The 243,793-nt window shown below is 37.6% G+C and overlaps 1 protein-coding gene and 1 long non-coding RNA gene across 6 annotated transcripts; one reads left to right on the forward strand and one right to left on the reverse strand.

Moving 5' to 3' along the window:
• Positions 1 to 2,392: 2,392 nt before the first annotated feature.
• On the reverse strand, positions 2,393 to 60,470 carry LOC146761089 (uncharacterized). 2 transcript variants are annotated; one of them, XR_014945387.1, is made up of 5 exons: positions 60,339 to 60,470; positions 23,858 to 23,916; positions 21,079 to 21,214; positions 4,418 to 4,524; positions 2,393 to 2,525 (listed from the first exon to the last, which is right to left on the reverse strand). It is a non-coding gene; the product is annotated as an uncharacterized LOC146761089 (long non-coding RNA). The 2 variants fall into 2 exon arrangements; XR_014945388.1 differs by lacking the exon at positions 60,339 to 60,470 and adding an exon at positions 26,814 to 26,879.
• Positions 60,471 to 136,138: 75,668 nt separating this feature from the next.
• LOC107313584 (N-deacetylase and N-sulfotransferase 4) lies at positions 136,139 to 240,990 on the forward strand. 4 transcript variants are annotated; one of them, XM_032444374.2, is made up of 17 exons: positions 136,297 to 136,879; positions 148,720 to 148,845; positions 149,871 to 149,984; positions 153,848 to 155,091; positions 182,560 to 182,647; positions 187,586 to 187,740; positions 196,081 to 196,266; positions 197,867 to 197,995; positions 222,034 to 222,216; positions 224,520 to 224,616; positions 226,310 to 226,433; positions 228,338 to 228,512; positions 229,634 to 229,804; positions 231,459 to 231,568; positions 235,351 to 235,453; positions 235,746 to 236,273; positions 240,505 to 240,990. In XM_032444374.2, exons 4-16 carry the CDS (start codon positions 154,111 to 154,113, stop codon positions 235,863 to 235,865), a joined length of 2,622 nt encoding a protein of 873 aa, XP_032300265.2. In that variant the 5' UTR covers positions 136,297 to 136,879; positions 148,720 to 148,845; positions 149,871 to 149,984; positions 153,848 to 154,110; the 3' UTR covers positions 235,866 to 236,273; positions 240,505 to 240,990. The 4 variants fall into 4 exon arrangements, with proteins under 4 accessions (XP_015717434.2, XP_032300264.2, XP_015717435.2 ...); XM_032444373.2 differs by lacking the exon at positions 149,871 to 149,984 and having other exon boundaries at positions 136,161 to 136,879; XM_015861948.3 differs by lacking the exons at positions 148,720 to 148,845; positions 149,871 to 149,984 and having other exon boundaries at positions 136,139 to 136,879.
• Positions 240,991 to 243,793: the final 2,803 nt, after the last annotated feature.

Raw genomic sequence — 243,793 nt, forward strand, 5'->3', positions numbered from 1 at the left:
AGCATAAGTGAGTTATTATATCTTGTAGTGAAACCTGTAACTGAAATAGGCAAGCAAAGTCTGCTCATGATACAGCATACAGAGAGAATGAATTCTTTTAGTTAAAATAAAAATCAAGATTAGAGAAAGTGAGATTGGCTTGATTAAGCAGTAAATTGATTATGTAAGTGTCCAAATGCCCAAAGCTGACAGAATGAATAGAGAAGAATAGTAAAGGGTATATATTTTCTTATGGCCTAGTGAGAAAAATATTTGAGAATCTAGGCCCAAAACACACTTATTTAAAGACATAGGACAATGAAAAAAAAAAATAAAAAGGGAGTTGAGTTAAATCAGAAATATGCCAGAGGACTCCACTGAAACCACCAGGCAGTGTTTAAGACCTAATTCTTTTCAACATCAATCATTTTTTCCTTTTTACAAGATGGCTCAAACATGCAGAGACAAAGTAATTTTATTTGGTTGTGCTGAAGTGCTTGCAACTTAACTGAAACCCATATGTAGTTCAATAAATTTCAGGTTAATGATGTTCATTTTCATTTCCCATTTCAACTGGTGAGCAGACTGATAAAGGCTTTAACAACATTTTCCAGTTTTATCACGTCATTTTTTCCATCTGTATACCAGAACACATATTTAATTTTGTAAGTTATGATTTTAATCCTGGTTTTTACCTAGTCACCTCTGGTTTACTTATGAATCCCAAAATGCATTTCTCTGCCACTCAATGAAGTAGGTATCTAATCAAAAGAACATGCAGGTCCCTAACTAGAAGTCTTCAAATCAGAAGAAGAAAACAATGCAAAGGGAAACACTAGTCTGAGACAAAGAAATTTTAGTCTGTGCCCTAAGTTCCACAGCAGTTCTTTAGAGAAGAGTTAATGCCAGACCAGCAGTGCACATTATTGTCCCTCCTTTCAGAAATTCCCATATTTCTTTCTCTTTTGCTCATGACAGTATTACTATTAGCTTTTCCTAGAATCCTTATGCTGTTAAGAATTCATTCAATTCACTTTCAAAAAAGTGTCTCTGTTGTTGTTGTTGTTTAAATGCCCCATAATACCTCATATTCAGTCTGTGTCTTACTTCAAGAAAAACCTTTACTCCTCTGGTATGCAACTTGATTAAAGGATTTTCTATTCATTCTTTCAATCTTCAGTATTACATGGATGCACATGTTCTAAATTGTCCGCTATGATTTAACTGCTGGCATACACGCAACCTCAGAAATGCTACATTTCCAGCAACAAAGATTTCTCATTCTGACAGGAGGGTAGAAAAGGCCTCTAATAGGCTCCCAAGATGCTCATGTAATTGAATTAATGTATATGCCCAAGCTACATGAGCTATAATATGTGGGAGCTAATACCACCCAAGCAGGATGGTATTAAAACTGAAGTGAGAGACAGACTTTTCCAGGGGACGCTGCAAGCACCCTAAATCTCATCCCCTCTGGCCAAAGGCTCACTGCTTACAAGAAAGACTGCAAACTTACAAGTAATTTCAGAGTCGGATCTTGTACTGGAAAAGGTTTTTTCAGCTCCAAGCTTACACATTAATAACAAGGAAATCTTTCGAAGAGAGGATTTTTTGTTGATTAGAAAAAAAACAAACACCAAAAAAAAACCAACCAAACAAAAGAAAAAAAAAACAGTCATAATCCACAGGAAGAGGAATTCTGGTAATGAATAAGCTAACCGACGAGTTAAAATCCCATTTTTCATATATTGACTCTGTAAATATCTTTTCAAAATATTCTGTTTCCTTCTTTAATCTAGAATATATATATATATATATATATATATATATATATATCAATACACGGCCAAAATTTCCAAATCTATTTGATAATCATCCCTAGCATGTTTCCCCTTAGTGCATGGTACCATCCTGATATGTTCATGATGTGAAAATAAAAATCTACAAAATGTCTGCAGCAGATTCATTTACTGCAGTCCCCCAAAGAGCAAGTTGCTGAACATATTCTGTTGAAAACTTTCATCATGGATCCTAACCTCAATTCCACTGGAACTGCAAGAGATCAAATTAATTTGGTGCACCTGTGAGAAGACATAAGCATCTGTGCAAAGGTATTAACACTGGACACGTGTTAGTTCTAAAAGCCCAGTGAATTTCTAACCTCTTTCTATTATTTTCAAGAGCACAGACGGAGCTGTTTTTCCTCCTTCCAACTTGTCACAAAAATACCTTTTTCCATATTAAGGAATCAAGTCTATAGTACTATCATTAGGTTCCAATTATGGCGTAAAACATAAACTCATTCTTCACATATCCGTATTCATAAGAAAAGGAAAACACAAAAGGATACCCATTAAGGGACATAGAAAAAAATATAAATAATGTCTGAGAACTAACTTTCAAGATATAAAAAGTGTCTGCATCTACTTTATTTTATTTTATTTTTTTCCAACCTTTACAATTTTGAAGTCAAATTTGACATATAACTAATTCCATGATTACTCTTGGATGTAACATGCAGGTAGTGAGCTTGATTGCTCTCCCATCTGTTAAAAAAAACAAACAACATTACTTAGATTTTCTGACATTCTGTATAGATAAATAAAACATTAGCCTATAATAAACTTAAATCACTTCTGTATTATTTTTGTGACCTGATTACATATTTGGGATGAATCAGTAAGCCTTTCTGTAAACAATTTACAGACGGCACACATATGGGACGTCTTTGAGGAAATGGTGCCAGGTATATCCATATGCTGCACTGCAATAGCAAATATTTCACTTATTCCCATGTATCTGGCTTCCAGGACTGAGAGACAAACATTTTTTTTCTTTCCATTATTCACATGTGGTAACGAATCCGGTTCTCATTTTGCACACAGTGCTACAGAAAACCTAGAACAGCTTCTTCCCATAGGCATTGACCATGCCAAACATTCAAGTACCAATTACCCTCAATGTTGAGGAATAAGGATTTTAATCAATGTCTTCCTTAAGAGCAATGTTATTTTAGAACGCAGAATAGCCTATTTCCTAATTCCCATTTATTCACTATTTCCTCTTCAAATAATTAGCAGATGTGTGCAGCTCATATCCACCAAATGAGATCACTGTTCTTACTCCTCATATTCTGGTATTTTGAACCCAACAAAACCACAGACCCACCCTGAACATCTTTATCTCTGGAATTTATGTTGCCCTTACCCCCAAACCATCCTTAAATGATCAGATGTTTTCATCTTTACTGTGTGCTGTGAAGAGGGGAAGTAAAGCATCTGCTTCATGGCTGGATCAGTACATGATAAATTCTGTTAAGTGATTTACCCTGGGTTATGAGAGATGAACAACCGGAGCAGAAATCAATCCCCTGCCTCCCATTCCAGCATGATCTGCTATTAGAATCATATTTTGCCTTCTCAGCCAGACTCTGCTCTATTTTCCTAGCTATGAATAGGTCATCCATCTGAAGAATAACCCACATACTGACGCTCTTATCAATTCTTAAGAGTACATCCACAGATCAAACCCATCAGCTGATGAAATTCATGGGTCCTGCCAAGCCACTGATAGCCTCATCTCTACTGAGCCTCAGATATTCTTCATTGTCTTCTCCTAGATGCTTCTTCCCTCCCTAACATCTATGAACACTTTCACTCTCTGAGTTAGATCAGTGCATTTCCAGATATTCCTTAATTTCTGACTGTATTAGCCCTTACCTTTCTATCTTTATATATACTAATTTACACTAAGCACAATGGTTGCTCCAAAAGTAATGTCTCTCATTTTATTATGTTGACCCATGACATCAGAGGCTGATGTTGGGTGTATTGGCAGTAGAGGCTGAACCTTCCTACCAACATTCACTTACATTCTGTTGCCATATGACAAGTGGAAGCAAAGGTGCAGTATGGCAAATTGGTGTCTGACACAGAAGCGCATATGAAGCAAAGAGGCGTCATCAAACACCTCCATGTGGAGAAAACAGCACCCACTGATATTCATCAAAGCTTGCTAAATGTTTCTGGAAACCAAATAGCAGCTGTGAGTACAGTGTGGCAGAAGGTGGTACATTTCAGCAGTGGAGACAACAGGTCATCTCCACTGATGAAGATTTTTAATTGCACAACATGCTGGCAAAAATGTATAGCTAATGGTGGAGTCTGTGTTAAAAAATAGTGTAGGTGAGAATTTGCTCCATCAGATAGTGTTATTGTACTGTTTGTTGTAGTTTTCCCAGAAAAAAATAGGAGTCTTCACTTTCAGAGCATTTTACATAAATGTAAGTGAAAGACTTCATCTGACACAGCTTCCATAGATTTTTGCTTTTTTCATGTTTTTTATAAAACAGAACTACAATAAAACTGATACTGTTAGGTTATCTACAATTTGTTCTCAGACATATTTCAGCAATGGTCTACAACAGGGACACTTTTACCTTAATATTTTTCTTCTCAAAATTTGTGGTGCAAGTAGGAGGATCAGAGGCTTCTATCACCTTTACTCCTGGAGGACCAGCTGCAGGGTGCGATATCGGCCTGTGGGCTGCATAAAGAATTCACATGCAACACCATTATCTACGATAGGATGCTGAAAATTTAAAAATCCCTTTTGAAGTCTACATACAAACACTTTAAAGGCCAGAACTTATAGGTATCCCAGATTAAAAACAGAAGAGAAGTAGAAGCGTGTTCTGATTTGCATCTATTGTTGTGATATTTTTCTTTAAAACCTGAATGTTTGATGTTTCAGTTTAGCAATTAAGTAATTATTTTCTGTTCTTATGTATTGCTATTCAAACAAACTATTGAGCTGTAAAATATATTCCTAGCAAGAAATAATAGTTTGTCTTGGTTATGCACTTAACTCAAAGCCCAGTAACTTGAAGTTTAAAGCTGTTATATCTAGTTCTCACAAAACATGGATCTTAGACAATTGCCTTCCAAGACAATCTTTCACTTTACTACACTGATATTTCAGTTACAGTGCTGCAGGGAAACAAAATTCAGAAACTTCATAAGAAAAATACATCAACCACATCTGTAAATACACCATTCCAGTCAACAGATCGGTATTCAGAGGGGTTTGAAAACAGCCCTAATTACGATCGGATAATTAAATGATTCTTAATTTCTTTAGCTAATGTATTAAAGTAGTTTTAGAGATGCAAGATGATATATTTTATGCATGTTTGCTGTCCTGGGATTTTTTGGGAAAGGTAAAAGTCATGAGCCCTAGAATTCCAAAACCAAGAGACTGAAAAACAGAGAAACAATAGAAACTAAAAAAGCATCTCTAAAACATTCAGTTTTTCACTTAAATTGATCCCTCCCCGCCCCCGCCCTCCCCCCCCCCCCCCACCCCCCTCTCCCCCCACATACCTTGATGAGAACTCCCCTTATGGCCTGATCAGGAAAACTGTATTTACCATCCATCAGTGGCACTCATTTTAGAGAATGAGATGTTTTTGTGTAAATATCTCCTTCCTGAATATAACTCTCGAATTTAAGCACATTTCTAGTAGTTTTTCCTTCTTTCAAATATGTTCATGTATCACCCAGATTTTCATTTATTTGCATTCACTAGCAAACCTTTGCAAGCTTAAAGAACTTCAAGCAAATGTTAACAAATGTTACTTTAAAAAAGAATTCATTATCTCTGTTTAAAAATAGAATGTTAGTTATATAGAATCACAGAATCATTAAGGCTGGAAAAACCTCCAAGATCATCTAAGTCCAACCATGCATGTACTACCAATATAGCCAAATAACCCAAGTCCTTAAGTACCACATCTCCACATTTCTTGAACATCTTCAAGGACGACTCCACCACCTCCCTGGGCAACCTGTTCCAATACTTATCACTTTTTCAGAGAAGATGTTTTTCCTAATATCTAATGTGAACCTCTTCTGGCACAGTTTGAGGCCATCCCCACTCATCCTATCAGACAATGTACAGGATGTAACGCTACTTACTGTTTCTCATCTTAAACAAGGAAAAAAAATGGAGACAGGAATTCACAAGCTGTTCTTGTGAGATACTCAGGATTCTCTAGGACACAGCTATGCTTATTAAAAAATTATCTAAAAGCAAACTACTTACATAATAAACAACAAATTATTAGTATGTAAAAAGTTGTAATTCATACCTCTAGTATTTCTCAATGTAACATTTAAACTTTTTACTTTCTAAAAATTGCAAACTTTAAAGTTTATAAGGCAATGCTGTTATCATTCTTATTACAAAATTGCTAAATTTAAAGTATGAAATACTATCAATTGTAACAAATTACATATTTATTTTTCCAACATTACTTAAAATTCGAAGCATGAAATGCTACTGATTGCAAAAAATTACATACTGCTTTTAAAGTACAAATTTCATTTACAGAGCAGACTATTTTCAATATAATATGCCTAGTTGGTTAAAATATGCCATTTAGTTAAAACACTTTGAATTTTCACAGATAGTTCGTAATTAGCAGCAGTAGTTAAAATGGAGGTAAAGCAAATCAAGGGAAGCTGCAGATCTTCTCTGTAGTGTTTTGCTTTGTGTTGTGTTTTTTTAATGTATTTGCCTTAAGCTCATATGATTTTAAAGTGTATTCAAAAGAGTGATTAAAACGATTTTAGCAAAGAAGCTACAGCACTCATTACCATCAAAGGAACCACAATAACACGTATCTAAACCCCATAATTCCTCCCAGAATTGATTTCCTGAACAGCTGCAAAGACTGCAATGGAGGACGCTGAGTCCACAGGGCTGAACAGAAGCAAACTGTTGCAATTATATCCAGTGCAGGGCTCATTGCACTATTAATCACAAATCCAGCCAGGAGCTTTGCTGCTGCTGGTGAAAGCCCACCAGCAAGACACCTGTACAACTCATCAGCAGGAGCACCTGGCCAAGCACATAGTGGCTCCAAACCACAGCTCTGACACAGCTTCCCTCCCATGCCTACACTGCACTTTCAAAAATAATTTTCATGTGTATAGTTTTAACAATTACCCCACTGAAGGAAAGGTGAGGAGGAACACCACTTCCACTCTGTGTGTAAAATGTCTTCTGTAACCGGCTCCAGTTTTCAGTGCAGCTGAAAGTTATTACATTGCTAACACCAGTGATTAATAGTTGCTAGTGTACAATAAAACTTGCTGAGAGACATCAATTGCATCTTTGGGCACAAGAAGGTTAAAATAACAGAAACATATGGGCAGATATTAGTTACACTATCAGTGACCTCATATATAATGATCCAAACTACTCATTATATAATTGCAGTCTGGAAACTGGAAACACTTTTAAAACTAAGTTACATCTGGTTTTTCAAAAATAAGAATTAATAATCAAGATAATGCAAGAAAAGATCCTATTTCATTAGGGTCATATAAAAGTAATTGAAATTTTAAAGATTAATTTATAATACTGGGGCAAAGCTATATTATTTCCATATCAGTTTAATATAACACCCCCTCCTACCCTTCTCACAGAACATGCTAAAATCAAAAGGCAGTTTTTTACCTCTTCACAGTCCCCTCACCCCATCTAAAAAGTTAAGAGAAAAGATGCTAAATTGCTCATTTCATACGTCTTGTAATCTACTCTGCAAGCAGACACAAGTTTGTTCTGACTGTGCTCAACATACTTCCTAATTATCCTATTCATACCCAACATAGATCAAAAACCACATCACAACAGCCTATGCCCTGCCAAGTCCCAATCTGACCACCTTTATTCATTGGGAAATTCAACCTCCTCCACTAGAAAGCAGCAATGTACATTTCCTTCATTTTCAATATTAAAAATAAATTAAAATGAAAAGGACAAATTCTGGTTCAATATTAGTTCTATTCTGTATGATAGCATGGTTTGTCTTCATTTTCCCTCTAATGAAAGCTTCTTAATCAGCTACTGAATTATCTGACTAGAAAAACACATTTATCCTTCTAAGCTTGAAGTCAACCACTGATAAAGTAGTAACTAGTAGACAATAAAAATAGTAAGTTACTACGACAGATTAGCATCTCAAATCTAACTTTTTTTTTTTAATTGAATTTATTTTTCTTTCTTCCCAGAAATTTTTGCTGTCTAGATATTGGTTTAAGTCTGTATTTAAAGCCCTATTAGTCACTTATTAGAGTGAGAATAATGCAAACATGGATCCCATGTCTCATTTCTAAAGTTAGCCCAGATATAGTGGGAAATCCAAGAGTGTTTCAGATGTCTTTCCTAATGACAGGAAGCATTTTCTACTGATACAAATTAATGAAAGCAATGGTTTCTCAAATTGTATCTGCCACTTACGCATCTCACTGTCTTACTTATTACAAAACGTGTAGGATTTTTTGTTTGTTTGTTGGGGAGGAAGCATAGAGGAGGACTGGGAAATACACAATTCTTTTTACAACTAAATTAGATCCCAAAAGAAGTGTGACGTGGTGATTCAGAAAGTGATAGAGAGACTATGCATGGCAAAGTGATGTACCATCTGTTATCCAGGAGGAAACTGGATATGGCGCTCACCATCACATCTGTTTTTTCCCAGCAGAAAACTTCAGGGGTCCATAGCCAAACCCGGGTGAGCCAATTTATTCAGTCACCACTTGATACCAAAGGCATAGATTACCCCATAGGATATCAGCTGCCCATGAACTTTCAGTGTTGCTTCATTAAATTCAAGTGTAAACTAAGCACTGCTTACATGCTTCAGTAAAAACTGGATATCAATTAAAAGATAATTTACTCCAGCACACTAATAATTCCTGCCTACATAAGTGCTGCAGACAAAGCCACAGCCATCATTCCACCATTCCACTAAAGTCAATGGCAATTTGCCAACAACTTTAATGGGATCAAGTTTTCATCTAGACAATTTTATCTCTGGAAAGAAAGAAAAAAAAAAAAAAAAAAAAAAAGGAAAGAAAAGGAAAGAGAAAAGAAAAGGAAAGAAAAGGAAAGAGAAAAGAAAAGAAAAGGAAAGAAAAGGAAAGAGAAAAGAAAAGAAAAGAAAAGAAAAGAAAAGAAAAGAAAAGGAAAGAAAAGGAAAGGAAAGGAAAGGAAAGGAAAGGAAAGGAAAGGAAAGGAAAGGAAAGGAAAGGAAAGGAAAGGAAAGGAAAGGAAAGGAAAGGAAAGGAAAGGAAAGGAAAGGAAAGGAAAGGAAAGGAAAGGAAAGGAAAGGAAAGGAAAGGAAAGGAAAGGAAAGGAAAGGAAAGGAAAGGAAAGGAAAGGAAAGGAAAGGAAAGGAAAGAAAAGAAAAGAAAAGAAAAGAAAAGAAAAGAAAAGAAAAGAAAAGAAAAGAAAAGAAAAGAAAAGAAAAGAAAAGAAAAGAGAAAAGAAAAGAAAAGAAAAGAGAAAAGAAAAGAAAAGAAAAGAAAAGAAAAGAAAAGAAAAGAAAAGAAAAGAAAAGAAAAGAAAAGAAAAGAAAAGAAAAGAAAAGAAAAGAAAAGAAAAGAAAAGAAAAGAAAAGAAAAGAAAAGAAAAGAAAACTGCTTGAACAGGTTGAAGCAGAGGGCAGAATTCTGCTAATGATTCTTATGCAGATTGTAAGTATTATTCAAATATAAAAAGCTACTGAAATAAGTGTCTTTTTAATTTTTCATTTATAATCCAGAAATATAAGAAAGAAATACACAAAGGCACTGGTAAATCCCAGTCTATATCAAGATATAGCATAATTTTTATTCATTTCCATTTGTTTATATCCATAAGTTAAAGAGATCCTTTTCCTCTCCATTAGGTAACAAGGACTGCTGGCTTAAATTAAGTATGTTTTTTGCAATCATTTCCTATAATTTACTACCTTATCATTCCTATTCTACTGTGGCCTAAGTCACTGCATGAGAAGACGACATCCACCTAACACATCCATCAATAAAACCTGAGCTGCCTTCCATCCCCGTCAAACAACTCGCACCAGAAGGTGGCACCAAAAGACCCAGCTTCAAAACCACATTTGGATACTGGCTTGAGATTTGCATTCACCAATCTTTTTGCACTCAACCATATATCTAAGAATCATGTTATTGCAGATAAGTACATCTGAAAAGCATAATCAATGCAGATCATACAGATAAACACGTGCAAACCCTCAACTGCTGTGATGAAGAGATTCTCGTGGACATGTTAATTCCTCACATAATGATAAAATTATAAAATTCCTGTTTTAAAATGCATCTTCAGAAGAACCCCAGTAGAATTCATTTGACCAGAGGTGCATTTATGCATTTGTCCAACCAGATACTGGTAGATACTCTGGTCACTGATTTTCTTTTTATAGGCTCTTCTATTAAATGGTGCTTCAGACTTGGATTTTATGCACACAAGAAAGTATTCCAACCAATAAATTACTAGGAAAAGAAAAAAAATACAGTATTTTTAAAAAAATATATTTTAGTATATAAAAAGAAAATATCAGCCCTACTTTTTTTAAATGTAAAGACTGCAATTTACAAATTCAGAACAGAGAAAATTGAAAAAAAGAAAGGAAACAAAAATGTCAACCATCCAGGAAAACATTAACAACATGTGGTCCTATAATCAGCATTTATTTGGGCTAATTTCAAAGGTCTCTGAACTTTTTCTACTTTCATTATATTCTATGTAGAGGCATCCAATCAATTCACTGGCTCGAAAGGAGCCCAGAAGACCAACACTGTCCAGTGACTTCTGCTATGAATACCACAATAATTGTGAGATGATACGTAAAAAGCTGCCTGAATCTGACGACGAATTGAATCTACAAGCATGCCAACCAAAATCTGTTTTTTGAGATTAATTTTATGTTTGCCCTAAAGCTATCTTCAATGCAAGTTTAAGAAGGTAAAAGAAAACTAAAGTAATCCAAAGGGAAGGGGAAAAAAAGTAATTAAGTTTGATGAATGGAAAATAGGAGATTTTGCTCAACAAGGAGAGGTGACAGTAATTTTTATTTATTGGGGGGCTGAGGGGGCTTCTGTGTAAACATTTGCAAGCACCTGGAGATAAAATAGGATTGAAGATGCTTAATGAAATAGAGCCCAGTCCTGAATGATGTTGACCATCAATTATTCTATTCTACATAGCTCAGTGACATCAAATACAGTTTAGTAACTGCAAGTTCAGACATTGGTTCAGTGCACAGAAGGAAACAAGTAGGAAGACTGGATGTCTTTTCCCCATCAGTCTGGAAAGAATGAGGTTTTACTAGATCACAGTATTTTTAAGTAGCATTGTTACTTAGACAATAAGACAAGTGATATATATGGAATGTTTTTCTTCCTTTCTATCGTCAAAAATAATGTTGCTCATAGCCAAAGATGTTTACAGTAAATAAAGCTTGCATGATAATAAAAGAAAGAGGACACTGTCATCAAAACTAGTTCAGAAAATTCATGAAAAAAATTACAAAGTCATAAAGAAAATAAATCTTTATAAAAAGATGCTTTTGTTTTTTTCTGACAAATCTGACAAATCCTCTAGCTCAGAGATTAAAAAAAAAAGATACCTAAATAAGCAACCTGAAAAAATTTATGCTTTGCTGGAATTCATATGTTATGGTTAAAATAAAAATTAGTCCAATTTTAAATTAATCTTACATTTTCTATACAGTGCAGCGCTTCCTAAGAAATTTGTTTCTCTTGTATAAAAAAATAAAATGAGCAGAACTGACAGAGCGACTTAAGCTGCAAAATCCATCAGTCAAAATGTCCTCTCCTGTCAGAGACTCAACTTTTCTATCACTATAATATCAGTAACTGTCATTCTGAGGAATAAATAACAAAAACTACATTCACAGAGGTATTTATACACCTTAGATATAAGATTATTTATGATATGATGTGAACTTTAATATAAAAATGCAGAAAGATCACAAGTAAAAACAGACTTTCAGCAACACATTAAGGTCATATGCCAGTAACATAATAGTAACAAAAAAAGGGGCCAGACTTCTGAAACTGGGACATAAAACATGCTTAAATGAATTGCTGTTGAAAGCTGAAGCAGTTCAACTAGCTAATGTTGAAACAGCACACTCTCTAGCTTATATCTCCCTGAAAACTCCAGTAGATGTCATAGTACTACATTCAGAATATGTACATTCAGATATATCTGATAATAGAATGAAATGAAGGGTCTGCTCACCTGGGAGGACTACAGAAACACTGCAAGGGCATACAGGGATGCAACAAGGAAGGCTAAGGAAACTTAAGGAATGAAATCTGGTGATATTAATAATAGAATGTTACTGAGCACCTTCTTTACTTCAGTTTTTGCTGCTAAGACTTCTCCTCAGGAATCCCAGATCCTGAGATAAGAGAGTCTGGGGAACTGAAGACTTCTCGAACAAGGAGGATCCAGTCAGAGCAAACAACACACAGGAGTCTATTTGTTTCAACAGGGTGCACCAACAAGTGCTGAGGGAGTGGGCAGAAGGGATTGCCAAGCTGCTATCATCTTGGAAAGGTCATGGAAAACAGGAGACGTACCTAAAGACTGCAGAAAAGTGAACAACACTCTAGTCTTCAAAAAGGGCAAGGAGAAGGACCTGGGAAACTACTTGCCATTAAGCCCCACCTGTAAAAGTGATAGAACAGCTATTCTAGATACCACCTTCAAGTAGATGGGAAAGAATATGGTAATCAGGAGTTGTCAGCGTGGATTTATGAAGGGGAAATCATGCTCGACAAATCTGGTAGCCTTCTACGATGCCATGACAGACTGAGTAGATGAGGGGAGAGCAGTAAATGTTGTCTGCCTTGACTTCAGGAAGGCTCTGACACTGTATCTCTCAGCATCCTCGCAGGTAAACTTAGGAAGCATGGGACAGATGAAAGAACAGGAGGTGGACTGAGAACTGGCTGACTGGCAGAGCTCAGAGGGCTGTGATTGGTGGCACTGAGTCTAGTTGGAGCCTTGTAAGCAGCACTGTTCCCCAGAGGTTGGTACTGAGTTCAGTCTTATTCAACATCTTTATCAATGATCTGGATGAAGGTATGGAATGCCCATGCACCATCAACAATGTTACTAACAGTACAAAGCTGGGAGGAATGACTGACACATCAGAAGGCTGTTCCAGTCTAGTCTGGCTGGAAAGCTGGGCAGAGAGGAATGTTATAAGGTTCAACAAAAGCAAGTGCAGAGTCCTACACCTGGGGAGGAATAACCACACGTATCACTACTGGAGAAGGATCTGGGTGTTCTAGTGGCCAAGTTGACAAAGACCCAGCAGCATACCCTTGTGATCAAGAAGGTCAGTGGCACCCCAGTGTGCATTATAAAGAGCGCAGCCAGCAGGTCAGGGGAAGTGATCCTTTCATTCTACTCTGCCCTCGCCTTGTGAGGTCACATTTGGAGAGCATCCCCCATAGAAGGAATGGTTGAGAGACCTGGGACTCTTCAAGCTGGAGAAGAATCTGGGGAGATCTTATCAATGCTTACACATATCTAATGGACAGAACAAAGGGCAACAGACACAAAGTGGAACTCAAAAGTTTCTATGGAAACATGATGAAAAACATAACTCTGAGGGTGACAGAGCACTAGAACAAGTAGCTCAGAGAGGCTGTGGAGTCTTCTCTACAGATATTTAAAAGCCACCAGGATGCTTTCCTGTGTAACTTGCTTTTAGTAGAAGGGTTGAACTCAACAATTGCCACAAGTCCCTTCCAACCCCTATGATTCTGTTATATTAGCCCAGCTTTAGCAATTACATTCAGAATATATGTATTCAGACACATCTAATAATCAAACTAAATTGTAAAAGGGCTTGCTTCTCTAAAAGTAATGCCTCTCATGTTATTATGTTGTCCCACAATGTCAGAGGCAGATGCTGGTGGCATAGCAGTAGAGGTTGACTCTTCCCATTATATCACATTGTATTCTGTTGCTGTGTGTGCAGATGGCAGGAGGTAGTCAGTCAGACAAAAAGGTGTCTAACATGGAAGTTCATATGAAGCAAAGGTGCGTCACTGAATTCCTCTGCATAGGAAAAAAGACACTTTGACATTCTTCAATATCTGCTGAACATTTCTGAAGACCAAACAGTGGATGCGAGCACAGTGAGATGGTGAGTGGTGCATTTCAGCAGTGGTGACATCAGTGTGAAAAACAAGCCATGTTCCAGATTGCCATGCACAGCTGTCATACACCAACAACAAAAAAAGGCCATCTCATTCAGCTAATGGTCTTGACTGCTGAAAAACTCTTGTGTAGCTGAGAATTTAATTCATCAAACAGTGTTACTTTGCTCTATCTTTTGTAGTTTCCATGAAAATAAATAGGAGGCATTACATTCAGAGTGACGTACTAATATTTTGACTTACAGTAGTATGACAAAACAGAATGAGAAAGTCTCATGAAAATGATTCCCAAATCAAAAATAAATTGACGTGCATTTTTTCCCTATATACAAACTGAAAACAAAATTTGGCCTCATATGCTTTCATTAGAAAACTATCTTACAACATTGCAATCTTTCAATAAAAAAAACTTTCAATAACAGCATATTCTCCATTCTTTCTGATTGAGCTCTGCAGAATAACAGAACAGACCACTTGCTGCAATAGATGATCACAATGTACAATAGAGCAGAACTGTAGCATCAATCAAAAAAACCAGTTGTTCCAACAATTCCTTGTTTCTACAGTTCTGGAGACTTTACAAACTGTGGAAGGCATTGTAGCCTACTGATGAAGTGCACTGGTTTGAAAACTGAAAGAATTAGATCACAAGACCCAATTTGACACCTAGCACACTATGCAATTCTGTACAAATCACTTAAACCTTTTCCACTGCAACCCATTTATTTAAGTGAAATAGTTCTTTCTCTCATTATCCCAGCATTAACATATTCTTAATTCCACTGAATTACGTGGAAAATATCTTACATGGCCTTTAGCAAAGCCATATATTTTCACAGTGCACTGATACAGCACTTAGTGCAAAGATTCCCTACTTCACTTAAAGTTAACATAAAATATGGCTGCTGCAGTAACAAAAAAAACAAACAAAACAAAACAAAAAAAAAAACAACAACCAAAACAACACTATAGGATATATCTTAGTTTGAAAAAATAGTAAGAATGAACACTCAGGTTTTAATAACAGCTAAAGCACTATTCTTTCAGTGAAAGCTGGTGACTGAGTCAGTGAAACATAGCTGCCAGGTTTTGTCAACTTCAGCAGCACTGCAAGTTTGGATTTAATGATGGCATTTTGGTCATACCTACAGTTTTAGCAAAGGTGCATCTTTACAGAAGGGAATAGCGAGAAAGCAGGCAACTGCATGGTAGATGGCAAGCTACACCCGGTTAACAAAACCTATCTTTAATCCAGGGAATCTCAGAAGTAACCCTCCTCTTTAAAACTTTCTACAGTCAGCCCTTTTCAATATATTAAAACTTAACTGGAGTAATTCTACCATGTCCGAAGTCTGATTCTAGAATAAATTCAAAATTTACTATAAACGTCCACTCTCCAGTAGGCACCAGTAGGAATGACTCATTTGAATACTACTCAATTGCTGTAATCATTTCAAAAGATATTGAAAAGTTCACTCTGAAAAAATAAAACTATAACAGCCCTCCAAAACCACATAAATCTGAATGGGATTAAACACCTTTTTCCTCTTTTTATTGTTTTTTTCATTTTTGAAGTTGATATTTCAAAAAGAAAATATTTTCTTAAAATTCTCCAAATTTGACAACATCTGTTTTCCTCAAAGAATGTGCCTAAATTCTGAATTCGCTTCTACTTCATAGTTTTTGGTAAATTTTATGCATAAATCTGGATCTTCAACAAATTGTTTTCACTGGATATCTTCTTCCCTGATTAGATAGGCAGAATCAAAATACAATGCTGTTTTTTGAAATTAGTATAATGCAATCAGCTGAATAACAGCCTACTCTATATTTTCAATTGGAATATCTATAGCACAGACCTTGTAATGACATACTTATACTAAAAAAAATAAAAATAAAAAAAAAAATCAATCTATTACACAATTATGAAGTTCTGTAAAATTTCTATTCTTTTTAACCATTGAACTTTCTAACACCTAAAAAGTTTTTTCGAGACCAGTCTGCATACACATGGGAATACAAAGCCAAAGTGTAATCCAGGAATAAAAGAAACCAGAAGAAAGACTGTGATAGCAATAAGACTTCTTGAAGTGAGATGCAACTGATGGAAGGGCATTTTCTGTCAATAACCGAAACTATTCTAGAATGTCACACACACAGAGAAGAAAAAAATGACTTGAAAAACAAACTACTAATCTACATTGCAATTTCTCTGCTTGGAAAGCACTGAGAGGATGGTGGTACTAGTTCCCTATAATCACTGGAGCTCTTAAACAAAAAGACCCCTTGTATAACATGACGTGACTGGCTTTCCTCAAGAAGCAGCAAACAAACCCTCATCCCAGATCATGCTAAGCTATGGATAATCTAGAATAAGGAAATGGGACAAAAAGATCAACAGAAAAACAAAAACAAACAAACAAAAACAACACTAAAAACACAGAATTCAAGATGCTAATTTCTATGTCATTTTCCTTTCCTATTGGACTCTGGATTTCTGAAGTTGTTGTCACAGGCTTTCAAAGGTAAAGAGCACAGGTTTTCTAGGTATACATTTTGTTAATGTTCTTACAGAAAATGGTAGATGGAAGAACATTTTTGAAAGGTCAAAAGCAATTTAGGTATTTTTCTAAAGGAGATGTTTCATCTAGAAGTGCCCAAAATGCTGCATTTCACATTTCAGAAGTTTATTATTAAAAGCTCTAATTTTGCTTTAAAACTATTTTTGTGGTTGAAAATAATTTTAAAGTTTAAAAGATGTAATTATTTAAAATGGGAAGGGGGGGGGGGGGGGCGGGGGGAAGAAGAGAGAGAGAGAGAGAAAGAACATCATTATCATTTTTGAAGACTATGGAACGTTTTGACCCTAAGTAAATATCATCAGTTATTTGATTCATTTTATTCCTTCTCCAAGAAAGCATAAACATTTACCCAGAAAGCATGTTATTTCTCTAGTGTCAGTCTTGTGTAACATTCTGTTTTGTATTATATTAGATCTACTTTGAGAAAACTTTGCCACAAGCCCATTTAAAAGTCCAAGTTTCTGGTGTACTTGAGACATCTATTGCACAGAGGAGGGCTTATGGGCTCAGATTCCCCAACCTCACTGTTTCAGAAACCTGGGCCAGTCAGATTGCTTCACCAAATCTACCAAACATACGGGAGTTTGCCTCCAAATGCCAAACTGCATTAAATACATATTTAAGAAAAAAATAAGGTTTACATTCATAATCTCAGCTTTTAGAGGGGAGGCAAAAAGTGATAGATGGTGTTATTTGCTAAAAAATGACTTAAATTTTTTTTCCCCCATTTTCACAGTATCTTTATTAATGACACTAAAAAAAATAATAATAACAGCATCAGAAATTTGCCCAGGGAGGTGGTGGAGTTGCTGTCCCTGGCAGTGTTCAAGCAGCATCTGGATGAGGATCTATGAGATAAGTTTTAGTGGCTTGTGGTAGCAATGGTAATGGGAGGATGGTTGGACTAGATGATCCTGTAGGTCCTTTCCAACTTTGTGATTCTGTGATTCTAAATGTCATCACAGAATCCACTGAGTGGCTGCTACATCCTACTTTAGTTTCTTACATTTTGACCTTTTATCTCAAATCTACTTCTACCACCCTCGTCTACAGTCTGGTTTCTCTACTCAGTTCATCAAAGAATACACGGAAACCTAAATCCCCTACCCTGGGTAGCCTGTTCAACTGTTCTTTTACCTGCACTGTCCTTTACCTACTGCCTTTCCTCACTGAAGAATATCAGCTTATGTTTTAAACAGCTCAGCTCTCATTTTAATTTCAGGATGAAGCTGTAAGGGAAGAGTCAAAGCCAAAAAAAAAAAAAAGAGTCAAAGATGGCGTGATGTAAAACAAACTTTTCTACAAATAATTGGGAAGAGGTTGTTTGTTTTTTGTTTGGTTTTTTGTTTGTTTGGGTTATTTACTTGAGGTAGAATGCAGGTTGTTTCCAGATTAACTAAATAATAAAGAATTATTATTTACTCTTCCTCCAATATAAAGATGTCAAAAGATTTTCCAAATATGAATTCTGCACTGGAATTTCAGCTCCAAATTCATGTCATCAGTTACGTGAAACACTACATAATCAGCTTTTTTGTTGTTGTTTTTTGTTTGGTTTGGTTTGGTTGGTTTTTGTTAAGTTTTGGAAAAGTTTTTAAATAAGTTTCCTTAACACTTCCTTGCATTTTGCAAGTAAATGTAAACCTAGTACTCAAAATTAGTTTTCCTTGGGCAAAAAGGCACAAAGGCACCTATTTATTTTTAAAGAACTAGGCAGTTCTAAAGTAGTAATATGGTCTGATAATTAGAACAGTTGAATTTCATTAAAGTTATAGATCCTACATGGGCCAAATTATTTCCCACTTACTCAGCCTGATATTTACAGAAAACAAAAGTGGTGTTCTTTTACCTAAGTTTAAAAATCAAGTAAAATTTCCTTTGCAAATCATGCAGATGAATTTACAGCATTAGGCTTAAGTTCTAAGCACTGATTCACATCCCATTTAATTTGGGTTTGTAGAGCTGAAATTGCTGTTTGATCACTGTCATAAGAGAGGAAGGAAAGAGCAAACTGTATCCATATAATTAGGACACTGCAGTGCAGAAATATCACAAGCATACATTTATGTACTGTCTACAAGAAATCCGCACTTTGACAGACAATTAAGGAAAACCTTTGATGAGAATTTTTAACTTCATTATCAGTTATGATCTCTAAAAAGATGTATGCAGAGTTTACTGAGATTAATGATTCTCTGCCTTCAGTTTAGCTTGAGTAAGAGAGGGGTGTACCTCAGAAATTCAAGCAATACCTTGAGCTGAAGCGCTTGGCACTAATTTAGAGCAGAAGCTTCACATATAAGTTTAATTAAGGTCTCCCCTGCATCATTTGCCAATTTACAGCAGCTGTGAACAATGGAGCAAGGAATTCTGTATTTCTGCAGTGTTCATGGTAGTGGGGTTTCTCAATTGTAAGTAAAATCATAGCTTCGTACTCAATGTATTCACTGAGTTAAAACATTTAGTACCTCCCTTCTCCCATCCCTGTTTGCTCCTGTTCCTGTCTACTAAAGAAATACAGGACCAGGAGAGACAGAAGTGGCTTCCTAAAGTTTATCTCAACTTTTGTTTCATTTACAAGAAAAAACTGAATTTAGATGGCACTCCACATGAAATCTAAACTATTTAACAGTTTGGGGGAAAAAAAGAAAAAGAAAAAAGAAAAAAAAGACAGGACTTAATTCAGTCTCAGCTACTTGGCTTTGACCCATATGTCATACACTTCAAAAAGAACACTGGCATGTAAGGTGTAGGTACTCATCTCCACATTCTTTAAATCAGACGTTACATTATGAACTCAGTAAGAGGGGCTGAACAATACATGGTAGCTAAGGTGGTGTACTCCTTTATTGACCATTTCCTGGCTGCAAATATAAAGATCTCAAGCCGGTACTTTTTGTGCATTTGTTCATTGCTAGAGTATGAATAAACACTCCTAACAATAAGTTTCCTCTTAGGTATGATTCTGATTTTTCTCTGTTTGCTCTGTTAGCATAGAAGTTTTTTGAAAATCCATCTGCTTAACATACAGGTATTAAAACATTCCCATGTCAAAATGTATATGGTTATGCTACATGCAGTTTCATACTAGCCACCAAAACCTTAGAATAGGAAAGAATCATGACTGCAAACAAATACAGAATGCAGATGAGCAAGATTTAAAATAGAACAACTGAAATGAAGTTGATCCACTCAGACTGTGTTGTTCAGGTAAATGTTAATTTTCATTCAATAATACTGTTTGTTTTCAAAAGTAAAACTTTACTCCCAAGTGTACTATTATGCCCTTTATGCTGTGCTGAGAAATCTGGAATTTAATACTAAGCATTTCAGAGTTCATAAGATACTTGTAACACAACAATTTGTAGCTTGAGAGGTAGACGGAAGTCTGGAGTTATCAGGAAGTTTAAGACTCCAGATCCTGCTCTGCTGATGCCCTCTCTGGCACAGCTGTCCTTCTGCACCTAAACCCACGCTGTGCTGAACCGTATCAAAACACCACAGCATGAAATTAACAAAGCAGTCATCAAGGCTCCTCATCAGGAGATGAGGAGAGGTTCTTAAAAGTATCTGAAATACACAACCCCAGTGAATAGCAACATAGAGGCACAGCTAAACACATCCTGTCTCATCCCTTTCTGATTTTCCCTCATTTGCCCGTTGTTTCCCTCTACATAACACTACTAAAAACAGTTGTCCTTTCTAATTCACCAGATGCCAAAACAAATGCTTTAAGGTCTGGACAAAATTTCCTGCTTTGAAGTATACTGGATAAGCAAACCCATGACAAATTTGGAACAGTTTGCATTAAATGTTTTCAATGTTACAAAAACTTCAGCTATGCATTGCTAGAAGGAGGCTCCAGGTAACCACAAGTATAGAAACCAATCAATGAACAACAAAAAAGTAGCCAGCCATTTCAAATATTTAAATTCAGTGTTTTTTCCACTTGTATTTAAGGTAGCTTTTCACTGTTGGGCTCTAAGTCAAATTGCACGAGACTCAATAGAAAAGCTGCCCCTTCTTTGAAGTGTTTTAGTGAAGATCTTTATGAGCACACTTCTTAGAGTCATTTACAAACCTAACTCACGGAATGGCCCAGGTTGGAAGGGACCTCAAGGATCATGAAATCTCCAGTCCCCCCCTGCCACAGACAGGGCCACCAACCCTCACATTTAATACTAGAGCAGGCTCCTGTTATTTCTCCAGCAGCTACTTACATGTATACACAGTAATCTAGGACATTACAATTAAGGAATGCACAGAAAATCCATGCCTTTATCCAAGCAAGCATTCAGTTTTCTGACAGAAGTGTATTCTTCAAATGAAATACAAATACACTCTCAAAAAACAATTTCATAGATCAGTAACAGGCTATGATTTCTGCATTTTCTTCCTAAACCAAAAAACTGTTCTGTACAGGAAATGCAACTGACTGACAACAGTGTTGCACCACTCACTCAGGATTTGAGGATCAAGTCCATTTCTCCAGTTCTTGCCACTCCAGCAAGCATCTCTACAAGCAGAAAAACTGCTGCAGTGTACAAGAGCCCTACAGAACTGTATCTGGCAATGGGCAGATGTGTGGTCACAGTCCTTTAAGAAAGACAAGAGGCAAGATGAAAACCAGTATCCTGTGTGCTGATCCAGTTCAGCTGCAGAAAGTTGCACAGCTATTGACAAAGAACTGATCAAAGAACTTCGCTCCCACCTTCCTCGTGTTATTTTTGTCTTCCTTTATTCCCTCCCTCCTCCTGTGATTATACATGTTAACTACTGACTGTTTTCAAAAGTCACACAGTTTGAAACATTGGGTTTCTCCAGCTGAAACAGGTGTACTCAAAATAATAAATACTGATTCATCAGTTGTAACTGAAGAGCTCTCTACTGCCTGCTATTATTCCCCTCTTACACTATAAGAAAGAAATCATTTACTAATTCTGCAGTTAAATGAATTAATCATAGAATGACTTAGGTTGAAGGGGACCTTCAAGATTATCTAGTTCCTTCCCCCTGCCATCAAAGAGTTCAGATTAAGCTGCTTACTCTGGAGTTTTTTTACACCATAATTACTCTCCTCTGTTCTCTTCCAGAGCTTGTTTACTTTTTGAAATATTGTCCATTGCACTACACATACAGCCTACAGTCTTTTTAAGTTAGAGGTTATTTACATGCATTTCTTAATGAGTGATAGAAGATATGAGTAGAACGGTCATGATATCTGTTTCTTTGGAGCTCAATGATATTTTCTCACTCACACTAACTTTAGGAAGGCTATCAAATAACTAATTCTTAATTCATTTAATATCAGCTGTAATTGTATTGGTGTCTAAAATGTTATTAACAAAATGCCATGTGATACTACAATATCTTTTCTCATCTGATTTTATTATCTCATGCACGTAACTTTATTAAGCAAATACGTTGTTTTGTCAAGAACTTCCTGCTATCACATTGCTACCCTTTTGCCCTTTTAAATTGAATTCCTCATGAGGTTTTTCATTTTTTTTTTTGTTTAGGATAGGTGCAACGTGACCAATCTACAAGTAGCTATTTTATCCCCCTTATCCTTTTCTTTCAGATGTTCCTGAGCTTTTACCTTGTTACAACTCCTATGTTCCCACAAAAAGAATTTCAACTGATGGAGATTTCTATCAATTTGCTGTTCTAGAATTTCTGGATTGATCATACTAAACAAAGTGAAACATGATCTTCTGTGATAGAAGTTATAGCAGCATATTGATGGAATGTAAGCACAGTCCTTCTTTTTGAATAAATTTTCATTCAACTCTTTGAACAAGTTTTTTTTATTTACTTTTTCCTCTCCCCAAGCAGAAACCCCAAGCAAGTTAGGTAAGGAACCCTTTCTGAAACTGTTGTGCTACAAGCAATTGAAAAATAATGTGTATAATTGTGTTTCATAAGAGTTTTCCATCTACCACACAGAATCATTTTCCTGCATTCTAACTGTGAAACAGAAGTGTTACAAGTAGAGTAGCAGGTTGCTTTAGGCTGTTTTTCTGTATGTTTTGGGTCTTTTTGTATTTGTTTCATGTTAAGGTCTACATTAGTACGTGAAATTCTTCTAATTAAATCTTTTATTTTAACACTTTTAGTTTCAGTTGATCAAAACCTTTCAGAGTAAACAAAAAACATGAATAAGAAAAGTTTATCCTTAAAATCTGTTTCCATTTATAATGAACTAAACAAAAATAGCTGACAACATCCCAGTCACTAAACAGAAACAGAAGCTTAACGCAGCAGACATACTTTGTAGTGTTTTTAATAGCTGACTCTAGATTCAGTACCACTAAAATGTTATAATTCTTGAGCCAACCAATATCATGCCATTAAAGTGCTTTATTCATTTATTCAAGTTGTTTCACTGACTTATTCCTCTGACATGTAAGCCATTACAATGTCAACTGCAATGTCTCCGTGTTATGATGTTACAGTAATTGCAGTCTCATACATTTCAATTTTTTAATGCTAATTTTTATTGCTTCACACGGCCCCTCTTCTGATGTTAACTGCACTGTCTCAGACATTTCCAGTAGCAGTAACCATTCCAGCAATATATAACTGCAGCTTATTGGCAAGAACTTAGACTTAGGCCTGCTATTTACATCAAAATTAGTCCAAATCATGTTAGTTATATGAAGAAATTAATGATATTGACAGTAATTCCACCCTAAATACAATTTAACTTAAGAATTATGACTACATTGTAAATGGTGTGGGGAAGGGGGAAATGAATAAATTACATTCCAGATCTTAAGCTGCAGCACGTTTCCTCATCCAAACAAAATAATTTGGAGTGTGACTTGTTTTCCAGACTTCAAGTTCTGTAAAGCATTACATTATAAGCATGCATTGCTTATAATTGCAACTATATAAGCATGCATTGCTTATAATTGCAACTACATTTTCCCTTTTTTTTATCTTGCATGAGAAATCTCAGTGATCAACTGTTGTTTTGTTGTTGTTGTTGTTGTTTGTTTTGTTTTGTTTTTCAAGATGTTTAAATATTAGCTACAAGCATCCCAGAATGCCTTAGACTCTTTTGACGAGAGTTAAGGAGCAGGCAAAGTCCCAGACACTGTGTCCTCAGAAGATAGAGGGAAGAAAGAGGGAAGAGAGAAAGAGATCCTCCATAGCTCAGTGAGGATTCCTTGTGCAGTACATATACAGCAATGTCTGGCTGGGCCAGTCAACAGACATATGGGGAATATAACTTACCCTGAAATTTTCCTTTTCTTCTTCTGTAACTCAGTCAGGTTGTTAAATACATTTGCATTCTACAACAGAAAAAAAGAAGTGCTTTTACTCAATAATGCTATACAATCTTTGAATATAAAAATCTAAGTCCTACTTTAAGAATTAATGTATATCAACAAATAAATGGTCAATAAATGGCCATTCATGAGCATAAGAGGTCAAAAATCTAAGTCAGTTGAATGAGTTAAGTTTAGAACAAAAGCTCTTCAATATTTCTTCCAATCTAAGTCAAACTCTTTATCCATTTTCGCATGTCAGCTTTAGATATTTAGAAAGATCAATAAAAATTAGAGTAAAATATTCATTGTTATTGATATTCACCTTATTGATCTATGAATGCAATAAACAAATCAAATATGACATCCAGCAACAAAACTGTTGATCTGCAGAAGTTAACTGAAAACAATTTAGGACATCAAGATGTAATATTTAGGAAAATATTTGTTAATGATCTAAATAAAACAATGAATTCAGTCCATAGAGAGTTCCTAAATAATCTGACCAGGTGATTGCTATATGACTACATATTCAAAGTTCAAATAACCACCTAAAAACAAATGTGTGGAACAGTAGCAATCATTCAGACCTATCACTTCTTGGTTCTTACGCTTCTGTCTTAGAACCTGTACATCAGAGTTCTATTTAAGAAAATAGGAACAAAAAGGTCTATTTCAATAATGGAAATGGTCTCTTGTTCCACAGTCAGACTATTTCAGACAACCACAAGGTTTTCCTCTTCCTATTACAATGTTCTCTCCCAGCAAGGACAGGAAAATTACACTCTCCAGGTTTTTCTGCTGCAGCTTTATCTAGAGAACATCTGAAAATAGACACCTATTTCTATTACATCCTATAGACAAAATTTTATCCACCTTGCTATTTATCGTGCCTTCATTATTCACTAAACCCATGACCAGGCTACAGGCTCCACCGTCACAAATTGCTCTAAGCTCCCAGAAACCTCCAGTTTAGCACAAGCAGAGTGGTACACTATGGGCAACCTACAATCTTTCCTTCTCTGTTAGACAATTACAGGCTACTTTGTTTCTCTTGAGCTCCTCTTTCCTGTGAGGATGGATGAAGGCCTTGTCTTCATCAGGTGCTGTCAGGTGGCCCCACAGTTTGGCAACATGTATTCGGGGGCATCAGATCCCCACCCCACCATCAGCAAAATAAGTTCATCTAAATTGAATGGTCCCAATACCAGATTAAGTTCTCAAACATTTTAATTTGAAAAACATTTCTAAAAATATCAAATTTAGTTTCGTACTGTAAGAAGAAGGCTGTAAGACTTTTATTTGCCCAACCAGATCGAAATAACTCAGCAATAGTGCTCCAAATTCTTTTAGCCCAAACTTTCCATTGCTCCCAGTATACCATTAAAAATAATTCCCCTGCATCTGGTCATTTATTTTTCCTCAAGTGCCAAAGCCAAAAGTGTAACTACCAATGAAAGAAAAATTCAGAAAAAACAAAAAACTGCCACTGTGATTATCATAAAGCATATGTATAAGCAAGTAGCATCAAGTCTGCAATCAACTATTCGTGAAATATTATAAATGAATTCTCTGTATGTCATAAGCATCATTTATTCTCAGATTCTGTGGTTGAACTCGATCATCTTGAAGGCCTTTTCCAATCTGAGCAATTCTATGACTGCGCTTTTTCATTAAATTTCATCTCTTAATACGGACAGTCTTCTGTCTCATGAAAAAATATTCTGTACTTCATGATTCTAGTAGGAGATGAGAAGAGACTGAATCAAACTGGTTACATTTCAGGTTTTTCAGGTTCCATTTGGAAGGTACACAAACCAAACAGTTTAAAAGAATTATAAAACAGGAATATTATTTTCGAGCTAATCTTCAGTTTGTTGCTTCTGTTTCTTTTTTCTTTCTTCTGTAGAAATAACACAGCGTTATTTTCATTTTAAGATTTTCTTCATCATTAGATGTTTAGTTTTTAATCAAAAGGTGTTTGCAAAAAATTACAAATTATTATTGGTTGCTATTTCATTATTATTATTTTTTTTTTTCCTTCAGGAAATGCATTATTTGAGTACTCTCGCTGTGCTCATGCATCTGTATCATGAACAGCTTTGCACATGGGCTCACATACACTATAAAATTAGTGCTACCAGTGGGGGTAATTGAAAATTAACTGTTGAATCCTGGATGTGTGGCCTAAATGACCAGTATCATTACAGTCTTCCAAGGGATCCTTATCTCTTTCATTTAGACTTTGAGAAGAGATTAGGATTAATGGTTTTCACTTTATAAATACTCAATGAAATCAGTTTAATTTAAATCCAGGGTGTTCCATGTGACTTATATAAGAAGGGCAACTAGTAAATGCTGAATGCTTTTCATTAATGATTAAGCCAACAAGAAGCAGGAATAAGTTCATTCCATTTCAAGTAAACCCAAATACATCACTGCTGACCTACGAGAAACATCAGTCTCATTCTCTAATTCTATATGCCTTGGCTTAGAGACCAGCCCACAGAACACTATGGAACAAGTTGTACTAAGGAGGTGGGCTTTTTTGCTCACTTTTTATCTTCCTTAGAAGTACTAAGGAACTATTTTCCAGACTGAGAAATATGACAGAGCTGAGATTCATTCCTTACGGCCTATGTACTTGAAACTTTCCACTATCCACCTTTATCTACCACTATTTTACTTACTTAAAAATAAAATATTTTAAAAAATTACAGAAATTTGTAAAATGTTTATTTTTAAAATTTGAGTACTTGCAGTGACTGGAACAATCTATCCTTAAGGAAACTGGGCTAATAAAGTAGTTTAGATGTTCAGCAGATTTCCTGTCTGTACATATATTTAAACCAACATTAATATGAAAACAAGCTTAGACTTTTCTCTTTCTCTACTACAATTACAAAGCCATTCATACTTACTGACAGACCACTAGGATGGTTGTTTTTCTGCATACTAATAATGCAGCTATTTTTTGGCAGTTCTCTGAAACAGAAGACAACTAATCAATTTCTGCTAATTTGATAAATATAATGAAATCAATCAAGCATTATAAGAAGTGGACAAAATACACTGCTCTAAATGCAAGCTCATATATTCTAGACACTCTGCTTATAACTGAACCATTGAAGAAAGAATTAATTCCATGCCCTCAATAACCATCTTTTCTATAGATGGCCTTTATAAAGGATCATATGTTCCAAAATAGTTTTAACTATTCTGAATCACACAGTTAAAACATTATGGCTATTCAGATGCTCACAGTTTAATATTACCTGCACATGCAGTCTAATTCAAACCTAAAACAAAAGTTAATATTTATTCTGAATCTTGTATATTATTCACATGACTGTTACGCATTAGAGATGTTTAAGATGGAGTAAGAAAAAAAAGGCTAATTATTTAATTGGAACTACATGGTAAATAATCATATTGAGGTTCACATGTGCCAGTGAAAGTTATTTGCTAAGATCTTAAGGGTAAAAACATGTCATACAGTCAGACTTCCTGAATATGGTTGTGCTTGATCTTAAGAACAACTACTAAGAGTCTACAGAGAATAACTGTTTAACTGCATAATCATTTAGTGCTACGTATCAGACACATTTAGAGCATTTTGGTCTGTACATTTGTAACGTTCATCAGTAGACATCCTGCTACTGAAAGATTCAAGTTCCTGCTAAGTTAACTACAGTGATAATTGTATTTTTCAGAGACAAAAGATGGCATCTAACATACTCAAGGGGTATCAGCATCCCCAGTTAACAGGAAAGACTGGCTTAAGTTAAGAACATTCATGTGACTTTCTCGTAAATAAAAAAACGTAAGTTTTGTAGAAAAATATTAAATCTACTTCCACCTGCAGGAGAACTTCTAAAAGGTTTGCTATTAAAAGGATCATCCCTGGTGCATACTACTGCTGGTGTGAGGCTTGCAGAAAATATTTGAGAAGACATGTGAGAAGATGCATGATAGCACAACTTTTGTATTCTAAACTGCCTTTGTTCTTTCATCTCTTCCTGCACCTTCTAGAAAATATTTTTGTCAAATAAACATCTTCATTTGTGTGACAATTTGTGTTACAAGTATCACAGAATCACAGAATGACCCGGGTTAGAAGGGACCTCAAGGATCATGTAGTTCCAACCCCCCTGCCTAGCAGCGCCTCCAAACATACACATTTACTAGATCAGGTTGTCCAGGGCCCTGTCCAACCTGGCCTTGAACACCTCCAAGGACGGGGCATCAACAACCTCCCTGGGCAGCCCGTTCCTGGGCCTAACCACTCTCCTAGTGAATAACTTGCCCCTAACATCCAACCTAAGTAGTTACAATACAAAATGTTAGTGGAACTTATCACACCAAAATGTTTATTTTATCTATAAATCAGGACACTGTAGCACCATGACAAACACCCAGGTGACTTGCTTGAAGGTGACAGCAAGTGTTCCTTGCATCCATCACTCAGCAACAATCAAAACATCAGTGCTATTGTCTCAGTCAAAACTAGGAAAAGGGGAGGCCACAGTGCAGCACTACCTCCACCACTCACACCCTCAGTCAAACCAAAACCCACTTGCTACTGGTGCCATTGCCACTTGATGAGTAAAACGTGGTGATTGCCAATAACATTTCAGCCTACTTTTTGTTTTTTTTGTCATCTCAAAGAACAAGCAAAAAAAAAAAAAAACAAAAACAAAAACAAAAAAAAACAAAAAAAACCCCAACAAACTGTGGATGAAGGGTTTTCAACAAAAATGAACAGAGGAGTAATTTTTGTGATGACAATATAGCACTACGCTTAATCTGCAAGGAAGGAAATTGCTTTTCAAAGACTACAATTTGAAAACTAAATGCCAAAACACACTACCAGATTCAACATATATCAAGGAAAGTTGTATAATGACAAAACAATGGAACTGAGAAGTCTGTCACCTCAAGAAAATTTTTATTGTTGTTTTTTTTCTTCTTTTTTATTTAAGTTACTACTCAAACAGGTTTAATTACAGAAGCTACTTATGTGGTAAAAACTTCAACTGCAAGAAAAATCAAAAGTATTTACAGGTGGGGTAAGTTTATTAAGCAATATATGGACAGCACAACAGGCATAATTTGTCCTGATTAAAAAAAAATAATAAATTCTACAAAACATTAGTCACCAGATTATAACCCAGTAAATGCAGGAAATAATTTAAAAAAAAAAAAAAAATCAAAAGAAATTTGGAGAGTAAAGCTCCTGCTGTCAAATTTTATGCTGTGGCAATAGATGAAAGTGCTGATGCTACAGGTATGACTCAACCTGTCATTTTTATTAGAGGTATTGATAATGAATTGATGCTGCTGAAAGAGACATCTAAAACTTTTATTTTCATCAAGCAGTAAAAATTACATTAAAGCAACATTTTTAAGCTTCGATCAACATATTGGATATAGCATCCCCTCTGATGAATGATTAAAAAAAAAAAAAAAGACTTTAATAGATGACACTATTGCTGCTAGCATCTCATGTTTGATGAAATATCACTGTATTGTACATCAATTCAACTTATAATCAAACACATTAAAAATTGATAACATCAAGCAAATCAAAGCTGTGAATTCCATGAAGTCCAAGAGATAGGGATATCATTTACTTTTCTGAAACAAGGTTGCAAATTTGGGGTAAAATGCAAAGACAATTTTATTATTTGTAAAATTAAATAAAATCATTTATGGAATCAGAAGAAAAAAGTGTGCCAGAACATGAAGATGAAATCTTGCTCACAAATTTTGCATTTCTATTGAATTTCATTGCTCACTTAAATGACTTAAAGTTGTCTTAAAAGTAAAAAATTGACTTATTTTATGTTCCAAGCCACCACTGCATTAACAAAGAAACTTAATGGCAAGCTCAAGTTATGGCAAATAATTTCATGCATTTTGATTCACTGACTAAACACAGTCTTGTGAAAAGTGAAAGATGTGCAGCCTTTTTTATTCAAGAAATTTGGGAATAGATTACAAGTTTGTAAAAAATTCAGCTTTTTGTTCTATTTGAGATTTCTTTAGCATCTGAAAAATATATTACCTCTGAATTTTCCCATAAAGTGTATAGAGTTGCAATTAAATATTCAATTCAAAATTTCATCATGTTTCTTTACCAGACTTCTTACCAAAGACACATCTTACCAAAGGAAAATGCATTCTTTAAAGAATACATGAATATTCACTGAGTTATTAACTATAGATGAAGGACAGTGATGTGTCATCAAACAAACAAAAATGAAAGCACCACAGCCAGAGCCTGAAAAACAGATAAAATGAAATGTTTATATTGAAATCTCAAGAAGAATGTCTTCTGGAAATATATTGTAATCTTCACAGTTTGAAGCTTTTTTGCATAAAAGAACAACAATACTATGCTGAAAATAAAATGCAAAACCGGAAAGACACTGACAGGCAAAATTATTCATCAAAGAGTAAGAAAACGATGTTCTGTGGGAATATTTTATTGCAGCTTAGAAAGACAACCTAGAATAGGTAGAAAACTTTGATACAAGTTCTTTGAGGCAGAATAGAACAAGGAGTCCTTTTAATCTTTTTTTATGCTGCCTAGCACATTAATGTGCTTCTAAGTACAAACAACTTCAAATAATGATGCATTATTAACAGTCATTTAATATGCACTAGCATGTTCATAGATGTAATTATCTTTAGCTGATCTGAGGGGTGCTCATTTTTCTAGATAAAATCACATTCTTAAGAACTCAACAAAATCTAACTTAAAACTAATACCTATTATTAAGAAAGCACAGGCAGAACAGTACATTTTAATAGCACATCCTCCATCCATAGTTTACAAAATATTTATGTCTTTATCCAAAAGGATATTTATAACATATATGTCTTTATCCAACAGGATATTTATAATATTTATGTCTTTATCCAGCAGGATAAACAGCAAAAGAAAATGAATAAATGGGAAAAACCTCCACCAGTTGTGTAAAAGAAACAGACTGTTTTTGTCAGTCCCAAAGAAATAGAAGAAGGGCAATCGTAACACAAACATAAATTCAATGTAAATATAAAGTCTTCTCTGTCACAGTTAAGCCATAAATTTAGTCAAAGCAGCCTTGGGGAAATCAACTTCTTGTCAGTCAATACAGGACCAATTGGGAATGCCATTTGATCATCGTATAGTAAGAGAAGCTAAACGGATACTTTAAACTGTCAGGGAAGCCAAGTTAATCATCTGCTTACTGTAATGAAGGGTTCACGCTTTTGCTAACAGTTACTCAATACGTGCTTTAAAAAAATAGAGCTTAGTTCTATTGAAGGCAGTGCAGAAGGAATATGCTTCAAGACTGACTTTGCAGACATCACACAGAAGAAAAAAGTGAAATAATATAGCAAGAGAAGCTTTCAAAGAAATGGCATGCTGATTTTGAATTTTAAGAGGGTTACATTGGGCACCCATTTTATATATTGCATTGAGGATGATAAAGCAAAGCAAACCAGTATGGAACAAGTCAGTCTCTAGGAAGTCCTTCCTATTTTCTCTTACACTACTTCGAACTTAAGAATGAAAAATGTCCTAGGAAGTTAAACCTATTTGTTATAGAACAAGTATGACCAGCAAAGAAAATTAGAAACTGGTTAGTAGGAAATTTGATAAGGTAGGAGAGCTTTTAAGATCTTTTCTACAGCAGAACAAAGTCAACACTTTGCAAGGTTTCCCTTAGCTATACTCATATGAACACAAGGCTAGAAAAACAAAATTAGGCTGAAAATAAAATTCTTACATGAGTGTGTGACATAACTTACAGATATCATTTATAGCCTTACCATAATTTTAACAAGTGGAAAGGAAAAAGGAATATACTTCATAAAAATAGCAAAACAATAGTGTTCTATGCATTCTGACTAGCCATCTTTGATACTGTAGGTATATTTTTATTCTCCATATCTCTCTGTCATAGTAACATATGACAAGTGAGAGGACAGACTGTCCAGGAACCACATATTTTAATAATGAGAAGGCAGAGTTTAAGGGAAAGTTGTGCTTGTGTACAATGTGCCATGCTACCTCGATTAGGAAGCAAAACATTTTCTGAGTGCAACCCTTAACGTATTGATAGGATGGTACTAACTCCTTAAAGAAATATGCCTTAACTCTATACAAGTACCTAAAAAATAAAATAAAATAAAAGTTTAACACATAGCTTTGCTTTTTGAATCTTTTACTCTAATTGTTCCTACAGTTTCCTCTAACAAAAGAGAAGATTTCCCACTCAGCTAAACTATTTTGAGTCAGTTTCTGCCCATTCCTCTCAGACAGTTGTCTCTCTTTTCTCAACATCCAAGAGCATCAGTGCACATGCAGCAGTTCCAAGCAAGGCAGTAGGCATTTCCCAAGGGGAACTGGGCTCCCCGCTATAACAGAATCACAGAGTTGTAGGTGTTGGAAGTGACTCCCAGAGATCATCAAGCCCAACCCCCCACCAAATCAGGCTCCCTTCAGCAGGTAAACCTGTGCAGCCCATGCAATGAAACACAGCCAGAGCAACCTGACTGTTCTGCTCCTTTTGAACACCAAGAAAACAAACCTTTCTTCCTTTATATCTACTGACATCACTTAAAACATGTTTCTCTGTTACTAATCAATCATATCACAAACTTAGGTTTAATTCCATTACCAAAAAGGTATAAAGCACACAAGAAACTCATTTGAAGTTGTTTGTCTAAACTTTCACAATCCACATAATGACTATACAGTTTCTATTTTGAAACAGTCAAAATTACTGAATTCAAAACCTTTCCCAGCTTTGCTGTTTGATCAACATTCAATAATTATTATTGTTAGAAAAGCCTTACATAATAGCCATAATTTTGACCTTGGCTTTCTGCCCAGTAGTCAAAGAATTAAGTTCCAGGACTTCATGACCATTTACTTTCAATCTTTTCCATACAAAATAAGGGCAGAGAAAGATTTCAGAGTATGCATTTGGGAAGAGAAGTCTCAGCTACATTAATTCAAAGTTTGTCCAATTTTAATTACAGTGTTTGAAATTAGATAACAGTGCCACAGAAAGAAATTCACCCAAGTGCCAAATGTGTTTATAATTCACCACAATATCCTTACATCCTGCTGTTCAGGTTGCAGTAATTTTTCATTTGCCAGCCAGTAATACCACCCTAATCACCTACTATATTTGAATTTTTCCCCTAAGAATTGCATGCTTCATGTTATTAGCACTCCTGTACAGTACTGCAATAATAGTTTCATATCTTTAATTTAATTTTCTAGCAAGAAAGAATCATCTCAGTGTAAAATTTTACAGTAAATACAGAAAATTAGAAGTTTAGACGTAAAGCCTCTAACACATCAAAAGTTGAAAGAATTATTTTCTAAGTCAGTGACAAGCCCATATTTCTACAAGTTCTGTTTGGAAGAGTATAAGCTGACTTTATAAATCTGCTTGAGCAAGGCAGCTATTAGGAACCTCTGGAAGTCTGACATGCATTCAGAATGATACACAAGTCCAAAAGAACAAGATAAATGTAAAAAGAAAATAAAGGCCTCTTCTCTCAAATCAGACTTTGTTAACATCTGTTACGCTTTAGTTATACCACATTTAGTATTAGAATACAAGAGCTTTGTTAGAAGAAATGTTCAGTGATCAGCCAGCCCTACTGGCTGACAGCTAACAAAAGTCTAAAGCATATAAATGAGGGCAGTATCCAAATACCTCTTGAGCACTGACAGGCATGGGGCATCAACTACTCTTTTTGGAAACCTGTTTCAGTTCTTGATCACCATAAATCAATGTTTCCTAATGTCGTTTAAAACCCTCCTGTCACAGCTCTGTGTAATTCCCATACTACCATAAGTTCCCAGGAGCAGAGACCAACACCTCCCCTGCCCTTCCTCCTCAAAGAGTAGTAAGGGCACCTCTTGGCCTCCTCTTCGCCAGGCTGGGCAATGCAAGCATCCTTGGCCTTTCCACATAGGACAGACCCTCCAGCCACATTTATCAGCCTTGGTGCCCTCTTCTGGTATCTTCTGAGGATCTTAACATCTGATCCACAGTGAGTTAGGTTTGTATTTTCAGAAATGAAAAGCACATTTAGTCAGAAGTGACTTGGTGTATCTAGCAGCTTCCATCCTCCCCTGAAGATTCAATTGCTTTCTTTGCTTGCAAAGCTGTAGCCATTTGCACCAAGCAGGAAGCTATTCCCATCCTAGAATTTACGTCATTGGTTGAGGAGTAGGTTTTCACAAAGTTTTGCTCCAATTTCTAAGGTACTACAATTTTCACATATCATTTATAATCCAAGCCTGACAAACAACTTCTAGATTTACAACATTTTTTTATTACTACTACCATGACCAAGCAGGCAAAATGCTGCATCAAACTTACAAAAACATCTCATATACGTAAATGTTACACTGTTAAAAAACTGCACTTTATATACCAAGTGAAGGAGTGAAGATTGCTTTTTAACAAGAACTAAGGAATGCTTGAAAAACGAAACACCCAAGCTTTCTGAGATATAAATCTGAAAAATATAAACCTATAGTATTATTTTTTCTGGTTTTAGTATTCCTGTTTTTTCAGTTTCCATTACATTCTACTTTTAAGTATTGTAGCACAATCATATATTTATAACTTTACCACTTACACTTCAGTCTACTGAATTCACTCCTACCAAAGAGCACTTTTTTACTCTGCTCTATCAGTTTGAATGACTGCTCAGAAATATTTTGTGACATATGATGCACTGCATAACAGTATTCCTGAAGTACAATGCATCTGTTGACTTTTTTTTTCATTTGTTTTAAGGTTACTTGCTTGTTTTTCCCCTTTTTCTTATTACAGCAGCTTGCTTTATATTTTTTTAATTACTGCCTCTTTCCTGGAGAAGAACTTCCAGCCTTTGTTCCTACAACAGCAGCATTTCTAAACCTTCTGAAACAAAAGCCAAGACTCAGTTTAATTTGTATTGCAAAACCTGGATGGCCCCAGTTCTTTATTTACAAGTTGTTTTTCCTCAAGTGTACCTTGCTATGTTTATTATTACTCGAGGTGTGCAGTCAGTTCAAATATTTACTAAGAAGAATTTTTAGCCATATTAATACACTCTTAAGTAGTTTAATGAGCAATTTTAAGTAAAATTGGATGTTGAAAGTGTTTCTGTAGAAATCCAAGTGCACATATTTAAGTTATTAGTACCAAGGACACATTTAGCTACACCATCTGAAATTCATTGGGATGGGACATATTTTCTTAGAATCATACATAGAATCACCCAGGTTAAAAAAGACCTTGAAGATCATCAAGTCCAACCACAGCCTAACCACAGTACCCTAACTCTAACTGTCCTCTGTTAAATCATATTTAAACCAAATACCTTAAGGAAGCTATATTTTTTTGAATACTCAACCGATTTAGCGTTTCAAAGTATAGCATTAGGTCCTCTTTTTCATGGAAATATACCTAACAATAGCAATACTTAAGTCTGATGGATTACCAAAACACCAACCTCAACGCTGAAACAAAATCATTTGTCAGTGGTTTGATGCAATAGGAGATCTATTATTAGCAATGATAAATTGATAGGATGACTTCTAGTTATACCCCAAATCCCAGTAAAGGCTGATTACAGAAACACCATATGGTCCTCTCCTTCAAGCTATATTAGGGGCTGCATTGTTTGATAAATGTTTGCTTATTTTAGACAGAACTTTATTAGGAAATATCAACAGAATCTGGGCATCAGATCCTACCTACTTCTCCCTTATTAAACAATAAATTAAAATTGTCTGGAATTATTCCACAGATTACTCCCAAGAAGAGGCCAGTGTTTAATAAATGTAAGGAGACCCTATTGCATTGGCAAGTTTGTTCTTCTGTACACAGAATAGGGAATAACTGGCTTTTAAAGTAAAAGAAAACCCTGCTAAATATTGAATTTTTTTAATGTAAATCTCTATAATCGGTTTTGTGCAAGTATGCATATTTCAGAAAGATAATCTCTAAAACCCTGTATGCTTTCACATTCTAGAGAATCCTTTTTAAACTCTGCAAGACCACCATCTAGAATTTGCTCCTAGAAATCTGAAAAGCTATACTGCCCTGTCTGTCCAGCTTACAGCCAATGAATCATAACATGTACTTAAATGAGGAAAACTTCACTGGAATGGAGATAAAAAAGAAAGTACAACAACCGTTCTATTTTTTTAAATTGGAAGCCTCCCTGATGAAACAAGGCACCTCACTCTCTGCCCAGCAAGTGTTCATGCAGGTACCTCATTGCTTATCTGATTGAAAAGCCTGGGAATTTTCAATCAATCCCATTGATTAATTTACTTGAATATATTTATTTTCCCCCTTTGTGTTCTGTTGCCAAGTGTTTATTTCTAAAACTGACTTGAACTCTGATTTTATCAGAGATAAAATACAGCTGACAAACAACATTTGTGCCTATAGTACATGGGTGTATCAATTCATAGATCCCTTGCAATTGAGTCAAAACCAAGCTATAACCTAAGAAACTGACTTCCTATATTGAATGACACCAAGTGAACTTCCCTGTTGATATACTACAAGCAGACAAAAAATGAATTCATATAAAAGGAAGTTCATACAGTTTAGAAGTAACTAGCTTTGAGAAACAGTTTAACAAATAGCTGCACCACAGTAAAAAGTTTGTCAATGCAAAAATGTGTGACAGGCCAACAACAACTATATATATATATATATATATATATATATATATATATATATATAATTATTATTATTATTATTATTCTTTAAAATCCTACTTTAAGTGATAAAATATATCTGAGAGATAAAAAGACTGATCTGTAAATGAACTGCATGGATTTACATCCCAAAATTGTCCCAACACACTTAGCGTAAACAGTTCTTGCTTTATAGGAGGATATTATTGAATTAGATTGGTATAGACAGCATTCTATATAGCATGTTATTAAAGGTGAGTTATAGTTTCTAACAATCTTAACAAAAACTACATTTACTCAGTTGATTAGCACTTCCCAGTACTGACTCCTACTTTTTCCATGCTGTTCTGCCTCAGGTTAAAATTTGTCAAAGAATTGAAACAAAACCATTGTACACAAACATTTCCATCTCCTTACCCAGCCCAAGAAGATTTAAACAAATCTATATGAAAGTGAGGTTTTTTAGTGGTTTGTTGTTTTTTGTTTGTTTGTTTTTACTCATTTCTGAAACAGGGAACACCAGTGGGGATTTTTTGCAATTTAAAAAAAATTTGTAAGAATTTGTAGAAATACACAGCTGTACCCCACAGTCAATGAAAAAGGTGGGAACAAACTATGAAAAGTACTTAGTCATATTCACAAGTCCTACCAACTTGCTGAAAATCTGCATTAACGCCTTGTCAGAAATGTAACACTGGAAGATCTTTTAAACGTTGTGTTCCCTGAACAAAATTGTATTTCTTCTTGTGTTACTTACAGATATCAAAGGAAGTTATTAAAGAAGAAAAAATCAAAGAACAGAATTAATTTATTATTATTTATCCTCTTGGGCTTTTTTTTTTCTTCATACTTTTTACTTTAGAATTCAGTGCAACCCCAACATGTTTTTGCAATTTCAGACGAAATGTACATGCTGTGAACTTACATGAAACGTTGTATATGAATTCACTTGAAGTACATAACCAAAATTTGTGAGAGAGGTATGAGATACTCTCTTAATGTTATAGAACATAATGGATCCTGCTTACAGCTGTGCAAGCTACACAAGCTTGCACTAAGGCCAAGCTAAGGCTTTTAGCAATGTAGATCTAAAAAACAGCATCTATTTTATTTTAATACTCTTTGGGACTTTTTACATAAACACACATGTGATAACATTCTCAAGTAGTAAAATTTTCTGCAGTAAGAAGTGCTAAACTTGTTTACTGCAATGTCATTTGCTTGGGTGGGCATCACTACCTTTTAACAGACAGTACAGCTGCACTGAGACAGGTGTGTGCAAATGAAGGGACTTCTTGTAAAAGCCCTCATCTATTGTTGTTTTATCTTGGAAAAGACCTGTAGAGTAATCTTTCCCAGTTGATGTGATGGAAAAAAAAAAAAAAAAAAGGAAGACATCTAATTAAATCCAAACATAAATGTTAAATGGTGAGTTTTCTTTTTCTAAACTTCACCAGAAAAGATTACAAAACAAAGCTGCACATCTAAGCTTTTACAGATCACCGCTGAGCAAAAGATTAGAATTAGATTTACGTTCATAGCAAACAAAAATTCAGATTAGGTGCTGGACTTCAGTTCACAGATAGAAATTCTCTTGTCAGTTACCCTGAGGATGCTTAGACAAAAGCCCCATGGTTTGCACACATAGTGCCAGTTTAAAGTTTTTATATAGCCATTTTATATGTGACTACATTGTTTAAGTGGAATTGGAGAGAAGGACCCAGAAAAGAGTACTCTCACCTCACACATCCTCTGTGGATCAGTACATCAAAGGTTGATGATATTTTGGGGTCACTCAGACTATTTGATGAGTGATAAAAGCAATCTGTATCACTCCAGGACAAGGGCTTGAGTTAAGAATCCGATTCCATGTTACACTTAGTTTTGCAAAGAATGACAGAAAACAGGTATGGTTCTGCATGCTTAGGTGACTAGAAAAATGATCATTCACAGGAAAAAAAGACTCACAGCAAAAAAAACCTGAGCGCAACCAAATGTACTCACGTGTATAAAAGAAAAGATCAGAACCTTCAGAATTCCTAACATACAGAACATCCATTTAAACTGAATCATGCATGTACATACTAGTAATAAATCACTCTGAGGCTAATCATTTAGAAGTATATGTCACTGAATTGTTATGAATCTGTTATGTCCCTAACACCCCACAAACTAAATTGAAAAGCCAGCTTCAACACAACACTTATATAGCTTTTTCCTCCATTATCTTGTATGTGAAATAAAATAATGTTTCTTAAATAGAAATCATTTTTATGTCAGAAATTGCATACCTGAACATTTGTGAACATACTCTCTTGCACACAATTCAAAGTCTGAAAGAAAAAAAGGACGAAAGAGAGTGTAGCCGATTTATAATTTGACCAGTTCCCTGAAAAAAAGTTTACTGACAGTTTTGTGTAGAGATTTGGGAAAATACCATCTGAAACTTAATTGTCTCATATCCTCAGGTGTGGGGGCTCCTTTTCAAGGCCACCAAGAATTTAGAAGTCTGTTCATGTACTGTAGTCACAGGAAAGAGATAAACAAGGGAATAAGAAGGCATTACTATTTCCTTCCACATCAGGAGAAATTTCTAACTCCTGAAAAATAAGCAGTCCTGTCCTTAACTTAATAACAATTTCAATGAAGCACATATTGGGTTTTTACTGAAGGCTTCTAATATGCATGATCACACACGACAGTTAAGCTCTCCTGCTGACTGACATCCGTTTTGCCTGAGGGAGAGTTTGCTAGATGCAATAGATACTTTTTTAAAAGAGGATGGTAAAGCCTGTTTAAAGATATGCCCTTCTCCATCCAAATGTATCTACAGACACCAACAGGATAGAACAAATGATAGCATATACTATACATCATTACCGTTTGATAGATATATGCTGTTTTAAATGGATAATGAATGGATTGTGGTCTCAGGAAATTTTTAGCAGGCTAGAACCCAAACAGCAAAAAGCCATGACCACCACTGTGCTAAGTAGCATTCTCAGCAAGAGACAAAAAGTTTAGGAAACTGCATTCCCTTTAGGCAACGGCAGATATGTGGTAGCTGTTCAGCACAAGCAAGATAGCATGCTCATTACCACAGACTGTGCATTTTAACTATCAAAACATATAAGCTTTTATTTCACTGATGCTAAATTCTCTTTGCAGTTTTATTTTCATTGATGTACATACTACACACTTCTCATGAAACCCCAAGTTAAATTTTCAGGATATCCTACAAATGCAGCTCTTTTTTTTCAGACAAGAATGAACTATTTACAGGTCTTCATATATCCTTAGATACAGTAAATATATACTTTTATTTAAATCAGGACGACCACCCTTGAGACTGCTGAAGTGATTAAATAGGGGAACTCCCCTCTGTGAGCTCAGCATTCAGTTATAGTGAACTCTCAAGAGAAATGAAGATAAGAGTGAAGATGTAATCCCAAATTCAGAATCAGAGCTGGAATGGTCTAATACATGATACTGAGAAATTGCAATGACCCCAAGTTCTAGGAGCAAGAGACTGATTCCACCACAAACAAAAAGATAAAAGAGGCAGAAAGAGGCAAATTAAATGAGGTGACCTCATGCACCTGCAGCTGCTGGATCTATCATACAAGAAAATTCAGAAATAGAGGAGGGAGACATTGGAAAGGAAAGCATAAGCATTCACTGTTTGACACAGAACAGATGCTAATACAAAATGAATTACAGGTGTAAGGAAGGTATAGCAGCTACATATTAGAGTAATTTAGCAATTAACACACATTTATTTTTTATGCTTGACATGTTTTTAATTAGGTTAGTTTAGCAGTTCTGGTCAATTCCATGAGAATAAAAAGTCATCATTTGTGTCCCATTACTGTATGCTAGCAATAGTAAGTTTTGTCTTTCAGTAGAACGTTTGGTGAGTGAACAACTAACAACTCTGCACAAATAACTCCCTTGAACAACAAATGGTCCTGGATACAGGTTAACTGAAAATAATGTGCATTAGCACCTTATTAGCACAACTTTTCCAGGTTGGCTTTTCATACCTCTGCTGTGCTTTTGGAAAGAAGTGAAGTTTCTACCCATCTAGTGATAGTATTCCCACAACAAAACAGAAAACAAACAAACAGAAAACAAAAGAAAAACCAACAAAAAACTAATATATTGCTACACTGAACAGATTATAGTGTGGCAGATAAACGGGATTGTGATTTTCTTATCTCACTGAATGTTACCATCCACATGGTTAACACAATAGTCTGGAAACGTGTTCTTTATTAGGTAGGAATTAAATCACCTAATTCCTTTAAAATAAAAGGTAATAATGTGACCTCACAAAACACCTGGGAATCGCAACAGATTACCCAATAGTCACAGAGTTATGATGCTAACATTATCCTAACATCAGGAAAAGAACAAAAATCCCATTCCTAAACTGGAAGACTGTAGTAAGGTGTCCAATCTTTGAAAAAGTTGTGTAGTAATAATTATAAATGAAAGATGATTATACAAATAATAATGACCAAGAGAAATTATGAGCTTGAGAGAATTGATATACAAACGTCCTGAACTTAAGAAAAAAAATATCTTTCCAAGTCATTAGTTCTTTATAACATGTCATTGAGTAAAAGAGTGACGGGAGGAACTGGGGCTGTTTAGTTTGTGGAAAAGGAGGCAGAGGGGAGACCTAACTGCTCGCTTTCAGCATCTGAAAGGTGCTTACAGCAAGAGCAGGGCTGGTCTCTTCTCACATGTGACAGGACAAGGTGAAATGACCTCAAGTTGTGCCAAGGTAAGTTTAGGCCGAATATCAAGAAAAACTTCTTTACAGAAAGGGTCGTTAAGCACTGGAATAGGTTCTCCAGGGAGATGGTTAACTCACTGTCCCGGGTTACCTAGATTTACCTATGCCCATGACAGGGGGGAGCCACCCCGTAGGGCCCCCCCAGCCTGGAAAGAAAAGGAAAAAAGGTGAATGGGATAAAAACAGCAATCTAAGGAGGAAAACTTATTTTACTAAATATGATATTGGAATACAAGATAACACAATATAATATAATTGAGGCTAATAAATCGAACAAAACAGAGAGAGAGAGTCTCCGAAAACCAAGAGGCCTACTGTGAACTCTAGGTGACACGGCTGGAACGCTTCCCACTCTCCGAGAAGTCCGAGAGAGAAAAAACTCCAGCCTGGGAATGAGATTATATAGCGTCCTGATCCCGTGACTTATCCCTGACCGTGATGTTCTCTGGGATATGTAGTCTTCTTCTGTGAACTGCACATTCGATAAAAGTATCCATACTTTACATGATGTTATTATGTGGAATACTGATAGCAAAATTACAAAATTACAAAACCATGACAGTCACCATCCCTGGATGCATTTATAAACTGTTTGGATGTGGTGCTCAGGAACATGATTTAGCAGAGGGTTGTTAGAGCTAGGGTAGTATGGTTTAGTTTGTACTTGGACTGGATGACCTTTAAAGAGAGACAGTGAGGGGTTCAGAAAATCATGTGATAACATGCTTCGTATGATGAAAATGGGACAGCATTGCCTGCTTAGGAGCTTGTGAGTAACAAAGTACTTTTTTGTTTTAACCATAAGCCTTTGAGCAAACCTAAAGGCATTTTTTTAGCCTGTGCATTGAAGCACACCCTTTTTCTCACTCAGAAATCATATCAGCTGTTAATGACATTGTGCAACAAGAACAGATACAGTAGCTTTTTCCACCTGGTGGGCCACTACTTCAAATGAGTTCAATTTATGTATCATAACAGATAAATATTATTCATGAAATTGCAATACGAGATTTTATCACCTCTGCCACATGGTGAGAGTCACAGATATACACTCTATTTTGGAGTGATAGAAGAGAAAAATGCCAGAGTACACTTATAAAATTAATGGTGACCTCAGTGATCTAACTACTACTTCTGCATTAGACAAGAGAGTGTTAGAGTGACAAATGCAGCAAAACAGGATGCTGAAAATTAATAACATTATAGAAACTCTAACGAAAAAACAACACTGAAGATATGTATTTGAAAAAGGCTAGAACTGAAATTTCCATAAAGATAATATAAGTTGATATAAATGGAAGTGTAGTATTCCAGTACATTTCTAAAACACTTAGGTCTCCTGCTGCTTTGAACACTTATCTCAAAACCTTATATAGCAGAGAGAAGAGTTCCAATACAATTTTTCCAATAGTCCTCCCTCTCCTTCTCCCTCTCTCTCTATATATATACATATACACCTTTTTAATTTAAAAACCTCCAAATTCTCAGTTTATAACACCATACCATTCCCATTTTAAAAGTGAGGAAATTACATTCCCATCTTTAGTCCCCATGGCAAGTAAAGTACCCACTTACAACTCCAGGACCAGGTAAGTGAATATGAAGAAATTTACTTTAAGCTACTTAGTGATTCTCAGACTTCAGGCACACAAGCCCAGTTTCCAATACATTTATAATTATTGTGTATTTCCCAATTAGTTGTATTAAGTCTGTTGCAGATTGTCCCAAACACTTATGACTTTTTCTATTTACAAATTAGGTTTAATAAATAACTATCACATGTTAATAGAGGAGAGCACTTTTATGACACTAACACAATTTTACAGTTGAAAGATTCTCCCATATGCCATGACTTGCAGGTTTTTATGTATGCTTCCTTCTGTAATACCATGCAATACCATCCTCTGTTGAGAACCTGATATACGAAAGAACATCTTTGTTTCTTTGTTTTAAAGAACATATTAAATGATGCAATGATACCACTGAAGCTTACAAGAAGTAGATTTTCAATTGTTTTATAGCTGAAAGATCTTTTTTAGAGAGTAAAGAGACAGGCATCCCATGCTAATGATAAAGTACGTTATCTAAAGGGCAGTGCTAAAGGGTCACACATTATCCTTAGAAACATATTTACTAATATTCAATTGTTTAGGGCTTGTTTTTTCCCCTCCCCATACCATTATACGTAACTTGATTTGCTTTAATATTACTGCCTATAGTCAAAAAATAAGTAAGATTCCTGTTTATTAAAGTAGAATAATCTCAGAATTAGTTAACAGTAGCGTTCAACTGCTGTCCCTGAATTCTGAGTGGCATTTGTCAAGCTCCTTTTTCACATCACAATCAGCAGTACAGATGTCAATAGAAGTAATTATTGACAAGGGCTATTTCTGTGTCTGTTCTAGGACATATGTTTCTAAGTGGCTAGTTGCCAATATCACACAGCACAGCTGAGGATCCTCTGTCACTACTTCTGTTGTGCAGCAATCAGGTACATGACCAGATGTTAAGTGGGTGAAGTGTGGGTAGAAAATGAGAGGAATAAGAGAACCATTAGGACTCTCAGTGTGATGCTGTATCCAGAATGGTCTCAGATTATTAGTCTTTTTTCCCTTTCAGAAACCTGAAGGTATACATTGTCTCAAATACAATGATTTAACCCCAGGCACCAAGAAGATTTACATGAAAAAAAAACCACAAAACTTCACTGTATTGAACTATGTAAAAATGAGCATTCTGCAAGGACTAGTCTTAAGTGTCCCTGGAAATAGTCCTTAAAGTTGGGAAGCCTATTTACAGAAAGGTTACAGCATTCAAAAACAGAGACCATCTCTTCACATTTCTCTCTTTGCTGTTAAACTACAAGGCAGTCCAGTTAAGTAACATTGTCTGTGCAATACACATACACATGTATATAAAATACATACACAGATATAGATATATATATATCATGGAAGAGTTTATCAATTAGAAAAATGCATAAATGAGTTACTGTTATTAGTGACGGCAACAATGATTTCTATTTATCTAATGACTGTTCAGACATGATGGAAGCATACTAAATTCAATGAGATTTTTCAGCCAGGATGCTGGATACAAAGCTACAGCCTTGAGGTTGGTGTTGGGACAACAAGCCAAGTCAGAAGCAGTATGCAGACAGGGAAGGAATAGTAATCTTGTTCAGAAGCAGAATTGAAGTTGGGGTAAGAGCACTTATATCACAGTGACCCCACTATCCATTTGCCAGGATAAAAAACAGATGTGTAGCATGGCATTTCTTTACCTCATGATTCCTTTCCTGGTCATGTTAATATCAGTAAGAGTTTTACTACTAATTTATATGGGAAGTATTAGTCTAATATAGAACATTTTGAATAATTCTTCCCCCCCCCCTGAATAAAGGAACTTATGAATCCAGTTTTTAAAAAGACCTTTCAAAGGAGTATATCTGAAGTTTAACAAAAAAAAAATCTACTGCTATGCACAAGAGCTTAAAAGAAAGTGTAAAAATTCTTATGATTCTTTCTTCTATTTCATGCTTTCATTTTATACTTCTTTGCAGTGAATGACCTGGCCTCCTCAACTCACTTCTTTATCAAACTCTTTAGAAGATCCTGATTGAGATAACATAATTTGTCAAATACAAGAACTATTTCAGAGAACAAATGAAGCAAACTTAATATCTAATGCATTCTCCCAGTAGTCTGATTGAAGTCATTTTACCTCATCCTTGTTTTCTAACCTAAGAAAAACAGACCAACTGAATCACAATAAGAAAAATTGCTCCTATATTAAGTAAACAGTGAATATTTTGCAAGTGAAGCAAACTTCCACATGACCTTATTTCTACTTTCTCTGAAGAATTTGGTAAATGTAGGATTCCAAGTTTCATTTCAGAAAAAATACCTGCATAACTTAGAGAAGTAGCTCATGATCCTGGGCATTTTCCTGTTTTTAACCCACTAGCCCTACTCCATAAAAAGAAAAACTTTTTATGAAATTCAAATTTCAGTTTATTCTTCAAAGTGATTTATTTTTATTGGTAACATTATCTAATAATTGAGCTTTTAGTTGCACTTAGCCTCTATTTATTTTCTAGATGCACAATTATAAATTCTGCACTTCATTAACCTGTGCCTTAGGAAGTTAAATTAATTCCTATTAGAATCTTCCACTGAAGAACAGGGGAACCAACATGTTATTTAAATTAGCTCTAGAGGTACCCAGGTCTAAAGCTGAGGGTATGCAGAAAACTACAAGCTATGCTGAAGCTTTAATAACTTAAATATGATCCCCAGTGGCTGCCCATAGGTACCCTTATTTACCAGCCTAGTTTCATAACGTATCTAAACAAATTCAGAGGATTAAAACAATGATTAACGAAGCATGCTGTCGTAGCAGATAGATACACTGCTATACAAAGGAATATAATATTGCCCCAAAGAACTTTTCAGTCTATATATAAATACGCACACACACACACACATATTCACAGATAATTTGACAGTTGTTTTTTTTTTTGTTTTTTGTTTGTTTGTTTGTTTTTTTTAAAGTGTACATGAATAAGAGGCTGGGAAAAATATTAGAATGCTCAGCAGAAAATATTGCAAATAAGCAACTCACATGGAGCAAAGAAAGAACAGTGAGAACTGTGAGGACAGCAGTAATAAGTATAAAGAGATAATAGCATAAGATGGAAAGAAGAGAGCTGTATTATAAAACACCTCATGCATATTGGAAGAAGAAAATCTTCATTTGGTGTTTGGCTGTCAGCAAAATCATAAAAACCTGAAGCTATGTAGTCTATAATAAAATGGTCCATCTCTTTTATGGCTTTGCTGACAGGTATAGGAGATCCAAATCTTTCCTTACAACAAACTAGTACAGGTTTTACAGCCATGCTTTACACATCCTCCCTTCTTCTATGTCACCCTTTCTTTCCTTTCTCTTGTGAGGCCATTGCAATATCCCACTTGGTATTCCAGCACAGACCAGCAGTATGACTGCATCACCCCTAAGCGCAGGCAGAAACAGACCCCTCCATCACAGGCACCAGCAAATCCTCCTCTCCAACTGCACTCAGCTGATGCTTCCCCCTACCTTTTGCTGCTGTCTATTCAGTGATTAAGCTGACATTATCAAGGAAAATTCATTTCACTTGGGTTTAAAAATAAATGAAAAAAATATATATTGTTGACCTATTGTTTTATTTAGAACTTATAGCCCACCCCAACAGTTGGAAATCTCTGAAAAGTTATATTACTCTATAACTTTGTGCCCAACGTCAACATTCTCTACAGATTTATAGAAGGGGGATTTTATTTATTTATTTTTATTTCTTGCCACTCTCCCCCCAGGAACACAGTATTCAGTCATATTCTGGACAAAACTAATCAAGTATCTGACTTCAATCTGTCCTTGAGGATTTCATGCTTTATTATGATGCTGATAGGGGAATTATTTTTCATTTCCAAGGACAAACTGGACTGCATAGTATGCAGTCAGTGACAAAAATTGTAATAGTTAGATGTCTCATCAGGACATGCTTTTATCAGACCTTTTGCATTAAGTGTGACAGGTCAAATCATTTCTTCTAGAGAAGATAGCAAGGAAATCTGATACTCAAGCAATGGAAGGTGGTATTTAGTAAAAAATCTTCTTCCCCTAGCACTAAGAATGCACATGCAACTAAATCAGTCTAGGAAAAATACAGACCTACTCAATTATGCTTTTAGTATTTTGCAGTGTAGGGCTTTATATCTGGAATAGTTTCTCAGGCTGTAGCCCATGATGTACGGCCTGTAACATGCGAAACAATGCCAAAATGCATACACTTTTCAACATAGGCAAAGTGTGAGTTTTAATTAAGGATAGCTTAGGCTAAATTGATTATTGTTTAATTGTACATAGGTGAAATCATATTGTAAAAATGGTTGTGTAATCTCTTAATACAAGAACATTCGAGAATATCTGTGTGATGCTGAAGTAATTTCCCCAAATGAATCTGCTAATTTGTACAAAGTGGACCAATATAGAGACACTGTGGTCAGGGGAAAAAAAGGGGGAGCAAGAGCAATCTAGTGACAGTGATCACTTTCAGTCTGTTGGGAGCACCTAATCCTCAGGGAGTGCTTCGTTAACACAAAATGAATTCTCAGCAAGATAAACTGATGGGAATATTGTTACAAGCTGTCAGCCTTTGGATCAGGGTCTTTGAATACATTACAGACTTCTTTTCAGATATCTGCAGCTGGAAGAAAGATGAAAAAAGCTTTCCCAGAGCACGGACAAAAGAATCAAACTCTTTCCCCCTTTCTCAAACGCAGACCCTCCTACTGTCTTAATACAGCCAGGTAATTATTTGTGCCATTTTGAAGATTCATGAAAAGTCTCAAGATGATAAATTTACACTGGAGATAATGTCTGTCAAAAATACACCCAAACCCAATCCTACATGTGCTAATTAACAATTAAAGCTTATATTATAGCCTTGTTACCAATGTATTTGATTGATGTTTGTATCAACCGAAGCTATAGATGAAGGAGTATCGCTCAATTCCTAGATAATGGTAACAGCTTCATAAAGAAAATTATTGTATCTCAGACTTTCACAACACATTTAAATTGATTACTACAGTACAAGCTGGATGGATGCGTACAACCTGACATAACAAGTTGAATACTTTCTCTCTGAAGAATAAGTTTCTTAACAGGTATATATACACAGTAACATTTTGAAAAGAGATGCTGCAACTTTCAGTATAGAGAGTATATCAGAATTCTGTGAGATTCTGGTGCTTTTGATATTTTAATCAACAGCGACTATTTACATGAAAGTGATCTTGTAAACCTACAACAGAAATATTTTATGCAAACAAGATATATACGTATATAGATACGTTAATTAAAAAAAACAACCACAATGCTTATTGTCTTCAATAAGCATTTGAAACAATACTCAGCTTGTGCATACAATAGTGTAACCATATTCCCTTTAACAGGGCAACATTAATGAAAAGACAGGAACACAACTAAAGCAAGTAGCTTGAAAATGTATGTTAAGGAGAAGTGACTCAGTTAGATACAGTTCCCCTGTCAACCAGAACAACCACCCAAACAAAAAAGTCCACCAGCATTGCTAGGTGCAACAAGGGTTTTATGAGCTGGTAACACTACTTGTAACTTCACAGAAGGATTCTTCAAAAGCGAACACAATTAGCAAATGAAACTATTTTAATACATCTTGATTAAGCACAAACTTCATTTACAGTTTTATGTCTGTTGGTCCTTGCATGGCTTGCATGTCAAATGTTAACCAGTTAGCAGCACTATCTGTTCACAAACATACATTTTACAGGATGCATATTTGTTATCTGAGAAGTCCGATACCCCAGAAACTACTATTTTACTGCTGTGTACTTTAAAATGCATTTTGTAAATAAAGTTTCATCATGTGAGAATTGGCGCATACAGGAGTAAAATTTTCATTGCAGGAAACGAAGTACTTCACTTGGCATCCAAATAAACCCAGCACTTCTTAGGTGTTCCCATTATACAAAAGTTGGCCAGTCTGATTTTGAACTACACCACAGCAGTTTGACTCTCTCAAAAAGAAAACAAATATCAAAATAAACCTGTTCAATTTAATTTCCTTTAAGAAGTAGAAGAACATTTGTAGATGTTTTTCACTGCCCAACACATCTCAACTTTTTCATTGTTAAAAAATGAGCAAATTTCAGTAGAAACAAAAATTATTTGACCAGTTCTAGCTGGCAGTCAATTACTATACACAGAAGATGAGCTTGTGTATTTCCACACCTTTGCTAAAATGAGGGAGGAACAGGTTATATACTACGCAACTGTAATATGTAATGTAGACAGCCTGCCAGCACCATCCATTAAAACTAAAATTTATGATTTTTTTAACTGTATGTAATATTGATAAATATTAGCATGAAGCTATTCAGATCTAAAACAAATTATCACTATTGTGACATTTGATCATAACACATCCTTCTACAAATACTTCGTAATGATATGACAAACCAGTTATTCAACCATAAAATTTCACTTGTTACTTAAATGCTGCACATTAGAAATTGTTGTTACAATACACCACAGTGCTAGTTCACCTAACAATTACAACTGTGTATGAAAATAAATGCAACTATTGAAAGAAATGAATCACTGGAGAACTGCTTTGTCTTTTATATTGGCACAAGAAATATAGACAAGAGACAGATGCTAAACAGTGTTCCAAGAATGAAATGATGAAGGCCATTACACAGTGATGCAGACTGTGAATCTGACTTCAGACTGGTAGGAGACTTATTCAATTATCAAACTGTTCATAGTGAAGCTAACAATAGCAGTAGAATATAATTACATTCTCACGGTTTAGCACTGCCACTTTATTATTTGAAACATCCCATAGACTTTCAAAACTGCGGCAACGTGAAAAACAAAAACACTTCTCTTGTTCAAGCCAAAAGAGCTTTTCAAATATTACATGCTGTGCAGTTTAAAATTTATGTAACAGTTAAAGATGTTATTGAGATGGAAAATAAAGAGACTTTTCTTATTTGTTCTTCAGTTATTTTCTAGTCATGTAATATAATCCTACTTTAAATTTTATACATTATAAAAAGCAGCTGACTGTTCACAAGTCACCTGTGGTACAAACTTACAGTAATTTTCAATAAAATATATGAAGCTGATAACACTTTTTTCTTTAAACTGTAAATTCATACAGATAATTGCAATCTTATTTCTTTTTCCCTCACAACTACATTGTTATGTATTCATACATGTGCATGTATTAGAAAAACAAAAAGCACTTCAGTAAAAAATAAAAAGAAGTCCACATAAATCAGGTCAATTACATTCAAAGAAAAATGTATGAATTCAGTCCCCTTTGCTTAATTGAAAGTAAGCATAAAACATATTAAGTGGTTTATGTATAAGCATCATCACATAAAAGAGGTGTACAGCATTAAGCAATTTTCTCCTGCGCACAATATTGATACACTCATAAGGATGTAACAGCTATAAGTAGTATAAGATCTCTCTACTGAAGTACTTCATTTCAAAAGCAGCATCTATTGTGACAAAACAGAGACAGTATTTCAGGTCCAAGGTGAAATACCTTGTTACTGCTGACTAGAAAGACTCAAATTGAAAGTTTGACCTTTCAGAGTGGTAACAGATGTTTCATTTTAGGGAAATATATTGATGTTTTGATTTCATACTCATGCAAACTGCTTTTGAATGATGGCTGATGTTCAAAATTAGCAGCAAGTCTTTTTAACAAGGATCTTTTATTTCCCCCTGCCCCTTCTTTTTAATTTTCCAAAGAACTACAAAATAATAGAAAATCATTATTTTTTGAGTTCCCTCCGCCCCCCAAAAAAAGAAACATTTTCAAGTTATTTTTTAATGCAACTGTGTAGAATACATTTTTATAATTGTTATCCAAGCTGTAGAAACACTCAGTTCTATAACTAGGAAAAAAAATACATTCGCTATTGGCTGCCTAATTGAATAATTGATAAAAATATTTAAAATAAATTTTTAACAGTCAGCTTTTTTTCTCATGCAGGGGTCAAATAATTCTCAGTGTAATTTTATGTCTGTTTCTAACAACCCTCACTTTAGCCTCTAGGAACGTGCCACTTGATAAACGTGATACTGGCACTTGAAAAATACTGTTTAAAGTATTCTGACCTTTCCCAACCTACCTACTTAATTCTTCAGCTATTTCAAGCTTACTCTTTTGGATTAAGTTGATTCCAGTACAGCTTTATCTCAGCAGTTAGCCTATTCATAATCCTGTGACAAAGATATGGCCACTGGGATGCTGCAGTTCTCTATGCTCACAAAGTGGCTTGCAGATATTCTTTGAGGGATTTCCATTATTAATCCGAAACCCACTTAGCCATGATTAAAACACCATATAAAACTCTCTGTGAAAACTACCAGCCCACTGCTTGAATTACACCTCCTCTCTCTGTCAGTCCTTCATATAAGAAAACTAAATGCAGATTTCCTGTACCAATGACAAGTTTCTGAAACTAATGGTCTGTTAAATAATCCAGAGTTGAGTTCTGCTTTGAAGCCTCCATAAAACTGCAATTCAGAAAAAGATGAAGTGGCATTTGTATTTATCATTGAAGTTTATTAAGTCTACTAGTCTTCATGCATATTTTAGGTAGAAGAAAATTAATAGCAGGATTTTGCAACTAGCAGGATGAGACATACATTGTACATAATTATAGGCAATCTAGAACTTCATTTCTTCAGCAAGGGTAAAAAGCATTTTCAGCTAACAAAATGCATGGTCCTAAACACAGTCTGAGAGCACAGAGATTTAAGAAAAAAAGTTATGCAAGTACTTACAGAGAAGAAGACGGACATTACTAGTGGGGGAGAAACAAATACTTATGCAGAACAGATGAAACACTGAAATTATTATATCTCATATTTCTTTGCAACTTCAAATGGCCTTCACTGACTTGCTCAAATATCAGGTTTCAGGAGGCTTTTGTTACCCTGCTTTCCGAGTCAGTTCTAATATGCTAGATAATATATACCAGCAGACATAAGGTGAATTAGAGATGTTAATGAAGATGTGTCTTTGTTAACAATATTTCTGGATCTGATGTAGCAGTCTTCTCTGACACGTGATGCAAATGCAGGAGGCAAAGGGACAAGGCCAGACTCCTTTCAGTGGTGTGCAGGGATTGGATAAGGGGAAATGGCCACAAACTGAAGCATAAAAAGTTCCGCACAAACGTGAGTAAAAACTTCTTTATGGTGAGGGTGATGGAGCACTTGAACAGGCTGTCTGGGGGGAGGGGGTGGTTGTGGATTCTCCTTCTCTGGAGATAATCGAGACCCTCCTGGATGCCTACCTGTGCAACCTGCTGTAAGGAGCCTGCTTTGCAGAGGGGTTAGGCTACATGATCTCTAGAGATCCCTTCCAGCCTCTACAATTCTGTAAACTCTGTAGATGTAGGTACATGTGCGTGTATAGGTATATATATTATAGGTGCAAGTTTGTATACAAATACAAACATATTTAATATATATATGTATACATCTTTGCAGGAAAATAATCAATTCATCTAGAGCTAAAAGAATTGATTATGAATGTACTATGAAATACACACAAACTGCATTATTTATTTATTCTGTAATTACTATAACTATCAAAGCTATTTGATAAAGTACTATTCCTTTGAAGGTACACTTTAATTGCTCCACAACTGAGCTCCCACACACTGAAATTCATCTGAAGCAAACATGAACCATTTTCAACTATCGCAGCAAAGGAATAAGGTGATCTATCACACACCAATCAGGAACCCACCTACAGCTCTGCTGCTATTGCTTAAATGTCATTCTGTGAATTAGTCGAGACTCATTAACAAGCATGTTTTCCACCTATATGGAACAATTAAATATGATACTATTAGCAGCATCAATTAAGGTAGATAAAGTAATAGTTTAATTGAATGCTCGAGGAGGCTAATGGTCTTTCTTTCGTCTTATAATAGATGGCACTCTGTAGTCATGTACTATTAAGTCAGACATGGGATCAATACTTTCTTCTGCTTAGAAAACCTCCTTGCCTGGAGCATAACAGATATCTAATTTAAGAATCATTGCTCAGGCTTTCTTATCCTCATCAAGGAATAATAAATACATTGTGGGGGAAAAAAAAAGAAAAAAAAAAAGTATCTTTTCAGATGCACCATTCTCCCCATCAATCCATATTAAGTTTATTAAGTTTAAATAACTTCTTCAGCTTTTACTCCATAGAAGGGATCTGCTGTCATGTACTCTGGTTCTCAGTAAGTGACAAGAGAACCTCCAAATGAGCTCAGTTGCAGAAATATTATCATATTTGGAGCTCTGTGCTCTTAGAAGGGCTTTTTAAAGACTGCTGAATCACTAAAAAAGTTTGCATGCTTACAATTAAATCAACAATGAGATTAAAAAATTACTTTGGATTGTCTCATTCTTTTGCTTGGGTCGAGACAAAACTGCTGTAATGGAAGAAGTCATCTTTATGTATTATCAAGTTAGTGGGATTGCGTTGCATATTGAAGACAGCAGCATGTCACAGCACAAAATACAGGAAAATACTTGGCACTTTCTATAAACTTGGCAGGAGTAACTTCATAGAACAAGAGGAACATGTCCACAGAGATTACCCCAGTGTTTCAGCTAATACTGCAGTTGCTGCAAAATTTAAGCTTAGTAGAATACATAAGCCCTCAAGCAAGACACCATGAAGTTGAAGACGTGAATCTACTCCATTGCAAAAGTAAAAATACAACCTGGTGTGCACTGACTATGAAACACTTACCTCTAAATGTGAACAGAAGACAAGGCAGAAGACTCACAAATTTCTAAATTACTCAATAAAGCAAATATCCCAGACTGGTTTACTTTGAAAGCATGAATGTTTTCCTTTATGCTTCATTTTCACAAAGGGCATTTATTCACATCTGTACAATATAAAAAAAGACAGATTCTAAAACTTAGTAATTTCAATAATGTTTTCCCAAAGCCTCATAGAAATATCAATAACTCTAACAGTTTTTTTACCATTAAAGCCATAAATTCCTACTTTTTAAACAAAAAGAGCAGAAAAATATATAGAGAGAGAATCTTCAAATGAGTTCAGGCCCTTAATATTCAAATTTTAAATGTTACATCCAAGTGCGATGCAAATAAAGAGCTGTTTGGACTGCATATCATCAGTGTCTTAACATTGTTTTTTCTCTAACTGTCCAGATCTGACATCCAAGTGGAAGTGACTTGAGGTGAATAAGTTTTATAGAGTTCATGCTAAAGGTACAATGGAGGTGTGCCTAAACAGTGGTTTAGCATTCTCCATAGACTAGCTCCTTACAACTGTCTCATCTGCAGGCCTATTGCACTGACAGTTCACTAGTAGGCCTGGTCACTATAAGCATCTATTTTGCAACAGAATACTTAGGCAAGGTCATAGTTAATGAACTGAAACTTGGGAACTTGTAGCATATCCAAAGAACCAGACTGAGTCTGATTTTTCTGGGGTACTCTAATACAACTTTTATAATCAGGATGCCATACAACAAGCAATGAAAGACCAGTGGGCTCAAAGAATGGGAGAGAAATAACAGATGTGCCATCATTTTCAAGAGGAGACACCTGGATTTTAGTTTTGTTTCAATTGGTCATAACTTTACTTACAATTATCTAATAAATATGCATAAATAGTGCTGGAAACATAACCAAGTGCCTTCCTCCAGGTATGTATATTCTTTCCACGTTCCTCTTCATGTGCTTTTTCCTTCTTACGTAGTGTTGTGTTGAATCAACCTTTTATTCTTTTGCAGCTTTGACAAGAACAGGAAAGAATAAATTAAAACATCCACTGCTAAGTCTTTTTTTTTTTTTTCTAATTCTAGTATTTTTTGAGAAATATGCCATGAAATATTGCACCACCCCAATAAATTGTAGAACTCATTTGTAGATATTTTATTTTTCACAAATAGCGAAAAAGGCAACTACTTTAGGTGTCTGGAGAAAAAAAGAGTTTTCATATCACTTCAGTTTACTACCTTTAATCAGCTGTTTTGAAGTGGTCTGTTCAGTGCTGTGTAGGAGGCATACACTGAATTAGAACACAAGGTATTCTGAACCTCTTGCATCTAAGGTAATGTCTCTAAGTCTTTTTACCTTCAGACTGGTGTAACAATTAGAAAGATCATTACAATGGAATGGTGATACAAGAGGTGTAACGACAAAGAGGCACACACAGTGGAAAGGTGTTATAAGGGAAGGATAAAAGGACTGTTCACCCACCTCTGAAGATCTAGGCTCACAGGGAAAAACTCAACAAAGGAGGGCTCTCCAGAAATAGACCCTTTGCCAGTGGCAGTCAGATCTTAAATGGGGTCTAAGAGAGGTGCAGCCAGGCTCCACTCCTTCCAGTTACACAGCTGAATTGCTTTCACCCGTGTTCCCAGGGCTGACCAGGTCCTTTCCTCAAGTGTTCAATCAGTGGTTCAGGCCATGACTCAACAGTTACACAAATTACACATACAAATGGTTCTTAGACACCAATAAGTCCTTTTCAAAATATACATGGAAAATTGAGGCATTCCTTCAGTACTTCATTCCTATTAGGCATCTTATACTGGAAAACAATACAATAGCCAACTTCCTTGTACTCTTCTTCTTTGTAGCTCATCCAAAATTAACAGGCAGAAGCGGTTTGAAATGCTCTTCCCCAATAAATCTTTTCCCCCGGGTCCAATCTAAGATCAAAGATCATGTACTCTGGACACAGAGAGAAATGTTTTGTTTTGTTGTCCAGCAGTCCACAGATAGATTATTCCTTATGAAGGAAAGTGCACAGCCCAGCAGAGATCAGAAGTTGTTTTACCACTCACAGAAAGGGTAAATACATGTTAAGTTATACAAAAATTTAGTAAGTGAAAACTGATAAATCCAGCATTTGACCTAAAATTAGTATGTTTGAAACACAAAAGAAAAAAGGATAGACAAAAACAAAGGTAACATGACAAGAATAGAAACTAAATCAGAACTGAGACTGGGATTTAAGCAATCCTCACACGATTAGAATATCTGAAATTTACTACTGCCAAGGCAACAAAATGCATCTGACCTAGAACAAAACTTAATGAGCACAGCCAAGAATTCAGAACATGCAGTGTGCTACACCTTTATAGATTGACAGTAAATGAAATAACAGCATTTAGCTCTAGATGAATTCTTGCAACAAGCAAAAGCCAAGACAAAGCTAGTATAAGGACAGAATAGAGTTTAAAATACGTTCTAGGCTTTATCACTTCACGAGAGTTATCTCAGGCACACAATGAAAATCTCTGTACAGAAAGAAAGCACTTCATCTCAAAACAAGTCTTAATCAAAGTAATAGGTAATACAGTCACAAGAGAAAAATGGTCTGCACATCTCCATGCTGAGCTTATCTGTCAGAGAAACATGGGGGAAGAATAAAATTCAAAGCTTACAGATCATAAGGAAAAAAAAAAAAAAAAGCAAATCAACAACAACAAAAAACAACAACAAAAACACAAAAACATGCAGGTATACTGGTTTGCCCCAGATGAATGAATACTAGAGGATTAGTTTGAGCAAAAGTTAAGGAGAATAACATTTCCAGAACTGTCAAAACAGAATAACCAGGCATGTCCAAAGTCTCCAAATATTAAGGAAATAACTGAAAAAGTTGATTTGTGTTTAGTACTAATATTAGTGTAGCACTAGTGAAGAACAAGTTTTGTAAAACCTGAACAATCTGCATTTATCATGGATATCAAAGCAAGCATGATTTCTGAAAGACTGTTATTTGTTCCAGATACAATGAGATAAACACGAAAGGCAAACGCAACAGGCATTAATGTACTGCCAGTTCCTGAGGGTGACAGCATCATGGCTATCTGTAATACAAGTTTCTTATAACAAACAGCTGTGGTACCCAGAAGGGTCCATTTGCACTTCAGGGATATACAAGCATATGGAGGAGTAGAAAACAGTTCCTCCTGCTTGCAAGTGTGAGGCCCAAAGGCATGCTAAGGAGGGCCTCAAACAAGCCTTGCACAGGTACAACTGGATCACACAGACGAGTCCCACAGCATATGTTTGAGAGCTGGGAGGAATGCAATGCCTTGCAGCAACGCATCAATAACGTGAGGAAGCCTGAGTTGTTCAAGGTACTGGATGTTGTCAGAGAGCTCAGGTAGTGCTTGTAAATATTCTAAATTGTTTTATACAATGTCATTTATTCTCTGCTGTTATGGTAAAATTTGACTAGAAAACTGTACATTTGAGACTACTGTTATACAATTTTGAGACTGCTGGAACAAACACTGAGCAAAGTAGATCTCTCAAGTACCTGGTCCCAGCATGATGCTTGAAGAATTCAGCCATATATCTTTTCCTGATATGCAATACAACACACAGTTGAAATATATATGATTAAAGTAGCCCCTTCCAATGTCTCTTTTTCCTATTCTGAGCTAAGAGGAGCCAACACTTCTGCACCAAACAAGTTGTCCTGAGAAGCCCCAAGATGTTTCTGATGTCCCTTTAAATACTGAAAGGCTGTAATGAGATCCCCCCAGAGCTTTCTCTTTCTGAAGCTAAACAAGCCTAGCTTGCACAACCTATTTTCATATGAGAGGGGATGCAGTCCCCTGGACACACTCTGTGTCTTCCTTGTGTGGGGACTCCAGATCTGTACACAGTACTGCAAATGAAGGCAGAGGGGAGAACAATCACTTCACTCACCCTGCTGGCCAACCTTCTTTTGACACAGATCATCTGGAAATTTATCTGTGAAGATTTTTCAGTGCATGTTTCATGTTTTAGAGATTCCATTTCTGAATTGAAGAATGGTTACCATAATGTCACTTTAGAGCAGACTGGCAACACATTTCAAAATATCAACACTTATTAATGAAGCCTCTACTACTATCACACAGTAATCATGGGAAACTTCCATAATGCTTGTACTGTTGCTTTTTTTTGGTAAATTTATAAGTGCCTGTTTCTCTTGAACTCCAAGATTGACTTGCACTGCTACCCTCCCCAGTCAGTAACAAAATATAAATACTAACACTGCAGGAAATGTCCTGATACATCGCTGAATGCTCAAAATGTTTCTTTCCTTCTCTCTTCGGTTTTTTGGGTTTTGTTTGTTTGTTTTTAATTCAAATTAATCAAGTGTCTGAGGCTTCTTTCACTACCAACTATTTTCAAAGATTTAGAACTCCTCTGAGAGATAGACTCCCTAGGTTCTGTGCAGTCTTTAGACAGACATTACTAATGGATGATCTAAGAACCATTTAAAAGTGACTACTTCTCCCACATGAGAAAGCTGGGTGCCTATTGTTGGGAAGAAAGTGCAGGCATAAGTCAGACGAAAAACCTGTTATTGTGAGCTCAGTTAACACATTTCTATTTTGCACATGCTGAAAAAGGATACTTGAAATACCACCACATACCATTTTAAAGAACATGTTTTTGTGTCAGTGCAATTAACTCTCCTGAATGAGAAGCACAAGCAAACTTATGGCAGTGAAATAGGTCTACCTATAGACACACAAGTTCACAACATAGGCCTTCAAAGATGGGAAGTCCATCAGTGTGTAAGGTCTTTCCCACTAGGTTCCCAAGGCTTACCACTTTCTGTAGTCATGTCACCCAATCACCTAGCATTATCCTCCCTTCAGAGTCTGTATTCTCTGCCCTCTCATAACCTGTAGAGACAGCACTGGTCTCACTCTCAAGGTATATCCCATGTTAAGTTACTACGAACCAAAAGGTGAAAGAAGGATTTTTTTCCTTCCTAGAGTCCCCAACTTTTTCTGCCTTCAGTACAGAAGTATGCAGATATCTGTCCACATCACTGTCCACTTGTTTTTATTCCTCTGAAATTTCATCACCCTGCAGACACAGTGCAAAGAGAGCTTATGGTCTGCTTTTCTCCCACCATCATTCCCGCTAACCATAAACAATTTGACAATATACTGTCTCAGATAGCAGAGCAATCCAAGCCTGCCAAGCTGAGAACACTGGATGCTCTACAGGAAGAAAGTAGAAGTTATTTCCTGTACCCAGAACATCTGAGAGAAGCATCTGATCAGGAAATTCCAGGACAACAGTGGGATGAGACAAGTCTCTCTTCTACTCCGTCCTTGGAGAAATACTGATATAAAACATCATAATTCTAAAAGACATTTCAGTGTTATGAAGCTTGATAAGTGCTCATATTTAAGAGATCTCAGGAAATGTACTTTACTTCATGTGGTATACTTCCTCCTCTGCACAGTAGTCTTTATGTATAGTAAGTAGCTAGAAAAAATTTAGCCTAACAGCAAGTGATCTGCAAAAGAAAGTAGATGAGTTCGCACAAAACCCAGCTGTACAAACCATATTCTACACTTCCCTACAATAGTTACTTCAGACAGTTTCTTATTTCAGGTCTCAAGCAGAAAACAATGCATCTGAAAGACTATTGAAAATCCTTTTGAAATACTACTGATTTTCTCCCAGAACACAATATTTAACTCAAGCTCTTGTTAAGGACTTTGGAAACTGTTCTGAATACCTCTGAAGATAATAACTTGTAGACCAAACTGCTCCTATTATCACTTGTATGGCAGTACGTAATTAGATGCACCCTTTGGCCACTTATCCCACATCCAGCCATAGACAATAGCTTAAATGCTAGCACAGCCTTATAATAAGGTTACATTTCCTAATGCAAATGTATCTCAGATATATCAAGGCAGAGAAGAAAAATGCTTCTCTGGATATTCTACGCTGGTGTTACGCTTCTCTAACACTCAACAGTTTTTGGTAAAGCAAACAGGACATAAATAGATGGAATGCCTAACACAAGCCATTCCTAGTGCATTATCACCTGTGTGGAACATACAGCAGAACAGTGGTTTTCCTAACATCATAGTCCTTAGGAAGCCAAAAATTTGAACAAGCTACATTCGAAGTATAGTCAGCCATGACTGTATTTTGAAATTATTCAGGGATTTTCTCCTTTCTAAGCACAGAATTATCTAAGTATTTTTCATCTATTTTCAGAATTGCAGAAACTGTCTTGCTCTTTATCATGCAACAATAAAACACCTAAACTATTTGCATCCAGGTTCACACTCAGAAAAGCAAAAGCCCTCAAAGCATCAGCATTCATGAGGAACGCTTAAGAAGTGGGTTAATCTAATATGCAATAATGAAACAGACAGTGCAAGGATGGTCATCTGTTCTGCTTATGAAGAAGTGCAATTGCTTCCGACAGGCTCTTGGCAATACCAGTCAAAGTATTCACAGGTAGATCATACAGAAAAGAAGAGCTGTACTCACCCAACTGGTGAAGATCTCTGACTCTGCAGCACTCCTCCTCAGGGAGCAGCCTAGGTCAAAGAAATAACCTTCCTTCAGTGGCCAGCCCTTATATGAGCCCAACATGGCTCCACCCTTGGTCCACCGCTTCTGATCATCCGGGAAGCACAGGTGAAAAACATTCCTTCACCAGGTGTTCAATCACCAGTTCAAGACACAACCTAACAATTCCCTTGCAACATCATTTACATTTCAGCAATCACTGCTTCTTTGTTTTAAATCCAAAAGGCATTACTCCAATAATACTCATCAATGAAAGAATTAAGAAGAATATTTGGAGGAATCTTATGAAAGGACAGGAAAACAGAATACCTTTGCCTCACATTTCTAAGTAGGGGTATATAAAAATGCAAATAAATACTGATCCTTCAATACATCACACTATATTTTCAATTGTCTTTGGGTAAAAGAGCATGAGATGGAGCAGTATTTGATAAGGATAATTTCACAGCATCTTATTACCCCACAAATATCCAGCACAACACACTCTGGAATTTTATTTATTTTTAGGGAACAGACAAAGCTACTTCACATACTTCCTTCTGACCTGATGGTAAGGCCAGCCACAGAATATTCCCACCAAAGGTCACACTGAACTTCTCAAAGCAAACATCCCTAATGGAGGCAAGGAGTAGATAGGCTACTGTCCTGACATAGGACTGTGTAGAGAGCAACATAACATGAAGTTAAAAATTAAATCACTGGCAGTGACAGCAACACAAAGTGAGAACAAAGTTAAACGCAGAAAAGCTGGAGAAATTCAAACATGAAGAGGGGAATTATGTAAAATTGAGAAATTGCACAAGGTATTAAAATCAAGAGAACGTGAAGTTCAGAAAAATGCCTATAAAAGATTATTGCTATGCAATTTAGTTGTTGGAATTGAAGTCATAGCCTTTAGATTGTTCAAATGGAAGAACAGCCAACAAATATTGAGTTGCTCTCAGTTAAGAGAAAAAAAGCAAACTTCTGCAAGAGTTCTCAAGTAACACTAAGAACACAATTCAAGCAAAATAAGCTTGCTAAGGAAGGTACAAACAAAATAATTTCAAAGTTGTCACATAATGCACATTTTAGCGTGCAGACTATTTTAAACCAGAAAATTTTGAAGGAAAAAAAAAAAAAAACACAACAAAACAGCTGGTGTTTGGAAACCCAGGCAGAGTTTCCAAACCAAGAAAGAGAAACAACAAAGATTCATCATTAACATTTAAGGTTAATGATGTATCTATTAACTGAGGTTAGAAAAGACCTCTCAGGTCATCTAGTCCAACACCAGTACTGCCCACTGAACGAGAACTCGTTCAAGTACAATGGAAACAACAGAGCAAGGATGATATAATCCATGTTTTAGCTTAAAAGCATAAACAATTGCACATTACTTTTATACCTCATATTCACTTTCTCCAAAGCTAATTAGAGCAAAAATGTCTTAGGTCAGTTTTCATCCCATCAAGACCCACCCCCTAGACAGATTGTTTATGACATACTAAGTCCATGGCGTGGGTGATAATATCCACTTGATTTTCAGCCTATGAAAGAATATCATAACTTATTGTAAGCTGATGAGTAATTTAATTTTAAAATTCTGTGTTCCAGTAGATTCACACGTGTTAGAGATTTAAGTCTACTGGTCAACAACCAAAAGTTAAAGAAGTTTTAGCAAACAATTTTTAAGAACAGATCAAGTGTGCTCACAACTTTTTGAAATAATTTTCATCTCTCTTCCTCTTAAGTGTTCAGTTTTTTATTTCTGCTTTAAAAATCAAAGTTAATTCACGGAGAGGCAACAATAATCACAATAACTTTTCAATGTTTGTTTTTTTAAAAAGTATTGACATCATTCCATCCACAAAAAAAAATAAAGCAAACTGCTGTTCTAAGCTACTTATCCTTGCCGAAGAATATACAAGATAAAGATATATGACATGCTTTGCTTTGTAGCAAGGAAACTTGTTCACTAGTTTAAGAAGCCTTCAGAAACTATAGAAAGATCCAGAGATGGAATTGCTCTGTGACACACAGAAACCAGCAATAAGCTGCCACATGCGTGGCATGCATTTTAAACTAGAAACTGGACAAGGAAGCACAGGATAGCACAGGATGATTCCTGTAGGGAAGCCTTTCTGGGGATTTAGGAGACATAGATGTTTGTTCTCCCATTGCCACTGTGGATTAGCCATGGATGGCATACTTTAATAGTACATTAGCTTGATGGTCACAAATACCACAATCGTTACTGAAAAATGAGGATCTGTCACACTAATATTTTGCAATTCATTCTCAAAAGACAAGCACAAATTAAAAACATAAAACATTCCAAGGCAGTTAGCATTAAATATGAGATGCTGTGAAAGTAATTCAAAGATGTGTGTTATTTAAATGCACATATACCTGTGGTGTTTATATATTTATTCATTAGAGTACCATTACTAAAACAAACCTCCTTTATTTGCTTTCACTAAAGAATCAGAGAAATTGTAAATTTTTACCTGTGGTTAAATATTACCTAAGCTAAACCTTAGCACCTTTCTAGCTTTATAATTTCTTTCCAAAAAAATCCATCTGGATTCATTTTTAAGTGTCAGCTATTTCCAGATTGAGGACTATCATATGTTTCACCAACCAACAATTACTTTGCTTGCCTTTAGCTGTAGCAAAATGCTTGTTGCTTATGTTTGAAAAGGGTGTAGTAGAAGTCTTGACAGATCAGAAGTAACACAAGGGAGATTGCAGCTATGCCCTTGCAAGACCCTCTGCCACAGAGAAGTGCCCATCACTCTCTGCTACAATCCTGGCAAGTAATGGAATTAACACTTCAGGATGACTGGAGGGGAGGCAGGGGAAGTTTGATGATGTTTTCAGTGCAGACTGAGGTGAGCTGTTGCAGTCATGGTGTCAGCCCTTCCAGGCGTGCATTTGAGATAGCCCGCAGAATCCAATAGGAACCAGAAAGCTCTGTTATTAACTGTTTTACCCAGAATTAAAAAAAAAAAAACATTTCAACTACAAGGAAGCTTATTTTGGGGTGACCAGATACATAGATACTGTTTTAAACTAGTTTTATCCATGCAGCAAGTGGATATTCAGTGCATCTGTATACATTTTAAGGACTGCAAACTACGCTTTTCGAAATGACGGAAACTGAAGATAAATACATTCATCATCCCTCATGGCCAATTATATTAAGTGAGTTACAGCTTCAATCTTGATACAACTGAATGTTTTGCCCCTTCTGGTAAGGAAAAAAATCCCACCTTTTTACAACAAACCTCCCACAGATATTACAGTATTGGTTTCAATAAGCTGCTTGAATTCAACTGCTTCTTTAGATTTCTTAGTAAGGTATTCTTTACTTTCTGGTTGGCAGCAATTTCTACATAACTACTGTGTGCTCATAAATCAGTGTACAAACTTAAGCATAAGTTACTAAAAGTATTTTAATTTTAATAGTGATTCATTAAAACCATGAAATCTCTTTTTTCTTCTGGTTCATTTCTGTCCCATCTTGTGACCATTTAACTTCATTTAAAAATTACAACTACTGCCAAGACTGGCACTGACCAGCAACAGCACCACATCAGCCCACAGCACAGTACTGCTATAGGGCAGCCTGCACCAAGCCAGTCTGCCCAGTAACCTGCTGCACACGGGAAGAGATGTAAGGCCACTTCATTCCCTCCTGCCCTAATTCAGACAGCCAATACCAGCTTCTAGAGATGAAAGAAAACTGATGTTGATTATTTTCTAAGAGGATGTTAGATACACTGTCTGAAAGACTCAACATTTGCTATTTCTTTTGGTGACAAACCTAAAAGAACAATACCTGCAAGAGGAAAGTCTTATTTGATTTTTACCTCAGATTTTGCTTAAGCAAGTGCTATCCAGTATTTTCACATCACAACTTTTATTAGCTTAGCTGCATCACAAGGAAGCTTGGAAACAGTGGCATAAAATCTGAACTGTGCTGTCAGATTTGTTACCATTTCTCAGAAACAATTTATTTTGCTACTGCCAGAAGTTTCCTAACACCCAGGACAGCTTTAAGAGCACTAACAAAGTCCAAAAGAAAAAAAAAAAAAAAAAAAAAAAGCAGTAGAGCAATCGGAACCACATACGTCTGGTCCTCTGCTAGGGCTGGTAAAGAAGGCTGGGAAATAATTGCCACAAAGTAAACAGTGAACTGCAGAATCTTTTCGAACTTTCTAAAAGAAAAAAAGAAAATAAGAAAAAGGATTATGAAGAGAGTTATGAAGTTCTGCCATTTTCCATTCCCCTTTCAAACTTAGGAGTATTTTTTAGGGTTGGGTTCTTTGTTTGTATGGGGACAACAGGAAGCACACACCATCATATATTTTTATTGCATCTTTTCACCTGCTTCATTCTTTCCATGATTTTTCTTCAGAGAAGGAATAAAACAATATGTAATTCCCAGAATAAAGTGCAGTTCTGCTCAGATTTAGGTTTTATGCTTGCTCTATCCTTGTCTAATATGCACACACAAAAAGGGCAATGTGTTACTGAACAAAGTACTGATGCAGATTAAAGCAAACAAAAACGACCACTTGAAATCATGCACTGACTCAGTTTTAAGTTTTGTCAAAACAGGAGCAGAATGTCAGAGCTCTGCCTGCACAGCAGAAGCTGGATCTCCTTTACCTCTTACTACTGCTCTAAGACTAACAAATACCACTTTAGCTATAAAATTACCTGCCACAAAAATGCCTTTGCATCCCAAGCCAACAATGCTGTTTCTAAAGCTCTTCAGCATTAGTGATAACATCATATTCATGGATAATGAGTACACAAAATCCAGGTTTAAGCTGTAATTCTACTTCTTTCACAAACTGCATAAATACATATTTTTAATCACTTACCTTTTGCTATTCTCAGCTCTTTTAAGATAACTTAATTAACAGAAACCTCTGTTTTTCTGATAGAGAATGGGAGATTTGAAAGAATGAAGTTTAAAAGAACAGCTAACTATTTTCTAGCACAGTAGAGTACAGCAGTTTTCAGAAATCTATATCTAAACCTTTTGGAGCAATTCAGATATGCCTGTTCAATACAGTTGGACTGAAATGTTGATGAGCCAATTTAATCACCTGTAGCACAACTGAGCGGAAAAATCCTAGCACTCCCTATATGTCTTTCAGCAAAACCATTACCATATTTTTCATTGTGAAATTCTGAAAAGATTTTATCTAACTGTGTCCATTTCAATAAATATTTATTTTCTGACAGTTCCTGCAAGCTTTTTCTAGATCTTTTTGATTTGATCCAGACGGAAATCGGAGTTGCCTCAGATAAAAGCTTCAAAGACAAAACTGTACAGATTTATTGCATGTCAACTTTCTGTTACTGTTTCCATACCTCTGTTGTTGAAGAGGCAGGACTCTTTCCACCCTGTTGAAGTATATTGCTTATTCTTTCTATTTATTTTTACTAATAACATATTGAATTAAAATATGAAGACAGGGCTTCATATTTAGATTAAGAGCTTATGGTCAGATCATTCTCTCCTTTCAGGGCTGAAGGTGTAAGTACTACTTACTACTGGTGTAAGTAGAAGTTTCCACAAAACTATTTTTGTTAAGGCTTTCTCTACTGCAAGCATGCATTCAAGAACTACCTTTTTTCTTTCTTTCTTTCTTTCTTTCTTTTTTTTTTTTTTTTTTTTTTTTAAATCAGAGAAAGTCCCATGGCTATATGAGTATCTTCTGCAGTCTGACCATGCTGCGCTTCTATGCAAAACTGCTTGGAAATTGAAGTTCTCAAAGATGTTCTTTGTAAGATGGAGGTCCACTCCCAGATATTTTGGACATAATGAAAGTCAACTAGTAAAAAGGATATAGAAATCCATGGAAGACTGAAACAGGCAAGGTCATCAGGAAAAGCAATGAAGCTATGAAGGATCAGACTGTTAGACTGGTTTCTTCAAATAACCCCTTTGAATGTTTATAAATAATACAGTTCCATTGCAATTTAATGTCTAAGAGTGACATGCACAAAGATACATGGAGACGCACAGTATTATGTCATATAAAATGACACAGGCTATCTGCACTGACTTTGCCTTTCTTTTCAACAATCCAGTCCAAAAAAAGTAGCTCTGATGTGCTGCTGGGGTACTCAACATACTTTGGCTGTAGCTTACAACAGGTATGTAGTACAGCCCTATCTTTTGACTTTTTTTTTTCCCCCATTTGAGTCTGAAGTTAATGAAGTTTGAAGACTTCTAATTTCTCCAGGCTATAAAAATAAATTGCTGTAACCACGCTGTGAGAATGCTAAAAAGTTGTCTAAGGATAAGCTAAAGGAAGACCTGGAGAGAAAATACTTGAGACAAAAATTTCGGAATTTAAACACTGGAAAGAAGCATCCAAGATGGAAAACCTCAACTGTGTTATGAAAGAAATATCTGATCACACTGGCAGTAACAAAGAAAAGTTAATTTTCTGGAACTTTTTATCACCTAAAGCATTAAGGTTTCTTTCTGAAGCCTTATTACATTGTATGTGGCATACTTCTTATTCTGAATTTTGAATCTCAAGTCTCCACTCCCAATTCCAGCAACTTCTACCCATCAGATCTTCCCTTTTTCCACACACACAGAAGCTTTTTGCAATTGTAGAGGGCAAATCTGATACCTGTAGCCTTAACAGATTCTGAGATCACTTCCCTTTTTACCATAATTTTCTGTTCCAGTCATGTCCTACACAGCAGGCTTTGTAGCTGAACCTCATGAGAAATTTCTGCAGGACTGCATAATTCCTTAAAATCACAATTTATTTTGTGGTGGTACCCACTGAGCCCTAAAATAATCAGATGACCTGCTAAACTCATTTTCAATCTACTAGCACTTTACTCCTTGTGAATCTTTGTCCCTTTTGTACTGGCACTGTAGCATCTTTGGTGTATAACCACATTTTGTTCTCTGTATAGTACACTACATTAAGAAAGGTACACATTTTTCCTTTAAAAAAAAAAAAATTGTCTGTGATGTTCCCTAACTTTTCATTATTTTTACTGAAAAATAACTATCAGTAACATAAAGATGTGTCATCTAAAATAAGTCTGAAACTGACAGTTTTGTTGTAAAGGTAAGATGATAAAAGTGAGCTTATCATCATAGGAACCTTACAATTTAGAGCACTAAATGATGTACTCCATTGGAGAAGAGTTAATACTTGAATACAGCTGCTAGAAGACCCTAACAAAATTCGGCACTGAATACACTTCACTCTCTTGTAGTCAGTGAAAGACACTCTAACACTCACAAACATGACTGAGTATTTAAAGTAGCTCAAGAGGTCCCCATCACAAGACTGGGCTTCAACACAGCCAGGCCAGGAACAGCACATGCACACAACCTTTGCAGTAGGTGTGAACCAGACTTAAGTCCTACCTACAGCAGAGGCAAAAGAGACTTGATGAGACAAGACCCTCACTGTGAAATCCAGAGAGCATTCATGGAGCTGACAGTACTAAAAACAAAACAAAAGACAGTTGTCATCTTTGTCCTTATGACACCAAGACTGTTTGTGAAGATTGTTACCATGACAGTTGCAGCCTGTCTCCTGAGAAGACAGACACAGAAGAGAAGAAATGACATCAACTCAAGGTTCCCAAAGGAATTAACAGAAGCATGAGGAGCAGCAGAAGCACAGGGAACACTGATTTAGAGCTCTGTCACAATCAAAGTGAAGCTAATCATCACATTGCTGCCTGACAACAGTGACTTGAAGTCTCAGGGGAACACGCAGACTCTGCTATGTACAAATACCCTGATGGCTTACTGCCCATGCTCTGCATCAGGATCTCAGAAATTACTCAAGCATTGTTATTCTCTGTGTGTTTTAAACATTTTTACAATGCTGAGGTGTTGATATTTTTCTGTTGCTAGGCCTTGGGAAGAAGATGTAGGCAACTGTATCTTTAAAAACCTCTTTAAAAAGAAAGAGTACTGCTTTGTATGGGAATTCACGCTATGCCACGCTGAGCATTTACATCCAAGACACAAGGCCTCTCTTGTTTAGAGAAACAGAACTGCAGGCAAAAGCTGAACAAAACCTTATTTTCTGAATTACAGACATGGAAGAAACTTGACACAGCAGTTCTCATCTGCCATACGAAAGACAGTAGTATAGTCTGCATTTCTATTCAAACGTATCTGAGACAAGACAAAGATGTGACACCTCAGCATGGAGACACACACCTATTATCACTCAGAACAGAACCACAAGATGCTGGCAAGCAAACAGGTACATTGGTATGCATTATTTCACAACCAGAGTGAACATTTGGAGCAGTGGGCCCTAACCCATATAACAACGGCTAATAGGAGCAAATGCTTTTGTGGTGTTTTAATTTTAGGCAAGAAAATTACATATGAATTTAGCATAACATAACCATTAGTCTGCTGAAATCTGAGACGACAAAACATCTTTAAATAAAATTACGTAGAACAGGTGAAGTGTTCAAATTTCAGTTTAATTTACATGTTTGTAAAATTTTGAATATCTTGATTAAAAAAAAATAGTCTGTTGTAAATTAAATACCATCTATTTTCCTTTGTTGAAACAAAAATAATCATTGAAGTGTCTTTTCTTTGATTAAAATACAGTTGCTGTCTTTCCTCTACATCACTTGTTATAATAATCCTATTGGTGCAGTTGCCACTTCCTACAGGTGTACTCCATTACTAATCCAAAAAAAGTGGTGTACAGGGTAATGCCACACTCAGCAAGATTAAAACAATATCCCACATTAAAAAGACCATAAAAAGACTGATGTATCTTTAGGGACCTGAAGAGTAATTAACTCATACAGACCTTCATGCTTTTTTTTTTTTTTTTTTTTTTTTTTTTTGATACAAGTCATGGATGATCATCTATTATTTGTGAACATATTAAGAATCAAATTCTACCTGCTTTAGAAAGAATGTCTACATTGTTTCAGGTTTAATCTGTTCACAGAGTCTCATCAATTTGCACAATAAAACTTGAACTCAGGCTTGGCTTTTAGGAAAGCAAAAAAATATTTGATAGATATTCCTTGGAAAAGTCATGCTTTGATAAAGTAATTTCCGTTTGTCTTCTTGTACATTTATACAATTATACAGTCAATAGGTAAACAGAGGTTAAAGATGTTTCATATGAAAAACTATCATGATAGAAAGATAATCCATGATAATTGGAAAATGCTCACTGATGTTGCAGATTTGCAGTAAACTCCACAGAGGAGTGATTTCCAGAAAGAGATCCTGCCTTAGTGGTAGTCAGCCCTTAAATGAGATATGGGAGAGGTGGAGCCAAGCTCCACCCCTTCTGGTAGCACAGCTGAATTACCTTCACCTGTGCTCCTGCAGCTGACTCATTGTTTGCCTCAGATGGTTAATCAGAGTTTCTGGCTGTGATCAACAGTTTCTCATACAGTTCTGTACAAGATGCTGTCATTAGGGCAGACAACAAATTAACAAGTAAAACACAGGCAAAGTGTACTGTGGATCCAGCACCCAGATAAGCAATATTTCAAACTTGTGGAAATGTAGAATAGTAACTTATCTCTACTAGGACAGTTTCTGAGTATAAGCCCATGTAAGACCTCTGGTATTTGAGAAGCAAATGGCACATGAACTGAAGATCTAACATGAATTCAAATTTGAGAGTAGCTGCTGACTTAGGCTGATGAAAGTTATGCAAATAGAAGTTAGTCTTCAACTGTCATTAGAGCATTATCTTACCCCGTCTGCAAACATCTCAACATACAACATCCAATTGTTTGAGTTGCTTTACCATTAAAAACTTGCAGGGAAATTCATTGCATTTTTATTTGCACAGCACTTGTGGGTTTTTTTCCTCCCAAGTCCTGATACATGGATATATGTAATAAATACAATTTTAATGAACATCAAATACCCGATATATATTTCCCCAAAGTAAAAAATTCCATGAGATTAGAAGATGAGAAAGGCCTGATGATGAAGATGAAGTATTAGGTCTGCTTTTACCAGTGAAGTTAAACTTGACTTGAACAGTAACTGACTTTTTAAAAAGCATGTTCTCAATAAAGTAGGGTTTTTTGTTTTTTTTTTCTGCAGAAGGAAACTTTTCTTTTTATTTTGTTTACACTATTGAGAATTATTTTCATTTTATTTCTATATCTGTTGACTGCAGCCAGAAGTATAACTTAAGAATTTTTCAGGAATTTCTGCATTACTGTAAAAAATCGTTGACACTAATATCTTTGATGTATTAAGATAAAATGAGAAATAACATTACTATACTATAATACTATACTATTACCTTCGCCCGTTTTGAACATTTATTCTTAACTCATCAGATATATGTCATCTGCGAAGGCAGCTTGTAATTTGGGCTTTTCATTTTCAGCTCCACTATTAAATCTAATAAAGCAGACAGATTATTTTTTCAGCAGGTACTACTTATTTCATCAAGGTGATATAAGCTACAGGATAGCAAAATCAGGACATTTCTTATCAAGGTTTGAAGAAAGTCATACTCAAAGGCAATGACTACAAACTAGACCCAGTCCAAAACCTCTAAACAAGGCTGAATTTCCATATGTGCTCTTAACCATTTATTGATACAAGTCACAGGAACACTTAACAATGGCAAAAACCTGGTATACATCAAAGTTACAACTTTTAGCAATGCAACTGACAACAGAGACATAACTTCCAGAAAAGAATAAGCAATGGAATATAGCTCCCTACTGAAAACTGAAGAAGCATGTGAGCTTCAGTAAATCATAAGCTGCTAACAGCTTCACAGATTTTTATAGCAAAAACATGTTAACTGGAGTTTTAAGCATAGAAAATGGAGGCTGGTAGAACAGCATATCTGAATAGCAAAGGAAAAAATATCATCATACTCCCTATAACGAGTTATGATTTCTCATTATACAAATGTGCCTTGAAGAGTCACATTACCACAGGGTTATTACACTCAATAACTACTGACCCCTGGGTCACAAATTAAAATCAACCAGATCTACAACTCTATTTAAATTATAATACACCTCTCATTTCATGGAAGAATCTCATCATGAAGATCATAATTGCAAATTGCCCAACATACACATTAGGCAGAAGTTGGATTTATTTTAAATTAAAAAGTAGCATTTCTTCCACCCCATCAGCATACCATAAGGGTGATTAAAACATTTTGGGAAGCTCTAGTTTTAGTTTGTCCTCAACTTTTCTGTTATAGAAAAATAAGTTGCTAATTTATATTAAAATTCTTGGTATATTTTGAGATTATATCCTGGAGGGAGGGAACGGGGGGGGGGGGGGGGGAACAAAGCAAAAATACAAGAAGCAAAGTTATATTTATCACTGTCATCATGAAATACCAGAAGAAAATATTTATGAGCCTACTGTTAACAATGGATTTGAAAAAGCTAGAATCAAAAATTAGGTTAGAGGTTGTTAAAGCATGTGCTGCAGGATAAATAATGCACACAAGGTAAGATCTCCAAAGCAGCTTGCATGTTTACAGCACTATAACTCCTTATTTTACCTCTCCAGTACATGTCACACAATGTAGGTGACAATAGCCGTGTGCAAATTACAAGGTTAGGACTGTTTTCCCTGCTGAGATGTGGGTATTCATTTCCTCTCATAACTTTGTATGCTTCCAGTGAAAAAAGAGCTAGAGTACCCAGTAGGTAACCAGAGCACAGGGACTCTAGCAGGCAAAACAGCAAACACCCCTGCTGCTTAGGTTAAGCAGGGATGTTGTAGTCCAGCATAACCATTGTGCAAAGCAGATTTACGCACTGGCAATTTGTTTTATTTCTGCTTTTCCTTAGTTTTACCAGGAGACTCCTAATTCAAGAATGGATTTATTCAATAAAGATTCATTTGACTATTTGTCTTTAGAGTTTGTTTTATGCAGCTTCTATGTACCTCTATATTTAATCAAGCACAATACTCTGAACACTGCTGTCCACTAGACAGGGCAATAATAAAGCATTCATCTTTTTTGTCCCACAGGAAATTAGAACATTTGACTAACTTTATGTACAAAGATCACTTATGCCACTGAAACAGTCCATAAAAGCTGAAGAGTAATAAAATCAAGACTAGAATTGGAGACTAGGGATAAAAATTTGAGAGAATGTTATCCTTGTTTATAACCCAAAGGACAAAACTCAACTATGGATGAGCAATTCAAAAAAAGAAGCACAAAGATGAAATTAAAGCAGAACAGCCTAGACCCATTCTCAAAACATTTGAAGCAACTATCAACTTCTGTAGATTGTTTTACTTTAAAAATCCATAGACACACATCTTGCTAATAATGCACATTAACAAAGCAAAGCACAACACTTTTTTGAACATTTAAATATGCAGGAAGCTTTTTTCATCTACATTTAAATAACAGAGATAAGTATTTATGAATCACAGTAGTTCTACACTGTAGCGCATACTACTTATCCTATTTAAACCAGTGCTAGAATCTCAAGGAAGAATCATATCTGTGAGTAAATACCTACAACATAAAAATCACTAAGTATAAATAACTCCCACATTCTGCATAAGAAATGAAAAGCTTGGCTATTGTTACCCTATGTAAGAGGGGTTCAAGTATCTGGATGAAATTTTGTCCTCAAACTACTGAGGTTATCCTGAGTGAATGCTTAAAATGAATTTTGAACTTAATCTCCTCTTCAAAATGTTTGTGAATTGCTCAAGGTTTGTCTTCAACAGATGTACACAGTAAGTTAGAAAGCATCATTTTTTTGATTATGGGAAGGCAGTAGATTTATCACTTTGAGCAATCAGCAGTTAAAAGATAAGGCTGTCAGCTGACAAGAGATGAACAGAAACCCCCAGTTTTCAAAGCCTTTCTACATACTCAAAAACAATATCTAAAATCAAATTGCCATAGCACCTCAAAAGCCAACTACAAATCATAAATTCATTACAGAAAAGTCATTACTGAAAAGCAAGACCGGGTAGAACTGAACAGTAGGGACAAACTAGAGGTGTACTGAAAATTAAAGTCACGCTGATCATCACAATGAACAATGGACACATATAGAAGAGACACTGTCAGAATTTGCAGAACTTAAAATATTTAAAGAATGAGGTTTACAGATGTTTCTGGTAATTTGGTACTATTTGGGAAATGGAGGGAAAAAAGCAGCAGTGGTTAGTTGAGATGGACTTGGGCAAAATTCAACACATGGATAGATTACTACACAAAATGTTCAAAGTGAAACAAGGTCCTCTCAAGGTGAAGTTAAAGTATTTGATGTGAAAGAAAATTGGGAGCCTGTAAGGGAATATAAAGAGAAGGTAAAAATGGTCAAAGCCAGCAGCAGTAAACAATCTGGCAGTATTTTCCAGTCATACATGAATTTGTAACAAAAATAGGGACATTACATTTTGAAAGTCTGCTCAGGGAGCAATAGAGCAGAGCACACATCTTAAAGACAGTTTGCAGAAAGAATCTGTAATGGTTAAAGGTATCTGCACAGACTAAGTTAAAGCAATATAAGAACAGTTGACAACTGAGGTTATACACACCTGAATGACAAACAGCTCACAAGAGGAGGAAGCAAGAGACAATAACCCTATGAAGACGAGTGCAGAGGCATTGTAATTTACTTTAGTTATTTTGAACTTGAACTAATAGCAAAAGGATTGCTAGTGGGGTAGATCAAGATTTCAGTTCAGACAGAAGACAATTCTGAAAGGGAACTGTATCTGACTGGTTTTTGCAAGAAGTCAAATAAGTGCAGAATAGAAATACTGCAGGCTTTTCAAGCAAACATTACCAACTATTGCTAGGATTATTCAAAAATATTACTAAAACAAACTCTTCAGTATTTGCAAGGAGCGTGACCCAGTCCTGCTTTGAGTGGCAGCAAAAGGTCAGCAACAGGCTTTAAAGAACACATTTACAATGTTTTTCCCAGTGTTTCCCAAAGCTGTGATTGTGACTCCTGTCATGGGAAACTACACCTACCTATAAAACATAGTATTTGAAAAGATTTAAAGAACCTTCATATTGTATCTTCCTCCCACAGTTCTCCCAGACTCGGCACTCTGGCTATGATCAAAATAAGGAAGCAAGGCCACAGACATCTTACTTCTAGACCCTCTGCAAAAGTACTCTCCTCAGCACTATTGCAAACCTAATTGACATCCTTATTATTCAAATTCAGTAAATGCATTCAATAGCAGCTGAAAAACAACATTTTGCTCAAGTTCTCAAAGTTGTGTTAGCCTCAAGCTGTTTTCACGTGGACATCAAAGTAGCACAATTACTCTCTCAAAAGCAAAGATTCTCAAGAATGCACTTATGAAAGCTCAAAGCAACCGGATAGCCCCAATGTAGATTACCATGATCTATGTTTTATTTAATTTCCTGAAACCCTTGCCCAAACCATATCTGGAAACCTCAATGCATTCAGTTTTCATCTTTGAAGACCCAAGAACACTGGACAAAACAGTCAACTGTATGAGTTTTTCTGATCTATTTCCAATTATATAATAGACAAACATCTCACTTATGTCTTTACACATGCACTAGAAAACCATAGAGATACTCCCCTCAACAAAAGGCAAATCATAAGTTCCTTATTCACTTAGTATTAGCACATAAGTTTTACACATTTATTTAAGATAAATTCTTAGCTGAAAACACAGAACAGATTTTCTAAGTGTTTCCTATGCAAATTCTCGATATAAACACATAAACACACAGTAAGTTGCTTCTCCCTTCTAGGTATTACCTACATCGAATAATCGAACTACGGATAACTGAAGTATGGTTTCAAGAACAGAAGATAAGTAACAGAGTTTTGATTTGCCACATTCTTGTTTCCTCTTTTTACACCCAACACATTATATCAATTATAAAAACAAACAAACAAGGCAACTTAAGATATTTTGCAGCTTTCACAAAAGTCTAATGATACAAGTGGAACTTCAACAGTTTTTGGGTTGTTTTTTTTTATAAAAAGTCCAGTCAGTAACAAGCAGACCAAATTCAGTTTTATTTTCTCTACAGAACTGGCAGTGAGCTCTTTCATTATAAGGAAATTGTTTTGTCAGCACACTGCTTAGAAGAGAAATAGGGCTACGCTATACAAAGCTATGGATACTGCTTACTTATTAAAAAAAGAAATCTGAGAAGTCATATAACCCACTGACCTTCTGAAAGTGTTCAATATTATAGATTTCAAAATCTCCATATTAAACAATTTGACAAGGTACAATGTGAGTACAAGACATTCAGTTGAACCAAGTTATGTTGAAGAGTTTTAAAACTGATTTTGTTTTTTTAATTTTGTCATTCAGTGAAAACCTAATAAGAGGTACTTTAATCTTCCTTTGAGATTTACATTAGTGATTTATATTTACCTCACTACTGAAATGAAAAGAACTTTTAAATGACCACAACTATCCCATCTTTTCTCCAGCTCAAGCTATCATATGTTTTGACTGAACACTGGATAATTTGTTATTTCATCTATGAATAATGTGGTAGGGAAAATATGCTCCCTTCACAACCAACCTGGTAGCTTTCTGTGCTGTCACAACCAGGTAAGCAGGTAAGGGTAAAGCAGTGGATGTTTCCTACCTTGACTTCAGCAAGGTTTTTGACACTATTTCCTGTAACATTCTTATAGCTAAACTTAGGAAGTGTGAGAAAGATGAATGCACCATGAGATGGCTTAAGAACTGTCTGACTGTCAAAGTTCAGCATTTACAGTCAGTAACAGAATCTACTTGGAGGCTTGTAGCTTGAACCTAGCAGTGTTCCCCAGGGGTCAGTACTGGGTCCAGTCCAACAACTTCATCAGTGACCTGGATGAAGTGTTAGAGTCCACTCTCATCAAGTTTGCCAAAGATACAAAGCTGAGAGGTATGGCTGACATCAGGAGGATGTGCTGCCCTTCAGCAAGACCTATATTGGCTGGAAAATTGGGCAGAGAGGAACTTCACAAGGTTCAACAAAGGCAAGTACAGAGCCCTGCACAGATCTGTACAAGTTAAAGGCTTGCCTGATAGAAAAGACCTCCGAGGAAAAGGATCTGGGAGTTCTGGTGATCAACAGATTGGCCATGAGTCAGTAATGTGCTCCAGGGGTCAAGAAGGCCAATGGCATCCCAGGGCACATTAAAAGCATGTGGTCAGAGTTTAGGAGAGGTGACCCACCCCCTCTATTCTGCCACGGTGAGGCCACATCTGGAGAAATGTGTGCAGTTCTGGGCTCTTCAACTCAACAAAGACAGAGAACTTCTGGAGAGTTCTTCACTTATATTCGTTAAGTATAATATAATGGTGGAATCTGGACAACCAACCCTTGATTTTTCTGAAAAGATTTATCCCTACTCTACACAGATTCCCAGAGTTGTGGAAAATACAGAATTGTACATCATTTTCTCTTCATATAAGATTTCTGCAATGTACATGTTTGAACTCAATGCACTGGTTGAGCTCAAATACAATGGAATTGCTTCTTGAAGGGCCAGGATTCCCACCACCACCTTGCCTGGGTCCAGTTACAGCCAACATATTTTACACTGATAACTATATATCAGCTTATCTATAATAACCATGTAGATTATCAGCAACCTATCACAGCTTTAGTTAGAAGCTGAGTAACGCAGAGAAATGCTGATCAAAAGCCCACATAATCATTGGTCCTTTTGTAAGATATGCAGATGTTTATAACACTTCTCATACTACCTGCAGTATCCTCCTAGATAACTGACTGTAAGCTAGTAATTTTATTAATTATCCTATAACATTACTGAATTTTCTAGATTTATAAAAGTCAGTAACTTTCTCATCATCTTCTTGGAAAAGAACTCATACTTAAAACAGAATGGTAAGACTTCTCCAGAGCCACCTAGTCAGAAGCAGGCAAGAAGCAGTAAAAATCATCAGGCCTCTACAGGTCCAGTGGACTGCTTTACTTGTTTCTTGCAACCTATTTCATACATCGGATATACCTACAGTATGTCTGTGGGTTTAGAGAACTAAAACAAGTCAGCTTCGACTCATGTAATTTTCAGATTAAATGGAGCGTATGAATTAAATGGAATTCCTGAAAATGTTTTCAGCATGTAATAAGAAGCAGTAATGTTAAAACCTTATACACAGAAAAAAAAATACTTAGAAAAAGCTGAACTTTTGCTCAGCTGTATGTAGATATAACTGAAAACATGGGATTTATATTTCAACAGGATAACAATGCATACTCATGCACTACTTAAAAATATTTCACTTCGTCATTCCAAATATGGATCAACATTTTTATTATTATTTTAATTATTGCTTGCCCTGATTATCCAGGGACACATACACCATTTCAGTTTACTGTACTTGCTCTGCCCTTCTTCAAAGAAGACTGAAAATGGCACTTTAAGCAGGCCAGGTCCTTAGAGCATTCAATGTTCATTCACAGCTTGAATTTAAAACTAGCCTTCTCACTTGCAAAACTGTAATTTAATTAGCACTTTTTCCCTTGTATATAGAACTGTTAATGAATCAGCTTGGTTAAAAGCTTTCTCTGAAGTTAACAACTTGTGAACAGGAGTATAAAAAAAAATAGAAAAATAGAACAGGATCATAATTTCTTAAACTGAAATTTGTAATTATACAAGCATTTTTCTCCCTCTAGATTCATGACTCATTTGTTTTGGTGCATGGTTTAGAATATTCCTCTCAAATTACTCCTAGTTTGCTTTTAACTTATGTCTGTTTTAAAACACCAAGAGCATGAAGTTTGGACTACACAGAAAACATCTCTGCAAGAAACTGATCTTGTTGATTACTGACCAACCCTAAAGCACTTGCTGATTTCCAAGCCTAGACAGCACTTCAGTGCCTGCAAGGAAATCACAGCTCTCCCTGAGTGCATTCACAGAGCTGGCATGCTCAGGAAGAGGTGGCATCTCAGACATGCCAGCACTTAGGAACTTGATGGAATAGCCACCATGTTGGAAAAGCCTATACAGCACTATTGTGTATATATATATATATATGTATGTATATATATATATATATATATATATATATATACACACACACCAATATATATATATATATATATATATATATATATATATATATATACACACCAAACAGAAGAGTTGATGTAATAGTTAATGTAATATATATAGGTAATATAGTCTACTTTCTCTATTTTGAATCTCACTTTGGGAGATTTTGTTCTCCCCACGATAACTTCTGCCTAGAGTGGCAAGTCAATCTAAAACAATATCATTTGTCTTGAAGATCTCCAAATTCTTGTCCTGAAGCAGTTAAAAAAAAATAAAAAAATAAATTAAAAAAAAAAAAGGAAAGAAAAAAAAATTAAAAAAAAAAAGAAAGAAACAAGCCTTGCAAAGAAACATGGATTAGATAAGGCAAATAAGGTCTGGAATTTGTTATCATCAAGAAAAACAATAAAACTGAGCAGTGATGTACTTCAAGTATTTCAGAGTTGAGAAAATTTCTCAGCACAACTACAAAAAAAAAAGTAAGCTGTTATATTTGTACCAGAAAGACTGTAAAATATACTCACTGCAATTAATAGCCTGAAAACGAGAAATTCAAGATGCAGAACTCAAAACGAGATATTGAAATCAGAGTTTTCTATTTCCTCACTCCAATTCCCCTTGTTTCATTTAATATTATTTATTAATATTAAATAATATTAATACTATTTAATTTCATTAAATATTGTAGGCATATGAATTACTTAATAGCAGTGAAAAATATTTCTTTCCAAAACTAATCTTTATTATTTTAGTCTTCTTGAGATATATTTTGAGACTTAGATTTCTCAACATACCTCAGAAATTATTAAATAGCTTTAAGTTTTCCCATTTATTTTTCCAGCTCAAGAACTAAGAAATTATAACTGGGAAAAAAAATAATTTCCTCAACCTGCAAATATTGAGTGAAAGAAAATCAGCATGGAAACAACATTTCAAAACATAGCCTAAATACATACATACATATATATATATATATATATATATATATATATATATATATTAGTGTGGTGGAAAAAAAAAAATGTATTAGAGATTCACAGCTACTTTGACAGAGTTCAAATTATTGATTTTCTTAAAATTTTTTGAATTCATACATAAATACAGCACTGCTTTGTGTAATAATATAGCCAACTGTCTCACAAAATTCAAAGTTCTGAACTTACACAATTTAAGAGTTTATAATAGCACTATCATTGTTTTTGTGGTGAAAATTTACCTTGCTTCAGTAAACAAACAGATCAGATTTACACCTATTGTTTTGGTTTTGCTTTGTAAGAACTTCAGGACTCAACCTTCTCTCAACTTCCTCACTGAAGGACAATGTGCCATTTTTTTTTCTTACTACCCCTATCACCCAAGATATAAAGAAATAGCAGCAGGGATGCTAGTTTGATGGTGTGTCCTGGAATGACTTGTGACAGGAAGCTCAGTTTCTGAGATGAAAATGGCCAAGCCCAGCTACAAGAAGAGCTTTATTAGTACAATAAGAAGAATGATAAATGATTCGCAACCACACTTTAAGGTCACAAATAGCATTCAGATTTATGAGTTATAAGAATCTGTTGAGTCAAAAAAAAAAAAAAAAGCCTAACATACTTTGACTTTGCTCCTGCTACTCTCTCTTTTATTTTGGGAAAATACATCTTTGAAATAAACATATTTGACTGTAAACATGTACACAATGGATGGAGTTTTGCTTTTTATTCAGAAGAGGAAAGAATTTTATTCATGACAAAGATACCTTTTAAGAGTCATCCTAAGCTATTATTAGCTAATATTCCTGCCACTATATTCTAGTAATATGAAACATCCATACAAAGTTGTGTATACATCTGCCTACATCACAAAGGTCTTGAAAAAAGACACCTGGTTTACATCAACAACATAGCTTATGCAGGCTCTCTTCTTTAGAACTCAAGCTCAGGTTGATCTGGGGGCACCTGAAGCTCCTGTTAGATTCTTCACCGATGAGAATTGCTGAATTAAGCTCTTCCCTTCAATTGTCACAGGAGTACCTTATTTCATCTCCAGCCTTTATTGCCCCCTTAATGTACATGACAGAAATATTTGCTATGCACATCAAGCAGAAAGATGAAAGAGTGTAAATCATAGACCTTGGGTGATTATACAAAAATCAGATGGCTGAGAAATGAAGCATAATATCAGTTAAAGTGTCACTAAAATAGAGTTATGAGTATAGTCAGGTAAAATACTTGATAATTGCTTATAATTTCCAATGTTTGGAAAACAATTTCCTGGCCAGATGCTTTCATATTGTATTAGATATTTCACTCCCTGTCAAGTGTCGTACATTTTCTCTGATTTATGATTCAAAGTGTTAATCATATTCAGTCTTTCAAGACGATTACCTGGTGACATTAACATACAAATGTACACTGATTATCTCTGCTTTTTAGAATTCCTTGCATTTTACACAAGGAAAAAAATAATAAAAGAAATAAATCAGATTCTTTCAACTTGCATGATGCCCATTGCCAAAATGAAATTACCATGAATTCATATTGTATGAAAATTAAGTATTAATCAACAAAGTATGGAAAAGTTTCACCTGTGCATAAAAGCAGAGTCTTACAAGAGGAAGGAGTTTATAGGCATAACTTACATACTTCCCACATTCAGTCTCCAGTGTTCTCACACTGATAAAACCTACTGAGTACTGAGTATCTACAAGTGTTTCTAAAAGATATGACGTAACCAACAGGACAACATCAGTTAAAAAAGGTACTACATCAGAATAGAGAAGAAATTCCCATCAAATCTTCGGTTTTATTGTGAAACAGTAAAAAGAAAAAGCAGCAAAACTGGGTCAAGTCCAACACTACCTGAACCACAAAACCTAAAGGATATTTATTGTCTATCAAATTCCTTTGTATAATGAATGTACATCTCCATTTTACAATGGTTTAACAGAAGTTATGTGAAGTAAATAAGATCGTTTCTAGAGGTGCTAATACATAATCATTTTCTTATGTCTCACCTGGTTATGTCCTGCTGCAAAACAGAAACAGTGCACATCATATCAACACTGCACATTGCTGTTGATATGGACATTTTTATGAATCGCAGACTCATAGAATCACAGAATGGCCTGGGTTGGAAAGGACCACAATGATCGTCCAATTTCAATCCCCCTGCAGGGTCATCAACCACCCGGCCAGGCTGCCCAGAGCCACATCCAGTCTGGCCTTGAATGCCTCCAGGGATGGGGCATCCACAACCTCCTCAGGCAACCTGTTCCAGTGCCTCACCACCCTCTGTGTGAAAAACTTCCTCCTAGTATCTAACCTAAAGCTCCTCTATTGCAGTTTAAAATCATTCCCCCTTGTCCTATCACTATCCACCCTTGTAAACAACCGTTCCCCTTCCTGTTTCTATGCTTCTCTCAAATACTGGAAGGACACAATGAGGTCTCCCCAGAGCTTCTCTTCTCCATGCTATACAAGCCCAAGTTTCCTCAATCTTTCCTCATAGGAGAGATGCTCCAGCCCTCTGACAATCTCAGAGGCCCTCCCCTGGATCTGTTCCAAATGTTCCATGTCTTGCGTGTGCTGGGGGCCCCGGGCCTGGACACATTACTCCAGATGGGGCTTCACAAGCGCCAAGTAGAGGGGGACAATCACCTCCATCTCCCTGCTGGCCAGTTCTTTTTTAATGCAGCCCAGAACACAGTTGGCCTTCTGGGCTACAAGTGCATGCTGCTGGCTCATGTTCTCTTTTCTTGGGGGTCTACCATGACCCCCAAGTCTTTCTCCACAGGGCTACTCTCAAGGAGATCTTTCCCCAGTTTGTATAAATATCTAGGATTGTGCAAAATTCACATAAAATTAGTGACTGGCATTTAGAGCATGGTGGGGAGGAAAGATATAACTTGAATGACTACTTTCTCCTAAATGTTTCATCCATGTTCCTCTGCAAGACACTGAAATGACATACATTTTTGTTGAAGACCAGCAAATACATTCTTTTTGAGCAAGAACCAGGACCAACTATCTCCCAGTTTGGTAGAACATTATCAGAACACCACTACTAGAAAAGAGAACTGAGAAACCAAAAGCAGCAAATTAAGGCAAATACTTCTCTAGATTCATAGGAGACTATGCAATGGGTAAGCTTGCATCAAGCTTATTCCGAGTTTCAGCATTTTGCCCATATTTAATTAGTTAATTATTAGCTTAATTTGCATGAAAGAAGAATTTTCCCTTAAATTTTGTGCTACTGAAAGAAATCCCATAAAGACAGGAGAAAGGGTACAAAAGAATGGATCCTGAGTCTTATTAAAGTCAGGGACAAAAGGATTACCGGAAATAAGAGCAAGGTCTGCACAGAGTAGGAATGATATTTAAACCCCGGGCAGAATATGTGTGTTTAATAGACTATATGATTATAGTATGACCTCTTCAACCCCATGCTTATATAACAGTTTTGCTTCATCAGTATAAATTTTACTTTTATCTACATTTATTCCACACATTTTTCTCCCTATTTTTAGCTAAACATTCAAAAACAGAAATTTGCCCTAAGAAATGTGTTCATCCAATATCTAGCAGTAAAGAACTACAAATTATAACCTTAGAAGACTGAAAACAAATATTACTTACTGGACAAGCATTTCATGTTTTCTGAACAAAATTTCTCTTTATGCTAATGCTGTTTTATTCCACGGTGTTTTAGCCAGCACATATAAAATCCAAAAAAGGACAAGTTGATCTCAGAGATAATTTGTTATATTAAGTCTTATTTTAATATTCCCTGTGAGCATCCATATTAATAACAGATTTACCTGCACTTATTCTGATAGTAGGACTCAGATGTTAGGATCCACAGTAAGCAGACTTAAGAGAAATATTACAGATCTGCAAACAGTGAATGCCTTAAGACATGTTTCCATAAACTTTTTCAGATGAGCCTTAAGAGATGAATGAAGCATGTCCTGCCAGATCTGCTGTTGTTATTTTCTTGTGTTATACCTGGGGGACTTAAAGGATCTCAATTGTTTATTTTATTTTATTTTTTTAATAATAGCTATCTTCCTGTTAATCAAATTTTGCTTTATACTGTGCAAGTACCATTACAAAGGGAAGCACATGATACTAACTCAAGTGTTCAAATTAAGTAGATTGTACAATTATGTCAAGTTCTCCCAGTGAAGAGAAGTCAGTTGCTAAATAGAGATGCAGTCACCTCCCAGAGTACTGGTCTACAGGGCACATATGCAGTAACTTTTATCCCCAGGCATATCCAAGCTAGTTGGCCTAAGAACAGTAGGGAATAGAAAATACAGAAAAGCTTGCATTAACCCTATTAATAATTCTCAATTATCTTTGTAAACAGGATAAAAAAAAACTCAATAAAAGCTCTGAATACAACATACCACACCAAACATTATGCTTTCATGTGAACTTACTCAGGAAAGAGTACCTGGAGATATGACAACTTGACATCGCTGCTAAAATTTTCTCTGGGGAAAAAGAAAGGCAGGGATTATGCTCAGGTTCCTTTGTAAAGGAGGATCAAAGAATCATTAAGGTTGGACAGATCCCTAAGATCACCTAGTTGAACCATCAACCCACGCATGACTGCTTTAGACCACGTCATTCAGTGAGACATCTACCCTCGGACAACTCCAGGGATAGCAACTCTATCACCTACCTGGGCAGTCTGTCCCAATACCTGCTCTTTCTGAGAAGAAATTTTTCCTAATATCCAATCTGAACCTCCCCTGGTGCAACTTGAGTGCCTTTCTTCTCATCCTACCACTGCTATCTGGGAGTCTGACCCCTACCTCACCACAACCTCCTGTCAGGGGGTTGTAGAGAGCAATGTAGTCTCTCCCCTAAGCCTCTTATTGTCCAGACTAAATAAATCCAGGTACCTCAACCACTCCTTGTAAGACTTGTGCCACAGAATCTTTACAGCTTCGTTGCTGTTCTTTGGACATGCTCCAAACTCAACAGTGAATGTGTGGGGATTTCTGCCCAAGCAGTCTAACAGTACAAAAAAATATTTTGACAAAGGTGTTCTGCAGTGTGACCCCAAGAAATTTAAGAGGATCTTTGCTTAATTTTTATAACAGAATCGCATTGACTTTAGCCCTGAATTGAACCTCTGAGTTTACTTGCATCTCACCATGTATGAACACAAATCAGTTTTGTCTCCACACCTGGAGAACTGTCAAGGTTTGTTTATACATTCAGAGCCTGAAAAACAAACAGACACCCAAACAGGTAAGACTTTTGAAAACAGCGGGTACCTATTTGTTTCCTTTCTTGTCAGTACAAACTCTCAGTAAGGCAGCAAACAGCAAGCATCCTGCTCTAACAAGCAGAAATGGGGGAGGGGGGGGGAAGAGAAAAAGCAATCTGTGCTGAGAGAGTCTGGTAAAAACAAAACTAATTGTGGATTCCCTGACTCCTGAGGTATTCCATCTGAGCAACAGAGATAGAAGACACTGCCCACTGCTCTCCTGATGAACTCCTGAAACTTGGTACATGCTGAGGTTACTGCTTAAGTTTAAATAATTGGGGAGCAAGACAGACACAGCTGAGTCATAAACCCTGCTGGTCCCTGCATCTCTATTGAAAAAAAAAAAAAAAAAAAGTGGTAACATCATAGCAGAGAAGCTGTCCCAGCCTCTTTAATGACCACCTTGGATTATTCATCACTAAGACCAGCATCAAATACTGACTTGCAAATAAGAAACAAAGTCCTACTTCCTTCCCTGTTTCTTCTCAGTGTTGTCACAAACCGAGCTTTCTACTACCTGAACAAAATGCACAGTTCACAATGCCAGCTATACAATCTCCCATAGTTATCACACAGAATTAAATTTTCATCTTGTTTCTGTTTGTCTGACCACATTTTCCATTCAGTACCCCTGTTCATTGGGTAAAATTGTTTGTCCATCTTATTTTCTACCAAAATATTTTGATAAATCTAAAGGGTTTTGGCTAAAAAATAGATTCTCTTCTTTTCAACTGCAAAAATATTCCTCATATAACTACTTTCTTTCCCATCTTGGTATTTCTTCTCTCATTTGCAAAGCATAAAATAAAGATAAGCAATAAGTGAGGATAATTTTTAGTTCCCTGCAGAAAAGCAATACAAAATTATGTTGCTTTCACTAAGTTCTTAAACACACAGAGTACACAACTTGAGTGATTTTTTGATTGGTCATTTAAAGCAAAGAATATAACATGAAGGGATTATTTGCATAATGACTTCAGAACTGAAACAGTTACTTTAAGGTAACTTGAAGTAAATCTTGAAAACTGATCATAAGGAACTGAAGCATTAATTCATACAAAGCATAGGACTGGGGAAACTCTATACAGAGACTACAGTTCTGAAATTTATGCCAGGAATGAAAAATTTGAATCTACTAATTTGACAGCTATTTCTGCAATTTAACCACCTCCATTTAACAGTATTTATTAAACAGCAAAGTCTCTTCACATAAACTGAAGGAAAATATTTGATTTTTCAGGTAATAAACAATAGAAGACATTTTCTTGCTAATTTGTTGGGGAAAACTGTATCAGAAGTGTTTTTGTAATAATAGGTACATCATAGTTCCTAATTCATTCCAATGCAAGGAAATGCATATCTAAGTGTATAGCAAGAACCATGTTCTGTGTTACTGGATAACTGACATGGCAGTGACAAAATAGCTTGTTGTGTGCATGTATATATTTCTCTGCAAAAATGAAATATTTGTCCCCTAGCGATAGCCAACTGTGCAATACATCCCAACAGTGTTTTCTATAATTCTGTGAATGGAATGTGAAGGACTGACAGCATTAAATCAGGTAACTTCTAGCTCCTAGTATCCATGCACTTTCTCTGAATTGACCTCTCTGCTCCTCTCTCACATGCATGAGGGCAACACTTACACCAAGCAAGGTGTGTTCAGCTGTCCAATTGAGAAACTAAGGACCTCATAGAATAAAAAGAGATAAGGCCAAAAGGTAAGTCTTTCCCTTACTCAAGCATTTTGAGTGAATCCTTATTTATAAATTTGCTCACACCAATATCACACACGTATGCAATGGAAACTTTCATTTTTGGCAGTGGAAAAGCAATGCTTGCAGTCTGAAAAGAGGGGAGATAGACTATCACAATTTCCCCCTACATTCACATATACCAAGTGACTTGGAACTTTCAGTGAAAGGGGAGTTTCAGCCTGCCCTCCTGAGAACTGTTTTAACTGGTAAAGGGGCACTTTGATCCAAAGACTTCGAAAAGCAGAATTCCAAGGTCCTCTTTAGCTGGGAGCTCCTGGAGCCCAGCAAGGCAACAGTTGCTCATTGTTCACAAGCAGTTCAGGCTAGTTTTGCATATTATACTAGACAATAAAAATCTCTAAATCATATAAGTGAGGCATTACATTCCATTACAGATGCATTAGAATGCAGATGTAGTTAATAACACATCATCAACTAGACTGGGACACATTTACTAACAGATGCCAGTGAGCCATCACTGGAATCAATACCAGTGTGCTACTGTATCCAACTGACTGGAAAGGTCATACACGTTTTGCTTTCAGCACGATCGCATTTTATCTGATCATAAGAAAGCAAAAGCCTTAGATCACTTGTAGTTGTGATTCACTTAGATTCAATTCTACTGCACACAAACACATGCAATCCAGAAGGCATATGTACTTTATTTTCTTACCTCCTGCATAACTTAAAAAGCAGAGCTATAGTTATCACATGTTGAACTTTCTAAAGCTAACACCAAAACCCACTAAAACCTCAAGTTTTGTTTCTGTTCCACGCGCCTGGGTACAGGAAATACACAGTTTGGAGCCAAACAGGAAGCAGTGTTGTATAAAACACAACGAGCTGTGCAGCATCACACACCTCAGCATCTGAGATAATTAAGAGGCTGACAGTAATTGAAAATATCCCTGCTTCTTGCACAGTAAGTACCTTGTATTACTGGTTGATGTATTGTAGCTACTGACACATGACAGAATAATTTGTCTTTTATTCAACTCCAACACTGAATTATTGGAACTTGGAGTTGTCTGTGGCCTAGAGGGAGACATTGTGCCAGAGTTTCATTTGCTGTTATTGAAGGCAAGAGGTTTATAAAAGTTAATGAAATACAGCTAGCTAACAGACTGAAGTCAATGTGAATCTCAGAAAAAAAAAACCCAAAAACAAAACACAACAAAAAACAGCTGCCTATCATTATTACACGAGGCAACAAAAATGCATTAGTCTTTCCAAGCTATAACACAATAGAAAATATTTAACATTTTCAAAGCAACTTCTGACTTTGAAGTCAGCTGATTAACAGCATCATCTCTTCTTTATACAGTAAGTTATTCATTGCCATTCTGCAGCATAAGCAAATGCACTGAGAGGAAGACAATAGAACTCAAACACGAAGAAACTCTTTCAGTAACAACTGACACACTTTAAAATCTTCAGTTAGCTTGGAGATGTCCTCTCTGCTACAGGGAGACACAATCTTCACCTGACTACTTAAAGTGCAAGTGATTTCAGAGAAAAAAAAGAAATGACACTTAAATTTTAATCCTATGTGAGACACGGAAACTTGTATTATCCTAGTATAGGATGAAAAGCTCTTGGCAGAAAAATAGTAACATTACTTTATAGCTCTGTAACAGTTGAACCATCACTGAAAGACTTACTTGTTTACATGGCTTGGTTGTATATTTTTAAACTAAATCTTCCTAATAATTTGAGAAATTCACGGTACTGTTTGCTTTCTGGGACACAGAAAGAGATTAAAATGGCTCTAAAAACATCAAGTCTTCTAAGATGCACTGTTACTGATAATGGCTAAATAAATTTCCCTTATTAGTAAGAAAAATGATTCTGTATCAAAATATCCGTGAACTTCTGCATATATGTCTGATTTTTTTTTACTATATATATATATTTATAGATATTTATATATTTTTAATTTATATATATATATATATATATATTTACTTTTTTTTTAAACTGTAACATTTTTGCATCACTTGGAAAAAGGAGTCCACATTTTTTTTCTTTGGAATAAAACAGAGAAAGAACCACCGACCTTGAAACATCTCTTTTATTACAGCAGCTCCCCTAGCTTTTTTTTTTATAAGCTTTTGAGATTACTGTTGTTCTGGAACCAGCTTACAGTGCACATTACAACCAAGGTTATTCTGGATGCTGAACTGTTTGCTAAGCTGGGAATGGGAAGATCAGATAGATTCCACAATCATTCCTACAAAACCATGATAGGTGTCTCTATGCTATAGAAAGCAACTCTTACACAACTCACCAGTGTGTGAAATATCAGGCAAGATCCTTTCCTACAGCACACAATGCCAAACTAGAGCTTCTCCTGAATGTCATCTCCTACAGACTTCTTCCTCGTGCTCTGCTTCTTCTACACTCAAGAGTTTCTGCTCGAACAGAACCGAGTTTGGTGCAGACAGGGTTGCCAGTTTTCCACATACAGGCAAGAAGTTATATAATGCATAACTCTTGCTGTGTTTCCTTGTCTTAGTGGAAGGGAGAAATTAATTCATAGAAAAGAACATAGAAATTCAGGGGCAGATGTAAATATCCCTTGCAGGAGGAAGACAAGGGCAATAAGAATATTTGAGTGTGTTAGAGAGGACTAAAAGAAGGCAACAGGAAGGGAAACAATGCACGTCAGAGAGGAGGGGAAGGAAGTGGCTGTACATCACCTCAGATACCATTTGTTGTGTTAAGATGTCAGCTTATTCCTTTAAGAGAAACAGACTTCTCTCCAAATTAAACAAGATTAGATACTTGCAGTCATATCACCAAGAGTTAACAATACATATTAAGTACAACCGTTATAAATAGTTTTGTCAGTAACAAATACTAAATATTATTTAGAGCAATGGAAATTATTGTGTTAATTATTTTAATGCTCTCTATTTCATATTCGCTATATCAAAGAACTCCGTATGCACATTTACCAAAGAACAAGTGTTCTGCCTGGAGATATTACTATTTCTGCACTGCTGGAGAAGTGTGCCTAGGGAGCCAGAAAGCTCTGAAATAATGCTGCTTCTCAGACTGAAGTTTTAATTCTTGTTCGCTCTTCAACCCTTTGACATAAACTTCCCAATAAACTATCTGCTTGTACACTGCTTGTTTAGGTTCCCCTTTCTCCCATGTTCCACCCACAGACCACTGAAGTAGATCATCTTCATGCATTCTAAATGTTAATGGCAAAAGCTCTGAAATCACATTTCTTAGGTGATTTTGTACAGAGCTTTGTATGCACTGAATAATAATTCATTAAAGGTTCAGTAGGTTATTAGATGCTCAAAGCTGACATGATGCTCAAGATTTGTTGTTATGCTTAGCCAAGCACAAATAGGCATTGAAAAATGCTTTTCATATAGCTGAAAAAATTCTGGTAGAGTTCAAGCAGCAACTCCCCTCTCAGAAAACAAGATTTCCACCACTACCAATCCTATGGCTTTAGTTTTCTTTCTTCATTGGTAAACGATGAATAATACCTCACATTGGATATTGGGAAACAGGCTGCCAAGGGAGGTGGTGAGGCCACAATCCCTGGAGGTTTTCAAGAAATGCCTAGATGTAGTATTTAGGGACATGGGTTAGTGGGCACAGTGGTGATGTACTGGTAGTTGGACTGCATGATCTTAGTAATCTTTTCCAACCTTAATGACTTTATGAGTCTATAGAAACCTTTCTATAACCATCTGCTGATTTTCTGGAGGGTAGCAGTTGCCCTCCAAAGAAAGAGTTCGAAAATTCAGGATAAGACAAGTGTGCCTGAATTCCAACTCAGATGCTCAAAGTCTGGTGAGCATAAATTCATAAAGCCAATGACAGCTAATCTCTCAACAGAAGAAAGTGCCTTAAGTGCTCCTAACAAAAACATACAACTGCATCTTTAGTCACATGTTCAAAAAATGTCACTTATTTGCTGCAGAGAGACATAACACGTTTTTCAGTTCTTCTGAAAGTTCTGTGGATAGTCATGTCATGCACATGAGCTTGAATGTTATCAACCAGATACTACACACTGCGTGAGCAGCAGTTTCTCATCTGTGCACTAAAGAAGGTTAATCCCATTTGATTTCACACTAAATGCTATATTGGTGTGCAACAGCAAACACCAAAGCTAAAAACAAAGCAACAGCAAACCTTAGAAAGCAGGGCTGTAAAAACTGGCAATCAAGTAAATGCTTCCATTTGATCATCCCTAACTTCAGTGCTGCGAAGTTTGCACCCCCTTCTCCCTTTTCTTAGCACACAACTCATGTCCAACAGGAACAGTTCTTCTGGCATAGCAATGAACGTGAAAGGGTTTTATCTCAAGCACTTCCTCCTAACTGCACCTAATACTAGCTGACACTTCTCAGTGCTTGTTGTTGATGATAGTTTTGCAAAAGCTAAACTGGTTGGAATGTAATAGTCCATTCCAGACGGCTGCCTCAGGCCATTATTTCAGCCAGAAGTTCTTACTAAAACAGCCTGTCATTTTCAAGAAACATCAATTATGTTTTCCTCCTCATCTTCTTTCCCCTTTTCCCTCTCTCCAGAAGAGCCTATTTCTGCCATACAGAAAAACAAATATCTTTTTTGTCCAGCTATATCTGGATTTTCATACACACGCACTGAAGCTTGACAGTGAGGTATAGCTCACCTGGCCACTGGTGAGACTAGTTTTTGTCTACAAAAATCCACCTAAACTCAGAAAAGCTAAGACTTTTCTCCTTTGTTCTTCAGAGTTTCTAATCTACTTCCATTTGTTTCCCAGAGCACTAAGCTTCTTGAAAAAAAATCCATCTCCATAGAATATATAACATCAACATTACTTACCATTGAACCTCTCAGGAAAAAGAGAGCATAATAGAAAAAAAATTGTGTGAACAGCATAACCAGGCAGATTTGCATTTAAGTTGTACAGGTAATATACTATTTGATGCTTCTTCGTTAGATGTGTAAGCATTTTAAGGAGGTCAGATGTTTCAGCATCCCTTCGCATTTCTAGAAAAGTCAGGGGAAGCAGTATGCTAAAATGCATAGGAACTCAAGAGACAACAGAACGTCTTTGAAACCAGAACATATTTTGCTATAATTGACTATGGTTTCCACAAAGTAGAATATCTGGTAGTATATCTCTAGGTAAAACAAACATTTATTTTCTTTCCTAGGTAGATAGACACTTCTTCTAACTTGTATTTTAGAGCTGTCATAGGTTCAGGAAAAAAAAAAACAAAAGCAAACGAACAAACATGTACAACATTCCACATAAATGACTGTTATAATCATTAGGTTTATTCAAAATCTATTTCCAGTTGCTTCAGAAATTACCCATGGCTGTTTGTTTGCTGGAGCAGGAGATGAAAGCCTACTAACCATAGCTACTTGGGGGAAGTGGGGGAGTAGGGGAGGAAAGCTAGTTAACTTCAGAGGTCTTGTCTATAAGACAATACCAATTTCTGAAACCAGTCAAAGTGAAGCCAGATCAGAATTAAAACTGCCAGTCACTCTTTTCCTTCTTGGACTTGTTTACAACCTCTGTGGAACTTCTTACTGCATTCTGTGGAGCCTCATAACAGACCTTATCTGTATTTCACTCAAAATATGTAAGAAATAAGTTTTCTGTTCCATTAGTCTTTGTAAGAGAATTTGGGCTTTGAGAAAAAAAAAGTTTAAAAGCAATCTCTTATCTTCTTCATTGATTCTACGGGTCTCTTGCCTATCCTGTAGGTTTCCATAGTTATCTTTGATAGCTCTTTCTACCATTGTACGTATGTGCCAAGAACAGCTTTCATTTATAACTTCATGCCACCAGACTCAGTGGAAGCTCTGTTACCTCTCATCTAGATAAAATGTTCATCTCAAGTCTAAAGAAGACTCAGGTTCACCTGATAAAGATTTGCAGGGTGGGGCTAACAGGTGACTTCATATAGGTCCAGCAATGTGAGAGTTAACTACAATCCTGACATTGAATAAACACCAGACAGATTTGGTCCTGCTTGGGATTCTGACTACAGGTACAACAGCTAGGAACAGTTCCACAGGGAAAACAGAGGGAGGAAGCAAGGTCCAGTGACTATACTACACATATTTTAGATTGCTTAATACAAGTTTGATAAAGTATTATCATAGACTTTATGCAGACAGGTAAAACTGATTAATCCAGTTGGTATACTACAACCCAAATTACATCAAGAATACATTTTTAGGATAATCTTTCATCTATTCCTGCTTATTGTAAGAGGTGGAACAGATAATACTAGGCTGGTGTTGGTACTTCAGCCTGTCACAGCATGCAACATGCTTTTAGACATTTTGAGCATTCAGAAATTGTATTTGCTCTTCTTTAAGAATTTATTATGTGCTGTTGTAGTAACTGTAAAAACTAAAATACCAGCTACTGAACAAATGTTAATGGAAATGAGCTCATCGCACATACAGTTCTAGAAGATGCAGACAGGAAACTACTTCAGAATTTGCTTCCTAACGACTAAACAATTGAAAGGAAAAAAAAAAAAAAGAAAAAAGAAAAAAAGAAAAAAAAAAAAGGAGATTCTGGAAGAAACAGGCTTCTACTAGCTCCCAGTCATAGGCTTGCAAAGTAGCTCTGACATTTGCAGATAACTCATGAAGAGCACAGTCCTCTTCTAAACTTTTCATTAAGTTCTACACCTGACTTAATTGAAAGCAAGTCTTCTACACTATAATGGACATTAAATTTTCAGCTACTGTAGCTTTTAGGCTGCATGTTACAGAAGAGCACTCTCATGATAGACATCCTATAGAGCACCATGTGCATTTATTTTTTATATTAAGCCACTGGCAAGCAGTGATGTGTGAGTTTCTACCCAAATTCACAAGCTGACAATGAAGTATATCTCCCTGCACACAGAATAAACTGCCATCTTTTATTTGACTGAGGTAATAAAAAGACCCTCTAGGTTCAACCTTATTTAAGATGAGAAACAGTTAGAAGTTGTATGACAGGCCTTCCTCAATTATTAAAAAGCAGTGTAGTGAAAGAGCTGTCACAGAATCATTAACGTTGGAAAAGACACCTGAGATCACCTAGCCCAACCATTCATCTACAATCAATATTGTCCCCTAACTCATGTTCCTGAGTACCACATCTACATATTTCTCGAACATCTCCTGGGATGACCTCCCTGGGCAGCCTGTGCAAGTGCTCCAATCACTCTGTCAGAGAAGAAATTCTTCCTAACATCCAAACTGAACCTCCACTAATGCAACTTGAGGACAATCCCTCTTGTCCCATCAAGTCCCACCAGTACAACATTTCCTTTTCTGAATAAAGGAGACTGCTGCAGCCTGCTCAAGTGGTCTTCTCTCACCAGGAGGAAACTGAAAACATCCTTCCAGTATCTTTCCCATGAAGGGATTTGGAACACTTTATCACTACCTGTACGTGGTTTTGTTCAGTCAGTGCTTTATATTCTGGCTCTCAAAATAGCATCCTAAAGGGAGAAATATGTTTTCTTTAGATAAAGATTAATTTTGTTGTGTCAAACCCGAGGCTTTTTTCCAATAGCACATACATCTGAGACAGTACAAAGCACAATTTGTAATGGGATCTGACCACAGGAATGCAAAGCTGCTTTCCATGAGACCCAGTAAGCATGAGAGGATTCAAACATGTGCAGTCTTGATATTAGAGGGCTCTCCCCACTGTCTTTTGAACAGACCAAGTCTGACCTGAAAACTCTCCAAGATGAGCATATAGAAGGTCAAAAGTCTTCCCAGCACGTGAGATGGCATTGCAAAACACAGGGCTCAAATGCTTCAAGGTTCCCAGAAAGTGGTTGATAGACATGGAAGAAAGTTTTTTGGGCCAAAAAGCTTTAAAAGCTCACTGAATTTTTGCATTAATTCCACCATGCATCCAGTGTCTCAGTTTGCTGCATCTACATTGCATTTCAGTTATTACACCATTAGATTTTCTCAGAAAGAAACATCGGCATAACACCATGAGGGGGGGGGGGGGGGGGAAAGAAAAAAAAAAAAGCCCTTCCTTGCTACCAAAACCAAAGTCTATTTCTGTCTGTGTTTACAGAGATTAGTTTTCATTTCCTTTTCCTCTCCTTGGTTGTTACAGCATTTGACCTAATTCTCATCACATTGACTTGAGGCAATATAAATATATATATACACACACACATATATATATATATTTAAGCAGGCACTTATATACCAATTTATATACACAGAACAACCAGTAAATAATTTATAAATACTAACCTTGAAGAATGATATGAACCTAATAGTAAGGGACAGGCAGAAGATAAATACAAAGTTGGCCAAATGCAGCTTAGTGCTCACATGCAGGTATGCAGCAACAGAAAGTACAATAACAGCTTCTACCAGGATAGGAACACTCTTATAAAGGTATTAGTCACTAGTTTAGAAAGTGACACAGGAAAAAGCAGCTTAACATTTCTGAAGGCTAGAGGAAGCTCAAGAATTGAATTATCACCAAAAAGAGACAGTGCTACCTCAGCTGCTAACCCTTAAATGGGGATGAGGCAGGCTGGACCCTAAGCCTACTCCTTCCTGTCACTCAGGTGTGCTTCTTGCACCCATGCTCCCTGGGTTACTCACACCTTCTCACTTGGCGCTCAATCACTGATGACCTAGCAGTTCCCATACAACAGCTTAAAACATAGGCAGCCGGAATATAAGCAAGTATATGACCAGGATAACGCAATCCTTAACTATGTCAGATATCCCCTAAAAACCAACACAAGTCCTTTTAGTCAGCTTTCTCAGGCATACTAAATACACGTTGGTTATATTCTTCAGGGACTTACTTTGGGGGAAAATAAATAAATAAATAAAGAAGAAGAAGAACACTCTCTGCTCTTTTACAGAGGAGATACGAGAAGATTGTACAAGAAGATATACAGAGGGAGAACCAACTAGACTGCTCATACATGCAGATTAATAGAATTTATGGAGAGGGAGATATATCTCATTCTTTGATAGCTGCATTTCTGACTTAGCCAAATACTGTGAAAAAATAAAATCTGAGTAAGGAAAAAGGAATCCACAGCTTTAGCACAAAACTAGAAATCCCACTTTGGCTTACAGAGAACTTACAGACAGATGAGGCCGTACCAGTACTGGCATCTCCACAGGACACTGCCTGGCTGTCCCTCAAGCCCAGGGTGGCTCTAAAAGCCCCTCAGCTACAGTAGCACAAGGCTGTACACAGCACATCCCATCCAAGGTGCTCTAGCACCAGCAGCACAGAGAAATCATTGCATCCCCACAGTAATCCATAACATCTCTTTCATGGAAAACATTAAAATACTTAACTTATTGGGCCAATAAAATACACCTTCAGAATCATGAAAAAGGGCACTTCACCCTTGCTTCTGTTCTGATCTACTAACATCATATTATCTCTAAGAGAGCTGCATCTCCTAACCTCAAGCTTTTTTAACAGATGCTCCTGTTTGATTTCCTACAGCTGGGCAGATAGTAATGTGCTCCCAGTGATAGGGCAGGCAGCAAAGCCTCTCAACAGCTCTTGCCCAGCTTCCCCTTCTTCCAAATGTATTTGATCTGGAACAGTCAACAGTCTTCTGTGAGACTGTAGGTGAAATCTCAATCTTTGAGATATATTTTATGTTGATAAATGCTGTTCCATACCTGACTTGAAAGACTATTTTTCAGGGGGTAATGTCTCCTGTGCTGAAGGCTGATGGTTGCACAAGGACTGCCAGGGCTGGGTTCAGCTAGTCTCTGCAAAAAAATGCCCCATCTTTGATAGGGTTTGCATGGACCACTGAGCTCAGCTTTCAGCTTGCCTTACTGTATAGCTCAGGCTACACGAGTCTGTACTGGAAAACACATAATTTGCACTAGCAGAAGACTCTGATAAAATATTAACAAGCATAAAATAGTCAAACCATTCCTCACACTATCCTCTACTTGAGGACCTGCATCTAAATGTTTGATGTCATGAGGGGATATTTTTCTCTTTCTAAGTGTGTATAACTCTTGTAATACTAAATGAGAATACGCTCCACGGTGTCACACTAACACATTCACTGACTATCCATCAGCACAAAAAGGGTCTGACTCACAAGACCAAAACGGAATGCAAATATAAGAATTTTCTAGCTGTTAGGGAAGAAGAAACACCACAGAGAGAATCCTTTTGCCACCTTCTGTGAGAGCTCCCCCAGGAAGTAATGTGAAGTCACATAGCTTCCAGGTTTTATAAAGCGATTTGCCATATTTATATGTGCTAAAAATCCAGAGACTTACTTTAGCTTAAAATAGGGAATAAAGATAGGGCCACACGAGAGTTCAGATGACAGCTACTAAAAACAGGCTAGGAACATGTAAACATTTTTATAGGTCTCTGAAGTTAAGAAGGCAATCAACATGAATTGCACTAACAGCTTAAAGGAAGGCAAAAACGTTGGAGCCTAAAAGGAGAACGTTGGAAATATTACTGGTAAATATACAGTGATGTGGCTGAATTTATGAAAGTCTTACAAAACTGGAAAGGACCTTGACGTACTAAGAGAAGCGATGTAGTGACAGGGCTACAACTAATGAGAGAGATTTCTGAAAGGAGAGAGATTAATTTAAAAGGAACACAAGCAAGGATAGGGACACTGACTAACTTGGGGAAGTGTTTATCTACCCCCTTTCTGATACCTGATGTTGGCTATTTACATCTTTGGCTTCATACACTCTGTATTCTGAAAAGCAGCATCAAAATGTGTATCTACTCGTCTTCAGAAATGACTCTTATCACCTCCCAGTTTCTCCATGAAATGCTTAGATTTGCTTATTTTATTAAGATTATATATACAAAGCATGCTTTCTCCTCCAGTAGGAGAGAGATGTTTGGTCTAACTTTCTCCCTGATACACTGAAATGTTTGGTGCTAGAAATATAATTTTCCAGATATAACATTGTCATAGTTTTGTCATAGTTTCTTGCAATACTGAGCTTCTGAAAACTAGGCTTTTTTTATACTGCCTTTGTTGCTCGTGTCCAACTTCAGTCTTGAATTTGTTATAGTACAGTACATACCTGGCTACCTGATTTTCTTTATTCACTTGTGTGCCAAGCACCACAAGCTTCATTACAGACTTGTGCAAAACATGAATCCAAGCAGAACCTGAAAGCCAGGTCCATTTCAGCAAAACCCAAATATGGCCCAGCTGTCAGCACGCAGCACCTCAAGCTGTGGGAAGAGGTTTGTCGGAAAAATACCTCATGCCAAACCACAGTTTCTCTTTATTTATGGCAATGTCTGTTTTTTTTCCTGTGACTTCCTATGTATCCAGATTTCTTAAGAATTATCCTGTCTCAAAACCAAACCAGCTTTCAAACCCTGTCTTGTAAATTAGATGGAATGGTGGGCACAGTGACACTGGCTCAGTCTTTAGAGAACTTCATTTTCTATCTTAGGAAAGATCACCTTTCAAACTGTTTCAGAGTGATTAAATAGAAGCCAGCTGTAGATTTAAAATCACATTTCCTAGGTCCTGATATTATAATGCCACTAGTAATAAGAATATTTTGGATTTTCATTCTTATAACCATATCCATATAACTTTGAAATAACAGTCATCACTAATAATTGTATGCTAACTGGTGACTGACTGCAGAAGGATTGATAATTTGCTCTGAGAAGAACTGAAAGTCTTTATGCAGCAAAAAGCCTCACAGCTTTAATAAGAGAGAGATATGTAGGATTGGCACTTGGTAAAACTCAGCATGTTTTGGCATGTTTTGTACTCTGTATTTTGCACTGCTTTGCACACTGAGGAAAAGCAAAATTATTGCTTCTTTCTGTAAGTTCCAGTAAGGAAGCCTATCTTAGAAAGAATAGAGAGGATTAAATAGGCCAAAATAAACCTGAGAAGACCATATTATGAATGTGAGAAAAATTAGATCCACTTTAGCAGGAAAAATTTACCAAACTTTCAACAATTTCCACAGCAATTACCACCACAGTCTTTACAAACTCCATTAAAATTAGTTTCCATCAGAAGTATCATAGTGTTACTTTAGGAGACAAAGCTGATGGGATTAAGAATAAATTCACTACTTGGAATAATATTTCATACAATGAATTATATCAGCTAAGTCTGGGTAACTTCTGTTAGAGGTAAATTTAGCACAGGAAATACTGACTACCCACTTTGCACTTTCAGTTTTCAGTTACATTAAAATTAACGCCTTACAGCAGAAAACGTCAGACTTGGCTCTTCCAGCAAAATGTGAAAAGAAGATTGTGTGTAATGAATGCTTCACATAAATCAATTCTAGCACTGAGTACTGGGTTTTTTGATCATACGATGTACAAGAGTAAGATTTCAGCCTGCACTACACTGGGTGTTCAAGTATGAAAGGAAACACTCCATCAGTCAGCTCCCAGTAGAGCACTTCAGTTTATTCCTGTGTTTCACATTTTTAACAGCAAATTTCTAAGTACAGTTTTCTGTTGGCCTTCAGAACATCATAATTTGCAAGTGAAACAGGAGTTTAGGAGATAACAATAACTGGTGGAAAACACACACCAAATCTAAGTCTTATGTTGGTGCTGCGCCCTTTTTTAGGCTCCTCATTTATCAGATGAGACAAGTTTAGCAAATTATGAGTTCACTTACATTATCACTCCTATGTCATAAATTGTAAAATTAGACTTTTTACTATAAACCTTAATCTATTTTGACTCAAATTATTTACAGTTTTAATAGATGGCAATATACAGATCCTCTCTGAATGTAAGAAAGGATCTAGCATATATGAAAGTAATTTTGTTAAATTCATACAAGCCTGTAAGTCTCAGGAATGGGTTTAAAATTTTCTCCATCTAATTTTGTATTACTTCTTCCCATTTTATTGTATTACTGTACTCAAGGGGCAACAAACCAATGAAAAGTGGTTCTGTATTGCTCACATCATTTCATGTTGAGAGCAAAATGTAGTGACATGGGTGTAAATAGAAGATTTTGTCCCTGTTACATGGCTCAAAGCTTAACTCATAAATAAGAGTAAGGAAAAAGAAGACTGAATTCTTGCCTTATTTAATTCCCTAAGGTGCAATTCTATTGTTCAATTAATTTTTTGTAATTGCAGAACCTGGGAAATGACTTAAATTTAGTGTGTTTTACTGGCTCTTAAATTTAGATCACTGGCTTGTTAAATACATCCTTTAGTTATATGGCCATGTACTGAATGGCTGTTAATCTATTTGACATGATAATTATGCCTGCCATTGAGTTTACAGCTTGTACTTTGAACAGAGCACTTCAGAATGCTACCTATTCAGAAACCTTTTTGTTAACCAAGTAAACAGTTTTGAAGGTCCATGAGATTACTGATATATGAACCTGCGATTCAGTATAGGCAGTATACATGCTGGGGGGCACTTTTTCGTTATTATCAGTGGCAAGAGAGGTATGCCAGGTGTCAAGTCCATTACACTATATAGCTGCAAATCACTTCATGGAATCATAGAACCATAGAATGGCTTGGGACAGAGAGGACCTGAAAGACTACTCAGTTCCAACCCCCTGCTGTGGGCTGGTTTCAGCTTCCTAGATCAGGCTGCCCGCAGCTACATCCAGCCTGGACTTGAGCACCTCCAGGAATAGCGTATCCACAGCTGCTGCAGGCAGCCTGTGCCAGTGCCTCACCACCCTCTGAGTAAAGAATTTCTTCCTAATATCTAAATTAATTTTCTTCTCTTTCAGTTTAAAGCTATTTTCCCTTTTCCTATCACTACATACTCTTGTATAAAAAAAAAAAATCATCTCCAGCTTTACTGTAGGCCCCCCTTAGGTACTAAAGGCTTCAATGAGATCTCTTCAAAGCCTTCTCTTCTCCAGGATGAACAAACCCAGCTCCTTCTATCAGCCTTTCCAGGAAAGGTGCACCAGTCCTCTGATCACCCTTGTAGCCATCCTCTGGACCCACTCCAATATATCCACATTATTCTCAGGCTGCAGCTCCCAGGGTGCTTACTGCCCACAGTAATGTTGCTTGATCAGGTTGGTTCTTTCCTCAGGCGTATTTCAATCAAATAACACCTTACATAATAGGTTGCTTTCAGTACATATGCACTGTAACATTTGCCTTCATTTTCAGCAAGCTTATGGAAAACAGCATGGAAGTGGTCAGGGGTTTAATTCTGTGCCAGTGCTGATCAGTGTGGATAATTCAGCCACTTCTGCCAAGATGGAGTTGTCACCCTTAACACTGATAAAATGCGTCATGATGGTAAACAGAATGCATAAATTGATTCCATCCTGCACATATAGCAATGTTGGGGCACATTCCACATAGTAGATGCTTATAAATATTAGAGGAAGTCCTCTCCATGAGAGTATCACACTAGGTGTTATTTCTGCTTCTGAAGAGAAGGTGTTTTTACTTTTTAATTGATATTTTACTCGGAGGTTTCCCACTTCATTTCCCATGTCCTTTGCCATTCACTAATACTTCAGAGTTAGTTCTAACTACAAGTTGCTTTACAATATAAATCAGTCACACAGGTGTTCCCTTCTTCTACCTTGCTACTTTTTAAAGGATCACATTTGAACTCTTGAGTCCAGGAAGACACAAGAAACTTAAATTTCAAGCTAGCAGCTGTAAAATCTTCCAATTATTACTTATTTAAAAATTGACATCAATTAATATTGTCTAAGAGGAGATAAATGAGGGAAGAAAAGGAAAATATACATATCAATCCTATTCCTTCAACAGATTGAGTAATAAGTGTCTGTTTATTTTTCCTGAAAGTAAAAAGAATATCAAATGAAACAATCTTTTAAAAACGTTTCCCTTAGAATTAAAAGGAGGATGTTTCAGTTTCAGAGATTTTAATGAAGAAAAAATAAAGAGACATCATTCTATGTCTATGAGCAATGCATCCTAGTGCCAGCCTATGAAAAAAACAAATACAAACATGGGATAGTGGGTCTGAACTTGAGCTGTAGAGTTGGCAGAAATGGTTTCCACAAATCCCACTGCAGCAATTCTTCTCCACAGGTATTACTATAGATCACACAAAAAGGCGTCATTTAAAAGTTCAGATCTAAACTTTCTTGGCAAAAGAAATAGTTTAACTGTGAGAGCAATTCAACATATTTTCAACACTGGATCTTGGTCTCATAATGGGAAAAACAAGCAATGTACTCTTAGGCCAAAGGACAGATTACTTTTTAAAATGTAAACCCCAGCTTGTACCTGGGCTGCCTGGCACAAAATCATATTAACAGGCTGTAATGCAAGGTGACTTCATCTTCATGTAAACAGCTAATATTTAATTTAGGCATGTATGGTGAGCAAATATGTAAGTGTATTAATCCATTGCAATCTTCTGATGTATACTGCAGCCATGTGATTTGATTTGAATTGATTTTGCAACTAACTTTGGTGACCTCCAATAAAAAAAATTGTTGCACTCACCGCAAAGTGATTTATGATGGCAGGACTCTCTATTACATTAATACTTTCCAATGCATTAGTCAGAAATCAACTATCTTACTTCATTAAACCAACATCAATAATCAATTCTTATCTGATTTACCAGGATTTTATGCAAGGAAAAAATATTCAACCTTTATGCCAAATGGAGTTAAAATGTTGATCGTATAATATGAAATGTCTCTACCACAGTGTGTAAGTGCAACTAATCAAAATCAGAGGCTGCATTCAAGATTTTAGCTCTGATCAAATTCCAGGTTGCACATTACAAGAATTAAATACAGTACTTCTGCACTTATAGCTAAACATGCATATGCATATTTTGATAATAAATAGTGCTGAGCATTAACACTGTGCCATTCTGAAGTTAAATGGCCACCTAGTTTAATCAAAATGGAAAACTAAAGACATTTTTAAATACGAGCATTTTACAAATGCCATTAGGAGACAAAGTCATTACTGGCAACACATTAGTAACATATATTTTATTCTAAAACATCCTGAAGCACTTTACTATCTGTATGCATAGGCTTGTGAATGCTAATATGTGCACACTGATATTATACACAGGAATCACTTTAATCATTATAGAAACAGATAGAAATTTTGCTTCCTCTACACATGGAGACAGAGAATAACACATCTGCAGAAGCAATATGCTATCTTTTTAGTTTAAAAGGATAGATTCACTACTGAATCTATGGCTGCTTATTACAATGCACAGACATTAAAAAGGGTTTTCAACCAACTACTACATAATCATTGATACTTCTGCCAGAATGCAGTTAACTACAGATTGCTACTTTCTAAGCCTACTTAGAGAAGGCAGAAAAAGTAGGACATGGTATTACTTCATCCTCTAATGCTAAAGGTTTATAAAACTCCAAGAGGAAACATGACACTGACAATCAAAAGTGCAATTCAGAAGCACCTCAGTTATTTGCTGTCTAAGCCAGAATTAGGCAAGCTCTTCTTTCATACCTCCAAGATGCTAAAATATATAAGGTCATACCTCTGGACAATCTCTACAGCTACTTTGGTGACAAGACTGTCTAAATCAGAACTAATCCAGAAGTTAAGCTCTTGTCTATATTTCAATGTGAACCTGATTGAGTATGCAACCCAAATTTCATTTAGCTGATGAGAATTTGGATGAGTCATTATTTCACACATAATATCATCATTTAATCCATAACAGTCCCTGGTGCAAGGACAGGAAGCTGATATTTTCCTCTTTCAGAAATCCATTCCAGTCACTGAATAACAGAGACCTTTCCTTTGCCTGTAGTCTCCCTCTGAGCCATTTGCTCGGATAGTAATTTTGCAGTAAAACTCAGAGGGATTGTTTGGTCACCTTTTGTGGACATATGACTTCTAACCTCTTAAGTTCAAAACAAAGGGAAAAATGAAGGTATGAAGAACCTCAATCAGAGAATAAAAATGATTCTGTATTTTCTGTCTCTCACTCATTTAATCATTATAACAACAGAAAGAGATGATTTGGTTACTGAAATACTACAAAGAAGTGATCAGGAGAAGGATATTTCCATAACACCTCCTCTTCCCTTGGAAGCTGTGATTTACAAATAAAGGAATTAAGCCAACCTCTAGGTTCCTGAGGAGACTTTCACGACATTTTCTTGAGGAGTGCCTCAAGGAACATGGTATAACTCCCCAACTCCTGCCCTGAGAGTTTTGGAGAGCACTCAGCAGCTGTGCAATGGCCATTTTTGTTTCAGGAAACTTTTTCCTCAGCATGTCAACTCTGCTGAATCCCCTTAGACAGTCAGCCAAACACGGGCAGCACTGAGCTCCTGTTCCTATCTCTCTCAGATATACAGCACTGGCATAACCTTGCACTGCCTAGGAAGCCTAGACAACTTGTACAGGCTCTGCATGCTAATGCAGCAGCCCACTACCCAAACACAGGGCGCTGTAGAGTCCAAGTCCTTTTTAAGATTCAGAGCAATGATGAATGATTAATAGCAAAGCCAAGTCATGCTCAAGATTCTGCTGATGCATGTACTACCCCTACCTTCGCTCACTGAAGTGTAGGAAAGGGTCTTGTCTGCTTCTGTGAGGGATCTAAATTTCTGTAATACTGTCTGAATATACACAGAGTACAGCAGTTCCAAAGGTGCCAAAGCCTAATGCAGGGTGCTGCTGCTGACTGCATGCATACCTGTACTGGGCTCAGCAGGAATTGCCTGACTTTCAGCAATAAACAATGCTCAGCTACCAAAATCTGAGCTAAAGGACCAGTTCACATAGCTATCAGCTTCTGGCATTCCTGTTCTTTGTTGGCACATGTTAGACATCAGAGGGAGACTATTACCAGCACACACTGCAAGGACAACATAATTTTCCAGATAAGTTAGGACTGGTAACACTTTGAGGTCCACAGCATTTTCATTCTGTAGTAAACTGCAGGATCCTCTACAGATACCTCAAATACTGTGGGACAGACACGGCATCAAGTCTGTCTCTTTTTCAGCCCCTTGAGCTACATCAGTAACTTTGCTAGCTGCCAGGAAATAACAAGCCCCTCTCTCTCTTTGAAGCAAAACATCTGATCTCAGTCACAAAGTCTTTGCCTCACACTACTAACAGAAAATTCAGGAAATATTTGATAGTTGGAAAGGGAAAAGAAGCAACACACACACAAACAAAAAAAAAAAAACAAAAAACAACCACCACACATGCACACAAAATAATAACAAAAATCACAGAACTCTTTATGGTATTTAAGAATGTTGCCATCAGTTTCTCTTCTCCCTGTATATAATCCAGCAACACGAGGGAAAGGATAAAAATATTTGTATCAAAGGATCTCTCTCTTCAGAAAAGGAATATTGCTCTTACTAAAGGAATTGAAAACATTTTCAAATACTAGAACATCTACCGTACCTATGGACTTTTTCCAGTTGCTATATTTTTTATCAACTGGTAAAATGCTGTTGTATCGTCCAAAAGCTTCTATTTCATTGAAGTTTCTGGAATTAGTTTCTGTTATACATCAAAAAGCTTTCTTGCTGATGTTTCCTAACCCCCAGTGCACCTGTGGAATTCTACTGCAATGTTCTGTGAAACCATCTTCATAAAGATACAGTTACAAAAGACAACAGATGAATACAGGCTTAAACAGAAAATAAAATAAATTAAATTAAATAAGGAACAACTCCACAGAGGAACAGACAAAACCAGTCAGTTATAAGGAGGCATTTTCCTTGGGCAAAGATTGTTCAGCATGATGCACTGCCAGAACATTTTCCTCTAAGACTAGCTCATTATTTTAATGTCAATTTCATGTACAACAGAAGTTATAATACATGGTTCAACATTCTTCATTTCATCTCTTCTTATGTGTGGCTCTTTCATTTCAACTCACACTGAGCTATAGCACTACAGCATACACATTTTGCAATGTCATACAGTAGGTGCTGAGATGGGACAATAATACTGTCTTGATTACAAGGCACTTGAAGAGTGGATCAGGTAAAAGTGCAGTTTGCAAGGGCTAACATCTGCAGAGATATCAAGTCAAGACAGGAAATCACTTTTAATTTGGCATCTCCAAATTTGCAATTTAGTCGTAAGGCAGAATGCTTAAAAAGAGAAGCAATGACGCAAGTAGTCCCCAGGACTCTTTAGGCTGCGGCTGACCAGCTGTTTCAAGCATAGCTGCTCAAGGACCATTAAGAGGATAAAGAAAAAGGAAAATTTCAACTCCTGCAAATGGTTTGATTGTTGTTCATCTGGCTTTATTTTTCACTGATGATAATCTGCACTCAGGAGTAACAAGTGCTGCACAAGCTAAGTACATGACACTTGACTGCCTTCCTAATGGCAGTGGTGAATGGGAACCGGATAGAGTTACACAAACTCTGATTTAACAGAGTTCATTTTTTTAAGGCATATGTTACAAAATGAGACTTAAAAAAAGAACTATGGAACTATGTGGGCAGCTTACATTATCGGGTGTAGTACTATTACACAGAAAGAAATGACATTTAGAAATTGCAACTCATATACCTTTTTCAAAAGAAATACTCAGGTATAAAGGAAACATCTGGATGAATAATGGAACTCTTCTTAATACAGTGTGCCCTATGTTTAGATGTTTGTCTCAAAAGATGAAATGGCCACATCCTTTGATGGAGCTTTTCCAGCACAGAGCTTAATAAATAAATAAGGCATAGAAGAAGCAACCTGATGGACTGATAGTGAATTGTAGGTGAGCCTCGTTAAAATGATATTTTGCTACGTGAACTGTATGTTTCTAGATACTGCCTGCAGATGTTACTTTCAAATGTCTTTTCTCCATCTTTTCTATTTAGTACAAATTATTTTGGTCTCGGAATGAAGTGAGCCCACTTATCTATTAGTTTCAGGTTTATCACATCAAATTAAACATGAGAATACTCAGTAATTACAAATCACTTCGCCCTGGAAAATGGGATAATGACAGAGTCCTTGAAATCAATGAAGGTTAAAGCTGCATGTTTATAACAACGTTTCTATAAACCACAGATAAGATGCTGATTACGATATTATATCAGCCACATAACAATTAAAAGTTATATTTAAATCTGAAGGAACAGGTTTATTTTGAGCACTGCAAGGCCTCACAAATGTATCCAGCAAATAAACCACCTGATGTGATGCTGAAGATAACAAATAGGGAACTTTGTTCAAACTTGTCTTATGCCCACACTCTTCTCACAGCTAATCATTCAGGGACATTAACTGCATGTGAGGTGTTACTGAAAATAACAGTCTGCAGAAAATTGATGGGCCCAGAGTTTTTTTCCAATAGGAATGTGTAAAAGAACATTATGTCAGCTAAAACACAGACAAAAGTTTCCGATATAATAACTGCAGGTTGTATCTAGGTCAATTTTGCAACTATTCATTATTAAAATGAATAGAGCCATTCTCCTCCCCTCCCAGTAACTGTAGTGCCTGACCTTTGTAAAGATATATATTTTTTCTGTGGTCAGATGAAATTAATTCACCCCTTATAACCAGCTTAACATTTGCTTGATTAGCAAGCTTTAACAGCAAGAACAGGTATATTCTAAATGCAGGATGCAACACATCTGACATCAGGGAGTTTTCATGAAGGCTCCAGAATGTCCAGATCAAGAGAAAGTTTGCCAGTGACCTGCCCAATCCTCTAATTCCTTCACCTTCATACTGTTAAACGCATTAGACTTGCCATATGCTTAAATTAAAGCGCATGCTTTTCTGAATCAAAAGCTGACTTGAATTATGCCTGGCCTTTTTACTCATGTTTTAAAACAATCTATTTTCCTGAGGGACTTACTGAGGCAGCAAATTGTCCATATGGAGAATGCTGCAGCTAGAAATCACAAATTATTTATCCTTTTCTTGCTTTAAACAGCACTAAAGGCAACCTTCATTGGAAATGCTTCTATTTTTTTTTTTCTCTTGAAAGCAGATCCAAGGAGGTAATGGTTTAGTTAGGAAAATCCATCATTGTTTCATTAGAGCAATATCAATTCTACATTTTCCTGAAAAGAATGTTAGGAATTTTCTACATCTGAAGTCAACCTATCTAAATATGTAAAACAAAAAAAAATGTTGAGCTGAACATTCTCCATGAGAGCGTTTTATTATTTTCCTGCCCTTCATCTGTTCTTTTCAAGCAGCTTTCCCCTCTTTGTGTTTCCTTTAAGTATTAAGGACACAATTTCCACACAAAGATTGTGAAGTTAATCTGCAGTGGTGGCAGCTCTTTGTTACTGTGTGGGTATGATTCTATTGCAACACAGAGGTCACCTCTGAGTCTCCTGCAAAGCTATCCTTCTAAATAACATGCCAAATCTTTTCCATAGTTGGCATTAAAAAGGATCCAAGTTGTACACAGCATACATGGATAAGCAGAAACTATTTTTGACCTTTTCTTTGTGAACTCGCATTATTAATAATCATGGCATTTGAAAAAAATAATGCCTAAAGTTCCACGTGAAACAAAAGTTTCATACAGATTTAACAATTTTGCTTTCATGTAAGAAAGGCTGGATCACAGCCTCCTTTGTTTTGATCTCCCATATAATAATCTTCTCCGAAATGATGTACATAACTTCCAATTTGCCACACTGAACAACAATGTTCACACAAGCAATAGCTAATGCACTGTAAACCTAAACTCTAATTTCTGAGTTCCTGCAATTAAATCTTAAATGTGCCTTTCAAATGTTCAGAAACAGAACATTTGTTTAAAATCTGTAACACTTTACTTACAATTAGTTAAAGATGTGAGGGGAGGTGGAGTTATTGTAGTACTCTTCAGGACCTTGAAGTAACAGGATTTTTTCAATAATCTGTTTTCCTGGCTAACAGCTGGAGTATGAAAGTATGAGGGGAAAAAACTGACATTCTCCAAACAATATAATTTTAGTCTCTTAAAATCAGATCTACCTTCCATTACATACACACAGCACTATCAGCATGTACACAAAGGAAAATGCTTGTTCAAATCTTCTGAGAAGTCTCAACCCATAGATCTGAACAAGATCTTCCTTTACATTATTTCTGTCTTATGTGTAAATTTACTCTCCTAAAGAATACGTTAACCATAGAATTTGATATATTATTTTTCACTGCCAGCTGTATTCAACTTTTAAATTTGATGCTCCAATCAATACCAGCTATTTTTATGGCTCTGATTGAATTCTATGACTGAAAAGAAAATCACCACAGAATTAGATCTTTCTGCTCCATCTCTTTATGAACAAAGATAGTGCTGCTCTAAAAAGTTCAAATTTGAAAATGACTAGGGTTTGGGGTTTATATGGTGAACACTGGCCTGTCCATGACTTCCATCTGGACACTGAACTGTCAGTGCCTGGTTATCAAGGCAACAGAAGTTGCCAGTCTTCTCACCCCTCTCACCTTGTTATCTGTGCCATTCCATGACACCAGTGGGGAGCCCATCCTGTGGGATGGGTTTCCCACAGCACAGAGCTGCCCTGAGCCCCATAACTAACTCCAGGCATGAGAGGTACCCTGAGCTCCAGCACAGAATCAGAGAATCACCAAGGTTGGAAAAGACTTCCAAGATTATCTGGTTCAATCACCCTCTTACCAAGACCGCCCACTAAACCATGTCCCTAAGTACATCTGTATGTTTCTTCAACACCACTAGGGACAATAACTCCACTGCCTCCCCTGGGCACCCTGTTCTGGGCACCCCCTGGCAACCACTCTTTCTGAGAATCTTTTCCTAATATCCTAACCAAACTTCCCATGGGACAACATAAGGACATTACATCTCATCCTACCTCTAATTGCATGGAAGAAGAGGCCAACCTCCACCTCAGCACACAACCTTATTTCCTGCAGTTGTAGAGATTGATAAGGTCTCCCCTGAGCCTCCACTTCTTCAGACTGAACAACCCCAGTTCCATCAGCCACTTCCCACAAGACCTGTACTCCAGACCCCTCACCAGCTTTATTGCCTTGATGTCTTTCTTGCACTGAGTAGCCTAAAACTTGACATGGCACTCAAGATGTGACCTCACCAGCGCTGCATAGAGAGGGATGATCACTTTCCTGTTCTTGTTGGCAACACTATTTCTGATATAAGCCAGGATGTCATTGGCCTCCTTGGCCACTTGGGCTCATTGCTGGTTCATGTTCAGTTGAGTATTGATCAACACCCCCAGATCCTTTTCCTCAACACAGCCTTCTAGCCATCTTGTCCCAGAAACAGCCAGGAGAAACACACTCTAAAAAATAGGGAAAATTTCAAGTTCTGAACAATAAAGTCAGCAAATTAATAAACAACCTGACAGGGATACATCTTTCCAAAGGATGTCCAACTGAGCAGAGAGTAAACAGCATGCAATCTGAAGTTGTATAAGGTATTACCATAAGTTTTATGGGTTTACAAAATCAGCTGATATATATATATATTTCCTGACAATTAAACATACAATAATTTTACAAATTAAAATTGATTCAAATAAATAAGTAAATAAGCAAGGAGACAGACAAGGAAAAAAAAAATCCTTCAGAAATAAAGACTTTCAAACTGAAGAGCTGAATTTCAAGCTAAAATATATGCCTTAGGGAAAGCAAATGAGAGCTCCTGAAAGTCAAGCTGGTGGGGCAGTAGTCTTGGTAACAAGGTTACAGTTCTGTTTGTTACAGGAATCAAAAACACCTTCGGGATGATTTAGGAGGTATTTCAACTGCTGTTGAGCTCACCAAGGAATACCGTGCTATTTTCACAGATAAACTAAACTCACTTTCAACCTATAAAAGAAGATACTAGATATTATTTCTCCATTCTGATTTAAAAAAAAAAAAAAAAAAAAAAAAAAAAAAAAAAAAAAAAAAAGCCAACAAGGAAAACATTTGGGGGTTACTTTTGCAAATGAGGTCATGTTTGCAAATTAAACAATATAGCAACTCACTTTTATGTCAACATGGCAGAACTTTTAATTCTGAAGGAAGCATGAGAACCAATAACCATGGAAAGGGCTGAGTCAGCAACCTTAAATGTTATTGATCTACAAATCATCAAAGCTGTTAGATGAACTATAGACTAATATTTATAACAAATGGTACATGATCATCCATGTCAGTGTAACTCTGTTAATATGCTTGTTTTGATTTTTAATCTGGGGCTCTTTAATAGCATCTGTGCTATTAAAATGAGTGCAACTCAACCCTTCCAGACAGGCATAGGGAAACCTTCTACACTGTGCATACTTCTGCACCAATGACTAAGTAAAATCTCATTTCTCAACCATATTGTGTGGAAGGTTATGTTGTTTAAACAACAGCTTTAGACCTAGACAGATAAAACCAAAATAAAACACAATTGTTATTTTTTTCTCTTAGCCTTCATATCTGGATAATAAAAGATTCATTTTCTCAAGTGAATCAAATCAGCAGGCTTGTTCTGTGATTTTCTTTCTGCTTTTGTTGGGTGGTGATTTGGCAGCATTAATTGTATTAGTGTTTCTGTCAGCACCCACAACAAATATGCTTCTTTACGGAAGAAGTCAATTTCCAGCCTACTTTAGTATACTAAATATACAGCCTTCATCACATCCAGATTTAAATCCAGCTACCACCTGGACTGATGTATGGTTTACCTAGCAAAGTCAAAATGCCCATAAAATTTCTGTTCCAAATATCTTACTAAAAATTAACTGCTGACAGAAAACCACAAACACTTTTTGCTTTTGCTTCTATCTTACTCCTTTTTTTCTTTTTCTTTTTTACCATCAGAGCCAATTCCTCCCACCCTAATTAGAATTAGGTATATCACATGCTCTTTTGATATGGTAGCTGAATTTACTTTCCCTTGTTTTACATGTTTTGATAGAATGCCCTAGTGGTACTGCAGCCTTCCACACTACTTTTGATGTCCTACAATACTTAGAAAAGGATTGATGAATTTCAACAGAATCAGAATAGGATCTTGATATCTATGGAAGTAGATATCCAGAGAGCTGGGAACAGAGAGAAATGACCCTGCTTCAAGCCAGATCTCTCTCCAGCCCCTGTAGATGTCCCTGGATATTGCCAGTTCAACAGATTAGAAACCAAACTTCAGTACAGCTATTGAAAACAGTTTAGACATTGCCCTGTGGTCTGTCCAGAAAGGTGTTCAAATATCTCAGATCCTGGGAGAGTTAGGTTGTGTTTTTGCAGTAGAAAAACTTCCAGCTCTGAGATGCAGGCCTTTACTAAACTTTCTTAAAAAATGGCTGCAGGGGCTGTTGCTCACATAGAGCTGCTGAGGCAGCGCCTGGCAGAGGGTACAGTGAGTCTGCCAGGTATTTCGTTTTATAGAACACTCTGACCAGGTGGGTAGAAATGGTACTAACTGAAGTTGGTACGGATGGAGTTGATTGTAGAGCGAAGTTTCTCCCTCGCCACGAGGGGGCGCGAGCGGAGCTTTGCTGCTGCACGGAGCATAATAGTGTGTATATCACTTGCCTGCCAGTGATTTGCCTGAAATCACTGCTTTTGAGTGTTTCTCACAGACTGCGTAAGAAAATAAGTGGATTTCCTTTCTCCGCAAATCTAAACAGCCGCCTTCCTGACCAAGGAGTTTTCAGGACTGCCGTTTTGTTGGTTGGGAGGAAACTGAAGCAGCTATCCATTACCAGCACCACATTCCTTTTCTTACCATGTATGAGTAATGGCAGGAACCACAGTTTCAGAAATACAGGTGTTAGGTGTTTTATTATTATTATTTTCATTTTAAATTACTCATGTGCTCCAGAATGAGTCTCATTTCTAATTTTACTCAGAAGATCTGGCTGTTATTTTTCTTACCTTTCATTATTACAACCAGAAGATAAACACTGCAAAAGTAATTCGAGCAGTATTTGAGGGAGGGCACTTTCTTTTTTCCTTCTGGCAACTAATGCAACTCTTCCACGTTATTTCTGCCCAAAAAAGAACGGCAGTGCCACAGTGACATCTGAGCGCTTTGAAGAATACCACTTATTTTCTATTAGAGTACAGTCGTGGGTCTACGGATCTTCAAGAAACAGGAACCATTATGACAAAATTGTATTAACTTCTGTAAACATATTAATTTGGCACTGAGATCAATAGCTTCTGCAAAGTGCACTTTTGCAAATATGATCTGATTCAGACACTAAGTAATGGGGAAGTTACTTTATCTGTCTGTGAGTGAGTCAAAATAAAGTTTGGAGTTTTAGAAGTATATTCAGGTACTTTGCATTTGGATTCTCAGTGCTTCTGATTCTATCCGCAGCACCATCTATACCAAGACAGCTTTCTGAGGTTCACTTTTTGCATTTTGGTATAAGTTTCTTTGATGCTTGTGTTTGTTTCCTTGTTTTTATTTATTTATTTTTAAATGATTACGCTATGAACATTATTGGATTCTGGCCACACAAAACAATAGAATTGAAACTAAGGCATATATCTCATTCCCATGAAACTACAGCACTATTGTACTTCTAGTTGAAGGGCAAAATTCAGCACACGCTTAACTTTAAACATGTAAGTAGACCTGTTTCTTTGAACTGAGGTCTAAAGCTCCCTAGCTATAATGGACAACATTATTTAAACTCAGAGACACTGTGAATGAACTAATGCAGAAATCAATGGTAAAATCTAATAGAAAGCAAGAACATTTGGAGCTTCATTTTTCCTTTTGTTTCCTTTGACAATAATTATGCCCTTTTAGTACTGTTTTTCCTCAGTCCTCCACACCTACAATGTAATATTTATAAACTCATATTTTAGAACACTAATTAAGAACATATTCACAGCAAGAATAGTGGATGGGCGGACAGAAGAAAAGTGTTCAAGCACCAGAGAGCAAATTAATACCCATAAAAAAGAAACTAAAAGGAAGGAGAAAGGGAAAGAGAGAGGAAAAAAGGAGTTTGCTATCTGCTGGTAAATAAACAGAAAATTATACTGTCAAATGCTTATCAATAGTCTTTTCTGTCAACATTGCACCAACTTTTATATCACATAATTGATCTTAACATATATGTTTTCCCTGATGTTTTGAAAATGTCATATATACAAGTAGCTAAAAAACAAGTACTTAGCTTCAGCCATTAAAGTGCTATAGCATCAGCTTTTTGCAGAATAACAGAGTGTTGAAGTATCCCTTTTTACCTGCTAAATGGATGTACACAGTCCTAAGTGTAGATACAAGTAGTCTAGGAGCAGCTTTTCTTGGGTCATTTTAGGTAGTGTTTGATAACAAGTCATTGTGGCTGGGCAGCACCCCAGATGCATGCAGAAGAATGGCAAGACAGAGGAGACTGACTGCGGTCTTCCTATCTTAAGCTCAGAAACTAAAATTATTAGGAAAAAAAAAAAAGATTATTAATTGCCTGTAGATTTTTAATTATTGTAAACAACACAGGTACCATTAGTTAACTTTAATGAAAATGGCAGGCTGTCAGTTATCTTGAAGACTGCTTGCTCTGAAGCTTTATTCCTGTGACAGATCTTAGTATTCAGGTGCATTGACTTGCTAATGTGGGATCAGGCTACTCAAATATGTGCTTATTAATGTTTGGCAAATAAAAAAGTTATGAAAAAGAAACATGCTATCAATTTCTTAGCTTGTTAAAAAATACAACACATAGGATTTTAGATATTCACATAATCCAAAGGATTTCAGCTCAGTCCTTCTTTCATATGAGATTTAGAGGTGGTAAGAATAATTTTCTTAGAAGTTAAATACCTGGTAAAATATGTGAAAGCAAACAATCACATATAACACAGAAAAAGTGAACGCTTGCTCATCCTCAAGAAAGGCAAATGGCAGGCACTGTAAAGATGCTAATCATACGTTAAATGTGTTTGAATTCTACAAAGCAACTTTGTGGCAACTATCACAAATGTATTAGCCATAACATGATGAAATGGAAGGCCAATACTTAGTATATTATATTTGAGGTCAAAGGAGATAATCAGTATCACCAGGGTAATTTTTATCCATTTTTAGAGATCTTTATATAAGAGAGTAATTATGGAAGCAGAAAACACACATGCAAAAGAGACCATCCTGTAAAAGGTGTTAAAATGTGCCCTGAAAAAGCACTGAAGGTTTGGATTAGCAGCTTGACTAAACGCTGGAGCTGTGAGCTATCAGGGAACCCCTCCACCTAGTTTTCTAAGTCTAAGTTGCTTAAATGTACCCGTGCTGCCTAAATTACAAAATCAGCAAAGCTGTGGCTGTGTCCCTAGCTGGAACTAAAGCTAGAGGTCCTCTTATATAGAAGCAGTCTTATTTCACCTTCATTATCTGCTAGGAAAAAAAAGAAAATAAAATGATGGGTAAATTCTCTTTAGGGCAATGACATCTATAGGTTGTGTGGGGTAACAGATCTTAATGTGCTCTTTTCTAAATAACCAGTCCAATAATGAGCTTCCCAAGGAAAGCCAAGCATAACAGAAGAGAGTCCTGTAGTGAAAAAGCAACGTTATTTAGTGATACTCAGCATTCTCCCTACTGCAAGGATACATTTACATTCATATTATGGGATCTGAGACAGTCTTTAGTGGTGGTTTTGAGTACCAGAAATTCAGATTCCTAATTTGTGCGTTACTGTAGAGGCCTCTCAAAAGTGTAGTGTTCATTTCATCAAAAATATCTACTTTGAAAAAGCTTAAAGTTGAGGAGACAAAACTGGGAGTCATTTATTTTATATGCTATGTCTGCCTGTGGGGAGAACATAGGAACTAGCAAAGCAAACAAACAAATGTGATTTACTCCATATGTAAGCTGTCCTGAGCACAGTGGCAAGTTACACAACAGTTAAAACACAGCATGGCTCTTGGGATCTCCAGTCTGTTTTCAGGAGGTACTGGGGATCTCTATTTGAAGTTAGATATTTGGTGTTCAGAATTATTTCTAGATGAAATGTTAATTCCTTATATCTCTGGTTATTCATGAACAACCAGTATTCAGCATGAAGAACATTTTGACTGAACATTTGGTGCTCTCAGTATGGATTGCTTCCTGATTGTTTGCAAGTATCTTAGAAAATCAGAGTGCTGATGCTTGCATTCACAATCCCAAATTTAATTGCTGTTACTGTTCTGCAATTGTTGCTTAAAATGGTTTGTTTTGACTAATGTTCATTGCCAAGCTCATACTCCCACAGGATGAATGAACTCAGTTGGCCCAAATATGAAACAAATCAGTGATGGAGGGTGAGGGAGATGAAATATCCTCCATCAATTTAGATGACAGGTTTATACAGTAAAAGTCCAAGGGTCATATTTGCCAGGGCTGGCACAGGAAATCACATCTGACAACTCCAAGGACAGATCCATCCCAGGGAGGCGATTTGCTTGTAACTGTAATCTTCCTTTCTCCCTTTTACCCCCACTTCCCACCTGTCAGCACATGCAGTGTTCAGATGAAGGAACATACCAAACTGATGTGTCCTCTGGCACCTTCCAGAGTGACTGCTACCGCTCACATCTGGGACAGCAGCAGCTTCCTAAGATTAATGCTTTTAAATGTTGTTTCTACCTTTTCCTTTCTACCTTCCCAGCTACTCTGTGTAGCTGAATGAAAAGCAAAATATCTCTTTAAGTAACACTGTGATACAGTAGTAAATCTCTTTTTTATTTTTTTCCTCCATTATTCTTCAAATATGCAAGTAAAGTAAGACAACTTGGAGTCGGGATACTTTCTCTTACTTTTCTTTTTCTCCTCTCTCTCCATTGTATTTTATTGATAGGTGAAAGGCTAATTTAGTCTCAAGTGTTCTGTGTCCATTCCAGATACTCAATTTCAATAAATAACCTTGCTGTGAATACATTCTAATTAGTGATTTCATACATGGAATTGAACAGGTATAATACAGTAGGCAAGAGGATCTATTGAAACGGTATGAAAAAGGCATAATTATTTTCAAAAGCTCTGTTGGAATAATGCAGGTAAAAAAATACCCCTGCTGGTGTCTGTTTTCTGTGTCCAATGTATCATTAGCACTTCACACTCACTCTGTGTTTATAAAAGGTTAACGATTGGGCTTCAGCTTCAGGATGCCTCACAGACCTGGAGACTTTTTCATTTCTTATTTGCTGCTGTCTGCTGAGATGATTGTAATGAAGACAAGACTTTGAGTTCATTCAAAATTAGACTAAAGTGATCATGAAGAAAGATAACAACAACACCATAAGATTCACAAGCGATTTGATAATGCTATGGGCCTGGTCTGGGCATATTCCATGTAGAGTGGAGTAATGTAAAATGAGCCTAGGAACAAAAAGTCAAATACTTGTCACGTTGAAGGCAAGCTGACAGAGGAAGAGGTCTGAAGTGTGGTGAAGGAAAACCTGCAAGGACTGTAAGCTCATTTCAGCACTGAGTCAGGATAAGATGCTGTGCTTCAGCCTAGGGGGGTGTGATACAGAATGAAAGGGGGAACAACATATAAAGCAATTAAATCAGGCATTAGTTACACTTACTGGGACTGCAGCACCATAAATCTGGCCAATGCTCTCAGGACACGCATCACCGCACAGAACAAAAAGGATGATAAAGGCCAAATGGATTTTTGAACATTGCATTAGGCTGCATTTGATGTGCAAGTTCCCTTGAAGGGCCTTTTTATGCAAAATTATCATGTTTGAGAAAACTGCCAGAAATTCACTGGCACGTCAATGAAAACAAGAAAGTGTTCTTAAAATATAGGCAATTTACACCTACTTGCAGAGACTGCAGTTAAGGAACACGTAGATGGAAGCTGTCATATCTGCCTCCTTCAACTCCCTCGTAATGTCTATGTGGACATTTTGGCAAGTTTCCTGACCTGCGCAGAGCCTGAATGAGTAGGCTGTGTTCAGCTGTCATATGCACCTCAGCCAGGCTTTCAGCCCATGGAAGAGCGACCTGTAAGCAGGCAGAGCAGCAGACTGCACAACAGTCCTCAGGCTCTGCTCTGCAATGGGCTTTGAATGGCAGCTGCCACTTTACGTAGCACTGTAGTATTGCAGACAATGCAGTTGACTGAAGTAACATTTTAGCCAGAAGCATGGTTGCTTTGTCATAGAGATGCTGTACTGACAGCTTTAGCGAGGTACCTAACAGTAGTCAATAGGAGGGAGAAAACAGGCTGCCCAGGGAAGCTGTGGATGCCCCATTCCTAGAAGTGTTCAAGCCAGGTTGGACAGAGCCCTGGGCAGGTCGCTCTGCTGGGGGCAACCTAGCCCATGGCAGGGGGCTGGAACTGGGTGGGCTCTGAGGTTCCCTCCAACTTAAGTCATTCCATGATTCCATGATTAGTTTATGGTCTCAGAATAATGGCAAAATGGGAGGGTAAATATTCCATTTGAAATTCTACTGGTTCAGAAAATAAAACTTTTAAAATGCCTTTAAATGTGAGGCTTGGCAGTGCCTCTGCTTACTCACCCTGTTGTGGTGCTGGCCTGGTGGCTGCTGTATTTATCCCTCATTTGTATTCCTTTTCTGCATGGTTTACTATTTCTTAAATTTCTTATATCTTAAACACCAGCATCTCCACAGGAGAGGAGCCTGGCTTTCAGGGAGAAAAGTTTACTTGTGTGTAGCCTCCTCAGGCCAGCACAGCAGCATCACTGCCTGTGGCAGCATTTTGCTGCTAAATAATTACCCATATGTTGCTCTAAGCAGGAAAGCATTTTCTTGAAGAGCACCAAATAAGTAGTAGTTTTGTTTCCAGAGAAACCTCAAGGTATAATTATATAGAGAAAGTGTTGTGAGATCACCTGCCTAAATTCACTAATACTAAAGGTTTGGAGAGAGGGGAAATGTGGGAACAGAGAGTTCAGAAAACGTCTGAGTCACTTGAAAAACAGCAACTCTACAACCTGGGGTCAAGAACAGGGAAAAGGTAAAAATGAGAAAGGAGTCTCAAGCATAAATATGTGGCCAGTTACACAACGAATTAACTCTGAGACCTATTTCTCTGGGCTTTTCCACAGGATGCTTGGGAAGAAATCTGAGAAACCTGAATAAACTTGAAAGGAATGTATAAAAAAGTAATAAGCCAGCAGAGAGTTTGAAGAGTAGAGAGAAGTGAATGAAGAGATAAGATGTAAAGGTCGGTATGCAAGGACCCCACAGTATATGCATTCTTGACCAAGTTTTAAAAGAGGAGAGAAATATATTTGTCTTGCAAAGTGGAAAGCGGAACACGGCGTCTGGTATGCTTTGTGCAGATAAAGCTTACAAAAATACTGCATATCACTGAGGAAAATAAAACACAAAAGTTCTTCTGGGAAAAATAAAGACTGAAATCAAGAAATAAACAAAGAATAACAACATTTATCCACACCTGCTGCCTTGCAGTTGTAGGAAATTAAATATCTTAGATGAGTCTATCTGCACCGGACACAGAACTGCTGTTTAATGTTCTCAGGGTAAATCTGGAAAACACAAAGAGATCAAAATCTGCAGGGCATTCCCTCCCTTTTCATGCACCATACTCAATGAAGCAGTGACCACATAAACTCTCCCCCAGTAACCAAACCTCTGCTTTTCCCAGAAATTAGAGTTCTAATAGCAGTAGAGGGAGAAAATCATCCTTCCCATTTGTTCCATTTATACTGCTGAAACCTGAATTAGAACACATACTTCCTACACCTCAAGAAAATGGTTTCTGTTAGTGTCTTGGTAAAACATTCACCCTGGGGAAGAATGTGTAATCTACAAGGCTGTGCAAGGAAGGCAGAGGGACACACTGCCTCTCTGCCACCTCCTACTCCTTTCCCCATTTGGCTCACTGTGCATATTGGGAGTAATGGAGAGAGGCCAGGTTTTATTCCTGCTTGACTTTTTCGAAGTTTTCCAGAGATGAGCAAACACCAATGACTGCACACCAATCTCAGTTCGAAGCATGTTCTGCTCCTATATAAAAATGACTCCTCTCCTTCTTGTGCTTTATGAATGGAATAAGTAGACGATGGTCCTATGTGACTAAATATTAGAAAACAGGGTGGTGAGGCACCTTCCGTATTGGCATAGCTATACTCTTCAGGTCTCCAGATTAGGATGCAGAAAAAGAATGCAGTCTTTGCCTTAGCGAAATGCAAAGGAAACTTTTTGCATATTTTTGATATGTGATCTTATCAGCAGACAACTTTTTCTTTCCAGTACAGTAAATCCTTCTAATTCCACAGTGCAGAAATCTGCCAGTGCAGAAGGAAGCTTTATGATTGCTAAAAGTCTTTGCACAGCATATATTGCAGCTTACCATAATTATTTATTACTGATATAACCATTACTGAGTGTTTAATGCACTCACGGCCAGTGGGCAGAAAATAAGCCATACTGAGTGACAACAGTAAGAATGTACTTCAAATGGGAAGTAACGTTCTGAAGTTCTTGTCAGGCTGTAGTATTTTTCCCCCCTATGCAAGAGTACAAACATAAAAGCTTTGGATATATATAAATCAGAGTAGGGTGAACTCAGTCCTGTGCCAAGAGGAAGCTGAATGAATCCTATAGATGTTAAAGCTGAAAGGGCTGCCTAAATCAGTTTGTTCTACCTCCTTTCCCATTGCTGCTAACAAGTGCTAATGTCATAAGAGCAGACTCCTAAACAGAAAGTATGGAAAAGAAATACCCCCTTCCAGCTGCTCATCACTGCATTACTGTTCTCTACAGAATGCTCACTACAGCTTTTTTTTTTAATACCCTTATATTTTCTCATGTACCATATCTAATATTCACATCATCACTTCTGCAGTGTTGGTACCATAACATCTTTCTCTAGATAAATTATTCTATTGTAAGACTGACCCTCCCTTTTTTTCCTAACACATAACATGATTTTTATTTTTCCTTGTTACAGCCCATTACATCTTCTAGGTACTCAATAATTCCTTGCCATCTTTACTGTTAGTAGAGTTACATATTTATAGACAAATACATCCCTTGCTTGTTGCTTCAGTGTGGGGCATGGAATTGACAGCCTCATGATAACTTGCATATCCATTTGATGAACTGAAGAATCACATTGGAGAAGACATTCAAAGGCAAAAAGATGAATTAATAATCCCAAGTACAAGTAAGCGTGGCACATAGCCATGTAAAAAACACAGGAAAAAGAGGAAGGACTTTCAACAGGACAATTTCCCCCTGAGGAAATGATTCTTTAAAGGTAGACAGAGAGAACTAAGATGCATCTATCAGTATGCAATATTCCTTATTTTCTCTTCACAGAAACAATCAATGAATGATGAAATTAGGCATATGAAATATGGCTTATGAAGTAAGTTCACTACTCTGCTATCTGATACTGCATAATAATGCTTCATGTTTTCCATATTATACAACAGGATTTGCTTTGCTTCCCTTTGCTCCATTTTGAGTCTGTGGTTAAATCCCAGCATACTATGAGAGCAGGTGGAAGTGAGCTGGCAGTGTGACACCAGCATCAGGGCTATACTGTGCTTCCTGAGATCTGCCCATGCTCATTATGAGTTTCATCCCCTTGCACTGAGTCCTCCTCAGCCTCAAAACTCAAGCCTTCTTCTACCAGTACCCCTCATGTGGGATTCACTGTCTCACCAGCAGCTCTCCCTCTTATCTTTTTGTAAAAGTCCCCTCTTCTGGAGGGGACTTTAAAGATCATCCAGTTCCAATCTTCTGCCATGGGCAGGGCTGCCACCCACCAGATCAGGCTGCCCAGGGCCCCATCCAACCTGGTGCTGAATGTCTCCAGCCACAGCCTCCCTGGACAGGCCATGCCAGTTCCTCACCACCCTCTCAGTAAATAATTTCTTCCTAACATCTAACCTAATTCCCTTCTCTTTTAGTCCCTCTCATCCTACCGCTATCAGATCATGTAAAAAGTTGCCCCTCCTCCTGCCTGTAAGCTCCCTTTAAGTACTGGAAGACTGCAATGAAGTGTCCTCAAAGCTCTGTCTTCTCCAAGGTGAACAAGCCCAGTTCCCTCAACCTTTCTTCATAGAGGAGATTTTCCAGTCCACTGATCATCTGTGTGTCCCTCCTCTGCACCCACTCCACCATCTCCATGTCCTGTCTGCACTGGGTGCCCAGGCGTGGATGCAGTGCTCCAGATGGGGCTTCATGAGGGCAGAACAGAAGGGACGATCCCATCCCTTCCCTGCTGCCAGCCCTCTGTTGATGCAGCCCAGGACACTGTTGGCCTTCAAGGATGCTAGAGGACTCTACTTACTCATGTCCAGCTTTTCATCTATCAGGAACACCAAGTCCTTCTTTGCAGGGCTGATTGCTTTTAATTTCCCCAAATGAGTTATGGGAAACATGTCCACAAAAGGAATCTATCATTACAATTTCATGGTCATAGCCAACTGTATTTCCTGGTTGTCCAAAGGGTGCTCTTTTCTTCCCCATATTTCTTATCTCACCAGCATACATATTAAAGCCTTTGAGTAACTTTAACCCATTTTCCAAGTATTGACTTCTGCTTTTTGAATACCGCGGAACTTGCCTAGTGCTCTTGTGGTATATCATCTGAATGCAGGCTATTTTTTCCTATTATGCAAATTTTATGTTTACTGAGAGTTAGCTCAGTTTTCATGTATATTAAAGTGTTTGACAGCTATTATTGTTATCAGTAACTGCAACTTGCTTATATCCTGAAACAAGTAATGCTAATGATGGTGGTATCAGCTTAGTAAAAGACATAATACTTGAAAAGCATTGAGAAAATAGAAATGGTCCAGAGAGCTGGCAAGCAAGTGGTGAGATGATTCCTCAGACTGACCAATTTCAATTTTGCTGAATCTCAGGTTTTACAAGCTATAAAAACTTCGCGGAATGGTCTCACATTTGTTTTCATTTTAGGCCTGTTTTTTCCAAAATAAAGTATTTTTTTGTTTGCTACAGCTCAAAGTGCCATAAAGCAAGTGCAGAGATGGTAGCATAGCAACCACAAAAAAGTAAGTTTAAACACTGAGAAAATGAGCTTTTTGCTTTCTAATAGCAGAGCTTTCATGTTCATATCTTCTTGCTGGCTTTGAAACACCTGTTTCTATTTCAGCTGACTGTTTGTTTCATCCTCTCAGCTCAGGAAGCTCCTTGGAGCTTCTGAATTACAATTAAGTAAGGCTGTTTTCTGTAGGTATTCTGTGGTCACATGCAAAGCACTGGCAATATTTTGAATGATGAGGAATTCATTTAGGTTTTAAATGAAAATAGCATATCCTTGAAATTGAAGTGGATTTTGATGCAGTGCTGAATTGATTCGTACAATAGGCATGAAAATAAACTCACTTTTGGCTGCTGACTCAGGAAAATTTTAGTGATCACACCAAAGAACTCCCAGCACAAACTTCTGTGATTTTTTTCTTATAACTCTTTTAGGGATGTTTGTGAACTCTGGACAGCAGAGAGACTGAGAGTTCTGTGTCTTGGCATGTCACTGGTTTTGCCTGATTGTGAGGCTTTTGTCTGAGTGTAAGGCTGTGACTCACCTCAGATTTACATCTTTGCTTTACAAGTTATTGGTGTCTGGAAAAGTAGATGTGAAAAACTGAATTTAATAGCATCCTTTCTAGTAACATTTACTCTGTGTGTGTATACATAGCCACATAATAAGAAATGCAACAGAGAACAATCAGTGAAGATTTTTTAATTGTTTCTTTAATCCTTCTGTATTTAATCTGAAATCCTTTTGCATTCTCTATTATGATTTTAATTTGGGTAAGTTTTCTTTCCAATACATTTGCTGTAACAGACGATGAAGACTTCTGAATTGTAGAGTATACTGCACCAGGTGCACTCTCTGGCTGCGATTTACCCTGAAATGAAACAATTTCTACCAAACTGGTATTTCACTATCTCCACTTGAGTTGATGGCAATTGATTTTTCATCTCATTTATCTGTATTTTCACCCATTCTGCCTTCCAAGATGTGAGTCTCCTAAGCGTATACTAGAACACCCCTAAACGTGTAACAAGAAGCTATGCCTCTGTAGATTTTACAATTGTGTTGGCTTGCTTCCAACATATGTGAAGTATCTTGACATTTCTGTTCTCAAATTATATGATTTTTGCTCTCCTCTACACTCCTTGTTAATGAGGGAATGTGAAAAGCTAAAGGGACTTGTTCATGGAAGCTGGAGCTCTGTCAGACATATTGCAGTGTCCATAAAAGACAAAGATTAGCATAAAAAGGAAGGAAATGACTGAATGGCCCTCATGATCACTAACATGATGGCTTCCCGTGTCTATGAGCTGGACAGATTCCAGCCAACAAGATGCATAGATGAAGAGCTGACAGCTTGCCATGCTCAAACCCATGCAATTTTCCTCCCAGCTGGAACAAGAAGTGCTCAGGGCTCCGTTGGGGCTACCATGTCCTTATGTCCCCTGTTGCCTTTGCCACTGCACAGTACAGTTGCACTGCTTGGGTAAAGTCTGCAATGCAAAAGTGAGGTCAAATGTTTTCCTATCTCTGATGTGGACACAAACCAGTATGGAAATCTTCAGGAATGACCCAAAATGATTTTCTGCCCTAAGTTTCACACAGAATGAAAATAACTCAACGTTCATACACTGTAAGTACAAATATTAGGCTTTTCCTCCATTTTTTTCCAGCTCTGATTTTCCATGACCAGCAGATTAAAATGAGAAATGTTTAAACATATTTCATCATAGAATCATAGAATGACTCAGGTTGGAAGTGACCTTAAAGCATATTCAGTTCAAATCTCCTGCCATGGACAGAGTTGCCATCCACCAGATCAGGCTGCCCAGGGCCCCATCCAACCCAGCCCTGTGTGCCTCCAGGGATGGGGCATTCCACAGCTTCTCCGGGCAGCCCGTGACTATACCCTCTGAGTAAATATCTTCCCAACCTAAACCTCTTCTGTTTTAATTTAAAGTCCTTCCCCCTTGTCTAATCATTATTGTGCAAAAAGTCAGCCCTCCTCCTGATTGTAAGCTCCCTTCAAGTACTGGAAGACCAGAACAAGGACTCCATGAAGCCATCTCTTCTCCAAGCTAAACAAGCTCAACTCCTTCAACCTTTTTCATAGATGTGCTCCTACCCTTTGATTATCCTGTCATTGTGAAGCAGATATTTGTTATGACTTAAAAAAAAAAAAAAAAAAAAAAGCAAAAAAAAAACCCATCTTATAACTTCAGTGTCTCTTCTACGCAACTATATGCACACTACACACTTTGCTATGTATTTTTTCATTAGTAGCTCAGTCTCTCTTTCTGTTTGCCTCTTCCAACTCTAATTCTGTTGGCAGCATTTCACTTGTTGTGAAAGTTTTGCTGTAATACCACACGCCAAGCTGTGCAAAGCTTTTAAGATTAGTGAGCTTTACAAAATGGACCTAAAATTCTTATGTTCGTGTTACAGGAGGGTTATCCAAAGCCCAGAAGTTATGTAAATTGACTACAGATATGCAGAGCAGAGCTCTGAAGAAAATACTAATATCCTCACTCTATGCCTCACTCAGAACTAATCAGAGATATCCACTGCCATAATTAATGTTCTTGTTTATGACTTATACAGTTTTTCTATGCACGTAATTGACACATTTTTGTTTGCATATACAGATTGTATTGGAATGTCTTTACTGATGACTAATTTGCAGTAAAATAGTAAGAACACTTGAAAGATTCTTGGAGAATTCTTCATTATTGAATAATGCGCTGCTAAACTATGAACTCTTTGTATTTGTGTAGTAGATAGAGCCAGTTCTATAGTTAAAACTTGAGTTTGCTATTGTAAGATTTATTACTAACTTATTTATTTTTCAAATGAAAATCACATACCCCATATTTTATCAATATATCCCATATTAGTCAATATACTGCATATTTAGCCTGCACAATCTATGCAACTTTTTTGCCAGTTCCTTCTCCTTGCAAAAGCCACTTACTTGGCAATTGGTGGACAGTGCATAACAGGCATCAGGATTCCTCCTTTTTTCTTTCGTACGCTCTCACAAAGGAGGTCAGAGGCTTCACTCTGCTAAGCCAGACATGTCTGGAGAAAAGAAGCAAATAACTGTTTTCATGGCTACAACGAGTTGTTGTATCCAATGGGATCATACCAGATATACCTAAAATACACTTTATGTTTTCCCTTGTTTTGTTACAGTTCTTTGGCAGATGGAAAGAGGCTTTCACATCCCTGCTGGAGCACTGAAACATATGCAACGGGCTGAAGAACTGCTTCTGTATCTGTCCCTGCTGGTTGCTTTTCTTTCCTAATCCTTGGAGGTTTCTCAGTTAGCAGCAGCAAGAAACTTTGCTGCAAGCCTCCCTGGCCCACTTAGGATGGCAAACAGTTATGGAAACAAGTAGTGCCACTGACAGAGCTATGATGTGAGAATAGCATTTACAGTGATTGCCATGACTAAACTTCACTACTAAAATATATGTGAAAAGAATATACAAAATAATGTATGTGTAATACATATCAAAATAGGATCTAATTTGTTTAAATACAGTGGTTATAAGAGATTACATGGGGAAAAAAACCACATATTTTTTCACATTTATGTAAAGTAATTTGAAGCAAATTCCTCAAATTCCAATATCTTTTCTCGAATCTGAGAAGTGTGTTTTCCTTGAAGTCCTTTTTGTGGGCCCATCTGTGTTAGGACCACAGTGTGCATTGTGTGCATTTCCCCATTGCAACTCAGCTCTACAGGGATCTCATACTGAGTCAAGACCCAGTGGTCCACTTTTCGCCAACATAAGTTCTGCAAGAAGCGAACTCATGAGCAGAGTTGAGTAAGCAACACAGCAACTTCCAAAAGGCTTTTCTATCTGCATGATCAAAAGACCTGAGGTATACTCATCTCAAGCATTAGTCTCAGACAGTGGTATTACTCTTAGAAGGAGATACATGGTAACATTCACAAAAATACAGAAACCTGACCCTAAGTGACCCGCATACATTTCAAAGAACATAGATCATTCTCTGCCTAAAGCCAGTCAAGTGCAAGGATGTGCAAGAACAGACCCCTAAGTCTTAAGCAAATATTTCTCATTAAGCAAACTTCATTTTTAATGGATATATGAAAGCAAACAATGTACTATTCAGAGCAATAATTATTAATGTTTAATTTAGGGGGCTTTCACTAGTACGTTAACTAATCTGATTTCAGTGAAAATCTGGGAATTTACCACTTTTGCAATTTAATCAGTCATCTCTAATCTGACTGAATCTTTTAAAGACATCTGTAAAGGATTTTTCCTCATACAAATTTTATGTCATTGTTTGAAAGAATGTTATCTGAAACAGTGGGAACATGTAATTCTTAGGACTGTAGACGTGAAACTGCAAGGAGCACTTCCCTTTGAAGGGCAAGTATAAACACAAGGGCTGTTTATGAGGGTGGATAGTGATAGGACAAGGGGGAAGGGTATTAAACCAAGATAGGGGAGGTTTAGGTTAGATATTAGGTAGATGTTTTTCACACAGAGGGTGGTGACACACTGGAACAGGTTGCCCAAGGAGGCTGTGGATGCCCTATCTCTGGAGGCATTCAAGGCCAGGCTGGATGTGGCTCTGAGCAGACTGGTCTGGTGGTTGGCAACCCTGTACATAGCAGAGGGTTGAAACTAGGTGATCATGGTTGTCCTTTTCAGCCCAGGACAACCTATGATTCTATGGTTCTAATATCACTATCCGTGAAATTAAAGCCAGCACCAACAGTGAACAACTTATTGACACAACTTCTCAGTAGCACTCGTGAAGCAGTTAAATAAGGTTAGGTCAAAAAGTTAATATATGATACTATTTTAAAGGGGAATAGATCTTTCCATGCTTTACCTGTTGAAGAGCCTGAAAAGAACTGAAGTACAGGGTGCTATGTTGACAACATATCAAAAGCAGAAAAGTACAAGAGTAAATTAAAACATGATGGTATATTCACACCAGTGTATGAGAAGCAGTACAGACATATGGATGACTTCAGAACATTCCAGACTCAACTATTGACAAAGGCTGTACCAAACTTCATCACAAAACTTGGGTGAATTTTCTTATGGATATGCTCAATCAACTTTAAGAGAATATGACTGTGACTCAGTGACTGAACAGAAAATTTGAGCCAAAATATGGTAGTTTATACTTTACAACCTACAATTGGTAATCTACAAAATTAATTTCCTTCATCTTTAATGAGGTTCTGTTATGTGGTTTTGTGTGCATTATTATGTGTATTAGTCATAGCCTGACTAAAGGGAAATGCGGCATCAAATTTATCGTAACAGCAATTTTCCTTAAAGTATATTAACACAGATGAATTGGCAGATCTCTAATATGTGGCTTAAACCTATCTTTTATACAATATTGCCCTCTATGGGAGCACAATATGTAACAGATTTGAAATAAGCATGCTGCTGTGCTTTCATCTTTTTACATTTTTAGCATAATATCTGTCTTAAAATGCTTTTCTTTTTACCATAAAAGCTTTATGCATCAGAAAATCCAACCTATTGCCCTACTATCATTTAATCTATTTCTTTCAAGCATACATATAATATTGTAATAAATATATCTATTTCTGGCATTATGCTTTTATATGATAATTTCAGTTAACAGAGTCATTACTCAAAGCGTGTATGCCTTTCTGCCATCTTGTTTTGTTTTCTCTTGTTTTTTATAGCACTTGAATCCAAATGCACACAATGAAGTAGCTGCCCTAGTGGCATAAATGAGCAAAAAACATTTTGGATAATATTTTTAAAGCACCCAGAAGTTTGCAGTGAGTGAAGATGCAATCTCAGAACATTATAACAGATAGAACCAAATATGTTCAATTGTAACCTATTGAACATGAGTGCCATGAGAAGTAATGAGGCACAAGAAAGAAGTGTAAGGGTTAAGTCAAGTATCAAGAGCTTACTCACTTTAAGTGCTCTCACTCTAGATTATTCCATCCGTCTTTTTTTTTTTTTTTTGATCATTTTAATTATTTTCTTTACTTTCTTCCCATGATAAAAAAGAAAATCAAATAAATTTGTACTGAAAGATGATTGCTTAGAGAACAACAATCATTGTGCATTTTTCACACTCTACATTACTGCACCTTCCAAAACACCTTCTGCTTCTCTCCTGATTTAGGAGAGCTGTGCTGAAAGTCTATAAATAATTCCTACCTCAAGGAAAATTAATCTATAGCAGTTAGACATTAAAAACATTTTTAGCTTATTAAGTCTGCTCTCTTTACACACACTGCAGAGAGATTTCACATATCTAAAGAATGCCAGTGCAATATAAATATAAAATCATGATCTTTATTTTTCTCTGTCAGACTAAAATTCCTTGTAGTCTGTCAGCTTGCCTTTTGTTGAGCACAGCCCTGTACATTTTACTAAATGTTAAGGCAAAGCACAGTTGCATCAGCTTAAAAATAGACCTTAGAGAAAAAACATTTCCATCTACCTGTTTGAGCTTTTAGGTTTCATGGTTTGGGGTTGCTTTTGTGATCGCATGCAGGTTAGCATATCTCCCTTCCAGGAGAGAGATCCAAAGAGAGCCCTCCCAGTGTACTGACATATGCTAGACACTGCCAGACTGGAGATTCCAGGAGGCTCTTGTGTGATAAGAGCATGAGCACGTCACAATCATTTGGTGCCAAGTTCCCCATCTAGTTTTGGAAGTTTGAAAATTATCCTATAATGTACAGCTAATGGTTACTGCAACACAAAAACATTGGACTCAAAGTTCTCATTCTGCTTACTCAAGTAATCCCTCCAAAGTTAATACATGTCTAAGGGACACAGTTATATTTGAATGCCTATGGAAAAACATAATATCCTCTTATTTTTTTTTTTTTTGCATCTCAAAATAAAAAGCTGCATGAAACATTCTGGAGACATTTGAAGTGCAGAACATTCACACACCCAATAATCTCTAGGAACAAACCAATTTACTTAAGAACGGGAAGACCAAGAACTTTGGAGTACCAGGGACATGCCTCAGGGTGGTGGAAGTTTGCAGAGAGGGCCACAGAAGAAAACAAAAAGTGATTTACTGAGTCTCTGTTTAACATCAGTATTTCTCACAACAGCTAGGGCATTATCAGCAGCAGTCTGTAAGTGTGAGGCCTCCTCCTATAGGACCAGATGAAGCAGGAAACAAATGATAATGGGATTTCAAAAATAAAACAGATTTGCTAAAAGCTGAAACAGAATACTCTGTACAACAGCATCCATTTATTGCTGTAATACTAGAATACCAGTTTGAATGTGGTTTAGTAATGGATTTTTCACTTTGACTTTTTTTAAGTTTTAAATTAGGGTATATAAAAAACTAAACTTGTAAGAGCTAACCTAGAAAAAAGTCATCTTTAGAATGTAATGGAAGCTTGATATCTACATTGCAAAGACAGAAAACTAAAAAGAGAAAGATAAATGCTCTTTGTAGTTCTCTTTTTGAAAATATCATTCCTGGTTTCACCTTTTATTCAGAGTGGATTAGAGTATTTAAAGAACCTCTATAGACATGTTAAAGGGGACTCCCATCAGAGATATGGTTTAATTAAGTTACCTTATGAACCCTTCCACTGCCTGAATAACGGGGAAAAAAACATGGGGCGTGGGGGGTGGAAATCACTTAATACTTTTAATACTTTAAACCAAGAGTTCAAGCTTCTTAATTTTTAGTAATCAAGGAAGAAATGCTTACTTTCCAGATTTGTATGCTGTCAGTTTTCTGGAGGATGTTATTCTATGTGATAGAGGCTTTGCAAACAGCTGCTTTGGATTCCTCTTTATATAAAACTATGTGCTTCCAGACAGCTTACCAGCTCTACAAAAACTTCACTGATTTTACTGTTTTTTCTCTAGAGTGTGCTATTAGCTATTGGGTCTTCAAAGAATTTATTTTAACTATTGATTTGTTGATTTATCCATCAGAAAATAATGCACTGTGGTGGTATAACTGCTTTCCTCTCTCTACTTATAAAACTACCAAGTCTTAGCTATGCAGCTGGCATATGACAACCAAATGATGATATTATACAGAGATAAATCTTCTCATTGTCCCAAGTGTTGCGATAGAGCAGGAAGAATGAATTACTTCTTTATTTCCCAATATACTTCTGTAATTTGTTATATAATTGCTCCTTAAAGTGAAAATGGAGTGGAAAGAAGGATACACATGACTCCCCAATGGCTGAACCGCAGACCTTTCCTCTGAGCACACTGTGATTCTCTTCCTTACTTTCATTATTTTAGAAAATAGCTCCACTAAGTTTGGAGTGGGAGAAAGCAGAAAGGCCTAAGGAACCACACCAAAACAGTGACTTAGCTGGGACCAGCCCAATCGTGGATTCTTTGTTTTTCCCAGAGATCCCAAATCAGTGCAAATCTTTGTGTCTTTGTTTTTTGGTGGTTTGTTTGGTTGTTGGTTTTTTTTTCTTTGGGGAGGGGTTGGTTTTTTTAGTGTTTTTTTGTGTGTGTGACAGCAAGGCACTCCTTTGTGTAGGGACTTCTGCTCTCAGATTTGCCTCACTCCCTTGAGGGTTCCACTCTCTTATGAAACCATAAGAAGGCACTGAGTGGGACTGCTGAAGCCCATGCTGCAGAAGAGAATGCTACACAGCCATCTTGTGAATAGTTTTTTGAGCGGCTGCAAAGTCATGCTGAACAAAATACACGTTAAAGTAAGTCACTTTATCACCCTGAACTTGTATTGTGAGTAGGCACTGGAGAACTGGAAATAGCTGACACATACCAGGATGATAGCATTTCTGTTTTCTGTGTTTGCCTGGCTACAGGACTGGGGAAGAAAGAAACTCTCTGGTCATCTCCATGATGTTGAGAAAACTCACATCATTTTCACAGGAGAAAGCAGTGGAGTTTTCTTTTCAAAGAAAAGAAAAACAGGTGCTCTACTGGCATTTTTAGAACAGCAAATTTCCACACATGCTGCAGCTAGCTATGTGCTAGAGGTAGCTGCATGAGTAGTGAGCTTTTCTGAGAGAGGCAGTCATTGGGTGACTTGTTGCTGCTTTTAATCTACTCATTTTGATCATTTTTTTAAATATAGGTTGACTTGCTGATTAGTAGGTAGGTCAAAAGCACAATCTTCAGGAAAACACTCCAGGTAGGAAAGGGTTTATAGGCACTGGCATAGTGGTACAGGTGCAAACACAATTTATGGCGCAGCTAAGCAGAACAGAACCCTACCTAGCAATACACTCCTGCCCCATGAATGTGCACCCTTTTTTCTTTCTAGGCCTACACCTATTTACCTCACAGGACATTTCTGCTTACTTGAGACCTAACCCAAACCTAGGAAAGTCTCAGTACGGCAAATAGTGGGAAAAAGCCCCAAAGGCTTTAAAGACTTGCAAAGATGTGCTTTCCCTCTCACACAACACCAGATCTTTTCTCAGTGTCACAGTGAGCTCAATAGCTCAGAAAGCAGTGATGTAGATCAGACTTTGGACTAAGTGGAATAAATACTTTTTTTGCCTTGATAGCATCTTGAGGACAGTCCTTTCAGAACAGAGTTTATGAGTTCATAGTTGAGTAAGCACTTAGGACATAAAACAGTAATGCAATTAGAGATTTGCAGAACAGCTCTAATGCTACATGTTAATGAATGTATGTTAGTTTAACAGATACTTCAATATTAGTTTCTATCAACGCTCTCTCTAAGACAAATACATCCAAATGCTTGCAGGAACTAAGATACACTAGGACACCAGCATTATTTCACAAAAATATGAAAGGTAAAGATAAATAAATAAATATATAAATAATAAAACTGATATGTGCTGATTTGCCTTAGTCATTTGCAGAAGAAATTTGTCCAGACATCAGCAGGGGAGGTTAATAGAAGCTGTGTAGGTGGTGAAAGCCAGTGGTCAAGTAACCTAGTTCATATTTTTGCGTATCTATTTTATTTTGCAGATAGGACTTTGCAGTATTTCTGCTCTTGTTTCAGATCAGTTCTTCATACTTAAGAAGACTACTTGTAGCATGTTCTCCACTGCTATCTGGGAAATAAGAATAATCCACAAGTCAGGAATTTCCAATACAAGACGGGAATGTCTCAGCTGAGTTGTGATGCTCAAAACTCTGCTCGAAGTATCTGCGTATTTCATTTCCACCTTTCTGAGCATACAGGACTTCTAATACATTCTGAGTCAAAAGCAACTTACTCAGTAATTAAACGCAAATAGATAAATAAGTAACAACAGAACCAAACCCAACCAGATCAACAGACTTCTCTTAACAAAGGTATGTTTGAATACTCTGAAAAGACCCACACTCATCTGTGCCTTTTTGTTCCTTGCGCTTTTCTTGTGATCATAATTAAGTTCTGCATATCTTGAGAAGCTGCTGGAGGATTAGAAACTAATCCATAATTGTTATAAGTTGTCATAGTTCCTCTGAAATCAATGGATATTTTAATAGTTTACACCAGCTGAGGAACTGCTCTGTGTTCTTAATAAAAGACACATTGTTGTTCGATTATAGGGAAGTTTAAAAAGTCTCCAAAGCTCAACAAAAAGCCAACCCTTTGAGCAATAGTCAATTTTTGTTTCTTTAAACTTATTATGAACTCAAGAGTCAAAAGCCATCTTTCTTTCAATAAAATCTGCACAGATCAGATGTCTTTAGCTGAAAGAAACACTCATATGTATTGTAGCCAACTACATTTTGCAGTGTGGCCTTTGTGCTGCAAGGCAGATTTTGAGAGGAGAAGTCTGGAATACCCATCACAGTGTCACTAGAGCACTGTAGTAACAAGTGAGAAATCAGAAGAGAATTAAAGAAAACAAAAGCTCTGCATTACAACAAAATGTCCATCCAAATATTTCTATGAACATTTTCAAGCAGCCCAGAAGTGTGAGCAAGGGAGAGATCATACACTATAGTGTATGGAAATTATTTGCATGCTGTGTATCACATCTCTAAGCACAAAATTGAAGGAAATGCATTTTTATTCATTATAATATGTTGTGAAGATAAATATCTTAAAAACAGGTAGGTGCACAGACATTGTAGTAACAGTACAGTCCTTAGAAGAACTATGAACACCAGAGTCTGGATTTAGGTACCATAACAGGAAAAGGACAATGAATATTCAGCAGTTGCCCTTAATGTAAATGCAGTTGCCCCTAAAAAAATAAAATAAAATCTGATTCAAAGTGTGTTTTTAACATACACAGCACTAAGCAGAGTCAATGTGAAAGCACCAGGCTTAGAAAAGCAAAACATTTGTTTACATTTGCGTAAGCTCCGAAAAAATTGGACAAAACAAAGCACTTTCACTGAAGTCTGAAATAAACCAAAACCAAACAAACAAACAAAATACACCAAGAAAAACAACAGCAGCAACACCACCATGGCAGAGCTATAAGTTAAAAAGGCATGTTTCTGAAAGGCAATACCAGTTTGGGGGCAAAATATATACAGGTTTTACATACAACTTTCAAATTACTGAGATAGAAGAACTAGGCAATGATGGTTAGCTACATATACATAGGGGAAATAAATCACATAATAATTAACTAATACGCTATTTCCACCAGCTAATGCAAAATCCATGCTGCAGGTAAGTACAGAGAAACGTACACCCTATGGCAAGAATTTCAACATCAATACGGTACCTCATTAATATGGTATTTCTTTATTAGAATTTCCCTCAATTTACTGCCTCTCTCCATCCATACTTGATTTCTGTTTCTTCCTGCTCTGTTTCTGTTTTTGGATATTTTCCCCTAAAGCAGAGCGTGAAAATAATATCATGATTGGAAGAAAAGTTTTGATAGGATGAAGGGGAATGGCTTTAAAATAAAAGAGGGGAGATTTGTGTTAGATGTTAGGAAACAATTCTTCACTCAGAGGGTGGTGAGGCATTGGCACAAGCTGCCCAAAGATCTGCTGTGGATACCCCAGTCTGGAGGGATTCAAGGCAAGCTTGAATGGGGCTCTGGGGGGCAACTCTGACATTACAGGGGTTGGAATTAGATTATCTTAAAGGTCTGCTTCAACCCAAGTTATTCTATGATCCTAGGGAACAACACCAAAGAAAATCGGTATCTGAGCAAGGCAAGTTCTCACCTGATACTCTACTTAAAATGAATCACTAAAAAAGAGAGCAGATACTGAGGAAGCACAAATCAACAGCTATGCTTCTTCACATTGTATTCATCTAGCAAGGCATGCTATTAAGCTAAGGATTTAAGTTCAAAGAGTGACTTTAGCATCTGAATTAAAATACACTCCCAACTGTATGCGTAACCACTTGGTTGCTGGCCTGCCATGGGAACATCTGCAGCATCAGCTCCACCAGAGTGTGGTGGCTCCAAAGGGGCAACCACTGCTCTGCCACATCTGACAGCATCTGAGCTGCCCTAACATTCACATCCTGCAGTGAAGCCTGGCAACTCACAGTGATGGCTCTGATGCTCTAATTACAGCCAGGAACCAAAAGTAGACAGGCAGCAAGAGGAGCGATCACTGGACTTTCTTCTCGCACAACCATGGCAATGGGATTAGTAATAGGAAGGCCTCACATTTTTTGTAGTTTTGAACCAAGTGGACCCAAATTCTTTCTTATGTTGGGAAAAGATTCTCTAACTTGATTCAGAGTTCTTGATTTACTGCCTGACCAAAAACTGTATTCCCAACAGTATTTGGAAAATAAAGCCCAAATCCAGAGTCAGCCATAGGTGTGAGGGATTTTAAAAGACCCCAGTGCTTGCTTTGTAATTAGAAAGTGCAGGAAATGACTCAGACGTACTTTGAATTTTAATTTTCCCTCAGTTTCTAATTTAGCCAGAAGGAATAAATTAGTCCCCAGTCAGGAATATCCACCATCTTTGAAACCTGGATTATCACAGAGTAAACAGCTCTTCAACGCAGAAGATCCCAGCTGAAGGATGGGAAAATACATGGAATACCATTTATTTACACTATTTTGGAAACATGAAAGGTTGAGCTGACCCTTCCATGATTCAAATCTGAGTTTACAGCATCATTCATCATCTCAGAATGGGTTTGTTCCAGTCTCCTTGAACAAAACTATTTTCTCCTCACATTTGCCGCACAGAATTGGCTGAATTTCAATTCTGAGGTGCACGGTACAAAGAATAGTTCTGGAGTGAAAGGTGTCAAGCTGGCAAAAATTGAAAATTAGATTGGTATAAAATCTAATTCTTCTAATACAGGAAGTGTTTAGATTTTCCTCTGTAATATAATTTAACACAGAAAGTTGCATAACAATCATGTATCTTGGCAATGGGTATAGGTTGCAACCTTAGCTGGATGAGCTAAAGGATTTTAATAAGAAATTATGCAACAAATACGTGGAATTTGTGTTGCATATAGTAGAAGAAAGTGCTTTGCACCTCCAAGCCCTGTATATTTGCTGGAATCCACCCAGAGGAGCTAGCATCAAGAGCACTTTTAACCAGCTTGCTGGGTGACCTTTGCTTGATTTTGGTCACACTGTTGCACAAACAAAAAAACCAACCTCCTATTACGCCAGGTGATCTTACCAGTGACCCAGCAAGAGAACAAACCACCAACTCTTGCAGTGCTGTGATTTTCTTGAGCCCCTGTTAGCATTTGGGGATGGGGTGGGCTGCCAGGAGCTCCCCTTGCACACTTGCCTGAAGCACTCTCCTCTCTCCTTCCAGGAAAAAAAAAAAAAAAAAAGACTCTTTCAACTTTTCCATTTTTTTTTTCCTTTTTATTTTTTTTTTCTTTTCTTTTTTTTTTTTTTTTTTAGTCGAGTCTTTCAGCTGTAAGAAGCTCCAGGGGTAAAATCAGAAGCTGCCAGCGGTGTTTTCCTCCCGCATTTTGGGAGGGAGGTGGACCAACTGCACAATGACAGATTATGCAGATCCTCCCGGAGCATCTAATCAATCACGGCGGCGCGAGAGGGACGCGGCTCATCTCCGAATTAGCCTGCGTGGCGGCGGCCTCGCGTGAAGCATCCCCCCGCCGGCGTGACATCAGAGCAGCTCGAGTCCTTGAAAGTCTCGGGGTTGATTAGCGGAGGAACGGGCTGCTCCTGCCAATCACCGCCCTGATACTCGTGGAGATCCGAAGCGGAGGGAGGCTGGCTCCGGCGAACAGGAGGCACGGCGGCAGAGGCACTAGTAACAGGAGCAGCTGGTATTCGGGTGATTAAATAGTTCTCGCAGCCTTTTCGCTGCGCTTCGGCTGCTCCCTGGTGTAATCCCCGTGTCCGAGAAGGAAGCTGCATTTTAACGGTGCACTGAGCAGAGGTTTGAATCGTTCCAGCTGGCTGCTTGTTTGGAAAAGGACAGCCTGTGTATAAATGAGATGTGACTGTGCCGGCAGAGTTCAGTCATTGGGACTGGAGTGAGAGGAGCCTTCCCGGGATGCTGCTCCGACAGCTGCCATCAATTGAAAACTCTCTCTAGCTTACCTGGGGCTGCGTGAGGAGATGTGAATAGCAGATGTCTCTTTCCTGCACGCTAGGAAAAGAAATTCTTCTCTAGGTAAGCTATTCTTCAGCACGTATTGCTACACTAGCCTATACTTCTGGGTATATGTTAAGGCTACTGATTAGACAGTACATGTACTCAGAGAAAACTGTTCTTGAAAAGGTATGTTATATGCAGAGCATACAATAGTATGCCTATAAGCTATTCATTTATAACAAGCACTTCTGAAAGCTACTGACAGCCTGGCATTCAAAGGTTTATCTGAAAGTTTGATATCCTTGCTTTCCTTGCATGCAAGTGTCTCAGATGTAAAAAGAGGGGAAATAGTTGTTGGGGTAAATATGCGAACAAGCACAGAAGTTATAGCACTGGAAGTTAGATGACAAGAGGAAATAAATAGATAGGGTTGCAGTTCTTTAGTCTGTTCCATATACTTTGCTTTTCTTTGCTACCATCTAGCAGTCAAAGTTGAGCAAAGCAAAGTTGAGCACTAAAATGACAATGTGAAAGCTTGCCATGGGTATTTAGTAACAATGTACTATTAAAAGTGCTCTGCAAGGAAGCCAAGATCTGCTCTTTTCCAGCAGTTTTGTTTCCAATCAACATCCATCAGCAATGTTATTTTAAAATAGTATGATCATTCACAGTGTGGAAGCAAAGAGCATGTCAGGCAGAAAGAAGTAAACCAAATAAATCGGCATTTATTCTTCAGGTTACTATAGTCTGAGCACACAGGCAGCCCAGCACTTTTAGGTTGCAGCTGGCACATAGGCTTTAAGTCATTGCTGCTGGGAATAAGCATTCAGAGGAGAATTGTGTGGAGATGAATAAGTCTCTCCCTACAAGCACTACACTACAGTAACCACACATGCATACAGAAGCCACGATCGTTAATTCTGTCTTCCCCAGGGAATTTGTCCTGATATTTTTCTTAACCAATTTTTGCAGCTCCTAATTCTCTTGATTAAACCTTTCCTCACTTTTCATAAATGTTTCCGAATTTGGCCTATCCTGTGTAGGAGGTTGTTCTGCCTTTTCAACCTCAGTACTCTGGATGTTATCAGAGCAAATGTAAAATGGAAACAACAAGTAATTTTCTCTCAGTTACTTCAGTAGTTTTTGAATTATGATCCTTCTGCTATAAGAAATTCAACTTGTGGGATAATATCAGAATCTCCTTGCTCATAAAGTTTACATAGTTGGCGATACTGCCAGGTGCTTCCCTGTCTTGCCCTATCATGTCTGCATACTTTCATCGAGCACATTTTACCATCAGCCAAGATGCACTGTCTGATTTGCTTTCTGAAATGCTGTTCTAAAGATGAGAGCAGTGGGAAATGCCAAGTCACATTTAACAAAGGAAATTCTTGGCTTTCAGTTTTCTTCTGAACCTTATCAATCCAGATAATATGATGGGCTCAATTAGATTAGATATTCCTATTGGCACTGCTCCCCGCAGAAGTTTAAGATTGTGTATTAGTTTTTTGTGCCATTTCCCCAGAGCATGGATATTTTTCTGATTCATAATAAATGCCTCATGTCTGAAAGTGTCAGAAATGAAAGCAGGAGTTTCTTGATTTCCTTGTTAACATCAGTTTTCTATGAGGCTGGAGGAATGATGTTCTATCTTTCCTTTTATTGGAGTAGATCAAATCAGAGGTATTAGTTTTAAGCATAGATCAGCATGCTCAAGTCAGTGACTACCTCTGTGTGTGTGTGTGTGTGTGTGTGTGTGTGTAAATACACAGATATATTTCTGTCTGAACACCCTGTTAACTCTCACTATAAAGTTGGGGAAGTCATTAAAACTTTATGGATGTCCAGAGGTTGTGATAGCTGCTATATTGCTCTTCATAATGGCACTGATCACAGCTGATTTGGCAGCACACAGGGAATTGTGATCTCCTCTGGAGTTCAAATATCATTCAGTATGAGTGAGTGCGGAGAGGAAATATGCTAATAGTAAAGACTATTTTTGTGAAGCCGTACAGTATAGGAATTCTTAGAGGTATAATAAGATACTTTAAGGAAAATATGACTACATATTGCAAAACCAGGGCAATATTGTTCAAAGAAAAAAACAGTGAGTTACTAGCAACTCATGACTGAGCTTTCAGTTAAGCAAAAAAATGGCATTTAAACTTATACCACCAAAAGAAGTCTCATTTTATTTTTCTACAATCAATAAAAGAAAGAATATCACTCTCTCTTAACCAAATGTCTATCTATATATCATTTCTCTTCCAAGTCTGATGGAGCCCACACAATTTTGATTTGCCAGCTTTTATGTCCATCAGGCTGGCTGAGCTTCGGCTGTGCGTATATACTGATGTTTGTTTCCATCAAGCATTGGCTTTGCAAAGTTTTAATAATGCTTTAGCTTCTTAGATGCATCCAGAGACCTACAACACATACCTGCAAAATGGACCTATTCCAAACAAAACAAAAAAACAGTAGGCTATGAACAAAGCATTTGTTGACCAGCACTTGGTGACCAGAGAAAAGAGTAACTCAAAACTGTGCAGAAAGCATGGTTCCCCAGCCCGTAGAGTCAGAAATGGGATGCCAAGCTAAAGACAAGAGAGGGCTTCTCCACACTTCCCATGGTGAGGGGAGCCTGATTGTGAAGCAGTCTGCAGTGAGATACAGTGGCAACTGAATAGATTCTGTGTTTTCAGAGTCCAGGAGGAAGCTGGGACCTGAGCAAGGAGCCAGCATTGAGGGGCTGAACTGCAGGAGGCGGAGGGTGGTATCCACGCTGGAATTTACTTAGAGCATTGTTAGTGTCCTGTCTCACATTTTGAGAAAGGCTGAATAGTCATACCACAGCAACAAGTTCTTCCTATTGAGATATTAGCATTACACCTATCATGGAGCAGAAGCCGCACAGAAGAGTGCAAGAAAATAAAAACACCAAAGAATTTTCTTTCCACGTCAACATCTAAATTTGAAAAATTGTTTGAACTACTAAAAAAAAATAATCATCTGCTGGAAGAAAATAAAAGCCATGCACGTCAATCCAAAACATTTATTACAACTATTGTCAGTAATAATAGTTACAGTGAAATCACAGATACTTCTGAAATTAACAGTTGCTATAGAAAATGAATAATATTTTATCTAAACAGTAATGCTACCAGAATCACATGGCAACAGCACAACAGTGTAGAAACCATGTCAGTATTTGATGAAGAAATTACATTGGCACCAGAACTCCTGTATTGTGACGTGATGTTCTAAACTATATCTGGAAGGAACAGAGAAGTATTAAAACCCATTTCCATGTCTCTGGCTACAGGAAGGGTCACAGATTCTTTCCCCAAGTGCAGGCAAATAGAGGAAATGAATCCTTCCTCCAAGGCTGCAGTCTCTTTTGGGGAACTAGAGCAAATACAGAAGTGAGAGCAGGGTGGGCTGCTTCCATGGGAAAAAAATAGCAGGGAAAAAAAAGCTTTCCTCTTTGTACTTGGCTCACTTGACCAAGTGAAAGCCTGCTGGATTTCTGAATTGCTTTTCATGACCTTCATTCTATTTGCTTCATGTCACATGCAGTTTGCCACACAAGTTTCTTCCCTCCCTCAAACCCTGCTAAGGCAAGATATTGAGTAGTGCAGCCCCAATACCAGGCAGTATAATGCAGTCACCAATTTAAGATCTGCTTACCTACAGCTACTAACGCATTTCTCCCATTCCTCAGTGCAACTACATTTAGTGAGTGCATGCTTTTTCACACAGTTGGCCACTAACAAAGTTGCTGTTGGAGAATTTCAGCCAGGACAATGGTGAAACTTCAGGATTGAGCCCTAAGCAGCCACAGAATGAGAGAAGTACCTTCAATCCTGCCATAGCTCACCAGAGCACTGAGAAACACACACCTTGCTAATGCTCAGCGTTGATTCATCTATGGCAGTAGTTTTACTAATGGCTGGGTCTTAACCTTATGCCGTTATATATCATTATTAGAGACAGAGCAGACAATATAACATGAGTGGGTTCTTCCCTGAGCAAAACTGGTCTTGAGATGAATTCTCCTGAAGGACTATCCACAGCTACTTATTTCAACCTGCACTCTGCCAGGCTTCCACTGAAAGGATTGCATTTAGCTCTTAGTGTATAAATAAGTGTTGTGCTAAATAATTAATAGCAGCTGCAGGCCATAAAAGAGGCGACTGTTCAGAAAGTTAAAACAGTCTGTCATGAAATATGCACCCACCTATGTTCTAATTTCAGAGGACGCCTTATCCCCCATCCTTTCCCTGTACAAGGGACCAGCATTTTGCAAGACAGACAAAGCTTGAGCTCTAGAGCCTAAGGGTATTCCTTAAATATATTCATTACCACAGGGATGATTTATCAAACCCTAAACCATGAGAGGGGAAGGAGGCAGGTGGTCATTGTTTGACAGGGAAATTTTTATATATGACAGGAAAGCGACTGGTCACTTTTGATTTTAAGGCTCTTGGGCCTTTTTTATTTTTTAAATAAAGTAGGACAATCTATGTTGATAATTTTGCAAAAATACAGACAGCCTACACTGATATAATGGGCAGTTTATTCATTGCCAGTCTTCTTCATTCACTTTGATTCACTTCTAGTTTTTAGACTGTATTTGTGCTATTTAAATGACTTCACTGTTCTTCTTCAAAATGATTGTACTACAAATGGTGGGACATCCTGTACACAAAGGTTGCAGTCTATTTGGTCACAAGGCACTGCAAAAGCCAGTAAATACCATCAGCAACATAGGGGCCATGATTTGAGTTTGCTTAAGATGGAGGAAAGGATGCTATATTGCTGGTAACTGAAAAGCAGTGATTCTGGAACAGCATAACATATGAGCTGAGTCTTATCTCCCCATATCTCATTGTTTCTAACTTACCTGTAGGGGTCCATGTGGTTATAACTCATACCACAAAAATCACAATTAAAGATCAGGATAGCTCCATGCTATGCACCGTCCACACAACAAGGAACCCACTCAGACACTGATAAGACTAATTCCTTATCAGGTTTAGAAAGAGAGAGATTTACATGTCAGCATGAATCAACAGCAGGCGTTTTGCATTCTTAACTAATGTAGCTTAGAAAGCACTTTGTCCTCCTTGAAAAATCTTTTCTTTCAGTTAGAACAGTATACATCTATACATATAGATACATGCTTTGCTTGAAATAACTATAGATTCCAGTGTTTCATTGCATTAAGTAATGAGACATCATTCTGTAGGCTAATAACTCCCTTTCATAAACCAAAAAGCCAAGCTAAGTTTCAAGAAACATCCTGAAAATACATATTGGAAAATCCAATCTATACAAGACAATAGGAAACTGAATATAAAGGGCAATGGCAGCACATTCGGTTAAAAAGATTTTGATTACTGGTTGGATTTTCTTTTTTGCTAGATCACTTTTTCCCTCCAAAAACTAGCTAACCATCTCAGCAGATCAATAAGCAGAGAATTTTCACAAAACATGTTAGTCAAAGCTTTTGCATTCTATCATATAACTCTAATGGTATTAGTTCAAGTTCCAGTCCGTAAGCTTAGTGTGACTCAACAAAAAATCCCTTGAATTCCCAAGTAGATCCATTATCCAACTAGTGGCATTTCTAAATTCAGCTTTATCTAGATGAAACAAAGAATAGATTACTTGAAGGGAAATATTTGTCTGTATTTTGAACTAAACGAAAAACAGGATGTATAGGTCACAGATGATGCATCAGAAATCTCCAAAGTGCCCTTCCACTTGATGGAAAGTGGCTTATCTCAGAGAAATATTTAAAAAGAGTATTGGTGAGTGTATGAAAAATAATAAGATAAAACAAGCACAGTAATTCATTGGTCTATGTAGGTGAAAATACTAGTTCTGCTCTGGGTTTTAAATTAACTGTTTGCAGTAATCACACTACATACATTTGAACAAGTATGAATCTCAGAATAATACAAGGGAAAATTGAAGTGCTGAAAAAGCAGTGACTTCCAGAGGGCAAATGATGGTGGCAAAAAGACAGAAATCAACATTCTGTCTCCTTGCTTTGTTCTCTCACCACTAGATATTTTTCCCTCTTCAAATGCAAACACCACTCAAACGTTCATTTTAAGATTAACAAAAAAAAAAAAAAAAAGAGTTGAATCTGTATTATATTAACATCATCCATAAGACTCTCCTGAACTATCTTGTCTTCTTGCAGCATTGGAAATACTTAAATGTGTTAAAGTGAGATATAGTCTGTTGGATTGCATTGTAATATTTTTAGCAGATGATGAAGTTTCTGTCTAGATTAGTTTTACTGACAGTAGAAATATGCACAGCCATAATTGGCTCCCAACAAGCTGGTCTTTCTAGTTTTAAAGAGCTGGTAATAAGAACCAGAATCTTCTAACTCTTGTTTACTCTAGTTTGCATAGAAACCATTACCACCAGTTGCAGGTTAGCAATGTCAGCTCTTTGCATTAGCATGCACATCCCAGGCCAATGCCAACAGCTAAGATGATGCTTCCACTCATGCATTTGCCCTTATCAGAGGCTGCCCGGACCAGACACAGATTCTGAGCAATCTGAGAGGTAAAAGGAAGGTCTCTGGCTACACATATCATTGCACTTCTACTTCAAATATCTCCCAGAAAAGACTTGCTTTTGCCTAGCTCACTGCCTATACTACCTATTTCTCTATCAAATCCTCTTGATGATAACAAAACCCTTCAGTCAGCAATGATGAAGACAGGGAGGGGAAACTTCAGTGGAATTTATTTGAAGAATAAATATAGGCAAGCTGCTACAGTTGTATCCAGAGCTTGAAAACCATCCCTGCCTGCCTAGAGCCTGGCTTGAGCAAACTCAGAATAAACCTGTTTAAATGTTAGGTTGTAAACATGCTGCTCTGAGGATTTGGGTACAAAGTTGTCGTTATCTCCGTTTAAATAGACTTCCTTTGTAGCAAGTGATAGATCATTACTGTGTGACAGAAGTAGTTTTTCATAAGTTAGTGGCCTCCTAACTCCTAGCACAGATGTAACCACATTGGACTTTCTCACAACTTGACAGGATACAGGTATCAGAAAACACGTTGTTCAGTGAAATATATTGTTATTGGTATATGAATGAGACACTTTAATTATCTTGTATGACAGCAAATGTTTCGAGATCCCATTACAGCAACAGGAAATCAGAAAATGTGGGAAACCATTAAGCACTGGAAAAGAGTATCAAGACCAAAGAACTTAGCACAAAATAAGCCAGTTCAGAGCCTGTAACTGTACCATGTATGTAGAGACTGCTTCTTTGAAAAGAAGGAAGCTTTTAAACCTATTTAAGAATCCTTCAAAAAGTAAAGTACCAATAATTAACCAGCAAATATGTAATTGATGGTAGATTTGCAATCTACAGAAATTCTGCCATTAGTTAGATGCTAATAGGATCATCATGAAAGAGATTTTTTTGTTATGTATTATGTTCTTTTTATATGTCAGCTTTCACATATGATCAACGTGCAGAGTTTAACTATTGTATTGATTGAATTTAAAGACTACTGGTAGGCTACCATTAAATTGCACAAATATTGTATCTTGACTAAATTCAAAGCACAAATCATTCTATTGAAACTGCATTACTAATTGACAGCCTTACAGGAGTAGACAAAGATAACAAAATACATGAACTGTAATAAAACAACTGATACACCATCTCACATAGGTTTCATATGAAAAACAAATTCAAATTAGCATTCATCGAAGCATCGAACTATGAACTGAAAAATGATGAGGAGCCATTAACCAAGCAAGATCAGATTCATTGCATCAGGGCAGGAGAATATTTTGCAGGCTGTCTTGGGGAAAATGTTTGAAGCCTGTTTTTATCCACCACCTTAATTCAAAAGTACTTGGTGAAATTACAGGATGTTCATGATAGCTGCATTCTCTCTTAATTCAATTGGGAAAGCAAAGAATGAACAACAAGGACATGATCCTGTAGGTCACACCCTACTTTCCAGCATAGGAATACCTGCTCTCTTTTCAACCACAACTTTCTGCTGTGACATTTTTGCTCTGTCATTATGACTTACACAGTAAGCTTCTGACATTCAGATCATTGCTCAATCTTCTCATTCTTGGTAGTATTTTTATATGGATCCCACAAAGGTTATGAAGACAACTGTCACTTGGAGGAGGTCATTTTCCAAGAGCAAATGGCTATTGCTTCCAGCTCAGCTGAACTGCCTTAGACAGGACTGCACTCAGGAGTGCAGTCATTAGCTTTTGAATATTTGTTAAATTATCAGCAAGAAAAGGTATATGTTATCATTACTCAAGTAAGACAAATACATGTTGGAAAAAGCATGGTGTACTGCTTATAAAGAAGCAAAATTGCTTCTGACACATTTTTAGCAATGCAAGGCAAAATATTCACCGTTAGACTAATAAACATATACAGAATGAAGACCTGAACTGAACTTCAGCTTTGAAAAAAGACTGAGAGGGGACCTGATCCTGGTCTATAAATATATGAGGTGTGGGGGGCAAAGTGGTGAGGCCAGGCTCTTTTCAGCAGTGTGTGGAGACAGGACAAGGGGAAACAGCCAGAAACTGGAGCATAGGAAGTTCTGCATGGATATGTGCAAGAACTTTACAGTGAGGGTGATGGAGCACTGGAACAGGCTGCCCAGGGGGATTGTGGAGCCTCCTTCTCTGGAGATATTCAAGATCTGCCTGGATGCCTACCTGTGTGACCTGGTGTAAGGAACCTGCTTTGGCAGGGGGGCAGGACTCGATGATCCCTGGAGGTCCCTTCAACCCCTACAATTCTGTGATTCTCCAATTATTTGATGGATGTATTACCGGATTCTGGGAAAAAAAGTTTGAGGAAATATTACAGAAGTGAGGTCTGGGTGAGCCTTGGGTTTAAAAATTCCTAGTGGGGATTAAGTATCTTGAAATGTTACATCTGGGCTGGAGAAGGAAGCCACATTTCCACAAGGGAAGATTTGCTGAAGGAAAACACCATCCTTATAGTCTCACTAGCTCAGGCTTATAAGCGTTCCACTGACAGAATGTTTTTGTGGGGTTCTCATTAGTGGAAATTACATTTACTGGTCAAAAAAAGGTATCACTGAGGAAAAACACTTGACAAGTCAGCAGCTTTAGATATGTGTGAATAAATGAGAGCAAAATACATCTGTTTACATGCTGTCATTAAAGTACAGCTATCATGTATGTTCATGAAAGTGGGCCTTATGTCTCCTACTCTGTTAAAAGACAGGTTAAGCACTGAAATAAATAAAACCATTACTGTGCTTCAAATCACACTTAACAATACTAAGTGTAATAAAAATAAGCCAACTTTGGTGATCCTGATGTGATATCAAAAGTTAGCTTTACATCAATTACACTGCATCGGCCAGATGTTATTTGTTTTATCAAGGCTAAAGAGTCTGAAGACTCACTAAGTATATCCCTATATATGATAGATGGGAGATCTGATGTATTTGTTAAGAGGTGTATTTGCATATATGTACATGTGAGAATGGGCATGTGTAAAACTCATCTTCAGATATGCCTTCAGCTGCCCTTCCATCAGGGAAGCATTATTTTCTTCAAGTTCTGAAGTCATCTGGTAAATGTAAGCAGAAAAGAAATTTGGAATTCAAGGATCTAGTTTCCAAGTGTTCTTTCATGCCTAAGATCATGGTCTTTCCAATACTACAGGTGCACTATAATTAGAATAGTTCAATTGAGAGTGTCCTACAAAGGCCATCAAGTCCAGTTGTTTGACCAATTCAGGGCTACATAGAAGTTAAAGTATTTTATTAACAAAGCCTGTTCCAGTGTTTGACCACCCTCGTGGTAAATAAACTTTTTCTTAATGTCCAGTCTCAACCTCCCTTGATGCAGTTCTGTGCAATTCCCATGCATCTTATCATTGATCACTGGAGAGCAAAGCCTGGTAACTCACTGTCTACTTCCCATCCTTGGGAAGAGAGCAATGAGGCCACCTCTCCTCGAAGGAGATACCTTGCAGGCCTTTTACCAGTTTTTTTTATCTTCCTCGACACACTCAAGTACCTTACATTCTTTTTATATTATGGTGCCCAGAAATGCACACAGTAGTCAAGGTGAGGCCACACCAATGCTAAATACAGCAGTAGAATTATATCTTTCAACTGGCTATGCTGTATTTAATGCACCCCACAATGTAGTTTGCCCTCTTGGCTGCTAGGACACACCTTCTGACTAAGAGGCTACTGTCATCCAAGTATCTCCACGGGGCTTTCTGCAGCCACTCATCTCCCAGTCTGTAATTGTGTCTGGCATTCCTCTCTCCCTGGTGCAGAGCCTGGCATTTATCCTTGTTGAATTTCATGCCATCGATGATTACCCAACATGCCAATCTATGTAGATTTCTCTGCAAGGCCTCTTGTCCCTTGAGAGCCAACTGTATTTTCCAGTTTAGTGTAATCAGCAAACTTGCTTTGGATGCACTTCACTCCAGCATCTACATCACTGAAAAAATGCTGAACAAAACTGGCCCTAAAATTGAGCAGTGGGGAGTGCTGCTAGAGACAGGAAACTGGGCAGATGTAGCCCCATTCACGATGGCACTAAGCTCTACTGCTGAGCCAGCTCATCATCAAGAAAAGCATTTATATGCTTATCTCAAAGTTGGCCAACTTCTCCAAAAGGATGTTATGAGGGCCAGTATCAAAGGCCTTCCAAAAATCCAGAAGGATTTCAAACACCACAAGGACTATTCTCTCTCTGCAGTGAGCAGAAAACCTGAACATTTGCCTGTGGTCAACAGGAGTTATTTTTCACTTGAATCTGTTTTCTTGTTTCTGTGTTGAATGAGCAGTCATTATGTAAGGAGTAGTAAGCTGGTGTCATGGATCATTAGACTGCTAATAAATGGCAGAAGTCACATAAGCATAGAAAGGAAGGAAAAGAGGAAAGATTTTAGCCTAAAGGGAAGTTTTATATATAGAAAATAAAGACATGCTGACTACTGATTTATACTGGAATAGGATGAGAGGAGGCCCTGGCCTGTTTCCAGATGAGGTGCACATAGAGTATTGCACGCAGCATTGCATTGGCTGAGACAGGCAGCCGGAAATTACCATATTACAGAAAGTGTACCGCTCCTCTATGTAGCCTTGTAGTCAGCAACATATTCCTAACCTGTTACAGATGTGAAGTCTATTCAATCAATCAGCAACATGAATAAAAACAAGTTTTCTTGGTGTTAATCAAGATTTCTGCTTTTCATAAACCAAACCAGAACCTTAGTCTGTCTACAATGACAGAAGAGCTGATAGCCATGCCAGGCAGTGTTCGCCCCACCCTTTACTTGAGCTGGCAGCCCAAGCACCAGATACCTGCTGCTATTCTCACTCCCGAGCCAGACCACTAACATATCATGTATTTCTCCTGATGATACAAGCCAGCAACTCTCACTCTTCATAGAACTCTTTATTTACCCAGGCTATGACTTCATTAATGCAGTGATCCCTCAACAGCAACAGCAAGCTGATTTTGCAATATAGAGCTGCATTCTTCATTGTCTGTGTTTCCCTATCCATTAGTTGCACCTATTTTGGTTGAAATATGTGCTAAAATCACTACACACTGCTAGAAGATCCATATTCAGAAACTGGGCCGTGAGAGTCAGCTTTAACTCCTGGTGCCGTGCTAACACAAGGCATTAATAACACGTTGTTTCTTTTCACTGCTGCACTGTCATCTTTTAGCCATCAAGTTTTGATCTCCCAATCAATCATCTTCAATATGAGTACACTTTAAGCAATCAGATGCATTTGTATGAGGAAGCAGCAATTATTATTTAGCAAAGAGATGATTTTTTAGAACTTCCAGGATGCCTAAGTTAAAGAAAATTGACAGTTCTTACAGACAGGTGTGGAACCTCAACATACAGTTTCTGGCCAGAGAGACACAGTGTCCAGGGAGACAGCTAAGCACAAGACTGAAAGACCTACTAAAGGATCAAGTCTGAGCAAATATAAGCAGATTTCCTTGGTGAGTACCCAGCTCTAGACTTTGTCCCTGAAATGTCAGTGTGCTTTGACCAGTAATCATAGGTTCACAGGCCCTCAAATACCAGTTTCTAAAATGAAACTACATTAGTAATGTTAATTATGAAAGAAGGCCAATTTGCATGTTTTCAAATTAATATAGTACAGAAACACTCTAAAGAAATTTGAATTTTTGAATGAATATAAAGATGCTGAACTTTGAGGGGGAAGAGTTTCAAAGGCACAAACAGCATTAACTTCCAATTATGCTTTAGAAAATGTCCCACTAACGGCTAATAGAGCTGATTTATTTTCATAAACTTTAATTACTTCACACTTCTTTTTTTTTTTTTTTTTTTTTTTTTTAACTGAACAATATAAACAGATCAACTCAAATGCAATACACAAAGCAAAAAGAGACCTGCTCCAAATCCACATTTCTTCCAGGAAGTTTAAATTTTTTATTAATCTTAATATTGCATGTCTATATCATAGAATCCCTGGCAGTGTTCAAGACACATCTGGATGAGGAGCTATGAGATCTGATCTAGTGGCTTGTGGTAGCAATGGTAATGGGAGGACAGTTGGACTAGATGATCTTGTAGGTCCTCTCTAGCCTTGTGATTCTATGATTCTCTGATTACTCAGCTGGGAAGGGACCTAACAGACCACCCAGATACAACCCCTGCCTTGGGCTGCTTGTCTTGCTGCCCCCATCAGATAAGGCTGTCCAGGGCCCCATCCAACCCAGTCTTAGGCACCTCCAGGGGCAGAACATTCCCAGCTTCAAGACAGATAACTGAATACTTGCGTTTGCTGAAACATCTACATACAACAAGTAGACTCTTCTACATACCTGGAAACTACATACTGTTCTAGATGACTAGGAGGTATTTTCAGTAATGGTATTTCTATTAACTAATTTGGGATAAAAATACTTTGTTTTGTCTTTATGAATTTGCATGCTTTTTTTAGCTACGTAAATGACAATAACAATGAAGATCTAGCTCAAGTGTATTATTTTGACAGTTTGCAATGCCAGAGAGAGATCCAGCAAGACAGAATAGTGAAGAGAAATGTGCAGTTTAAGGTCTCCTTGCGTGCTATTTCCCCTTGTGCTACAGATGTTGATTGAGACATCCAGTAAGTATTCAGTGCAATTTAGCAGCAGATTTTTTAGAACAGAAACCCTGTTTATTTCCTATATTTATTAAACATAAGTGTCTCAATTAAGGTGCTTTACATGCATGGATGATTTGTGAGACCCTTCTGGAAAGAACACGAAGGCAGAGCCGTTTGCTCTGCGAGCTGAGGTGAGAACAGGTGCTGTCTGGCAAAAAGCAAGAAAATATTGCCCTCTAGTGCTCAAAGAAAGCAGAAGATGCAAAGTCCGAGGTGTGTGTGGGAGGGTGTTAAGCATTGTTCCAAGATATCTCGCATGCTAACAAAACTAAGACTTGCTGCAATTAGCTGTTTTGTGAGGAGATTGCTCGACCCCCCTCTCCTCCCTCCCTCCCCCCCAGGCTATTCTTCCCACAGAGAGAGCAGTTCTCTTAATCCAATAAACCCTGAGTGACTCATCAATGTCACTGCATCTGAAGCACAGCCTCATAGACAATGCTTCACTTGATCTGGTTTTATCTTTTTATAAAATCTTAATTAGAGCTTTAATAAGAAGTGAGATCCAGACAAACACACAGAAAACTGCAGAATGAAGGAACTACCAATGGGATTTGGGGGGGGGGGGGGGAGGGAGGATAGGAAGGGGAAGGTACTCTTACAGTTATCTTCATGATTTTAATTTCTTAGCAATAGCTTCATAGCTTCATTTCTTTTCTATTTCTCTCTTCACACATTAGACTTTACTAAATACAGGACACTTTTCTCACTTCTTCTTTTTTTGACTGCTTATTAAAGTCAGTGCAGAAGTTACCCACTTTGCTCGTTGTTTTTGTTAACTGCCACTTGACACACAGCAGGGTCACTAACACTAAGTAAAAGTCCAGCCAACTCACAGCCAGCCTCAGCAGCAACTCCCTCTACCTAAACTGCGCGAGCAAGAGCAAGGTTCTCTTGAATAAATAGACCTCTTAATTCACAATTGCTTCAGCAATTGTTCATGGCTGAAAGTGGTTTTTTGGTGCCTAAAGGGGGGCTTTAAGATAGAAGGAGACAGACTTAGCAGGGCCCATGTGATAGGACAAGGGGAAATGGTTTTAAATTAAAAGAGAGGAGACTGGATATAAGGAAGGAGGTTTATTTATAATTAGGGTGGTGAGGTACTGCAATGGGTTGCCGAAGAAATGGTGGAAGCCCCACCCCTGGAGACATTCAAAGTCAGACTGAAGGGGCTCCAAGCACCTGATGGAGCTGTAGGTGTTCCCGTTCATTGCAGAGGAGTTGGACTAGATGACCTTTACAGGTCCCTTCCAATTCAAACTACTCTGATTCTAACTCAATACCAAAGCCATAAAATATAACTGGCAAACAAGTTTCCTCGGTATCTTTCATGAAAACTCTTTTCAATTTTTTCCACTTAGAGATTAATATGAGTAGCTTTCAGAATAGCAAGAAATAAATAAATCAGAATTATAACTCAATACACGCTTGTCAGTTGATAAGCATCTTCTGTGAAAAAGAGTTTCTTCCTCCTGCTGCTCAAAAATCATCCATTGCTTACAGTCCCACATTTTTCCAATAGGTAAATAATACAAATAACTCAGGCAGACATTACTTCTTACTTAAATCCATAGAGAAACATAGGCTATTTGTTTAGTTAATTTTAATTGCTTCTGAGTCACATGATTCTTTGTCAGCAATGGTAGCTCCACATGAATTTAGGTAGAAATATCAAGTGCACAACTGTGTCAGAACTGGCCAGGCAGTCAGGTTTGAGCACCTCAAATTTCAACTATACAACATGGTAGAAACTGCCCAAAGCCCCCGACATTTAGCAGGAAGTGCTTTGATCCAGAGCACACACTATTGCTCCCATCTAGTACTCACAGGACAAACCTTCATGGCTCAGCAACTCCAACACTACTCATGTCCCATGCAATCGCCCCCACTTATCCCTTGGAGAGTAGAAAATTGAGCTCTCACAGCTGTAGCCTGCAGTTTCCACAACCTACTCATTCATTTGGAAAATTCATGTGAAATTTTAATCATTGATAGTCCTTAAATGGACTGTAAAATACTGATCACTCCAGGCACAGAAGAGAAACTGGGGAGACAAGTTCTCCAAAGCACTCCTAACCTCTTTTTTTTTTTTTTCTTTGCTTTCACAGTCTAAAAGAGAATCCGTTACCCCTTTGCAGAATATTTAACCACAAAATTATGAATTTGACATGGAACTTGACCCTATATTTAGCCAATATTTCATTTCTCCTTGTTTTATTACATGGTTATCCTTAGTTATCCCTAGTTGTAATAGTAATAAACCAGTCTAGCCAATAATTGGCCATAAATAAAAGAACCACTGTGCTCAAAAAACTATATTATTATTGTTGTTGTTGTTGTTGTTGTTATTTACTCTAAGAATAAGGGAGAATCCTGCTGTATGAAGATAAAACACAGAGGTTACCTTGAAAGTAATTCCTCCTATTTATTTCCTTGGAAACTACAACAGATAGAAGAGCACACTGTTTGATAGAGCAAATTCTCAGCTACAAAACATTGTTTTTCAACATAGTCACCACCACTGGCTATGCATTTTTCCCAGAGATGAGCGATAACCTTATAAAAAGCCACATCAACATAGATGACCCACTGTTTCATAGCTGCTATGACAGCATAGTCACTACAAAAATGTTGCCTATGCAGTCCATCTTTCATCATCCTGAACAGATGGAAGCCAGATGCACCAAATCTGATCTATACAGTGGGCATGGTTGGTAGGATAGTCCAGCTTAGACTGGCTAATGTGCTCCACAGTCCTCAAACTGGTATGGGGCCTGGCATTACTGTGTTGCAAGACAAAGGTTGTCTTCTTCTCTTACCTGTCTTTGGAAGTTTGAACCTTCAGCTTAGTCAGCATCATTATGTAGTGGCCAGAGTTCATGGTTTGTCCAGGTACCAGGAAATCCAGAAGGATCACCCTTTTCCTATCTCAAAAGTACACATCGCTTTACCCAAAGAGGGCTGTGTCTTGAACTTTTTCTTTGATGAACAATCCGCATGTCATCACTTCATGGATGGCTGTTTTGATTCCACCTGGTAGTAGTGACACCATGTCTTGCCACAGGTAATGATGTGCTCTGGGGAACTGTCACCTTCGGCTTTATATTGCTTCGATAGGTCCTGACAAACGTGTATATGTTGTTCTTTCTATTCCTGTTCCTTGCACAAACCTTGCAATATTCCAACGCTGCCACCATCGTTTCCAACACATTGAAGCTGAAGATATTCAGCTTCATACACAGTTCTTTGGTCATAATCTGCTGATTCAAATAGATGAGCTGATCGAGACACTCTGCATTTTGTGGTATGATAGCTGCGCATGGCTGCTTGGAAAGTGGCTTGTCTTTCATGCCACAGTCCTCACTGCTGAAACACACCACCCACCACCACCTCACTGTGCTCACGTCCTCTTTGGTCTCCAGAAACATTCAGCAAGCACTGATGCATCTCAGTGGGTGCCATTTTTCTTCCACACAGAGGAGTTTAGTGACACACCTTTGCTTCATTCACACTTCCATGTCAGACACCATTTTGTCAGCACCTCTGCTGCCATTTGTCACACAGCAACATAATGCAACAGAATGCAGCAATATTGGCAGGAAGGTTCACCTTCCACTGCTATATCACCAGCATCCACCTCTGACATTGTGGGCTGATATAATAAAATAGAAGCAGCTCTGGTATGTTAAGACAGCAAGCAACATTTTAACTGTTCAAGTAGTGCTTGAGCCTCCCTCTCAACTCACATCACTGATACTTTCTTTATTGACATACATTTTTAATTGCTTTATGAATTTTATTTACTTTTCTTTTACTTCTTGTTGCAGATAATGTTAAGAGTTTTCTTCATTGATTATTGGCAACTGCTGCATTCTGAGAAAGCCTCTTTCAATTTAGCTTTCCAGATCCTTTGATTTCCTGCTTCAACAGCTTTATAATCTCCCCAACAACTTCATAAATGCACTGCAATGGTCACATGAACGTCTCAGGAGAGGAATCAGCACCTCTGCGTCTAATTATTATTATGGCACTTTAGAAAGAGAAAACCAAAAAGCAGCAAGTCCAAGTATAGTTGGAAGTCCTACAGAAGATGAATCTAATAGTGAGGCTCCGAAGAAGTTTCAGAACACTGGTCATTCTCCTGGCTGCCTTCTGCCTAGCAAGTATTGTCATTTCTGCCTATTACCTGTACACTGGTTACAAGCAGGAGATGACTCTTGCAGAAACCACTGGAGAAGCAGAGTGTGAAGATCTCAAGCTTTTACCATACAGGTCCATGGAGCTGAAAACAGCTAAGCCAATAGATCCATCTAAAACTGATCCCACTGTCCTTCTCTTTGTGGAAAGCCAGTACTCCCAGCTGGGACAAGACATCATAGCCATCCTTGAATCCAGCAGATTTCAATACCATATGGTCATCGCACCTACCAAGGGAGATATTCCCCCTCTCACAGACAATGGAAGAGGAAAATACACAATTATTATATATGAGAATATTTTAAAGTATGTATCCATGGACTCGTGGAACAGAGAGCTTCTGGAAAAATACTGCGTGGAATACAGTGTTAGCATAATTGGTTTTCATAAAGCCAATGAGAACAGCTCCCCAAGTACAAAACTGAAAGGCTTGCCATTACATCTTTACAATAACATTGCCCTCAAAGATTGTGTTGTAAACCCTCAGTCTCCCCTCCTTCGCATTACCAAAGCACCAAGAACTGAGAAAGGCCCATTGCCTGGTGAAGACTGGACAGTTTTCCAATTCAACCATTCCACCTACCAACCTGTTCTTTTAACTGAACTGCAGGCTTCTAGGCCAACCCCTATGGCATTGCCAAAGGCTGCTCTGTATGCAACTGTCATCCAGGACTTGGGGCTTCATGATGGGATTCAGAGAGTTCTTTTTGGAAACAACCTGACCTTCTGGTTGCACAAGCTGATCTTTATTGATGCCATCTCTTTTCTGTCAGGGAAGAAGCTCACACTGTCTTTGGATAGGTACATTCTGGTTGACATTGATGACATCTTTGTTGGGAAGGAGGGCACAAGGATGAATGTCAACGATGTGAAGGTAAGGCAAGAACTGGGAAATACCATCCTGGATGCAAACATGTTCATTGGTAACTAGGAGACAAAGGGTGAGAAAACCAAAAGTCCCACTTCCGCTTAAAGGCTCAAAGTGCACAAGTATGTTGAATACACAGAGGTGGCCTCAAAAATAACATATGTAGAAAACATATAGACCACCTCTCACTCTTGAAAGTCCTGCTCACTTGAGCAAGCTAATAAAAAAGAAAATAACTTTTGAATATCTCACACAACCTTTTTTTTTTTCCTTTTTTTTTCCCTCCAAATTATAACAAAGACATCTCCATTTCTGGAGCAAATTTACTGCTGAGAACTCTGAATTCAGATAAGAACACGCTTTATACTACATTAATTTTTTCCCCCTTTGAATATACAGATGTACACGTGTATGTCTACTTATGACATACATATAAATTTCATTTGTATGCATTTGCTGTATTATTTCTGTTATAATGAACAGAAAATGAAAGATTGTTCATTTTTTGAAATCTCCCGTAACTATCACTATATCAAAATAGAACAAAAAAGAATGGAAAAATTGGTCACAGTTTTACTTACAGTGCTTAGCAGGATAATTTTCATTAATAGATAAGTATCCAAAGTTACTTGAGATAGGTTGAAAGCACAGCCTCAGCTTTAGCAAATATCCTAAGTAACTGATAAGGTGGACTGTTCACAAACTTCTTTTTGGAGAATCTTTCAAACTTATTTTCATAGTCTTTAATATTCAGAGACTCAATTATATCTGTTTAGATTAATTCTTAAAAGTGTGTGCACTGTGGGAAGACATACAGACTTAAAGAGGTAAATAGACAGGAGTCTACTGCATGAAAATTACTTTATTGTGATTTTCCACATGCAGGAGAATCATGTTCAGATATTAGCTGAAGCTCCTAAGCATGCAACATTACATTCTCTAGCCTTTATTACAGAATTTTCATGTAAATACTCTACTGCTTTTGTGAGCAATAAGTAAGCCTCTATTTTTTTCTTTTACTTTTCTTATTTTTAACACTTAGATACCTATTTTGTTTCTTAATACTTATTTCCAGTTCTATGAGTTTTATATTTGCCTGCCAACTCACCTGTATCATTAAGAGAGTGATATAATACCCTCCAAAAAGAGTAGTTTCAGACACATAAAACACTGAAAAACTTTGGTTCTATTGACCAAACCAGGAGTATGACAGATCATCAGAGCTGTTTCCAGCATCCAGATGCTTAAAGAGCCAGTATTAGATATTCTTGGTGTCTTGTGATCCAAGCCCTATGCACAAGCTAAGTGATCAAGTGTTTCCTCTGAAGAAACATGGTTAAACACACTGATAAAGGGCCCATCTAAGAGAGGAAATTAGCTGAAAAGGCAATTGTGGAACAAGTTTCTCCAGGTGGAGCTTTTTGCACACACAACTTTGAGACTCTTTTTCTACATTGATTAAGGAGTCCCTATTACTAGAACAGAACGTCCTCACTGAGTCACTTGAAAATTCAAATCATACTGACTACTGAAATAGTCTCCAAGCCCCAAGGAAATCCCCATTTCATTTTCCTTATCATCCAGAAATCAGCAACACTAGCAGACAAACCTTTCACTTATGCTTGGCAGAGCAGCCATGTCCCATCATCATTCTTTATGGGAGATACAGGACAAAACTGAAGATCTGAGGGCTATGTTAGGAGATCGATGTCAGAATTATAGCTGCTAAAAGCATTCAGCAGCACTTTTGTATTCTGCACACAGTTACCCATCTGAAAACTGAACAATCCACAACACTGGATACCTCAACAACAAAAGAAATGGTCTTCTAGGCTTCAGACTTTAATAATAATAATAATAATAATAATAACAATAATAATAATAATAATAATAATAATAATAATAATAATAATAATAATAATAATAATAATATATTTATGGTGATACTTCTCTTTATGGATTATATTTAAGTCAAGATTTGAAGGGAAACTTTCATTCTTCCCACTTTTCTCAAGTGCTAAAGAAGTAGCCCATATCCCTTGCAGTATTACAAATAGATTCATTCATAGGAGAAATTCTTTCTTGGTCTCAGAGAAGAAACAAAAACCATGGTGAGATGTCTTTTGTGAGCACATGCTCAGAACCATCTTCCCCATCAGGTACACTGTTGTAAGGTAGAAGTTATTTCCCTTTTGAATGATGCTTCCATGTAAAGGGATTCTGCACCTTGACCATCCGTTGCTATTCTGCATGTCAAACTGGGCTTTCATTTCAAATCAGACTAGACATTCTCAGAATATAGTAGCACTCAAAGCAGGATGCTTGCTAATGAACAGGACAAAAAAAACAGGGTATACTTTACTTAGTTTACAGTAAAGGATAATTACAGTGAGTTAGAGGAAAATCTCAAAAGTCACTTGGGAAAGAAAGCAATTAAGAGCCAGTGAGCCTGGCTTCGCTTCTCACAACAAAGCAGCATCCTTGGTCAAAACACAAAATAGCTAAGGAAAACAGTTAAGAGGCTAATGCTTAAGTGATGTCAAAATATTGCCAAGCATTGTGACTAGCTGCTCAAAGGGGGCTGTGTTTCCACAGCACAGTGGGAGGCTACCATGAAAGGCATGGAGGTAACACATAGAGGCAACATGAGATATAGGAGCAGGTTGTACTTGCCTTGTATGTGTATTGTAAGAGTAAAAGCAGGAGCAAGGAGGTGCTTGCCCCCCCTGTTTTCATCTGTAGTGAGGCTGCACCTCAAGTACAGTGTTCAGTTTTGGGCCCCGTGCGACAAGAGAGACATTGAGGCCCTGGAGTGTGTTCAGAGAAGGGCAAGCTGGTGAGGGGTCTGGAGCACAGGTCTCATGGGGAACAGCTGAGGGGGTGGGACTGCCTAATCTGGAGAAAAGGAGGCTCAGGGGAGATTTTATGGCTCTCTACAACTGCCTGAAAGGAGATTGTGGTGAGGTCGGGGTCAGCCTCTTCTCCGTGGTAACAGCAATATGATAAAAAGGAATGGCCTTAAGTTGGTTACGAGGAAGAATTTCTTCTCAGAAACAGTGGTGATGCACAGGAACAGGCTGCCCAGGTAGGTGAAGGAGTTGCTTTCCCTGGAGGTGTTCAAGAAAATGATGAATATCATATTTAGGTACATAATCTAGTGGACAGTATTAGTGGTAGATGGATGATTGGAGTAGATGACCTTAGAGGTCTTTTCCAATCTTTATGATTCTATGAGATTAGTACAGGCTCTTATGTTGTTCAGTGAGAACAAACTTTGAATGAGAAACAAACAAGAAAAAAAAATTAGACCGTTTCCTTTCTTTTCTGAGATGCATATTTCAAGTATATTTAGCATAAAAATCACAATCCACATGAGCAGTATTGTGCACATCAAAATTCATTTCATCCCATCTCCTGTAACAGATGTTTACAATATCAGCATCTCCAACATGGACTTATTTATACAGTACTTTAAAAACACATACACACACAAACCAAACTTGAAATGCTGCTTGTAATGAAGAAGTTTCTCAGCATAGCACAATTCACAGAATTATGTGGCATCACTTTTTCTCCACTTCCTTCAGTTCATATAGCATTTGTCACTGGAGCTGGCATAGGTTGATTTTGCAAAGTTATTTGAGATTCTGTTAGACTCTTACAGTACCACAGACACTAGTGTTGCTTGGGAATGCTTTTATATGCACCAGATTCCCAGATGCATGCAAGTAAACTGGAAACAGATGCGCACTTCCGAAACTGTGTTAAAAATACAGCCAAATAACATCCCCCTATTCAGGCTCTTAGGAATTTCCTCCCTTACCAAGTGTGTAATAATTGCCAATCCAAAGAACACATGACTAGAAATGAGTTTTTTGATAACAGTATTCATATGTAGCAATAAAAAGACGAGTAACACTGTTCCTGTGTAATTACTTCCTGCAACGTGAATGTTTTTATCCTCTCACAAAGCCTTTCCTCAATTAGGTGCTTTGAGTACATATATATAGTTTTATAAGGGGTGGCATCAGATAGAGAAACAGAGATTAGAAAACAGAGCTATTATGGGCTCTATTTACCACAAAAGATCTGCTAGTCCCTTGTATTGCAGAAGTTGTGCAAGGTCATATCTGGCTAAGTAATTAAACAGGAACTCAGCAGAGCCACAGAAAGCTATTTTCCCAAGCTTTACAGAGATCTATCTTGAGCTCAGTGAGCCCCTGCAAATGAATTCCTCCCTTCCCCTCCTGCCAATGTATTATCTCTCTGCTTGATTTTAGAAGGCAAAAGACTCAAGAACTCTTCAGTTACTTTGCAGAATTACTGAATTCATGTTCTTGCAAATTATTTTGGTTCTTGACCATATGATGAGTCCATGATTGGCATCAGTGGTTTAGCAAAAACAACTAGAAATATCTAGCTTTTGTGGTCTCCGGGGTTGCCAGACAGAAAGAATATAGAACATTTATCTTTAAATTTCCTTCTAAGTGAGTGCAAACAGCAGCATTACTCAAACATGTAGTGAGATCTCATTAAGAATTTTCCTTTGCTGCTATTATAGTATAAAGTTGCAAAATATATAATTTAAATGCACCTATGAAGAGCAATAGCTAGGAAACTTTCAGCACCCTCACTGGTTGATCTGGGAACAATCATTTAAAGCAGCACAGTTAAAAATAAAATAAAAATAGCAATGCTATTGGAACATCCTATATGTTCCTACCTGGGAGTGGACTCTGCTTTTCCTAGCAGCATCAAATAGCCTGTCTGCATTTTCTCCCATTCTCCTGCTCTAACCTTCAGTCTACTCGCTTCAGTGGAAAAAAGAATTGCATTAATCTCTGACACTTCCTCGCTTCCATAAGTCTGCTCTTTGCCTTTGACTTTAACCATCATTAAAATGCCTAGAACACTTAAAAGGTGTGATTTCTTGCTCATTTTAGTATTTTAAAGACAAGAATTCATGCTGGAGTCACATCTTTTCTGATAATTCCAAATTAAAGAGTACTGGCTCAGCAGGAGTCTGCACTTGATAACAGAATCTCTCTAGCATATGCTTTTTCTGATCTTTCTGCTAGGCAAATTGCTTTCAGATAGAACGGTTAGAAATTTCTGGGCCATATCATCAGGCATAACAGAGACGTATTCAGGAAAAAGCTGCAGGTGAACGCGGGATGGGATATGCTGTGTGCTACAAGTTCATGCAAAGTCTCAACAACTTCTGAAGGAAGGAATTTAATAAACTGTTCTGGACCAGTGCTATATTTCTGCTTCAGTTCTGCTGGAATCCCATCCCTCTCATGCTGTTCAGGATTGGTAGCAAGGATTGAATCCAGACCCATGGATAAGGAAGATCTATTTGATCACAGACAACAGTGTATTTCTCGGTCCCTTTACATCTAGTGTTGCAACACATGCCCAAGTTTCCGTAGAAGTTTGGCAGCAGAAGTCAAGAGCAGACAAAGGAATCGGGGAGGATGATAATGAATAACTAAATTTCTGACTCAGCTTTCTACAGATTTTCTCTGGATGCCCTCTTCTCCTATACCCTTCTAGAATTCATGCAGAACTGTGGGAGAGAGCATGATAGAAGTTACAGTAGCCGAATATCTCCGTCTCCCTCCATTTAGTTCCAAATGTACTCATTATCAGTTCCCCACATGAATCTCCAGCACTTCAGCAAAATCTGAAGTTCCTGGTGCTACAGATAAGATTGGAAACAAATCTTCCTTTTTTTAAAAATTGTTAATTCATCATATCCTAAGCAATCATTTCCTTTCTGATAACATGAGATATGCTAGTCATTCCTGTAGTCCTTCTATAGTAATAAACTCCTGCCAATAAAATAACACAGCAATGGACAATAACATGGAGAAACTGAAAGCAGAAGATGTATGAGCACTGGAAGTTAGAGCAGACAGCTGAGCATTAGTCATTACAGTCTAAGTGTTACCATCATGACACCCTTTAAAGCACTTGAAAATGGCAGTGGAGAACACAATGAATAGAAATTCAGAAGTTTCCAATTTTGGATGATCTTAAAGACTATAAAAATGAATTTTAAGAGCAGTTGAGAATGCATTATAGGAAAAAAAAATAAAAATCAGGCAATTCTTATTTTTTTTTAATGGGAGTGCCTATGCCATGTTACTTCAGCAGAGATGACCAATCATTCAATATTTTCCTTGTTGATTCCTCTTGATTCTCCCTGTTCTTTCTGCCTAGTGTTGAATACTGCTCAAGTGCCTTGTCTAGATACATCACACAAAGCATTTCATACTTCAGCTCTTTTCTAATTTTGGTTTCAGTAAAGCCTGCTCTTTCATTCACAATTTCAGCACTGACATAGTGAAAAAACACAATTTCTTTGCCGTCAGCAAGATATTTATTTTTCTCTTTGGCAGCCTGGAGGATTGACTGTCTGCCCAGGCACCTTATCTGAATTATAATGGATTTGGGGTTCTCTTGTGTTATAGATTTCCCATTACAGATATGGTAGGTCTTCAGCCTGTATTTTTACTGTGAAACAAAGTCAGGGAACTCCAATTGTCTAGAACTTTCATACTGTTAATTTAGATAATTACATTGCTTCCATGCATCTCACATGTTAAAAGAGTAACTCTCTTTTCCCAGAGAGCACACTGACTTTTATGCCGTGCACTCTGATATTGCTTGTGGGAGGATCTCAGAATTACACACAAAACAGACTTTTTCAAGAAAAAGCTTAATCTTTCACAAAACAAGAAAAAAAATTTTAAAAAAAAGATTTAAATCCTTAATTTGTCCAGCTTTTTAAGCAGCTTTAAGAAGTAAATTGTTTTATGTTCAGAACATAATGAATTCTGATTTAAAAAACAAGCAAACAAACACAGAACAATACATTTTAATATGTAGAAAGGTCGTGGGTTCTTTTGTCTAGTTCATGAAGTGTGAAACAGCTAGTGCTCTTAGCCTGTGCCTAGCATTGTTAGTATGTGACACAGTCTTCTGTCTACAATTCTGTGAATTTCCCAAGTTTAGACCTATTTCCTGAATGCCTTCAACAAAATAAGTCTGCAGTCATAGGATGTGTCATACTGGAATATGTTTTGAAGATGTATGTGGTTCTCTCTATTTTATTTAGCTTCATTTAATTTCATTTAATTCATTTTCATGGCATTTGGGGAATCAGTAGGAGCCAAAAAGCACGGCTGCTTTATATCCGCCTCTCAAGAGGCCTGCAGTAACCCGTGTTTTAAAACAATGCATGCTACTTAAAAAGGTGCACTAACAATTGTTCCCTGTATAACAAAACAGCATTCTAAGTGATGGAATACCTTTCAAAAAAGGCTAGCCAATGCAGATGTAAAAAGCAGTCATAATTATTGCCTTAAAAGCACCTGATGCAGCAAAAAGCACATTACCATGAATATACATTGCAGTTGCTTTACTGGCAGTGTTACTTAAGCAACTTCAGTTGTGCCATTGTCATTCAAGCTCAATCTAGTATCATTAGTATCATTAGTATTATTTAAACAATTTGAAAACACAAATGTTCAGAAAAAGAGTGACTAGATAAAAGGATGTGCAAACTCATAAGAGAAAAGAAAAACTCAAAGATAAAAGGTGTATACTGAAACTACAAATATTTAGCAATAATTAACTGGCAATTTTCTGTCCACTTTTGAGTCATAATACAGTATGGAAACAAATCTTTGTTTATGTCTGGTTTTGAATTCTTAGAAACATATCTACACATATATGCATACATCCACACAGATTTGTGACCTTTTGTTTGTCTCGTCTATTAATGTGGTCATAGATGCCCACGTAGATGCTTATCATAGTGGCAGAAGTGTGTAAGATCCTTTAAGTAAAATATACCAAATCCCTGAGGGCAGCAGAAGGGACAAGTGTGAATGGCATGTCAAATTCTGGGCTCGGTGTCCCTCTGAAGTCCAAAATAAAATTCTAGTAAGTGGACTCTATTATAATTCCTGAAGATACTGCATGTCAGCATGCAGAACTTCAAAACTGGTGGGTCCTAACAGATTGTGGTAGGAGATAATAAGATGACCTTCAAACCAAAGCTCCTGTTTCCTTTCAGAAAAAGAAATTACAGTGGTCAAAAACTGGTATATGAGCATTGCCTTCATTGAGCTGTGTGCTTGTCTGTCAGGAGATAGACTTTCTCCAAAGAAAGACTTTATCTGTTGGAAGACAGGCTTTCTCCAAAAGGCTGGACACTTTTTATAACGGTTTCCTTTTCCTCTGGCCACATACAGAGTCCTAATAATTTCACAGAGACCTGAGAACAAATGACATTCTGACTCCATTCTTCAACATGAGTCATGCATAGCTTGGAATCGTTAGAGTGAATCATATATTGCTTTCAGCACAGTTTGTTGGAGAATACCGCTTTGCATACAAATACTTTGATTCTTCTGGAGAAGTTCACTTTGCAAGAAACTCTTTTAGTTAGGAAATTTCCTAAGATCCATGTGTAGCTACTCTAAGAAATAAACAAACAACAAAGAAAAGTTATTTCATTGAACATTTCAAATAGTGACAATTTGATATAACTGTTTCACTGCCAAAGGGGATTTCCATGCATTGGACAGTTTATTGATTTTTTTTCTGCAGTGATTGTAAGGACACACACACAGAGTCAAACCTGATGAAAAAATCATTATGTATTTTATGTTTATGACACCAAATAATATTCTGTGTCCATGTGGACTGGCCAAGCTAAAGAAGAGAATGTATTGCAAAGCATTCAGGATTTGCTGAGAAAGCACAAGCTGTAATAAACCACCCTGATGCATTGTGGTTTTCCATCAGATGCAGTCTAGCTAGACCTCAGTGTCAGTTTTTCATCTACAAGCACTGGCACAACAACTCCACAAAACACTTCGTTAGGGTACAAATCAACTGCAAGAATGTCCAGCTTAAAATCAGAAGCACAGGGGCAAGAGACAGGTTAACTCTTCACCATCTGCTAGATCCCTTGAGAAGGTACACATTTAGAGGACTCACACTTCAGCTTTTGTCTCTCAGACTCCTTCTTTATGTCAGAGCCTGGGCAATGCAGTTTCAAAGGATGACGTTAAGAATATTGGCAATGGTAGCCAATGGTTTACTCTCCAGGTGCTGACTAAGACTAGTATGCACCACACTGTCAGTACTGAATGCTGATCCATTCATCCCTATGCACAAGTTCAGTTGCACATTATAGTTTCAATTGAATCTAGACTTCTCATATCATTGCCAAGATAGCTAAGTCACTCTGAAAACAATGCCTCCTATTTGTTTTCATAGAAACCATGGCACATACAAAGAGCACTATTTGATAGTGCTAACTCTGCTACAAACTGGTACTTCTTAACACAGTCACCAGCATTAGCTATGCATTTTCACCAGTGATGAACAAGAGCCTGCAGGCAGCACTCATAAAAATCCACACCAGTGGAAGTGACCCATTGTTGTCACTGCTGAAACACACCTCCATCGCCTCACTGTGCTCACCATTCATTGTTTGGTCTCCATCAACATTCAGTAAGTGCCAGTGAATTGGTGCTCTTAGCCCCAAGTGCAAAGGTCTTTTTTATCTGCCTCTATCGTTTCTATTTGACTGGAAATATCCCTACTGAGGAAAAGCACAGCACTGTTCTGCAGGGCTAGCAATTTGCAGTACTCGAGACCTTGCGCATGCTCACAAGAAGTCATAAACTAGTGAAAATGCACTGTAGTGCTGGGAAGTTCCTGAAAAATCTTCCCTTTCCACAGATGCCAGAGTCCCCATGCTTAGGAGTTCTGTAAGATCACTTCATTTTCTTTGTTGTGTGATGTGTGCACAAATGGCTGGACCTGCTGGAGGCTGGATGTTAACATGTGTCAGATGCAGCCCCCTGCTTTGCTGAACAGGGCACCCTGACTCCCTTTGCAGTAATCACTGCTGCACAGCTACTTTGACCCCCTTCATAGACAGACTCTCAATTCTTCAATGTGTTTTTGCTGCCAGAACAGATTACTCACTCACTGGGTCTGTTTTTATTTACTGCTGCACGCATGCTAGAAGCAACAAGGTTCTCCATCAAATCCTTCTGCTTTTTCATTGCCAGCCCATTCTCAGTTCAATAGCAGGATGCCAATATCAGTTTCAGCTTATCCTCCATTTTCGTTTTGTGGCCTTTATGTCTTATCTATCTGTACATTTCTTAGCATTGCTATCTACATCTCTTTTACAGCGCCAGTTCCAAAAGCACAGCAGTACCCTTCTGAAGTGATGCACATGCATGTAGCATAGCTCTTTATCAGACTGTAATCATTTTCTGCAGACAGCAAACACAATTACTGCATAAACACAGAAGGTGAGAGGAATAAAGCTATTTCCCTTGGTCCAAATGCTCAAGGCAATGCTTTTCCAGAGATTTACTTAGATATAAAAGGTAAAAGTTATTCAAGAACTATTATCCATAAAGCATCATAACCCAGAGAGAGATGGCAGTCTTTTGTTCTGGAAACATTGTCCTAATAAACTAATATACCCTCATACATTTAGTGTTCTTACTGTGACAGAATATGCAGTGCTCCTAGATTCAAGTGTTCCAAGTATTTGTGAAATTCATTAGCACAGGACCTGCCTTTTCAGTTATTAAAATTGTACACATTTTATGTTCTTGTTTTTTAATTCTCTCATTGAAAATGCCATTGTAAAAAACCTTACTAATTCTTCAACATTTAGATGAAAAAGTTTTTTGGTTGCTAAAAATAAATAAGGATTTCTTTTTTTTCCCTCTCATGGCTGATAGAAAACACTAAGTAATCTCATGTTACGATATTAGAATGTATCATTTCATGTGGATGCAGATTCTGTGCTTGTAATGGAGAAATTAATTACAATATATAGATAAATATATAATTTAGGAAGTTGCAATATTTTTATACCCAATATTTCATAAAAATTAAGAATTTACCTCTAGATATGACAGGATTAAAAAAAAAAAAAACAAAAAAAAACCACCCCTTTTTTTTTTTAATGTTAATTGAATTTTACTTTCAAAATTAACAAAAAATTGAAAAAAGTAAAAAAGTAATTTACAATTTCTGCAAAACAAATATGAGTAAAAGCTACAGGAAGTCCTAAATAGTGTTTTTTTAGGATTTAATTTATTGCAAAGCAGCTCATGGGCTAAGGTTTTCTGATTTGATACTCCAGCACTTATTCTTGAATAGTATGGTGTACAGCAAGTAATTCTGGTTAAGGCTGGCACAGAAAGACTGCCTAGGCAATGTAATGTCCTTCCCACCTGAGTTCGGAATAGTTTGACCATCTCTGTGGCCAGCGATGTTAAGTGAAAAAGGCATTATCCCACTTCTGGCTCCTTTTAGACCTACAGATTAGGATTATAACTTTCCTTTCCTGGACTAAAGGGGTGAAAAATCCTTCTGTATCTGCAAAGTGGCAAGGCAGGCGAAAATGAAGATTTTATTCTTCTTATTTGATCAATTTGGACCTCTCCAGTGGTTTAAAAAACTGTTTAGTTTTCCATGGCAAAATATTGATTTATTAAATGGAGAATGTTCCACAGGAATGAGATTTAAACAAAATGGCATTCTGCTAACTCATCTGCTCTGGCAGACTGAAGGGAAAGTGGACGGTTTGAAGAATATTTAAAAAAAAAAAAAATTCAAAAAAAATCATAATGAAGTGCAGCTTTGGAATTGCTGTTCTTCCTGAAATTAAAAATGAAAATAATTCACAGTGTGTTGAGAGACATTTTTAATATGAGAGTATACCAGAAAAACGGGTATTTCAATTTTGTACTGCCTCTTCATTTCACGTAAAAGCCAGAATTATTACTGTAACTCTTACATTGCATATTAAATCCAAAATGTCAACATTTAAGCAATCTTTAAAAGTTCGCTCGATATTATAGTGGAATTGCATTGACTGAATCAGATTGAATCAAAGTCATAGGCTTCAAGGACTTATGTTTTTGACCTCAAAACATCAGAGCTTTGAGTAAAGACTATATAAAGAATGTTTGAATTCACATTTTTGACAGCATACTGTATTTGCTTCCCTTCCCTGAAACTCATGAAATATTGGCTTTTAAAACTGTTAGCGATTCTCGAAAGCACAAGTGCTTTTTTGGTTGAGGTCCAATTGTTTTAACAGGGTTCGTCTCAGTATAATTTTCCATTCCCTGCGTTTTTAAGCTCTTCACAAGTCTATAGGCCTGTACATTAGTCTGCTCATTAATAGCACAGACATAAAGCCAAGATCAGATCATTTTAGGTGACAGAAGTTTTGATATTGATTTAAATATCAAGAGCCTGGCCTCAAAAATATTCTCTGCAGAAGCAGTTCCGGTCGTGATCCTCAGATGGTCCTACCTGGTCACCCTCTCCTCCTGCTGTAAGCAGGTATGAAATAACTCCAGTCCAGAAGTCAAGCCAAACCTATGACATCTGCCTTGATTATTACTGCGAGTGCAGGAGAATAAAAAGGCAGGAATCACAGAGGCTATGGGATCCCAAGGGGGAGCAGGTTTTTCAAGGGGAAAAGCTGCCTAGTAAAGTACAGAATGTGGGAGAGAGGCTCAAGCGAAGAGGGTCAAAGCAGACCCTGAAGCAGTGTTGTGTTCTCACCATTTTCCTGTAATACGATGTCCCTAAGGGCTACAGAGACTGAAAACTTCCTTTGTAATTATCTTTACTGTAGATTTGTCAACAAATTATCACAGATATTTGGAAGTTAATGAACTATACAGGAATAAATAAACATTATTTTATACTTATTTGTCATTGATACAGATTAGATACTCTATAACATTATTAATTTAGAATATGTTTAATGAAGTTCCAGACATGTAAGCTGCTGAAACTATACATGTTTAACAATAAAAGCAAATTAAAAAAAAAAAAAAATAGATTCAGTTGCAGAATGTGAATTCTTTAATATAGAAGCTCTGCATGTGTCTTCCTTATAGCATAGCTCAAGATTTATGTGCATCATAAACAAATATGTCTGTGTTATTATAAAGTGTAATTCCATTGTATTTGTTATTAGGAAAGGGAATAAGGTTTCCCATATGCTTTCACTGCTATTTCTCTTCTAACTGGGAACATGCTGGAAACATTATCAGAAAATACAGGCTACCCCTCAGTGGTGTAAATATTGTGAAGTGGGTGTTACAGGGCCGGTCTGTTATAGACTGCAGGGGCTTAGCCCTCCACCTTCAGGCAGCAGGTCCATTCCAAAGCTGAGCAACAAGAGGTAGAGCCTTGGACTAATGACATGGTGTGATTTGTTCACCTAATATAAGGAAACATTTTGAGTTGATGATACACACACTGACTTCACCAATGTAATAAGATGCTGGAGGGAAGCTTAGAAATTTTCAAAGACCTTGGCTGAGACAAGGATGTAACATTACCTTACATTCAAGCTACTATTTTTCTCTCAGCCCAAGATTTCATGAGGGTAAGGGAAAATTCCTTTCTAGTCCTCTGTGTATTGATTGTTGATATTAAAGTGAGATAAGTCCTAAGGAAAAAAGAAAGTGTCTTTAGAAAAGAGAGTTTGTTACTGTTTTGCCATTACTGTTATGGTTTGCATTGTAGGGCATTAGTGCAGCCAGCAAGCCCCTGTATACTGCACGGGGCACTCTTCAAACTCAATAAAAACTCAACATGTTGACATGAGGGTACAAGATAATGGTGCTGATAAATTCTCCTTTTACTATTCACCAGGTTGGACTAACATCACGTGTAACCATTTAACTGTCTAAATGTATTGGGTGAAAATTCTTGGCTAGGTCACATATTTTCATAACTGCTTTTTTCATAACTTGCTTTTTTCTACTGTTGTACTGGACAATATTCTGTGTTACACCCGTGTCAAGCTTGTGAGTGTGGAAAGACTTCAATTCACTCTGATACATACAGACACAAATGTGCATGTGTACATCTATATGTACACAAAAAGGCTGGAAATGGTTCAGCATAGAACAACTGAAGTCAGTTTTCTAATATTTCTAATACCATCAAACTGATGGTAAAACAGCTGAAGCTCCTTCACAGAAGTACTCTCTTTTCACTCATTCCACTGTCTATTTGCTGATCCTAAGACCTCATAACAAAAAGGCCTTGGCATGAAACACACCGAGAGAGGAGAGGAACTGCAAAGGAAGGGGAAGGTAGTGTCTATAGTAGAGCTTAAGCAAGAAGGAAGATTTTCCACAATGGAAAAATAACACCTATTTTTGTTTTCATCTTACAGTTGCAAATCCTTTCTAGAATTTGAATGTATACCTTGTCAAACAATCCCATTTGGGTAGCAGAGCATTAGCCAAATGAAACCTATCAGAACAATCCAGTATTTATGATATTTAAGGAGCTACTCCCATATAAAATATAATTATGGCACTCCCCCACAGCTGTGAGAGTAATAGTACCTCTCCAGAAATGACTGGAAATTTAGTGTAACGCCTATAATTAAAAGGTATATACTTTGCTGAACATATTTTTCACAGTTTAATGAACCTAAGTTACATGAAATCATATTTTACACTGCAAGTGCCTGCACAGTTTTCAATGGGAATATTTAGAGAGAAAAATGCTACCTGTAATGACTAAGATTTAAAGCAGTAAGATTAAAAAGTTAACTGGCTCAGTAATGCTACTTTCAGCCCACCAGCTAAGTGCATGAGGACAGCTTTAAAATAAGAATACTTTAAACAAAACAAAAATCACAAAGAAAGGAAGAAAGAAACAACCTCCCTGTCTTTTCTGTGCATCTCATTTTCTAACGTAATTAAGTGACAGTATTTAATATTCTGGTGAGCCTTCTTCACTGTTCCTGAGTGTAAGTTTTTCACCATGAATATTAACATCTGATGTCCTCACTGATGTGAAAATAGAAATATACATATGTGTACTGTAAGGTTTATGAAAGGAAACTTTAGCAACACAGACTTTCAGTACACTATCATTGTCATCAGACATTGTTGTGCTTGGAAGACTTCTCTTCTTCTAAGTCGCGGTTTCAGTCTTGCAGCCAAAATTACAACCTATAAACCATGGGAAACCATTGGTGAAAACAGTAAGAAATTTCAAAGTTATTTTTCCATTTAAATACAGACATCATCCAGCAAGTAGTAAAAGATACTAGTAAACAACCTCTGATTAAAACATGCTTGCTGGAAATGTTTATTTCTCCTTACAAATAACTCACGTTGTGTACTAATGGCATAGCACACTATTCTTCCTGTGTAATTTAGAAAAGCAGGGATTGAAGAGTTCAAACAGAGAACAAGCATACCTCTCTAACAGGAAATATTTCAAAGATGCTCAATGCTTGGGGAAATTCAACACATTCCAACAGCAAAAAAGTTTGCTTGTCAGAAGCAGTTTTAGGAGCCCTGGGGATAAGTCATCCCTGTCAAGAATGATTTAGCAGTACCTAGAAAGGGATGAGCTCCATCAAACACTAGGAAATTCATCCAAATCCTCTTTTACTGGCTGAAATTCCCTGCCAGACCTCCCACCAACAGCAGCTGCCCTTGCTCAGGGTCACCTCCAAAGCCCTGCAAGCCAGGCGAGTTCTCTCCCTAGTGGCTGAGGATGTGCCAGTTTGACATGGGCATCTACACAAGGGTGAGCTAGGAAGGCCAAGTGGGATTGCCCTGACATTCTAAACAACACAGGGAACAAGATTTCATCCATCAGTTTAGGTATCCACCTTCATCTGTCACAATCATTAAAAGCCTAGACCTACCAATTGCCCACAGATTTGTCTTTGGTTTTGCTGCCAGACTGAAGGGCTCAGTTATCAGAAGTTTCCTTCCTCAGTGGTCACTAGAAGTGTTAAAATAATCCTTCATGCTATAAGACGATTACATGGTACTGCTTTAATACCTCAATAAAATGAGGTTTTGTTGCTGTTATGGGTTGTTTTTTTTTTTACCCCTATATCTCAAATCAAGTCAAATCTGGAAAACAAACAACAAAACAAAACAAAAAACCCAACAACAACAACAAAAAGAAAATAACAAAACCCTGCGGTACTTCAGTTTTGCTCTAGGTGCATTTTTTCTACTTCTTGAAATAGCATAATAATACTCTTTAACTGTACATCTATGACCTGATACATTTCCTCTGGCTATTAGTTTGTAGAGATTTGTTCTCCATTTTACCTAAAATTACTTGCTTTTATGATGAAGTAACCTACCGGAACATAAAAAATGGCTCATTTCAAATTTGTCATCTACATTTCATGATCTGACTTAATTTTATTGGAGAACATATTGGCCTTTGATATTACCATTTGAGAGAAATGAATATAATAATAACATTATCAGAGTGTGAGAGGAAAAAGTTTAGCAAACTTGCTATTGGTATTGCCATTTTGCTTTGAATCTTCCAGATTTTGTCATGGGACAACCTACTACGCTGTCTGTAAGTACTGGGAAGGATAATAAAGTGATGTTAAGTGATTTTTAGATTTTTAGGCCTGGAGAGGTTTTGAAGTCATTTTCAAAAACAAAATAGGCTTTATTTTGCTCTACTCTAAGTCTGAAACCTGTAGGACATGATGGGGACATGTCCTTCATGAACTTTGGTCAAGGAAATGAGCGTGATGAAAAGCAAAAACACTTGCCTTCGCAATTCCCCTTCCAGTTCTAGCCAACAAACATAATCAAACATTGAAGTGATCTCCCTAGATAAAGCAAGACAGAAACATGAAGAAGCCAGAAGGGTCAAAAAAAGTTAAGCTCTGGTAGAGAAATAGCAAACAGCCCAGAAGTATTACCAAGTAACATTTAATTCTAGTGATTTTCAAAGTACTCCATTGCCCATAAAGATTTTGTAAACTGCATTTTTCAGAATAATCAATGAAGGCAGAGAAGACTCCAGTGCCAGGGAAAGCCTGTTGAGAGGAGTCTCCAAGTGAGACTTACTTTTGTTAAAGAGTGAGGGAAACTGTTGCACTGGCAGATTCATGTGAGCCTACTACTCCATTGCAGGGACTCCAGTTCAAGCACAGTTGCATTTTCCACATACTGCAGCCAGATGCATAACTCCAAACAACTGAAGATAAAGGAGGATCTATAAAACTAACGTGTTAATTAACTACAAAATGGGTTTTCCATAAAATAAAAGCATTATTAGATCATTGGAATTAACTGCAAAAAAGACTCTGTAATACATGTATTTCACTTGTAACACTGTCAAGAAAGATTGTGTAACATTTAAAGACCTTCACCAATTTTAAGGTATTACTTTGCCCCCAAAAATATTCCAGGGAACAGTTATAACTTTGAGGAAAGTGATGTTCTTACTTAGCGGGCAAGAAAGTGTGACGTCTTCTACCTATTCATCTTTTTCTCCTCCAAGAACAACACACAAGCTGACTGAAAAGGACAATGTCTGCTGCCTGTCTTCTTGCTCCCACCTATCTCCAATGCTTCTGGGACTACCTCCATGTTTATGAAGTCTGCAGGGACTTAGGGATCTGTAATTAGCAGAAATGCTGTGCCTGCCTGTCAGCAGCTCTCTGCTGAAGTTGATGCTGCTCAGTGTTCCACTGCCTTAGACTTCCTGGCTTCTGATTTTAAAAGAGGATGGCAATGGACAGGCTTGCAAATGGAAAAATACAAGAACCCACAGGCAGCTGTTTTGGGTGGTAGTAGTGATGTGTGAGGGCAGTAGAAGGGAGTGGATGATTTTAGATTTCACTCACCTACTTTAGTAGAGGTTGCAGGGGAAAACAGTAACTAACAATAAGAAAGACAATGATATTGAAAAGCTTTGCATGCAGAGAGTGTGATTTTATAACTGTCTTTTCACAGACAAAAAGCACCCAAGAGAGTCAAGTTTTAGAAGCCTGTGATTTATATAAATGGAAGCACCCTCTTAGAAGCCACTGCTTATATCTGCCATCACACAAATGCCCATTCTAACAACCAAAGGACAGATCTGAATTTGAAAATACCACCTCTGTATGACTGAATGTGTGCTTAAAAACCAAGACAAAATAAAATCTTAATTTCACTACAAAACAACTATATAAGTTAGGTTTTAAGCAGTACATTTAAAGTAGAAATTTTATGTAGGGCAGGTAGGAGTTCAGAATTTTGAGATAAAGGTCTGCAATGAGAATCTGAAGGAGTTTTTATGACAAGGTTACCACAGTAAATGATTTCCAATGGCAGTATAGAAGCAAAAACCCAATCAGATCAAACCTTAGTACATGCAAATCTATAGACTAAAGAAGACCAATAAGGTGGCCTTCATTAGCCCAGCTCTTAAATAATTTAAAATTACAGAGTACCCACCAAACAGTTTTTTGTTTCTGTATTTTTGCATTAAGAAGTAATTCTGAATAACCAAGAAAAAAATTGGGGGGGGAAAAAAAAAATCAATTGAAAGAAAATGTAGTTATTAGTGTTACTCAGCCTTTACTACATATTTGCATTGTGCCAAAGATGGGGAGATGGACTATTTATTTATTTATTTATTTATTTTACATGACATGAGCACTTCTTGAAAGAAAACTATAAATGTTAATCTCTATGTTTTACTATTAGCCACATGCAGCTCAATGACTGACATGGTACAGGCTGCTGCAATGCAGATTGCTGAATGTGAATATTTTATTAGCATACTATTTTAATCTTGATGTTGCCCCCCAGAATGGCTTGAGAGGATTTCCTGTTCAATATTTTGATGGTTGTACCCCTCTTATGTTAGAACTCAGAGGGAATTGTCATTAAATCCTGGTTCAAATAATAGGCAAGCAGTTATAATGTAATTGGATATTGATGTCACAAGAAGTGGCCATGGTCTAGCAAGGAAGCTGCACCTGACTTGTAGTCCTGTTCAGAAAGGCTTACCGCAGTTTTCCTTTAAGGGGTAAGTGGTCTAAGGGACAATGGGAGGGCTCTATAAATTAGAAAATCCTTGGGTAAGAGACAAGTTCTAAGGCCCCCTACTACACTGCTGAAAGTGTTACAGGCTGCACGCAAGACAATTGGAGGGACCTGCCCTTCAGCAGGGCCAGTGCCAGGAGTCCGCCTTGCCCCTATGAGCACAGGGAATGCGCACAGTTTGGCACAGACTGGCTCTTCTCTTTCCATGACTTGTCAGCAGACCTGATTAGTATTTCCAAAAAACCTTTCAGCATCAGTAGTGGTCCAAATTGAAGACCTTCAGTCATTTCCCAAATGTCTATACATCTTTTCTGCAGATAACACTGACATAAAATAGCAATCAGTTGAAGTAGGTAGCTACTTCAGCCATACCTTGCTCCTACAGCACCTGCAGTTTGCTCCCGTACCAAATGCCTTTGGTCTTCCCCAGGCAAGTCCTGCTGGAGATCTGGAAAGGACTGCATTCCCCTGCTTTTCATTAATGCTTTTTGTTCTGAAATTCACACTTCACCCACATTAGACTGTCCTCTTGCTCCCTCCTTGAGCTTTTTGTTGCTAGACCTTATAAGTACAAGACCACTGGCTGTGAATTCCCCTTTCCCAGGGCAAAGAATGAAAAAGCCTTGGCTATTTGCCTGTGTACACAGGTATGCATTTGGCCAAGGCTCTCTCAGTGTTTCTGTGTCACTGACATAGCATCATCGCTCCAGGAACACCACACCAAAAGCTGTTTTCTGAATTCTCAAGCAATGCTTTTAGACAGTTAGTTGTGAATAACATTAAATTTGGTGCAATATCACCCCATTCATCTCATTCAGCTGAAAGCAGCTAAACCTTTACTGGAGTGGATGCATTCCTCTGTGCTGAATTAAGTGCAATTAAATTCCTAATAGTCTTCTGATTTTAGGATGGGATTATTAAAGAGCAGCAAAAACAGATCTGACAAGTTGGGCATTCCATCCATAAAGAAAAAAACACATTCTTTTGTTTACAACAAACATATCACATATGAGTGCAAAACATGACTTTTTTCTTGCTTCAAATAAACCCACATATCCTCCCAGACCTCACACTAAGACAGCTACTCATGGGAAATGCTGAACAGACTCAAGTAATAGCTCTATAATAAAAAAAATAGATCTACAGACAGAGATGGCTCTGATCAGAGACCTTCCTATTAATTATTTATATAGAGCTATAGATTAACATAGTACTCCATAGAAATAAATCTGAAAAGAAGAAGTCCCTTCTCACAAACATAGTGCATCTGTGGCTGAAATGTCACTCATCTCCTTGGGTGTGGTGAGTAGTCTGCAGTCAGTATTTGGAATCACATTATTTGTATATTGCATTATGTGAAAAATGCCATAGCAGAGAAAGAAAATCAGTGAGGTCGAGTGCTGCACATTGATTAGACGCCTGGTTAACTTCCGTTCAAATCGGTTTTGGCATAGGGTAAATAGTACAAGTGATTTTAAAATCTCATCTAGGATTTGACCAACTTTATCACCTAAACTGCCTTTAAGATCTAGCAAGTCAACAGTGTTAATTCTTTATAATCTCTCCATTGTGGTATTAATGAATTTTCTATTAAAGTTCTGTTATAAAAATGTGAAGTAGGCTGAAATCTTCACAACACAGAAATCAGTGACAACTTCACAGTGGCTATAAACTCACCACTGTGTTGTCCTTTTAGAAGGAAAGGTACAGCAGATGAGATTCTACTTCTTGCAGTAGAAATTTGCTCTTCAAAACAAAAGGTGAATCTGGGAAACCCAGAATCCTGGCCTGCCAGTAAATCTGTTGATGATGTTAAGCTGCTCAATACTTCTTTCAAATTCAGTTTTCCCCTGAGAAAACAGCAACTAGCTACTTCATTCTAGCCTTATAGTGCTGACTGGGATTAGCTGTCTTCTAGCGATACGAAGATTGCTTTGGCTTTGAAAGTCACCAAGACTCAAAGAGGTGGAATCAGATTTTTTCTTAGCACAGATTTTGGAGAGGAAACAAGAACAGGAAGAGGCAATCAAACATCACATGCTGACGACATCTGCTTGCAGTGGAAAGAAACGCTGCCCTGCTATTTTTTCCTACACATTTACAGCTGGAAATCAGGAGCAAAACTATATTTTGTTATCCTCCATCTTTCCACAGACCACCAGCAAATTTCTGCACAGAACAGCTGGTAAATGAACCCCAGGCTACATAATTGCAAAAGCATTAAAGACAGATGTTTAGTACAAAAAAAAAAACCAAAGCAAAACAAAAAAATAACAACAAAAATCTAAAAAAACCCACTTCTTGACTTCTTGGTATTAATAGCAAGTATGTATAAGAGGAGCTTAAGGAAACTGCCTTGAAGTGAAAAATAGAGGGCAAAACTTCACTAAATCTTAAAATAATTTAGGCCAAAAGGGATTTCTGGAAGTGATTGAGCTTTAGCCCTTACTCAAAGCAGAGGCAACGTCAAAGTTAGATCAATCTGAACAGGGTCTTGTCCATGCCTGATTTTTTGCATCTCAAAGGATACATTCCTTAGCCTCTCTGGGCAACCTGTACCAAATAAAAGTCCTCTTTGCTATAAACATCATATAAAGGAAGATATTCTCTAAAGGAATATCTACACTTACATATTTGCTTATACTTTTTATCTTCAGTACATACAAATGAATAATAATTCATATATGGGTAGCATGTATACATTTTATGCCCACATGCACTTTAAAGAGAGAATAAAATGCAGCACTGGAACCACTACCCAGCACTAGGATCCATTCCTAAATGAATGATGACTTTGAGTAATGGGAATTTAGCCCATTTTTGACAAGATTCTTAGTCATATCCCAGAGATGGTGATGGGGCTACATAACCTTGGCTATAGGATGCCTGCCACTGGCACATCCTCCCACATCAGAAATGCTTCCCAGAATGATTCAAAAGAAATAATATAACTCTAGATGACAGCAAGTTATAGATACATTGAAAAGCAAAAATACCTACACTCCTCTCCTTCCCTTGATCTCTTCTCAAACTGTACAAAGAACTGTGTCCTTTCTCATTTCTTCTCATAATGGACAGGCTGTGTGGTAATCTTGGATCAGGTTTTACTGGGCATATCTACTGAGTGAAGTGCCCCACATGTTGGGGACCCTGGGCACCCTGACCACAGAGGTCTTTGCTATAGAGATGGGAATCTCTAGTTACTAAGTTCTTGAGCTTTTGTTAGTTTGAAAAATTCAAATCCCTTCCGGGAAGGTCCCTAAAACATCGGCAGAAGTAATAAATTTTGGCTTGTCTTTGTGGGAACTGCTATAAGCTGCTATATGGACTTTTTGACAGTTTTAGGTTTTGTTCTAAACAATGTCTGTTTCACAAAACATTTGGATTTTCTTCCAAAAACAAATTTTAACAAGTTTTCACCAGGTGTTCACTCACACACCAGTCCTTTCTTTGACAAAGGCTCTTCACATGTCTAACACCACATGGCATGAGCAGCTTCTCAAATGAGAGCTACATGAATCAACCTAACTCTAGGTTAGGCTGCAGTTAGGGTGGTGACCAGGTATCAAATGCACAACAAAGAATAAGGGCTGCATGTTAATTCCTTTAATTAATTATATTTTTCATTTAACTAAAATTTCCAGCCTGTGTTTTCAAAGAAGAGGTTCACTTATCCCTTTTACTTGCATACACACACACACATACACACAGGGTTCCATACACCTCTCTCACTACAAACAGCCCCCAGTACTGCCCCACTTTCCCCAATAAGGAATATGAGATTAATTTTGTTGACTTGCTTCATCCAGCATCTGCCTTCTTCACCCTATAAATCACCACACGTGCTAGCAAGGGCTCAGACTCCAGTACTAGTATTGATCCACAAGGACCTTTGAGTTAGTAGGAAAGTCTCTTTAATTATTTGGCCAACTTTCAGTGTTTTGGGGTTGTTTTGTGTGTGTGTGTGTGTGCGTGTGCTTGGTTTTTAGTTGTTGCTTTATTTTCCCTTTTTTTCAGTTTATTTATTTATTTACTTATTTTCTGGGTGGTGGGTGGTGGTTACCACATCTTTGGAACACTATCTATCATGTTTTAGTGTAATTGTCATTTAGTTTAGTTAGATTTGGAGTTTTGGTCCCCTGAGAAATACCTTCTACCTCAATCTGGCCTTCCCATGGTTGGCAACAAAATCAGAAAAAAAAGTCATTCTTTTACTTTCTCTAAGGATTTGATAACCTCTTCACTTTTCTTAGCCAGAGGTATTTTGACCTTTAATTAAAAGGAAAATTTGTTGTCTTCCATTCAGAAGGCAGCAAATAATGAACTCATTAAAATGAGGTTAGTGTTCAGGCCTCAGAGCAATAAGAGCTGAAGTCTCATTAGCAGCTAACAATCCAGAACATAGCACATAAATAAACCTAATATGGCAGAGCAAAATGCCTTGGTGCATTAAATTTGAGCAGAATCAAATGTTTACAGTCAATGATGTCTGGGGCATGAAGTTTTAATGTACTTAATAAAGGAAAGCAAATTGCTTCCTATTAGCCATGAAATGTTACTGAAGAAATTGCCCCAAAAAGTTTATTATGTAAATGAAGGATAGAGTTATAATTAACAAGGACATAGCAGAAAAATTCTCACTTCTGCACAATAGATGCACCAATTAGGGAGGCAAAAACCACAGAAATTTCAAATCTACAAAAATTGATTATATGGATTAATGTGAAATACTGCTGAATATAAATGTAGTGTTAAGAAGAAACAACATATCTCGTGGATGTCACAGAGAGAAGCTTCATTGACAAAATAAAGAATCAATTAACAAAAAGAAAATCACAAGTTTTGAGATATTCCTGGCAATTGGTTTTTGTATTTGAAAGAACAACCTGGAATACCTAAAATAAATAACTAAATATGAAAAAGAAGCTATTTGCTTAGGCTGGCAATGAGACATGCCAGCTTGTCCACGTGCAAATGTGCTCCACGGTTCTTTTCTTGGAAAACAATAATTATCTAGCACGATTTACTTAACTGTTCAACAAAAAAGCAATGGTGAGTAAACAGCTATTAGTTTAACACACCCCTACCCATTCAATGGGAAATGTTAATTGCATTCTTCCATAGCCTTCAACACTTACAAACAGCCTTCCTCTACTTAGAACTCTTTTAAGGCTCAGTAATGGAAGGAAAATGAGTAATCCTACTGGCTCTGAAGGAAAGATATACACTGGCAGATAGGATTTTAATACTATGGACAGTGGAAATATAAGAATAAAATAAAAATTAAAACAACAACAAAAACATACCTCCTCTACAAAATAAGATTTATCATGCTTTTTTCCTACATTCCTCTGTATGAATCTCCTTCTTCTAAAGTTATGGGCTGTGCCTACCAGTCAAGCTTCCAAGTTTCTCCTTCAGTGACAGCATCAAGTCCTGAGGTCATGATACAAAGTCAATGAGAGTGGTGACAGGGATGGAGACAGATGAGGCTCTGGGGAGTGAGGTCTGCCAAGGAGAGGCAGGGAGAGCACAGCAAGACCTAAGCAGAGTGTGAATAGCTGTATTCACACCTGGTGGAAGGTATGATTTCCAGCTGTTAAAATTCAATAGTCCTTCCTCATCCTGCAAAATCCTTCCCTGAGTGTTATTAGAATAAAATAAATACCTTCCACCTCTTTTGAAGGCTGTGAGCCCTGGAAAGATTTCTAGCACCAGATGGCAGGGACACAGAACTCCTCCAGGCTGCAACACCCAGGAGCCAGTGGGCAGCAACCCTGCTTGAACAACAGCCATCCTTGTTTCAGCACTAGAAAGCAGGGGTTTAATCACTCACAAGCATGCAAGGAGGATGATGAAAAAAAGTCATCAGCTCTTTTCTTGTCATGGTACTGTGTGCTGTTAAAGTCTGTACCCTGTAGGATATAAAATTCTTATTATTTACTCTGCAAATTTACTGGTGAGGGCAGTGTAGGTCATTAGAAATTTTGTTCAAATATATATTCTGTGAAAGTAGGGAAGGTAAACCCTAATCACCTGGGGAGGTGTTTTGGAGTGCTGTTTCCCATCCTCTACAAAAAGGTAAGCAGTGACAAAATGCATAAGGTTAACAGTATCCTCTTAGTATTGAAACAGAGTGAGGTCATGAAAATGAAATTTAGCCACATATCATTGAAGTTAATATGCATATATGGAAATGGCAATAAAACCAAGTATTTGGGACCAAGGCAAATATAGTTTGAGTGACAGATTTGCCCTTTAGACAGAGAAAAATGCTTGACACACTGCAGGTTACAGGATTTACATCTTAATCCTCACTCTGAAATTTTAATGAGACCTCACTGGGATGTAAAGCTTCTGCCCACCTTCCAGTTCTGTGATCTTATTGAAACGTGAGTTTGAGGGAATTTAGAGAAAGAAAAAAAAAATAAAGTGATATAATGACAGTTCTTTTGCATACCTTCTTGTACTATACATTAAAAGATAATTTCTCAAGGTGCTCTTTCCTCAAAGGAAAACTGAATTGATTTTTCTAAGCCAATCAGTCTTCCTCAACATATATAAAATGCTCTACTTAGCTTGGGAGGTTATATTTTAACATATAACAACTCAGATTCTCTGCTTATGACTCTAATGGAGTCAGTTTAGTGACTTTTTTAATCAACTGGGGATATTCCTCAATTTCCTAGAGATTAATGCCACTATTAGCTAAGGTTAAATGTGTTGGTGAATATTTATATAGTATGTAGATAGAGCCACAACATGTGAAATTGTCACAGAAATTAAATGATAATTTATTAAATGTCTGGCAGTATAGGCTGGAAAACTTAATGTATCTCAAGACACAATGCTCAAGCACATAATTTACTGCAATAAGATTGTTACACTTATTTCCTTTAGCAACATATCCACTAGGTGACTGCAACGGCTGATAACCACTGTTTATGTCTTCTTTAACATTCAATCAACATTTCTGTTGGAACAAACATAAAATGAAGACACACCTTCTGATGTCTTCTGAAGTGGCGTGGCACCCAAACAACACCTTTATCAACAATGAGTGTTAGCAAATGAAGCTTTAGAAGAGACTAGAGCTCCAACGTCCATAGCCTCTAAATATACTGTAGTTAACATGCAATCAGTACCTTTAGAAAGTTAATGTCCTACCATGAAAGCTGACAGCAGCTGACAGCACCTCCTAACCCAGTGCAACACAAAGGAAATATCAGAAATTGTGCAACCAGTGATTTGTTTTGCTTGGCTCCCATATGGATTAGGATTGCATAGGCCACCTATCTGCATTTCAGCTTCTTAAATCCATGATTCGTCATTTTATAAGGGACTAATTACACTTTGGATACAAATAGTTCTTTCCTTTCTTCCAGTTAATACCAGTGAGTTGAACAAAATGGTGATGCTGTCTTCCTGTAGTGTAAAGTGAAATTCCTAATGAACATACAAAATTCAATCTTTTGAAATGAAAGGAAATTTTAGCTGGACTTTGGGCTGCGTGTAAACCATTGTGATCACTTTGTCTTTGAACATTACTAGAACATGAACATTTGATCAATAGAAATGTTATTAGTAGATGATGTGAAAAGTTCTAGAGAGCCACATAATGGAGACATGGAAAATTGATGAAAATAGAGTTTATAACCCATTCAACAGTGGCAAAATGTATAGAGAGATGAATGCACTATCCATTTCGCATACATAGCACATCCAGATTATGTGAGCTGATGATTCAAAGCAGACATCTGCATAGCAAGGACTATCTTTAGAAGCAGCGCAGAGATGATGACCTAACAATAGAGGTAGACAACTCATGCAGACAGAACCATTATCTTTTTCTGTGTTTGTTGGAAACGTGTGCAAGAAAAAACACACATTAGATAGATTACCAGGACTACACCTATTCTGTACGCAATATACTTGTCCTTGCTTTTGTTTAGATTAGTCTTATCCTTTTCATGGAGGAGAAATAAAATAAACATGAATTTAATTATGTTCATGAGAAAAATGGATGTTACTTCTACTATAGGTTAAAATTTGACTTTAACAAATAACCCTGAATTTGGTGATTAAACACAATCAAATATGTTTCTGCAGGTAAGTAAACCCCAATGCCTCCACACCTGGATGGTAAGCAGTATTTCTAACTTTGGAGTTTAAGCACATTTTATCAAGCCTCATTAATAACTCCAAATGTGGGTTGCTTAGTGATTTAGTGTACCACTAACTCTCAATGACTGGATTCAAGTCCTGCCATAGATCATTGCAAATAATATACAGTATTTTGGTCTGTCATGTACTTCACCACTTAGAAACTACTACTAGCATTGCTTGATCATCAAACTGATGGAGCAGATTAAGCTAACTGTGATAGTGTTAAAAAAAGAAAAAGGAAAAAAGAAGAATAACCTCAAAATGAAATGTGAAATATTTAACAGGATCTTCTTTGTTTTATCTCCTCAGCTGGACACAATTTTCTAAAATGAGGCATTCAAAAATTAATACTCTCTTTTCTAAATGCATGTTAATTTCTTATTTATTTCAGGCTTTACTAGAGACTCAAAATTTACTGCGCACTCAGGTTGCAAATTTTACCTTCAACCTTGGATTTTCAGGAAAATTTTACCATACAGGTAAGAAGGAACTTCATGTTTTCAGGTAGCTACAGATAAATAGGTGACAGGATTTTAAGCCCAGATTTAGACATGCCTTTTTTTAATTAAAGTACTGACTTGATAGAGGAGTGGGAAATATATGCTCCACCATTTTAGCATCCAGAGTCTTATTCACTGTCCACTGGGGCAAGAATAGCCTATGCATAAAGTTATTAGGAATACGTAGATGTCATTGGTGCTTTTCTGAAAGATACATGGTAGTAAACCGTAGTGTTGTAAAAGGAGAAAAGGAGCTGCCAAGATCTCTACAATTCTGCACAAGGCATGAGAGCAGAGAAGACATACTAAAGATTTACCTGCGTGACAGATACAAAGAAATACATAAGACTGAAAGAAAACATTTCTCATAACCTCTAAAGATGCAGATGTACTTAAATGGGACACATAAGACTTTGTTATGATTAGAAGTTATTTATTTTAACAATCTGAAAACTGGGAAGAAAGATGAAGGTAGAATCATGCAGTTCAGAAGTACAGTCTTTTTTCCAAGAAAAGGGAAAACAAGATGAAAATAACTGTAATTAAAATACTGTTACCTCTGTACTGGATGCAGGAACAAGTTGTACACCCACACCATGCTTCCATGGAAGATTAGGTGCTTTTACATGTCCTTTTTATGACTCCTCTCTCTCTTTTGTACCACTTCTGTGCTGCACAATGTCTCCTCTCCACCTTTTACTCCCTCCCTTCCCCTTCATCTTCTTTCCTCTAAGACAAAAAGACATATTTAGAGACTCACTGCAACAGAGACATATACTGTCCTTCTCCTTGTACTGCACCTTTCTCATCTTTCAAGACTCAAGAATTCTCAGCTGCCAATACATTCAACCACATCTGATGCTTCTTGCCCGAGTGGCACTTTGTAGGCTGGGAATCATTTAGAGGAGATGTGGAGGCATTGCAACAGCAAAATGATGAGAGAAGTTTAGAAGCAAGGAATGATACAGTCCTAGCTGTAACAGGTCACAAGGTAGCTGCGTAGTACAGCAGGAAGATGAAGATTCCCTGTCACAATGTAAATGCAGCAGTAGTCGCCATTTCATTGCCAGAATGTGAACATGATGCTAGACAGCTCATCTACCTCTTATGCCTCTACTTCATCATCAATTAGAAGAGTAAAAAGGACCCTGGGAGAGAAGGGGATGAGAAATCATTTGAAAGATAATTAGAGAGAAGGAAACCAAAATTATTCATTTGTGTTACTGTTGCTCTCAGGCACCACTGAAAGTCCAGGCTGTTTTCTCCTTGTGCGGACACATAATGCTAGGCAACTGCTGCCCAGGAAACCTTACAGACTAAAGAAATAAGCAGCAGAGTCTGAGAAAAATGAGATGTAGAGAGAGATGGAATTACTTGCCTGGAGTCATATAACAAGCCACTGGCAGACCTGTGATTAGGGAAGAACTTTGGAGACAGACCTTCAGTATTCTCCTCACTTCATCTTGACCTGACTGTATAGTTAGCTCTTCTGGAGATTAATTGGACATACACTTAATACAGCAAAATAAACAAAATTACCCAAGGCTCTGAGCAGCTCTGAAGCAGGATGCTGCTCCATTGCAGTTATCTACAAAGCAAAGCTGATATCAGACGTTTCAGTGTCCACCACAGAAAGACAATTCAAGGAGGAGAAGAGGTGGAAAAGGAGATAATTTATTACTAATATTATAAGATTAAGGAAGTGGTTGGCAGAAAATGTGAAGCTTTCCTACAAAAGCACACTTTACCTCCCAAAGCACTTTTTCTGACAGTCTCACTCATCTCCATTTGCTGTTACTATTTCTTAGTGAACCCAGTTCCTACTAGCCAACAGGTTTCATTGCCCTGCTTGTATAACACTGACCAATTTGATTCACTACTGCCACTACAGCAAGAGAATATAGGAGAACGTGCATGTTTGCCTGCCCTCCTAAGGATCTCAAGGAATACCAAAATAGCACAAAACTACTTAATGAGATTAAGCATGCCATTGCCTCCATTAAGAGACACGCTGCTGTCTGTACTCAGTGAAGTATTCAAGTTTTTAAGTGAGCACTTCATTTGCAGGTCAGCAGTGGCATTTGTCATATCAGTTTAGCAGAAAGATTCTAAAGTATTCTCTATGCAATATACACTTTATTGACTCATAATAAATAAAACATGGAAAAGTATTCTTTAATTACTCTAAATGTAGCTCGTTTACCCCCAGAGGCTTTTAGTATCAGATATTCAACATGTTTTATTAGTGCACCGAGATTGCTGTGCCTTATTGACTTCTTTAATGTGTGATTTTGCTTGCCTTTCCAGAACTAGGCTCACTTTAAACCTACAGGAGGGAGATGATCTTGGGAACGTGTTGGCGTATTAAACAGTTATGCATTTTCACTGAAAGACACTGCTGACTTCTGCATGACAAATACCAATCCTATTTGGCTTGCCTGCATACCAGTACAATAACTGACACATCTTAATGCTATCACCATTCCCTCCTGTAGCACAGGTATACTATGCACTGTAGATGTGAGACTGATAGATTAAAATAAAAAGAGCACAGACCACTGGTTATGCAGTTTTAGCAAATATCTTCTGCTTGTTTACACTATGGCAATAGAGATGAAAATTTGCATTTGAAATTTCTAAGACTATTGATGGCAACTTCAATCTTAGTTTCAGTCTTGAGCTTGAGAGCTCTAAGTTGCTGTAGGTTCAAAATGAAGGTTTATTTATTACACGCATTCGAACACTGAATTATTATCCACCTGTGCAAAGTGCATTCTGTCTTTCAAAGCAGATATATGTTTATCTTCTTGATCGTAGGTCTACTGCAGTTTTCAGATTTCAGACTAAAATGAAGACAGAAAATCACATAAAGCTGTTTATACAAGAATTGAAAACTTCACAATTTCTTATTTTGCTTTCAATACTTTAAACAAAATGTTGGGCAAAAAATATTCAAAATATATAAGCACTTCACAAACATTAAACTTCTGACTTTTTAAAAAATACCTCTACCAAAAAAAAAAAAAAAAAAAAAAAAACCACATTCTTTTTGCAGCCTATAAAGAACATAGTCCTCCAGAAGTGAAAACTTCACCAAGTGTTAAACTTCAAGCCTTTCTGTTCCAACTTTGCCACTTTGTCTGTATAATATGGAAAGTGTTTTATCTTGTTTATCTTTGCTATGGTAAAACAAACATGTTTGCAAATTTTGATGAATTGTACCTAAATTCATAAATAGATCAATATAAAATGTGATATAAAATAATGTATCTAAACAATCATACTTTTTGCCATGTGCGCCCACTTTAATAAGGCAATGAATTATCATTCAGCCTAAATCTTACGTCAAATAATTACAGTTCTTTATTATATTTACCCTTTTCTCTTCTTCCTGCTTAGAAACAGGAATGTCTATGTTAATTATCTCCCCTCTGATTGCACTTCCCTGGGAAAGTGCAAGTGAATATATTCCAAGAAACAAGACAGTAGGCATTTAAAAATGTACCATCCAGAACTTTTGGATGATGGAGCAGACAGCGCAGCCACCGGTCCCTTTGTTTCAGGAAGAAGTTCCCCCCCAAAAAAGTTGTTTCCCTCTTTTCCAGAAGGGCTCCCATCAGCAGGAGCAACCTTATGCTACAGGGGAGAATAAACTGATTCACTGATGCTAGGTAAAAGTTTCAAATAAAAGCTCCCTTTGTGTAGTAGCATTCTTCAAAACAGACCTATAAAAGTGAAAAATGAAGAGCCGAAGTGCATGCACTGAGCAGCTATCTCTATGTGCTCCTGCTTCATACCGCAAAGGTAAACAGTGATATCCATGGAGTATTTTCTTCCAATGATTTTTGCAAACACTGAAAGGCCCATGAGAGAAAGCAATCCATGTTTGCATCAGTAGACTGATTTGGACAATTATTTCTTTGACTGAAGCTAAATAAAGGCATTTAAATTAAGATGATAAAGGAACAAGACAGGAGAGCGCAATAAACTGAATGTTGTTCAGTAATTTGAGGGTAAAGTTAGTGGAAACATAACTTTTTCTTCCTAGATTAAGAAAGCACTGGAGACATATGTCTGCAAACTGTGGAAGCAGCATTGTATCATTTCTTAGATAGGTGGGTTTGATTTGTTATAAGCATACATGTTTCTGCCTGACACAGATATTCTTCACTAACATAGGAATTCTAATCCTTTTAACTTAGAGATTGAACATGGCAAGAATAGAATATCAAACCATAGGAAACATGTAGAACTTTTTTCATTGTTTTTGTGTTTACCACATTTTTGAAACTTTTTTCATGTTTTATCAGAAAGTATAAGATTCCACTTTGCTGAGGTTAATGAGGTAGCTGTAAAGCGTGAGTTTTAGCAAGCCACTTTTACACAGCATTCTGCAGGGCCACCAAGCCAGCTTCAGCTATGCACTGTCAACTGGAACCAAAGCAGGTGGTTACAAGTCATGCAGTCATTAAGGTTGGAAAAGACCTCTGTGACTATCCATTCCACCTGTCCAGCTACCATCAATATCTCCTACTAAACCATGTTCCTCAGTATCATGTCTTCACGTCTCTTGAGCACTTTGAGGGATAGTGACTCAGCTACCTCTGTGGACAGTCCATCTAATCTCCGTCTTCACTGGGAGCCTGAACTTCTGAAAACCTCCACTGTATTACATAGAACAGCAATTCACTCTTAAAACTTGCATTGTGTTAGAAATACAGTCAATTAACATAGTGTCAGAAATAGAAAGAGATAGCCATCATCCGTGGTATTTCATCTCATTCCTTCTGTGATATTTTAGAGATTGTCCATAGCATGGTGAGAAATCAGGGCCACAGACCCAGGGTTTTATAGCAGCCTCTATCTTGAAAACAAACTTTTCTAGTATTTTTTTTTCTCTTCTTCTATCTTTTGCAGGCACTGAGGAGGAAGATGAAGGTGATGATTTGCTGTTGAGATCTGTGGATGAGTTTTGGTGGTTTCCCCACATGTGGAGTCACATGCAGCCTCATCTCTTCCACAATGAGTCGTCATTGGTGGAGCAGATGATCCTCAACAAAGAATTTGCACTAGTAAGTAAGAGTTACCAGATGGATCACCTTTGCATATAAATACTACAAGGAAAGCATGGCTATAATGTTTGTAGTATATGTATGTTTAAATAGGTATAAAAGTAAGGTTGCAAGATTGGTAACTCAGTCCTAAAAAAGAAGCGCTCTGCCTCAAACTTGGGCTGCATTTTGCCTTTTTCTCCGGGACAGGCTTTCTGGATAGGAAGCAGTCCATCGACCTTGTCTTACAAGACCACAGGGATCAGAAGCAGGAAACTCTTGGCATATGTCTTTTAGCCTTTTGAGCTTTAGGAAGGGAATTATACACAGGTTCTTAGCTCCTTGACATCTGGTGCAAACACCTTCAGAATTCGAGGGTGAAAGCTTCCATCAACTTTGTGAAATGTTGTGCACGGTTTGTGAGAAATCTTGAAGCTAATGAGGTAAATAAGTGAAGCTCTGGGACTTCAGAGTGCTTTTTCAGATGACCTGAAAATATGCTTTTTCACATAGCTAAGCTGTTAGTAATGCTTATAGATAACATTTCCTTTTTTGCTTGTTTCTGTTGTTAACTTACAAGAGCCGTCCTTCTAGCACTGCCCAGAGCTCAGAGCACTTACACTCAGAGGTCACGTGGAAACCACTTAAGAGTCCATTCAGGGTAATTCTACTCAGTTAAGCAGCATCACAAAAAAAAAAAAAAAGAAAGAAAAAGAAAAAAAAGCCGAAGTCTGCAAATGCTCTCTTTGGAAAAGACACTTATGTGGACTTTGACAAGGCACAGAAATGCCAAGTAACCTGTGCCACTCAAGAGAGCAGAGTAGCACAGTGAAGCTTTCTCTGCTGCTTAGGGAGCACAAAGCTCAGCCCCTCACAGCTCAGAAAGGGCAGCCAGCAGCAGACCCTGCTCCCCATCCCTCACATGAGCCAAGAGGCATCAGGAAGCCAAGCCAAGACAGATGCCTTAACAAGCAGTTGGAAGTAATTTATTCCCTTGTTTATGAAAATATTTTCCTAACAACCTTTAAAGCAAATTCATTAAAAATGGCTTAACCACTTACTCTTCTCTCTAGATTACCTCCCTCATCCGCATCTTTGTAGGAAATCAGTGCAGAGGCATTTTGGATGACTTTTCTCTTCTACAGATCAGTGTTACTGTTAGCTTTCACTCTCGGCTGTTCATGTCCTTTGTTTGACCTGGACTAACTGCTGCAGAGACCTAAGGAATCTATACATAGTTGAGATTTTAAATGCAAGAACAATTTAAGTAATTCTTATCCCAAGTACACATGGACTATTCATCTTTAAACCTACAGGAAAATTTTCCTAGTATTTTCAGGTAACATGATGTCTTTTAGGTCAAATCACTTTCAGAAATAAAATCTATAATGCAGCCTGAAAACAGAGCTTGTAATAGAATGTTTGCAACTTCAGCTACAGAAAGATAAAGCCCATCTTCCTATCATCATTGAAGGGTAGAGACTCCTTTGGGTGCCTATAAATAAGGGGCTGATGTCAGGGAAAGGCTGCAGTTATTACAGCTTTATTTCCTGCTAACATTTGGACAGGGGTTGTACCAACCTCTCAACCTTGAATCGATACAAGCTCTGCAATTTACTTATGAGAACATTTCTTTTCAAAAGGCTTCCTTTGAAGTCCACTCTGGGGTAGAAATTTGTCTTCCTGATATGACAGCCTCCCTGATATCTAACAGAGCTTCCAGCTATGGCTCCAGAGTAGCCTTGTGCTTTTCTTTCTCATTCTCACGTCTTCTTTGAGAAAGGAACTCCCTTTCCTACAACTGCACTTCTTTAAGTCTTCCAAAATGAAAGCAAGTCCTTTTTATTATTCTTTTACTTCACAGCATGTTTCCAAATTTAAATTATAGGTCCAGAACAGTAAATAGTAAATCTGCTTAGCGCTATAAATCTTATTTGTGCTCTATTATCTTTATTTAGCACCTTACTCAAGGGAATACAGCTTGACGTTTATGCCATTTTCTCACACATTTCCTATTTATTGACCATATCTGCCCACCTCCTGTTTTAACTGTAAGTAGAGAAAACACTTTGCCAGTTTGTGCAAGGAAAGTTGCAGTAATTATTCAGAACTATGATCACATTCATTTTTCAGCGGATGTATTTCTTTGTTCATTTCTTAAACACTATGAGAAGGAAATGAATTCTTCAAGATGGGAGAGCAAATAATTATACCAGAAAAGAGAAAACAAGGCTGCTTTAACATCCCAAAAATCACCACCACAACAATATATATATATATTTATATTATATATATATATAGATATATATATATCTTCATTAAGACCTGTCAGTTCCTCAGGGCATTTCCATTTTTGAAGAAACATCACACTGACTGGGAACCTGGACCTTAAAGGCTAAATCTAAATCCCTTCACAGTCAGCAGTTTCTTCGTGCAAGGGAGCATGAGGCTCAGGAGTGGTGATGTTCACTTGGAGAAAACATTTCAGGAAAGGAATGTTCTTCTCTGAGTGCTGTGGATTAAAGTCAAGCTTAACAAACATAAGTCAGTTTATCTGAAACACAGTATTTCATGGATATTATCACATGGAGTTATAAATGTACACAAGCACAACTTTTATTGGCTCTTGCATTCACACAATGTATAATCTTTGGTTTGCAGAAGCTTGACCGTAAATACAGTCTGCTGGATACAGGAAAGAAACGCAGGTGTTACAGCCAGCAGCTGGATAAAACACCTTGTTCTGTTCTACACTGGTACGTTCGCACCTCAGAGTGAGGCTCTATAATTGAGGCTATAATTGCAGCCTGCTTCAAACAGATACATCACAAAATACTCATAGGAATCAGGTAGCTAAACAAATTTGTATACGTACAACCTTTTGCTAATTAGTTGTTCTATTACCTTGATTTCAGTGTAGATAAGTAAACCTCTGAGGATACGTAAACCTCTGGGGTTTATAAAAACATCAGTCTTTAAAGAATTCCCTTTACCTGTAAACCACTTGTGAATCAAAGGAAACCACCTTTAATATGAGCATATCAAATCTTCTAATGATCATGGAGACATTCCTCATTTCTGCAGTTCCATATCTAGATGGTGAGAGGAAGTTGTTTTCTGACATCTTTCATACACGCTGTTGCCACACTGCCCTAGATCTATCAAGAAATGAAGAAAGTTCTGCTTAACAAAACCCCTGCAAACACATACCTGAGCTATGGCCCCACAGCTGCCAGTGTCCATCTCCCACATCACTAATAATAGATAATAGATAATAGCCTCGTGCAGGTTGGAAAGGACCTTAGAGATCATCGAGTCCAACCTCTGTGATTCAAGCCTCTGTGTAGCAGAGCAGCACTTCTACCACTTGCGCCACAGGGGGGATTTGAACCCAGGCCCCAGTACAGCCTCAGGCTCTGAGAGAAGGGTATAACAGCTATAGGAAATTAATGCCTGGTAGAATTCCATGTGGCCTCCAAGGTTTCTGCTGTTTCAGAGTATATTTCCCTTGCATACAGAGGAGGGCAAACCCAAGCCCTGCACTGCTGATGCACTGTTGACGCACTCAGTATATTCATGTTTCATTCTTCCCTCACTATTCATAGATAAAGTGTAAAGTTTTTTTCTTTAGATTTTGGTCTTTATCTCTGTTTGTTACCCTTTGGGGCAGATTTATGCCAGAAAGCCTGAACAAGCAGACACCAGAGCAAGTGACTTAAACTTCAGTAAAGCAAGTTGCAGACTAACCATTACTTTGTTATTCTAACACCTTATTATTTATGCATATACAGATGGTACATTTCAAAGCTCAGCTAAAGGAAAATGATATTTACTTTGATTATTAATTTGTTCTGTCAATAATATTTTGAGGGTTGTTTTATTTTCTTCTTTTTCTACCAGAGGATTCCTAAATCCTTTACAGACATTAATGGATTAAGCTTTGCAAACTGATAAGATCACAAGTATTATTATTCTTATGTCTTTATAGGCCAGACAACTGATCCAGAGGTAAACAAATCGTAAGCAGACGTCTCTGGTAGCCTACATTCCAAAAATAAAACAAACCAAGATCTGCTGATTTTTACTGCCAACCTTTAATCATAAAATATTCTTCCTCTCTCTCTTGTGCATCTTTATCTTACAGAAACTAGGATATATTTAATCCAAAGCCTGTAGCTCTTTATTTTGTCCCTTGATTTATTTGCTCTCTAATTATCTTCTGCTCTCATTTGTGAACATATACACTTAAAGCACTGTAGAAATAGGGCAAAGATTATCATAGGCTGTAAAAACATCACTATGATCTGATATGAAGTGAGATCCACCTACACAAAACAAATCAATTCAGAGCCCTTCTAGTATTGCTCCTTTGATTCAATTTCCTGATTATAAACCAACTGGATTCACATAAGCACTTCTCCTGCCTAAAACACCTGAAATGCCCACACCAAAGAGAAACCATGAGCTTTTAATACACATTTTAAATAACAAGAATACAAATACAGTAACTACATATCCGATGCAAAGCATTTACCTGTGACAGAAGAATTAAATTTTCCCCATTATTAATATCTGTAGGTAATGCTGGGAAAGACCTCCTGCAAGCCACTGACCCCAAGAACAGTTATAGTCACTCCAACCTGATATACTCTTCCATAAAACTAAGAAAAATACTTTACTTTTGCACAACATAAGCCTCTGTCTCTTAACAATAACTTCTTATTTTCTGAATCATTTTGTCTAGCCAGAGAATTTTTAAACATGATTTTAACAGTTTAGAATTGAACAAAAATTAAAGGATGAAGTATTTATTCGATAAAACTATCCAGAAATAAAAACAAAATTTTGTGTTTGGGGAGGCTAATACCACATAATTTTATGATTGCTGACAAATAAGTGGTAAATTCATTTATCAAATTAAAATAAATAAATTAATTACTAAGTATTTTAAACTTGCAAAGTAACATATAATCCCATAGGAAATCTCATCCATCTGCAGCAATATTAAAAATATATCCCAGTACTAAAAGTATGTAAAGCTTATGTAAATCTCAGCTTTGGAAGGTAACATCTTATGAAGTACCATATTTTCTCTGTCACCTAATGTTCGACAAAGTCAAAGTGTTTTTGAAAACTTGCCTGAGGTTATATTAAGTTTTTCATCTAAGAATTAGTTTTATAAAGGCATTCTTGCAGTTCAAGTGATTGTATGAGGAAATCCACAGCAGACATAAGATTTGCTGAATTAAAGAGCTGGGGTTTCTTATTCTCTCCCCAGTAATGGTCAGTACTGTATATTTCTGTAAAATAAATCAATAGTCATTTTTAAAAACCAGATTGACTACCATTATGTAGCATAGCTTTATTTCTTACTGTGCTTTAACAAGTAAATGCAGTACTTGTTGCAGTCAGGAACCGAGTCTCTCTCAAACAACATCCTGCTAATATAAGTAGCCAATTTTCCTGTCACTGTTTGTTCTGTTGTTGTTTTTGTTTTGTTTTTAAACTAAAATCTCCAGCATCTGCACACAGAATAAAACAGAACACAAACTTATGTTTTGAGAATGCACCTACTCCTGGAAAGTAGTGCTAAGTTTCCATTACCTGTCTTTTCTTAAGCAAATGTAAAATGAGTATACATAGCACACGCTGACATGATGAATACAGCTCATTTCTGTACAAATAGCAAGGTTAGAAGTCTTCACTTGCTTGAATGAAGCTGATAATTATGAGAGGAAAGGAGTCATAGCAGATTACTTCAGCCTTTCAAACCACTCCTAGAAGTACCTGTCCTGCACATAGCTTTCTTAAGGGGGCTCTGAAGGCTGTGCAGATGAGCCAGGCTGCATTGGCATGACTGAGCATTTCCAAATCCTATTTCGGATTCCTGTCCCCGCTCAAGCATTCTCAAGAACATAATACTGTTCTTCACACTGCCAAACTATACAAACACATGTACAAAGTCTTGAATGTAGACATAACCTTATGAAATGTAGTAGGAAATTATTCCCCAGAGCAAAGAGTGTACTCACTAATGGCAACTCCCATTTTGCCTGACAGCTTGGACCAAGTCCCTCTTGGATTCACATATATGCTTCTTCTTTAACACATTAATTCTCAATGCCAAACTAAATTCTACTTAAATATGAAAAAGGGAACAAAGTAAAAGAAATCACTAAAATAGGACATCTGATGTTTAATTTACCCAAGTAAACTGAACATGAAACTGGTCAAAGAAAATCTGATTATGTCTTGCTTATTTCTTTTTTAAATCATATTGGGTGTCTGAGTGACATGTACTTAAGTGATGAACTGCATAGTGTGCAGGTTTATTCAGAGGTTAATCATCTTTTTATTTTGAGAATTTGCAAAGTAGTGCATTAGTTTATTTGTGAATGGAAGATTACTGTTTCGAGGTTCTGTTACTATAGCAATACCAGCTGCAAATAGTAAGTAGATAAACAGCGTTTTGCATGTATTCATCCAGATACCTACTTTCAGACATATTCAGAGTAGCAGTCATAAGCTAGATTGAGACACTTTTGCTTTACATTTGTGTCTGTGAACTCCCTAACAGGGTTTGGTGAAGCTTTGTTATTGCACATTGTAATACAGTAAATCTGGCTGTGAGCATCATAGACTGCTCAGACATTCTGTTAATAAATAGTCAGATTTTTCAAAAACACTTAGACAAAACCTATTCTTTTATTCACGTTCAAAGAAAAAAGAGAAGAGCAACACTTCTAAGTGTACTTCTATTCATCATTTCACCCTTAAACTGACTCATGCCTTTCAGGTATGTAACATTAATAACTGGAAGTCACATTTTTCTTTCAGTAAATTGCAAAAGAGTGTGTTTGGAGTTCTTTTTATGCATTCTCTCCACCTTCCTCAAGATCAGCAGGTAACCTACGATATTTGCTAATAAGAAACAGATAATTTTAAGTGGATGTATTGAGTGGTGTTCCTCAAGTGTTCCACATAAGTTTAATTTAATTTTTTTCATTGAACTAAAGCCTTTCATTGCAAAGTACTTAAAGATGCCCTACAGAACCTGCCACTCCCAGAAGTAATCAACAGTTATTAGATAATATGGGCAAGACGAAGGACAAGCACACCAGCTCACATTTTAACCATTTTCATCTGTATCAATTATATATGAACAGAAAATGGCTGATGTGGCAGCTCTCTCAGTAGGAGAAGGGAGTGCTTTTATTGATACCTAGGACAGCAGAGGAGAGTAGGTGATGAACTGGGGCCATGGGCACTGTCCCACATCACACAGCACTGGGAGCAAAAGAGGTGCAGTAAACACACAGAGCATAGAAAGAGATCCCCTGGAAATCTCCCATGGGAGCTGAAAAGGATTTAGAAATTGAAGGGGTTGAAAACGAGTGTGAGGGTGAGGAAAAAGAGGCAGAACATAACCTTTCTAGTTGGCAGTATTTGGTGACAAAATGCTGGGTACATTTATATACATCACTCAGACCAACAAAGCTAATTACTCAATCAATTCACATGCATTCTTAGAAATATCCCAGTCTACAGAAAAGGTTAAGGGGCCCCATTAGATAATCCCATCAGATGAGTTTTGCAGATAGACCATGAGGTCATGGACGCGATTAGCAGCAGAACAAAGACAAGAGACCTTCTGGAGTAAAGGAACAAGCTCAGCACATTAGTGCTTACACTCTAGCTCCTTGATTCCATCTACCTGCATACAAGCACCTCAGTGTTTCCATCAGGAGATACTTTCAAGATAACCTACAGATTATATATGTGAAAACACACATAATTCCTTAGAGGAACTGAATAAATATTTATGAAACTGAAATTATGTCTACCAGTCCAGACTGTTTGCTACTACCCTAAAACTTTCAGAAACATAAGCATATTCGGAAGCTATAGGGGACACATGCCCATTTTTTTGTTTGTTTTGTATCAGCAAGACATCTTGCTGTTATTCAAATAATAGGAAACAAAAAGCCACAAATGTCACAGCAACAAGTTTTTCTGCTCACTGCTCTAATACTATTTTATAATTTACAAGGTTCTTTAAGCAGAACCAAACAGAATATCTATTATAAAGCACGTAACATCTAATGAACAGGCAGATAAACCTGTTCTCTATAACAGTAACACAATGTAATCCAAGAGGATTATTTGTCACTCTACAGACATCAAACTAATTCCAGCTCCCTCCACTTCTCCCCTGTTTTTAGCATGTACTACATACAAATAGATACAAGGCTGTCCAAGGACAACAGCTTCTCAAAGCTGTTATCTGCAGGAGAAAATCTTTGAAGAATTACGTGTTCTTTTTCTCCTCCTAAATATATCCTTCCCTCTGCTGTGTCGCAGGAGCATGGCATACCAACTGACATGGGGTACGCAGTGGCTCCACACCACTCTGGGGTCTACCCGGTCCACATCCAGCTGTATGAGGCCTGGAAGAAGGTCTGGCATATCCGAGTGACCAGCACAGAAGAATACCCGCACCTGAAGCCTGCACGGTACAGACGGGGCTTCATCCACAATGGCATCATGGTACACTACATTTCCATGCTTCATAGCAATATTACTTTAAGTGATTCAATCGTACGCTATTTTTACCAAATGTCTCAAGTTTTAATGCAATCATTAAAATTCTCTGTGATTGAGGATTTGTAAAGATGCCAAAGGAGTGCACTTGTTATGCAATTTTAAAAAGTCACAGAAACTCAGGCAACTGTAAATGTAATCCTCTGAAACTAAGTGTATTTGTAACCCAATCTACTACCAACCATCAGTCAAAAATATAAATGCATATTTTGAAATTCATTAAAGTGTCATTCAAGGTCTGGTTCATCTCTGTGCATGAAAGGATTAGAAACTCAACACTAGAGAGAATGAACAGGTGGAAGTAATCTCCTCCAGCATTTCTCTAGGGCCAAGGTTTCTTTCTGACCTGATTGTGCTCCTGAATCTCCCGGAACCAGGGACTGGACACATACTTGACTCTTCTACACCCCACATTTAATCTCTAAGATTATCCAGCCCAACCGTCCACCTAGCACCAATAAATCCCACTAAACCATGTCCTTAAGTACCACTTCTCCAAATCTCTTGAACACCTTCAGAGATGGTGACTCCCCCACCTCCATATGCAGCCTGTTCCCAATCAGTCTTTTGGAGTAGTTTTTCCTAACATAAAACCTGAATCTCCCCAGTGCAACTTGATGGCATTCCTTCAGTATGTCTCAATCAAAACCAACAAGTTACTGCATAAAGTCCAATTATGATTGGATTCAGCAATGCATTTACACATTAAAATGCTTCGCTGATCTTAAGGTTTATTTGTTTTTTGAGTAGAAAAATGAAAGCACTGACTGCAGGGAAACAAAAGGCCTTACCCAGGTGAATCGTGTCTCTGTATAAGTTAGGCAGTATCTATAAACTCTGACATTTGTTGTCTTTACTCATTGCAGCAGAGCCCTTTGATTATAACTAGTTAGCAATGTAACTAAAACATCTCCTTTTCCAAGAACAGTTTACTTCCCTACATCTGCTAGCTTGCAAATTTCTGACATGCAGCCTCCTGATTAATGATGGAATAGAGGCCTGACCTCAGATCACTCTCACATGCAGGCTCCACCAGTCCTGAATGGTTTGACAGACAGAAGGGTTTCACTGTGATTTTTGCACACTGTAATACACAATGTGTTATGTTAAACTGAGGAAAACGTGAAGCTCATTTGAGGCCCACAGCCTTGAATGCAAATTCATTTCAGTGCCTCAGTAACGTTAATTACCTGCAGTAGTGAAGGTGGCCAGGAAGCATTATTTATCCTTAAATAAACTAATCTTGCCAAGGGAAGAAATATTTAGCTTTTTGTTTTCTTTCTCTTCCAAACACCAGGAAACAAGCCCTTAATTATTATTGGATGAGCTAGCTAAAGCAGTCTGCGTGTGTGATGCAGCTTTGCATCTGGAAATCATATCTGCAGGAATTTGCTTACAGTGTGAGTGCAGAAGGTGCACTAGAGTCTATAAACACACTGGGTTACAGAGTCGGAAATGACTGCAGCTTTGTTCAAGGATTACAGCAAATACATTAAAGTAAGTTTACAGAAATAATATTACAACGATGCTGTCATTTTGTTCTCAGGTGCTCCCTCGACAGACCTGTGGCCTTTTCACTCATACTATTTTTTACAAGGAGTATCCTGGGGGTCCTCAGGAGCTGGACAAAAGTATCCGAGGAGGTGAACTTTTCCTCACCATTCTCCTGAATCCTGTAGGTACCTTCTTTTGCTACTTTTGCTACTTTCGGACACACTGGAGTGATGGGAAGGAGGGAGGGAAGAAGGGAAAGGTATTAGTTTCCTTTGATCTACATTAGGAAATTAAAAAGAAGATTACTTGATCAGAGGGAACATACGGTTTAAGACGAAGGAAGAAAAAACCATCCAGAAATTAGTAAAAAAATTCTGGCTGTATGCAGCAAGTTGTTGGAAAATGCATTCATGTCATTTTCAAGCTTTCTCTCACCCTGAAGCTGAGTCCTTGCAAGAGGAAAGGACATTGCCACGTCTAACCAATATTGAAAGAAAACAGCAAGAGTAGAGAGAGCAGAGTGACCTTATTCAACTTTCCTCTCTGTTTCCCTAATCATAGTTCTGCACACTCCTAAGAGAACTTGTTGGAAACTCCAGGGCTCAGGGCTGATATCATTCCCTCGCCACCACTTCTTAAAAATAGGTCCTGCATAGCTAAAAAAAATACCCTCAGGCACTATATAGACTTCTAATGCCTACACATCACCTAGCAGTTATAGAAAAAAGATGAAATTGGCTGAACATTACTAATGAGGCAAGTGCATATAGGTAAGAAAGTAATAATTTCACAAAATACATGCAGAATAGCACCAGGAACAGTATTATCCAAGAATATATTGTGTTCAGTTATGCACTTTTTCTTTGTCAAGATTTTACAAACCATAACCTATTGAATATCTATGTAAATATATATGTGCATAAACAGTCTATACACATATGGTTTGATCACGAGTATCACATTCTTTAGGATGATTTGCATAGCTATTGACCAGTTTTGTCTCTCAATAAAACAGGCTGAACTGTGCCATGCTAAAATGCATGTGCTCCCATAGTTAAGACAACACAATGTGTGTAGATACACAGATTTGACCGTGCTTATCAAGGAGGAAAGCCACATGACTAAAAATGCTGCATTTTGAAGTAAACAACAGCCTGGTGCCATTTGAGACAGTAGCTTAGATGTTAGAGGGAGAAGAACAAAAAGTATACCTTTTTTTTTTTTTTTTTTTTTGCTGTTGTCCTCCCTTCCTCCTTTTCCTCTCAAATAAGGTATTCTACTCACAAGATAAATGACTTGTGTCTTGGTAGGTGGCCTAATTTTCAGTGGTTTTCAACTATGGTACTCATTGACTTTTTTGTAGAGGTACAGAAACTTCAGTTGAAGCTAGCTCTCAAATCCAGGTCGCTTTTATTTAAAGACCTAAGGATAGAAATTGGTGTCCTATAATTAGATGATTGTGTGTGAAAAATTTGGCTGGGGAGCTACGTTGGTGCCTGAGTCAAAGCAATTCAATGATCATAAAGAAAAGGGACATGTCTATTAGGAATTTTTCTATATCATACATGACAGCTAATTGAGAATACTAACTTGAAAATAAAAAAGCCGTTCTTTATCCTCTATCTGTTTACCTCTCTGACATGCTTTTTTCCCCTTAGCTTATTTAGTTTAACCTGGCTTGGGATGCTGCTGAAATTTACTGTGAGTTTTCTCATACATGGATTATTACCTGTGCTATCTTTGACTTAACTGAAGTTTTCCCCAGATTAAAACAGGTGAGCACTCAGCAGCAGTATATGCCCTCTTCCCAAGAAGAGGGATGCTCAGAGCATCCTCATTTCCTCCATCAATTGCCTATTCCACATCCAAGTTTTTGAGTATGCTCAAGCCACTCTGATTTCTTCTACATTTTCACCTTTTCCTTAAAGTACAAAATACTTCTTGTACCCTCCAATTTTCCTATAGAGTTCATAAAGTATTATTGAGCAGGATGAAACAAGATAGGCTTATCTCAACACTTATGATAGTCTCCTCAGTGTGTTATTCTGGAACCTCTGAGCTGCTTCTGAGTAGGAACAACCTCATAGGTGCTAGAGCATCTCTTCCCCCAGCTGGTCCTCACCCAAAAAACAACCAAATCTCTCCCTAAGGGGGCTCATAGCACAAACAGGCACACTAAGTGTCCCACCTGTTACACTGCACATAACGGAAAACTCAAGAAAAACAGTTGTATCCTTTGCTTATTAATGGTATGAGGTTTCAGAAATGATGCAGCAGCAAAGATGAGACTTTTCCTATGGAGGTGGTATGTAATGGCATGTGAAGCACTCCAGATTTAACTGTGCCTCAGTGATGTTCACAATAGAGTTAAAAAGACTTCTTCCCCCCAAAAAATAAATAAATAAAAAGGGGGAGGAGTAAGGTGTTATTTGATTTTTTTTTCTCAGTACTTGAGCTTGTTTTGACCAAACTATGTTCCAATAACTTGAGATCGCAATATATATTATTGGGTGGCATTTGAAGAGAGCAGCTTTATATCTATACTGTTAACGTTTGATTTTTTCCCCCCTCTACTTTTATGATTTTCTATCTCTACCTCATCAAAACAGCTATTTTATTGAGCTGAGGCACACAAGTGAAATACTGACATGCACTTCCCTGACTCTGAGTTAAGTATGAATCTACTCCAATATAGTGCTTATTCAGACAGGAAGAAATATAATTTAATCATGTATGAGCTGAAGATATACCACAAAACTCCACCATCATTCAAGTCAGGTTGGTACGCTACCGTATAAAATATGTGATGATGAGAATAAAAAAAATCCAGCCTTATCTCAGAAGGCTACTGATGTAAGTAGGAAGAAAGAATAAAATGAAATCAGCAACAGCTATGCACCCATTTTTTAAAAAAATACCAAATTTGGACAGCACACAAACAAGTAAATGGGGAGGTCCGGTTTTCATTCAAAGTAAGAAAAGATGTAGAGTTTTGGTGGTTAATTTGAAACACAACAGGGATTAGTATCCTAAAATCCATGCTATCTTCTGAAAAGGATCAAAAGAATGTCTATTCCAGACTCCACTGATAAAATAAATGGTGTGCTGTGAATGTGATTTTCTCCCCAAACTTCCGTAAGAATAGCAATGAGAGATTTTACAGCATATAACCTAGAAGACTTCCAGACACCTATGTTCATTAACAAGTATGCTTTTTTAAAACATTTGGATATTAACCTATGCATCTGGGGGCTTTACCAAGAGCAGTATGGTATAAACCAGTGTGTGCTGTCTGAATGGATTATGGAAATGAACAACTGTCTGGAATGCAAAGACTCTTTGAAAAATCATATTTTTTTCCATCTTATTTAATGAAATGCCTAATGTAGTTCATGGATAGAAATAATTTCCATAAAATAAAATCTTAACCATAACACAATAACCCCTGCCATGTAATTCGCTTTACCTATCGCTGTAGTTGCCCCGCTGAGTTTTGCAGCAAAAGCAACTGTCTGTACCATTGTTTATTTTTTAACTGTTGACATTGTTTACTTTTTTTTTTTTTTAAATCTAAAAGTCACAGCTCAGACTTTTTCTGGTGAGGAGAAGACTTACATATAGAAAAACTAATAATTGCATCAGTTTTGGCTAGCATGATTTCCAGTTTCACATTTGGGTCCTGGTATCCCACAAGGTACACAAGTGCCTATTTGCTCCTGACCTCCCTATCAGAGAGAACTACGCAATTTCTCCCAAAATAAATCAGGTCCTGTTCTGAGCATGGTTTGTCCCAGGTCTGTCCTGGGAAGCCAGCCTGGACAAGAGTGTTTCAACTCTTGTAGACCTCCAACACCATCCACAGAAAGCTTTGAATTCCCACATCTTCCTCGTGTCTTTATGTCCTTGAATATGCAACAAATTACCTGGGCAATGCATAACACCAGTGCCCTACAGCTTTAAGTCATTCTTTCAGGTACCTTGAGCTTAAAAAGCAGACATGCAAGCAAGTATTGGATTTGAGCCATGTGTGCAGAAGTGTCATCTGGCAGGAGCTGTGCAGTCATGATCTTCTCCCTCAAGTGGGCACGGAACAGCGGCACTCTCCCTACTTGGTACACACACATATACACAGCACTGCTGGCACCAGCTTCTGATGAGGCCTGGAAGCAACCAGGGCTGCTGGGGCTCTTGAAACTTCTTTCTGTTTGCCTTGTTGGAAAGGGCTGTAGGTGAAATTGCTGCTTCGAAATAGACTGATAGCACCAGCAAAACAAGCAAAGAGGCACTGTGCAGCATGGCCCCTTTCCCTTCACAGCATTAATTCATCACCCCGCTAACTCAAGCTGGCCCTTGGCACCAAGAACTACCACATTTATTCATCTGATGGAGGGGACAAGAGTACAGCTGAAATCACTTCATGTCCACTGTTACCCTGAGACAAGGCTTCCAGAAGTGAAAATCCATACGCTATTCTACAGTAAACAAAATTATTACATTTGCTTCACACAGCATAAGACTTTCTTTTTCAGTCTGTTCTGAATTTCAGGAATAACTGCAATCCCTTAATTAAAATCAGCACATCACCACCTTTTGCCTTGGAACACAGCTATTTCTCTAAAATGAAACAAGAACTCAGCTATTTCTGTTCTCCCAGCTTCCTAGCTTACCAAGTCAAGGTTCAAACCTGAACACATGTGAACAAGTGGGGTTATAAGCCATTCTGAGCAGGCACATGCATGATGAGGGGATGAGGGATGTTTAGCATGAATAGCAGCCCAGGCTCAATGGAACCAATCAGCGCTGGCTTCCAAGAGGAGTGCCCAGTTTTCAAGTCTCAAATTGCTGTCCATACATCCTCTCTGCATTGATATCCATATGGATAGAGTAGTACATAGGATATCACAGTATCCACTATTAGTCTAAGGAAGCAGGTTTCTACCTCATTTTCCCCCCCTCCTGCCCCAAACAAGCGCAAGTACAAACACTACTTAAATAATCAAGATTCTGATTAAACACTTTTTCAATTAGTTTGATTACTGAAGCACATTTCAAATTTAATTAACTGTGAGGCAGGGAATTTACGAAATAGGAAAAATGTAACAGATAGGAAACTTTTATAGCAGGGGGAGGGTGGGAGATAATTAAGTTCTTGTTTGAGGTAAAGAAAATACATTTACATTTTGGAAAGGGAAAGAACTGCATATCTGCTCTCCATTCCCAACATAAAAGCACTTCCAATGAAGGCTACTGGAAAATCTTCTATTTTTCTCTCCTGAAGCTTGACAAGCACAGGGAATACAGAAATCCTGATCATTACCCAAAATGAAGCGATTTCAGCAAATGTATAACAAGTATATATTAAGCTCATATAAAAAAATGTTTGCACTTTTGAAAAGAAATACTACTACAAAAGTAGTTAAATTAGAAAATGCCCAAGTGACATTGCATTAGGATAGTTTCTTGAGAAACTGTCAACAGGATCTTCTGATGGATTTTTTTAAATGGTTTCTACTGAATACTCTGTGGCTCAGATATATATTTTCACTCTCTAATTTATGAATCCTAGGGATGAGTCACGTCTGGCAGAGATGATTTAGTGGTATGCAGAGGAGGGATAAATTCCACCAACAGACAGAAATCAAACCAACTTTCCTTTGAGTTTTAATGAGGGCTATAAGAATACCAGCCAGACCTTTCCAGGACCCAGCTAATGCAGTAGGCTGCTTGAGTCTAGAGTTTGGGGTACTTATTCTTTGCATAAACACTTCAAAGCAAAGCTCATTAAAGGTAGCAGGAAAAGTCTCAGTGAACAGACTGGGTTTGAAATAAATCTACATAGGGCAACTCCTTCAAAAGGTTTCCATCTAGCTCCTCTCTGAACAGTTTCATTCATTTTAAGGCTTAGAACAATAACAAGGAGCTTCAGATGTATTTAAAAATTAGAAACATGCATGCAATTTGGGATGGAAAATGGGACTTTACTGTGGCTATTGCAGGTTTCTTTTACAGTTTCATACCAAAAAAAAAAAAAAAAAAAAAAGAAATGAAAAATTCAAATAGGATATTTTTTCTCCTTTTTCTGGACCAAAGCTAGCAGTTCAATCAGTGCTATGTTATTATCATCAATGCTGTTTGTTTGACAATGCTACTGTGATTTGACAGCGACATCAAAAATCAGTTAACCACAAAATTCTAATTAGGACACAGGCAGAGTCAGCATTTTCCTGCCAGTGCTGAGAAAACAGCAAAACCACCACAGTCAAATAGCAATAAGCAAGGGAAGAAAAAAAGAAAAAACATCAATTGGTCAAAAATACAAAAATTTTTTTGTGAAAACTTCTTTTGTACCTAATCTTATTCTGATAGCAAACAAAATCTTTCACCCAACTAAGAATTACAGCTCTTATCTCTGCACAGTGATAGCATGCATGCCCTTGTTAGTTGCACCTAAAATACAAAACATTGCTACACCTTCAAGTCAGTAACTAAAGAATTACCCACCACATTGCACTCCTGCATTGTCTGGCAGCTTTCTTTCCAGCAGCAAAAGTTCATTTCTGGTCACTTCTGATCTCATGCAATCTTTCCACATGAGAAGACCCAAGTCCCTGGTAGGGTGTGCATCCCACAGAGAACACACAGCCAGCATTAGCTGGCAACATGAAAGCACAGCATCCCAAGTCAGAGAGCGCCAGAACCATTAGGAAATGCTTGTTTCAGCCTACTTGTTCTGATTTTTCTTTAGAGCACTAGCCAGGAGAAATACCATGGCCTTAACATCTGAATCTAACACTACCCAGCTACTTAATGTGATAGAAAATTATCTGGTCTCAACCCCACAGCAACCTGATCCCTTGCAAAAAATTATAAAAATAATAATAATAAATAGCTCTTCAGGTGCAGAGCATCCCACAGCTTCAACAGGAAAACAAAGTCACCTTAAAGTTCTGATTGGATGGTGGGTGACTTTTGTTCAATTTGTTGTTGTTAGGATTTTTTGGTGTGTTTTTCCTTTTTTAAACAAACAGAAATTTCCTTTTCTCTTTTCCAAAGTCTTGCCAATTCCTTAGAAACATTTTGCAGTGCTTTGAGGTGCTTTCAAAGCATTATTTTCTCAATGTTGGCTTTATTGTTTCCTGTAATTATAAGAAATGCAAGGGAGATTTTATTTCAAAGAATTCAACATTCCAGTCATTTTTAGAATGTTTTTTTTTAATTGTTGTTTTTGGTTTCTTTTTAATTCTAATTCTCATTATTTACTCAGCTTAATTTCCCTTTAGAAAAAAAAAGCAAAAACAAACTCTTTCCAGGATACTTTTTAAATCCCCCCCCCTTGTTTGTCACCATCTCTGCTCCACACTGCTTTTTTGTCTTTTTTTAATTGCTTCCCTTCAGATCTATTCATTCACTTCTGTGCTCAATGTACTTGGTCCAAAGAGAAGGCAAGTACACTGGTGTTACATTCAGCCTGCACTGAGGTACTTCCTCCTCAAAGAGCTTTACTGATATGCACCAGTAACGCTTTTAAGGTGTGCTCACAGCTGCCTCTATCATAAGCTAACATGAACAAGCACAGAGCATGAAGTACAGCGAGGAAGCTGAAGGAACAGAGCAAATCTATCTTGCTTCAAAATGCAGTCCATGAAGATTTACAATTAAAAAAATAAACTTCATAGCATACTGCTCCCAAACTGAAATACTTCCAGCACCAAAGAGCAGGTTTCTTACAAGAGAGCTTAATGAACTCCATTGGAATTTAAATATCTGTAGGTTTTTCCAGATCTGCATGTCAGCCTCAGAACTAAGTAGGTTCAGTCCATGTTCTCTGACCATTGCCCCTTTTTCAGCTTCCTGAGAAATGCTCAGGCATATTTAAAGCCCACTCTTACAAACTGTTCTGTATATCACATCTACAGCAACCTGTATTTTACATCGACAGTATCCACAAGGTCTTCAGTATCTTTTTTCTAGTTCATCTCCTTCACTCCCCTGCTTCATAGACGATAAACTACAGTCATAAACGTTTAACAGCCAAAATAAGCTAATAAATACAACCCTAAATATTATCGCCATTACAAACAAGAGCAAGAGTCATTTCTTCTAAAAATTCTCTTTAAACAGACAGCTTTTTATTAAGTCAGCAAGTAATGGCACAAGAGGCACCTCAGTCCAACACTAAAGTAAGAATAAGTATGCTGGGCTTTGAAAAGACTCAGCAAGACCCACTTGCTCAAACAAAAAGTCAGTTAATTGGATTTACTTGCCAGTCTGGTGCATATTGCACTCATTATTTGTTGACCTTAAAAAGATGATGGATAACCCTTAATATCATCACCTCTTTTAATGCAGCATCCTTCCGAATTTCTGTTAACTTACAGATGTGCCTCAGGTCCAAAGCCACCAGCCCCACCTTAGAGATACCAACAAGTTAACTCCAACAGAAGAAATAGCTGTTGACCTTGCTGCATGTGAGGACAAAGATTTGCAAAAAGTATGACCCTGTGTGTGTACATAAGGCTACCTTCAAAAAGCAGGAAAAAAATCAGAAATTGAAACAAAATGGGAACCTAAAATCTTAAGGCTTTCCCCTTTGTCCAGTCAAGGCTGACTGCAATGAAGAAAGATTTTATGCAGCCTAAACTAGGATATCCCTTAGAGAGATCATTAAATTGAAGGTCTGTATCAAGAAAAAGATTATTTTTTATATCTGGTGTCTTAATTCAGAAGACACCTCCTCTCTTTCTATTCTTTCTCAGTATTTCTCCCCGGTATGGATATAAAGTACACTGGGCTAACTTTTTTTCTTATTACTGCAAGGCATCCAGTCTTCTGATGGTTCCTTTTTCATAGTTCCACCATAAACATAGTTATAGATTTACATCTGCATCACCACAAAGTGCCCAGAGATATAAGTATACTTTGCAAAAGTATGTCTTGTCTTCCAAATCAAAACAAAATACCGGCAACTAATAGACTTGGAGAATATGCCCTACAAGAGCAACTGAAGAAACTGGGTCTGTTTAGCCTGGGGAGAAATGAGGCTGAGGGGAGACATTATTGCTCTCCTCCAATATCTGAAAGGTGCTTACAGCGAGAGCCGGGTTGGCCTCTTCTCACTGGTGACAGGATGAAGGAAAATGGCCTCAAGTTGTGGCAGGGTAAGTTTAGGTTGGATATCAGGAAAAACCTCTTTACAGGAAAGGTTGTTAAGCACTGGAATAGGCTCCCCAGGGAAGTGGTTGAGTCACCGTCCCTGGATGTGTTTAAAAACTGTTTGAATGTGCTGCTCAGGGACAGGATTTAGCTGAGGGTTGTTAGTTAGGGGACTATGGTTAGGCTGGGGCTGGACTTGATGAACTTTAAAGTCTTTTCCAACCTAAATAATTCTATGATTCTATGACTTTTAATGTTGAGAAAAGTAGAAGAAAAAGGGAAAGTTAAACACCTAATAAGTCAAACATTTATTTTAAGCTTCTCTTGTCTCAGTCAAACAACTCCAAGAAACTTTAACCTGAGCTGAAAAGTAATATATGAATTCAGGAAAATTAGCTTCTTTTGTAGGAATTGGTTGCTGATTGAGAGTGAAATCAGACCTGTGATTGAAAGGAAACTTAGAACTCAACTCAGGAGAAGCTGACCCTAAATAAGGTGCATCATTATTTTAACTGTAAACAAAACATGATTGCACACCACAGAAAGACAAATTCTTCATAAATATCAAGGGATGCTTTTAATTTTGATGGCCACTTAGATGCATTTACAGTGAGTGTAAAGAGGCTACTGCTCATTTCCAGTTTGTTAGATCCAGATTCTACATTTCCCACATGTCATACTTACATTTTGTTTTTGTTTCCTGCCTTAACTCCCCACAAGAATCGACAGGAATCACACTATTGCTTCAGAATATTAAATGTAAATGCAAAGAGGGGTTAATTCCTACCTTCCACGAGAGATCTGGGAGTATTATTGTGGAACATCTTGAGCATTAATAATATTTTTATTTGCTTTGTTTCACTGAGCATAACTGCAGAAAAGAATAAAAAATAACCTTGGGCTTTGTAGAAGATACAGTGTGATCCAAAAGTAATTTATAACTGTTCTAATAAGGGCCATGTGAATAGATAATCTCATCATATTTCAGGAACAGGAGAAACAAAATCCTCCCCACTACAAAAAGGTCAATATTCGTTGAGCCATCATTAGCAGCCTACTGCACATGGGAGAGGGACATGCCTGTCCCTGTTATTTTAATTACATTACGTTCTGTCTACCAACATAAAAGGGAGCTTTATTGTTAACCAGCTATGTCAGAATTTGTTTTAATGGTTACAAACACATCACAGCAAGTTAATATATATAAAGATAGTCGATTCTTATTCTTCTTTGTACTGCAGCCCTCTGACCTGCATGGAAAATGTAAAGACCAGTTGTACTGTGTGTAAGTGGACACTGCAGTGAAGCACACAAATAATCAGATGCTCGTCCCAATTCAGAGGACCATGAGGCTCCATCCCAGGAGCACACCAGCCAAAGTCACCTATTTGGGTGGTGTCACTGCGTGAAGCAGTCAGTAGCATTTCCCTGAGTATGTGGGTAGTATCTCTTTATTCAGAAAGACACTTGTATCCCCTGCACATTCAGAATTACAAACACCTTCCGTCCTCCTCCTGCCACAGTCCATAGTGAGGCTCAGTATAACCAATATGCACTAATACTGAAGGACGACATACTACAAAAGTACCTCTATCTACCACAGTCACCCCTTCCCCAACAGACATCTCTTTTGTAACTAGAAGCACTGTAAGCACTGATAACGAGATATAAATATTGTAATATAGGCACAGAAGTTGAAGCCACTTTTATCATTCAACTTCAGGTGTACGATTACATCCATTTCAACCTTGCTCAGGCTTTTGAATCCTTTTTCTCCTTTAAAGATAATTCTTCCTTCATCCTACACTGTCGTACCAGCTGGAAAGAACTGGTATAGGAAAACATTATCCTGTGGAAACTCAAGCCTTCAGCAGCATATTTAGAAACTAATTAGCTTGAAACTGAGAGCATAAAGAAAATGTTTCTAGGATAACACATGATCTTTCTTTTTCTTTTTCTTCCATGACATTTTCCTTCTTTATGGCAGTTGATACTCCACACCATACGTTTGGGTACTTTATCAGAATTACTTCTCAGCAAGCTAGGTGATGGCAGAAATAGTAATAAATGGCTGTGTGTCAACAAGAGGGTTATTGGGAAAAAAAGAAAAAGAATCTGTTGCCTTCAAGCACACACCATACAATAATTTATTAAATTGTCAGGAGCAAACCTTTAAGGTAAGAATGAGCTGACTCAGAATTCTCTGATTATTGAAAATGAATCCTTAATAGAAGTAAATGGACAAGAACAAAATTTCCTTGCTCTGTTTGCCATTTAAAATTAATTGAAAAGTGGCTGATTTGAGAATATTATATCCTCTAGTGAACTGAAAATGTTGTGGGTTTTTTTTTCCTCTGAAACCAAGAGTAGAGAATTAAATTAACTGTGAGGTTTGTTTGCTCGTAGTAGGCCACCAAAATAGATTAATTAATCATCATTTATGAATACTCTATAACACACGATAGTCAGCTCTTCATAAAACTGCAAGAATAGCAACATGACAGTAGAACAGTTATAAAAACAAATGATATATTTCTTGCATCTCCAATCTATATCAACTGACATGACATTTCTCCCTCTGCAGTTTGAAAGAAAATATTCCAGTGAAAACACTTACTCAGTGTTTTATAAGAGGACTCAGTTTAAACAGGATGATTTACAGTTGCTCCATATCTGTGTGCTACACAGGGTTCTGGCCAGACAATTTCATAGAGAAATCCACTTTAGCTCAGAGATTTTTACCTTTCTCTACTTGCAGAGTATGATGCACCACATTAATGATCACAGATTAATTCCATCATTCAAAATACAATTAGGAAAATATCTATTTAAACATCTATGAAGAGAAAATTCAGAGAAACAGTCATTTATGGGCATTTATCCAAACCAGTGATAACTGTGTCCAATATTTACCATCACAAGATAGACAAGCATATTCCTCCTGAAGTTCAGCTGTCTCAGATTATGTTTTAACACACTGATCAGAAAGATAAACAGGAAAACATGGCTGTAGATACAGTACCGGGAAATACCGACCTTTCTCCTCAGGTATTAAAGCCACCATATGCTGAACTTAGGAATATCCACAGTTAGTCAAGTAACAGTGAAAATACTCTTCCTTAGAAACCATCTGAGTAGTTTGGGAACACCTTGAGGGCAAGATTTAACCCCAGGTCATTGCAGAGAATATTTGATGGAGCATCCCCAGATGACATACAGTGAAAAAGTGGAAAGATCAGAGTCAAACTCATAGATTGGCCTGTGCAAAACACCAGGCTCAAACACAGTGCTCATAAATATTTATTACCACTGTTATTAGTTATTTGGCAGCCTGGCCACTGCTGGCTCCCTTCATTGAATGCCATCCAGTTATTTACACAGATTCCTGAGTGGCAGTCTGCTCTTCTTATCCAAGAATCATAACCATGCAAGTATTACATGGGTAGAGCAAACAGTCTCTTAATTATATATCATATCCTTTGGGGTCTACATAACTGAGGTTTTACACTGCTTAAAATGTAAGCATTACATTTAGATTTCTTCAAGGTAATGGAAGAGCAGTTTATTTCCATTAAAATAAAAAGCCAAACAGGAATAAATGTTCTGACTCTTTTCCACTCACACAAGTTAAGAAGCCCCATAAGATATTCTCCAAATTTCAGAAATAATTAGTTTCATTGCAAAGATATTAAATCTACGCTAAAAAGCGATCCCTCCTGGATTGTCTGCAATATCTACATGCTACTAAAATATGTCATTATTTAATTAGCTATCAGGCATTTAAGAACAACCATACACAAACAAAGGGCAAAGCTGTTCTCTTCCTAGAAATAAGGCTAAGAAGTGGGAAAACTTAGTAAAAGTAAAGTAAAAAAGCTTAGTGTTTGGCACCCAGACTAGTTGATACTCATGGCTCCAGACTGAGCACTGAGGTTTAGCTGAATGTATGGGTCTCCCCATACAAGGGCATGCAAAGCTGCTCTAAATGTATTCATTCATATAAAATCCATCAACTAATTAAATCATTAGGTCTTTAACACCACCCAACAACCCCTGCCTGGATATGTGTTGTCCTCTTCAGCCCTGCCCCACATTGCAGTGCAGAATGCAGAACATAAGGCTCTGTGCACAGTCCCTTTCACCTGGGCAACACTGCTTGAGAAATAAAAGCGTAGACTTCAGACAAAGAAGTAGACAGCATCCCAGGGTGAGGGCCTGGCCCACCTCACCATCTCCATGTGGTTGGGCAGGGCTGCCCTCCTCCACCTGCACAAACAGAGGACAAATCAAGGCCCAGCAATTTGGCTAACACAGGGCTTTCCTATATCAGCAGCCCTTTTCAACCCATTCCACTTCATGAAGAACAAGGCTGACACAATGCTTCTTCCCCTCTTCCTTTATAATACAAAATAAGGGGATTATTTACAGGTATTTAAAATTTTCAGATATGCTGTGGTGGAGACAGAGCTTGTAAGAGCACTATATAATGCTGCCTACAGCTGTCCACTCCAATGCACTGGGAAGGACTCAGGCTAATGCTGACCCAGGATTGTCATTCACCTGCTGGCTCAGATCAACCCTTCTGCCATGATGATGCACGAGGAGAGAGACGAGGCATTATTAACAGTAAGGAAGGCTGTCCTCAGTGCAGTAATAGGGAGAACTTCACATTTTGCTGTAAATAAAGCCAGTCACCGTGGGATATAGTTAGGTATCCTTGATGCCAAGGAATATTCAAATTAATTGGCACAAAATAATTGAAGCTATACTGATTTCCATCTGCAGAGGATTATGAGTAAGGAGATGACAGCCTCAACTAGCATTATGTTGTTGCTTGATAGGAGTTAAAGAACACACAAAGTACACAGGCAAGGAAATGAGAAATTGATATCTATCTCCTTATACAAACTCTTTGATCATCTCTAAAATCTGAAGACTAGAACCATCAGAGACTTCGAAGCTGTTTCTTTAATGACACTTTCATTATTCTTTCAGAAAGTCTTGGTGTACAAATCTGACTTGAGACAATTGCCCACATCCTTTTTCATCTGGTTCGTGTTTTAAATTTGAAGTCAGGTTTATTCTTGAGCCTAAACTGAATACATTTTCTTTCAGAGAGGAAGTTTATAGCTTAAGGAAACATTTTCAATAAGTAAACATAGATGGCAACAAAGAAAATCCCCATTTCATGAAGTTCACCTTAAAATGTAAATATTTTCTTACAACAGAAGGATGTAATTACTCTAGACTTTTGCCAAGACGTGACAGAGCGCACAGATGTAGCATCACATTTGCACAGATTTCATTGGAGTTCAGCCACAGTTAGATGTACTGCTGACCACTTATACAAGTGTGACAAATGAACAGACAAAGAAATTCATTTACTTTCTCCACTCTAATACAGCTCTGCACTGATTGCGTAAAGTCAAAAGCATCAGGGCTGTTTCCCTCCCCCCATTTTTGGTGGGGCTATTTTTTTAAGGGCATACTGTCATAGCCTGCAAAAGTAATGAAAAAATAATTATAGGAGTTACAAAATAATGGAGTGGAATCATCTAACTAGATTCCTTCATCTAGGACCACGGGCACTGGGAGTATCAAAACCATATATAACACAGGAGATGGTTGTTGTATTGAAATATGATGATTAATCTTTAAGTAAGAAGTGAGACTCGGTAGATATTAGAAGATTAAAATAAGAAACAAGCATAGCAAGTTTACTTGCATAGGGAATAGAATAGGAAAGCACATGAATTTTATGTTAATAATTTATGCAGCCATATCAACTAAATAATGGAAAAGTAGAAAGCTTTTCTTTTTGAATAGGGAATTTTAGAAAAACATAGAAACACTGCAGCATTCATATAGTTCTACCAAAGCCATGTACTACCACTGATCAACAACAGCTTCCCTTCCCATCACTGGAAACACTTAGGATGGAATATAGCCACTGTAATAAATAGGGGAATGGGAAATAAAGTGCCATTCAACATTTTTGTTTTCCCTTCAAAGGGAAAAGTGCTACTTCCTAAACACTGCTTTCGTTGCTTCTTTTAGAGATATCACATTTGGAAAATATTTGATTATCCTGTCAAGAATGCTAAGAGAAAGAGATGTGAGAAGGGGAAATAAACTTGTTTGATTTTTTTTTTTTAATTTTTTATTTAAATGTGATTTTCAGGCATGTGGATGACTTTGCTTAGTAGCAGAAGGGCCATGAATATGAATAGTGCTGAATTCTAGAGAAACAATTTGTCATTATTAAAATTAGTGCTTTGTCAACACAAAACTCTCAGTTCCAGCTTCCTTTTTGTGCAATTGCACAAACAGCTGCATTAAGGGCTCAGCATTCTGGGATTCATTATCAGTGAATGGGGCTCTGGCTCATAAGGTACAAGAAAAGTCTGCAATTCATAATAGGAGGCTGTCAGGATGTGAAATACATTGAACACTCGAAATTGAAAGAGGTATTTGTGTGGTCAGCCTAGCATGGAGCTACTCCGTATTAGTAAATGGACACTTGACAGTTTTGCATTTCTCAGCCATGACATACCATTTTACACATTCAGAAATACAACATGCTACCATCTAGATCCAATTATGAGAGCTTGCTCTTGGAGCAACTGCATAGCATTTTCTAAGCACAATGAAAAAAGACAGAAGAGCAAAATTCTTTTTTCTGGGAAACATTCATGCAAGAGGAACAGAGAAGAGCAGTAAACACTACCAACTTTCTACAAGAAAGAATGCTTGCACCACTCATCTCCCAATATGCACAGCATTTAATCTAGTTTATTTTTACATGAATTCACTCCCTCTTGCTATATTTCATTCAAGAGGCACATAAGCAAGAGGGAAAGCTGCTAAAGATGGTGCAAAACAAGTTTCTCTTAGAGGAGGAGATCTGTGCAAGACCTATCTCGACCCCTGGGCTTCCCAGTAAGGGGGTAATGCATCAGCAAAGCAGCAGGAAGGAGCCTAAGAAGGAAAATTGCTTCTACTTATTACTGACTGTCTGTTAAGATGAGACAGAGCACATAATTCGTACAGAAGTTTTGTAAATGACTTTCCCCACAAGAAGCATGGATTTATGGATAGGCACTGTTTCAAGTATTCGCATGAAGACAGACAGTATGGCACTTTGGGGGAGAGTTCACTGGGCATGGTGGCAACAGACTGTTTGGACTAGATCTTTTCCTTGTGGTCTTTTCCAACCCAAAAATATCCTATGGGTACTTAATTCCCCACATGCTACAATACCAGGGAGGTTTGTTGTGGCATACTTTAGCTGGATGCCAGAGCACTAATGGCCCATTTTCCAGGAATTTGTTCTAGATGTGGACATGTTATTCTCAAGCAGAATGCAAACTTTATGATAGATATTACTACAAAATAAAGATAGCAAGGACCTGAGTGGCTGTGGAACACAAAACTTCTGTGAAACACATAGGAAGAAGCCTTGTTTAATATTAGCTCCCATACAAACAGCACAGTCAGGGTGAGGGATTTAAATCAGGACTCATCCTCACCTCCTAAAGGTGCAGATTTGAAGTGAAACATCAAATATTCCTGCACTCAAAGCAGCATGTTTAGGGTGAACAAAATCCTGTAGTAAACAAACACATGCACAATAAGGACAGCAGTCTGAAAGCAACTGAGCCCTGCTTTAGGAAGTGACTTTGCTCTTTGGCATTCAGAAAATTCGCATTCTTGATGTCTTATATACTGAGCAATTTAAGTCCCTGAAAATGAAGGTAATGGGATTGTCATAGCTACCTGGAGGCTGCAAGCATGACGTGGATCACTCAGCCAGGGTAAAAATCCCACTAGAGTTTTGCATCTTTTGCAAACTTCTTCTTTAAGCCACATCTGCACTGCAAGATCTACAGAGGTTGGCAGTTCTCTGGGACGATCCTCCCAAAAAGGCAAATATAAATTGGTGGCTTAGAGCAGACCAGCATCCTAGTGCCTTCTTGAGACAAGTAAACAGCCATTGCTCAAAAACTTGCAGGCAAAAAAGCAGGTTAAAGGCATTAATTCTGCTGCAACTGTTTCCTAGCAAGATACTGCAATTTTTCTGGCATTGCAGTAGTTGCATTGGCTTTACAAACTATTTCTGCTGGGCACTGTGACAATTATTCTCACTATCATTCTGCACGTTACTAAATGAAGCAATTGTTAATATTAAAAAAATTCAACCAATGTGTGTTACTCAGGTACATTGTAACATAGCTATGAATGCTTTTAGTTAAGACTACAATAAGTTTCGCACTTACAAAAGTAAATCAACATCCAGATTATGCATAAATAGGTAAATAAGATGGTGCTGATGGACAAAAGGCATTAACTTGGAGTACAGAACACAGCTTCTCTGCACTTAAAAGCATGGGTTTCTATTTAATAGTTTTGAAACAAGCCACTCACCCTACTAACTAATCCAGATATCACTTTATCCTCTCCCAAAGTGCTCCCCTAGAGGTCTGCACTCACACTGATTACCCATTGCTTGCGAGATTAGCCAGGGGAAGAACAATGTTTTGTCACCTGACTGTGCTTGGAAATACAGCAGGAGCTGCCAGCCGCCTGTTCCCTGCTGGAGCAGCCAGGAACTGCTTGAGAGCTGCTGACAGCTTCACTGCTCTGGAGGAGCAGCTTGAATGCTCAGCTGTCGCAGGTCACAAGGGTTCAGGTTTGTTAATAACAGGCTACCCAAATATTATGACTTAGAAGCAGAGAAGCTAGTAAATAACCAGATGTAAGATGTAGGTTCTGTTAGATCGTGTCAGATGGAGATGTAAAACATTCTCAGCAGTTCTGTGTGGTAGTATTTCGGCCATTAAGTTTTTGAGTTGAAGTTGGTACTGATTTGAAGTTACCCATTCCACTGCTCCCAAATGACAGAGGAGAAAGAAGTAAGACATGTATGCCCCAGTGAACCAGATGAAGTAAAATCTGCATCAACTGAATTAAAAGCACTACCAAAAGTAGAGATTCCACCAAAGGCAGAGAAAAATGATCCACCAGCTCTGCTTCTGCTTTCCATTGGACCCTATCTGCCCCCCAAAGAACTGCTCAAAAGAATCTTCATTTACTGTTAGCAACCTTAACTGACATTGTTTAGTTTGGAGAAGAGGAACTCAAAAGAGATCTTACTGCCCTCCACAGCTCCCTGAAAGGAGGTTGCATCAGTCTCTTCTCCCAGTGAACAGTAACAGGACAAGAGGGAATAGCCACAAGTTGTGCTGAGGAGGTTCAGGTTGGATATAAGGAAGAATTTCCTCCGTGAAAGGGTGGTCAGGCACTGGAACAGGCTCCCCAAGGAGGTGGTGGAATTGCCAGACAAGGAGGTGTTCAAGAAGACAGATGTTGCACTGAGCAACATGGTCTACAGCAAACACAGGCATGGGTTGACAGTTGGAACGGATGATCTTATTGGTCTTTCCAACATTAATGAGTTTATGAAGATCTGTTTTCCCTCTCCCCACACAGCCATACAGAATAAAAACATGATTTTCCCACTAGAATTGCAGATTAACTACACAGTTAGTCCAAAAAATTTAGGACTGCTGTTGTCCTCAAACATCTTTCTTACAGAAAAGTTACAGACAATCTACTTGAAGTGTTAACAGAGTAGGCATCAAAAACCAAGAGGAAAAAGAATTCTAACAAATATAAAATAGAATCATAGAATCACCAAGGTTGGAAAAGACCATCATCTCATCCAACCACCCACCTACCACCAATATTGTTCAGTAAACCATATGCTCCTCAGTGCTACTTGTACACAGTTCTTGAATACTTCTAGGGACAGTGATTCCACCACCTCCCTAGACAGCCTATTCCAGTTCCCAACCACTCCTCCAAGCAAGCTTTTTCCTAATATCCAATTTGAACCTCCCCTGCCACAACTTGATGTCTTTCCCTCTCATTCTATCAGTATTACCTGGGAGAAGATACTGACACCCACCTCAGTGCAGAGAGCAGTAAGATCTCCAGTGAGCCTCCTCTTCTCCAGAAGAAGCAATCCCTCAACATGATTTCCATCCAGCCTGTAGCCTACATCCCTCTATTCATTCCTGTTTAATACAGGTATAAATGGGATGCTCCTGGAAGATCTGTGTGGGGCAACCCACACAGGGGGACCAGCACAGCTGTAGCATTCCAAGCAGCTGCTCTTGCCTTACTGTTGAGTGATAGCTCCATCATCCCAGATGGGGCCAACTGGTCCTGCAACCATTTGAGCAGCTGCAGCGTTGAACAACAAAAAGCAGGATTAAAGATTGCATAAAGATTTTATGTACCTACATAATAATAAAAAAATTAAAAAATGCATAGAAGCTAAAGTTATTGTCATGAACCCCCTAAAGCAGCTGTCCTCTGCTTCTGGGGAAGAGGACTGCATGTTAACTCATTTCTCCCTAAATGGAGGACAGGTTTAAAAGCAATTTCATTGACTTTGAAATGCTGACCCCATGTATTTGTTACTTAGATTTATACAGAGAAATCCAGCCTTTCAAAATGAACCTGATAGCAATCCTCTTCTTCAAAAGAGACAGTGCCCGTCTTTCTGTCCAGCAGACATAGAGGTGGATAAAAGGTTATCTGGTTTTCCATTCCAAATCTTTCATTAGCCTCCCAATTAATTCTTTGCAAATCATACCACCCCCTCCGTGTCTCAATTTTTTCCAACAGCAAAATGTAAATCTCAGCATTCCCTTTTCTTATGCAAGATTTTGAAAGCCACAGCTTTCAGCTAAAAATCTGTAGATATTTCTTATCTGCATACAATAAAATGAGAGATTAAAAAATAAAGTAAATGCTTCAATAAAAAAAAAAAATTAAAAAAAAGGGCTCTGACTAAAGAGGAGGGGAAGTGATTTTGAGAAAGACATATTGTGTAGCATGAGAGGGAGGCAGCAAGGAAGATCTAATCAGAGGGTGGATCGCAGAAAGAGGAAAGCAAAAACTTTTTTGACTTAAACTTTCAGCATTATCTCTCTTTCAGATCTCAAATTATTAGTGAACCCAGTAACAGGAACAAAGGGAAAGGTGAACTGCCGAAGCTAAAGGGATACTGCATTGGTACGAGCTACAGAATCATTTGAACATTGCTCTCGTCTGTGCTCTAGCACAGCACAGAGAAAAACACCAAGCAAAGTAATTCACAACCAATCCAGTCTCACATATTCCAGTGTCAATAAACTGAATGTCAATAGCAAGGGCTTGTACTCAGCTCTTCTCTGCACATTTGTCTGATACACATTGCTTATGCTAGTTTAACCCTAAGAGTAATGCCATGCAGCCAGGGCCATAGCCCCAAGAATCCGAAGTAATTTATTGCCTTTGTACTGCACTGCTGCACAAGAAGTACCATACCTCCCTCTGAAAAGCATTACCCCACTGTGATGAAGTGCTGGCTGCTGGTTGTTGTCAGCCCGTGTTGTATCTTGCTTTTTGTCGTGGAAAGTACAAAAACATGGTATTTTCTCTTTTATTCCCCAGTTTTGCTCTGAGCGTTATGAGAAAGAGATATTAAGCAGTTTTCACTGGTTTCCTCACTCCTGCCCACAAGACTGATTCTGAATCCCTCCTGTGTCGATCAAAACAGCACAGCACAGCCAGCAAAGCAGTGCAACTGTGTTGTGCAGCACAGTACCAGCCCCAAGGCATACAGCAGCATGGTGCTTGCTCAGCACATTGCTCCGTATTGAAGCATCAGCAGGAAAACACAGCTTTGTGTCCATCCATGCTCTAAATGTGATCAGTTAATAACCATCCACACTTCTCTCAAAATATTTGGAAACCGATGGCAGTCAGATATGGTCTCATCAGTGCATAATACATCACATTCACATCCTCCACTTCAAGTATTATCAGTGGAGCAAAAGAAATCAAGAGGTATCTAAGGTATCTTGACACCATAAGGAGTGATAATAGGATCTTCTGGACTGTACAGCAGCCTAATGAAGCTAAATAACTAAAATAAGCTGAATTCCATCTTCTCTAGGCATATTGTAGCACACACCTTGCCCAATTTCAAGTGTAAATAAACAAAATAGCAATTATAGATTTATGTGCCTACATTATTTGCTGCAATAACATTAAATTGCTGCAATAATGTTAAATACCATTGACAGACACTTGGGCACTTAAAAAAAACACTTAAGAGACAAGATGATCTTCTCGATCAAGATTTCCTATAAGTGTTTTCATTGTTTCGAAATAGTTTGTATGAAGCACTTATCACGTTTACAGGAACAGGAGTGTAAACCAGAAAGGATTCACTTGTGGGTTGTTTTGTTGTTGTTTTTATCTGTATTGGGGATAGGGAAGCAGGTACAAAAGGGCCAGCAGACTAGAAATTCAAAGGAAAAGAAACACCAAAAAAAAAAAGAAACTTATCTTGTCTATAAGTTTCTTGGGTACAGCATATGAGAAAGCATGAAGTCTGGAGCAATTTTATTGTTTGGCTTTGTTAAATACTTTCAGTCATATGATACATAGGCTCTGATCTGCACCAAAACAGGTGGAAGGAAAGGCAATAATCCAATCTTTTCTCAAAGATGGCTCGGAACAGAATAAGAGCAAAGACTAAGTTACCTTGCATGGAGTAGAGCAAGTACTGCGCAAACACACTGCAAATAGGCCATAATGGACAGTTTCCCTTAAGCTCTACTAATCTTCACCTTAGAGAAGTACTAAAATACTCATAAATAATATAACACACTAATGGGTAGGTTTTTAACACTGTGGGCTGCCACTTAAAAAGCACCAGGGTAGCAGAGCACAGTGGTAGAAGTGGAAAGTATGTGGCTTGTTGTCTTGTGGTTGATTATCTTGGAAGGCAGAACAGCTCTCTATAACTATGGCCACAGTCCATGCAGCCAAAGCTCAAGCCCAGGGCTGATCTCAAAAAATAGCAGACAAATGTTCCTCTTCCATTCCCAGGTCACAGAAACATTACACAAACAATTCCCACCAGACAGGGACAGAAATCTCACTGATCTAAGCATACTAGATCTCCTACTACAGCTCTGAGAAGAGGAAAATATGCCTACCCTCTCCCTTCTTATAGCCCACACAGGACTTTGTAAACTCACACCCAATGCCATGAGCCTTCAGCTTTGTTATCAGTCCCCCTTGCTAATAATCCAAAAGGAGACTCACCTGGCCTTAGGTATCCAGTTGTAAAGCAAGCAGCTTGTGAACCAGGAGTCCCTACTACTGGTGACTAATCTCTTCCCGTTCAGGTGTTCCAGAACCTAAAAGATCCTACAGATGCATACACTCATCCCTGCCTACAGAGCTGCATCATGGGCTAATGCAGGTAGCCTAAGGGGTTTAGCACACTGGTCATTTCTCTTCTCAGTCTTCAACCAAACACTCCCAAGGCTTAACAGCCCAGCTTCATAACTCAAATGAGGCACAAAAAAGCTAGGAAATGGAGTGCTAAGCCTATTCCCCTCTCCTAAGTCCAAACCAACCTGAAAGCAAATGGATCTTGGTTTGTTAGCTGTAGTGTGCATGTGAGCTGGCTGTAGAAAGCAAGAACAGAACACACTGTCAGTGTGGTGGAACGTGATCCTTTCAGAACATTTGTTGCTCAGCATTGTTCTTTTTCTTCATTGAGGGTCTGGCTCAGACCACATTTTGCTTTTGGGCTTCAGGAGTTCAGTGTAGCATGAAGAAGTGTTCTCATTAAAGGTCATCCATAAATACCTCGCATGTGAAGATATTCCAAACTTCACATAAAGGAGGGCTTCATATGTAAAGAAACACTGCCCTTGTATGGATTCTTCATCTGTCACAGTTGTAATAGGCACACAAGACATGAGGAAAAGCGAAACACTTATGGACTCTGGATGCATTACCAGCTGACCACTGAGTACACAAAGCCAGTGCTCTATTTTACCTTCCCCAAAATTCTTGCATTGAGTTAGGATGGCAATATACCATTTCTCCCACCACCACGTTTTGAGGTTTGCTGTAAACTGTCATTATACCCCTAACTTTTCACATTAAGGCTTCCTTAAAGTATGATATGGTTTTATATAGATAAATATACATATACACTAATTATCAATATGATGCTATTTCTCTGTAACAGTGTAATTAAATTCTATTGTCACTGTGCACCATATCTGAGGCCAGTGTACTGAGCAAAACAGCTAAGTAACAATACCCTGTTTGACAGCTTCTTCAGAAAGCTAAATAATCACAATCTACAGATAAACTGGAGCCTTCAGAGCACTGAAACTGAGTTTAATCACTTCATATAAAGAAAATACTTGGAAATATATTCTGCACATTATTCTTACAAATTCTTCTCTTTATCTTTGGGAAATAAATGATGAGATCTACAAAGCAAATTTTCCATGCAAAGGAGAACTATAAAAAGACTGATAAACAGACAGAAGTTTTATTGTCTTTAATAAGAAATCAATGGCACTGATATTTACTTGAGATATCATAACCTATAAATGCTTGAAAGTTTTACATTTCCGAATATTTTATCTTTCTACAGCCACACCATTTAAAACAAACTGGCCAACCCAGTTAGAGGAGACAGTCTATTAGTCAGATTTTAGTGTTAGTTTTAGATTCAGTTTGAAGGAGGCAGACAATTTGTCAGATTGTAGTGTTAGTCCTGGAAATTGCAGCTCTGAAATTAATGCTTTACTGAGGAGCAAGAGCTGATGCTCCAGGAAACTGGTGGTGGGCCCAGCCGTGTGTATGACTTGAACTCATAGGCCCTGGTGCAGGGATAAGGAAGCAAGCAGGGGTTGTGCAAGAAACAACTTTGATGCAGTTTGAAAAAAGAAATCAAAATGGAAGAATAAAGAATCCCTGAATACATCTCCTGAACGGAGACAGGGAGTCTTTGAGGTGAGAGGGGGGATTTTGAAGACATAGCACACATGTGACTATGTCTAGACTTGAAGCTGGCAGAGAGGTTGGGAAGTAGGACTGGCTTAACATTTTCCTCTTCTATTGTTTTTGAGTGTCTGTGAGAGAGTTTGTCATGCCTGCCCTTGCTCTGACTGAAAGGTTTCTCTGCTCTCCCAGATCAGCATCTTCATGACCCATTTGTCTAATTATGGGAATGACCGCCTGGGGCTGTACACCTTCTCAAACCTGGCCAACTTTGTGAAGAGCTCGACCAACCTGCAATTGCAGACACTGCCACCCATCCAGCTGGCACACAAGTACTTTGAGCTCTTCCCTGAGCAGACGGACCCCCTTTGGCAGGTAATGTCCTGACCTCTTCTGGCCTCCAGTTACATTGCTTGTCGAAAAGAATCTGTTCTTATAAAAAATAAAAACAAAAAGTAAAAAGCCTGCTTCACATTAAAAAGTACTTTTTCAACTCACCCCAAATCAGGCATGTTAAAAGCAACTACATGTGCGAAAGCTCCTTCCCCTTTTATCTGCAGGTTTGCTGATGCATCACAGTGTGTTAACTAGTTACAGTGCATTGCCAGTAAGATGAGTGCAGACAGCCCATAGCAAGAGCTACCCCAAGGCAAACAGCACAGGTCCATTGTGCCTATCACTGCAAGCAGCTGCAAGGATTTCATACCATTTGAACCTCCTTCACCAAAGAAATGAGGAGAAGGGAGGGACAGAGGGGTCAATGCTGTAGAATGGGCTGCTGTTTTAGGAAAGGAAAAGGGTTTCCACTCATCCCACAAATGCCTATTTTCTATCTCTGTTGCAAATGCACAACAGTGCTGCTTGTAATCTCTACACTGTTAATTTCCCAGTTGTTGTACATGTCTGACTCTTCTCTTACTCAGAATATGATGTGCCACACTGTGCTTTTAGCTATGCGGGCTTAAATCCAGAGTGACACCATTGAGATGCTAGCAGTTTTATCAGGCTTATGCTCATACAAAGGAGCAGAAAATCTTGCTATTATTTTTGGCCCAGATGCAAAAGAAGTATAAATCGGCAATATTCCCATTGAGTTTAGTGGAGCTGCAGTGATTCACATCATTTAATGATTTACTCCATTATATTTTGCTGACTTTCTTTACTAGCAAACTGTATCTCCTATTACCAGACAAAACTATCCAAAAGCAGGATAAGTCCTTACCTTTCCTGTGGGGTCTTTTGTTCACACACTTTTATTTTGCATTCATGGAGAGTAAAAAGCTAAGATGATGATGAGTAATATCCTACATTTCTATTCTGCCTTCCTTTTGGGTTCTTATGTAAATTAAAATTGGTACTAAGAGTACTGTGCATCTGAAACCATTTCATCACCTTTGAAAGTAATGCCTCAAAGCTATTCAAACAGAGGTTTCCATTTTAACTTCAAATGAAAACTTGATTAAATCAATGGTTTAATATTTCTTTTATTTTTCTTTTTTTCTTTTTTTCCTCTAATGACTGAACTTAATCCTCAGTCATGTAAAACCATTATACACACATTTAATTTTTGTCATAAGGACAACACACATGCTTGCCTAAATGCCCACAGGCTCTGAGCTGATGAAAAGCACCAAACTAATAAAGAGAAGGAAACACGGTAGTCTCATAAGGTGTGGATTTTGAAACCAATACTTCAAGGTTTCACAGAGCTGTTCAGCTTTCCTGATTTCACTGGGGCCCTGTAAGGACCAGTCCTGAAAGTTATCAAGGAGCTTCATCTCTGTATACCTGGAAACTTTGTTGCCCAGTACAATGGAAGGGTTTCCAGGGATTCCTACCAATGACCTCAATATCTGTGCGGAATAAAATCTTATGGGAATCATGGAATCATACAATGAACCATGTTAGAAGGGACCTCAAAGACCATCTAGTTCCAACCCCCTCTGCCATGGCCAGGGCTGCCACCCACTAGATCAGGATGTCCTGGGGCCCCATACAACCTGGCTCTGAGCACCTCCAGGGATGGGACATTCCACAGCTTCTCTGGGCAGTCTGTGACCACCCTCCACATGGAGAACTTCCTCTTAACATCTAACCTAAATCTTCCCTTTAGGTACTGGAAAGCTCCCTTTAAGTAATGGAAGGCCACAACGAGGTCTCCACAGAGCCTTCTCTTCTCCAGGCTGAACTAGCCCAGCTCCCTTCAGTCTTTCTTCATAGGCACTCAAGTCCTCTGACAATCTCTGTGGCCCTCCTCTGCACCTGCTCCAACAGCTCCAAATCCTTTTTGTACTGGCAGCCTCATTCCTGGACACAAGACTCCAGATGGGGCCTCACAAGGGCAGAACAGAGGCAGACAATCACCTCCCTCTCCCTTCTGGCCATCCCTCTGTTGATGCAGTCCAGAATATAGTTTGTTTTCTGGGCTGCAAGCATGCATTGATGGTTCTTGTCAAGCTTTTCATGTATTTTTCAGCTGCTCTCAATTAGTTCTTCTTTCAGTCTTTACACATATCTGAGACTGCTTCAACCCAAGTGCAATACCTTGGGTTTTTTTACTATTTTTATGTAAGGCTCTGGTATTAGTGTGTAAGATTTAGATTCTTCAAAGTCTCATATGCACGTAAACTGTTTAGGATGTCTCTGTCACAATGTGCCACAACTCTGTTCTTGTTCAGAATCCATGTGATGACAAACGACACAGAGATATTTGGCCCAGAGACAAAACTTGTGACCACCTGCCCAAATTTCTTGTGATAGGACCCCAGAAAACAGGTAAGAAACAATGAATTTGTAATCTAAACCAAATCCCAGATTTGTGTATATGTTTGTAAACAGACAATTTCCCTGCTGTAGAAAATGAATTCCTCGTCCATATGGGATTCAGATAGTAACTCCTCCACCTCCAACAGTGAGAGAGAATGGTATGAATGGTAATATTGCATTCTCTTTCCACTACCAGCCACTGCTATCAGAAGTCTGGTAAGGGAGTGGCACCACAATTTCCCAGTGGTGTCTATTCTATTGGGTATTGTTAATCTTTCCCAATGTTGTATTTGTTTGAACAGGGAAGGCTCAGATTATGATTTATTTGTTGCCTTCAATTATGATCTTCTTTCCAAAAACTGAAGACACTTTATAAGATATGAGGATGGATTATTTTGGCAGTAACTTCTGGTTGATTTGCTTTTGGGAAGAAGCATGAGCTCATTCTCATTTGCTCATCCAGAGCTGACTCTTGCTGGCAGCCAAAGGGCAGAAATCCCAGCATCCCCAGGAAAACACAGTTGCTGATGGCAGCCCCATCCAAGCCACAAGCATCTATGTGTGCACCTGCCTTGTTGAAGTAGAGTGTTGTGGCACTTTCAGAGCTGGTACTTGATGGCTGTGCACATCTAATTTCACTGCTGACTTCCACCGACTGGTAATAAAACAGTGCAGGAAAAGGCAGTGCAAACACCCACCATAAAGAAATATGCTGTCAGGGTGCCATAAGTTAAGTTTGTTATTAAGTTCTTTGACAAATTGTTTCTTCGTTGTTTGAGACCCTAATTGTCAGTGAACACATTTACCTCTTTGCAGGCTTCCTTTGGGGGTCTCAGCATTATTTAAATTAACCACATATTCCCATTCCCAAGCTAGCTGTTATTGTTGTTGACATTTTACAGAAAGTGTATGTTGAGGTGGGGAAATAAATGAATAACCCAAGATTATATAGAGATTCTGTGACAGTGACAAAGAGGCAGAAGGTCTTAATTCATGGTCCAGTGATAGCTTGCATAGCATAAAATCTTTGAAGAGTAATTTGGAAGACACATTCTCCAGAAATTTCACTTTGTATTGAATAACATTTCTGCTTGTTTTTTCTAACCAATAAATAACAACAAAAAATTATGGGGATTTTAAAGCACACTTATTACTTGTGGGTTTGTTGGCAGGTAGACAGTGCAAACGAAAAACACTGTGTGTCCTTGATAGACTTTTTATTCCTCAATAGCAGACCCCGCTTCCCCCTCCCCCCACCAGGAGAAATGCACAGAGGAAAAAAGTGCTGTTCTGGGAGCAAGAGAAGCATAATTGCAGAATTACTACTTAGGAAAACTTTTGTGCATGTATACAATTTAAAAACAAACATGTTCAGGCCAAATTCCATCACTGGGCTAACAAAGTCAAAAAAGCAATGTCACCCACAACAGTATCATTACTGTCTCAGAAAGCAGAATTCAGAATCCAGAAATGAGAAAAGTTTACTAAGCACAGAAAAAATCTACACATATTCCCCACTTCATCTGGAAGTAGCTTGTTCCTACATACCCCTTTCACAAAAAGGTAAAGGAAAGCTTTCTGATTTTCCGGTAGATCTCAGTATAAACTGAGTTAGAAGTACTTTTTTAAATCAATTAAGTCAGTGGTAGTTGTCTGTTGTTTTTTTTTAATGTATCCTAATAACATCTCTGTGTTGCTGTAGGAACAACAGCACTTTATTTATTTCTTCTGATGCATCCTTCTATCATCAGTAATCTCCCTAGCCCAAAAACTTTCGAAGAAGTTCAGTTCTTCAATGGGAACAATTATCACAAAGGAATTGACTGGTAAGAAAAATAACAAAAATAAACTATTCATTATTAAAACATGCTGAATCACAATGATACAATAACAGGAGCATTCTATATAAGTACTGGATTAATTTGTTATGCTTGGCATTATCAGACAGAACAAGAATCTTACTTCCAATGGTAAGACATTTAATCATGTCATTTAATCATGTCATAGAATCATAGAAGGCCTGGGTTGAAAAGGACCACAATGATCATCTAGTTTCAACCCCTTTGCTATGTGCAGGGTTGCCAGCCACCAGACCAGGCTGCCCAGAGCCACATCCCAGAGCCTCCAGGGATGGGGCATCCACAACCTCCTTGGGCAACCCGTTCCAGTGCTTTACCACCCTCTGTGTGAAAAACTTCCTCCTAATATCTAACCTAAACCTCCTCTGTCTTAGTTTAACACCATTCCCCCTTGTCCTATCACTATCCACCGCCATAAACAGCCATTCCCCCTCCTGTTTATATACTCCTTTCAAATATTGGAAGGCCAAAATGAGGTCTCCCTGGAGCCTTCTCTTCTCCAAGATAAACAAGCCCAGTTCCCTCAACCTTTCTTCACAGGAGTATTGCAGTAACAATTTTCTTATTCTTTTCACAAATGAATACAATAGCAAGCACAATTACAATGGCTGTTTTCTGAATAATATCTCTGTCTTCTCATAACTATGTATTTTGAAAGGGATGAATTATACCTTTTTTCTACAGTGTTTTTAATTAAGTAAAATTCGGCTTCTCGTGAGAAGAAAAAAAAGCCCTCCATAAAGATTTTCAGCTGATTCTCCTCTCATAAATTTTAAACATTGCTTTTATTGTTTTGCTTAAGAAAAAAAAATTAGTAAGGCTTTTGTTTCCATGGGGAACGACACTCCTCATCTTCCTATGAAAACCCAAATACAAGACAAGCATCACATTATACAGGAACAGATCAATCTTTTCCAAAGTGTCAAGAAAAAGGAGGAGAAAGAAATACTTCTCATTTATTTTTCATAGTGCATAAGGGAAGAGCTCACAGATAGATATCACAGAGTATGTGATATACTAAACAAGGAGGAGAAAGAGTGGGATGAGCAGGGCTGATGGATCGGGACTTGGCTCCCAGCATTGCAGGGCTGAAGTGCTGTGGAGCCCCATGAACCAGCCTTCATTCCCTAAAAGCCATGTGAGACCGTGAGTCTCTGCTCTGCTGCACTGTGCACACAAAGAAGCTGGCCTTGCTGGCACCTGTTCTGGCAAATTTCAATGGGATTGGCTGCTAGGCTCAAAGTTCAGTAGAGTTTTGCACACAGGTTAATGTCCCACATACTTTGTTTCAATAGACAGTACTTAAATACAGCTAGTCACATCAAAACTGAAGTTTCTGGAGTACTCAACCAAACTAACGAGACGAAAAAATGCCTCGATTTGAATTCTTCAGCCTTTGGATTAAACTTTCTATGCTATTCATTTTTACTTCAAATCAATTTTCAGTGGAAAAGATAATCAAAGCCAAAATTTGAAATCCTGCTTTCTGAAAATGGTTAAAAGATTTGTCAGTTCAAAGATGAAATATTTCAACAATGTTAAAACTAAATGGTTTGCATTTTGAAGCTTCTCTTTTTTTTCTCTAGCTAAAACTGAACTGGCAAAAGATTTCCTTGTTACACTGAACTTATTAGAAGAATCCCATCCATCAAGGGGAAAACCTAATTACCTGACTTCATGCAGGATTTAGCTATTACCAGTACCATCCAAGAGCCAAAATCTGTTCCCCCTATTCCGGTTCTGGAATGAGCTGAGAAATTTAATTTTGCTTGTTATGAATTATGTCTGAAAATCTACTTTTTGACCTACCATGAAATGAGATGCAGATGCATATGACCCTTTTAATTCTAATTAATTTCTTTACCTCCCAGGTACATGGATTTCTTCCCCACTCCTTCCAATACCACCACCAACCTTCTCTTTGAAAAAAGTGCCAACTATTTTCATTCTGAGGAAGCTCCTAAACGAGCAGCTTCCCTCATCCCAAAGGCCAAGATCATCACCATCCTCATCGACCCATCTGACCGTGCCTATTCTTGGTATCAGGTATGGACCTTGCCTTCGAGAAACAGACAGTGAAATCAACTGCGGGGCATGATGACCACCATCAGTGGGAATTTTTTCCCTTGAGTAAGAATAGGATTTATTGCACAGCATTTGCACAGTGTAAAACTGGAAGGATGCTGAATGCCAGCTTTTGCAGTTGGCACCTGTTACACTAGTGTCATAAATGATGAAACTTCTCAGCACAGAGCTGCCACTAGCTGTAAACAAGCATATTAATCTCAATTACATTTGACACTACATAGAGGAAAAGCAATGTTCCTCGCCCAGGGAGATGCATGGGGGAAAATGAGCATAGCCTATCTAAAAATCAGAGCTTTTATGCTGAGAATCTGGTTCCTCATCTAGCCCTCTGTCTTGCAAGTTGAGTAATATGGAGTAGTGTACAAATATATGTAATGTCTTCTAAAGATTCCTCATAGCTGAAAAGAGATGCATCTGAAGAGTGGGGCTGAAGATTTTTTTCTTTTTGTGGAAATAAAACAAAACATATTACTTTTCTGAGGAAACTCTAGGATGCTCCTTCTTGCCTTTTATCATGTCCATACCTTTCTATAAGAAAGTCTGTACACTATTTTTTATACAGATATTTTAGTATGCAAAATATGGTATAGGTTCAGAAATGAATAATATACTAAAAAAAGGGTTAAAATGGACACAGAAAATGTTACAATAAGCATAAAGTACAACACTTCTGATGCTGCTTTACAAGAAATAAAAAGTGGCTTAGGGCTGCAATTTACACCCTTTCTAATTTGTATCTGTAGAAAGGCTAATGTGAGATGTGGAACAGTAAAACATTGGATCTCCTTTGGCAGAGCATCTCCTCAGCTCTTCTCTCACCCATGGCTCCAGCCTGGAGTTGACAGAGGTGCAGAGAAGGGCAGGCACAAACTCCATCTTTCACACACTGCAAAATCTGAACTGAGGTCGTTGCCTTCTGAGGAGAGTTATAGGATGTATTGGGAAGGAGGCCGTAAGGAATCGTGATTTTGCTCTTTGTGGGAGTTAGAAGTACCAGAGCAATTTATTCATCTTTTTCTCTTTGATCATGGCTTAATCTTCAGAGTCATAGTGATGTGTGACTAAATATCTCCCATTAGCATCAGCGCTCTCATGAGGACCCCACTGCCCTGAAATTCAATTTTTATGAAGTCATTACGTCAAGCCCCTGGGCACCCACAGAGATAAGGACTCTCGCGAAGAGGTGTCTGACACCTGGATGGTATGCTGTCCACATTGAACGATGGCTAACTCACTATCCAGCTTCACAGGTAACTTCCAATCTGTTACTTCACCAAGGTTGCAGAAGTTCCTGCAATGAGTATTGGCTTCATTGACAGAAGTAATGGGATGCTTCCCACTGGAACTCTTAGCCATTAGGAAGTGCAGATTTGTCAGTATGAGAGCATTTATCATAAATATTTTGATTTTTCTGTCTTCTGTTGGTTAAGATGCAACAGGAAAACTATGGCCTGTAGCCACATGGACTCGATGAGTGACTTAGGACCTTCCTTCAGGATAGCCAAGGGTTCTGAATCTTGAGAAACAAGCATTTGTAGCATGAAACACTGTTGGAAGTTTTGCCAAATTAATCCAGAAAATGCCAAGGCATTTTTCAAAAAACAAATTTAACTCCCCATCCCACTTACTTTGTTCCATAGAAAATTTCACATTGATGCTGATAGGGAATTAGCATTCCTCGGTATTAGAGCAGAAATTCTTTCTTTTGCTTCATCTTCCTTCAGATGTTTTATTGCATTGTCTTTATCAAACCTTTCTATGAACATTTAATGTAAATGTATAGGCCTAACCAATATCAAGGAATCACAGAATCATCCAAACTATCAAACCAACTGTCCACCTACTGCCAATATTGCCCACTAACCTGTGTCCCTAAGTACTACATCTATCCTTTCCTTGAATATGTCTAGGGATGGTGACTCCCAAATGCTTTAGTGTTACACAACAGGGCCATTCTTTACCTGTGTACATGGTCCATTGCTAACATACTATGTATACTGAAGGGTATTTAAAGAATAAGCATGTATGTCCTGGGAAATCTGGAGCATGCACATGCTACCACATGTCCCATGGCCCATTACCTGTGTTCATTATTCTCTTTTCTTCTGGGCTGGGCTGCTGCCATCTCTCATGCAGATTTCTCCACTTCTCCTACAACAGCAAGAAGCAAATGCACACCTCTTATTAAACATGCAGGGGCACACTGACATATTTCTTGTAAAACTGGTAACCACTCACGTTGCATAGTTGTAGTGATTAATTTTACAAGATGCACAACAAAATGTACTCGTTCTTAATAAGGTGCGCAGAGAGTGCACTCACAGTGCTTACTAATGGGCACTCAGTAATGTGCATTCACTCAGCCTGAGCACTCAAAAACTTAATAATTCATAATAAGCCTTCATGATAAATATAAAACACGTCTGTCCAGAATAGTTATTAGCAATGCTTCTTGGTTCTCTGGGAGACTTTTGATACATACTCGTAATATTTGCTTGTGGAGGTCAATGTACCTTTGCATCATGACAATTCTAAATTTAACAAAGAAAAGAGAAAGAGAGAGAGAGAAGAGCGATCTTTGCTAACAATTTTGCAAGGCTGGTGGTAATTCTGAAACAAACAGCCGCAATGTCAGTTTTGAACATTTAATTGTTTAGCTTCTGAACATTTAATTCTAAGATATAAGCATTCTATCATTTTTCATATTCCATGCCAGACTTCCTACAGACACACTGTAAACCCTTGCAACATCTTTGCATTCCTTCCTTATCTTTCTGACTCAGAATTATTTGGTACTTGGGTTAGTTTTGTGAGATTTAACTCTTCTGAACAAGAAGGAAATAATGTTATTCCTTCCTTTAACCTCAACCTGTTTCTAACTGACTGGCACATTTATCCCTACAGTTGCTAATTATTGATGGGCAGCAGCTAAGAAGTGACCCAGCTACTGTGATGGATGAAGTGCAGAAGTTTCTTGGAGTCTCTCCTCACTATAATTACTCTGAAGCTCTAACGTGAGTCTGTTTCTTTATCATCTGCCCTATGGAATCAAAGATTAGTACATCATTAATTGCAAACAATAACAAAAACTCACAAGAAAAACAAAGAAAAAAGCATTATTTTTTCAAAGTTGTGTTTAAGATGCATTCGGTTTTCCCCTAAGTTGAATATATACATTGCAGAATTTACTTGCAAGGTTGCATACATTACTATGTGAAAATTCTACTTCACACTACAAAGCAAATGGTAGCTCATTATTTTGTATTAGGCACAGAAAGAAGGGCCAAATTTATGTAAAGATTGTCTGCCACATTTGAGTGTTAAACCACAGGTGCCCAAGATGTTTTCTCTCACTCTAGTGCTGCTTTCCTAGCTGTAATGATTAAAATGTGGGTTCAGTCAATGTAAGTTGTGCATGTACAAGCTCAGCACACATTTGCAAATCACAATGTTGATGGTTGTGGTTGGGCCATTTCTGCTGCCTTTTTCCCTGGCAGCATTCAGGCAAATGGCATGGATAGATCTGGTCTGTACACTGGTAGTTGGGTGCAGTTATGAAGCACTACTTGCAGACCTCAGCCTGAGATACGGAGGCAGCTCAGATTTTCATGTGAACCTGGGAACCCTTTGTCGCCTGGGGTGCCAGCTCTGCAACTGGAGGTGCTCTGCAGGAGCCCAAATCAAGGTCCTTACACAGAGTGGAAGCCTTTTGATTGACTGCCTGCAGCCTCTGGCTTGGAACTAGTGACTGCAGCTATGATGAGCCTGGATCATATTTCTCATCCTTGCCACCCAGAGGATAAGACTTTCCCCAGAAAAGGGGATTAATGGCCTGTGTGGCACTCTCTCTTTGACATGTTTCAATTCCCTGCAGGAAGGCAGAGTCTTTGTGGAGGCGGGAGTGGGCTGAATTTATCTCTACCCTCCTAGTCCGACAGCAAATTGTAAGAAGCTTTTGCACTGAACATCTCTGTGTGAGAATCTTGTCATCATAAGCAGAGCTGCACTGGAGGAGTCCTGGCACATTCGTGGGCTGAGAAGCCTTGTGCCCTGATCAAGGCTGTTCCTAGCCCATGACAGAGGGGTTGGCACAAGGGAGAGCATCTGCCTTCCCTTCCTGCATACTGGCAACAGGAAAACTGCCAGAAAAATGAGGCCATTGAGGCCCCTCTGGCCTCACACTGTTTCTTCTCCACCTACAATTTGTCTTCAGTATTGCCTCTGGTAGGAGGGTTATACTTATTTAAACTGCAGGCATGAAATGAGAGCTGAGGGTCTGCTGTTCTTTGACTCTCAGAGACATTTCTCTGACAAAATACTTTTCTAGAGGAGAAGTTTTGGATTTCAAAATGTGATTTTTTAAGTTTCTGAAGTGGAGAAAATACAGCTGAACTACTGATGCTCAAACAGCTGCTGCTACACATCTGCAGGGCCTTCTGCTTTGCTCTAATAATACACACCTACATGCATATGGCTTCCTTTCTGTAACTAAATTAAAATCAGAAGAGTAACATATAGGGAAAAATTTGGCATCTCCTATGTTTTTGAACAGAAAAAAATGTATTGCAAAAAGGTCTATAAAATTATGCATTTACCATGCATTCACATGAGAATGTAAATGTGTGATGGAAGCCCACACCTCTGTAAAGACTAGGAATGGAAAATGAAAATGCATTAAATGATGTAGTGACTTTATCTTAGAACAGTCAATGTAATAGGAAAATTCTTAGTCATTACTCTCTAATAACTGCATACTACACTCTTTTAAAGTCATCACAAAGCAGCCTAAGGATCCAGTCCTGCAAATGCTAGAGAGTGATAAGTTCATTATCAATCATGAGTGCATAAACATCTCATGGGAGAGTAATATTCATGCAGGGACCAGAGAACCAGCCCCTTCTCAAGATGCAGAGTGAGCAGAACAAGGAATGCAATTCTTTGCATATCGCACTGGGTTGCCAACAGGATCACCATCTCTTCCACACATGAGGACACTCTCATCCTGTTGAAGAAGTAAAAACCAAATGGGAAACGAACAAATATTGCAAGGACTTAACACGTAACATTGTTAGGAAAACACTGTGATCACCAGGCAAAGTGCTAGGAGAAGGAAAGAAGTCCATGGTGTTTCATGAAGTTCCCACATGTTTCTGTTCTACTCAATTATGTTTACAGGAGCCCTGAGATTTTTGTAATACCTGGACACAATAGTTTGAATTAAGTCTGGGATGCCTTTTCCTCTATCCAGAAAAGCCCTCTCTTCTACTATATAAACTTATACATTCCTTTAATACTATTCAATATGCTAAGTCTGAGGCAGAAATATTGTTTGGGGCATGGTTTTGTAGTTTTCCATTTATGTCACATACTATATTACTTCTTCTCTTGGGAAATTAGTGCGAGCCAGCTAACGTGCTTCTGTATGTAATGAGCAGAAGGAGAAGGCCAAAGTAGAAAGGATTCTATCATCAACATACCCATTTAACCAGTGATTTATTTTTAATTGATACAGCTACTGAAACAATTTAGGAAACAAGGGCCAGGCTCACAATAATAGGCTGGGCAAGAAAAAAAAATATGAAGAAGGTTCACTCTTCTCCAGAAATTAGTTCAGTACTGTACAGCCCCAAATCACAGTTATGCCCATGTCATATGGACAGATCCAGGGCAGAAAGGTAGTCTGTAACTAATTAACTCCATGTTCCAGGCAATTATACTTCATCCTTCTCAAACATCTGCTGAATAGCAGAAACAAACATTATGTGTGCTGCAAGTCCCACTGTAATAAATTCAAAACTTAACACTGTGTATTTTTCATTCCTTAGTGAGTATGTGCTTTAATGTCTTCATCTAAGATTCCTATATCTTTGAATTTTAGACATCAAAATCAAATTGCATATTTCATATGATATTGTTAAGACAATGTTTATATTTTAATGCCTTCTTTGGAATGGAAGTGATACTTAGGCCTAACGATACGGAACAACCAGCTTCTCAGGTGGAGTTCAATTACCAGCAAAAAAAAGTAATTCTGTCAGAAAACATGAACGCTACTTGTTTCACTCAAAAAAACAACATAAAACATTTTTATATTGGATTTCTTATCATTTCATACTCCAATCACACACGTACTTTAGAAATATACTTAAGGATTGAGTCTGTGTCTGCCAAAGTCTGCAAAATATATCAGATTGCTCTTTTTAACCTCTTTCACATTAACAGTACTGACCTACAATATTATCAGCTCCTACTGGCCATGTGGAGCACTTTTCTTGAGTAAAATGAGAATGCTCTTGAGAATACAGTGTACGTACTTTCAGGAAAAGAGCTGGTCAGTAATTCTCCAACAAAGGTTTCTTTATTCTTTGTCAACTGATAAAAATGTAAGCATTGATCCTGCTTGGATCTGACATGGATAACACCTCTGATCAAAACCATATTACCAAATATGAGTGACGGTCTGGAAGATCTTTGAGGTTGTCCTTCAGAACCATGACTGGTATCCTGTAGCTCTACATTTGAAACATATACTCTGTATGCTGGGCTAGTAGCATAGAAAATAGATAGCACTGGTAAATACAAAAATCTTATTGCCTTGAGCCACTGTCAAAATGAATTTGGGAAAAATATTAAATTCCCAGAGCTTTCATGAGAGGAAAGCTACTTCCCACTCCATTCTCACTATTTACGTCATCTAGAGATGCATGCAGCCATAACTGTTAGCTAACTCTGATATTATAGTAGCTGTGAGATTCTTCTGTAATTAAATCTTACATATAATTATAATACTTTATAGGTTTGACCCTCAGAAGGGCTTTTGGTGCCAGTTACTGGAAGGAGGGAAAACAAAGTGCCTGGGGAAAAGCAAAGGTCGAAAATACCCACCCATGGACCAAGAGGTAAAGGCTTTACAGAGATTTAAGTTAGTGTATTTTTAATACAAGTGCTGTGTTTGAATCCTAGAGCAAGCACTTTAGAAATAGTAATAATAAAATAAAATCATTGGCTTGGTATACTTAAAACCCAAAATTTCTCAGTGATCTCCAAATAGTATGAACCCCTACAAAAGGCTCTCCCTAGGAGACAGGCATAGCTATCAGACACCCCACTATATGGAAGCACAAGCCTGCCACCATTTTGTGCAAGGTGAGCCCTCTTGTCTGACTACTTGTGTTGTTTCCCCCCTCACAGTCTCGAGATTTCCTGTCAAGCTACTACCGAGAGCACAACGTGGAGCTGTCTAAGCTGCTGCACAGGCTGGGGCAGCCCCTGCCGTCCTGGCTGAGACAGGAGCTGCAGAAGGTCAGGTAGCACACAAGGGCAGGGGACCAGCCAAGGATCATTTCCTTCACCGTGAAACCCCTGCTTCTCCAACTTACCTGTGATCATCAGTAGAGGACCTCGTGAATAATGCTCTTTCTTTAAAAAATAAAAATTTTAAAAAAAAAATAGAAAAGAATAAAAAAACCCAACAAGTGTTTATATGCACGCGCTGACAGTTATTAGCATCAACCCCTTTTGTCAGCTTCCAGGAAATAACATGGAGCTACGTGGCATTACTCTTTACCCAGAACAGGATTCGTGCATAGTCTAGTCCCTCTGTTCACCAGAAAGTACCAGAAACTGTGTGTAGGACAGATTGACTTCAGTGTATAATGACAAATTGCAGTCTGTCAGGACACAACCAAAGGATGGGAACATCTCTCGCTGGATTGTGAGGTTGGTTGACTCCTATTGGTTTTTTCCATTCAATCACACTCCAAGTTTTCCTTTTATTTCATAGGGGAGTTGAGAACTCTGCAGCCAGAGTCCCTCATGTTTATGATATATGCAGTATTAACACTGTTGTTTTTGCCACTGAATGAGGTAGGCTAGCTTCTTGTCTCTTGCTCTTTCTTCTTACCTCTTGCTTCAAGGCCAGATGGTTGTACCAAATGATCTTAGACCTATTCTTGTGGGTTTCCTGTCCTAGCAGTCTGTGTTCTTACTGCTGTTGCATACTTTACTGCTTCACAAGAAGATATATCCTTATTTACCGAGTTACACATATTGTTGACGTACCGCTCAGCAAGGTGGCTCTTCTCTTAGATCTCAATGAAATTCACTGACTTTCATCTTGATGGGACTGCTTTGCCTCCCTGGTGTTGTTTTTCATCATGTCTGCTCAGTTCCTATAGGAGCTGTGATAGAGCTCTGAGATCTGAAGTTATATTAAATATTTTTTTTCATAATGCCATGGGACTCCTTAAAACACTATCAAAACCTTTTAAAAGCTAAATAGGCCATTAGAGAAATGTACTGACAACAACCTAATGTTGTCGATTTTAACTGGAAATTTTTTGCTCTGAAGCCTTGAAAAGAAGGGATGGGTTATTCATTTAGGGTCTCAGTCTGAAAACTACTACAGAAAAAACCTCTAATGACCCATGCTATTTAATAAGTTTTTCAAAAATTCTAAAATGACCATTGAAGAACAGAGTATTTCTGTAGATCTTAACAGAGTTGAATGTACAAGTATATCCACTGTGTAACACAGACACTTTTATGATGAATATGTTTTTATGCCGGCATATCTACATATTGTGTGTATCTACATCAGGTATACACTTAGTTCCAAATATTTGGGTTTTATGCCCATAAGTAAATGAAAGAATTTGTTACTAAAAATGCAATATTATGAACTGTGTTTTGTTGTCAGATCTGTGTGGGCAGGGTTGACAAGGCTGAGCAGGGAAACTTGAGCTGGGTGAACAAATAACATTTAGGCATGTCTGGTAACAACTTTTTCTCAAGAAAACGAAAATTTTGCTTCACATTCTTTATGCAGACTTCCTTGTAATAGTTTCTAAGCACAAGCCCTTTCAGGTGATGCATCACAACACCATCAGTGTTTATCATAACTCTAGCATTTTTTGGATCGACAAGTCCAGGGCTTCCCACAGCCATCCTGGATGCATTTTGTCTGCAGCAAGGGCAAGATACTATTGGCACCTCTCACAAGTGTCCTCTGGCACCACCTGCTGACACAGTTTCCTCTCACATGTCCTTTGCTTTCCTCCACCATTGCCCGACAGTCTTCACCTGGCTCCTTGTCATGTCCCTCCAGTTGTTTAATCAGTCTCAGTGATACCCTGGTCCAGGTCCCTATCTCACATGAGGAGCCAGCCCTGCCCTCTTTGGTCCCACGCACAGCCCATGGAGTTGCATGGGGAAGCAGATGAGGTGCCGCCAGCACCAAGACTCTGTATTGCCCCTTGTGCTCCTTGTCTCCACCTCAACCCTCACACTTTCTGCATGAGGACTCACAGCAGGGCTGGGAATGGCACAAGGTCAGGCATCTCCTACTGCTACAGGGGTACAACTTATCCAGCATCACCAGTCCGATACCTACATGCATAGAGGAAGACATGAACATACAGGAAAGCCTAAAAGACAAATGTTGTGTAATCTCAAATTTGCTTTTAAATACTGAAATGATATTCATGTCCCACAAGTGAGACATCTACTTCATTTTACAGGTGGTAGAGGGAAATAACATTTCTAGGACTCATTTCACTTAACCTCAAAGTAGATTTCTTAAATGAGTAAGATTAATCTTGCCTCTTCCTCGTCAATGTTGTTGCCATTGTTAAAGGCAACTTGTTCAGAGGTAGATTCCAGCTGAAGAAGTATACAGTGAGGTGAGAGCTGAAATCTAAAATGTAAAATAAAATATGAAACATCTTAAAGCGATTCATCATCTTTTAAATAAGATGTGTTCATAATTAGTCCTCAATTACAAGCTAAAGAAACATGATTAAAAGTTCCAGGATTTTTTCAAAGAAAAGAGTCAAATGCCATAAAATCCAGAACATTCTTTCTTGTTTTTAGCTTTTCATTTAGGGGAAAAAAAAAAAAAAAGGAAAAAAAAAAAAAGAAGGGATTTAATCTTTTCAACTCTTGATTCCGTAATAGCATCATGTCCTTAAAACGCACTGGACTTTTTTATACCTCATTGTTATTTTTTTAGTTTGAATGGGCTCTGCATTACCCAGAGCTCTCATGTTCCATTGAAAACTGACATTTGAAGTGACTTCATTATGTGTCACATAAAGATGAAATAACAGCATTTCAAAGTTTCATTGCTTCCACTTGTAATAGGACCCATCAACACAGAATTTCTCCAGATCAGCACATTATAGAGGAGCCTTTGTGAACTAGCTGTAAATGATCTCGATTTCTTTTATGCCTTTGATATCTCTGACCATGTAATTGTTGGGATTCTTAAAGACCAGCAAAACAAATGCAATAAAAATGAAACATTTATTCATGGCAAGGGGGCTGTAGCTCTGAAAGATAATTCTGGGCCTTCGTTCCTATTCATAAGCTGCAGGTTTTGTCTCTGCAATACATCCATGAGGTGCAAGCTGTAAATCAAGCTGGGTTTTACATCCCAAAGGCCTGCAGGGCTGCAGAAATCTCCCATTGCCCTGGAAGTACCGATTTCTATATAGGTCTGAAGTAGTATTGTTGCACTAAGAACCTGACCTCCTGCCCACTGAGACCAGTAGGAGTCTTCCCATTAATTCCAGCAGACCCTGGCTGGCCCAAGTATCTGGTTTTGTCAAGCACAGTCTGTGTGACTGAAATTTCACTTCACCCTATCACTGCTGAAAAGCCAACATTAGCTTGATTTCTGTTACAGAGCAGAGTGTCTTCCTATCATGTTACTCAATCAGTGGGATAGCTGGGGCTTCCTGACTTGCTGCCAGCCTTATCATGTCACTACCACCACCTGTGCACCAATCCCCACCCCAGCACCCCATGGGGCAGCACTGCCTGATCTCCTGCAGCACAGACAGGTCTTTATCTGCTCCCATCTCCTCCATCTCTGATCATGACAAATAGAACGGCTAGAATAGCTCAGAGGCTGATGCAGGTGTCAGGGTCTACAGCAGCAGTTTTGATAACTGAAGTAGGACTTTGGCCCTCAGAAAACCAAGCCTGTGTAATTGAGGTTCTTTTTGAGTGAGAAGCAATTAGAGTGGCATCCAAAAACTTCTAAATTATGTATTGACCTCTCAAGGTCTGAAATAAAGTTGCCAGATTAACTGCTTATAGATGTTTTCTAATAAAACAAATTTTCTCTCTGATATGGAATCAGACTGCCAAGTGTCCCCAAAACAAATTAAGATGGTGACATTATAAATTCTTGGGGGAGGAAAATGTGGAGTAATGAAAGCACTGATGGGTCGAGGCTCTCTGATGTGATAAGGCAGGAAGGACATGCCCTGAATACGAAGGCAAAAGCTGAATATTTTCCCTCCTCCTTCCTCCATGCTTATGTTAAATTCTGAGCCAGAGTAGTGCATGAAAATTACATGACAGGCAGAGCCTGTTAGGAGATGGAATATTGCTCATCTCCTGACCCATCAGCTGAGAATGAATTGGTTGCAGGGTGCTCGCTTCAGCTGAACTGGGCCATCTTAAAGTTAGACAACAACTCCCGACTCATAATTTAGTTTCCAACAGTAGCAGATTATTTTTATAATTGGATTAAAATTGATGTTTAAAATAGGTAAGCAAAATACCATAAAACAGGTGCAACATAGGTATATAAATCAGCAGAGATTGTGTCCAATTTTATTTTATTTAAGTAAGATTAAGTTCACTATTATTGTTGTGAGCAGCTTTGTTTGCACATGCTATTTAACTTTGCCATTTCATCTCTCACATTTAAGTGGTCTTTCTCGTCAGTATATGCTCTCTCTCTGAAAAGGCTAAAAACTCATAGTCGCCTCACTAGACTTGTCCTCATCAGTATCAGAACATGAAAATTAGCTTTAAATGTTAGTCTATCCATCACTGTATTAGCTCATATATCTCTGGAACTGTTGCTTGAAAGATTTTAAGAAAGCTTTCTTGCAGGAAAATTCCTATATTGTCCTTATTTTCTCTTTTTTTCTTCCAGTTCATCCTCTTAGTGCGAAAGCAAAGGTGTGGACCTGCCTATGGATTTGTCTCCATCACTTTCCTATCTTGAAAAGCTACCAAAACCAAACGAGGACTTGCAAACAACACAGATTCTGAAGTGATCAATGTTCCAGTGACTGGATAACTTTTATATGACTTGATATCAGTTCTGTAGTATTTCAAAACAAAAGACATTCTCTTGATAGAGCTGAGGAAAAACTTCACAGTCTTGCCCAAGCCTTTTCTTTGTTCTTTTCTTTTTTGCCCTAGGTGACGACAGCAAATCCAGACAAACAAGTACTTGATGTTGAAGAAAAAGAAATCAAAATGCATTTTAATTACTCAAAGTATTTTTGTTGGGGTGGGGTGGTGAGGGAGGTCAAAGTTGATATTTGCTGGAATTGTTTTAAATAATTGATGTGCATACACCTTATTATTAGTTTTCTCACCTCTGCAGAATAAACACTTCTGATGGTGTATAGTACAGAGAGCTTTTATTTCCTCTCTCCTACTTTCTGAGCCAAAACCTGCTCTTCAGTGACCTCAGCAGTGTATCTGGTGTTGTGCACTGACTCAGCACCTTCTCTCTCAGTAGCCTCAACACTATGGGACACACAGAGCTGTAGGCCCCACTGCCTCCCTCCTGATCTCCCATTCCCTGGCAGGCAGTAATAACTGTGTCAAGTCTGTCATCAAGGCTTCACCCCCCCCCCCCCCCCCATTTTGTATCATACAGTATTCATTTGTTTTACAGATGTATGTCAGAATGAGGTTAAATCACATTACAACCAAGAATTCCTAATGCAAACCTTAAAGAAATAAGAAATTACGTCTCGCTAGAGCTTTTTTTTTTTTTTTTTTGTTAAGTGAATTAGAAGTGACACTGCAGACATTTTTATACCAGTCTGGCTTCTTTCTGGATCTGCTCGATGCTTTCAGACAAGGGAGATGTAGTAGGTAAAGTTTTCAAAATATTTTCGAGCTTCAAGTCTGCTTTTCAAAAATGACTTTCAGGCCCTCAGAAACCGAGTGATTGGCTTTCTATTGTAATTATTTGTTAGCAATTGAGTCAGACAGCCAGGCTCTTTCGAAAGCCTGCACAGACATTTGCCTGTCTGCTTCTTTGGATCCCAAATGCCTTTATACATCTAAATGAAGAGATTACTGAACAAATGTAGCTGTTTTTTCCTGTCACTCTGTTCTTTCCTAACCACCTCTTATTTTTCCTATCTATTTCCCAGTGGGGAAACGAAGCCCTGTGGAAATCACTGCCAAAACCCAACAACAAATCTGAACAACATTTGTATTTTTACCTAAAAGAAAAATCTTATTTAGTAAAAAGATAGATAGGGGGGTTCTTCCAATAAAAGCACTATTTCTATTGCATTCATTAATGCTTGCATTTCCCCTTCCAACTTCTGGAATCACATTATTCCCTCCCAGACAAAGAGAAACCTGGAAGCATTAAAAGCTCTCAGCTAGGGTTCTTTCTGCACACAGTTCATGAGAAGTGTAGAAGGCCAATTTTTTCATGTATGTCAATAACCACATTCCAGTTAGAAACTGATTTACAGAATTACAGAAATGAATTCTAGATGTAATTTATCCTCGAGTTCATGAAGAATTAACAATTTCCAACAGAAACCAGATTGATATTTGCATTTCAGACTGCTTCAGCTGTTAGGCTGGGGGGAAAAAAACACATTTAAAATACCCACATAAACCCATACCTTCCATTTTTTTGTTTACAAAGCCATTTTTTCCTGCTGCAGCTATGTCTAATCAAACATAGGGCTGGTTTTATAGCCCTCTTTCTTCTGGCAGAGGGCTGTTGCATGTTAATATACAAATCTGTTTTCACCACAGAAGGTCAACTAGGTTTATGAGCTGGTAGTTAGCCAATTACCCTGTGGTTTTTTTCAGAGGTTATTTTCAGCCAGAGGAAGGTCAGCGGTGGGTGGAGGGGGATTCCTTAATCTGTCTAACTTCCAATTCCATAAAAACGCTATGGGGGTTCAAGAAAGCTCTCTAATTTGGGAGATAATTGCTTGCCATTCAGTTGACTTTGTACTTACTACTTCTCTAACTCTGCTGTCTCGCAGAACTTATCTGTAAGCCACATTCCCTGTTGAGTAATTTAACTTCCTTCCATGGTATGATTTAAATTACGAGAAAGAGCTGGATATCTGAGAGGATGAGTTCTTACAGAACTTCCTGCAAGTCAGTTATTTACAGTTTCCTTTAATATTTCTTGCTTCACCGTGTTTGCCCTGGCCAAGGAATCATCTCTGTATTAATCTGCATGTCCTCCGAAGACACACAGATCCCAGTAACATCGATGATGATTTGATATTCTCATAAAGGAGAGATGAGACTCACCAACAGAAAATGCTGTTTAACTGTATTATAGTTACAGCACATCTTCCTTCAGAGCTTTGTGTAATCACAACAAGTAAACAAACAAAAATTGTTCTGCAGTGTGAAACATTTAAGATTTTATAAGCAATCTTGGCTAAATATAAAGCAAAAATGACATTTAAGTTACCCCATAATGGCTAAGGGCTGGAGAAACCCCACTATTTTATTGACATTAAATTCTCCATGCGCTACATGACCAGGAAGTTCAGTTTGAGCACCAGAGCCAAACTCACTATTGCCCAGATTCACTGCTAGGTAGGAAGCCCATGCCTTCCAGTGGCCTGAGGCACACCTCCAACTGCACACCACAAACCCACAGTTTAAGAGGTTCTGCTTTTAACATTTCAAATACATTAAGCAGTTTTGGTCTATGTTACCAAGTGATTACCCTCCATACAGTACCCAGGTGTAAGGGGTACTAGAGCAGTTGCTTGTCACCTGTGTCTAAATCCATGACTTGAACTTATGTTCCCTTCCAAGAGACACTGGAACCTCTGAACAGCTCAGTGGAACTAAGAAGGATGTTGGAATCTTATCAAGGTACCACACCTACTGCTGCAAGAGATTTCTGTACCACATCTGGCAGTAAAACTCAGAATAAACTGTTGCAAGGGTGTTTTATATAAGACAATAAAAATATGTATTGAGTCTTCACTTATTCGTTTACTGTATGCATATACAGGGCTTATGAATATTCTAAGTTTTCTGTCCTGGGTATATCTTACTCTCTCTCCTGCTAAAGGACAGCTTCCTTGCTGTACTGTGGTCTGCTTTCACTGTTTCATTCCATCCATCTTCCCTAGGGCTGCATCTCAACATCAGTATCTTCTGTTCTGCCTGTAATATTTCAATAGCAACCATGTTTTTCT

Source organism: Coturnix japonica, chromosome 4 (assembly GCF_054131305.1).
Source record: "Coturnix japonica strain WE chromosome 4, WE-NBRP24, whole genome shotgun sequence".
NCBI classification, from domain to species: domain Eukaryota; kingdom Metazoa; phylum Chordata; class Aves; order Galliformes; family Phasianidae; genus Coturnix; species Coturnix japonica.

Excerpts from the sequence above, each read along its gene's own strand:
- LOC107313584 (XM_015861948.3), top strand. The coding sequence starts at position 154,111 with ATGAATCTAATAGTGAGGCTCCGAAGAAGTTTCAGAACACTGGTCATT. Across the intron at positions 182,648-187,585 it reads AGGAAAATTTTACCATACAG|GCACTGAGGAGGAAGATGAA; the intron begins GTAAGAAGGAAC and ends TATCTTTTGCAG. Across the intron at positions 187,741-196,080 it reads TCAACAAAGAATTTGCACTA|GAGCATGGCATACCAACTGA; the intron begins GTAAGTAAGAGT and ends GCTGTGTCGCAG.